The sequence below is a fragment of the Acartia tonsa genome, chromosome 5 (assembly GCF_053477335.1).
Source record: "Acartia tonsa isolate MP-2025a chromosome 5, ASM5347733v1, whole genome shotgun sequence".
Lineage (NCBI taxonomy): Eukaryota > Metazoa > Arthropoda > Copepoda > Calanoida > Acartiidae > Acartia > Acartia tonsa.
This window is the reverse complement of record NC_137264.1, coordinates 20,430,468-20,718,825: the sequence shown is the minus strand read 5'-3', so window position 1 is coordinate 20,718,825 and position 288,358 is coordinate 20,430,468. Positions and strand designations below refer to the sequence as shown.

At 31.6% G+C, this 288,358-nt stretch overlaps 18 protein-coding genes and 2 long non-coding RNA genes across 42 annotated transcripts in view; 15 read left to right on the top strand and 5 right to left on the bottom strand.

The window, feature by feature from the left end:
• Positions 1–59,620: 59,620 nt before the first annotated feature.
• Positions 59,621–73,210, bottom strand: LOC145318977 (G1/S-specific cyclin-D2-like). The gene is made up of 4 exons (XM_080160774.1): positions 72,867–73,210; positions 71,969–72,057; positions 68,496–68,622; positions 59,621–62,201 (listed from the first exon to the last, which is right to left on the bottom strand). The coding sequence occupies exons 1-4, from the start codon at positions 73,089–73,091 to the stop codon at positions 61,494–61,496; spliced, it is 1,149 nt and encodes a 382-aa protein (XP_080016900.1). The 5' UTR covers positions 73,092–73,210; the 3' UTR covers positions 59,621–61,493.
• A 3,071-nt stretch (positions 73,211–76,281) lies between these two features.
• Positions 76,282–94,056, bottom strand: LOC145318996 (uncharacterized). 2 transcript variants are annotated; one of them, XM_080160810.1, is made up of 27 exons: positions 93,875–94,056; positions 93,304–93,424; positions 92,793–92,866; positions 92,089–92,177; positions 91,861–91,915; positions 89,818–89,884; positions 89,206–89,351; positions 88,745–88,833; positions 88,210–88,368; positions 87,800–87,908; positions 87,121–87,200; positions 85,768–86,906; positions 85,299–85,412; positions 84,820–84,919; positions 84,235–84,315; positions 83,837–83,911; positions 83,418–83,490; positions 82,210–82,378; positions 81,669–81,733; positions 81,190–81,372; positions 80,565–80,810; positions 80,060–80,140; positions 79,674–79,829; positions 79,176–79,342; positions 78,208–78,315; positions 77,441–77,546; positions 76,282–76,868 (listed from the first exon to the last, which is right to left on the bottom strand). In XM_080160810.1, exons 1-26 carry the CDS (start codon positions 94,022–94,024, stop codon positions 77,489–77,491), a joined length of 3,954 nt encoding a protein of 1,317 aa, XP_080016936.1. In that variant the 5' UTR covers positions 94,025–94,056; the 3' UTR covers positions 76,282–76,868; positions 77,441–77,488. The 2 variants fall into 2 exon arrangements, with proteins under 2 accessions (XP_080016936.1, XP_080016935.1); XM_080160809.1 differs by lacking the exon at positions 76,282–76,868 and having other exon boundaries at positions 77,385–77,546.
• Positions 94,057–99,419: 5,363 nt separating this feature from the next.
• Positions 99,420–113,961, top strand: Hmt4-20 (Histone methyltransferase 4-20). 3 transcript variants are annotated; one of them, XR_013879633.1, is made up of 16 exons: positions 99,420–99,677; positions 99,972–100,051; positions 101,035–101,133; positions 101,521–101,603; positions 102,285–102,475; positions 102,784–102,965; positions 105,369–105,471; positions 106,211–106,375; positions 107,061–107,190; positions 107,470–108,120; positions 108,478–108,852; positions 109,068–109,349; positions 109,579–109,811; positions 110,578–110,766; positions 111,035–111,339; positions 111,464–111,938. XR_013879633.1 is itself a non-coding variant. In XM_080160806.1 (15 exons), exons 1-15 carry the CDS (start codon positions 99,501–99,503, stop codon positions 111,224–111,226), a joined length of 3,132 nt encoding a protein of 1,043 aa, XP_080016932.1. In that variant the 5' UTR covers positions 99,420–99,500; the 3' UTR covers positions 111,227–113,961. The 3 variants fall into 3 exon arrangements, 1 of the variants encoding a protein (XP_080016932.1); XR_013879632.1 differs by having other exon boundaries at positions 111,446–111,938; XM_080160806.1 differs by having other exon boundaries at positions 111,035–113,961.
• A 93-nt stretch (positions 113,962–114,054) lies between these two features.
• On the top strand, positions 114,055–129,009 carry LOC145318995 (NFU1 iron-sulfur cluster scaffold homolog, mitochondrial-like). 2 transcript variants are annotated; one of them, XM_080160807.1, is made up of 11 exons: positions 114,055–114,150; positions 114,871–114,959; positions 115,233–115,291; positions 115,730–115,817; positions 116,107–116,170; positions 116,392–116,512; positions 116,935–117,002; positions 117,445–117,508; positions 117,852–117,931; positions 118,505–118,543; positions 128,295–129,009. In XM_080160807.1, exons 1-11 carry the CDS (start codon positions 114,064–114,066, stop codon positions 128,358–128,360), a joined length of 825 nt encoding a protein of 274 aa, XP_080016933.1. In that variant the 5' UTR covers positions 114,055–114,063; the 3' UTR covers positions 128,361–129,009. The 2 variants fall into 2 exon arrangements, with proteins under 2 accessions (XP_080016933.1, XP_080016934.1); XM_080160808.1 differs by having other exon boundaries at positions 118,505–118,565.
• A 1,045-nt stretch (positions 129,010–130,054) lies between these two features.
• LOC145318990 (uncharacterized) lies at positions 130,055–144,162 on the top strand. The gene is made up of 7 exons (XM_080160800.1): positions 130,055–130,110; positions 130,952–131,023; positions 131,910–131,950; positions 132,724–132,789; positions 142,095–142,207; positions 143,364–143,405; positions 144,029–144,162. Exons 1-7 carry the CDS (start codon positions 130,084–130,086, stop codon positions 144,082–144,084), a joined length of 417 nt encoding a protein of 138 aa, XP_080016926.1. The 5' UTR covers positions 130,055–130,083; the 3' UTR covers positions 144,085–144,162.
• LOC145318993 (uncharacterized) lies at positions 134,792–135,719 on the bottom strand. The gene is made up of 3 exons (XR_013879631.1): positions 135,653–135,719; positions 135,262–135,311; positions 134,792–134,960 (listed from the first exon to the last, which is right to left on the bottom strand). It is a non-coding gene; the product is annotated as an uncharacterized LOC145318993 (long non-coding RNA).
• On the bottom strand, positions 138,129–139,037 carry LOC145320272 (uncharacterized). The gene is made up of 3 exons (XR_013880141.1): positions 138,990–139,037; positions 138,599–138,648; positions 138,129–138,297 (listed from the first exon to the last, which is right to left on the bottom strand). It is a non-coding gene; the product is annotated as an uncharacterized LOC145320272 (long non-coding RNA).
• A 283-nt stretch (positions 144,163–144,445) lies between the features above and the next one.
• On the top strand, positions 144,446–150,113 carry LOC145318991 (uncharacterized). Of its 2 annotated transcripts, XM_080160801.1 has the most exons (6): positions 144,456–144,577; positions 144,819–144,887; positions 146,341–146,381; positions 147,222–147,311; positions 147,979–148,058; positions 148,875–150,113. In XM_080160801.1, the coding sequence occupies exons 1-6, from the start codon at positions 144,542–144,544 to the stop codon at positions 148,925–148,927; spliced, it is 369 nt and encodes a 122-aa protein (XP_080016927.1). In that variant the 5' UTR covers positions 144,456–144,541; the 3' UTR covers positions 148,928–150,113. The 2 variants fall into 2 exon arrangements, with proteins under 2 accessions (XP_080016928.1, XP_080016927.1); XM_080160802.1 differs by lacking the exon at positions 147,222–147,311 and having other exon boundaries at positions 144,446–144,577.
• On the top strand, positions 149,322–154,579 carry LOC145318985 (uncharacterized). 6 transcript variants are annotated; one of them, XR_013879624.1, is made up of 9 exons: positions 149,322–150,438; positions 151,527–151,648; positions 152,026–152,218; positions 152,554–152,719; positions 152,910–152,958; positions 153,249–153,337; positions 153,596–153,668; positions 153,784–153,941; positions 154,166–154,578. XR_013879624.1 is itself a non-coding variant. In XM_080160792.1 (9 exons), exons 1-8 carry the CDS (start codon positions 150,228–150,230, stop codon positions 153,874–153,876), a joined length of 996 nt encoding a protein of 331 aa, XP_080016918.1. In that variant the 5' UTR covers positions 149,322–150,227; the 3' UTR covers positions 154,166–154,579. The 6 variants fall into 6 exon arrangements, 4 of the variants coding, with proteins under 4 accessions (XP_080016918.1, XP_080016917.1, XP_080016916.1 ...); XR_013879623.1 differs by having other exon boundaries at positions 154,131–154,578; XM_080160792.1 differs by having other exon boundaries at positions 153,784–153,876; positions 154,166–154,579.
• Positions 154,580–155,614: 1,035 nt separating this feature from the next.
• Atg9 (autophagy-related protein 9) lies at positions 155,615–167,286 on the top strand. 2 transcript variants are annotated; one of them, XR_013879619.1, is made up of 21 exons: positions 155,615–157,204; positions 157,436–157,538; positions 157,860–157,979; positions 158,417–158,544; positions 158,908–159,009; positions 159,199–159,316; positions 159,928–160,085; positions 160,254–160,342; positions 160,670–160,814; positions 161,058–161,193; positions 161,422–161,512; positions 161,831–162,028; positions 162,383–162,437; positions 162,875–163,051; positions 163,370–163,546; positions 163,810–163,903; positions 164,384–164,709; positions 164,845–165,271; positions 165,790–165,973; positions 166,102–166,681; positions 167,086–167,286. XR_013879619.1 is itself a non-coding variant. In XM_080160775.1 (21 exons), exons 2-21 carry the CDS (start codon positions 157,178–157,180, stop codon positions 166,115–166,117), a joined length of 2,871 nt encoding a protein of 956 aa, XP_080016901.1. In that variant the 5' UTR covers positions 155,615–156,240; positions 156,374–157,177; the 3' UTR covers positions 166,118–167,286. The 2 variants fall into 2 exon arrangements, 1 of the variants encoding a protein (XP_080016901.1); XM_080160775.1 differs by having other exon boundaries at positions 155,615–156,240; positions 156,374–157,204; positions 166,102–167,286.
• Positions 167,275–170,436, top strand: CREG (Cellular Repressor of E1A-stimulated Genes). The gene is made up of 9 exons (XM_080160795.1): positions 167,275–167,357; positions 167,537–167,621; positions 167,936–168,080; positions 168,357–168,433; positions 168,839–168,900; positions 169,421–169,489; positions 169,707–169,798; positions 169,991–170,110; positions 170,237–170,436. Exons 1-9 carry the CDS (start codon positions 167,294–167,296, stop codon positions 170,387–170,389), a joined length of 867 nt encoding a protein of 288 aa, XP_080016921.1. The 5' UTR covers positions 167,275–167,293; the 3' UTR covers positions 170,390–170,436.
• An 11-nt stretch (positions 170,437–170,447) lies between these two features.
• Positions 170,448–178,699, top strand: LOC145318982 (UDP-GalNAc:beta-1,3-N-acetylgalactosaminyltransferase 2-like). Of its 4 annotated transcripts, XM_080160779.1 has the most exons (15): positions 170,451–171,712; positions 172,271–172,353; positions 173,327–173,395; positions 173,560–173,645; positions 173,860–173,919; positions 174,076–174,137; positions 174,384–174,534; positions 175,000–175,167; positions 175,520–175,637; positions 175,988–176,063; positions 176,328–176,387; positions 177,613–177,688; positions 177,907–178,099; positions 178,345–178,423; positions 178,581–178,699. In XM_080160779.1, the coding sequence occupies exons 1-15, from the start codon at positions 171,698–171,700 to the stop codon at positions 178,674–178,676; spliced, it is 1,392 nt and encodes a 463-aa protein (XP_080016905.1). In that variant the 5' UTR covers positions 170,451–171,697; the 3' UTR covers positions 178,677–178,699. The 4 variants fall into 4 exon arrangements, with proteins under 4 accessions (XP_080016908.1, XP_080016906.1, XP_080016905.1 ...); XM_080160782.1 differs by lacking the exon at positions 178,345–178,423 and having other exon boundaries at positions 170,448–171,712; XM_080160780.1 differs by lacking the exon at positions 176,328–176,387 and having other exon boundaries at positions 170,449–171,712.
• A 147-nt stretch (positions 178,700–178,846) lies between these two features.
• LOC145318992 (E3 ubiquitin-protein ligase RBX1-like) lies at positions 178,847–181,528 on the top strand. The gene is made up of 5 exons (XM_080160803.1): positions 178,847–179,229; positions 179,498–179,572; positions 179,814–179,883; positions 180,239–180,307; positions 180,607–181,528. Exons 1-5 carry the CDS (start codon positions 179,165–179,167, stop codon positions 180,655–180,657), a joined length of 330 nt encoding a protein of 109 aa, XP_080016929.1. The 5' UTR covers positions 178,847–179,164; the 3' UTR covers positions 180,658–181,528.
• Positions 181,521–186,734, top strand: LOC145318983 (ferry endosomal RAB5 effector complex subunit 3). Of its 2 annotated transcripts, XR_013879622.1 has the most exons (12): positions 181,521–181,649; positions 181,895–182,073; positions 182,265–182,400; positions 182,961–183,130; positions 183,307–183,455; positions 183,692–183,777; positions 184,140–184,268; positions 184,581–184,678; positions 184,874–184,982; positions 185,826–185,904; positions 186,275–186,492; positions 186,608–186,734. XR_013879622.1 is itself a non-coding variant. In XM_080160784.1 (11 exons), exons 1-11 carry the CDS (start codon positions 181,551–181,553, stop codon positions 186,400–186,402), a joined length of 1,362 nt encoding a protein of 453 aa, XP_080016910.1. In that variant the 5' UTR covers positions 181,521–181,550; the 3' UTR covers positions 186,403–186,734. The 2 variants fall into 2 exon arrangements, 1 of the variants encoding a protein (XP_080016910.1); XM_080160784.1 differs by having other exon boundaries at positions 186,275–186,734.
• Atg14 (autophagy related protein 14) lies at positions 186,682–193,304 on the top strand. Its single transcript, XM_080160778.1, has 15 exons — positions 186,682–186,790; positions 187,051–187,177; positions 187,367–187,470; positions 187,697–187,765; positions 188,033–188,205; positions 188,725–188,844; positions 189,097–189,216; positions 189,510–189,641; positions 189,903–190,063; positions 190,380–190,504; positions 190,758–190,860; positions 191,182–191,286; positions 191,531–191,633; positions 191,923–191,990; positions 192,210–193,304. Exons 1-15 carry the CDS (start codon positions 186,749–186,751, stop codon positions 192,383–192,385), a joined length of 1,728 nt encoding a protein of 575 aa, XP_080016904.1. The 5' UTR covers positions 186,682–186,748; the 3' UTR covers positions 192,386–193,304.
• LOC145318979 (uncharacterized) lies at positions 193,227–206,906 on the top strand. Of its 4 annotated transcripts, none has more exons than XR_013879621.1 (18): positions 193,227–193,335; positions 193,571–193,703; positions 193,832–193,914; positions 194,327–194,366; positions 194,746–194,865; positions 195,223–195,375; positions 195,506–195,690; positions 195,826–195,965; positions 196,226–196,334; positions 196,971–197,036; positions 197,503–197,570; positions 201,171–201,310; positions 202,232–202,368; positions 202,645–202,848; positions 203,413–203,700; positions 204,407–204,456; positions 204,887–205,780; positions 206,659–206,906. XR_013879621.1 is itself a non-coding variant. In XM_080160777.1 (17 exons), the coding sequence occupies exons 2-17, from the start codon at positions 193,583–193,585 to the stop codon at positions 204,963–204,965; spliced, it is 1,974 nt and encodes a 657-aa protein (XP_080016903.1). In that variant the 5' UTR covers positions 193,227–193,335; positions 193,571–193,582; the 3' UTR covers positions 204,966–206,906. The 4 variants fall into 4 exon arrangements, 2 of the variants coding, with proteins under 2 accessions (XP_080016903.1, XP_080016902.1); XR_013879620.1 differs by having other exon boundaries at positions 204,887–206,418; XM_080160777.1 differs by having other exon boundaries at positions 196,235–196,334; positions 204,887–206,906.
• Positions 206,907–207,707: 801 nt separating this feature from the next.
• LOC145318986 (uncharacterized) lies at positions 207,708–216,541 on the top strand. Of its 2 annotated transcripts, none has more exons than XM_080160793.1 (12): positions 207,708–207,762; positions 209,167–209,276; positions 210,876–210,960; positions 211,477–211,557; positions 211,985–212,068; positions 212,508–212,629; positions 212,889–212,971; positions 213,660–213,697; positions 214,081–214,246; positions 214,951–215,128; positions 215,691–215,741; positions 215,925–216,541. In XM_080160793.1, the coding sequence occupies exons 2-12, from the start codon at positions 209,257–209,259 to the stop codon at positions 215,956–215,958; spliced, it is 942 nt and encodes a 313-aa protein (XP_080016919.1). In that variant the 5' UTR covers positions 207,708–207,762; positions 209,167–209,256; the 3' UTR covers positions 215,959–216,541. The 2 variants fall into 2 exon arrangements, with proteins under 2 accessions (XP_080016919.1, XP_080016920.1); XM_080160794.1 differs by having other exon boundaries at positions 207,741–207,766; positions 209,168–209,276.
• A 20-nt stretch (positions 216,542–216,561) lies between these two features.
• On the top strand, positions 216,562–233,289 carry LOC145318984 (tyrosine-protein phosphatase non-receptor type 2-like). Of its 3 annotated transcripts, none has more exons than XM_080160787.1 (15): positions 216,562–216,798; positions 217,297–217,382; positions 219,236–219,310; positions 219,782–219,826; positions 220,584–220,665; positions 220,992–221,088; positions 221,556–221,603; positions 222,044–222,145; positions 222,991–223,088; positions 224,047–224,079; positions 224,656–224,715; positions 226,215–226,254; positions 227,766–227,828; positions 228,450–228,917; positions 232,895–233,289. In XM_080160787.1, exons 1-14 carry the CDS (start codon positions 216,705–216,707, stop codon positions 228,754–228,756), a joined length of 1,230 nt encoding a protein of 409 aa, XP_080016913.1. In that variant the 5' UTR covers positions 216,562–216,704; the 3' UTR covers positions 228,757–228,917; positions 232,895–233,289. The 3 variants fall into 3 exon arrangements, with proteins under 3 accessions (XP_080016913.1, XP_080016912.1, XP_080016911.1); XM_080160786.1 differs by having other exon boundaries at positions 228,450–228,922; XM_080160785.1 differs by having other exon boundaries at positions 228,450–228,996.
• A 139-nt stretch (positions 233,290–233,428) lies between these two features.
• On the bottom strand, positions 233,429–262,221 carry LOC145318988 (uncharacterized). Of its 2 annotated transcripts, none has more exons than XM_080160796.1 (13): positions 262,018–262,221; positions 260,955–260,999; positions 258,641–258,723; positions 248,751–248,835; positions 247,675–247,740; positions 243,218–243,299; positions 242,036–242,120; positions 241,592–241,712; positions 237,845–237,925; positions 236,322–236,364; positions 235,968–236,029; positions 235,351–235,451; positions 233,429–234,487 (listed from the first exon to the last, which is right to left on the bottom strand). In XM_080160796.1, exons 2-13 carry the CDS (start codon positions 260,979–260,981, stop codon positions 234,475–234,477), a joined length of 849 nt encoding a protein of 282 aa, XP_080016922.1. In that variant the 5' UTR covers positions 260,982–260,999; positions 262,018–262,221; the 3' UTR covers positions 233,429–234,474. The 2 variants fall into 2 exon arrangements, with proteins under 2 accessions (XP_080016922.1, XP_080016923.1); XM_080160797.1 differs by having other exon boundaries at positions 235,968–236,011; positions 262,018–262,220.
• An 8,126-nt stretch (positions 262,222–270,347) lies between these two features.
• LOC145320052 (apoptotic protease-activating factor 1-like) overlaps positions 270,348–288,358 on the top strand; it is a 61,304-nt gene continuing 43,293 nt past the window's right edge. Inside the window, exons 1-13 of the mRNA XM_080162491.1 lie at positions 270,348–270,431; positions 270,844–270,900; positions 272,829–272,996; positions 273,664–273,755; positions 280,752–280,803; positions 281,413–281,486; positions 282,129–282,221; positions 282,674–282,724; positions 283,156–283,273; positions 283,682–283,791; positions 284,927–284,987; positions 285,432–285,593; positions 285,844–285,897. Coding sequence (XP_080018617.1) covers positions 272,943–272,996; positions 273,664–273,755; positions 280,752–280,803; positions 281,413–281,486; positions 282,129–282,221; positions 282,674–282,724; positions 283,156–283,273; positions 283,682–283,791; positions 284,927–284,987; positions 285,432–285,593; positions 285,844–285,897 — 921 coding nt within the window. The 5' untranslated portion in view covers positions 270,348–270,431; positions 270,844–270,900; positions 272,829–272,942. The remainder of the gene's footprint in view (positions 270,432–270,843; positions 270,901–272,828; positions 272,997–273,663; positions 273,756–280,751; positions 280,804–281,412; positions 281,487–282,128; positions 282,222–282,673; positions 282,725–283,155; positions 283,274–283,681; positions 283,792–284,926; positions 284,988–285,431; positions 285,594–285,843; positions 285,898–288,358) is intronic.

The following is a 288,358-nucleotide window of genomic DNA, read 5'->3' as shown; positions in this document are numbered from 1 at the left end:
CTACTTTTATCTAAGAAAAAGAAACTTTTTACATCTTCTAGACAATAATCATAAAGTTTTGCTTAAAATATGAGAATGTTTAGAAAAAGAACAATAATTGAATGAATTTAAATTTTTTTGTACCTACTGCTTCTATATCATATGCCCGAGTAGTACGAGTTGGGGGAATGCCTTGGCCTAAACAATCGCAACTCATTAGCAAGCACAATTAGGACTTCACGATAAGGGTCGTTTAATTCAAAAATTCTGGCCATTCGTGGATTGTCAAAAAACATTTTCCCTATTTTAAAAAGGTTTTCAAAAATTCATATGTGCATGGTCAAAATTTTAACATTTAAATATACAGTTTGAAGTTAAACTTACCAAATCCTTTTATTAATTTTTTCCTTGGATAAATCTTTCTCATCTATTAGCATAATTCTAAACAACGAGTTTGGAGACATGAATTCATTTTCGCTTAAATAAAAACTTTAGAATTTTTAAATATTTTTAAAAAGTTTTTTTCTTATAGTTGGACTTGCAATGAAATGATTAAACTTTGATTTGATCTGGAGAGGAGAGAATTTTCTTTTGGCAGGTCGTAGGTATCCTTACCTAAAATATATATAAAACTTCTTTAGACATATAAGAAGCTTCAATTTAAAGGAGAGCTATATCGATATGGCTGTAAGCAAGAGCTTTCTGCTATCTATTAGCTCTAGCGGCTGAGCCTCTAGAGAACTCTAAGAACACCTCATGGAAGGACGGTAGGGATGTTGGCTCTTTTTATAAGAAGAAACAAATATATGTTTCATGTTTTTCAGAACATTTTTTAATCATCTCTAGACTGGGCGGTGACTGTGAAATTTAAATATTTATTTTCGTTGTATGAATTAAGGGTGTTCATTTAAAGAAGTTGTATCAACTTTTTTTTTATAGCTGGCCGGTTCTTTTAGTAAGTAGTAGATGTAAAATTTTTCATAGAATTCAGATATGCAATCGGTTTTTTTTGTAGACCTCTTATTTTTTAAGTAATTTAAGTTTTTAAAAAAAATAATTAAGTCGGTTTTAAGGTACTAAAACGCAACAAAATAAAAGAAGAAAATGGCCAGTAAGAACAAAAATAGTAAGATCTTTAGTTTGACACCTTACTTTTGAAATTCTGTTGAGTAATTATTGAAAAAATCTATTTTTTTAACCTCGGTTTAATAAAAACTTTAGACCTAAATATTTTCTCAAACAGACATAAAAAACATGGGTTCATATATACCTTTAGAATCAGAAAAATATTACGAATCCATTGTAAGCAAAATTGAAAAAAAAAGTAAAAAAATTAAAAATTAAACAAATGGCCAATTGTATTTTTTGTTCAGGCAACACTATCGTCTTCCCTTTTTTACCCCCTCTTTACCCCCTCTTTACCCCCTTCCCATTTTTATACTCAATTGAAGAATTAAGACGTTGCCTGTACAATATAATATGATATTTTCATATAATTCCTTTTATTGTAGTTTATATACTACTAGCGGCTTCGCCCCTAGCCTCTAAGGGCTACACCCTATATAGTTATGGGAAGTCAACCCTCCTTAATAGAAATATTCAAAAAAAAATATTCTTTGTTTAATTACTCTGTGGTAAAATTAAACCCAGCTTGTGCGCTTTACGCACAAAAATTTTAATTTGTACAAATTAAACCCAAAAATTTCAATTCGTAAAAATTAAACCTAGGTTGTTCACATACACAAAAATTAAAATTAAAAAAAAAAAATATTTAAATTTTTTTTTGTTTTGGGGGGGAGGATTCATGGGGGCTTCGCCCCATGTTGCAGTGGGGTTCCCCCACCCCAATAACTGGTTTTGTTTACAAAAATTTTGAAAAATTAAAAATTTTGGAAGTGGGGATTTTTTTATTTTTGGGAGGGTTGGGGTGTCCCACCCCCCAGGAAAATAGCTTAAAACCACCAGAGGACCAGTAGGTATATTCCCAGAAGGGTAGAGCCCAATTTGATCAGCAGAGACCTAGGTTGTTCCCATACACAAAAATTAAAATTAAAAAAAAATATTTTGATTTTTTTTTTTGGGGGGGGGGTATTCATGGGGTATTCGCCCCATGTTGCAGTGGGGTTCCCCCACCCCAATTACTGGTTTTTGTTTTAAAAAAATTTTTTTAAAAAATTTGGAAGTGGGGATTTTTTTTATTTTTGGGGGGGTTGGGGTGTCCCACCCCCCAAGAAAATAGCTTAAAACCACCAGAGGACCAGTAGGTATATGTCTAGAAGGGTAGAGCCCAATTTGATCAGCAGTTACTGAGATTTTACAAAAAATATAAAAAAAAAATTTGGGGGGTTGGATTTTTTTATTTTTGGGGGGGTTGGGGGTGTCCCATCCCCCAAGAAAATAGCCTAAAACCACCACAGGACCAGTAGGTATATTCCCTGAAGAGTAGAATCCGATCAGTTCAGTGGTTACCGAGATCTTAAGGGACAGACAGACAGACAGACGGACAGACGGACAGACATCAAGCTACTTTGTATTATAGATATTGTCAACTTTTTTTTCAATTTTGCTTACAATGAATTCGTAATATTTTTCTGATTTTAAAGGTATATATGAACCCATATTTTTTTATCTGTGAAATAATAAAATTAAGTTCAAAGTTTTTATTCTCGTGGGTTTAAAAAAATCGATTTTTTCAATAATTACCTGACAGAATTGAAAAAGTAAGGTGTCAAATTAAAGATCTTACTATTTTTGTTCATAATGGCCATTTTCTTTCTTTTTTTTGTTGCATTTTAGTACCTTAAAATCGACTTAATTTTTTTTTTTAAAACTTAAATTACTTAAAAAATAAGAGGTCTACAAAAAAACCGATTGCATATCTGAATTCTATGAAAAATTTTACATCTACTACTTACTAAAAGAACCGGCTAGCTATAAAAATAAAAGTTGATACACCTTCTTTAAGAATATTCATCATTTTCAATAGCACAGAATTCTTCATCCAGAGGAGTGGATATATTCTTTGTGTAAATATAGACATGTTAAGTTTTCTCATAGTTTAAAGTCCAGCAAAGAAGTGGTATAAATTGTAAAGCCTAACAACTCTGTAATTATTACCCAAAAGTCTGTACGACCCTTTCAAATATGTAGATATCTTTTTAGACACTAAATATTATGCATTTAACTTGATTTTAAAACTTTTTTAATGCTGAAATATTAAAATTTACTGCATCATTGAAACACCATAAAAGGTATGAACTGGCAATAAATATGCTAAATAGATCACAACATAAGTACTAGGAGTAATGGGTGCTGTGTAGCAAAATAAATATGATAAATAGATCACAACATAAGTACTAGGAGTAATGGGAACAGAGCTCGATCTTTAAATCGTTTATAGGTGATTTAAACCGGGGCGATTCATTTGGCGCACCATTAAATTATTAATATCAATCTTTAAATCGAATTTGCATGGGTGATTTGAATCGGGCAGTGGCGCGGGCCCGGCGCGCCAATGCCACTCACCGAGTGGCATTGGCGGTTTAAATCGGGGTGATTTATTTAATAAATAAATATTTTTTTTTAATTACTTTAATATTTTATTGCAAAACTATCGTGAAAACATTTTTATAGTTATTTTTAAAAAAAATTATATATTAATGTTTTATATAAAATACTATACTGACACGGTATTTTATATAAAATACCTTACTGACACTGCTTAAGTAATAAAGTTGTACTGGCGCGGATCGATATTTTAGTGAGTGCGCAAGCGATTTAACAACACCGCACCGAAAATCTTTTAAAAATCAGGTGCGCTGTGGCTTACCACCAGCGCGCCTACAGTTCACCTCTGAATCGCCCCGATTCAGCGCGGCATAAAAACGATTTAAAGATCAAGCTCAGTGTAGCAAAATAAATATGATAAATATATCACAACATAAGTACTAGGAGTAATGGGAACAGTGTAGCAAAATAAATATGATAAATAGATCACAACATAAGTACTAGGAGTAATGGGAACAGTGTAGCTAAATAAATATGATAAATAGATCACAACATAAGTACTAGGAGTAATGGGAACAGAGTAGCAAAATAAATATGATAAATAGATCACAACATAAGTACTAGGAGTAATGGGAACAGTGTAGCAAAATAAGTATGATAAATAGATCACAACATAAGTACTAGGAGTAATGGGAACAGTGTAGCAAAATAAGTATGATAAATAGATAACAACATAAGTACTAGGAGTAATAGGTGCTGTGTAGCAAAATAAATATGATAAATAGATCGCAACATAAGTACCTAGGAGTAATGGGAACAGTGTAGCAAAATAAATATGATAAATAGATCGCAACATAAGTACCTAGGAGTAATGGGTGCTGTGTAGCAAAATAAATATGATAAACAGATCATAATATAAGTAATATGAGTGATTCAAAAATCAAGAATTACTAATTTCAAAAATATTTTAATGCTTTTAGTTACTTGCTGAAATAATGCCATACTTTTTGAATGGGCTGAGAACATTTTTTCGATGCTGTTAACATTTTTATGCCTTTGCATATTTTTAAGGCAATTCAAGTTTTTTTCTTTAATATGAATATGTAATAAGCAAAAAAGGGTACTACTCCGCTTCGTAACGGCCAATATTTTAATCAAACGGCTAACAAAATAACCTTTGTATAAATGAATTTTATTTTAAAATGGAAAAATGTTTAGTTCTAGAACTCTTTTGTGGTCTTTGAAACTGAACATTTTTTTTATGTTTTTTTGGCCAAAGATCGAATTGAAAAGTTTCATTAACATGCTCTCGCATTAGTTGACTCAAAATCTTTGGGTACTTTTGTCAATAAATCTTATCTAAATAAGGGTTAATTTGGAATTTTTATTTTGAGATTTGTATCAATGTATCGCTCAGAGTCTTATCCGGCCCTCCCTACATCGTTAAAAAAATTAAGTCCGAAGCTATTAGTGCCTTAAAATACATTAATCATTAGTGTAACGATTTAAGTAGTATTAATATTTATAATTAAGGGGTACTACTAAGTAAAAGAATCGTTCTTGTTTCTGCAATTATTTTTTGGCGGTTATTTATCGCAATTAAGAAAATTGAAAACAAGATACTGTTTTTGTTTTAGTATAGGCCTATATCAAGGGACAGGGGTAGATATTAAGTGATTTAATTTTTAGGTTTCTTCTAACAAATCCTTCCTATCAAACAGCTAGAAGAAAATTATTTCCAGAATTGCTTCGAAACCAAATAACATCTGCTGGATTTGAACCGGCTCTCAGCCATACTTAAAAATCATGTATAACATCATGTTAAAGGCAACTCCAGGAATTTAATAGATCATTAGATTATTACCAGTTTTGTTAGCCCAGAGGGACTGAATTCCCACAGTAGCAAAACTGGTTTTTAACTGGTAATTAATACAATGCAATAAATAACTATTATTTCTAATTGTCATATCGGTTGTCTAAGAAATTTGTTATCTGACAAACAAATATATAAAATTCTTAGATTTATTGAACTTTGCTGTTCTTTCTTACATCTAAACTCTTTTCATCTTTGTTATTTTGCAGCACTACTTTTGAACATAATTGTCCTTGTTGAATGTTTATCCCCATCCCGTCCAAAATGTAGACACTCCTTAGACGTTACAGACATCCTAGGCCTACAGACATAACCAGGCCTAGCTACAGACATAATCATAAACAATTATCATAATTCAATCATATTACAGAGATGTGGAAATGTATTTTTAAAACAAAGAAAATTAATAGTTTTGACAAAAGAATAAAATAAATATTAAAAAAAGAATTTATAAAAGTAACACGATGTCTGATTTCCTTTACGATGAAGCTTCTTAACTATTTTTTGGGAGGGTACCCTACCAGAAAACGCCCAAATTAAAAAAAATGAATAACCCCCCTATTCCTTCAAGATAATTTTACAACCTTCCTCCCTCCAATCCAAAAAAAAACTATTAATTTCTTGGGGTAGCCTCCAATTTTTATCTTAGAATATATGTCTCTGCGGCCGTTCTTTGTGCAATTCCGTCTGTCTGTCTATTCGTACACACAAGACGGTTACAAGGTTATAAACGTTGTATTAAATTATGACTTGTATTTTTGTCGTCAAAATGCCATAAGGTAAAAACCGTTTTTGCATTGTATATAATATTGCAAATCATTCAAGTATTTATTTATCAATATAATTAGAATATATTTACTATTTTATTCTTTTTAGTACAGCATAGTTATTTTATATTTGTGGTATGTCCTTTCGTTCGCCCGTCTTTAAATCACCTGGCAGTAATGTCATCTGAATGAAAATACATTAACTAAATATGTCATAAGGGAAATAAGTGTACAACAATTTGTGCTTGCTGTTGCTGCGCTACCTTTTAACAAAATTGTCCTTTCTTATTTTGAATATTTTTTCTTGGTTTTTTTGACCAACCAATAAAAATCCACTTTAGATATTGAATGTGCAATTTTAAAATAAATCTTAAAATAAAAGCCTTGGGGCTAACAGTTGAACAATCATTATGAAATGCAATCTTTTTTAGTAGCCCAGCAACTCTTTAAGTCGTTGTTGTTGGTATGTAAGTTATTTCCCTTCACAATTTAAAAAAAAGTGTCATTTTACATTTTAAAAAATGAAATGATTAAGATAGTAAAGAGGGTATAAATTACACAATTACATACAACCGTGTACTTCAATCTAAAAAGCTTTGGTTCTTATGGAAATTACTGTCCTTGGTACAAAGAGATTGATAGACCGTTGAGATAGGTTGGCTACAATAATTGATAATTTTATTCTATTCAATCATTTATAAAAGCGTAGCTTTTCTTCAACTAGGGTCAGTTCGCACGGCAGTACACTAGTAGATTTAGTCATTTTCAACTTGCAGTAATGATTTCAAAAAGATTACTACTACAAGGTATTTTAGTCTCTAGTCCTTGTCAGAAGATCCGCTTCAACTTATAATTTTCTTAAAGCAAAGATACTCTCTATAATTGTTTCTGTCTGTCTGTCCATCCTTCTGTATGTCTGTATTGTAAGGGTGGTTCGATCTTTAAAAAAAAATCAGATGATAATTCACTTACGTTATTTTTTCCTTTTTTCAACTTTCTGTTTTCTCTTTCTCTTCCGATGCTTAACCTTTTTAAAAAACTTTAACTTTTTTGGTGCCATGGTCCTCTTCCTCCCTAAAATAAACTGCTATATGATTGTACAGTTTTGAAAATAAAGGAAATTATAATTTAGATTTTAGGAGCGAAGCTTCTATTTACATAAGTCTGGTGTCTGTTGGTATGCCTTAATGGTCCCTTGATTCAGTGATTATGAAACAAACAAAAATTTGTCTGCCAATATACAAAAAAAAATTTTTGACATTTTTAATTTTTTTTAGCAGAAGTATATAACTTATTTGGCCACGTCACTTGTGGACATAATTGTCTGTATAAAACTAAAACCTCCAACTGCGTTTATATAAAAAGATTTTTTAAAGAAAGGAAATTTAGTTCAAACAATATCCTTTCTAAATTAACATAAATATATCTCGCTTTTTTATTGGACCTTATCCATTTTGTAACAAACCTTTAAAAAAAGTTTATAATAATAAAAACAAGTGCGTTAATATTCTAAAAGATTGACATTTATAGGCATTGTAAACCGCTTATAAATAAATTTTTGTTGGCTAAAAAAATATATTCTTAGATAATAGATTTATTAAAATCCAACGATAGACCTTCTTATTTCTTAAGCGAAGTATTAAAGTAAAAGAAAGTGCTTTCAGTAAGTTTTTAAAGTTCGTTCGTCACAAAATAGTCTTAAAATGCGTTTTTTATCTCAAGAACCAATGAGTTTTTTCTCACGGATTGGAAAGGAAGATTCTTTTAGGGGGTGGGGAAGACTCCCCTTGACTGCATGAAGTGCATCAATTTAAGGGGTCATTAGGAGGGCTACTAAGAATCTGCTCTAGTAAGTCTAAGCGAATATTTATAACGTATGTTCACTGGTTCAGTCTTGGTGTGGCTGCTATTATATCAACATAAGAATTTGGTTATAACATTATTCCGTCATAAATTTCGTTGCAATGGAGATATTGGTTTCTATTATTAGTGCGTAATTTTGGACGCCATTTCAATGATAAATTGCAACCTCACATTTATAGCTACAAATATGGAAACTAATTGTTATTGATCCATAAGAAGCTTAGAGTTGCAAGGCTTTTTTGCGGGGAGGTAGTCCCCCCCCCCCGTTTTTTCATTTGTATTACACCTCACAAGAGTAATATGGGTAAAGTTACTGTTAATAAAAAAAAGACCTGCTTTTTCTTAAAAGCACCCAATATTTTGGATGAAAAAAGGGTAAATAAAAACTGCACTATCACGTAATTTCAATAAGTAGACAAAGACTAGATATTACCTACAGAAAAATCTGACTAGGAAACAAAAAGTAGGATTTTAGAAATATCCATCTAGTCTATACTAAGATGAGTATGCAATTGTATACTTTCAATGAATAATTGTATTTAATTGTAATTAAGCTTAATATATATAAACATTATTTTTTTACAAAGGAGTTGGGCCGAGGGATGGGGGTGGAGGGATATGTTGATTCGAACTAATACCATTTTAAAAAGATAAATTTAAAAAAAATGTCTATGGAGAGTGGTAGATTTCTCCAGAATTGTGGAGGTTTCCTGCCTCCAAATAAACCATAAATATATACAGGAAATATAAGAAGCTTCACTGTAAAATTGAAAGCATATTTTCCCTTCCGTTAGCAAGATCTTTAGGTTCAAACATGTATTGGAAACAGGACATTCTATCTAAGAATTTCCAATCTATCTAATTTTGATTATAAGATTAATAAACTGAGCCACCCGTAAGATGAAAGTACCATTAAGAAACAGAAAAATTGATTTCCAGATTCGTACACTTTGTACACTTGTCAAAATTTTATTATCAAAATGAAAATATATATTATTTGAACATCCTAAGAAAATCAGATAGAGAACTCTCCACTTGTAATCTTGAGCAAAAGTTTATCAAATTTAACTCTTTTTTACTGTTCTTATATCTTGAAAAGTATAAAGTCTTACTTTCATTAGAATAACGTTATCTAATAATCTTAATTTAGCCTAATAAAATTATAGGAAATAATCTCAGCCATAATGACAATTAATTAATGCCTTATTGTCGACCTATCTTGTGAAATTTCATGTTAATATGATGCAGTTTTGATTGTGTTAAGTGCTGTTAAAATATTAACATATGACAGAACTAAATGGATTTTAAATGGAATGCTATATTGATTTTTAAATTATTTGTTGAATATGTTGTACAAATTGGCCAAATATTTTACAACAATATTTTCTTCCATATTAAGGGTAGTATAATTATTTTGGAATGTCTTGGAAAAGTTTAGCTTTTACACTCGGTGACTCGCTGATTATTTAAGCACCCTTTCAAGGTTATTTATTCAGGTTTATTACTAAAATAAAGCACTTCTCTGAAGTTCAGTAGAAGTTTATTATTGTTTTTTACTTTGTTTATTTTTCAAATAAATCAACCACATACAAAAACTTCAATAATCAATTACTAAAACTAAAAGCTTGTGTTATGTACTGAATGCTGTAACCCTAGCATCTGTATTCGAGGGAGAACTATGGTGACCTAAGTGAAGCTTTCCTAAAGTGAAGAACTAAATTAGTTCAGTGGTCTGCGAGATCTAAACATACAAACAAACAAACGAAAAACTTACTCCTTTAAATGATACTAATTATCTTATCTACCTTTAACATTACATTGCTAACCCACACTCAACCCTCCACCCTCCCCCCCCCCCCCTCCATTAATTCATCGACTATTAAAGATATACGATAAAATCATAAAGAAAACATTATTAAGCATTTTTTTCTTCAAAATTTATTCTTCTTCGCGAAGCATCTATTTAATTTACTTTTGCCGTGACAAAATAATAATGAAAACAGAAAATAACGGTTTGAATATTTTATCAAATTATATTCATGATAGTAAGAAGCACAGCAATAACAGGTAATCTAACTTTTTTATGTGTTAAATAAGATGCAGGGATCGTAAGGACACGAAAATGGACGATAAGCATAACAATGATAAACATAATAAGCCTGTATGTAGATTAAAATTAATTTTTGAAAAGCTTGTACTCTACTAGTTTTAACTAATTTTTCCAGATTTAATATGAGTAATGCCGTAATACTGTCTAATGCCCTAAAAAATTTAAACAATGATAAATGTATACATATGCTATTTCTATTAGAGCTGGCAATCGTAAGTGGCAATGGAGAGTGGACGACTTGCTAAGAGGACCAAGTAATAGAGTATCTTTGCTCCTTTATAATAATTGTAGACATAGTACAAACCAATAAATATAATTTACTAAAAATTAACGAACTATTAATCTAAGAACACAATTGTCCTTGTCATTATTTGAAAATTTATAAAAATGTTGATTTACCTAAATTGAAGCTGATTATAAAAAAAGTACAAAAGTAACGTTATTTTATATTTCTTTAAATCAAATTAAAGAAGAATTACATATTTATCCAAAATCTAAATAATTTCCTAGGCTAACCTAGAAGTAAGGTTTCCTTAATCTAATAGTCATATCCTTTTTTAAAAAGTAACAAGATGGCTGTGTGTGTCTGTATGTTTCTGTAACGAGAGTCTCGCTAAACCGCTAAACCGTTATGCTTCTCCTTTACACTATAGCTTCTCATATATCCTGGGTATGTTTATAACTATTTTGAGGGAGGGTACCCCAAAACTCCAATGAGAAATCGCCTCTAGAATAATATAACACCAAAAGATTGTTTACCTTTCTTTTTTAAAATTAGAATTAAAAATGGAGGGATCGACTTCCCTCAACCCCCCCCCCCCCCTTCTCAAGTGCCCATAGAAGCCACTACAGGTGTAGTTGATAGTAAAGATAGAAAGAAATATGTAAGATTTAGGAAACCATACTCTTAGGCTAACATAAGAAATTTTATAGGAATCTGTCATTGATTTTAGAAGCACAGTAAACTGAAAAATCCTCTATGGTCAGTAGTGAAGCCCCTATCCTATTATATAAAGTAGTAAGCGTTTTTTGTCTGTCCCGAAGGATCTCGCTAACCGCTGAACCGATATTGTTCTCCTTTACAGTGAAGCTTCTTATAGGTCCCCGGACTGTTTTAAACTATTTTTGGGTAGGGTGTCTTCACCCCCCCCCCCCATTTTTTTTTACTGTTCAGAAACTCAAATTTAAAATGGGATGATGTCGACTTTTTTCTCTCCAACCTTAAGTCCCCTAGAGGCTTCTAGGGGCGTAGCCGCTAGTATTACATAAAGTATCCAATAACCGTTGACAAAATAAAAACATGACATATTTTTCTAGTTAAAATGTGCTAAAAACTCATAAATGTACAAATTTACATATATTTAAATATTTGACTGTATTAAATGGCATACCTACCTATACAATTTACCACCATTCATATATACACAGATATACAGATAATGGTTCTGAAATTTAGGATAACAAAGTATGAAGCATAATGTAAGGAAAGAACAGAAATCTTCTTCAACCAAGGATAACAACACCCATAAAATCAATTCAGCAAAGATCTAAAATCAGTACGTAGGATAAATGAACATTAACACTTGTAGAGTGTCAGAGCTTAATAATCAGAAAATTAATTCACAGGTCTAAATTATAGAGATGATTTACTTATGATATTGTGCCTTGCTGTAGATATGCGACTTACAAATAATATCAGGCATCTTTCTTTAGTTGAAGCTGAGAAAATGTGACATAAATTGTCGATAAGTATTATACATGAATCAATCTCTCCCCCAATGCAATGTATGATTTTAGAGTAAAAATAATTTTTCTTTCATTGTCTCATCCTTGTTTCCATGGTATATACCTAATTTAATATTATAACAATTCAGTTCAGAATTTTTTGTTGCCATCCTTTTTTTCTACCCTGTCCTTTTTTCTCATATTCTAATATTTAGAAATATTACAGGGATTTGGGATATATAATAATTACTGATCCCAAATTCCCTTTATCTTTTTAGCAAAATTATGCCATATTTCTTTAAACAGCCTAGACAAACTGATGCAAAATCATAGATTAGAAGCTTATATATCAGCGAAAAACTAGCCTTTTTCTCCGATAACAGCCGAGAAATTCACACTTTCTTTATAGAAATTTCTTTCTTCGATAGCAACCGATTGCTTTACATTTTTTTCATTACGGACTGATAGAGTGACGAACGGACACTAAAGTGAGTTATAGAATAGCTTTGCTATCTAAATTTCCAATTGCGCAAAACAAAACTTACCTTTTTTATTCTTTTATACCTTATTATCCCTGTAAAATAGAACGACAATACTCTAACATTTTTATGACTAACCCAGAGGTGGATACTTAAAACATTGTCGACGTCTTGAAGTCTTGCAGTCTTCAAGTATTTTGACAAAAAGTAATTCTTAAAAACTTTTTCTTGAAGAGCTACTCTTTGAAGACAAGTCTTCAAGTAGGTAGTTGAAGACGTCTTCGAAGTGTTCTCAATTTACATCGAACAGTGTGTGTATGTTAGTCTGCAAAATAGGGACTTTCCTTTAGTGGGGGGGAATATATTCCTATAGGGTGACAAACAAGTATTTTCACAATTTTTTTTATTTAGATATTTATTTAATATTTCCACGGATAGTAAAATTAAATATCATAAGTTTATTATCAATTTCTATTTTCCGAGGGCCCAAAGCTTTATTTTATTATTCGGTGAGAATTGTTTATTATACAATACAAAATCCTATTATAAATGGTTTTATGCTATTTTCTACCCTTTGAATATATAGTTCCTAAATGCTAGGTGCGAAATTGCTTGTGATTTTCAGTTTGAAAAAATGTAAATAAAACTTGAGAAAAAAAGTTGTTAACTCTTATTAATGACATAATATTAGGAGGGAAAGCGAGAGGATTTTTTAACGCAAAATTACGCAAAGCTACACAAAACTTGACGTCTCTTCAAAAGTGTCTTGAAGTGTTTTTAAGAAGAGGTAAAAATTTAACCTCGAGTCTCGGAAGACTGAGTCGTCGAACGTGTCTTCAAGTGTTTTTAATGTTTTTAAGTATCCACCTCAGCTGTGCCTTGTACAATAGGCTTCTGAATATCACAAGAATTTTTTATCAAGGATTTATCCAGAATTTTTAAAAAAATTTTAAAACAAAGAATAATTATATTTGAAAGGTAATATTTGTGTAACACAATTTTAAAAATGTATTACACAATTCGTTAGAAAATTGGCATATTCTTTAGAGAATTGGCATATTCTTTAGAAAAATTGGCATATTTTTTAGAAAATTGCATATTCTTTAGAAAATTGGCATAATCTTTAGAAAATTTACATATTCTTTAGAAAATTGGCATATTCTTAAGTTCTTACAAAATTTTGAGTTGATAACTAAGTAAAAATTACTGCGTAACAGTATATTTTACAGTCCAATGTCCATTCTGATATAAAACACAATAAATTTTTTAATAGTGGATTTTTTGTAAAAATTTCTGTATTTGACCTTGAGTAGGGTAAAACCTTTTGGTGATGTTGCTAAGGACAATTGTTTAGGACTTTTTATCTTATTTCGGACAAACATTTAGATTTTAGACTTAAATGCATCACATTTATGTGTCTGTCTGATCTTTGATTGAAGTTGTGCTTTCAATCAAACTTCTTGCTTGACCACCGAAAGATTATTTTAGTGGGCGTCGTTCTACTACTACGAAATACTAGCTCAGCGGGTTCCCCTTTAAATTTACTTAACCTAATATAATTATTAAAAAAGAGTGTTGTTTGTGGTCTAATTTCAATATGACGGATTGGGATTTTTTCCACTATAAGTGATAAAAAAAAACAGTAAAAATATGGAGAATCCTAAGTCATATTTTTAAAATGTAACGTTTAAACGATATTTATGTGGTCATTTGTGATGAAAGTGCTTTGTCGTGTGGGTCTTTAGTTTGGTTTGTTGCTTAGAAGACCATACAATATATAGAATGGATAGTTATAGAATAGCTGTGTTACAAAAATACAGCATTCCGAAACATTCAGCCCCTGAGGTGTCGAGTTTTTGTTTCTCTAACATGTTCGAATTTAGTTTTTGGGAAATCTGATGCTTTGCCACTTCAAATTTTAAATGTTTTCTACAATTTCAAAATTAAGAATTTTATTTTATAATTTTAAAATTGAAAAAGACTAAAGTAAAAACTTAATAAATGAAAAATCAAACCAACTAAATCTAACAACTGAAACTTAAACATCAAACCAAATAAAACAATAATATCTTAATTGTGTAGTTAGTTTGTTATGTTAGTTATTAATATTTTAATATATGTAGAACTGCTAACCCCCAACCTACTAACATGTATCTAATTTATCATTTTTTTGTTTATATTTTTCATATTATACTTTGTATGATTTCTTTCTGTAAAATGAATAAATCATTTAAACAACAACAATTTATGTGTTATAATAATTTTAGGCTATTTGAAAAAGACTGGAAAACTTTTAGAATCTTGGAAAAACAATTCCAAAATGCTTACACGTTTCTTTTTTTGAATAAAAAATAAAGAGAGATTTTAGTCCCTATGCCCCTTGCCCTCCAATAGTTTGGAGTCATATAAATCTACCTATTGATTTTTTAAAAAATCTTAAACAAACAAAATAAAATACCAAATAGATTTCCAATTATTGTGTAGCCAGATCAAATTTCAGCCAAAAACGTCTATTTTATTCCTTAATTACGGCATTTAACAAAGTAAATAAACCGAATCCAAAGATAAGACTGGATGGAAAAAAGTTGAAATTTGACCAAGCTCAGATAGATATAATCATGAAATGATCAACTTTTAGAATCAATTTTTTTTACCAAAAAACAAGCATGAAAAAACGTAACCACAGAGATAAGAATTCTAAAGAAAAAAAAATGGATTATAGTCCCTTTCGTGAAAACGCCTCTGAAGGGGCGTTTCGTTCATTTGTAATAGTAGCTTTAGTTAGGTTTTTTTTAGATTAGTTTATGTTATGTTAGGTTAGGTGATTGCCCCGCAGGGTTAGGTGGCCCCGCATGATTAGAGCTCCCGCAGTGGCTAGAATTAGGAGAAAATCTTCTGTGAAAATATGAAAAAACGCCCCTTAAGAGGTGTTATCACAAAAGGGAATATACCCAAAAATTGTAAGGAATGTAACCATTTTCAGCAGCCCTTCTTAGAAAGCTAAAGCAGCGGACAACCTGGCGCAGCAATAAAACTGCAACCCCGCAGCTGTTTCTTTCTGTTTACAACTGGTAATAAATGGCATCCCTTTAATTAATAGTAAGCAGCCAATTGGCTTATAACATAGGAGCTGTCAAGCTTAGTCTATAGTAAAAAGGTAAAAGCATAAAAAAAGCATATTAAAAGAAAATTTGTAATTTGCACCTATTTAAGCACATAATACATAATCCATAGAATGTCAAAAAAGAGTATTGAGAAATTTTACAATTAAAAAAAATGAATAATATTTTTTATTTTTTGAATATTTATTCCCGTCCTCGAATTGAACATATATATGACGGTGGGGTAGGGTAGTTTTTGCCCCGAAATAGTTCAATTTTTTGCTTCACAGTCTTGTATGACCCTCAAGATTTAAGGGTTTTTAAAAGTATTTTCTATGTTTTTAAATTTTCTTTTCTGACATTCTTGTTATTCTATATTTTTTTTGTTTTTTTTTACCTATTTCTAACTCATTATAATAGCTCTTTTTCTTTTAATATCTCCTCTCTCTTTCTCTCTTTCTCTCTCTCTCTCTATCTCTACCACTCCCTCTCTCTCTCTAACTCTTTCATTCTATCTCTCTCTCTCTCTCTCTCTCTCTCTCTTTCTCTCCCTCTCTCTTTCTCTCTCTCTCTCTCTCTCTCTCTCTCTCTCTCTCTCTCTCTCTCTCTCTCTCTCTCTCTCTCACTCTCTCTCTCTCTCTCTCTCTCTCTCTCTCTTTCTCTTTCTCTCTCTTTCTCTCTCACAATATTGTCCTTCCTTCTTCAGTTCTTAATTTCCTCCTTAATCTATGTTTCTCTTCCCTACTTCAAATACTTCTATAAAAATTTCTTTATCTTATACTTTTAACTCTCTCTCTCTTTCTCCTTCTCTCTCTCTCTTGTCTGTTCTTTTTCCCTTCCTCAGATACTTCCTATTTTTTCTCTCTCTGTCTTTCTCCTATTTCTCTCTTTTTATCACTCCCTCTCCATGTCTCTCTTTTCCCCTATCAAACCACATCTAAACAAGGATGACAACATCCATAAAAGCGAAGCACTGAAACGGTAGGACAAACGGACATTAACACATGTATAGTGTCATAAATGAATAATCATAATATAAATGTATGAGAGTCAAAGCAAAATTGTAAGTAAATTTGTTGAAAAACTGCTTGATTCAGGATAATGTTTATGGACATACTTACATTTTTAGGACTTGATTATAGAGTTGCTTCGCTTATGAAATTATACTTTGTTGTCCCAGGAATTAATATACCAAAAATCAGATCAATCGGATGATTAGATCACATAAAAATTTGTTGTTAAAAAGTAAAAAAATCAACATGTTTAAAATGGACGTACGGACATTTTGGTGATGATTATAGAGTTGCTACGCTTTCTAAATCGTACCTAACTACTAAAGGAATCACCATGCAAAATTTGAAATCGATAGGACAATTCTAACATGCCAAAATAAACGAAAAAAGCTATCCGTTACGGACGGACCGACCCTAATTATAGAAAAGCTTCGCTTTTAAAAATACAAGTAGAATGTTTCTTGAAAACTGAGCTTTTTGGACAGAAAAGGTTAAAACAACAGAAGCTTTTTTGTTGAGTTACAAAAAGTGTTGTCTTCATTTATTTAGTGTCAAATTGATCGAGTACTTTGGATCAAGGCTGCAACTCAAGATTTGAAGGCTTTTTAATCAATCATTTAAGAAGACCATTTGAAACAGTTTCAATATAAAAAAAAAAAAACAGGCTGTCTGTCTGCCCATCTGCCTGCTTAGATCTCACAAACCGCTTCCCAGAAAAAAAGCACAGAAGCTAAAGTTAATTAAGTATATGTCTGTGTCCGTCCAAAGTTTAAACAGTCCGACTAAAAGACTGCTAAGAATATTTAATGCAGGATTTTCTTAATACAGACTTTAATATTTCTGCAAAAAAAACTGCCTTATTTAGATCAGCTGATCCGACGAAAATCTTCAATCTGTTTATAACAATAAATAAAGTAACTTACTGCATTTTTTTGGGGGGGGGAGGGGGGGCATTTTTTTCAGTAAAAGCCTAATCATTAGTTTGCAGATAAAGCCAAAACATTTCAGTGTTGTCAACTAAATTCTCTAGAAAAAGTTTTTTTATATACTTTTGATAATTCGGCATTTAATATTAAAAACGACTGAATGATGAGATTTCTAGTTTTTGGTAAGAATCCTACCAGGCCTGGTCAGGTTTAATGCTATTCTCGGAAGGGGAACAACAGTATATCAAATTAACATAAAGAATTCGTGTGCCCAGAAAGATTTCGAAAATGGCATACACATTAGATATACAGTTTGATGAAAGCCTCGTTTGAAACGTCTTGAATGGGTTCAACGCAAATAAAATTTTCAGGTGTATTAACATATTTTTCTTAAAAAATGGTAATACTTAAAATTTAAAGATTAAAAAATAATAATACCACAGTCAAAATTTCGTGTAAAACATAGGCATATAGTCATAAAATCATAGTATTTTTATCCGTATTGTAACAATTATAGCCATTTTTATTTGATGCAATATAGTTGACATAAAAAAAATTAAGACCGCATGTAGACTAAATGTAATTTGGAGAATGAAAATCATTTTTTTATTACTTCGATTTACATTAAAAATCTATCTAACTTGGTAACTCTGGTTAAGAGTGTACTGCCAAAAATGGTCAATTCCCCCAATCAAAACATTGTTAAGGCTCTCACAAAACTAAAAGACCGCCGCCGCTTCATTTTTCTCAGTCCAAAAATTTGTCTACTTTTTTTCAGGGATAAAGGAAATTTAATGCTAAAACCTTTTTTGACGAAGATGGTTTTATGATAAAAAATCCTCAGATGTCAAGCGTGTGACATGAATTGTAAGAAATGAGGAATGTCTTGACCTAGGATATTATTAATTTATGTCAGTTTGGTGCAGTTTTGACATTGTTAGCTATATGTTATTGCTTTTATTACATACTATACATGTCCTTGATCACTTAGATCCATGATATTTTAAGGGGAGTTTCTTTTTTGACTTGAGTTGCTTAGCAATTTTTACAATTTTTTCAACGATCAATTTCTTTAATAAATAGGTATATTTCTCCTCAGACCAATTCTCACAGAAGGGTAATGACTAATTTAATTTTAGGCTTCCCTGAAATTCTTACAGCTGTTCATGAGATCTTACTAGACTGAAGCCATTTAGTATATTTAGTTAACAAAAACTGTACATGGCTGTCTCTCTGTATATTCGTTAAGGTCTCTAAAAAAGGCTTTGATAATCTCTACTGAAATTTCTGGAAATACAAGTAATTAATCCGTGCTATATTATGATTACTAGCGGCTACTCCCCCTAGAGGCCTCTAGGGGCACTTGGGGTGTGGGGAGATGAATTATAAAACCCAATTTTTAATTTTAGACTTTAAAAGAAAAAGTAAAAAAAAATATTTGTTTGGAGGGGGGCATTACATTTTTTTTGCGGTGGAGATGCCACCCCCACCCCTTCCCCTATTTTAATTTTAGTTAAAAAAATAATTTAAAAGACTAGGGTAATTTTTTTCTATGGGCGATTTCTCTACGAAGGGTGACGGTGCCCTCCCCCAAAATAGTTATAAACCTTCCCAGGGCCCATGAGAAGCTACCCTGTAAAGGATAACCTGATTGGTTTAGTAGGTTACTGAGATCTTAAGCTTCAGACGGACAGACAGACATTGTTCTACTTTGTATTATAGATATATTATTATGAATAGTAATTAGTATTACTTGACATCTTTTTTTATGGACACAAATACAAACGAAACAAAAAGTATCCTGAAAAAAAACATCGCAAAATTCACTTGATATGTCATATTTTTTAATGAGAAAGTATTCAATTTTCTCTTCTATTTTCTTGTTTTCATGGATATAGATAAAGATTCATTTGATAATCCATGTTAAACATTGAAACGTTGGATTGACAAAGTTTTCTATGGATTATAAGGACAATATGCAAATAAAAAGTTCATGAAATTTTATCTGAATGATTTGATCATATATCTAACAAATTAAGGTTTATTGTTTTAGGAATTTTTTATATTGGTCTTAGTCAGGTTTTAGGCTGTTTTTATTGAAGCGTATGCTTATTTAGCATAACATTAAGTCATTTTATTATTCTAAAACCAAAATTGAAGGTAAAAACACTACTTCTCTGAAAAACATATAGGCTGCAGGCGTAGCCGTAAGTTAGTAGGTTGTTATCAGATACGAGAAAACAGCTTTTTAAACGGATGAAAAATTAACAAGCAAATAATTTTCCAAACACTATTCCTAATCCATGATTTTTAAGGAAGGTTTTTGCTTCAAAACTTGTTTACATGTTTACAAGTCGGCTTTTCAACTTTTTGAGGAATTATTTTATAAGCAAAAAGGCCTCAAAGGAACTTTTAAAAAGAAAAATAACAAGGATGAAAGCCCAAAGGTCCCCTAGATAAGTAATATGTTCAAACAAAGACGGTTGGTTCTGCTAAGAATTGTACCAAATAAACGGATTGTTCGAATTATAATTGTTCAAAAAGAACTGCTTGCCTGCCGATCGTCTACTTAAATGAGGCCAATTTTTTTCAACAAAGACAGTTGCAGTTGAGTTTTAGATATACGAAGCCACAATTAGCCACTATTTTTGCAACTGTGATGACCAAAATAGTAAGGCTATCTTGCAGGTATGCTGGTATCTTTATGTTCCGTCTGTATTGCAGATTGTTCCCTACGGCAAACAAAATAAAGAATTAAAGAGTAGCTGTAATCCTCAAAATAATTTTCTAAAACATAAAAGGTAGTGCTTTGAAATGTTAATTTAAGTAGCCTTTTCTAAATATAGAAATTTTACTTAAATATATTAGCAAGAAAATTGTACTGAGCAAGGATGTAAACACTAAACAGGCATAAAAATGAAGCTTACAAACTTATTGTTAAAAAGTCCTTACTAAAAGAGACCTAGGGACGGACAGCTTTATTTTACTTCCAGATGAGCTTTGATACATTTGTTGACAAGTAAGCTGTTCAGTCAGAGATCTTAAAGGACAAGCCAGGGGACTATAAGTAAATGTATGTACATCCCAAAAAATTTAAAATGAAAATGGCATCTCAATTGATTAAGGTCATTGATTTAAACGTTTAGACGACACTGCTAGTTAAATGAACCAATAAAGATTAAATTATGAAACCAAAGTTCAAAAATTTAACTTGATATTAAACATTTGGACACCAGTGTAATTAAAAATCCAATTTTCTATTCAAGACCCCAAAAACATAGTTGTAATATAGAGCTAAAATATAAAATATAAATAAAATAACTTTTAATACTTAATATAAACCCAATTTCATATGTAATCAAGGTCATGAGTGGGTTATGGCGCGCTTAACATTAGGAGGAAATTAAGTATTCTAGAAATTTGTTCTATAATTGGAAGTTAATCCGGAGTACAAGTTTGTCTTTCTCGTAAGATCTCTATAATTTCTAGGGCATTACTGAGCCTGTGGTGGGTTTAAGCTATTTTTTAATGGTTTTGGACAGGTTTAAAGCAGATTTAAGTGCCTACAGATTATACAATGTACAATATATTTACAAAATATACTGGCCTATCATTGGTCATGTGTATTGTTTGACGTCATTTTTTGTTAGGCACTATAAGCTGCTTCTCTTAAAAACAACATATTTTTCTACTTATTAAACATCTACTTAAATTTATAAGATTATAAGAATTTCTTATGAAGGAGGGGATGAAATAAATTTTAGAATCAACACCCCGTTTTACACCATCGAATGGCTTCTAGGGTGAAATTTCACTTCCCCTAAAAAATTATGTTTTTCTTCACATTATCAATGGATATTCATTTTCGATAATAATAGTCAAGTACAAACTCCCCCTTCCATTAGACTTTACTCTCTTCAATGGGTATTTTTACAATAATGAACCACTTTGAATTATGATAGACTTGTGGAAGTGATTACACACCGGCTTCTGGATGATTTTGTATGATGGTTGATAAATGTAAGTGAAGCCTCTGTAGCCCATAAAACAACAGGACACCAGGAGTAATTACATCATAAATCTAGACTTATATTTTATCATCAGGAAGTTTGTACATAAGGTAGTTAAACAAGCTTGTAAAACACGGCTGGTATAACCGACATGCCGACTTTCAATCCTTAACTTAACCTAACCTAATTTTAAATGAAGTTTAAAATTTCGTTTGTCGTCCAAGATTACATTTAAACAATTTATATTTTATTTTATTTCTAGCCGTCTGTTTGATCCGTTGTATATTTGAAACGGTATTTTTTTACTTTAGTATTATACAAAGTAGTAGGCTTTTTGTCAGTAGCGAAGGATCTTACTAACCGCTGAAGGTTCTCCTTCATATGGAGCTTCATATAGGACCTAAGATGGTTTTAAGCTATTTCATTTATAAATAAATAAGTCTGGTTATGGTTTTATGCTAATTTTCTGCCCTTCCATATCCCTTAAAATACAGAGCCCCTAGATACTAGGAGCGCAACCGCTAGGAAATATAAAAAGGGTCAAATATATCATTTACATTGAATAGCCAATCCATCAATTCGCTATCTTTACTACAGTATTCCTTGAAATTTTTTTTCCTTCCTTTCTTGGGGAGATATAATATAAACAAGGAATACTATGATCACTAGTAGCGCTCAATATAAAGTTTTACCGTCTAAATGCTGAAATTGTAGTTGCTTATATTTGTGTTAGGTTACCCACAACCAACCCTATGATTGCACGACCTTTGTGTAGAAATAAATAATGTGTAGTGAACTATGTGTTATCAAGATTACACATCTCATATGACAGTAGAGGCATAGACGTCCAGCGGGTAGGGTAGAAAAGCGGTGTTTGTTTACCCAACCTCAAACCTTTAAACTTCTCATTTTTGCATCCGCAATTCAAAAAAAACATAAGATTAACCTCCTCAAACATTTTAAAAACCTTATTTCACCTCCTCCCCTCCTCAAAAAAATCTTCAACGTCCTTGGTTGTAAGCATTAATTAATTTGAAGTGGCTTCATACGAGATTCGATGACATCACCTCACCGACAATATACAGACACGTTGCACTTACACATAAATGAAAGAGTAAATTTCAGAGTAGCCTCGCTACAAATAACAAAAAGTAGCTCTTATTAATGCTCTTTACAAATATTGAGTTTTTATAGAAAATAAGAGAAACAATATATTAAAACAAAAGAGTTTTATATTAGAGCAAAAAGCGTTTAACATTAACCTATAAATTAAAAAAAACACCCATAGCTAAAAGAAGAATTATATTAAATATTTGATTAATGTGGATATTAATATGAAAAAAAGAATAAAGCTTCTCTGAACAGTTCAAGTTTTAATCTACTTTACCCTGTCGATATTATGTCAGCCATGACCACTAGGACTTTTGAAAACAATATTGTCGGTACTATTTCTGACATGATCCCTTTTATGTATTGCATTTCAAAAAGTCGACATAAATAATTGTCTATTATATGATTTTTTTAAAGCCATGACGATATTAAGTCAGCCATGATTAACTTTTATTAGAGTATATAGTCGACATAAACTTTTGAAATAACATTTAGATAGAAACCAGTTTTGATAGGAATTTTTTCAAAGAAGGTTGTCTGTTCTACCTATCTTGAAATCTTGCATTAAGTTTAATTTTATAAGTAAGAATACCAAATCTACAATCAATATAAGAAGATTATTGATCTTAACATCTGTATTTTGTATATCTACGCCTCAAAAGGTAACTACGTTCATACAAACTATTTTTTTAGATCTATTTGACATCATTATTAATGCATTCTTATTACTAAAAATACACAATAACAAAGAAAGATTCTTGTTTGATTTAATTGTGCTTTGTTGAGCTTGTATAATGGATGTTGTCATCCTTGTTTTTTAATAGTATTTGCTATGAATTACTATAATCTAAAGTTTGTCTAATATATCCTTATAAGGTTTAAGGTCTCAGCATGAATACAGCTTCCATAAATACTCCTGTAGATGTAAAGCTTCTCAATAAATATTATTGTCCAACACTTTTTTGTTCTTTAATATTTTTGATAGGTTTTTATAATATATCATTTTCAAGGGTGCTTTCACTCAACCTATTTATTTACCACCGAACCCTCACCCTTAATCTTATATTTTATTCCAAACCCCTGCAGGGGTTCTAACCCTGTTCGATCCTTTCTCTTAGGGGAACTATAAAAGCTTTGCTCTTGTAGCCTTTACTTAACCTAGCCGAGAATTTGTATTAAAAATGCATTTTTTCCTTAAAAGTAATGTACGAATATGAGGCTTCCATTCCATTAGCTGATAAGGGCAGACGGACAAACAAACACATTTGTTACATCTGTAACTCACGCAACTTTTTGTACTTATTTTAAAGCAATATTATCAATAATAATATTTTGTAAAGGCGTATTATGTTCTTTTATTTGGGGAATAGTTTTAACTTTTGATTATTCAATTCTAACTGTGCATTAAGGTATTCATTAACAGTATTACAAAAAGTGGCTGTATATGTTAAATTATTGTCGGCATTTCATTTTAAGAGCTATTTTCTTAACATTTATGTCGTCATTATAACCAATATATGTATATCATCCCTGCATAAAAGTTGTGGGTCCCCCCCTCCCCCTTTTCCCTGTGAGCCCTAGTTTCCAATAAAGTAATAAATGTTCCAAATAGCAATATTCTAATAATAACCATATTGCTATGTTGATATAATAACAATAAAACAGTTTTACCTAGTTTGCTACTACTAGCAACCTCTGCCTACTCGACTATGACAATAATCGTTGGAATACTAGCAAGTCTAGACCATCCATAGACATTTATCAATTTATAATACCCATAAATAAACATAGCCATACAGTGCTATAGGGATAGGACAATGCACAATAAAGTGTTCTAGATCAATAATCTTTAAAACTATATATGACTGAAAATTTCAGTTGAAACTTGATAGATTTACAATTAATTATTAATTATTATTTATTCAATAAGCATTAAAATACTCAGTAAAACTGAGAAATAAATCTTAAATAGCCAATAAAAACATTTTCCGTATTGCCTCGAAACCGAATAATATCCGCTGGATTAAAACCGGTTCTAAGCTATAAAAAAATCATATATCGTATCGTATTGCATCCGTATTAGTTTATAAATCTTGAATGGATGGTATAAAAAAGATGTGTTTAATATTTTCTATCAATTGTTTTAATATACAGAAGGGATAATTTTGTTTATATTAATGATCAATTTATAATCGTCCATTGTCTTATCCCTTAAAATGCCTCGGAATAGTGGTAAGGGTCAACACATCCTCCTCAACTTTCATAGATTTAATTAACTAAAAATAATTATAATAATGAGAACAAATTTTCTAAATAAACAAATGATGTAAAAACGAAATTTACAGCCCTTTTTTTCGGTAACCACGGGATTGAACCCACACGGGATTGAACCCAACGGGATTGAACCCACGGAATTGAACCCACACGGGATTGAACCCAACGGGATTGAACCCACACAGAATTGAACCCACACGGGATGGAACCCACACGGAATTGAACCCGCACAGAATTGTGTAAGCCTCCCCTCCCAAATTTGTATTTTATTTTTAAAATTTGGTGGGGGAGGCTCTCAACCCCCAAAAAATCAAGAAAAAAATAATTTGGGAGGGGAGTTTAAACCCCTCAAAAAATTGAAAAAAATTAAAAAATTAAAAATATATAATTTTGGGGAAGACTTACACCGCCCAAAAATTTAAGAAAAAAAAATTGGAAGAGGAGACTTAAACCCCCAAAAAAATTGAAGAAAAAAAAATTGGAGGAAACCTACACCTTTGTGGGTTCAATCCTGTGCGGGTTCAATTCCGTGGGTTTAATCCCGTGTGGGTTCAATCTTGTGTGGGTTCAATCCTGTGTGGGTTCAATCCCGTTGGGTTCAATCCAATTGGGTTCAATCCCATAGGCGTCCAAGGGGGGGGGTAATGGGCCATTTGGCACCCCCAAACGATTTTGGGGGTGCCGTAGGCACCCCCAAAATTTTTTGAACAATACCCCCCCCAAGAAAAAAATACCCCTACCTTGGGGGTGCCGTAGGCACCCCCAACGATTTTAGGGGGGGTATTTACCCCCCCCAAACCATTTTGGGGGGGGTAATTACCCCCCCCCAAAATAAATGTTCTTTAAAAAAATTTTTTTTGGGGGGGGGTATTTACCCCCCCCCAATTGAATGTTCTTAAAAAAAAAATTTTACTGAAAATTTTTTTTTGGGGGGGGGATCTATGATGTAATTGTAAAGCACTGAAGATTCCATAAAATGGATACCTAACTAAATTAAATATTTCATTAAATAATGAAAAAGAATTTCTATAGGCGATTTCGTTTGGGAGGATGTCAGGGTGTCTCAAAACTAGTTATAAAACTTACCAGGACCTATAAGACGCTTCACTTTAAAGTATAATCATATTGGTTCATTGGCTAGTGAGTTAATTATTGTATTTTTATGTTCTAAAGAATGAGATACTACTATATATTTGAATAGTAGTGGCGCCCTTAGCATCTAAGAACTCGTGTTTTCTAAAGGGTAAAAAGGGAGGAGAAAAATAGCCTAAAACCACTCAAAGGATTGACCTATAATAGTGTGGAACAATCTATGTGAAGCTTTCCTAAAAAGGAGAACTCAGTATTAAAGTAATGAAATCTGAAGCTATAGTCAAATAAACCTTACTTACTACTTTATGTTATAGGATAGTACTCATTAACTTAATAGATTAGGTAGGTGCTTTTTTTACATAATTAAATTACCCCCCCCAAAAATTTTACCCCCGGGGTAAATTAGTTTGGGGGGGGTAATTACCCCCCCCCAACAGATTTGGGGGGAGTATTTACCCCCCCCAACAGACTTTAGGGGGGGTAATTACCCCCCCCAATCAAATTTTACCCCCGGGGTAAAAATTTTGGGGGGGGTAAAAAAAAATTTCGGCGCGCTTCGCGCGCCATTTTACCCCCCCCAAACACGAATTACCCCCCCCCCTAAAATTTTTTACCCCCCCCAAAAAAAAAAGCTTGGACGCCCCTGTTCAATCCCGTGCGGGTTCAATTCCGTGGGTTCAATCCCGTTGGGTTCAATCCCGTTTGGGTTCAATCCCGATGGAACCCTTTTTTTCTCTTCCTGTATTTTGTAAGAGTTGGTATCCGCCCAGGATAAGGAATGGTTTTTTTTTTTGGGGGGGGGGGTTGTAAATAATAAATAGGGATGGAAAGTTAGACAATGAGAACAGACACAAATAGGAAATAGTAAGAAAAAGAACAATTTTGCGATTGTTCAAAAAAGCGTAGCCAATACGACTTGAAAGCCAGACGTGGATTCTAACCTATTATATTAAGTAGAAAGGTGTTTTTTTCTGAAACTTAAGATTTCAATAAATATTAAACCGATTAGGTTCTCGATTTAAGGTAAGCTCCACATAGGTCCTATAATTGTTTTATTCTATTTTATTTTCAGATTCAATTAGTGATTCATTTGAGCTATCATTGTTTGCTTCTGTGTTTTTTATGTTTAAGAAGCTGTCAATATGGCAGTAGGATATACGAACTGCCCAGGCTTGAGTCTGCGATTAATTTTTTAAAAAGAGCAGCAAACCAACTAGTAGCTTCAATTTTAAAAACTAAAAATGTTGAAAACTAAAAAAGACATGTAACAAACAATAACACATATAAATACAATACAATAATAGATTTAGACAACATTCATTATTTGACAATTTTTATTTCTATTCTGTTAGACCTCCTTACCTCTCCGACCCCCCTTTTTATAAGGGGGTAAGTCGACCCCAACATTTATTTTTAATTTTGGGTTGGTAGTTTTTCCAGGTGGAGGTACCTTTCTCTAAAAATAGTTAGGAACCTTCCCTGGGACTATAAGAAGCTTTACTGTAAAGAAGAACCTAATCGGTTCAGTGATTGGGTCGTAAGGTACAGACAGACATATTATTACTTTAATACCAGGGAGGAGTGAAGGCATTTTTTGTACGATCAACTAGTCACTTCTTCATATAGCAAGAAGATGTGCTGAATTTTAATTTCCAAATGTGTACGCAGTTTCCGCGGTGTTTCCTCATAGTTTATACGTTCAAAATTTTGAAAGTTAGGAAGTTTAAAGCTTTTTTAGCTAGTAGTAAATATTGAGATAGGATGAGGAAGGAAACACCGCGGAAACTGCTTACATATTTGGAAATTAAAATTCAGCACATCAGCAAGAAACATGTCAGTACAAAACAAAGCTTCCCTAAAATTTGTAAATATGCTATTTAAGCTATTTCTAATATTTTAATAGACACGTACTCATTAAGCTACTCAAATATGTAAGATTCTCACATTGCCCGGGTTTTTAAATGGTCCTACTTAAACTTATACGAAATTGTTTTATTATTAGGACCACCAAAAAGGCCCTAATTCGTTTAGTGATGGGGCATTTTTAATGTTGAAAACACTTTGTCTGTCAAATTGTAATATTAGGGTTGACAATGAAATTAGTTTTACTCAATTGTTGCTCGTTATAGCACAGCAACTTCTTAAGAAATGTCTGTTTGACTGTCTATTCTAACCGACCAAAAAACATTTTCTTGTTCATCTGTCTTGTTGCAAACAAATTATTCACTTAAACATACATACATATTTTTTTTAAATATAAAGGGCGAAATCCTAAAAAAATTCTAGGCTGGTCTAACCTGACATAGATATAAAGGTTTTATGTAAGAACTAGGAAAAGCTAACTTATAGGCTATTCTTAAAAATTTATAGATGGCCCAAGAACATTTATAATATTGAAAAAGGAAAAAAAGGAAAGTTGAAAAATGCTGGGAAGAGACTTAGTGATCACATTTCAATTTGAAGCGTATTACGATTAAACTGACCGGCCAGCACAATAATATTAATTAAAGGGAGGGAGTTGACATTGTGCTGTTTAATAAATTAGTCCCCAAAGTTACCTAATAATGTTTTCTTATTCGTTGGCTTAACAACTTTGGGGACTATAATTGAATTTGGATACTTTGGTTGATTATTTTTTTAAAAACTTTTGCACTATTAGTAATCTACAGAAGGATACATTATGTGTATCCTCATTGGGGATGTGCATCAATTTATCAGCCATTGTCTTAGCCCTTGATATCCCAGACTTGACCCGTATATCCATGTCAACCCTTTCCACCAGAAAGTAGCATTGTGTGGGAACTGGCTCAAACTTTGTAGAAAATTAGGGGGTGTGCGCCAAAGACCAAAACCCAGGGATTTTAAGGGATAAGACGGTGGACGTTAAATCATTGTTCATCCACATTAATAATAAACAAAATTGACCCATCTATAGATCAAAATTCTTTGTTGAAAAGCTTGGACACTACAAGTTAGACCCAAGCAATTACAGTTCAATAAAAAATTACCCAAAATTTTAGAGCCAACCCTTACAGCATTACAGACCAACCAATCAGAGCTTCCTTAGAAGAGACTAGATAAACAAATAAAGGGAGATACCTTCATTTCATTTGTATGTGCTTTTTTTCAATGAAATTAAAATGAAAGAATTTCCAATTTTTTTTCCAAATATCATTCTTCTTGTCACTAATACTAAGTCTAAAGACAAGTCATTTCATCCTAAAAATATGAAAAACAATTCATTCATTTTTAAGCAGCGAAACATTTCTATAAACTATTTGTCATTTCTTGTTTGTCTGTCAAAAAGAAAATGCTACAACAACCTAATGCTTTAAAGCACAGCTTTTCTATGATTGAGTCAGTTAGTCCTTAAGTTTGCACTCAACTTAAAGTTAATTTGGACATGTTAGAATTGTTCTATTGATTTCAAACTTTGCATGATGATTCCTCTAACGACTTAAAATAGTATGAAAGTCCGTACATTCATTTTAAACACGCTGATCTTTTAACATTTGACAAAAATTTTAGTATTAAGTATTCCTGTAAAAGAAATACTTCTTTCTTTTCCTTGTTTTAAGACACTTTAAAAGGATTTAGACACATACCATAATTTTATGATTTAACAGTTTTTTTTGGGTCCATCCAATAAAAATACCTTAATAATTATTTGCTTTTGTCTTATTTCGATTTTTCCCAGCTATTTCCAAGCAAAGCTGTTCTACATAAAGGATGTGTTCGTATGTACGTCAATCTCTAAAGGGGGGGGGGATTTATAGTTTACTCTTCTCCCCTCCCCCAAGAAAGGAAAGAATATTGGTTCCAAATTTTTTTAAATACGTTCTCTCATTAGTGGTTGTATGAAAACCTTGAGGACTTCTATTAGATCTTAATTGGAATGTACAATCTAGCAGTGTCAAAACTTTTACATCACTAATTTTAATCTATGGAAGGGGTAATTTTGTTTCTCATATTAGGATGTGTACATTAATTTATCATCCCCTAACACTATAACATAAAAACATCTATTGAAAAAATGTGATATTTTTCAATAAAGACATAAAAAAAAACCATTGAATTGAAAAGAAAATATCTAAAAGTTAAAATGACAGGTTTCCTTTACAATTTGTATTTAAAATAAACAAACATTTCTTGTATAGCACACTTTGAAAAGGTTTATTTTGAGTAAATTGTTAAGAAAAGGGTTGATCATGATACTTACAACTTATTCTTATCTACAATCAAATCTTAAAATATAAAGTGCTTCCACAAAACCCAAAGAAAATCAGTAGTTTTGTTTTTGTGGAGCGATTTCATTACTATGGTATCTAAAAGGTACTTCATGAAGTCTACAGTCCCGGCGAAGTTTCTCTAAACATTCAAAGAAAAAATACCTTTGGAACAATTGCTAACTTACCAAATTTGTCTGAAGTTTGCTATATGATATCTGTATTAGAATTTACTACTTTTAAAATTTTGTATTTTTAATTCTAATTTAACCATAAGAAGTAGTAAATAGTGCCTAATAAAAATGACGTCATAAAATACAAATGACCACTCATAGGCCATTCTATTTTCCTATCATTGGCCAATTGTATAACGTCATTTTTTATTAGGTACTTTTTGCTGCATGTAACAATATACATAAAACTAACATTTTTTAACTAATTTTTAACATTACTAATATTGACTGTTTTGTATGAACCTACTCAAAATAGCCTTAGCTCCTTTGGATTGATTCAAAGTGACATACACACTTGGAAACTTGCAGGATGCATACAGCAATAGTCTTGTTATGGATATGTGACAGGTACAGGAAAATAAAGTTGTGTTAGTCTTTTAACTTAGGTTGGGTTAGGTTATTTTACGGTATAGGGTAGCGCTGCAGGATTAGGGCACTGCATGTGTATAGCCCACCGGGATATATCCCCCAGCAGGAAAAGTTATCAAGAAAAAAAGATAAAAGGTGGGCTTTTGAGGTCGCTGGTAACTTTAAGTGAAAGCACGAATTAATCTTCTCTCCCTATCATATTTATAAATTCTTCCTTTGTTAGCTTATGATTAGGTAAGTAGAGGGAGGGCAATTTCATAATTCATTTTCACCCCTTTTCTTACTTGAACTATAAGAATATGATTTTCCTCTTATGTAAAGTAACTGGATGTAAGTAAGTATGTGTGTATATTGTATGCATTATTTTTTAATAAGAAAAGTAACCCCCCCCCCCCCCCGCCCCCCCCCCCCTGCTCTCTTTGGTGAAAGGTATTAGTCCTTATTTCAATCAACTTGAATAAACTCGACCCAACCCTATTTAAATATTGAAACATATTATCAGCTATATCAACAACTATTGGGCTCTCAGTTTGTTGTTGATTTTTAGTATTGTACGAGTTGAAAGATTCAACTAGCTCTACACAATATTGGCATGTGCCCCCAGTCGACAGCCTGGCCCAAAATTTGTACATTTTTGTATTGGGTTGCCTTATCAACATTTGTATACATTCATGAGTAGCCTTACCCAAATTTATACCACCAAATATTCAACTAGCTCCACAGATTATTAGTATATGCTTAAATAATTAGCCTGGTCTAAATTTTGTAGAAATTTTTTTTTTCTCAATAATCTAGCCATAAAACCATTATTGGAATCATATGTAAATCATAATAATAGTAATCAGACATTTAATGTTTTACATTTTATAATAACAACATGACTCGAAATTTGAAAAATATAAATCTTTTATTCTGTTATTATAATATCATCAGCATAGCGTTCTTCATGTCAAACATATGTCAGCAGATACCATTTTTATGAATTATCAAAGTATATTTTACTTTTTGAAATTTTGACACCGGCTATTTGGAAGTCAAACTAAGATCTTTATTTGAAATCAAAATGTTTATATTTACCGAAAGGGTTTATTTTACTTCATTTGACAAATTTTAGAGGTAAAATAAAATATAATACCTTTCTTTTTAATTTAGAATATTGTCAGTCCGTTAAGATCTCGCTAATCGACATAAAAGAAATATTTGTTTTAAAAATAATTATATAGCTCCTGGTCAAGATTTTAGCTACCCCCCCCCCCTTCCTCCCCCTCTTCTTAGTGGCATAGCCGCATGTGAATTATTTTGTATTGATAAAAAAAATATTATTCAAATAGGCATTTTATAAGATTTTTTAGATGACTCATTATGACTATACTCTTATATTAATTTGATAACAGCACAATACTTTGACATATGTTATTTGTAAGCTATTGAAAAAAATAAACAATAAAAGTATTTACGAAATAGTGTTTATTCTAAAAACATTTTCTCATTATTCATTTGAAAACAAAATATTTCATTTTTGTTTTGAGCTACTTCAATGTTTTCAAAAGAAATGAAGATAAATAGTCCAAGAAAACTATTTCTTTTGTTTCCATATTCTAAAAGAGATTTTATCTAATTTATTAGAATTAGAAAGCATTTCGGAAGCTAATGTTACAACAGAAGTACATATAAATAGTTTTAACAAAAAAACACTTAACATAGCTAAAAAAGGGCCAACATTTTTGAGTCCTAAAAATGGGCATTTTTGTTGCAGATAAAATAACAACGCGTAGGCTGGTCACAAGAAAAGAATATCAATATTATACAGTTGGGGTAGGATACAAAGAGTCATGGTTTTATGGTTCCAGGACAAAATCAGGAGTGACAAACGTCAGAGTGGACAAACGCAGGAGTGTCTAAAATATTAAGTTAGTTAAGTATTTCTATACAGGTTAGGTTAGGTTAAGATATGAATATACAAATAAGGACCCGCAGGCATTTTAAAAACTTAAAAAGTTGTTTTTAAATAGGTTAGGTTAGGTTAAGTGTTCATTCCGACGTTTGTCACTCATGTTGGGCTCGACAATATGTTGAAGTGTTAGTATATGGTATCACTGTATACAATATGTAAACTAATGCAGTTGATGAAAATAGTCACACCAAAAACATAAAGTCATATATAATAAATGGAAAAAATGTAGTCCATAAAAATGTCTATCTGTCCACTGAACCGATAAGAATGTGCTTTCTTACTGCCTCTGTGATGGTTTTAAGCTATTAATCAGTATTATCATAACTAGTGGTATTATTCCTTAGGGCTTCATCCTAGAAGAGGGCGGGGGAGGAGGGCAGGTTCTCAACTAAATGAGAATATGTAAATAAGTAAAATGGAACTATTACATATAAAATTAGCTTAAACCCATATTTATGTCCCCAACTGAAACAGCTATGCCAACCTAAAATCAAAATATTGATTTTTTAGTCAAAGACACCGCACACCCTTCGATCCACCAGTTTATCCTATCATCATCGTAATATCCTCCACTTTTATCTTCCCCTTAATTTTATCAAGATTATTAGTACATGGGTACGAATTAGTGTTATTTGCCTATAAAAAATTCAACATACAGCTATTGTTGTCTTATTAGCTACTGCTACATAAAAATTCATAGCCTAGATTTTAAACTTGCATGAAGATAACTGTGATAAACAGGTCGAGTCCTTAAAGCAGAGCATCTCTAAATCACGTCCTTTTTTTTATAAATTTTATAGGCATAGCATCTCAATAATTACAACTAAAAAAGTTATGTACGGCCATATTAAGCTTCCTAAAATTAAAAAGTTTTCTGTATAATAATTAAATTAAAATTACTTCAAACTTTTAAAATGTTTGTGTGTCTGATTTTTTGGTTTTAATAGGCTTTGCTTTTATTGATGATGTCATTTTCTCATATCCTATTTAGTCTACCTATATATAAAACCAATAAATGATCAGATTTTCAGAATAATGAAGATCAATGAAAAAATGATTTTTTGAGCAGATAAAAGTTTTGAGTTGACTTCTGAATTCATCATTTGGATATATAAGATGTGTTAGATTAGTCTTCGCTCATTTTTTCTCCTTTCATATGATAAACTAGGACAGTTATGACCATAAGTAGTGCAGCGTAAAAAAGGTACAAACAAAATTAGAAGTTAGATATTAACCCTGAAAAAAAAACATTAAACTTAAAATATGCACAAAGTTTTGAAAAATATCAGTCTTTTGTATAAGTAAATCACTAATCACAATATATTAGGTCTCTGAAATTTTAGAAACAGAAAAAGTAAGATAATTGTTTTCCTTTATTTCTTGACGAAAAAATATTGGCCTTAATTAAAGAGTAGCTGTGCTAATAAAAATCTTTGTCAATGATCTTTTGATCAAAGTTATTCATTTTGTCCTAATATTTGACCAAAGCACAGCATTTCTATAATTCACTCTCATACTTTTGTCACTTTGTGCTACTACTGATATATCAACTCAACATAAGACTGCGAAAATCAAATCATGGTTTTACAGTACGCATGTAAAATATTAGTTAAGCATAAGCTAAGATCAATTGAATATAGTTTATGTGTTGCAAATTACATATAGGTTTCGAAAGATAAAAAATGGAAGATGTTTTCTCGAATTCATTCGAATCCGGTGGATAGGAACCGGTTCTCATCCATACGAAAAAACTATGTCTAGCATCGTATTATATCCCGCTTTCTACGAATATAAAAATGTACAATCATGAGATTAAAACCAGTTTTTTTTAAAAGAAAGAAATCACTATTCTTGTCCAAAACCTTCTTCCTCCAATTCCAAATTAAAGGGGTGTCTCACTTTATCAGAAAGGTGCTTATATTTGGTGCACCCCCTGGTAAAATCCTATGCACGCATCTAAACATAAACAAGGTGTAGGCGGAAAGAAGGGGATGGGAGAAGTGGAAAATCTGCTAAGACACTTGATGAGAAGGCTCTCTTCCCTGGCAAATATCTGTGCACGCGCCTTGACAAATACAAGTCGTTTAAATACTATTTTTTTTGTATTCAAAACCAAAAGCTTGCGCTTTTGTTTGCCGCGGTAAATTTTAAAGGAAAGGATGGCATCCAAGACAAGGGTTGGAAGAGATTCACAAATTTTTTCCCAATTGTTCAGCTTTACTTTGACTATTTTTAACTATTTTCAGAAAAGGGATGAAAAGTCTTTAAAAGAATCAAAGTCATTGTTGTAAACTTTTTTCTTCATAATCAAAATAAAAATGAAATGAATTATTTTGGAGTTTGTTTTAAGTCTAGGATTAATTAAACATTTGTGTAGTTTAAGTTAGGTTTTGTATTGTTTTAGGTTTAAAAGCATAACTTTAATAAATTTCAATGCTTCAAATTTCTCAATAGTATGAATGTATTTCTATAGTGAAATTAAATATATCAAAATAAAATGATTAAAATCCTTTTATTAACACACTATTTTTTAATCAAACTATTCATCCAATTTTAAACTCTTCTTTTTTCTAAATCCATATACCCATCCATAAAACTCTCAACCCTTTGCTCGATCAAGGACTATGAAATAGGTAAATTAAAAATTCGTTTTTTATTACAATGAGATTTTTTTCTTTGATTTGACAAATTTACTTTAAATCTAAAAAGATAAAAGCAGGCTATTAATTAATACTATTAATTAACATGACAGACAACCAACCCCTTGATTGTAAAACCTTTTCCAGAAGTCCTTAATGTGAATTGTATTGGAATGAATAGCATTATCCTAACAAACTGGATTGAAAAAGTTTTAGATACTTTTTCTATTTCCTATATTCCTGCTATCTTAGACACAATTAACAAATTCTTTAAATTCTACACTTTTTCTAGTCAACTAGTCAACCTTGTCTCTTTACCTCCTTTCCATACCAATTTGGTTCCCCCTGCCTATTTGCCTATTTTGTGTCTTACAACCAAAAAGGCTAACCAGATATACACTTTACTATTTTTTTCTTTTTTAAAGATACTGTTGCTTTCAATCCACTTTTTGTGGGGTTTGACTAATTAAAACCAATCATAAGTTCCTAGAATAAATGCGAAGCTTCCCTGAAATTATTATACCTATCAACCAACAGTTTTAGATCTTGTAGTGAAGATATGATCATAAGAAATTCTGCATATTTTACACAAACTTTTTTGCTTTTTAATAAGTTGTCCTTCTTTTCAATCATTTATAGCGATATTGTCATTTTTTAGATAAGTGTTATACTGTATATTCTAAAAGTATACTTGTTCGTAATGTTGACAAACATATCAGGAAAATCTAAGTGCAATCACCCCCCAAAAACCTATGAATAGCAACACTTTTTTTCTGAACAAAAGTTTCAGCCATGGACGTGGAATTCAGCTAATTAAAGATAGGTATACTACATAGTGTGCCATCATTGCCGCCTATATATACCTAACGTGAATCCATATCATTGCCAAGTATTATGATACCCTATGCTTATTTCATAATTGGATGTTTTTTTATATGCTTATGATTTTAATCGTTTTTTGGCATATTCAATCATAGCTACTCTGAGTACGGCGGTTCTATAGTCCTAATGTAGTGTGAAAGTGTTGGTACACTGACTACAACAATATACCATGAGCCTAGCTTTTTTTGTAAAAATTCTTCTGTTTTGCCCAACTAGCATTAAAAGAATTTGTATTATACCTGCAAAACAAAATTATTTCTGTGTTACAGATTATGCTGGAAGCTTACTTTTTATCATAAGCTATTTTAAAACATTTCGTTGATTAAATTAGAGTTTTTAAGTCTTTAAGCACAGTCAATTATAATTTTAATTCAATTTTATTTAAAATTCGAATATTCAGAATAGCAACAATTGATTTTTGTAAAGATTCGAAGATTTTTTAGTGTTCTGTGAATTCGGCAATTTTTTTGTTATGCACAAATATCAAAATAAAATCAGTAATAACTTTATAACTTAAAATGTAAAACAGCCATAGCTTAAGCCGCATTCAGCTGCGTGGCTTATAAAAGCTCATCCACCTGTCGAGCGGCTTCCAGAAGCGTCACAATCAGCCGCGAGGCTTACTTAAGCCTCTCTAACTCCCACAGGCTCAGTCGAATTCAGCCTAAGCCTCCCGAAACGTGACTCTTTCATACATAATCAGCCTTATACTAACTATGCATAATAACTGACAGACCGATAATTAGAATTATAGAGTAGCTTAAATCATAGATTGTATGGACTCAAACATCCTACTACTTTTGTAATTTTGCTGTGTTGTGGGAGAACTTATAAAGGATTTGTGATGTTGAAGCTTAGTTAAAATCTTAAGGTGTCACAATTAAACTTGAAACAGATAAATCTAAACAAGTCCATGGACATTTATACCAAGCAACATAATTCCTAGAGTGGAGTGCAGCTTATCTGTAGGCCTAATAATTATTGATCTTTCGTTAATTATTTTGATTATTTTTTCAAAGCAAAGCTGCTCTATAATATTTCATTAATTAACTTTATTTGTGGCAAAGTCATGTGCATGCTGTCTGGAGAGTGTCATGTTCACTTTACAACTAGACTGTGTCATACTAGAGAGAGGCGCAGGGAATCTATAGAAAGAGTGTAATCTATTTGTCTTTCTACAAAAGATTCGTTTTAGTCAATATTATTAACCTTGTAGTTATCCACCCAGTATCCCTCTCTCTCTTTCTTTACCAGTCGCTTTAAATTTTTTTTCTTGTTATTTTTTATCTCAGTATTTGCTTCTGGGTTTATCTTAAATTAGAATTCTTTTCTCATTAACAAGGAGAAACAAAAAATATTGTAACATAAGTTACAAAGATAACATTGGTACCAATCAATAGTTCAGTAGTTGGATGTACGTGTGTCAGTTTCAGTAAATATTTGTATGTCAAATAAGATAGAAAGATAGATAGATAGATAGATAGATAGATAGATAGATAGATAGATAGATAGATAGATAGATAGATAGATAGATAGATAGATAGATAGATAGATAGATAGATAGATAGATAGATAGATAGATAGATAGATAGATAGATAGATAGATAGATAGATAGATAGATAGATAGATAGATAGATAGATAGATAGATAGATAGATAGATAGATAGATAGATAGATAGATAGATAAATAGATAGATAGATAGATAGATAGATAGATAGATAGATAGATAGATAGATAGACAGACAGACAGACAGACAGACAGACAGACAGACAGACAGACAGACAAATAACAGTCTGAAATTAATCCCCAAAGAATAAGAATAAAATATGCAATAAAATCCAATCAGATATCTCAACGGAAAATAGGGATAGGACTATACACGATAAATTTATCTTCCGAGGTCCAACCAAATTTTATTTGTGAAGCTATGATGCTTTATCAGTGGGGGATATTTTTGTAAAAAAAAAAGTTTAAACAGCATTGCCACCTTTCTCCCTGGATAGGATCTATTTTATTTCATTATCCCTCAAAATCAATATACTAGACTTTTAAAAGTAAAGAAATATAGTATATTATAAATGTACAATTAGATATGTACCTGATATTGATAGCGAAGCTAAAACATACATACACGTTTAAATTCATAAATCAAATGTAAAAGAAGACAAAATTCTTAGCTTTTTTCCTAATGACAGTCAGACATTCAGACTTTCGGAATTAATTTTAGCATTAATATTTATTAATTCTTTTCCATTCTACCCAAAAGGGCCTTTTAAATACACAATTTTATATCACGAGGAAATTATCTAACTTATTCCCAAATTTGCCATTTGCTATGAAAAAATGTAGCTGCAAAAAATGTGTAAGCTTTATTGTTGTAAAGAAAAGAGGAGGGTTCAATATACCTTTTTTAGAGGTCATGAGGAAAAATGCCCCAATTTGAAAAAAGGTTTCAATCTCGAAATTGTAGCTGAATTAAGGAAAACATATTACATGCCCCTCGAGGCCTACAGAGGCGTTGCCGCTAGTATAATATAAAAGAAATAGAATGAATTATATGTCTTCTATGTCTGTGTTAAAGATTTTACTTCTTTGTAATCGGGGCAATTTTACTCCTCACATACACATAAATGCTTTAAAGTATTATCTGATTGATATCTTTTTATTCAAAAACTTTATAAAACAGAGACAAAGCTTCTACATTTTTGTTAAACTATAATTAGGCTTCGAAAGAAATAATATTTTTACAAAAACTTTTTCAAAAGTTGTGAATAGTGTATTGCTTCTCATAATAACAAAGCATAAATTTGGTTTTAATATGTTACATTTTAAGTTCTTTAGATTCTTTGTCACTATCATTGATTATATATTTTGAAGATCAGACAAAATTCAAGGATTTTTAAAAACTTTTTCTGGTATAAAATGCAGTCTAAATGCAGATTTTAATCCTAGATTAAATATAAAAATCCACCAATACAAGAGTCCTCAAATTAAATGAAGATAATGTTCATATATTAATAATTATTTCTAAGTTCTGAATAGCGTAAATGTTATTATGTTTAGTTATGTCCATACAACTGTAATTCCAAACGACCGTTTCCGACCATGAACGACCGTCATGTAAAGTGAGACACTAAGTGTATGACATTTTATATTACTGTTCATTTTTTATTAAATTATGTCGTAACATATTAATAATTATTCATGATTATATACAGTTTTATACTATTAAAAATCAAATTTTGTACAATTTTAGTCCACAGCTAGAAAATCGCCAGGGAATATAAATTCTAAAAATATTTGTATTAAAATAAATGATTCATACAGTCTAGACAAACAATAGACTATTTTAAGAAACATAGCAATTTTGTTTTTAAAGTATAAAATCATTATTTTAATTAATATTTGATGCAATTTCCTCAGTTGCAATTTGAGATAGCTTTATACAATTTTAAAATATATTCTTGAAAATAAACAAGGATGGTATAAACCAATATAGAGATAGCGAGATATCAAGACAGTGAAATTTAAATATATATGTAGATATAAAGAGATAGTAAGTTGATAAGAAAAATAATCTTGCTTAAAGGTCATACAGAAACTACAACTTATAGAGTAGCCTTGTAACAAATATTTTATTAGTCTTTTATATGATTTATTGTTTTTAAAGCTGTATGGGTTTTAGACCATTTTTTGCTAAGAACAAAATTTAAAAGTAAGAGGCTGAAACAAACCAGATAGAACACTTAAATAGCAGATACTGTAAAAAATTTTGAATTAAAGCAAAAGCACACAGACATTTTTTATAAATTAAAATGTGAAAGCTATTCAAGTTTTGTATATTCATACCAATAGACAGAATTGTTTAACACACCTCAAAAATATCGTTATTGGTTGTTTATACCCCCATCTGTTTAGGAAGGTATTAGTTAAGCCATAGGTTTAAAAAATATTTTTGAGAGTGCAATCAATTGAGGAAATCTAAAGTCGTAAACAAACAACAACTATAGTAAAAGAGAACTATTTAAAAAACAAAATTAAAATGTCGACAAAAAGTTTAATTGACTCCAAATTCTGTTCTTTTATTACCCCTTGGGCAAGAATACAGGGATAGTTTAATAAAAGATAAAACAGTATATCTCCAAATCCAAACCCATTATTTGAAAAGAAATACAACCAGGCATTTAATTTCTTAATTGAAAGGAAGATTGTATTTTTTTCGTTGATACATCCTTAAGTCCCTGTCTTATAGGAACTATTGAATTGTTTTTTTTTTCTGTGGATTTTTTATGTATGTAGTACATGAAATAACACGAAAACAAATATATTTTCAATTATCTTAATTTTGGTTGGATGTCTCTTTTTAACAGATGGTCTGATAGAGTTTTTCTTTACGTAAGTGCGTCTTTATATTGGTTGTAGGCAGGTTTGTATCTATTTTGATGGAGATTGGGTCATCTCCAAAAATTGGATAACAAATAACATTATCTGTATTAACCTAATTCTTTTTTTTTAAATGTCATTAAATGCAATGAAGATTGCAGATATTATTCATTGAAAGTTTACTTGATTTTTCAAAAAAAAAAGTTTTTTATGTATGACATGAGGAAAAAGGATTTTTTTCTTTTTTGACATTTGATTCAAGGTTTAAGTCAAGGATTCATTGTTCTAAAGTGTAGAAATAATTATGTTTAAAATAGTCACATATTTCAATTAAGAAACTGTAAAAATTATCTTTGGGAGAGGCCGTTTAATTGAAAAAAAAATTCTTAGGGTCGATTTATTTACTCTTTATCCTATTATATAAAGTAGTAAGCGTTTTTTGTCTGTCCGGAAGGATCTTGCTAAACACTGAACCGATATTGTTCTCCTTTACAGTGAAGCTTCTTATAGGTCCTGGGAAGGTTTTAAACTATTTTTGGAGAGGGTGTCTTCACCCCCCTCCCCCAAAAAAATATTTTTATTACTCTTTTGAAACTCAAATTTAAAATTGGATAAGGTCGACTTTTTCCCCTCCTACCTTAAGTGCCCCTAGAGGCTTCTAGGGGGCGTAGCCGCTAGTTGTTGTTAAAACAATAAGCATGTATACAAATACATGCCTTAATTAAATAAGTAAGATGTTTGTCTGTATATTTGTATGATCCCTTAAATATCCAGGCCTTTTTAGTTCATCTTTCATTCAAGTCAGGTTTTAGGCTATTATGTGCCAACCATAGTGTATTTATTCCTTGAATTAAAACAACCAAATTCCAAGAAAGGATTAAAATATTTTCTGAGTGCATAAAAGGACAGCAACATCCAATATATTTAAAATGTTCCTCAGTTTTTAAAAGAAAATCTAAGAGAATAAACACAAATGTTTATTTTTTTAACATGTTAAAATATATGAACTAAATATAAAAATAATATTTTTCATGTATCAATTAATCTTGACAAGTGTTTAGACTGCACTGGAATTTCTGTTATATTGTTTATCACAGTTTACTGTTCCATTTTAATAAAAAAAAATCTGGCTTTTAGATGCCTTGTTTCTTGTGGACAAAATGTCCTTTCGGATAAGTTAAGTTGCTTTTAACATAATATATTATTTTTTTTATTTCAAGGGGGATCTAAAAAGTATGCAGGGATGTTGAATTAAAGCCTGACCTCATGTGTCAACTAGAATTATATATGTCCTTTGCTCCAGGAATGCAGGTATAGGACAATATTCCTGGATGTTGAATTATGGACTAACCTTATGTGTCAACTAGAATTATATATATCCTTTGCTTCAGGGATACAGGTATAGGACAATATTCCTGGATGTTGAATTAAGGCCTGACCTTATGTGTCAACTAGAATTATATATGTCCTTTGCTCCAGGGATACAGGTATAGGACAATATTCCTGGATGTTAAATTAAGGCCTGACCTCATGTGTCAACTAGAATTATATATGTCCTATGCTCCAGGAATGCAGGTATAGGACAATGAGCAATAGATTAAATTAATATTAATTGACTTTTTAAAAGTCTTCAAGAGTTTTTTTTAAGTATTGTAAATGTATCATTTTTATTAGCTAGCTTGCAACTGTAAAGAGGTATTATCTTGATTATATCTGGATCAAAAGAGATGAAATATGCACAGTCTACTAGGTACATAAAGTATTTACTAAAAAATCTCACTGGATTCTGTTTATCCTGTTTTTTTTAGGGCTAGTGGGGGACTAGTTAAAATTACTCTGCGATACTAGAAGCTATAGGCGTAGCCGAAACCCTTTCTTTTAAAATAGTAAGTTTTTTTCTCATTTTTTCAAGATATTGGTAACCACTACGTTCTTGATTTTAGGCACGGTTTCACAAAGGTCTTGGAATGCTTTCAGGCTTTTTCATTTAAAAAATTTGTTTTAGGATGGTTTTAGAATAGTTTTGGCTCCTTCCCTCATCATTGAGCTCTTATTTGATAGTGGCGCTGCCGCTAGCTCAAAAATGACTATGATAATCATGATACCAGCAGCATATAGAATGATGAAACAAGCAGCCCCAGCATACTTTTACCTTTTTTGGAATATAGGGTTTATTTAATGTAGCAAAAAATCAATTTATACATAATATGGCGACTTATAAAGTATGAATAAGAAATAGAATTTTCACTAATTGCTTATTTTTAAAAAATAAACCTTGAATAGAATCCATCCTTATAAAAAAGTAACAAAATCTGTTTCTGTGTGTCTGTCTGTCCCGAAGGATCTCGCTCATTGGTGTACCGATATGGTTCTCCTTTACAGTGTACCTCTTCATAAGTCTTGGGAAGGTTAGATAAAAAAGTCCCCAAACCCAAATTTAAAAAAAAAATGTTTTCTTTTAAAATTTCAATTAGTGGAATGGGAAAACTTATATTCCCTCATCCCCTCTCCCCATAAGTGCCTCTAAGTTATATTTGTATGTGCAAATTTTGTATTTTTTGTATGGATACCCAAATTCCTGGCCTACTGGAATTCTTTATCATGATACAAGAATTAAAATTTCCAACAAAACAGTCAAAATATTGTAAATGGTTCATAGTCATTAGCTTAAAATATCGGAGGTAACATTTATGTATTTAGTGGGTTCGTCTCTAGTATTAGATTTTTTTTGAGGGGGGGGGGGGATTGTGTAAATCCAACTCCAAGAGATTCAAAACACAAACCATTCAAATTCCCTAAAATGAAAACTGTTTTTGTGAATATTTTACTGCTTTGAAAGAAAATTTATAATGTATGATTTGATATTATAGTAGAAGGCCCTTATTGTTTTAAAGAATATTTCAACGTAGACCAAAGACATGCCCACTTTTATGGGGATCAGTAATATTTGACATAAAATCACTTCACATAAATTCATTTCACATAAAACATTTGACATAAAGTATCATTTCACATAAACTCATTTGACATAAAGGTACATTTGACATAAAAACGTTTCACATAAACTCATTTGGCATAAAAGTACATTTGGCATAAAGGTACATTTCACATAAAGGTACACTTGACATAAAGGTACATTTGACATAAAGGTACATTTCACATAAAGGTACACTTGACATAAAGGTACATTTCACATAAAGGTACCCCGAGCATGGCAACCGGTGAACAGAATCTCAGTTCTGCACCACAAGCCTCGCACGACTGAAGTTCCCATGTCTATACAGTCATATTTATATGAAAATATTTTTAGAAGATTTTTGAATTTTTTTTGAAGATTTTCTTTTAATAACAAATAAAAATTTCTAAAATCTTTTTAAAAAAATGGAAAATCTTCAAAAAAAAATTCAAAAATCTTCTAAAAATATTTTCATATAAATATGACTGTATAGACATGGGAACTTCAGTCGTGCGAGGCTTGTGGTGCAGAACTGAGATTCTGTTCACCGGTTGCCATGCTCAGGGAAAAAAATGACAACCTCGGGTAGACTTTTAAATGTATCTTTATGTGAACCGTTTTAAGCCAAGTGTACCTTTATGTCAAATGTACCTTTATGCCAAGTGTACCTTTATGTCAAACGTACCTTTATGTCAAATGTACCTTTATATCATATGTACCTTTATGTCAAATGTACCTTTCTGTGAAACGTTTTTATGTGAAGTGTACCTTTATGGCAAATGTACCTTTATGGCAAATGTTTTTATGTCAAATGTACCTTTATGTGAAGTGATTTTATGTCAAATGTTTTATGTGAAATGAATTTATGTTAAATGATATTATGTCAAATATTACTGATCCCTTTTATGGAGATAAAGACACATTATTATAATAATCAAAACTACTCTACAAATTGTAATACATTTATAAAAAAAATAATATTTATTAGAAATATATTAAAGCAATTATTTCTTGATTATAATACAAAAAGTTATTTATTTCATTCTTTCATCCTAAAACTGTATTTTAAAACTTTCAAGACTTTCCTCCAAATCTATTTGACTTTCAAGCATAGCATTCCGCATTTGTATTTTTTTATTACAGGCAACAGACTTATAGGAGCTTTCTTTCAAAGTGCCTATCGAGCACAGAACCAAATTCACAAATTTTTAACATAAAGAGGAAGAGTGGAGAAGTTTTTTTTCCTTTTACCTAATCCTGCGGGTCCCTAACCCTGCGAGAAAACCCAGTACCTAATCCTGCGGGTCCCTAACCCTGCGAGGAAACCCAGTACCTAATCCTGCGGGTCCCTAACCCTGCGAGGAAACCCAGTACCTAATCCAGCGGGTCCCTAACTCTGCGAGGAAACCCAGTACCTAATTCTGCGGGTCCCTAACCCTGCGAGGAAACCCTGTATCTAATGTAACCTAACCTAAGTTAAAAAAAACAAACACCAAAAAATACCTTCCCCCCTTATTTTCAAATATTTCAAAATTAGGATGAGGGGTTCTGTACCCGCTTGGCACATTGAGAGAAACCGCCGACAAATATAAATCTAGAGATGCTGCGCTACAACTAATAATTATAATTATGTGTCTAGTTAATGATGGTGATGCCCCCGAAGTATTTTTGATGCCTATGTTTTATTCTAATTATTTACCGCTGATAAATAAGTACTACAAATAAATTTTTTTTGAGGAAAGTATTTTAGGACAAGTTTAATCTACAGCTGGAAAAATGAAAAAGAAAGTTCTAAAACCACGTTATCTTATTCGTAAGCTCCAACATTTTTGGCGCTGTATTTTTATTAAATTGGATTTAGTTGGTGCCAAATTAAAAAAGTCCAAGCTTTTTAAGAAATAATTTTAAGTTTGTTTATCATCATTGTATATCAATTTATCTTCCAATGTCTTATCCCTTATGATCCCTGGAAAAAGTGGTTTTTTTCTATATATTGATTGTAATGAACTACCTTTCCCAAAATAAATAAAAAAAGGTCCAGTTATGCCAGTTGCGAAATCTTAAAAGACACACAAAACTTATTCACATAAGAATATACTAGTTATTCGAATTCTCCTGAACAACCTTAGTCAACATTTTAAGTTTTTTTTACAACAAAAAAGTGTTTGAGTTCATTTTATTATTAGCTAAATTAGTTTACAAAGAAGAGAGGCGATTATAGTTAATGATATACATTTAATCTTAACACTTCTACTATGTGTAATTATAAACAAGAGATAAAAACTCGGCCAATCAATATTATTAAACATGGAGATTTAGATCAGCGTTTTTAAAAGCTTATCTTCATTTAGGGATAGTCATTCAGTCTGTCATCAACAAATAGCTATTGTCATTGATTTTGGTTTGTTAGAATTGTCATATTGATTCATGTAACAGTTAGGTACAATTCAGAAAGAAAAACAACTCTATACTCATTAACAAAAAGTCAGTATGCCCATTTTAAACATAATGATATTTTGATTTAATGGTAACATTTCAATAAATGAAAAATTTTTGATGATTGATTCCTTAAAAGATAAAAAATAATAACAAAAGTGAAGCATCTCAATAATAAGGTCTTAAAATGTAAGTATGTCCATAAAAAGCAACCAGTATTTAAATAATTTGAGTTAGATATACACGGAATTTTCGTTCAGACTTCTGTATAATATTTAATATTAAATCAGTTGTTGCTATTTATTGGTTAGTATTCGTTTGTCCGGCCATCTAATTTGCTGAGCTTCGCTTTTTCAGATGTAATCATTCTTGATTTCTATTTAAAACATGCTTAACTTTTTGTTTATTTAATGTTAATACCACGGTCGGCTGAACGTTTGGACAAAACTGAATTATAGAGTAGCAGCGCTACTTAAAAGGATTAAATAATTAATATCAAAAACTTCACTAAAATTATGTAAAATACATATAATTAAGAATATTTTAACCTATATTTCTAAAAACCATTATCTCAATAGAGTTACATAAAAGGCACAAAGCCCTAATATCAAATTATGTACTTTAAAAAAAAAAAGATAAGAATAAAATTATTTTCTCTCATAAGGGTTTAAATCATTTGAGGCTAGCTAAATAGTTTTTTTTTATTCTGATGTACTATCCCTTGACCCTGTGTAATGAACACAGTAATAGTGTCTGACTGATTATGACGTAACAAAAAAAAAATTAGCCAATGAGAGGCCACTATAAACTTTACCATTGGTCAATAACGGCCTCTCATTGGCTAATTTTTTTTGTTACGTCATAATCAGTCAGACACAATTACTGTGTTCCTGTGTAATACAAATAAGACATTGAAATGATACGGACAGACGAGAAAAGCAAGAATATAGTAGATGTGCTCTAATTTAGAATGAAATAATCACATTTTTCCTAAACTAAACTAAGCATTATTGACTTTCATTTCGATAAAGAAAGTTATAGATTAGATATTCGTTTATCAAATGAAACCACAAAAAGTTCCAGCTATATATCTTTAACAGCAGCCAAGGAAACCTGAAACAGTACAGACAGACAGACCGGCAAAAGGTTTCAGTGTGGTTATGCTCCTAAATTAGAAAAAGTCAAATACATGGATCTCTAAACCTTTTCTAGCCTATATGATACATTCTACATAGGAATAATCTGTTAATGGTATCTGTAACCCTTCAACCATTTATCAAAATTTACATTCTTTCAAAAATAATCGCTCAAAAATCTTTGGTAATTAATTTTTCAAAGATATCACTTACAGAGCTATTTTAGGCAGTCATTATAAAAAAAAGGTGAAAAACCGAATCCGCAAAAAGACTTATATCATAATATCAAAAAACATCAGATTATTAACATATATTTATTACTAAGGCATTTAGATAAATCTTTCTACTAACGATAAAGGTACGCTGAGTGACGGGGAGACAGACGGACGGGCATACGGAAGATCATAGTTATTGAGTAGCTGCCTTAATATAACAGCAGAGCTACTAAAATCTGACACCATGGAAACTGTCCCAATTTTGTATAACTTTTGCGGAACATGTTCCAGTTACGTCATATTTTTCTTTCCCGAAAAAGGAAGGGGGGAAGAAAATCTCTTCAAAAGAGATGGGGAAAACCCCCTTTTCTCCCATCTCTTTTTTCCCCCTTTACTTTTTTTTCTTTCCCCCTTCTCTTTTTCGGGAAAGAAAAAAATGACGTAACTGGAACATGTTCCGCAAAAGTTATACAAAATTGGGACAGTTTCCATGGTGTCCTAAAATCTAAACAGACCTAATTAGCTCATGTTTTGTATCAATTTATCAAAAGAATAACATAATCTATCTTTTTTAAATGCAGCTTTTTGTCCACGTTTTCTATGAAAAAGGTTTAAATTGTAACCAGAAAAAAAAAACCGCTAGTTGCTGGGTAATTAGAAGGGTCATTTTTTGGGCAAAAACCGTGTAATAACAGTTAACATTAACTAGTGTTCTTAATGTTGTTATTTGTGAATAATATTCTGTAGGTCAAATTCCTTGGCCAATCTGGACTACCCTATCTGACAAAGGTCGTGCAATTTAAATGTTAATTTTACAAGGGTTAATATTTAATAAAGGTTAGATTAGTTATTTCCAAAACAAATTTTTTGAATGCAGTCATATTAATCAGGCTATGCTACCTATGCATTATCGTTCTTGTGTAACCTTGAAATTATTGAAAATCAATCAATCAATAATATAAAATGGTTGTCAAAGAATATTTAACTGTGGATACTTAACTTCTGTCGTCATAGAATGTGTATGATAACCATAATTACCAGAAAAACAATGTCAAGTGTATCCATAAGTAACGCAGCAATCAGATACCTAAAACATTTAAATAAGATGTGCAAGTCATTTTTTCTTTTAGGCTTAGAAAGTTTGATCTACTGTGGTTCACGGACGGACGGAAGTACAAACCCTTCTTATAAAGTAGCTTCGCTTCTATAAATGGCTTGTTAATGGGTAGTTAGCGGTGCATGGGCGTGTATGTGTGTAACAGGACAGTCTATGATAATTAATTATGTACAAAAAAATGTATAAAATACTAAGATCTTTAGCGGATGTCTGGAGATTATCAATATTATTTCTGGATTACAGTTTATTGACCTTTTTTAAATATAAAATAATGTTAGTTGTTCTAGCTGTTCTATTTATAGCCATAAAACTTATTTATTTACCGGATTTTTAAAAAGTAAAATTTCAATCTTGAGAGTTTCCTTTCAAAGCGTATCTGCCACATGTTGCTTCCTTTAAACTTCAATGTCTGAGCCTTCAGTCCTTTTTTTTCAAATAATCACAAAATAATGGATAGACTTTTTTGTGTAAAACTCTATTGTGACGTTAGTGTTAGATGTAATATTAAAACCAGCTCTGGGTATCCTTGGCATTGACCGTTCAAATGCTTAAGCTGTCTTTTTCTGAAGAAAAAAAAATAAATCATTGATTATGTTTGGTTAGTTTCAAGAAAGCCCTGCCGTGTAAGGACTTTGAAAATAGGGCGGTCCTGGGTAATTTAAGAAATATTACCTGATATGCCCCTAGAGAACCCTAGGGGCACTTTAGAGTAGTATGGGGGGGGGGGGGGTGATTAAAGTAACACAGATTTTAAAGGGACATTTTTTCTAGATGTGTTTTTTCTTGAGAGGTTAGTGGTGCCCTCACTCAAATAGTTATATACCTATCCAGGATCCCTAAGAAGCTACATTGAAAAGGAGAACCATATCAGATTAGTGGTTTAGCATTCTGTTACTTTAGTTTATATATAAAAGTGGTTATTACTACCTTTTTCTAATTTTTTATGAGGAAATTATTTTTTCTACGATTGAGATATCTTTATAAATAGATATGCTCCGCTTAATTTACTTATCCTTGATGGATCATTAATTTGAAATCGATAGGACAATTTTAACGTAACATATTTACTGTCTGAGCCCACTGTCCTATCAAACAGACTGATGAAAGTACGGTCTTACTCTACATGAAGGAAAGCATCGGTTTATTATAAAATTTATATGATATCTGCTATTAAGTATAAGCATATTGGTGATGAAAAAATATGATTTTCAATTTTCCCCATATTTTTGTAATAAATTGCCTGCCTATTTTTAAATAACCCCTCAATTTTCTGAGAATTAGGATAAAAATTCAGAAAAAAGTAGCCAATGCTCAAAGGACTTCACCCAAAGAAAGGGTTGGGTTACAACAACATTCTGAGAAGGAGAACTGAATTGTTTCTGATCTTTTGGTTATATTAATAGATAGACCTAAATAATTCTACGGATCGTCTACTTTATGAAGATTTCCCGATGCTATAGCTTCTAGAAATTATCATAACTATTTGAACATATACAAAATAAGTTTCTGACAATATTTTGAATTCCATGTCCCAATCCCTGCCATCCAACGCTTGATCAGCTGTCCGTCTTTCCCCTCCCTTTTCCTGGATTTTATATTTTTCTTCTTCTTAGGGACAAAATGAAGGTCTTGGTAAGTGTTTACACAATAAAGGAAATATTGCTTATTAAAATAGCAACTCTCTACTTAGCATTTCCTATCTAGCGTTAGATTTTAGGTTTAAAACACCTTTTATTTGCAGAAAAGGTATAATCATTTTTATATTAATTTCAATTGTACGAATATTATGTTTGGAAATTTTTCAAATTTGTCGTGGAACGATAGGCACAAATAAAATGTAGCTTATAATTATGAAGAAAAAGAAGAAAAAAACAATCAAGTAAAGTTATCAAAAATTGACTATATTTTAGAAACACCGACTCTAAAAATTACTCTAACTATCCGATGGATGAATGGGTTCTAAAAATGCTCATTATCAAGCTCTAAAAATGTTCATTATTAAAGAGCAAAACATTATGCTTCAATTTTTGTCATGTATAAAAAATCTGAAGAAAAATATAAAATGTTTATGAGTTTTTAAATTGCTCAAAAATCAGACTTCATTATTAAGATGTAATTCTTTTTCCCCAATTGTCATAGAATTCACCAACACAAAAGTTAAATCGATAGGATGTTTCTCTTTTGTCAAAATGCAATGACCGTATATTTATATGTTGACAAAAAATAATAATGAATATGGCTATTTTTATCATAAATGTCTATTATATTGAAATAAAAAAATCTTAATTCTAGTGTCCCTTTAAGCCTAAAAAATACTTATTATTGAGTATTAAAGGAAGCTAAAAAATGAATTATATATTATTTTGTGTCGCTTGCGCACATGGCTTTTTAGATGAGGGGGCGGAGATTTGGTAATAATCTTTCAATAAGGACAATTATTTCCAAGGGGTGCAGCAAACAGACAACAACATTTTTAATTTTATTGAAAAACCTGTAAAAACCTGAAAAAAGTCCAGGAATAAATATCTAAATTGACCCCAAAACATATATTTCAAAATAAAATAGCATAAATCCACCCCATGACCTATGTAAGGCCTCCCTTAAGGAAAACTATATCAGTTAGGGAATTAATTTGGTCTTAACGGACAAAAAAAGAAATAAAAATTACTCTATATAGGAGAATTAATTTATCTATGGAAATTTGATTTCATTGACTAACAAACAAATAGCAAATGAATGAAAATATCTATTACATTTGCAGATTTGCAAACAAGGACAATTACAATCATTAGTGCAACAAAAAACAAGTAATCAAAATTAAAGACTATCATTATATAACTTGATAGACAGACTTACGGAACACCCTACTTATAGAGAATCCCGTTATAAAAAAAGTTATAAAGGAATAAGCCAGTCATAAATCACAAGATCCCTTTAAATTTTGGACCATTAGGGGATAATTTTCAATCAGCTAAATGATCTCCTTTTAAAGACTGCATATATGTTCTGTACATTAAATATATTGGAATCCATGGATTTTGCATGTTGTGAAATACGGAAACCTGTTCTTATATGTGGTTTAAAAGATACAATATTTCATAAATAAAGGGCCAAAAATTATAGATTATGCCTACTGTAGGACACTTTTTAACATGTAAATTGAAACATTAATGAATAAAGTGTGATTTTAAGTTTTGTTAAATATGTTAGGTCATTTTTATACAATCTTACATGGTCTAGTTTTGGCACTAAAACTTGTCAAAACTCGTGGAATCTTTACTAAATATTTAAGAGAGATCCAATGAACTCAAATGACCCTTACCAACCCCCCCGCCAAATAAAAACACCCCCATGAAAATCAATGGTCATTTTCTGAACGTCTCAGATGCCCCCCAGCAGTTTTACCCTTTTGTGTCCTGGCCTAAGGAGGTAAAATCCCCTTTTTTTGCTGATGACTGGCAGTGATAAGTATTCAATAAAAAAAAAACAATTATAGAAACAACACCAAAAAAAAGATTCTACTAAAATTGAAGTATATATTATATACTAAGAAGGGCGTTAGGAAGATACATTAATATTTTTCCCAATTAAAACAAGTACTAAATTTTGTCCTATGGTAATACAAATTGTCATATAAATATACCAATAAAAATGAAAATTATAGTTTAAAGAAATCGAATTAAATTATCTTTACAAGTGTTTTTCTTATCCTAAGAGGTACATTAGTTTTTATGTAGAAGTTTGTTTTTTAATTACTAAAAACTTAATTCAGTCTTTTTTTCAGTATACTTTTCCCTGTGTATGATGGCTGGCTGCAAGCATCTAAAATTGTATGTTCCAAAGCTTGGTGACCCTTTTCAAGGATTTTTAGGAGTGAAGCTTTTATATAATTTGATTCTCAAAGTGTAATGAATATTGTATACATAAACTTAAACAGTCAAAAATATATTGATATGGTTATTTCGTCCCAAATGGTAATTTCCTGAGAGGTAGGAATTCAAATTTATAGTTTATCAAAGGTTTGTGTTATTCTTAAATGGACAAGATATATATGAATGAAGATGATACTACTGTATTTAATTCAAGCTTAGCTTTAAAGGACGTTGTCATACTTGGTAAAGGAATATATTTTGAGTAATTATACACTAACAGTGCTGCACAGTGTATAGTTTGGTGTTCTGTTGCGTCCGCTTAGTAAATCACATTGTTTTTCCATTTGATTTTATTTAGTATGTTAGGTTGTTTGTCGACAGGACATGTATGACATGGTATATATCTGATGATGTTTTTATTTTCTCTTGTGTTTTAAAATCAAAGCAGGCGTTTCTGTTGTTTTCTATTCCTTTTTATTCTCTGTTTTTAATTTAAAGATAATTCTTTTTTGTGGAATTTATAGAATACTGCATAGTTTTACAATGGCTGATTCCTAGAGCTATCAAATACTATGATTGTACAGTAATAAAGAAAATGTTAGCCTGTAAATGTGAGGTTATACCTCTCTAAAATGCTGACACGAAGAATCGCTTTTTTGTTAAAATTGTAAAAAAAAATATTCCGTCATGAGTAATACAAGCATAGGGTACCACTAACCTCCTAAGAGAACTTTAAAAATATTTTAAGTGCTGCTAGAGACCGCCACTAACATAGAAAACATTTTAAAGTGTTTCTAGTATTTTATAATCTAGTATAAGCTTTTAATATACTGCTTTCGTTCATGACAAAATCATAAAAAAACAGAACTTTCGCTAGATGCGAACTATCGTTTCTAGTAAGGTTGTGTAGAAGTTGTCTGCGTAAACGTAAATACAAATCGTAGAAGTATTATATTTTTTAAATTTTCGTATCAGAGGCCAACTGCCTTTAGAATAAGTCGTACTCCTATTATATAATGTAGTAAGCTTTTTTATCTTTTTATTTTTGTAGCGAAGGTTCTCGCTTAACCGCTGAACAATAAGAATCCCTTTAAAGTAAAGCTTATTATTGGTCCTAAGATGGTTTTAGTCTATTTCATTTCTATAAGAAAGTCTGGGTATGATTTTAGGGTATTTTTCTGCCCTTCCATATCCCGTCGAATATAGAGCCCCTAGATACTAGTGGCGCAGCCACTAGTCTATAAAGAGTGGATAGGAAACGTGTTGACTTATCTAGAACCTAATTACTAAAAAGTCTTGCTTTAAAACATTTATTATTTTTAAAAATGCTTATTTATCAGCATTGTTGATCAATAGATAATTTAGGTAAACTATGCTTTTGTTTTTAAACTTCCTGTACCTACCCATTCTGGTGGTTACTATACATAAACTATACTAGTATGTACTGTAAAACGTTGAGAGTTAGGTGTAAAAATCTTGGGAGTAGTATAAGGACAATGACATATTCTAATTCTTATATAAAAGTAACAGGATATTTGTCTGTCAGTGTGCTGAGGGATTTCGTTAACCTCTAAACAGGTATGATCTTTTTTTTACAGGTTAGCTTCTCGTCAAATTCTCATAGTTACTGGGAAGGAACTTTTTATGGGGAGAGTACAAACTCTATCCAAGAAAAATTTTCTTTAGAAAAAACTATCCCCCCCCAAAAAAACAAAAAAATTATTTTTCACTTTTAAAACTAAAGTTATAAGTAAGGGAAGGTCGACTCCCCCCTCCAGAGGCCTCCAGGGGCGTAGCTGCTAGTATCTAATATATTAGACAATCATTTATTTTCCATTGCTGTATCTCATCTCTATACATTAAATAACTTTAGATAACATTAGATAAGGGATAAGACAATGAACGCTAACGATGTATCCTTATACTAAAGTAACAGGATGACTGTCTGTCTGTGTGTTTGTATGTTTGTATCGAATGATTTCGCTAACCCCTGAACATATCGGGTTCTCCTTAACAGGGTAGCTTCTCAAAGGTCCCGGGAAGGTTTATAACTTTTTTAGAGGAGGGTACCACAACCCTCCCAAGAGAAATCACAAAAAAATAAAATTTTCTTTTACGCTGAGAGATTCCAACGCAACATTGCTAGGTATCATAGATACTTGAAAGCAACATATATAGGTATTGTAGAGACTTGAACCAAAAAAACAAATATTCAAAGTGCCACTAGAGGCCTCTAGGGGCGTAGCGCTAGTATCTTCATATAGCAAAAGCATCTATTTTGATAATAAAATTATTGATAGAAAAGTTTAGACAGTGCTAGTGTGAACCAACCAATCAATATTTGTTAAAAATTCCAAAAGTTTATTAGCCAGATAATAATATACAAACAAACATTAAAAGATTTAAACAGACTAAAATCATTAAATGTCTTTTAAATTACCTGAATCTTTACCCCAAAAAAGTCCATGCCAAATTGCACATTACATTAGATTCTCTGTGTAGCAATATATATAAAACAAAAGAATGGTTATTTTTGGGAATTAAGCATTAAGTATCTGACTGAAGCAGTAGGTACTAAACTTTTGTATTGAACATATGGCTTTGCAGGGGGCTTTTTAAAACCCTTTTAATTTTTTTAATAAAAGTTTTTTTTTCTTTCTAAACAGTCTATTTTAGGTTGAAAAGAGTATTTTTTATATTAAGTTTTGAGATCAAGCCAATTTGAATACAATGTATTGTCTTATTTTTTCTAGCGGTTACGCACCCAGGAGGCCCCTAGAGGCCCTTGAGGTGGGGGGGGGGGGGGGGGAGTTTAACTTGGGGTGGACCTTTTTTCTAGATTACTTTCCCAAAATTTAGTTAGAAACCTATGATAACCTTACATTGTAAAAGAGAACAATATCGGTTCAACGGTTAGCTTAATTCTTCAGAACACTAGGCAGTTAGACATCCTGTTACTTTTATATAAATATCTAAAAAAAATTCTCAAACTAAATTAAATGTAGTGGTGATGGAGCAATGTCCCACCGATAATTAATATAATCATTTTTGCTTGATATTCTATTATACTTTTAATTGAATGACATATTTAAGTTTTAAAAACTATGAAATTATATAATGATGATTTTTGTATTTTTTTCACAACTGAATTAGAGTATTAATGAAGCTAAATGTGTCTGGAAACACTTTCCCATATATTTTTCAATGAAATAGAAATTAAGGGAACGGTATAAAAGGATTTTCAATATGTTTTAGTGTGCAAGTCTGTCTGTTAGTATTGTGTAACTTTAGAAGCGTTAGAATTGTCCCATTGTTTTCAAAACTTTATTCAAAGATTATTGTAAGGAGAAGGTAAACTATAAGAATATAGCAACTTAAATAATTTAATATAACAATGGATATATTATTATTTGGGTCTTACACCAGATTTGCATCTTCTCTAATAAAGTAAAACTCGCAGTGGGCCAAAATAACGAAACACACCTTCCTCCACGTTTACCCAATCCCCTTCTATTGGATGAACGAACTGAACAATAAATTATTTCCATGATTATTTTTCCCCATTCATAATATCCACGTTTATTCTACATCCATTGAAAAAAATCAAACGGTTAGTACTTTCACTTTAAATCTTTTCAAACTTTTTTTAACGCTGACTTTGATATAATATATTCCGCCTTAAGATTCAAAAATTTAAAAAGATGATTCTCAGAATGATAAGCCATGTTTAATTAATAATATTTTTAAAAAAAATATGCAACCTACATTTCCTTATCTCGCTGACAAATTGAAAGCAAGAACGGGTGGATAATTAAATAATTAAGTTTTGAAAGGTTTGACTAAATTCCCAGGACCCTGCCAGGGTGAAGGGATGTTCAAAGAATCAAAATCCTATCAATTTGGAGGAATTATATTGACATACATGATACTATAATCTACGTTGACTTTATGTTAGGGACGTGGCTGACATAACATAAAAGCGCTAAGTATTGTATTTACGCCAACATAATGAAAAAGATTAATTCTTTTTAAGAAGCTCTTTATGGTGTCCATAAAAAAGGGGATAAATTAAAAAACTTTTGCATGAAAATTTTCGAATGACGTCATAACCATTAGAATAATTGACTATTCTAATAATACGTCAGTTGGCCAAAAGTTTTTAAAGCTATCCCCTTTTTTATTATAATTATTAAGTGTTATAACAGGACGTCATTCAACTTACTTTGCCATAAAGTTTCTTTAATTTATCCTCTTTTTATAGGCACTATAAAGAGCTTCCTTCTGTATTAGTTTTACATTTTGGTGTAGTAAAAAAAAATTTCCGCGTTTCATTATTTTACTTGTTTTACATTGTAGAAGAATATCCTTTGAATTCCCTGGCTACTGTATTAAGCTAATTTCCGAAAATAGGTAAAAATTATGTTATAATTATTTCTTATAATTACAAAGTTTCATTCAAATAGTGCAATTATATTCATTAAAAAGTCAGAATTACTATGCAAGCTCTTTGCTCTTTATTCCTTTACATAGCGGTCTTGAAAAGCAATGGCACATATATTATTTTTACTATTTAACTAATTTAATGAAAATTTAGATTTTTCAATTATACTGTGATTCTTATGAACATTTTTGTCCTTGTTATTTGACATTGCAAAAATATATGCTGTTTGTGTAATCTTAATGCATTGAGGACCGGATAAATGTTCATCGAAATCTAATATTTTCTTTCTATATAAAGGAGTTAGCTTTTTTGTCTGAAGCGAGGAATCTAACTAACCGCTAAACTAATATGGTTCTCCATTAAATTGAAGCTTTGTATAGGTTCAGGGTAGGTTTGTAACTATTTTAAGGGAGGTTACCTCCACTCTCACAATAAAAAATGACCCTTGCAAAAATATTTTTTCTTTTTCTTTTTAAATCTTAAAATGAAAATGCAAGAGAGGGTCGACTTCTTAAGTGCCACTAGAGTATTATAGGGGCGTAGCCGCTAGTATTTCTATAAAAAATATAAAAAATTGGGTAAATGTTAACATTAATTAATCAATTAGTTTTTATGTTTGGCAGCAGATATGATCTCTAAATCACTTTATTGCTTACAAAGATTTGGTGCGCAGCTTCTTATTTACACAGTTTGTCTGTAGGTCCCTTACTTTCAAGTAAAACTAACTACACATTTCAACTGATATACACAGATGCTTGCAGCAAAAATAATCAAAACTTTAATCAAATAATGTTAAATTAGTTATTGAATATTTACTCTATATTTACTAGATATACAAGAGTATTGTATTTTGAAATTTTGTAGTCTTTTAATTTCTAATTTCATTGATGGTGTTATTTATGGACATTATTGCCCTTGTTCTTTCAAGTTCCCTGAGAAAATTTAAATAAAAAAGGAGCAATTTAAAACCATATATTTTTTCTTTATTTGACATTGATTAACTAAAAAAAGTGTCATTGCGTTTTAGCACAATCTATATATAGGTGTTAGTTTGACTTTTTTTAACATACTGAAATAGTATATTATAATACCCAATATGCTATAGAATAATTTTATGTGTGTATGTGTGTTTATTCAGTAAGAGCTCTTAAACAGCTGGACCAATCCCTCGACAATAGCAAGTTTTCAGCTATTTTAGTAAAACTTTTGAACGCTTGATAAAAAGAAGAAAATTATACCCTCCCTTATTTTTATATTGTTAAATTCTGATTGTATTGTATGAACACTGCACGCTCCCTTTGGCTAATTTGTTAAATAGAAACTCTAAATTAAGAGAGTCCATCAAAAAAAGACCTTAAATTTTGTCAAACTATGCCCTCGGGGGTATAATAAAGAAACATGGAAATTTTCACTAAAAAATCCCTTCTCCTATAAAAGCTACCATTAATTAATTCAACAATTTGTTCAACTTCACTCAGTGGCGTGCACAGGGTTTTGCAAGGGGTTGTTATTCTTGTTGGGATGAAAAAAGGGAAAGGCAGGCCACCAAATTTAAATTTTCCTTCTGCACGCTTAGGAATGCAATTTTTAATGTAATCAAATTAAAAGATCACAATCCAATCTTATTTCGGCTACAAAATCTAAATTTCGCTAAAAGACATGGGATGATGAATGAATTATCATCCATTGTGCTATCACTATATCCATGAGTTTTATTAAGAAAATGGCGGCATCTTTTGTAAATTAGAAAATTCTGGGTAATTGAGTTGTAGACAGAAGGACGATTATGTCCAATAATAGCGAAGCAATGTGAAACTTAAATGGCATGAAATAAGAGAGAAATTATAGAGAAATAGAGAATGAAAGAGAGAGAGCGCAGGATGCATCGAAGAACCTAGAGAGTGAATTAGTGAATAAATCGGGTCATTTTTAAAAGCGAAGCTTTTCTATAATTAGGGTCGGTCCGTCCGAGATAGATAGCTTTTATTCGTTAACTTAGGCATGTTAGAATTGTCCTATCGATTTCAAACTGTGCATGATGATTCCTGTAGTAGTCAGGTACGATTTAGATAGCGTAGCAACTCTATAATCATTACCAGAATGTCCGTATGTCCATTTTAAACATGTTGATTTTTCTACTTTTTTAACAAAAAAATTTTATGTGATCTAATTATCCGTTTGATTTGATTTTTGGTATATTGATTCCTGGGACAACAAAGAACAATAGTATAAGCAAAGCAACTCTATAATCAAGTCCTAAAAATGTAAGTATGCCCAAAACATTATCCTGTATCAAGCAGTTTTTCAACAAATTTACTTACAATTTTGATTCGACTCTTTCGATACTTTTATATTCTGATTATTCAGTTCAGACACTATAGACAAGTGTTAATGTCCGTTTGTCCTACCGTTTCAGTGCTTCGCTTTTATGGATGTTGTCATCCTTGTTTTTCAAATCTTACATTAAAAATGTTTTTATCCCCTTCAAAATATGGCGGGTAATTATACATCCTCCTCCCCCAAGACGAATTACCGTCCCCAACTTCCCCACCCTCCTAAAATGAAAGGATGGACGAAGACATTCTTTCAGACAAACATGATTACTATAGACTAGCTTCGCTGCTAAAAAGAAAGACGGTTCTTTTTTTAAATGGAAGATTTAATTGGTTAGATGTTATAGTTCTTAATTAGATTTATTGTACATACTAAAATATCTGACCCCTTAGGGATGGAGGGGGGAAGTAAACCAACCCCTGATATAAGCTTAAAAATAAAATAGCAGGAGAACCATCCTGGGACATTTGTTTCAGTGGTCCAATCCACGGTTAAATCAGATATAATTTATGACATACTGACAGAAAAGCCAACCAACAAACAAGATTATGGAGTAGCTACATTTAAAAAAAAACATCAAAAATATTTCAATATATTTATTTCACCAGTTTATATTTCAACTAGAACAATTAATTTATAATGCAGATTTTTTAAACAATGGAGTATGTCCAAAAATAGATTTATTTAAAAAGATTTTTATAAAAATCTTTTTTTAGGACATCCTGCATTATAATGAGAAAGAAACAGTTAAATGTCAATATCACATTAAACTTCAACAAAATATTCAGCTATAAATACAACTAGTCAATATTATTAAGAAATCCTGTATTTATAACTTTGAAAGAAAAAGTAACGACTACAAAAAGGTTTCATAAATTAATGCCACAAAATTTTTTTGCAAAATTTTATATTTTTTCTATACAATATACATAAAATGACTTAAATATAATAAGGTATTGTAAAACTTGTCAAAAATTGGCCATAGAAAGATACAATTTTTTAACACTTTATCGCCTGAAAGCGTATTCTAAAAACTAGGGATTTAGGAAAATGTAAATGGTTCATGTAAATAAAATAAGTAGTATTAAAAAAAGAAAATAATTTTCTTTTATTTCGATCAAATCAAAGAAATCATAAAATTAACATAGAGGTTTAATAATGACTTTGAAAAATATATCTTATTCCATTTACATATCACAAAATCCCAGTAAAAATTTCCTAACTCTAGCATGTAGCAAAAAAACTGATAAAATAAAACTATATAAGCGTATAATTTTTCCTGTAAGCGATAATTTAGAATAAAATTATTCCTCCCACCAGTGCCGAGAATTTTATTCGGCAACATCCCTCCATAATCGTCAGTGGACCCTTCCCTCCCCCCCACCTAATACAACTCCAGTTAAACCCCATTAAAAACGTATTAGAAAATATTCTTTCAGGGTTGGTTTCGTTGGTCCAGATTGACCCTGTGTGGTTAGCCCATGTAGAATTATGTATCTATAAATTGCCTAGAAGGGGGGGGGGGTCTTATGAGGTCCACTTGTCGTTTTCAGGGATGTTTTCATTTATTTAGTGCGCTGCATAATGGTGGGTATTATAAGTTGGCGTAAACCTGATTTTTACGTAGCGCAGCTACAATTAACTTTTTTTATCTGTACGTTTGTCCTTTTTATCCATTGTAGTATATACATAGTTAGTGAAAAATCTGCTGGAAAAGTAACTACAGCTGACATAAAGCCATATATTTGACCTTAAACATTGTAATTTTTCTCTCTCAAAAATACAAAGTCAATATTAAGTCAGCCACGACAACCTTTTATAAATGCCTTATAGGAGACTTAAATCTTTGAAATTGCATAATATTGATATACTTCTTACAGTTTTGACAAGGACTAAGCTGCACTACTTATGAATGTAGACATCCTTGTATAATGTTTAAGGGCAAAATAGTTTAATGGTAATGATTATGTCTACTTTCACAAATTTACAATAAGATAGTAAGATAGTAGATAAGTATTATGATAAATAATTGATAGAATAGGTTTAAAAATAATATTTATTTCCTTTTATAATTAAGGGAGGGAATGGACAAATGGATTTGTTTTTATTTACAATAGGGCAATTTCAGTTATCATTATTGGAGGTTCTTTATCTGTTCCTTTAAGATCCCTTATTATACATATCTATGAAAAGGTTTACCTATTTGCCCAATAGATTAATCAAATAGAAATACCCTATTATAATATTCTAAACAAAATGAAACATTCTACTATATTAATTATTTTTCATAATTCTTTTCCCCCTCTGTTTTAAAAATTTACATAACAGTTTAGGTTCATTCATAAACCTTATCTAAAAATCTTTTAAAATCATAAAATTATCGTTTACAGAAATTTTTTAACAAAATTTTGTAATTCTTTTGAATTAAACTAATAAACATAGAAAATAAAATTAGAAATTTTTAAAAATCAACTTTTTGTAGAATTTTCAACTTTGCTATCTGTTTCTAATTTATCCTTTGAAAGTTTTCTTATTGGGGTTGATAAAAAAGTTGTCGGAGTGGTGAAATTTGTTAGCGGGGTTGATAATATTGTCAACGGCGGTGAATGCGATAATGAGGGGGATGGTGGGGGTGTGCTGCACGGCCCCGATGTGTATTGTTCCTCAATTAAACCCTCGGGTGAGGGGCTGGGGGAGGGCGGTAACGAGGCCCGCATTAATTCCTCCAATTTTTCCATGCACTCCATTACCAAAGAACGTTCGGCCAGGGTTAACCGTTCTACTGCGTCAATTACTTGATCTATAGGATCTGTGATACGAGCTTCCCGCGATGTTGAACTTGTCGGGGACGAATGTGTTGATTCGCTGCTGGGTGAGGAACATGAGGAGGGTGATGGAGTATCTCTGTGGGCGTGCGGCACACGGTCTAACACTGGTCGCAGTGTTGTGATGACACTAGCAGCGGCTATCAAACTCGGCGGATACAGCGCTAGGCTTGGCTGCGAGTAGCACATGTAGATCAGCGTTTCGGCGTTGCGCCTTGTTCCCTCCAGGCTCCATACAATGTCCGGAGTGTCCAGGACTGGCAGACGCAGCAGGATGTGGTCCACGTAATCTGGCGCTATGACCGCTGACAGGTCCCAGTCAAGTTTGGATAACAACAGGAACTCCCATTCCTGAAATAAAAAACAATTGTTAGTAAAAAAAAATGACAAAAGCATTTGAAAAAATTAATGAAATATCTAAGAGTATCCTGAACGTGAATGCTCTTCTTTTCATATATATGTCCTTGTTTTTTTTATTGAAAACTATAATTATCCAAATACATAGATAAATTCCCAGATAATTATGTACTAAAATAAATTCATATTTTTCATCAAATAAAATTACATTTAAATAAATGACTAAATTGGCCTTCCTACATGAAAGACCAACAATTATATAAACGATCAATATCAACTGCAGCAAAAATGTTAATTTCAACAATAATAGCATAATAATATCAGATAAAATAGACAGAAAAAAGTATTAAAGTGAAAATCAAATTATTAATATTTGATGCAATTAATAACAAGGATGACATACACTGAGATCAAAACTCAAAAAATAACAGTAACCAGATTTTTATATGCGTTAAAACTCCATAAAGTGTGCTTTAACTTATTATGAAAAAGCTTTGCTTTTAATAAATTAAGTAATCAATATGAAATTACTATAAAATTACATTTTTTCAAATACTACTCACACAGTACCAAATCAAATTTACAAAAAAAAATATCAAAGGATTTTGGGAGTAAAAATTTGGTTGATACACTAAAACTTTACTAAAAATTTATTAGGTAAAAATAATTTATTTAATAATCTATTATAAAATAAAAATAAATTCTTCCATTGATTATAGTAAATCTAGTAGATTAATTCAATTGCCAATATCACCTACCTGCCGGATAAATTACCAAAGTTTTGGTGGGATGATAACAAATTGAGATATCAATGGATCAATAAAGTATCACAAAGCAACCCTGCTTTAGATTGTTGGTGTTTATACAAGAAAGTAAAAATATAAGTACATGGATTGTTGCAGTTTTTTTTATATAATACAGTACAAATTTACTTTGATTAAAAAACATTATACATAATACACTAGATAGTCCTCTTTTAACTTTTAAAAGTAAAATGATTGAAAAATATATTTCCCATCCAATCCAGATAAGCAGTACATTTTTCTAAAAAATAAATTTTATTTTTAAAAAGCAGCTTTTCTTTTCTGATTTATAGAAACACTAGAACATTTTTTAAAAGGGATAAAAAATCTAGAAAAATACTCGTGAATAGGCGTAGTGAAATAAATCTACTTGAAACCCTTTTTTCCAACAAAATGAAAATACACTAATCCGTGCTTAAAGGTATATATGTATAATTCTTTACAACTTTGAATTTTTCAAACATTTTAGGTATTTTTCATGGTTAAACAAGATTAAATCCAATGGTTGCGAAGCATTCAGAACCAATACGTTACACATAGAACTAATGACTTTAATTTTAACAAAAATAAAACAAAAGAATTACTGTAAAGAATTAAAATAAAAAAATAGGAGGGGGGAACTTTGGCATTTAAACAGGCACTTCTTATTTACTGACACAATTAGAACGTAAAAACAAAAATCGTACAATCAAATGGCTAGCATTATCTGAACCAGAATCAAGTGAATCGTATTAAGGACTAGTGGTGTATCAGTCCTCAAGTGGTTAACTAGGTTCAGGTTAAATCTTGTGGTGTACCTGTCCTCTTTAGGTCATCCGGGTTAATCCTCCATGATGATAGTTTGTCCTTTAGAAGAGCTGTCTGTCTCTTGTCAGTTCATAATAATAGATAGAGCTTGACAGAAAACAGACAGCTTCTATAAGACAAAGACAGATGGATTGCAGACAGACAAATAGGCTCCACGATTTTTCTTCTTCGCTTCTTGGTCACAAATAAGCTGAACAGGACAAACAAAGATAAAATTTAAGTTATTAAGCTGAAATTTCTGAAAAAATTTACTGTAATTAATTTTTTTCCTAGCTTTTCCATTTATTATTCTTGATCAGGTCTTTATAGCTTTGTTTTTTATCTAAATTTTTGTCTGACCTGTTAAGATTTCTAATTTTGAATAAAAATATAGTTTTTTTAAAATAAAAAGACAAAAAAAACTGCCTTTAAAAGTAACAAATAACATATCATTATAAAAAATTGGTAAAAATTCTCAAGGTTTTCAACAGAAGACAAATATTATTATATAAAATATTTGGGTAATTTTAGTTTTCCTTTTTTCAAACATCAACAACTAATAATAATAGTTCTGGGTTCGATACTTAAAAGTCAATTACTTTTAATTTTCTAATTATCATTCAAATATTGGAATTGAAAAATTCTATTTCATTGAAGAATATAATCTAAAAATTAATATATTTTATCCAATAGCCCAAAATAAAATTTTATGTTAACCGAAAGTGTTTTATATTTAAGTATCGAACCTTGACTAATAATGCAGCTATTGTCATCAAAGCTATTAGTAATGCTTCCATTTTTAGTGTTCAAACGAAACAAATAAAATTACACATAAGCAAAAGTAATTAATAAGTTTAACTCTACATAATTTATGTACTTAACTTTTTAGTCACCAAAACAACTTTAATTTTATGCTTTACAGCTGAAATAAGCTAAAGAAATTTATGTATAAAAATTGTTCCATATTTTTGGAAAGGACTAAGGGGACTTCTTTTTTGGTTGTAATGAACGGTACCTATTAATTTTTAGCCCCCTAATAACTTTTCAGTCCCCTTGAAAAAATAACAAATTACCACCTATGTATATTTTTATCTATCTATTTCATCCCCTCTTTTTGATCCTAGTCAAGGCCAAAAAGTTCCTCCCTCTTATGCCATTTCCTTTTTCAACTAACTATATCTTATATCTATTTTTTCATCTTTTATTTACATTTTCCCATGTGCTTATATTTATATTCCATATTTTTCTATTAAATCCAGTTATCTTAAGATATAAAACAAAGAACGATAAATTGATAAAAATGTAACTGTAAAAGTACCCAAAGTTTTTGGCAAACAAATAAGATGACAGGGTTAGAATTTTTTGGGTTACCAGTTAGTTAACAGTCCAATATCTCCTCCATTCCTAATCATATATTGCATATTTTTTTAATGATCATTATCTTAGGCTAAGATAGATTGCATTGCAGATTTGCTTTGCTTTTTCTAAAATTGTAGTTCTAATTTATTTAATGATGGGTGTTGGAAGTAATGTTTCTTTGAGACATTAAAACGGGAAAAACATAAATAATCAGAGACAAAGGCAGAAAATATTAAGAAAAAATTATTAAGGTGGAATAGTAATATTTGGCAGGGCTCGGCAACAGCAATAAGCTGCGTTCGTATTCGCAGCTTATTTTTGCAACCAAAGCAAATGCGACCTTTGTTACTACAATTCACAACCGTAGCCAAGTCTGTATAAAAAATCCGGCTGCCGAGCCCTGATTTCAATATGTGTAATATATTCTACAAAATTTTTGCACTCCCCTGTTCTAATTTTTTTTTCTCCAGAAAACTTGTTCCTGTGGCTGAGAAAACCAAATATGTTGAATGTACACTTGACTAAGGTTTAGGTTAATGCTGATACACTTTAACATTAATTCAAGGTCTGTGTGGATGCTAACAGGGATTTACGGGATAAGTTAATGGACGATAAATTGAGTACACTATGATTACAAAAACAATATAACCTTCTGTAGATTTTAAGTCCCAAACTTTTACACCAACGAAATTCCAAAACCTTTAGGGACCCAACCAGGGGTACTACTCAAAAGCTTTTTGCCTATTGTACTTATCGTCCTTGTTAAAATAGTTATCCTTTCCCTGTAAGAGGAAAAAGACTAATGTGATGGGAGTGGAAGCTAAATGATGGTAGATAAAACAATATTAAATGTTATGGCATCAAAAAAAGGGGATGTAGTAAGGTTAAAATTTTTTTGGCTTTGTTGCGATATTAATTTCTGTTCAACCGTAAAAAGACAACAAACGACTTTTTGCAAAAAAAGGAATTTAGGTTAGGTTAAGAAATGGTTAGCAGTGACATTTGGGTAATTCTATGTACTTAAGTAGCTGGTATGTGCAATGTCTATTTGTGCTCAAAATTCTTAAAATAGCTTAATATAGAACTTGTGAGAGGCAGGTTTAAGGTTAATTTGCAGGAGATGGTTTTTTTTCTAAACTAAACTGAATAGTTTAAAAAGACTATTCATCCCCTCTTGGAGTAAAACCATCAATAGTATTTTGAAAAGAAAGGAAGTTTTCATTATTGACTGTCCTTTTTATATAAAATTTAGGCATTTTAGAGAACAAAAAAGGGGAAGTATAAAAATATAGAGAAAGATGCGTAAAATTATTAAAAATGAGGAGGGGGAGGGGGCTGAGTGTTTTAGGGGACAATTCAAGGGCAAGTTGTCACACAATGACTTTACCATAGAAGGCTATATGTCCAAAAAGTTTACACTAATCTATAGACCTTATACCCTTTATTTAATTACTAGAGGCAGAACTTTACGCATAAGAAATTGTTTTATGTGTTATTAATAAAGTTTCAAATTGATAATAGTTTGGTAAGGTGTAGAATATACACAAACTCAACGTACAAAAAGTTGTACAGAAAAGTAAATTAAAGTGTTTGGTAGCCAAGGGCAACCTAAATCATGATATATTTTCAAAACTTAATTATTTTTTGCTTTTGCAGCAGAAAATTAGCACAGGCAGGGGGCCTCACCATCTCTCTCACAAACATGATATAACACCATTTTTTCATTAAACTTTGTCGTTAATCCTTGGTGGGTTATTGTATTATTTAAATATATTTTTTTAGAAAAAGCTGTTAATTAGAATAGTGTTAAATGCAAAATAAAAGATTTCCACAATAAAATTACTCACACACTTTAGTCGTAAGTAGCATTTTAATGATATGTAAACGGTGACCACTTTTAAGAGATGCCATATAAGTCCACAATTAACTATCTAAATAGACTTAAAATGATGAAAACATGATTAACCCACCAAGTATACAATTACAACGACATATTTGATTTTGATAATATTAGTCTAGGGTATGCAAGATTAAAACTAATATTTAAACCCACCATGTACCCAGCGACATATTTGATTTTGATTATATTAAGCTTGGGTATGCAAGATTAAAGCACGAAGCTAAACATGAATAGACATTATTATTAATTATAAAGAATACAAGATAACATTCTTAGCTTTAATTCAATTTTTAAAACAAAACATTTTCTAGTAAGCATTCAGTCATAATTTATAATTGTTTATGTTATCTATTTTGCATGTTAAAAAACTGATTATAAATGACATGATATCGACATGCTGTTCATAGAGCTATATTTACGTTGACTTCATGTACAACATTTTGAATTATTACTAGAAATTGAAACCTACCAAGCACAAACTGAAGCCTAAAAGTTCGTCAAGGCTATATCATAAAATAAAATCTTTTTCTATTTGGTTTTTAGTTGTAGCTTTAAAAATGACAAAATATGACATAAGACATTATGTGGCCGCCCCTAAATATCAAAACAAGAACAATTATGTTCATTAGTGGCACAGCTTCTAAGAAAACTAGTAGTAAAGTGTAAAACATTTTCAAGTAAAAAGAACAGTTAACTGTAATAATATTATGCAGAGTTTTATAAAAATGTTCATTATAAATGACTTATAAGATATTTGTTTACAGTGCAAATGATAAACATAACGGTCGTACAGACAAACCCCAAATAAAAAGTTGCTATGCTACTAATAATATGACAACCTAGCATGGGCCTTGTTTGACGTTTGTTTGGTTATAATTACAGCTTTTTAGACACATTTCATGAATGTTTAGCCAAGGGCATCCTGCTACATCATAATGGGGAGGTAAATAGGCAAGGTTCTTCTTTAAAACAACTGGGAAAATCTAAGAAAATATATTATTTTTTAAAAATCCGCAATTTTTCATTTTCTCTAATAATAACAAGTGAAGCAGCCAAACCCCTACTTAAATTGGGATACATTTTTATAATTAGTTTAGGTTAAGTAAGATTTAGAAGATACATTTCTGCAAAAAATATCATTTAAAAATTCTTTTTAAAAAATGTACTTTGTTGTGCTAATGTGTAATATTGTCTGTATTGTATAAACATACTTATATAAGATAAACAAAATATAAGGGCACAATTCTAAGCATGTAATTACTATCATAATTAAAATTTACTAAATTACAATTTAATACAAGTTATAACATATTAATAAACAAGTAGTGGTGAAAATTTACAATATACATAAGATTTGAGATGGACAACATTCTAAAACACAAATCTAATACCAAAATCCTCAATATCAAAGTTAAAAATTGTACATAAAAAATGACTCACCAAAAGATCTTCTAATGTGACGTTGAAATCTGTAAATTCAATAATTTTTGCCGCGGAAATTATTTTGTGCGCGCGAACTTTCAAACTGACAAGCAAGCAGACAGCTCCAAGTAACTGTAACTGGTTTCTGAAACATAAATAAATGAAAGGTTAGGTAGCTAATTCTGCACTAGCTAGACAACATCATAAAAAATGTTATAGGGATAATGAGAACAACTATAGTAGACGATGTATGAAATAACCCACCCTCCCCTCCAAATTTATATAAATAACTAATAATTATCTTTAGAGGGTGTATTATTTCTATGTTACTATTTTACTTTACTCTTATAACGACTGAACACAGGATTTATAAGATTCCCTGAGAGTTATGTATTTATGTAAAACAATAGCCGGGGGAAGTGGTTAAATAACTGTATGTCCCCACCCCGTGGACCCTGTGCCAACTTTCCAATGGGTCTTTGAATTATAGCCAAAAGCGTCGGGAATATTAACACATCCAAATCACTACAAAAGAGCAGAAAGTTTTTTGCTAGCAGACGAAAAAGGTCCCCGATACTGGACCCAGGTAGTTGTTTGGGTTATATATCATATTTATTTAATAATCTATTCAACATTCTTCTACATTAGAGGAGAGACAGATGAAAAGAAATAAGCCTAGTTCACAAAACACATAGGTCGACCTCTGGAAATTTTAGGTCGACCTAAAGAAGCTTTAGGTTGACCGATTTTATAAAGACATTTGTTAGTTGTACTAGTATAGGTTGACCTACAGAATAAATCGGTCGACCTCTAAAAGTTGTTTGTGAACTTGGGCATTAGGGAAAGAATTTTCTAAAAATTAATTTCTTTTCTTTATTAAAATAGATTTTTTTTTAATTTTCTGATAATTATTTCAACTAACTTGCAATTAGAAACAATAAAATTATGATAAAATATGTATATTGCATTTTTTATAAATATTTTATTATCAATTATTATTAATGAATGACATCAAAAAGATTAAAGTCAACACAAATTTCTCTTAAAACAGCAAATTTTGCTTTAGAAATTTAGCAAAATTAACACGATGTTTAAAAGTTATAAAATCTATCTAATCAAAAGAGGAAAAAGAACCATAGATCTTACTGGACATCCAATTACTTAGGTTATAAAAAAAAGATGTGAACATTATTAATATTTGATATCAATTTTTTTGTTTTTCTATTTTCACACCAGACTTTAAAACAATAAAAGAGGAAAGGGTGATTGACACTATATTAGAAAAGGTGTGGGTTTAAATTAGGAAAAGTCCTAGTGCAATACATTAATACTTTGACAACTAGATTACATGTAAATGAAGTTGTAGCCAAACATGCATACACACACAAACATATTAGTCCTGTACAGACTGGTACTCACAAACATTTATTGAATTAAACAGTTAGGAGGTTGAATCTAGTTTCATAGAAGCAGAAATATAATTACAGTTTTGACCCTCTCAAAAACATTCCATTTTCCCCTCTCATGGTAATGATATCATCGAGGCCGATATGATTTTTATAATCTACCATTCCACTTTCAATAGATACGAAACTGGAATGGTACATTCCAGATTTGTTTCTCTGTCAAAACTGTACTCATAAATTGTATTATTGTTAAACCACAGATATTTCTTAACTACTTTAACTTACATTTCCTTAATATACCATTAGATAATTTTTACCTTCGTGAGGTTAATGATTTTGCATAAGTTTAAAAAGATATATATTATTAATTATATTCATTTGATTCAAATGAATTGCTGTGCATATTTAGCAAAATAACCGCACACCAAAAGTTTATTCACACAAACAGCTGATTTAATTATTAAAAATATTCAAATTTAAAATTAGTGAGAAGATAATTTTTGATTATTTTATTTTACATTTACTTTTTTATGATAAGTGAAAATGTTCAAACAATAGAATGTCTAACAATTAAAATTACATCTACCCCTACGAGCAATTTTGTATTGAAGCATTTAATTATATGCGTTTGGTATAAGAGATCTAAAAAGCATTAGACTGTTAAGCTTTCAATTTTAATGTCAGGTGGCTTAAGATTTGTCTTTATCAGATTTAGGCCAAATCCTATAAAAAACGTAGGATTAGGGTTTCCTTGGCAATGCATTGATATGAAATATGTAAGACTTCTCACTCGTAGGTTAGCCTAAGAAATTTTATAGGATTTGGCCCATTATTCTTGTTTAGGGTTCAAAATTAATATGTATTTAAACGGGCTAGAGATCTATCAACCCTCCATAAGAAAACAAAATCAAATAAATGAAAGGATGAAATAAATGTATCTTCAGATTTGAAAAAAAACTTCTCAGTTCTTATAATGTAAGATAAGGTTGAAGTGGGATATTATTTGACAAGTTTAAGCCGACTCACTACGCTGTCACACATACACACAGTTTTTGCAACTTATAAAAGGATTAATAGGACACTCTTTTGTGTTGGCTTGTTCAATCTTTAAATAACACACACGGAAAATGCTAGCTAAGCTAATTTTAAGCAGGAATCAGGTAACTAAGAATGTTGCATTTTTTTCAATTCAAGTTTAATTTAATTCTACATAGATTTTTTGGCTATTATGTTTTGTTTTATTTTTTACTATCATCTAGTCTTTTATAACTTGCGGTATATTAATTTATCGTCTTTTGCCTTGATATCTGACTATTGCATAGTATAAAAACATATCATTTAAGTTTGGAGGATACTTTTAAAAGGATTAGGCTTAAACAATGCATGAAGCGGACTGGCCACCCCTAGACCCAATAAGAATTCCTGCAAATCAATAAGATAAGAAATTTGAATGAAATTAGAATAACAAAAAGCTAGTCTAGAATTAGGGTCAGTTTGTTATGGTTGGTTAGCTAAACTTCTTATATATTGCAAAAAAAAATGTTTAATTAATTCTAAGTCTGTTAATCTCAATTTTTTTTCTTGTGTTTAAAACACACAATGTACACAATCTCAATTGTCTTCTGTTGGAAAATCTCATACACTTGATGATATACATCCCCAATAATGATTAACACAATTACCCCTGCTGAAGAATAAAATTACTGTTCGAAATATTGTGATACTACTAGTTTAAAACAAACTAGTCAAAATGCAATGAGATTTTTTAGCCAAAAACTTATAAAACTTTGAGTAGCAGCGTAATTTACGGTTAAATGTCGACCCTCATTCCTGACAATTAACCCAACCTTTAAAAGCTTCAGGATTTTCTTTATAAAGGTATTTCGAGTATAACCAGGGCTCGGCAGCTGCACCTTAGCCGCAACTAAGCCTCAATTTGAATGATTTGAAAACTGTTTTGAAAATAGGAATTGCCATATTTGAGCCAGGTTTGGACTTCCAGCTGATAAAGATTGATTTCCCTTACAGGCGACTGACGCGCGGCTGCCGAGCCCTGTCTATAACTAATAAATATGACGTACTAACCTTCTAATATTTGTTGTAGCTAGAAATCTATCTAAATAATTGATGGCTAAGCAAAAAACTTGAGCCGGACAATTTTCTTCCTCGCAAACCTAAAATATAAATTTAGTTAATTACTCGTTTTTTATAAATTTAATGTAAAAATGGCGGTAAATTCGTTTATGTTTTTATCAGGCGTGTTTATTCCATATTCTGTTTAATCCATGGAAAAGACAATGGCAGATAAATTTATATTATTTAAAATTTAAAGTTGAACTTTGCTAATTTGAACCAACTTATTAAGAGTCTTCAAAGTTTTGAAGCCATATAACAAGAGGGTTTGTTTGAAAACTTAAGGACTGGTATAATTTACAGTCCAAAGTTCTATCTATACGTCCACAATAAAATGAGAACACATTATGTAAAATCATACTATTATTTTAGATGCTTAAAATCACTAAATAAGTTTTATTAATAATGAAACAAGAACAATTATGACATAAATAAAGTCGTAAAATGGTTCCTACTGCTGCTATATAAATATTATTACATACACTAGATTCTAGAGTATTCAAATGAAAGGTTTAGTGATTTTTTAAATACTTCTTTATATCAAGCTCAAAGTTAATTTATCAGAAATCTATTTTGTATTTTTGTAGAGATTTTTTTACAGAACACAAATAATTTTATAATATAAAATAGGTTCTAAATAGTTTTTATTTACATTTACAAATTTGATTTGTATTTCTTTAATAAAATATTTTTAAAAATCCTCTGCTATTATAACTTCCATTAATGCATTAGAATATAAATTTATAAAATGAAAAACAAATATTTGTTCACGAAAAAAAAAACATATTCCTTGACAAAAAATATTCAGAGATAACTGTATTTTACAAAAAAAATTATACACAAAAATTACCTCGAGCATCCAATTAGCTACAATCCTCCGCATTTGTGGGCCCACCTCTGGTTGACCTCCTCCTGCAGGTAGAGTTGGACCTCCAGCCGGCAGGTTGACCTCTCTGGAGACTAGGGTCGCCAGAACTTTGTCATTTTTATATAAATTAAAGTCACAATAAGCCCTTAATTCTGGCCGCTCTATGCTAGTGAGACTAGGGCTGGTCAAGTTTTTTGGTGAGATCATTTTTACGGGATTTTTTTTGTAAAAAAAAATATTTCAAAATCAGCTGAGCATTTTTAGGCTTTGAAGAGTTTTTTGTGTGTATATCTTGCACTAAACAGTTTTAGTTCCAAAGTTGCACTGAGTGGAGAAGTGAGTGTGTGTAATGAGGGAGGGATGGGGTAACTCGCACGTCCCAACCCGCCCCGCCGTATGTACCCGACCCGACCTAACCTATAGTTTCGGTGCTACACTTCAAATATAGTTGTACCGTACATGATTATTTTAACGGGAGTATAAATGCTGCAAAAGCCCAAAATTTAGGCAGAAAAGACCCGAATTCCAATAACTGCTTCGTAGAGTCATTTTTGAGCGTTCTAAGAATGTTTTCTCCCCAGACGGTGTTTAAAATGGGTTTTTTGATTCCCTTACCCTTGCAAGATATAAAGGGGCATTTTACCTTAAAAAAGGTTGAGGAATAGGGTAAAATTAAGAAAGGTTAATTCTTTCTACCATTCAAACTCCCCCTTAGCTCAAAAAAAATCAACCTCTTTCCCTTTTTTATCCAACAATAGGGGTAAAAAACGAGAAGACTTACATCCTAATGAGCGTAGCTTTTAACATTTAAAAAAGTAGAATCGTTTATTCTTTTGAAATAATATCAATCGGCAACGCCTCTAGGGGCACATGATGCACTTGTGGTAAAATGGAAGGTGAATTTATCGAATCTCAACCTACAATTTTAGTTCGAAAAAGAAAGAAAAAAATTGTGTGGGGGTTCTGTTTTATTCCTGGGGCGATTTCTCTTAGAAGGGTCGCGTTACCCCCCCCCCCCCTAAATAGTTATCAACTCTACCTAGACCTCTAAGAAACTTAAATTTAAATGTGAACCATGCATCGATTATGCGAGATCCTTAGTACACACAGAGACACATCCTGTTACTTTTACATTATATAAGGATAAAACTATATAGTCATAATGAGTAAATGTTATCAAGGGCCACTTTCGCTTAATGACATACAGTCGACAGGGTCAGAAAACGGATTTTCAATAATTTAGATCAAGATTTTTAATTTTGTCGTGTTGTATCAAAGATTGAATTCTATCTTTCTGAAAATTTTCGGGAAAAGGTTTCGTGATTATTTTTGGTTAAATCATAAAATTTTTGTTATTTGTCTTACGGATTTAAGTGGATAAAACAAGAGGCGTGCACCCCTTTACAGTCCCCCTGAAAGGTTTCGAATCTACACCACCCTACTGCAGCCAATAGGATATTAAGATTCTAGCTTCTCTAGTATAATTTGCCTGATTTAGACAGATTAAATCTTCGATAATTTGTACCTAATTATTCTTGTTTTCTCAAGCAATAATGTTCCTTGCCAACTTATAAAGGGAAACTCTCTCAATAACCTATGAATGTAAAATTTCAATAAAACACTTAAACCTATTTCACAAAAGCTCTTTTCGTTATTTTAATTATGATAGAATTGACCTATCGATTTAAAACTTTGCAGGGTGATTCCTATAACAGATAGGTAAGAATTGGAACGTGTTGCAACTCTATAATCATAACAAGAAAGTCCGTACGTACATCCAGTTAAAACAAGCAGATTTTAAACTTTTTAAACATAATTATTAAGATATATAAGTTTTCCGGAATTTTAATGTTAGGGGGAGATTTGAAATCTGCATCAAATTTTAAGGATTTTTTTATAAAATTCGTTTTTTCTATAATTCTTTATCTAAAAGCGGAAATGCATTTTAAGTTAATTAATTTTGACCAATAGGATAGGTGGATTTTAAACTACCTGTGCTCTAATTAGTTGAATGATGTACGCCATCCAATCAGAGCGCAGATTTTTTAAATCCACCAATCACAGATGCCAAAAATTAATTAACTTAAATTGCATTTCCGCTTTTAGATAAAGAATTATAGAAAAAACGAATTTTATAAAAAATCCTCAAAATTTGATGCAGATTTCAAATCTCCCCCTAACTTTAAAATTCCGGAAAACTTATATATCCTAATAATTATATCGTTCATCTGAATTTTTAAAACTGATTATTATTACAACAATATTATTATATAATATTAGCGAAGCATCTCTATAATCAAATCCTAAAAACATAAGTATGTCCTTAAACAGTATTCTGGATTTAATAAGTTTTTAAAGGAAATTACTTACCATTTTTGATTTTGTTTAGACTTGTACATTTATATTCTGATTATTCAGTTTTGACACTATACAAGTTTTAATGTTTGTTTATCCTACAGTTTATGTTCTCGAGTACTGCGCAATGACAATTAAAAAAAAATAACTCAAAGAAGAGTTGGACTTTTAGTTATAAACTAAAATCAGAGAGTTAACTTTTAAAGCTTGAAATAAAATTGTCAAGTTTTAAATTCTGTCTAATTACCGTTATAAATCAGAGACCAAAGTATCTGGATGTAAGTACGTTTTTCCAGCAATATCTCGTAAGTGGCTGAATTGATCATACAACCATGTTTGAAGGAGCTTCATTTTTTTTTATTGATATTGGATAGAATATTTCAAAGTTTTAAGTAAAGAACGTCTTTATAAACGTGAGGGGACCAGTATAATTAGTAATTACAGACTAATATCGCAACCTTCCCAGATTGAGGGGGGGGGGGGGGGGAACTAATCCCTTTATGAAAGAGAACAACATAACAACTCTTTTAGAAAATCCTTGAGGCTGGCGCGAAGCCGCTAGTACATCAGAAAAAAGACACGTTACATCTCAACCAAGAAAAATGAGAACAAGAAGTTAAAGGCTTATTATAAAATGTCACTAATGCTAATAGTTTGTAGAATGGCTTTGCTGAAGAATCAAGACTGACAACATTCATAAAATCGGAGCTTTGTTTAAGGACATACTGACATTTAAGACTTTATTATAGAGATGCTTCGCCTTTAACATTGTGCTTAGTTTCAATAGAAATCGATATTCCAAAAATCAGATGAATAGGACAATTTTAACAAATATTTTTTGTCAAAATAGTTAAATGGACGTACGGACTTTCTAATAACGAATCGAGTTACTGCGCTTTCTAAATCAGCACGCAAAGTTTAAAATCGATAGAACAATTCTAAACTGTTTAAATTAACGAAAAGGGCTAACAGTTACGGACGGACCGCCCCAAATTAATATAGAAAAGCCTCGTTTTTAAAAGAGTTAAAATCAGAAGTAATGTTATTTTTCACATAAGATTTATTTTCTTGTTAGTTTTATAGAAATAATCTACATCAAAATAATGGTCTCAAGTCAGAAGTATGAAAAAAGGCCTTCTTAACATTTTCAAGGCAGCTTGTAACAAAACAGTCAACCTTTAAAATTATCAAAGAAAAAACCTTTCTTTATATTTCAGACATATGCAATTTATAAAAAACTAATAAGCGTAAGTAGCAATATTTTTAAAAAAAGAAGATAAAAGAATTAATTCTAGTCAAGGAATAATATAAACTAAGTCTTAGGATTAATATTCTAACTTGAATAAAAATGGTTTAAAACTTTACAATTTAAAAGCATAACAGAGCGATACAAAAATGTTTGATTGATATGTTAGAATTAAGCAAAAATGTAAATATTAAAAATAAGTCCAAGTTGATTTTACAGTATGAATAAAAAAGGAGAGAAAAACAAACAAAAATTTAAGTTTTGCTTCATAAAGGAATAACAATTTTAGCCATAAAACACAAAAAATCATTGTATTACTTTAATAAAGAAGTTATAAGATATGTCAATTTGTATGTATGATTAATATAATATTTCAATACAAGGTACAGGCATAAGTTATCTAAAAAACAATTATTTAGATTTTTTAAAATAATGACATAATTGGTTCAAGATAGGGGTCTGAAAACAAGATATAAAGTTCTCATAACAACATTGAATGCTAAAAAATTCCTATTTAATAGCCTCTTAGAATGAAGTACTACTGAGGTGGATTCTTTAAAAAAAATTGCCCCACTAATAGCTTAGTGGGGCAAAATTGTTTTTGTGAAAAATCCTCCAAAATCACATAAAAATTAATAAAATCTTATGATCATAACAGTTCTATGATTTTGTATATTTTTTTTGTAGATCTTAAATGTAATTTTGGTGGATTTATCACTAAAACAACTTTCCCCACTAAGCGATTAGTGGGGCAAAATTTCTTTAAGAATCCACCTCTGGTTTTTGGTTACTTAATAACCTTTAGGTAAATAAATTGCGGATTCAAAATTGACACTTTTTCATGTTCCAAGTGTCTTTCTAAATTGAGTTACGATATATCTCTTACAATTTTCCCTCCCTTTCCAAGACCTAGAGTGCCTTTCATAGCTCTCGAAATGTTTTTCAAAAAACTTATCCCTGTTTATTATAGAATTTATATAAAATATTTTTTTTATGTTTTAGTTTAATAGTGAACTCTTGGAGGAGAAGACCAGTGCATACTGCTTGTTCTCTTGTAAAATCTAAACAAATATTATTCAAATTAGTTTTATTAAGGTATGAAATGCAGGGAGGGAGGAGGCATTGGACTGTTTGATACACTAGTCCGCAAGTTTTATAGTAACTTTTTCTAATTTCCTGTCTTATCCCTTTAGATCCCTGATGATATGTCGTCATAGTTTAATATGATATCAATTCTATTATATAAAGAAGTCAGGTATTCTAAGATGACCGTTAAGATTTTCCCAACCACTGAACCGCTTGAGTTTTCTATTTTATGGAAGCTTCACATGAGTCCCACAGTGGTTTTGAAGTATTACATCTTTAATATATAAGTGTTAGGATAGTAAGCGTGAAGAAGGGGGGTGTATAGGTGGGAGTGACAATATCCCCATTGAAAAAAAATTTTGGAAGGCCTCCCTTCCCCTTTTGTTAAGCACAGATTATGATAAACGAAATTATCCCTTACGTAAATCAAAACTACTGATGGAATACTTCAAACGCTGCCAGTTTCTACCTATCAACGAATCAATATCTTTAAAGTACCCAAAGTCTTTAAAGCCAACGAATGAGAGAACGCGATTAAAAACCTTCATATACTGTATAGTTTCTTTATAGCCCAATATCCCCTCCTTTCCTGTTAATCAAAACTAATGTTACTTGCCGATGGATAATGATTTTTACCTGGATTTAAGTTTCTTGAACATTTTAGACAAGTCTGGAGTCTCTACAGAGTTGCTGAAGACCAAGGTAATGTCTGGTGGCATGTAAGTTTGCTTCAACAGGGCTGACCTAAAGAATTTTAAACTTTTTAAAGTCTATTCAACTTCTTTATATAAGTGTTAAGGTTTACAATTGGACGATGATAAATAAATCTTATTTTATGATTCAAATGCAGCAGGGTGTCGGAGCCGTTTAATTTTGATGCGGCTCCGGCTCCGCGGAGCCGTATCTGGAAATACGGCTCCGGCTCCTACAGGGGTGTATATTCTGCACAAGATTTATTTTTTTCCCCTGCTACAAAATATTTTATTTTTCTTCCCCCCTAGCTTTTTCTCACCAAGTAGGGGGAAAATGGAAAAATATTTAAAGAACTCTATATTTTATTTATTTTATCCCTCCTACCACACATTTTTAAAGTTTTTTTTTCACCAAGGAGGGGGGGAAATGGAAAAAATGTTTTAAGTTTTCTTAATTTTTACATTTTTTCCCCTCCAACCACTTATTTTTTATTCCCCCCCCCCCCCTGAGCAGGGGATCCCATGTAAAATATACACCCCTGGGCTCCTACCTTAAAATTAATATATAAATTTTTGTTCATTATTGAATTTGATAAAATAAAATAAATAATATAAAATATTTTGCTTTTATTTGATTAAAGCTATAAGAAAGTAGAAGGATGTGTGTCTATTTGTTAAGTAACAATAGTTTTTCAGTTTATTATATGGAAATAGACCGTTGCCAAATTATAATATTACTTTAAAAAATCATTTTTAGATAATCTGGAGCCGGAGCCGTTTTTAACGAAAAATACGGCTCCGGCTCCGAAACACTGATATGCAGGAAAAACGGGGGGTTTAAGCGCGTGTTAATATCCCCCTTAATTTCAAAAAATAGTGTGCCTTCCCCATTAAATTTTCGTTTCTTATTACCTGAACTGAGCGCCGAGCGCCCAGCCGGGAATCTGTTTCCTTGGATGTTCCTCATCGTCTGTCTCCTCGTCACTGCGAAGGTCGTCCAGGCCATAGTCGTCATTAGACTTGCTGGGGGCAGGTGGCAACTCATGACGGGCAGGCGTCATGTTGTAAGAATCAACATTCTAATAAAACATAATTCAATTATAGGTGGTTGATCAAAAATATATAGAAAAAACTTTAATAAATAGGGGTTGTCTAAACATGATTGACAATTTTTTTTATTTTTTACTCTTAAAATAGCTTAAAACCAGGCCAGATTCAGTAAGAGGATACTTAAAAATTGTGTTTTTATAGTTAACAACAGACAAACAAAAGTTTCACGTAATGTACCCAGCAAGATCTTAAAGTCATTAATTTACTTAACATAACCTAAAAAATGATTAAGAACAAACAATTTCAATAAAATTTCTATAGTCCAATATTTGTTAGATTGAAACATATGAAAATTCATACCTGTGTGGAATTTAATGTTTTATTGATAGTCTGTGTAGAATTCAGGTTCTGTGTTGTATTGAGAGTTTGTGTGGTGTTCATATTCTGTGTGGCATTGATCCTGGTGGACTCCTGGACAGGTAATTCATATGTTGTGTTCATGTCATCAGCAGCCTTCTATAAAATTAGGAATTAATACATAAGACTTTTTGAAAATAATTTTAGCCAGGAATAATGTATAGCCAACAAGCGATATAAATCTTAAATAACATTTGGGGTGCAGATAAAAAGGTCGTAAATTCTAAAGTGTTACCCCCCCCCCCCCCCCAACGACAGCTGAAAACCACGTTTAGATTTCGTGATTTTTGTCCGAATTAATTTCGTTGTTAATATAAGCTGAATTTTACCTTCATCTTTTCTCTTTCTTTAAGTTTCTTAAGTTCCTCGCGTTCTCTTTCAATTCTCTCAAATTCTCTGCGCTTAGCCTCCTAAACAAACAAAATATCATGTTTTTACCTTATTTTTAATGTCTTACAAAAATGTATAATTATGTTAGTAACAATTTAAAGCCATATTAAAATACATAGAAGTAGAACTTATTTAGCCAATTTAAGGTTAACAAGAATTGCTTAAAGTCTGTCAGTCTAGACCGGAATATCTAAGGCGTTTTCTATACAAACGCGTTATCCTAATTTTTCTTGCACCACATTTTTAATTTATAGCACTTTTTGATGCCATATACCTAGCATAGCAGCCACATTTTAAGAGATAATAAACACTTTATACAAATTTGATGTATTTCCTTACAGATAACAAGGACATATCCTTCAGTCTGTGTCAGAAAATTGTAAACTCAGTTTTTTTAATCACTCTGTATTGGAACATATTTATAAAACCAAAACCAAATCTCACCTCCAGTTTTTTCTTTTCTTCGGCCTTCTTCGCCTTTCTAATCTCCTCTTCCCTTCGCTTTTGTTCCTCTTTCTGTCTCGCCTCTTCCTCCGCCCTCTGCCTCTCCTCCTCTTCCTCCTGCCGGCGTCGCCTGTCCTCTATTTCGCGCATTTTCTCCGCCTCCTTCTTCTTTCTGAGCTCCGCCTCCTCGCGAAGTTTTTCCTCGCGCTTGCGCTGAGCCGCCATTTTTTCCTCAGCCTCCTTTGCCTAAAAAATTTAATCTGTTAAAATTGTTAACAAGGATAACAATATCCTTAAGTTGCAAAGCAAGGAAAGAAAATAATAGAAATAGGTTAATGTACAATCCCATTTTATAAAGAAGTAAGGTGATTTTGTCTGAAGCTTAATATTTCTGTACGTACAGAACTTAGTTTTCCTTTTTGGGAAAGCTTCAAAGAGATCCTGCAGTGGTTTTAGGTTATTTTTTGCCACCTTTTTATCCCTTTGAAGACTAGCTAGATACTCTATTAGAATTTACTCTAATAGCGGTGTACGTACAGCCTTTCTGGTGGAAAGATGGAGGTAAGAAGTCAATGAGGGAAACATAAACTTATTTATACGGAGATGCTATGCATCAAAATCTAACCTTATTCGAGTTCTTAGCTTGATTCTTTAGCTCCTGAGCCTTTCTAGCCTCCTGTACTCGTCTCATTCTCTCATCTCTTTTCTCTCTCTGTTCCTCAGCTTTTTTCTTCAACATTTCATCTTTACGTTTCAAGGCCTCGGATTCTTTCTCGTGTTTTCTCTTCATTTCTTCTTCTTTTTGCTCCTGAAGTTTGATAATCTAATTATAGTTTTAGTTAATAGCCAAAATAATAATATTGGAAATGCAATGTGTTTTGTATTTTAATCTCATAGAAGTTAATTTTTGGGCCTAATGCCTAATTATCTCGATTTGAGTTGCATTTTCATAAAAAAAAAACTATTGTTTAACGACATTTAAAAGAATGAATCTACATATTTGTGATTGATCGTCAAGTTTCTCTTTTTTGCTTCCTATCCTCTCTTTACTGTATTACTTACACCAAAATTAAGTCTATAGGTACGATATGACTTTGCCTGTACCTGAATTTCTTCAAGTGTTGGTTGCTTGGGTTTAGGGTTTTGCCAGAAGGCTAACCCACTTAATCCTGAAAAAAAGTGAAAGTTAATATTTTAGCTTTAGACTTTAGAAGGGACAAAAACTAACCAAAAATTTTCTTTTTTACTGTGTATTTAAGAACTGGATTGAAAACAATATTTTTAAAAACAAATTAAGTTGTGTATTTGAAAGCTAAAAACAAAAAATATTACATAAATAAAAATATCAGCCTCAATGTACACTAAAGACATTAAAGGAAACTTTAGCTACAATTAGGCTCGTCATCTTTACTTTGTATAAATGTGAATAAACAATATTACATAAAGTAATAAGGTTTTTTTTTGTCTGAAGCTACTGAACCGTTTGGGGTCTCTATTTTAGGCAAGCTTCATCATATGATTATTTTAGGCTATTCCATTTTCGGCTACAAGTCTTGGGGGTGGTTTTAACTATTTTTCTAGTAAACAATATTTAACCAGACCGTTATTTTCTTATCCTTTTAAAAAACAAAATTAAATAGCCCACCTGGTTTAAGGGTCATATTTGAAGGTCCGTTGCCAGAATTACCACCAGCAATGGCCCTATTGGCAATCTCGATCCTGGACCTCATCTTGCCATGCATAGAGCTGCTGGAGGAGCCGCTGGAACCGCTGAATACAGCTGGGCTCACACCACGACCACCGCTGGCCAAAACCTGGTAAAAAAGTAATCAATACTTTAGTAGGACTGGTTAAACTAAATTTAGCCAAAGAAATTTACGTTTTACACTGAAAATGTATGCTTAATCGAAGCTTTTCTATAAAAAGGATCAACAACTTTTGGTATGATATAATATTAATCATGCTATTCATCTGATTTTTTTATTGATTTCTAGGATAACAAAGTTCAATCTTAAGCGGAGTATCTCTATAATCAAGTTCTAAAATTTAAGTATGACCTTGCGCAGTTTTGCAGCAAGTTTTCATACAATACTTAATACATAAGATTAATATTCTGTTTTTAAGGTTTTGACACTCTACTACACGTTAGGGTGGGTCGATTTTGGACATTTTTTTCTGATGCTAAAGCGGGGATCTGCAAATGATTTGTATGAGTATAATACACCTCTGGATGATTTAAAATTTATCCTAAGTCTTAAAACCGCTGACGACTAGACATTCAATTGTATAACTATTTGTAAATGGGAGTCAAATTTTTTTTGAATCAGAACTATGGCTTCATGGTGCTCCCAGGAAAGGCATTGAGGAGTAGAATCAAGAGCTTTTGACCGTTTAAAAAAATCTCGTTCCTAGCCTGAGAAAATCTAAAAAAAACCTCTACAAATTAGACAATTCTCAATAAACCTTAAAAAATTGTGGTTTTTTAGTGATTTCTAAGGCTAGGAACGAGATATTTTGAAACAGACAAAAGTTCCTGATTTAGCTCCTCAAGGCCTTTCCATGGAGCGCCATGAAGCCATAGTTCTGATTAAAAAAAATTTTTGAATGTCGTCTTTGCATAATAATAAGTAATGAAATATTTTTTTTAGTGGTCGCGTTCTAAAACTCAATTTTTTAAAATTCTTTTTCGGTCAGAAATGTTTATAAGGTTAATTTTATCTGTTGCATATCCCCTCTTTGTCTAATTCCGATATGAACCCGCCCTACTACACGTGTTACTGTTCGTTTTTTCTACCATTTATTTCAGAATCTCGTTTTTATGGATGTTGCCATCCTTGTTAAATTACAACTAACCTTAGCTTTGCCAATTCTACCAACAGTTCCGACCCTGGTGGCAGTCTTGTTCATATTTGACTCGGAACCAATCCTAAAATAAGTAAAACATGAAATTATTTGGTTTATTAGGTACTAGATTCAAAATACTCAGAGGTTAAAAAAAATCACTATTCTGTAAAGGCTAATTAAGGAATTAAAACAATCTTAGTTTAAACTTTATAAAACTTTAATTGTCGTCTTAACAAAGAAGTTTCTTTTTATATTATCAAATAAATCATAACGAGTAAAAAATTAGGCATGATTTGCCCAGTGATTCGTGTTTCATGTATCTAAAAACATTCAATAAATTCAAAGTGATTTTTCTTAAGCATGAGAAAAAATGCAATCTCTAAAATGATCACATTCTCTTTACTTTTTAGAAGCAAAGAAAAGCTTACCTTTGCATTTTAGGTCTCTTTTCTGGAGTTTTTTCCTTTACATCTTGCTCTTGGAGCATTTCAGCTGGATGCACACTAGAAATATTAATTTATTCACTCGTTTCAAACAAAAACAATTTGCTTATTATAATATTTTTTTTCTTGTAAAATTTAAGTGAGATTAATCAATTGCAATTGGAAACTTAAATGATATTTTAACATTTTATATTATTCAAACCCTCTAATACGATAAAGACAATTAGCGGATGAGTCCTTAGCATCTAGGAAAGAAGAAAGAAAATCAAGGTGCACACTTGAGAAGAAGTGTTTTCGCCACTGTTAGCGAGATAGTTACAGATAGACTAACAGAAGGACAGACATGCTATTTCTATTATATAAGGATACATAATAAAACTTACCCCATAGCTGCAGAAACTTTCATAAGGCTCTTAGCTAATGAAGACTTTCTCTTAGGCTTACTAACTCCACCTCGAGATGATCTGGAAAATTATGAAAATTATTTTTAATTTCAAGGGGGCATGCAAACTGTGTTATGAGGCGCAAGTATTTATTTAGTTTATATGCAAATTATAAGTAATGTAGGATAATTCTATTAGCCGATTTTCCGTTAAAACTGAAATCCTAGCAAAGCTTTCCATGTTAACGAATTTTTTTTAGTTTTAAGTTTTCCAATAATCTTAGAATTTCTTTTAAAATGTGTTTTTTTTTTTATCAAAATCATACTTATTTACTTTTTCTTTGCAATTTAAAACCTTAGTTCACCCTTTTCTTAACAATAAACATAATCTTTGGAGTAGCTTCCACAAGCATTGCGGGTCAGCTTGAAATGTATCATGCAATATGTTCAACTATGCGCGAAGTTTACTAATCTAAGATTGGCCAAAGGATTCTCACAATCATTATCCATGTGCATCTGAATCCTAACTTCATAGAATCAGGGCTATTGCAACAACAACAATCTGTAGACAAATGTTACAACTTACCTACGCAGAGGGTCCTTGCCCTTAGTATCCTTTGATTTCAGCCCACTTGATTCCTTCATAGCCTTCTCAAACAGATGCACACGATCAGCAATAGGAGAACCTAAAAAAAACTGGTTAGTATCCTTTATTATCTTAGTGGGCCATTTATCCATCCACTCCTTGTTCCTCTCATTAATGTAAAGATTTCAAGTAGGTACCAAAAAGATAGGTTTCCATAGATTCAATTTTGAATGTTCAGTTATCATATAATTTTTCTTAAAACTGGTAGGAACTTTTCACTAAGACACATAAAAATGAAAGAGTGATAAATAAGTAGAGTTGCTACAAAAAAAAGACATTTATATTGTTCAGATTTCTGTTAGGATAATAATCTGTTGTAAAAATACCCTTCCACAATTCAATTCTTTATTACGGCCGTATGAACCACAGGTCCCAAAAAAAACATTGAGAGTAGCTGCGCTTTAAAAATCATATTTTACCTTTATACCCTTCTGGTTTCTGTGCGGACAAAGGTTTCTTGGGAGAATATGCTTTCATGGCTAATTCTTTGACCCTTGGTGATGCTGTGGATTTTGTCAACTCTCTATCACTTCCTGAAGTAAACAAAAACTAGAGTAATTCATATCAGTATCTTAAAAGTACAAAAAAAAAAAAAATATAGAGGCCTTTATCTAGTATGATTAATAAGCATTTTTAGCTTAGCTATAATGATTTTTGTAAGTGATCAAACATTTGTTATTTATTCCATCAGAAATTACCCTGCTTGCTGAGTTTGAAATAAAATCTTAATCGCACTAGAAATCAGGCTTTTCTGGAAAACAAATAATGGGAAAAAATCAATTTACAAAAACAGCCAAACATTTAGTTTTCAGAGGCAAATGAATTTAAATGAGATAATTATACTTAAATCAATTTAAAGTTGATAAAATAAATTAGACAATGACATACCTCCTTCGCTGTCACTCATTAAAGCCTTTGTCTTGGTCCTTGTTGAGCGTTTAGGCAGCTCTGGCTCAGCAGCGGCCGCAGCTGTTTCAGGCAATCGTTGTTTTGTCCTAGTCGACCTTTTTGGAAGCTCCTCAGCAGCAGCCACAGGCGGCTGTTCTTTTTCAACGGAAACTGGTGCTTCTTGCTGTCTTTGTTTTGTTCTTGTTGACCTATTGACTGGTTCTTCAATTTCAGCAACCTTTTCAGATTCTACTTCATGGCCACGTTGCTTGGTTCTTGTGGATCTCTTAGGCTCTTCGCTTACTTCCTTTGCAGGTTCCGCTGTGCTAGCTCCAACTTGTTTTGTTCTAGTGGAACGTTTTGGAGGCAATGAATCGTCAGAAGCACTGTTAGGTTCATCGGGCTGTTTAACTTTAGTCCGAGTTGATCTTTTTGTTTCATTAGATTCTACATCAGATGCAGCACTGGCATAGTCCTTGTCAGAGTCTGTGGTACTTTTATGCTTCTTGCTTGAGTGTCTCTGCTTTGTTCTTGTCACTCTGGGAGCAGGATTCTTCTCTGTATCTGATTCTTTTTCTTCAGCACTGTTTGGAGCAGATTTATCTTCAGTGTTTTCGGCTTCAGTTTCGGTCTGTTGTGCTTCACTCTGATCATCAGTAGCAGAGTCTACAGACACAATAATTTCTTCATCTTCCTCAGTGTTTGCTTCGGAGGCTGTGTCAACTTGGGATTTTGTGGCTGATAGTCTGGATGTGTTACTTTTGGCTGAGATGTTCCTAGTCCGTTGTTGTCTTGTACTGCGGTTGGCGGATTTATTCACTTCACTCTCGCTGTCAGTGGCAGTAACTGTGGATTTAACGGACCTAGTATTGGATTTATCTAAATCTGAATTTTGACTATCTTCACTAGTGGTCGCTTTCATGCTGGTATCAGCTTTCTTTTTCTTGTTTGCGCGCGTGGATTTTGAAGTTTCCAGATTTTCAGTAGCCTGTTCTTCACTGCTTGCTTCCTGAGTGCCATTGTCTTCGTTGGCACTGCTGGCAGACGCAGTTTCAGAGACAGTGACAATTTCAACTGTTTCTTCAACAACTACCTCTTCAGTGACAACCACAGGGTTTGTACTTCCCCGGGACTTAGACCTAAACACAATTTAAAATATAATTCTAACTGGCTACCTATATATACATTTTCTAAAGGGACATGTAAAATGTAAAAATTAAGGGCGAAAAAGGGTTAAGAAGCAAGACATATTTGAAAAAGAAAATGAATTTCTATTGAATCCATTAAAACTCTTAATAAAACTAATGCAATGTGTATAGATAATAGAATTGCTAGGCTAGAAATTTTTTGTACCTTGAGGCTCTAGTGATGCCCTGAGATTTTGTTCGCCTGGTAGATTTTTGAATAGGCTCTTCTGTGGAAAATCTAGGAGCCTAAAAAAAAGGTTTTTTTTAAAATAAGACAGTGCAGTGGTCGAATCCGCTGTAATTAAACCGGTTATGGCAAAGATGAAAACCTCTCCACCTTAAAATTATTTAAGTAATCCACTGAATTAAAAAAAATTTAATACCTATTTCATGGTCAATTTGACCTATGTTTCATATATAACTTAAAATGGTCTCACATAGGTCCGGGGATGGTTTTGGTGTTTTTCTTTTTACATTTAAACCTTGGAAGGTTTTAGTCTATTTTTCTGCCTTTCTCTTACCATTTGAATACAGAGCCAGGGCACGACCACTAAATTCTACCTATTATTATTCTATTACATAGGTAATGTATTAAGTTTTTTTTGTCTGTAGCTAAGGATCTTGCTAACCACTGAACCAAATTTGGTCTCCATTACAGTTTAGCTTTTTATAGGTCTAAGGAGAAATCGCACCTATAAAAAATATCTGCTCCTCAAAAAAAAAATATTTTTTTCCCCTTTCTTTTTAAAAAACTGAAAGTAAAGGGTAGACTCCCCTCCCCTTCTCTCAAGTGTCCCTAGAGGCATCTAGGGGGCGTAGCCGCTAGTGTATGTTATTGTAGCTACCTGTGTATCCTCACTGTTGAATGTAGAATTAAGTGGAGCAGCTGATATCTCCTCTTCATCCATTGATTCTAGGCCCTTGCTCGTCTCTAGTTCAGGTTTTCCACTCATACTAGAATATTCTTATTTTACTCAAGGTCAATTACGTGCGTCAAGTTACTTTTTAATTGACAGAATTATATGCCAAAAATTAAGAAACATTGAATCGAAACAACGTTAAGACTAGTACGGTCGACTTATCATCAACATTATATGTCCCTATAATTTTAAGAAATTGCCTGATATTTAAAGAATTTTTTTGAAAAAATAAACTCGCTGTAAATGCCAAAATTTTCATCATACATTAATTGAAACCAAACATGTTAACTCAAAGAAGTTGAGAAAACTTTATCACCCCTACTTGGATGACTTACCGAGTAGCTTTGCCTCTGGGGGCAGGAACAGGTGACTGAACCACATCACGACTGGCACGAACAGCAGGGACGGGGGAGGCTATGCTGTGACTTAGTCTCGCCTTCTTGGGGGCTGTCTCATCTTCAGAGCTGGTGGAGGGAAGGTTTCTTATGGATTGTCTGAAGGGATAATTTCATAATAAAAAAGGTTCTAGTTTGAAATTTGAAAATAAGTAAATACAAAAAAAATATTCAGTCTATATTCTTATTTTAATTAATTTAAATTAAATTCGACTAGCTTATAATCAACTATGCCAAAAATGAGTTTTCTTCAAAAAAAAATTAAGAAACATCCAATTAATAGGCATAAAAATTCAGAAATATTTCTTGATTGGTTATTAAAATAACTAAAATTGATTTACGTACTACCTCAAATAATTTTAATCTCAGGGAGGGAGAAATAAGAATAATATTATCAGTCAGAATTTTACCCATAAAATGAGTAAGATGATCCGGTTTTTATTACATTGTCCTTTCATTTACTCCTGCTTATTACCTGGAGCTAGCTGTTTTGGTTCTTCTGACAGATTTTCTCTTGTTACTTTCTGTTTCTGTGTTATCCTCAACGTCTCCATCAATTTCAACCTTATCATCAATGTAAACATCAATTACATTAGTAGCTTTGTATAAAGGGGGGAGGCGGATGTGCCACTTTTTGAAACCAAAACTAAAAGTCAAAGGAACTCAACTAAAAAAAGAGTTACAGGTCTGAGATTTTGCATCTCCGCCTCCCCCCTTTATTTGTTACGAAAAGAACTAAAACCTCGCTGTACAAAAATGCTTAGGTGAGCAAGCATAACCTAAGGACTATGACAGTTAGAACCTCAAATATTTACTAAAAAGGAACAAGAACTTTAATATTGCTGTGTCACTGCACATGCTTTTCGAGATTTTATTAACTTTGTAAATAAATATATTGTTTTTAAAAATTTGCTTTAAATTGAAAAAAAAACTCACCTCCATTACAGCATTTGTGATTGATTCAGTGACAGTTGTCTTATCTGATTCATCCTTATTTGGTTCTGTCTGTTCTTCAGGAGCGATGTCAGCACCTTCAGCTTCAACTTGCTCAGATGTTTCATTCTTGGTGGAGTTTAGGGCACCTTAAGAATTAAGATTTAGATTTAAGTAATATGACGAGTCTCGTTATATTTGCAATTAAACTGATACATAAAATCAACCTTTTAATAGGAAATAGAGCCCTGTATAGAAATTTAAACTTTGCATAAAAATACATGGCATACAATATATAACGTATCTGACATAGAAGCAGCATAAAAAAAATAGTATTACCTACATTTTCAAAGATTTTTCTAAGTTAAAACTTAAAAGGCAATTTTACTACAATTAACACGAAAGTGTATCCCCAACACTTTTTATCTAAACAATAGGTAATTTTAAGACATTATTTAGGTAGGAAGATTTAGAAAGGTCCCATGAAAATTTAAAGCCCCGCCGTGTTCTCTACACCAGAGCAGGAGACGCATTTGAAGATAAAGTATCTTATTGTGGACTTCTTCTCGCCAAAAATTATACCATTAAAACTTTAGAAGGGAAATGTGTGTTAACCTGAGAAAGAAGTGATCCTTGAGGCCCTAGTCACCCTTTTTCCTCTTGAAGAATTCTCTGAGGATTCCTAAAAGTAAACAACATAGTTTTCATCTAAACATATTACAATGTCTATAAGTAAAGTTATTTTTAACAAGGATGAAAAAATCAATAAGTGTTGAAGCACAAAAAATCTAACAGACAGTGTGAGTTATATTAGCAGATGTTCAGTTATCGTAAAAAAAGAAATACAAAGGGATATAAATGCAATACATCATAGAAACAAAATCACAAGACCTTTATAAAAAAAAGTATGTATGTCTTTTATAGCATGACTGACAGACCGACGGACCAATTAAAATACATACTAGACGTTTAAATACAGGGAATCTACACAAAAGTTTAAGCAGTCCATCTTCAACAGCAGCGGAGAAAATTAGATTTTCCCCATATTATATAGTTAGGAACGGACAGACATCAATTTAAATAGTAGCTTTACCAATAATAAAAATCAGTTAATATATAGGAACTGAAACTTTAAAGTAATAAGCTTTTTTGTTTGTAGCGAAGAATCTCGCTAATCACTGAACCGATATGGTTCTCTTTTAGAGCGAAGCTTTGTATAGGCCCTGAGATGGTTTTAGGCTATTTTATTTTTATAAATAAGTCTGGGTATGGTTTTAAGCTATTTTTCTGCCCTTATTTAGCCCTTCAAATATAGAGCCCCTAGATGCTAGGGGCGCAGCCGCTAGTTTTACATAATAAAACTTATACCTAAAGGACAATCGTTTCTATAAATAATTTAGGGATGGGAATCCGTCGAATTTTTGGGCCGGATTCGGATTCCGGATTCTGAAGGAATCCGTCAAAAAAAGTGACGGATTCTTGCGGATTCCGGATTCTTATTTTTGGCGGATTCCGGATTCGGATTCCGGATTCTAGCAGTATTTTAAAAGGCCGTCCGTCACAGAGGGATAGCTTTTTTCGTAAATTTATCACTATGTTACTTGGTTGAAGCCTTGATTTGTTTAAAGTGTTGACTTCCAGCATAACTAAAACATTTACATCACATTAGTAAAGGGAGAGGTCATTTTCTAGTAAATCAAGTAAAGGTGTGTGTTATAAGGCCTAAAAATAGTAGTAGAACGATAAGGTGCTCTAGATATATGTATTCCCTATTGAATAGAACAATAGGGAAATTTTTTTTTTTTTTTGATAACCGTACCTGGATTATCTAAAAAAAATACGAAATTTCTATCAAACGCTTTGTTTGGCTCAAACTGACAAAAATTAAAAAAAAATATAATTATAATAATAATGTTTTCTATAGGTACAAGGTAAAAGTTAAGAACAATCTATACCATTAAACAAAGGAAGAAGTCATTCTTTACAGGTTGATTTATTATTATTATATTTTTTTTTATTTGTGTCAGTTTGAGCCAAACAAAGCGTTTGATAGAAATTTCAGATATTCCAGGTACGGTTATCAAAAAATAAAAAAAAAAATTTCTTCCCTATTGTTCTATTCAATAGGAAATACAAATATATAGAGCACCTTATCGTTCTAATACTATTTTTAGGCCTTATAACACACACCTTTACGGGATTTACTAGAAAATGACCTCTCCCTTTAAAAATTTAAGTGCTACGTATGTCCTAAAAATGTGCTTGGTATTTTCTAACCTATTTAAATTAATTTAGCCTACCAATTTAGAATCCGGAATCCGCTATAAAAAACGGATTCCGGATCCGGATTCGGATTCCAAAATTGGCCGAAAATTGGGCGGATTCCGGATTCGGATTCCGGATCCGGATTCCCATCACTAATAAATATATAGGTTACCTACGTATGTTAGGTAAACTGTTTAAAATTTTTTGAAAATTGTATAAAAAGTTAGTTTTTGTCTATTAGTCTAACCCTTAATAAATTCAAAACTTGTAACTATAAAAGTAAAAATAAGACAATTTTCACAAAATCAGATAAAGATTCTGTTTGGATTGTCTGAAAATTTGAAGAATAATCTGAATGGATTATTTAGCAGTGTTTCCTGCTTTTATACAAACCTCAGAATCTGTAATTTTCATAACGGGGGGTTCTTGACTGCTTTCGTCAGCAAACCTAAAAATATTTTCTGTTTATCTAATTTGGAAATCTAAGATATTCAATTTAACCAGATTATTTTAAGGTTAAAAATTTGCTATTTTACAAAATTTTATATTTGGAAAGAATAGGCTTACTGACTGAATCTAATTAAAAAGTAGCTGATCTACAAAAATATAGAAATAACTTACTCTACTCTGCTTGCATTATGTGTTGGTCTTCTCTTTTTCTTTGACAGGTTGAAATCTTCAATACTTGCGGATATCTTTGCATTAGCAGCCTAGTGAAAATAAATAAGAATTTTATAATCATTCATGCATAAATGTTGGTTCAGTTGTTAACAGGGAGGGAGGGGACATTTATCAACAAAATTTTGCGGATATATAATATTAATATCAGCAGTGTCAAAACTTTCAAACTATATCTTTTAACTAAAGAAGCATTTTTATAGATCAAAATTTGGGGAGTACATCAACCTACGATCCATAGTCTTATCATGTAAGATGATTAAAAACTTTGCTTTTTGATCTTGATGTTGATTGTTCTCAATTAAAATAAACCATAAACCCAAAATATAATGATTAGATTTCCCTAATTAGCATTATTATTCCAAGTTATTAGGACATCTGCATGCAGTGTGCAGGCAAGTTTTTTTTTATGATGAGTAAGGAATGTGGACTGGGTATGATAAAAATAATTATCAATTGCGAACACAATTTAATTATAGTATTCTTATGTTCGAGTCTCAATCTTACACAATAAACATATTACCAACATATAGCATACAAATTAATAAGATATTTTTCAATATTGTCTTTTGAATTTTTTTTTATTAAAAATGAAAAGAGGCCCTCTGACTCTGATAATCGAAACTGACTAACGATGCATTGTTTACCTTGGAAGCTGCGCGACCACTTCTGGTTGTGCTACTTGTTGTGTTCATTGTTGTTGTATTGTTCATTGATTCATCTAAAATATTAATTAAAAGTTTATACGTGAAAGAAATACTATAGTAACCCATTGAATTTTTACTAAGCCTTTTGAATAAGAAACGTATACTCAAGTCAAAAAGTAAAAAATATTATACATCTAAAAGCAGGGGTGTATATTCTTCACAAGAAAAAATGTTTTCAGGACTCGTTATTTTATTCATATTATCCCCCCTCCTACGTATTCTTTTAGTTTTTTTTTCACCAAGGAGAGGAGAAAAATGGAAAAGTGTTTTCATTTCTCCTAATCTTTACATTCCCCCCCTACACCAACCACATATTTTCTTACCCCCCCCCCCCCCTGAGACATACAATCATATATGTTTAATATATTAAAATTTTATGACCTAAAAGTTGTAACCATCAGAAGAATACTCATTGCCAATAACCTCCATATCAACTTGCGCATTCGTTTACCTGGATTCTTTTTTCTTCTTCCAGCTCTACGTTTAGGTGCAGGGCTTTTTGGCATCAAAAATACTTTATTGCTTTTCTCTTTAATCTCCACTTCAGCGTTAGCAAGCTCCTCTAAACAATCCTAAAACAAGTGTAATTTCATTGTTTATAATCCTCATAAACATGATGTATCACAAATATAAAAGATCGAGAATGTCATGTGGAAGAAAACAACAATAAAATTTTGTATTTGAGTTTAACTCTATTTTTAAATCGTACGTATTTTACAAATAAAATATATGTTTGTAATGAACTCGGACAACGTTCCGTAACGAATAAGCTAGGTTGTTATAGAGCAGCTGTGCTACTTTATTATTATCCCTCATTCTGAATACCAATGAAAACTGTAGTTTTCTATATTCTAATTTTAGTTTGGAAGAAATCATTATTTGTTTTTAATATTATTATCTAGAAATTGTTAGGTGGGTATATATCTTATTGTTTTCTTCTAAACCTTTAATTGACAATTAAATTTAACTGTAATTTAATTACTAGATATAAATAAATATAATTATCTTAATTCCTAACTAACCTGCATAAACTCTTCATAGGCAATCAAGTCATTCAGCATTTCAATTTGAAGATTTAAAAACATTGGATCTATCCTTTGAACACATTCCATTTCGTCCAAAGTTGGCGCATCCAGCACCTTTGGAGCCTTCCGCTTGCGCGCAGGAGGCATATTTTATACTTACCTTACAACTTCTGAAAATAATAATGAAACATTTTTAATTTGAAGACATTTTAGGCTGTCAATGAAACAAATCTTAGCCGGTAAAAGCTTACACATACAACATTGAAGATATTTTAACTCAGGGAACATGATTTTGGAATTTCAGATTATAGTCAATTTGGATAAATAGTAATGTAAACAAACACAGGTATGGGCATGAAAGTTTTTGAAAACCGAGCCGTATATGCTACGGGTGCAGTCATTCTAGATATATATATATAGATTGAAGTGTGTCAACTAAATTGTACGTGTACCCATATGAAAGTATTAATTTTCCATAATTGTTAAGTATTATTTTAAAAATTAAGATATAACTCGTCAATTGTGTTTTGCACATAACTTATTTCTTAAGTTAGGTCACTAAAAATTTAATATTTATAATTTTTATGTACACATATCTAGCATCCAGGGGTTCAGTATTTAACTACGACGTAAGTATGCAGAAGAGACAATAGCTTAAAGTTATCCTAAACATTTTATATACGTAATGGATATCAATGATTTAAGCGCCCTTAACGGACAAACAAATGATTAACTTACTAGATCCTGTACAATTAATATTTATTTATTTCATTCAAAAAATAAGCCGGTTTACTAAAACTTTTTTGGTTACAATACGTCTTCACTAGTGTCAACATATAGTATTTTAAAGGGGATTACATAATATATTTTATAATTTGAAATGAAAACATAATATTTTATATCATGTATTTCTTATAAATCTTGTATAAGTACTTTTATTTCACAAATTGGCAGTCGTCAACAGCCACAGGCCTCCTTTTCCCTTTAAACCTTGTCGGGGCCCGCCAAACAATACAAACAAGTTTCATAATAGTGCGCGGCATCTAACGAATATTTAAATGTCGTCGTCTAAATATAAAACTAACCGAATAAGGTTTTCCATTATAGTATAACTTTGTTTTAAGATCTCGCTAACTACTAATACGACTGAGTTTTTCATTTTCAGGATTCTTCACATTGGCCAAGGTATGTTTTAGGCTTTTTTTTAGTTGTTATGCCTTTGGGATCGTTTTAGACCTTTTTTTAACCGACCTTCCTATATATACCCTTGGAATGCTAGCTATGCTAGGGGTGGAACAGATAGTGTTTATAAAAGCGCAATTATTCGATATATATTTATAATATAATATAATATAATATAAATATATACTCCGACGAGCCCCGTTTAGGGCCATAAAGGAGGTGCTAACATAAAAGTCAAGCTTCTTTCAGGTGTTTGTCAATCTTTACTTTGAATTGAGCCAGGCTGGTAGAAGATTTTATTTCGCTTGGGAGATTGTTCCAGCCTCTTACTGCTCTAGAACTAAAAGAGTTTTTGCCAATCTCAGTTCTGCGGAAAGGTAGATTTAAGTTCAAATCTGGGTTAGGTACAGATGAGCGGGTTGAAACTCTGTTGGGGTTTGATCTTGTGAACCAGACTTCCGGATTAACATTGCTTAAGTTGTTTAAAATCTTGTAAGTTTCAATCATATCTGCTCTAAATCTTCTTTGTGATAGAGTTTGAAGATTTAAATGCTTCAACTTTTCTTCATAGGTGCCATTAAGTCCAGAAATCATATTAACAGCTCTCCTTTGAACCTTCTCCAGAAGTTCACAGTCACCTGCTTGCCAAGGGGACCAGGCAGGTGTGGCATACTCCAAGTGTACTCTGACATGTCTCTTATAGAGATCAAGAAAAACTTTCTTATCCCTATAGTGAAAAGTTCTTGAAATTTGGGACAGAATACCATTTGCAGTTCTTGATGCTTTGATGCACTGTTCACTAGGTTTGCCTGATTTATTAACAAGAACACCAATATCCTTTTCTGAGTCCACTTTCTCCAGTATCTTGTTGTACATTTGGTATTGATACTCTTTGTTGTTTCTGCCATAATGCAGGACTTTACATTTCTCCACGTTGAACTCCATTCCCCACTCTTTGGCCCATACACACAGAGCATTTAGTTGGGATTGAAGAAGATCCCTGTCAGCTTCTGATTTAACAGGGTGGCCAAGTTTGGTATCATCAGCGAATTTACTGAGGAACTTGACTTTGTCAGCTGATAAGTCAATATCATTTATGTATATCAGGAACAGGATAGGGCCTAAAACTGAGCCCTGTGGGACACCTGAAATCACAATACACCAATCGCTTTCCACACCATTAAGGACAACACGTTGTTTTCTGTCTGTAAGCCATGCTTTAATCCATTCATACACTTTCCCTGTGATGTTTAAAGATTTAACTTTGGCGAGAAGCTTTGAAATGGGCACTTTGTCAAATGCCTTTGAAAAATCTAGGTAGATAACATCAACAGGTGTATTTGAGTCTAAACAGTTTGATATTTTCTCACAAAATTCAAGCAAGTTTGTAGTGCATGAACGACCTTTAGTAAAACCATGTTGTGATGGCAAAATTAATTCAAAATTTTCCAGATGTTCCACAAGTTTGTCTTTTATCAGAGATTCTAAAATTTTGCCTGGAACACTTGTTTGGTTGACTGGTCTGTAGTTTGAAGGTTCTCGTTTACTGCCTTTTTTATAAATAGGTGTAACATTTCCTATTAACCAATCAGCAGGCACATCACTTGATTGTAGAGACTTGTTGTAGATTATTGTCAAAGGTTCGATTAGTTCATCTTGGAATGTCTGCAATATATAGCTTGTAACTTTATCTGGGCCACATGAATGTTTTTTCTTCCAGTTAATAACTTTATTTTTCACCATTTCCTTTGAAATTCTAAAATTTTCAAAAGGTTCTACATTTGGCTTTGAAGGAATTTCCTCACAGTTAGAATTGTCTCTAGTGAAAACACTGGAAAAATGTGAGTTAAGGATTTTGGCAATATTTAAATTGTCATTTATAATTTTGCCATTAACCAAGAGTGGTCCAACACCAGTTTTTTGTTTAGTTTTGCTACGAACATATGAATTGAAGGTATATTTATTCTGTTTATCCGTCTGTATAAGAATATTTGCAAAAATGCCCTATACCTATTATGTTATTGTCAAAGGCTGCGATCGAGGAATTCCCTTAGCTGAAATTATATATTAATAATAATTAACAGTTATATGGTAAGTTTTTGAATACGTTTTCTTTTACAAATTGAATATGTACCTAATCAAGATTTAAAACAAATAATTTTTCGTTTGAAATTATCTTTATTTCAAAAAGTGAAAACTGTCATCTAAGACGACATTGATGGCGCGAACGATTCAAAAAGTTTTCCCTTTAAATCCAAGGTGGCCAAAACTTTTAGTTATCCCCAAAAGAGTTTTGTATTATTTTCGGTAACATGAAAGATTATTTGGCCCAATATTATTACATGTAAATGATAAAACCACAATTCGATTTTAAAACGTCGCACAATTTTCCATAGATTTGATAGAAAACGACGCGAAAAATATTAGATTTGACGTTATTTTAGAAATTAGGGATTTTTAATTGACTACAGTTGGACACTCTAACTGCTACTCTCACAATGCCGCGCACTGCGCATCACCGCCATTTTGTACTTCCGCATTCGTCGTAATTTTATCAAAAATCAATGTAATTTATCAATAATTCAACTTTAAATAAAACTTTTCTGTTAAACTAATTTTTTACATATAATTCCCTGTGAAATGCGCCAAAATTTTATATACTTTTCACAATTCTTGTCGAATTTTTACAATAATGTCCAAACGTACTTTGTTTTGACACACAAAACCAGAAATTTGAGAGAGAGTGTGAAAAGCCTTTTAGTTATTTTGTTTTGATGATTGAATTATTCAAGTTGATAGTTCAATAACATCTTAAGAATTAGCTGAAAATTATCTGAAAAAATTATAATTTGCACCGAAAACAAAAGTAAAGATAAGCTATTTCATAAATATTTTACTTGGAATAAAAATACCTAGCTGTTTATAATAAACTGTATTATTATCAATTTCTCTTATATGGGTAGCGAATCTACTCTAACTGTATATTGCCTGATCGTTCGTATCGCTATATTGTAATGGGGGACATGGAAGTTTCTCGAGGGCGCCAAAATAATATATTTACTAGCATAAAAATGTACGGATAAATGTACGGATTTCTTTTAATATGGACGGAAATGTACGAATTTTGTTTTTAAACCTTGTGGCCACCCTGCAAGCATGCTAATTTGCTTTGTAGATCTATACACATCCCTTCTAATAGCACACTTCTTTCTTGATCTGTCGCGTCCATGCTTCTAAAGACATATAAATGGAAAATTTAAACGAAGCCTTTGTAATTTGTCTCTGTATTATCTATCTAATATTCTCCCTTTTCAGTTATTTTTAAAATATTGATTATCTGCCTTTTTGCCTAGGTACTTAATTCCGTATGTATACATCATGATTTTTCTGATTTAATTGATGTTCTCTTTCTTACATGCCTTAAGAATTGATAAACTGTCAACTAAGTTAGAATTAAAGTTATTTTTTGGTCGTTGATGAAAGTCTATTACAAGATGACTAAGCGATAAATATATTATATTTGTCTTATTTCTTATGTATAAACAAAATCTTACCTCCACAACATAATTCTTCTCAATTAACTTACAAAACTTCACAGCACTCCCAACACAACTAAGTGATTATAAATAAATTATTTTTTTTTTAAAAATAACCTGCTCCCAAAGACTAGAAGGACAGACTGAGAAAGATTACTACTAACCTATCCCCCACATTAAGATTTTGACCATTACAAGAAATCTGTAATTCGTGCTGCGCGCTAATTGACATTTTTTTACGTTACATTCAACGTTTGAAACTATCTTGTTATTGCTCTGAATTTAATAGATACATTTTTCACTTCGACATGTACGTATGGCTATGAGTTAATTTTGATAATTTCCTAGATATATTGCTTTTATCAAATAAAAAAAAAATATTAGTTTTTATTATTTCTCCTTTAAAACGATGCTATGTAAGTGATTTTGATAAATGTTTCTGATAAAGTAGGATGTTTCAAGGAAGTTCCTTTTGGTAATTTTTAAGCTGCTAACTGACAAATGAATTTCTGCACAGCTTATGTTTGCATATCTTTAGAACCTAGATAAATCTTGACTAAATAATGTATATATAGCACAAAGATAGCGAAAATGCTAATATAGTATGTTAAGCTATTTATGTGTGTTGCGCTCCTTTTTTATAGTAGAGTCTCAGATTTTTTTGTCTGTTCTATTATGCTGATTTAAGCTATGCAGTGCAACCAGCTGTTTTCCCTTTATAAGTCGCAAAAAGTTACAATTCCTCTTTTATCCTCCATTTACTTTGATCCAATATATATTCTAGTTTTGATAAATCACTTTTTGTTAATTTTTAATAGTTTTTTTTATTTATTTTTAATATTATTCAGTTTATGTATCATTTTAGATATCTATTGAAATCAGTTTAGAGCAAACCCCTCCACAAAATGGCCGTGAGCGGCTGTGGACCCGTCAGTATGACGCCAAAAGAGCTGTCAGACTACGACGATATTGCCACAGCCGTTGTTGTTGATCCTTTCCTTGGGTTCACATCACACAAAATGTCGTTGCGGTTTCGTCCGCCCAGCGCGGTTGGGCAACAGCATTTGAAAACTACGCTAATGGTAAGTTAGTTTTGGTTTACTTAGATTTCAATTTATACAGGTTCACAATATTTTGGCCTAAATAGTTCCTTTCCTTACAGTAGTACTAGTTAGGTTCATGTTATGTAATGTATAGGCTCTCCGTAAGGGCCTTAATGTCATTCAATACAAGGGTTGGAATCTCAATTTGATTTCAAGTTTTATATAGTCTTTGTTAAAAAAAGCTAAATCCACATTAACATTTGATGATTTTAGAACTTCTCGTAAATTATGATATTAAAGTTTGAATTTTTTTTGAGTTTAGCATAATTTCAGGATTTTCAACGACAACAAAATCATCAAAATACATGGAAAAAGCTGTTAGAATGTGACTGGTTGAAGAATTTATATAACAGGTAAAAAGGGATATTATTTAAATTATTGTTAGTGAATTAAAATGTAAGAACAACATTATTTTTTTTGTAGTATTGTCATCTATTATATATGCTTGCGCTATACATAATCCTTTTTATTGGAGTCAAATTAAATTATTTGCTTCTCTGAAGTCGGGAGAAAGTGGGGTCTCCCAACCTTTATGTTCATTTTAAAGTAAAATCATACCCTACCTTAAAACAATATCAATCATACACACATTCATTCACTTACTGATATACAAGACTTATATCGCTAATCGTTTACATCTAAAAAGATTTAAAATAATATTATCACCCCCCTCCCCCCTTTCTGAAGTAATTAAGTGAGTCATTGCAGGGTTAACCCTGTTCCTGTCATTTTAAAGTATGCGAGGCATTTGCAAAACTTTTCTGTGCATTAAGAATTATTTAAACTAAATGCACTGTAACAATAATATAATGCAGTGTGCAAGCCCATCCCCCTTACTCCGCTTTATACATTTTGCTTGTTTTTGCTTCAATCATGCAGAAACAAAAATTTAAACAAATTCATTTTTTTATTATCTTTATTCTCAATTTTGATGCCTTAATGTCAGTTAAGTTTTTGTATCTTATATGCGGTGCCAATAGACCAGATTTGTTTCGAACCCACTCCTCCACGACCAAGAGGGGATGCGCTACCTTTAGAACTTATCAGTCGGAGATTCTGTTACATAAATGATTACATTATTACTTTGATATTACATCAGATTTTCATGTTCTCGAATAAAGTAAAACTTGCAGCGGGCTAAGATAACGACTTCGCCCTTCCTCCCCCTGTACCTCAAACCCTCCCATCCTTTTAGTTGAACGAACTGACCAATAAACAAGTTCCATATTAGCAACCTAAATTAATGACAATTTTTCCCTTGTCATAATATCCACGTCATGATAGCTATATTACGTGATCCTAAGTAATCTTTGACAATAATGTAAACTTATTTTAGGAAAAGCAAAGCCCACCAGGTGTCGTTGCGAGAACACATTTTTCGTTACCTACAATGGTTCCAATCAGATTCTGGTTTTAATATTGAACCTTGTCATAGGTAAATGTTTAACTTAAGGTTCATAAATATTATTTGATTTTGAAATCATAATAGTTTTTAATTTAAATTAGGCGAAAAAGTATTAAAAAATGTTAATTTTGAAATGAAATAGTTTTCTTATTTAGCAATTGGCCATCTTGATATTTTTCATGTAATTGCATTATACACTAATCTATTATGTTTCATGACAATTAAACAAAAAAAATATAAGCAGTAATGTAATTTACTATAGGATATATTCAGAAACAGTCAGATTTTTTAGCAGATTGGTAGTTACAGTCAAATTTTGCGTTCTGAATTTAGAGAAGTCTATATCCCATTCTCCTTTATAGTCGTTGGACCAGTCCAAATAGAAACCTGTAATTTAACAATTTATGTTTTATCTAGGTATAGCATGGAAGGACAGATGGGTGCCCGTGTTATAGCTACCAAACATTGGTCCAAAGGGGACCAAATTTCATCATTGATAGGTAGGCAAACTTTTTATCTACTTGTCTAAAAAAACGCAGAAGTAATATAGGAGGAAATGTAACAAAAATATAGTACAAGTATTTTGATATAAAAGAGATTGAATATGGTAATGGTTGGTGGTGAAACGTGAATTAAAGAGTGGCTATTGCAATAAGAAATTTTTAAGAATATTAGTTACAAGAAGTAAAAAACACTAAATGTTAACCTATTGATTCAATCCTTATAATAAAGTAACAGGATGTTTGTCTGCACCGAAGGATCTCGCTTAACAGGGTAGCTTCTCATATGTCCCACCAAGGTTTTAAAAAATAAACAATTAAATTGCCACCAGAAGTCTCTAGGGGCGTAGCCGCTAGAATTTAAAATATGACAATTAATATTGACATGTTCATGTCTAATGAGCACAACTTTTAAATATAAATGAAAGTTGTACACTAAAATTACCAACAATAGCACTACGAAATAAAAATTTATAAAAGTAATATAGGGATAAGACATTAGTATTGTAAATTAAGTTTGTTCTTGCAAGTAAAAAGTTTTATCTTTAATTTTAGGAATGTTTTACCCTTTATTGTATTATATCCCAATTGTTAGGACATGAATTAAATTCTTTAAACACAACAATTCTAGATTAAACTAATTTTATCTAATATCATAAACTAATATTATCTTCATCACAGGATGTATTGCTGAATTATCTGATCAAGAGGAGCGAATGTTACTAGTGACTGGCAAGAATGATTTCTCTGTCATGTTCTCGTGTCGTAAGAACTGTGCACAACTGTGGCTTGGCACCGCGGCCTATATAAACCATGATTGCCGGCCTAACTGCAAGTTTGTGGCTACTGGTAGAGATAGAGCCTGTGTTAAGGTAATATTATTTGTAAAGAAGACCCGCATAATTTTTTATTTTTTAAAGTATTTGAAAGCTAATAAATCTGGGATTATTAATGTGGATACCTTTCTGAGCTAGCTAATTTTAAGATAAGCATTATACGCGACTTATAAGCCTATATACTAAAATAATCATCATAAAACTAAGATCTTTGAATTATGATAAGTAATGATGTCAAAGATTTTTTTGAGTTCTGCATTATCAAAATCGGTGGCTTGTTATATTTTTTTAATTCAAAAATAAAAAAATCCACAAAGCTTATGAATAAAATCTACTTTTTTAAGGTTCTACGTGATATAACACCTGGGGAAGAGATAACCTGCAATTACGGCGATGATTTTTTCGGCGATAACAACTGTTACTGCGAGTGTGAAACGTGTGAAAGGCGTAAAACCGGAGCATTTAGCAACGGCCAGGCTTCGCCGGAAAAGGAGAATGGCTACCGACTCCGGGAAACCGATCTCAGGTTGGCTAAATTTTTATTTCTTTTGTAACTAAGATCATGGCAGATAACGCTTTGGTTGAGATTAAAAATTGATTAAGTGTAATTTTTTCAGTTGCTATTTCAGATAGGGGGGGGGGGGGGGAGTTTGTACAGTTATAGGAAATGAAAATTCAGTATCAAATTTTGGCCTGTAAAACTTTAAAAATTTAATTTTTAGACTTCCCTTCTAGTGGCTAGTGGGGCAAAAGACCCCTCCAAACATTAAAATATTAAGTTAAGAGCTTATTTTTTAAGATATAGAGCTGATTTTTTAAATAGAAGCTTTTATTGCATAAATGAGTTGATTAGCCATCCCATATTTCATTTTTGCACTTTACTTCTAGGGGCTTGTAAGCTCAAAACTTATAAATTTTGTATTTGGAGGGGGGGGGGGGGGCGGGGGGTTGTTTACCCAAAAAGCCCCTAGAAGTAAAGTGCAAAAATGAAATATGGGGTGGCTAATCAACTTATCTATGTAATAGAAGATTCCATTTAAAAAATCAGCTCGATGTCTTAAAAAAAAGCTCATAACTTAAAATTTTAGTGTTTAGGGAGGTATTTTGCCCCAATAGCCCCTAGAGGGAAAGTTCCAAAATTTAATTTTCAAAATTTTACAGGTAGATCCAATCATATAAGAGAGCTTACAAAAAGAAATAGGTTGATAACTATAAAAACAGGCCCAAACGACCAGGCCAAAATTTGATACTGAATTTTCATTTCCTATAACTGTACAAACTCCCCCCCCCCCCCCCCCTTATCTGATTACCAAATATGATCTACGTTATATAACTTATTTATCTGTCTTAAGTTTTAGGCGCTTCGCTTTTTACAGAATATTTCATCCTTCTCTTTTATTTGTACTATAAAACATTTATTTTAGGTTTTATATGAAAAACTAGATTCATTATGTAATTTTCAAACATCAAAAAAATAAAATTGCCGTTATATCTATTCTTGCGCAATAACTATCATGTAATGGAATATTTTTAACTAGATTTTGGAGGCTATACATTATATTATACTTACTAGCGAATACGCCCCCTAGAAGCCTCTAGGGGCACTTAAGGTAGAAGGGGAAAAGTCGACCTCATCCCATTTTAAATTTTAGTTTCAAAAGAGAAAAAAAAATTGGGGGGGTAGGGGAGAAGACACACTCCACAAAAATAGTTTATAACCTCCCCAAAAAAGTTTAAAACCTTCCCAGAACCTATAAGAAGCTTCACTGTAAAGGAGAACAATATTGGTTCAGCGGTTAGCGAGATCCTTCGGGACGGACAAAAAACATTTACAATATATTATAGGATTATGTAAGATGTTAAAATCTTTTAAAGTTTTTGTCAAACATTTGAAACACAGCTGTAGCTGTAGCGGACAGATGATGATTTTCTATTTTATTATTACAAAATTTTCACTATGACAAAATGGGGTAGCTCCAGGCCTCCAGGTCCTCTCTGTAAGGTAAAAATTGAAAGAAAAATTTTTTTTTTTTTAAAGTTACAGGTCAACTTATAAAACAAAATATGCATCTTTTTTAATATTATTCACATATTTGAAGAAAAAATATGCATATTTTGTTTTATAAGTTGATTTTTAACTTTAAAAAAAAAAATTTTTTTTTCATTTTTACCTGTACAGAGACCACCTGGAGGCCTGGAGCTCCGGAACCTGGAGGCCTATCCAAAAAATCTTAAATCTGGGGGAAATTCATCATATAAGAATGATTTTATCCCTAATAACCTATCCTCTCAGTCCAAAGATAAAGCCTATACTCACCGTTTACGCAAATGTGTCAGAACTTCCCCCCTCCCCCCCCTTGAAATAAAGATTTTTAATTCATGGCAGTTTGTGTTGTCCAAAAATTACTATTATTAAACTGTCCTCGATACCACAATTTCTATATTATTATATATACTAGCGGCTTCGCCCCTAGCTTCCAGGGGCTTTGCCCCAAGAGGTAATTAAAAAAAAATTAAGTACTACTGGTGCTGCCGCCAGTAGTTTTATGTGAACTAACCTCTCCATAAGAAAAAAAATCTAACTTCTCCATAAGAAAAAAATCTAATTTCTTCTCAAGAAAAGAAAAAAAAATCGGAGGGGGGATTTTTTATTTTTTGGGGGGTTGGGGGTGTCCCACTCCCAAGAAAATAGCTTAAAACCAACACAGGACCAATATGTATATACACTGAAGAGTAGAATCCGATTTGTTCAGTGGTTACCGAGATCTTAAGCTACAGACGGACAGAAATCATTCTACTTTGTATTATAGATATATATATATAATATTCACCACTTCAGACATATTTAAAAATCCTTAATCTTTTCAACTAGAATAGGTTTATCTATCAGCTGTAACTATTAACCTAAACATTTGTATATGTTGTTTAGGTTACGAAGACCAAAGTTAAAAGTATTGAATGCTCACTCATCTACAAATGATAAGAGTAACACAAGTTCGACTACCAATAGCCGGTCTGCCAGTCCTGTTCAGGTAACATTGTCATTTCTGCAGTCTGCATGGATGTATATCCTACATGGGATTCACTGGTATGGGAGAGGGGGGGGGGGGAATTGTGTGGGGGATGCCTAAACTAAAGAATACTTAAAATATTTTTGCAGCCGTGAAAAAAATGAATCTTGGGTAATCATTAGTGGGTGTGAAACGATGAGGAATTGAAATTCGAGGATTTTCTTTTACAAAATCCAATTCAGATTCCGACCGGTTAATAAAAAAATTTAAGGTTTATCGGATTTTATTACTTGTTAGTCATATTCAGACTTTAGCCTAGTTCTTCAGACCTCTTACTATGACCCTACTTGGGTTCCTAAGAGTATACATACAAACAATTAACAATAAATAAGAGCTCAAAAATATTTTTTTTTTGGGTGGGAGGGATATTTTAAATTCTAATTTGGCTTTAGATTTGTGGGATTAATCTGGAATGGTGATTCGAATTTTGATTGCCATCCCTGTAGATAAAAGAACGTTATGGGAATAGATTTGTGGTGTTGATTTGTGTCTGATATATTAAGGGATATCACATCAAGACAAATAGAGACAAATTAATTTTCATTCAAATCTTACGGATAATAGTTTGACTAAGATCATAGTTAGTGCATGGAGGGTAGAAATGGACTAAGATTAGTTCCAATTGTCCTATTCTGAGCTGTTTTGGTTATTAAATTTTCAATCTTTATATGGGTTTTTTATTTATATATATATATTTAAGATGACCACTTTGCCCACTTTTGAAACTGCCAGCCCTGCGGGCGCAGCTGTCCCGTCAACCAAATGCCTAACCCCTCAAACTGTGACGCCCCTGGGTACAAACTCTAGTGGGGGAAATAATAGTTCCTGTACTACCAAGAGTACGATTACCTACAAACAACTTAAGGTTATTTTTTTTCTAATTTTGTTACTGCCTAAACATTTCACACTTTGGTTATAAAATCTTTTATCATTAGGTCAGTGAATTATTTATTAAAATGTATATTGTTAGGTAATTTTTATACAATTGTCTGAAGTTATATAGAGCATCTTTGTAAATTCTATTACATATATCTCTAAACCAGGGTTCCGGAGCCGGGAGCAGCAACATTTTTGGTGGAGCCGGATCCGGAGCCGTATTTTAAAAAAACGGCTCCGGCTCCAGACTAGCTAAAAATGGTTTTTTAAAGTAATATTATAATTTGGCAACGGTCTATTTCCATATAATAAACTGAAAAACTATTGTTACTTAACAAATAGACACACATCCTTCTACTTTTATATAGCTTTAATCAAATAAAAGCAAAATATTTTATATTATTTATTTTATTTTATCAAATTCAATAATGAAAAAAAATTTATATATTAATTTTAAGGTAGGAGCCGGAGCTGGAGCCGGAGCCGTATTTCCAAATACGGCTCGCCGGAGCCGCATCAAAATCATACGGCTCCGACACCCTGCTCTAAACCTTTTTGCTTGCTATTTGTAGTTTGTGTTAATCTTCAGGTCTAGTAGTTATTAAGATCTAGTTATACAGACGGACACACAAACATTCTACCTCCTAATATTAATAATTTAATTTACTTTGTAGGAGCGTGGTTTTAAGGGTACCAAGTACGATGCTGAGCTGATGATAGCCCAAGGAATCACCCTACAAGACAACAAATCCAATGATATCAGTATTCACGATAGTAATGCTCAACATTCCAGATCTTTTTTAGGTAAACTTTTTTTTTAGTAGATAAGCTACTTAATGATTACAAACAACTGTACTTATGTTTTTTGGAACAACGTTTTTTTGTAGTAATACTTTAAAGCTTTGTATCATATTATTGTGTTGTCAGTCCAACTAAAAAAATTGACAATCCTGAATCCTCATGCTTTATCTGATTTTAAATATGCCATGCTACCTCATCGATCTTGTTGAAATTAAATCTATTCAAAAGAAATATAGGCTTTTATTAACGTTTACTTTGACTTGATAACAAAATTATTTGCAGGCGAATGTCCGGTGTTGAAGAACACAGAAAACCGAAACAATACCCGGCCGGTTTTTTCCAACACCGGGCCTCCCCCAGGACGTCTCAAAGAAAGCGACGCCAGCGAACCGCCGACGGCGGGGTCTACCGATTCCGCTACAGATCCAGCGTTTAGCGGCCTTGGCCGTAGCGGCAGCCGCAGCAGTCGGAATGGTAATGCTTTTAGCCGACGGTATGTTGGTGAAATAGTTGAGGAGGGATTGGTGAATTCTTCCCCAAAGAACACGTACAATGTGAGGAACAGCAGTGAAAGTGAAAATATGCCGGTGGCTGTAAATGACAGTGAAGATCGGAGACAAGAACAAAAGTCCCAGCAGCAGAGCAGCGGTAATCCCGCCGATTTAAACTCTTGTTCTGTAGCCTCTTGTGTTACACGTGACTATACGTTGACTGTTCGATCGTTGCGTGCGACGGCGGGGCGGCGAGCGGCCCAATGTGAAGAACGGCGGCAGATAGAGGCTGGTAAAAAGATGTTGAAGGATATTGAGTCGTATGCTGCAACCGCCGGCGGCAATGGAAACGCTGGATCGGCGGCGGGTATTCGGCGGTGTGAACGTGGAAGGGTTCCAAGTGATTCGTCTAGCGGTGTTAGCGACGATACTTTGTCTTCAGGTAGGCATATTATATTTAGAATAATACTTTTATATTCTTCATAGGCAGTAGATGTCAGTGATTTAGAATAATACTTTTATATTCTTGACAGGCAGTAGATGCCAGTAATTAAGTTAATCTATAAATCTTTTGTTTACTTACTTTATTAGGGGCCATTTAAATATTTCCGTTTCAAACCTTAATAATAAAACTTTTCCAATACAAAAGTTTTTGAGACTGTATGAACTAAGGAAGTTAACCAGAAATATAGTTTTATAAATAAAAATTTCTGCACAGTAACATATATGAGAAACTACTATTAAGTGTGTCGTGTTAGATTACAAACGTTTGCTCTTGTTACTATAGTTGTTTATATAGGTTCTGATAGCGGAATCGAAACGGGAGAACATTGGACGCCCGGTGGTCCAGCTACTTTCTACCACGGCCTGCCTGTGTCCTACAGTACTGACCAGGATCCTGAATCCAGTATTGAGTCCTGCGATGTCAAGCACAAAATCCGGGAAGCCCTGGAGGCGGGCGTTAGAAAGATGAACATCAACAACTGTTCACCGGACAACAATACGTGTAATCCCACGTCACCCGATGGGACAACGCCGCACCATGGTCAATCATCTGATGAGTGTATGATGCAAATGACGTGTTCATCCTTGTCATCACTCTCGCCCATACCATCCCTAGAAGAAGGAGGAAGGTTGACGTCGTCTAAACCAACCGAAACTACCAGTCGACCAGGTAATGATTTGTTATTTTTGTTTTGACGTAAGTGTTCTCATAAACACCTCGTCATAGGTAATGACGGTAATAAGGATTCCTACTGCTGCTCTGGTGCGTGATATTTAAAGTTTTAATGCAACTTTTAATTTCACGAATGGGTCATGTCAGCGAAAACTATTATACCTTTTTATATTTTCGTATATGTTACTTTATTAAAAAAAATGTTGTTATAGGCGAACGTGTGCGTCTACGACAGACAGACGGTCGTCGGCAGCGAGCCCTAGAAATCCAACAACAGCACGAAATCCGGCTGCAAAAACAACAATATCAGTCAGCAGCCAATGCCAGCAGGGATGAGGCAACACAAAGTAGCGGAGCAGGTTGCAACATCCGCGGAACAAGGCCGAAGTTGAGAACTTTGGAACGGGCGCGGCTGAGGAATGTGAACAGCTTGCAGCTGAATACTGAACTGGAACATCAAGAGGACAACCAACATAGTTCTCATCTTGATATAGGTAATATTCTTTTTATTAGTGAATATTTTACAAGTTGGAAGTGATTATTGTAGAAATGTCTGAAGATCAGGGTCTAAAGGGTTTCTTTATTGGGATGTTAATTTGACGTAAAGAAGTAACGAAATAAATCTCTGTCTTTCCTCTTTAATTACCCCAAGTAGAATCATTTCATAGTTAATCGTTTCTGTAACATTTAACATAGAAGGTACTAATTTGATTTTTGGTTTAGGCGCTGAATCTCCAAACTCTAAAAGTCCATCTCTGCATTCCTCTCGTTCTCCCTCCCCTTTCACCCCGTCCTCAGGAGAGGGCAACTCGTCCGCAGATAACTCTCCCCACCATTCAACCACAGAGTCAGTTTCCCCACCCCGGCCTCCACCCTCACCGTTAAGAGTAAAGCTACTGCTGCGGAAAGTTTCGCCGGTCCTGGATGAAGTTATCCTTGGTTGGAATCAACGGAAGGTTAGTAACATTTTTAATAGCGAAGCTATTATATAATTTGAAATGTCCATAAGAAACTTTTTTGAGGAAACGTGATTTTCTCGGCTCCTATTCAAGATAGATAGCGGATAGTTAAGATTCCTATGGCATAAGCCCGTCTAATCTACATTGGTTTGTCCAACTGTCTGTTATTTGGGGTGCTAGATCGATTTCTATATTTTGAAGCTTTCGTGATTTTCTCAACTCCTTTTCAAGATAGTTCTGAAATTTTCAGGGATTAATCAATTTTAAATTCTACATATTTTTACTAAGTTTCATTAAGATTTGTCTATTAATTGGGGTGCTAGATCGATTCCTAGATTTTTAGGTTTACGTGGTTTTCTCAATTCCTATTCAGGATTGACAACTGAAATCATCAGGGATTTAATTATGCTCATATTCTACATATTTCCATAAAGTTTCATTAATATTTGTCTATTTATTGCGGTGCTAGATCGAATCTAGATTTAAAATTTTTCGTGATTTTAAAGGTTGCGTGATTTTAAAGTTTTCGTGATTTCCCTATTTCATCAATTTTTATGTTTATTGTATGACACTGCTCTATAGTACATTTTTTCCTGATATCTATTCATAATTTTTGAGTTTCGCTACTTATGGGTGTTGTCATCCTTGTTCTTTTCTTAATATTTTACAAAAAGAAAACTACGCGAGAATTGAACCAAAACTTTATTTTCAAGTCTGACCCCTAAACTGTTACTCTTGTTACTTAATGAAACTTTTGCTTTAGAAAGTTGAAAGCATGTCCGAGTATAAAGTACTACGGCTGGAGGGCGTGGATGAAAATCCAGACTTTGAGGACCAACGTGACAACCTGGAGGCGGGCAGCAGGATAGGAAAAAGCTCCAGGTCCGTGGATGAAATCAGAGTTGACAAGGAGATTTCATTCAACAAAGCTAACCTTCGTCAGTTAAGAAAGGTAATAATTTTATTTTACAAAAATGAGAAGAAAAACAAAACAGGATACCTAATAATAGTAATATTCAATAGGTATCAATATTAATATTTTTACAAAAATTAGTGTATTAGTTTGTTAGTTTGTAATAAAAAAACTGCGTAGATATGAAATTTTAAGCAGATAATAATTTTCACATATTGATAGATGGTTATACCTAAGTGAAGCTGCGATAAATATCATAGACGAGAGTTCATTCATAATAAATGTATTCAAACAATTTTAACATTAGAAGGAGAAAAGAAAAAGACGAAGTGATGACAGAGATCGATCACGTGGCCTCCTTGAAGCATGTCTTGGCTCCCCTGCCATCAGCCAACAGTCAACTTCACCCCTACATAATGAGGATAGCTGCTCCCCCACCAAAGTCAAGAAATTGCGGTTGATATTGGGCAATGAACGGATGGCAACTGTCAACTATTAAGAATTAAAATAAGATAGATGTTATATTATTACAAATAGAATATTTATTGATAATGGATCATACTATATTTTTCTTTAGCGACTCAGAGTTTAAGAATTAATTTTATCTAAATGGTATTTCATATTCCCATAAAACATTTTTTTCTTTGTACACGTTCATAGTCCCTTCTTTGTCCCCTTTTATTATAAATGTTCTTTTCTTATTCTTTCTCTGTTAAAGAAAACTGTAATATGATAGAAAATTAATGGAAATGCTTGGCTACATTATTCGGAATGTTTGTTGTAGAAAATATTATCTAAATGTTCAACTTTATAGTTTGTTAAACTGTTAGTTTACAATAGCGTTTGATTCTGTTTTTCCTTGATATCCTTTGTCCTGTAAGATCCCATGTACGTCAATTGAAGATGTAAACCAAAGAATTTTCAAGTTTAAGTTTTAAATTACTTTTTTTATATTCTTATCCCTTTTCCGCAATCCTCTTTGAAAAATACGTCCTTAAACTTTAGATTTTGTCTTTCATTATTTGAATATGAATTTTTTTTATAAAATTCCTGTAATACATCGTTTGTTACACTGTTGTAATAATTAAAACAAAAACTGAAAAGAAATATTAATGGTTATTTGCATTTTATGACAGGGGTGAAAAAATAAGAGAAATGTAAACATTTTTTTTACATTTTTCTCCCCTCCTTGGTGAAAAAACTAAAATAATGTGTGGGAGGGGGGCATAATATAAATAGAATTAAGAGTTATGGAATTTTTTTTCTATTTTTCCCCCTTAAAAAATTTGCAGCTGGGAAAAAAATGAATCTTGTGCAGAACATACACCCCTTGTATAAATGATATTTGTTCTTGTCTTAACTATGATTTTTAGGATTAACTCAATCCTCTACATTTAATTTATAACAACCTACCCTTTTAATACCCAAAGCATTCCGTTTTTCAAAAAACATTATCACACATAATTGCACTCACTTTTAAGTCACAACGCCAAATAATACTGTTAATAGTAAGAATAGCTTGTTCTTTGTCTAATTATTAATTGTAAAAATAAATTAAAGTGATTCCACTTTTTAAATAAGTGATTACTTTTTTTTACATTTTGTTTTATCAATCTCTCCATTTTAACAAAGTCTTTTTACATTATTATTCAATCTGAAATTTTATCTTTGAAAATTAAGATAATTTCCAATCATAAATTCAAACAGTATATTATTGTTTTAAAACTTCTTTATTAGTCTTGAAAAAGAAAGACACACGCCCTTAATATTTAAAAAAAATCCACTAAATATGTATGAAATGTAAAGTAAATTATCTGTGAAATGTTAATTTTCTTGGTCGCGGGTTTAAGCCCCTGTTGGCTGCTGTGTAATTGGTATTCTCTAAGATCTTTCATAAATAGAATAGTAATTTCCAAATAAATTATCTTTAGTTTTATTTCCATCATTCATTTTGACAATTTTGTTAGAAAAAATACTATTTATTTACTGTAATTAGAAATTTTTTAAATCTTTACTTCAAAGAAGTATGTTAAAATTAGTTTCTTTCTTGTTAATTGAATTTCATTAGTTTTACTGAAGCTCATTTTTATTTAAAGTTTTACTGACTCGAGTATACCATTGATTTATTAATACTGGGATCAGGGACAAATATTCTGAAATTCAAACTGACTTGTAAGCTTTCATAGTAAGTTTATTTCCAATAAGTAACACTTAATAATTTTTAATAAATCTGGTCTGACGCGAAGTCTTACATGAAATTGTCCGCCTGATGTCTGGACTTATGATTTATACCTTTATCATACCTTCATATAAATGGTTGTATCTCACCCTTATACATGAAAACACTAATGTCAACCCATCAGCAACATTGTTTTTCAGAATATATATCCCTGTCCCTCACCACTTCTGTTGATAAAGACTGAAAAGCAAGCATTTGGAGTTTTTATCCTAGAAAATTTTTTCATTTTAACTTTTGTTTATTTATTAAAAAATATGTAGAAATAGAATATTATGTATGTATGTAAATATACGTAAAGTGTATTTATAAGTTATAAAAGCTCAGTTTATTATGTTGTTATCCATTTTCAGAACAAAATTTTGATTTTGTTTAACTTAACTACAAGCCCGATCGAATGATATTTAATGTTTGAATGAATTAGGCAGTTATGATAAGAAATAGTTGTGTAAAATAAAGAAAAATCATAGAAAATTCTCATAAATTATTATCTTGTAGTAAATCTATTGTGAAAAAATTGTAAATTTACCAAGAAAAGGAAAAAGATGAAAACCGTTGCACTTTGTGTTCATTATATTAAATATTGTGGTGATTATTCGGTAGATTGTGGTACCAAAATTTTATTTGTTAACTTATCCCACGCCGTATTAAAACTTCAAATGATCATGAAAAATTTTCCCAATTATTCAAGTAATGAAACATTAAATTCAAATACCACAATTTTTACTGAAACAATGTCAAAGCATTTTACTGTAGAAAATCCCTTTTCAGATTTGGCGGTTGTTTTGATATGACCCATTTTGGTTTTATAAAAAAAATGTATAAATTATAGTTATGCTACATTTAGAGTTTTATCAATTTGTGGCCAATTATTTTTCGTTTCAGTTTTGGTCATTTCAAATTTCTTGCCTTATCTCGATTATTTAGCTCAAATGTTAACCCAAAGATTGTTCTAAAATTTAAATTTATTAAAAAAAATAAACTTGTTTGAAAATTTATCCTTTTTGTGCTTATTAATTATGACATTTTAGCCAGTTATTTGTTCCGCCCCCTTTTTATGAAACTATTAGATACAATGTTGTTGCAGAAAATATATAAAAATGACGGGCGTAGGAGTTTGTAGAACTTTGGTTCAGAAAAGTCTTCGTTGCTCTTCTTTTTGTGTTAGAAACGTCCACACTGCAGGACTGTTATCATACATAACACATCTAGCGGTTGCGCCATATTATATAGGATCTCTGTTTATGACATGGGTGTAAAAAAATTAAGCCTAAAAACGTGCCAAGACATGTAATTAAATTACATAGCCTAAAACCTACCCGCGACAAACGCGAAGCATCTCTAAAAGGTTAACTTGGTTGATTCAGAGTTAAGCGAATTCTTGTCACTTGGCTTAAGGTTATTATTGGAGTTATGCTGACCCATTTGCTGCCAAATTAATATGAAATTTGGTAGGTACTAGTAGCTTGTTTTATCCCACGGCATATACAATACAATGAAATTAAAACGAATCATATTTTTGTTAGATTCCTTAAAATAAAACTTTTAAATTAATGGCAATTCAAACACTAACTTTTTTAGTTGTTTTCTTATTCTAATAAATTTAATTTCTACATTGCTTATTAATTTTGTTTATATTATTGGCTACTCTCATGAAGCCATTGAAGGTAGAGTGGGATTCTGGTACCCCATATTTTTAAACAAGCCACCTCATTCTTTAGCTTAAAAACTCTTGGCACTTCTATTAAAAATTGGTTGGTATAAACAAGCAGAGCGCAATTTTTAACTACTTCTGATTTACAGATACTTTTGTTTATTTAATTTTGGATGTCTTCATCATTTGATATCCGTTGTCTTATCCCTCCTTGCAACCTGCTTTAGTTTATGTATGACCGTTTAAAACAGGATTAGGATCTCATTACAGAAATGGACCAAGAACAGGTCTTATTCAAAGAATGATTGAACCTTCCAGAATTCCAACTAAAATTCCATACAGGTGAGAAAAAATATGGCAATTATCTCTTCTTTTTTTTACGGCCTAAAAATAAACTACTGGTATCTGATTTAATATTAAAAAAAGAATACCTATGTAGTATGCATATACTAATTAAATAAAAAAAAACCGAGACGGTTAATTTACTAATTCTGAATTAAAAATCTGATGTCTGAGAGACTTTTTTATATGTTTCTGTGGACAAATACTATAGAAAGTATTCCTTTTTGGTAAGAACCAGTTTTATGTCTTGGTTTAAACTTATTCAACTTTCAGATCTATGTTTATACAAACACAAGACACACCCAACCCAGCAAGCTTAAAATTTTTACCAGGTACATAGAAATTATTTACCTTTCATCTAGAAAATAGAGTTTATCAAATTATTAGTTTAGAGTTGCCGGTCTTAATAGCTAGCTTGGACACTAGAGTTTAGAGTTTTATTTTAATATAATTTTTATAATAAATCAATGGGGTAATTTTAAGACATCACATTTAAAAAAACTAGGACCTTTTTAAAGAAAAATTACGGCTTTACTCATTTAATCAAAAATAGTTCAAAATCCTAAGATCAATAGTAAATATTTAGTATTACGCATTACAGACAAACAAGATGATAATTTTATTGTTAGAATTTTCGACTATTATAGGCTGAAAGTTTTTATTTAAAGATATGTCCAAACGCAAACTCTGGCTTTACCGTAGCCTGTGGATATTTTTTTCTATAGGTATTATGGTATTACAATTCCTGAAAGAATATTTTGTTTTGTTAGGCCGAGCAGTTTTGGAGGGCGGAGGAACCATTGATTTTCCAAATTTAAGCGCAGCCCAGGGTAGTCCGCTGGCTAAACTTTTATTCAGGTATAAACTTGTTAAAGTGGGTAAAGACTGTCTCAGTATTTCATAATTAGTGGTTAAACAACGTTTGGACAGGACACTACGACGTCTTGACATTTGTATGTCCGTTCGTACTTCTAAGTAAGTAAGCAAAAAATCTATTTTGGGCTATAATATCATATGGCTAGATAAATGGTTCTTTTTTGGTTAGTTTTTATAAAAATTCAGGTGATTTTCGAGGGCTATATTAAGTTTATATATAATTTTAAGGGGGGAAAAAACCATTTAAACTTGATTTTTTATCATTTTCTAGGGTGGATGGGGTGAGAGGTGTATTTTTTGGACCTGACTTCATTACAGTAACAAAATATGAAGAGGTACATATTTATCAAATTACTCTAATTTATTTTAGGGAACTAGGAATAAAGTAAAATATTGGAACAGTTTTCACGTTAGTTTCATAAAAAAACTAACGGCAAACGTACTAGCGCCGCCAAGAACCGTCGTTTCTTATTTAGCGGGCAGATTATTGTGTTATTTGCCAGAAGATCTTAAATGTAAATTGATTGTAAAAATTCTGCATTGTTTAATGTTTAAGGATGGTTATGAATGGAAAATAATGAAACCCGAAATTTTCGCCATCATAATGGATTTCTTTTCCTCTGGCCTACCAGTTGTTAATGCTAATATGGAGGCGTCAGGAAATACTGAAGTTTATGGTGAGTACATCAGGGATATAAAGGGATAAGACAATGGACGATAAATTTATGTACATCTCATTCCCCAATGATGATACAAAAAATACCCCTTCCGTAGATTTTGGAGGGTGGAAATAGTAAATACCATCCCCCACAGTAGTTAAAAACCTTCCCTGGACCTATAAGAAGCTTTGATGTAAAGAAGAACCATATCGGTTCTGCAGTTAGTGAGATTCTTCGCTACAGACAATAAAAGCTTACTTAAAAGTTTGATAAGGAATATCAATATAAATAAACCAAAAGCACGTTTTTCCCTAAAATATTTCTAGGGCTAATTTTTAATCTACATTTTAATATCCACACTTATTAAAACTATGAGGTAAATCTGCCATGGAACCGGAATTGCTGAATCATTTAAACTTCTTAATCTTACTTTATTTTAGATGATGATGATGATACAGTTGCTATGATAAAAGAATTATTAGACACAAGAATAAGACCTACAGTCCAGGTTCAGTATTTTAATGTTAACATCTTCTGCTTCCCTAGAAGGGTCTATAGGAGTACTACAGGGAAGGAGGGATGGGAAATGGACCCTCAAATATAGTTAAGAACCTTACCTGGATCTATTGCAAGATTCAAAGTAAAGGTTAACCATATCTGCTGAGAGAATATGTCAGTGAGATGCTACATGCTTAGATTGCTTTATTTAACCTCAATCACTTGTTTTAAATTATTATGTCTAACCTCATACATAGAAGGAAACAATATGTTTTAGATAAAAGTACCTCAATCCATGATAATAAGTCACTTAGCTAAAGCATATTCCTAATGTAGGGTCAGTTCACTCGTGACTCGAGCCGAGCACCTCATTCTGTAATTGAGCTACCTAAATACTCACCCACTAGTGAAATTAAATTCATTACAGATTGTTGTTATTGTTCGTTTTATAGGAGGATGGAGGAGATATTATATATCAGGGATTTGATGACGGCGTTGTCAAACTAAAAATGCAAGGTAAACCATTTTGCAAAATTTTCTCTCTGTATCACTACGCATGGAGACTTTTGAAATTTACCAATTCATAAATATTGCCCTAAGGAGATTATTTGGCCTGCTAATTTTCCCGTCATCCAAATTAACAGTTACTTGAAATGTATTATTTAATCTGGTGACAACAACTACAGCAAACCAATTCAAAACAATAACCTCAACTAATTCAAGTCGATTTATTAAGATTTTGTTTAACACAAAGAATTTTACACAATTTTAAATCATATATTTTACGAGTATGGGGGTAAATTGCAATTTATCTTCCAGTGAATGTAAGATATATTTTCTTTCATACAAATTATTTTAGGTTCATGTACTTCATGTCCTTCTAGTGTTGTTACATTGAAGAATGGTGTTCAGAATATGTTACAGTTTTATATACCAGAGGTAATGACTAATGATATTCTTTTAAAAGGTCATTTCTTTCTTTACTTAACTTATTGTTGTATGCAAGTTAAAATTAAATCAGGGGTGGGTATTCTGCACAAGAATTATTTTTTTTCCCAGCTGCAAAATTTTCATAACCCCCCCTAGTTTTTTCCTCCAAGGATGGGAGGAAAATAGTAAAAGTTATCAGTGCTCTTTATTTTATTCATTTTTTCCCCTCCCACATATTTTTCTAGTTTTTTCCCCAAAAAGGGGGAAAATATGGAAAAACGTTTTTAGATCTCTTTTTTTTTCTTTTTTTCCCCTCCCACACTTTTTTCCCTCCCCCCTTAGCATGGTCAACCGTGCAGAAAATACACCCCTGAATTAAACCTCAAGAATAGTTATTCTAGCCTTGCGATAAAATAGTATGATGTTCATAATTGAAATTAGTAGGTATGATGTGTAATTTGATGTTTTTAAAATGCATAAGTATTTATGAAAACTAATCTTTTTTAATTAAAGTAAGGAACATAAAGGGAAACTAAATTAACTATTAACTAAATAATTTATTTAGAAATATAATATTTTCAGGTTGTTTCCGTGGAACAAGTATTCGACGAAGCTGACGAGGTCAAGTCTAATTAATAATTAAGTAATATTTATCATAATATATAAAGTTGAGTGAGGTCTGTCTTCCTGTCAGTTGAAAGCTTTTTGGTCTAGTCTAATTAATAATTAAGTAATATTTTTTTATCTATAAAACAAAGAACGATTAAGTCTGTCCGTCTGAAGCTTAAGATCTTAGTAATCACTAAACCGGAAAAAGCCTATAGAGGCTAAGGGCGAAACCGCTAGCAGTATACAAAGTATTGCATGGGTGTATATTCTGCACAAGATTTATTTTTTTTCCCCTGCTACAAAATTTCTTATTTTTCTTCTCCCCCTAGTTTTTTCTCACCAAGTAGGGGGAAAATGGAAAAATATTTAAAGAACTCTATATTTTATTTATTTTATCCCTCCTACCACACATTTTTAAAAGTTTTTTCACCACGGAGGGGGGGCACGCTTTTCCTCAACAGTTTAGCGGATTTAAAACCGACACGCAACTAGCGGCCAATGGATCCTATGAATAGACACATTTGCTGAATCAAAACTGGTTTTACCTAAATTGTATCTGTTCCTTCTTCGCGATTATAGAATTTCAAAGATTTTAACAAAAAATGTGTGATGATTTGACTTTAAAATGGCCTTTGATGTAAAATATATATGCTGTATATTACCCTTAACACATGAAAGCAGTAGTTGTTTTAAAAACCTTTTTTTGTAGATTAATTACAACTTATAAAATTGTCGACGGGGTAACTTCTGACTTTAATTAATGCTTGTTTTTCTTCAAATTACCTTGAAATTTTAAACTTAGAAAGTAAAAAACAGTAATAAAAAATAAACATATCATTTAACTAAAAATACTGGCACAATTGATTTACAACATATACTTTTTTAAAAATTGAAGCTTTTCTACAATTGGGGTCGGTTAGTCTGTCCGTCCGTCAGTAACAGTTAGCTTTTTAGGTGGAACAATTACCTTTTTCATTAACTTGGACATGTTAGAATTTTCCTATCGATTTCAAACTTTGCAAGGTTATTCCTGTACTAATTAGATACGGTTTAGAAAGCGTATCAATTCTATAATCATTACCAGAATGTCCATACGCCCATTTTTAATGTGTTGATTTTAACTTTTTTTAACAACAAATTTTTATGTGTAAAAATTATCTAATTGATCTGATTTTTGGAATACTGATTCCTAGGACAACAAAGTTCAATGTTTAAAAAAAAAGCATCTTTATAATCAAGTCCTAACACGTAATTATGTCCTTTAACATTATCCTTTATTTAAACAGTTTTTTTAATTACAAACAATTAAACAAATTTACTTACACATTTGTTCCGACTTTTATAACTTTATATTCTGATTATTCACTTCTAAAACTGTACAATGATAATGTCAGTTTGTCCTACGGTTTCATAGCTTCGCTTTTATAGATGTTGTCATCCTTGTTTATATAGAAACAATTAGCATTGACACTCGAATTTTGTATGTAAAAAAGACACGATAGTATTAAGTTATCAACCACATAAACAATAGATTGTTGAAGACATTAGGCCTTTAATTGATTATATCAAAGGACTGTTATTAATAAGTATACCTAGTCAAATTAGTTAACAACTTAATAGTTGATTATACATTAAATAACAAGGATGACAATTTCCATAAAAGTGAATCTATGAAAGGGTAGGACAAAAAAAAAGCATCTTTATAATCAAGTCCTAAAACGTAATTATGTCCTTTAACATTATCCTTTATTTAAACAGTTTTTTTAATTACAAACAATTAAACAAATTTACTTACAGTCGTTCATAGTCGTTCATAGGGATAACATCTCCTCCCTAATGTGCAATTAGATAATAATAATACTATCCTATAAAAAAGGGGCGTGGCCATTATCAATATCTCCTTAACTAGTAGCTACTATTTGTGTAATCTATATATTTTTTAAAGTGGAGTGAATCAGTGCATTATCATTCTCTATTCTTCTGAGTATTTCTGTGATTATAAACATTCTCCTTGTGACATCTTTTAGCTCAAAATGGATTTAAGTGAAATTACTTTACTAAAAAAGGAGATTGTGACCCTTAAGGAGGCTTTAAACCAGCGAGAGCAGTATGTTCGTAACTGGTCAGTAAGGATCAATAACCTTACTGTGCCCAGGGAAAATGTTAAAAGGTACAAAACAGTTGGGGCTTGTATGCTGGAAGCATACAAGCGCATTATTCTACCTGTGCTGAAAAGGGCCATTCCTGATGTTCAAGATCCTGAATGGGGACCTGTCACAGTACCCCCCCTCCACCAGCTACTTGAAAATGCTCATTTCCTTGGAAAGGCCAAAAGGTGCAAGGAGAGTAATGTTTTACTGCCCAGAACTATTATTGTCCGATTCCGTTCCCGCTACTGGAGAAACCTGTTTCTGGAGCACAAAAGAGACCACATCCCCTCTCCCACAGACCAAGAAAAAGAAGTCTTAAAAATTGAAAATTATTATGTTACCCCTGACCTGACCAAGATGAATCATGAATATCTCCTCAAGTTGAAGTCAGATCCAGAGGTAAAATCAGCCTGGACACTGGACTCTAAGTTTGTGTTCATACTGAAGTCTCATCCCAACACAAAACACTTCATTAAGAACACCAGCACACCTGTGCAAGAAGTGATTAGAAGTGCCCTCTCCAGACAGCAGGATCCTGTCCCACCAACACCTACAACTTCCGTCGGCATATCAACACCTACACCCACACCTACACCATCCTTTTCACAGATGGGTGCCAGACCAAAAACTCGTGCCTCAACCCAGCCTCAGAAGTGTGTCTTCAAGGCTGGCACCAGAAAATCAGCTAAGAAAAATAAGAAGAAGCAGAAGTTGAACACAGCACAAGAGTCCTTAAGCGAGAGCCATAATGACGTCATCAACCTGACAACAGATCTCCTGAACAATATCCAACTACATCAATTACCAACGGACAATGACCTCAAAAGGACTCTTTTCCAAGAGAAAAATTTTAATTAAATATTATAAGCCTAAAAATTTTATTTAGTCAATTTTCAGCTTTAATTATCATTTCTCAGCAAAAGTTCTAAAAATATTTTCATACTTCTCTTTTTATCATTTGTTAGTTATCACTAGAATGAAACTAAGCTAACCATATATTTCTTTATATTCTGAAGAAAACATACCTTCTCTTGGAAAATATAAGTAGATACAGGTTGAATTTATTTAAAACAGTTCAGGTTTACTTTTTTTTTTTTTTGCTACAAGTATGATTTATTAATAATTAGTTTGCTTCATCTAATACTGCTTGGAAAAATTTAATATAGAATAACATAATACTTTGTCATCTATTCTAAAATCTATGACTGTTCTATTTTTTCACACAATGAAAACATAATTATACATATAATTCAAAGTAACTTAAAATTGCATTAGCTACTTTAATATATGATTATGAAATTCCATTGTTTAAAGTCCACACATAAGCCGTTAAGCCTTTAATCCCCAAAATTTCGGAACCTAGACTTAATCTTTACTTATTTTCATAATACCTTCTTAAACTAGCTCCGCCCATTGTTATTCTACTTTACACTTTCTATGAGAAGCTAGGAATTAAAAATTATAATCCCCTCTTCTCACACATAATATCTTTCCCTCCCCCTTTTTTATTTGTAAAAGTAACTATTCTCCCACATTCTTCGAATCCAAAATTATATGAATGAAGTGTTCTGAATAAGATACAAAATTCTATAACAATGCATAAAAAATAAGTTTGTTTTTTAATAACTTGTATATATCTCTTGTTCTTTTAAAGTCTTTGAAAAATTATATTGCAAAGTATTTCCTGTATTCTTACAAAATGATAGCATCGTAAAATGTTTTACTTTATTTTATGACTTCATCAACTTAAAATTACTTAAAATATTTTCTACTTTATTTTTCTCTGCTGAAATTGACTTCTTAAATTTGTCCGCAACCCGCCTCTTTTATACGGATAGTATTTTAATCGCACATAACTTTGGTGCTGTTATGCATCTATTATTTTATTCGTTTTGTTTGCTAACCTTTCTTACACATTTTTATATTAACCCATTCCCCCTTCCCAATCCTTTTTCTCTGTGCTTTATAAAAATGTATTTCTACATGGAAATTAATGAATTTACTTAACATTTATAATCTACAGGTTGACAAAAAATTTGACTTTGTCCATGTTTTAAATAATAATGAACAAGATGAAAATTTTTCACCTTATGAAAGCATTATAATAGACAGCAAATATTATAGTCCTGAAAGTTTTATCCAATCTTTTCAAAACTCAAAAGATCTTTCTTTACTTAATATTAATATAAATTCGATTAAGGCAAATTTTCAGGGCCTCTTAGATTTAATATTATTTTTTAGTGAAAAAAACTTTTTCTTTGATATTATTTGTGTCCAAGAAATAGGTCAAATTGTTGAAAAGTCCTTATTTATCATACCTGGATATCATCCAATCATATTTAAGCAAAGAACTAAACATTTAAGAGGGGGAATAGGTATATTTGTTAAGGCCAACTATAAATTCTCAATTATTAACAATCTTTCAATCTTTGAAGAAATGATATTTGAAAGCCTTACTTTGGAAGTTGAATTCACAAAAGATAAGAAATTTCTTATATCCAATATATATAGACCTCCCTGTAGAAACAACCAAAACTTTTCTGTAAACCAGCAGCACCAATATTTTTCTAATACACTGTTGGGATTACTGGATAATATAAATAGCCATAACAAAAAATGTATCTTAGCTGGTGATTTTAATTATGATATTTTGTCTTGTTATCAGGACCCACATGTTGCAAATTTCATAGAGAATATGTTTGCATCAGGTTTCCTCGAAATTATTAAACACCCAACTAGGGTGGCCCAAAATATAAATTATTCTACTTCTTCATTAATAGATCATATTTGGGTAAATGAAATTAAAGAATCTTTCACAAGTGGGATTATAACTACTTACTTCAGTGATCATTTCTCCACTTTTTACATAATAAATGACAAAAAACCACCAGTAAGTTCTAAGTATATTAAAATTAGAAATTTCTCAGAAAATAATATAAACTCTTTTAGAAATGATTTAGAAAATGTTGATTTTAGTAGAATGTATGAAATGGAAAATGTACAGGAAAGCTTTGATTATTTTAATTCAATATTTTATAGCTATTTTAACCGTTACTTTAGTGAAGTAGAGGTTAGATTTGACAGGAGTAAGCATAGTATCCAAAAATGGATGACTCCTGAAATTTTAGTGGCAAGAAATAAAAAAATGGAACTCTATGAAGTGTTGTCTAGGAATCCAACAGCATATAACAGGCAGCGTTTTAATGCTTTTAAAAATCATTACAATAGACTTATTAGAAATAGAAAAAAAGAATATTATTCTGAACTTTTAACATCAAATCATGGTGATACTAAAAAATGTTGGGAAATTACTAAAGAGGCTGCTGGGCTTTCTAATACTAAGGATAAGTCTGTCACAGATAAATTACTTATTAATGATAATGAGGTCACAGGTGGAATAGATATCTGTAATACCTTTAATCAACATTTTACCTCAATAGCAAGCAAAATAAATGAAAGGATCGAACCATCTGATAGACCACCTGATTCTTACCTTGAAGAATCAGAACACATCTTTTCAATACCTGAAATTACCCCTGCTCAAATAGTTGAGGTGGTCTTAGAATGGCAAAATAAAAGAAGCTCTGATTTTAATGGTCTGTCCCCCTTTTTACTTAAAAAGATTATTGATTCTGTAAAAAATCCTCTCTGTCATATATTTAATCTTTCCATAAAAACAGGGAAAGTGCCAATACAACTGAAAATAGCCAAAATAACGTCAGTCTTCAAGACAGGGGGTGACATGCATTGTGTGAATGACTACAGACCCATTTCATTGCTATGTATCTTCTCCAAAATTCTTGAAAAGATTATAGCCACAGCTCTGAAACAATATTTAGCTTCAAACAATATCATTGATAGTCTTCAATTTGGCTTTCAAAACCTTAACTCAACTTTTCACCCTATGATTCATTTACTTGATCATGTGGCCAAGGCAATAAACAGAAATGAATACACTATTGGTATATTTTTGGACATTAAAAAGGCATTTGATTGTGTTCCTAAACATATTCTCCTAATGAAACTGAAAAAGATAGGTATTCATGGAAATTTGTTGCAATGGTTCGAATCTTATCTATCAGAGCGCAAACAGTTTGTTAAGGTAGGAAATGCTGAATCCTCTAAATTGGATATAACCTGGGGCGTCCCCCAGGGATCAGTACTTGGCCCGATTTTATTTTTGATATTTTTTAATGATCTTCCAAACTGTACTTTACTTAAAAGTCTGCTGTTTTGTGATGACACCACATTACTAGCTTCAGGGTCTAATTTGAATCAACTTGCTAATTTTGTAAATGATGAATTGCAAAAAATTTCTACATGGTTTAGATCAAATCAGCTCTCTCTACATCCTGATAAAACTAAATTTACAGTGTTCTATTCTAACTTAGGATCAATACAATGGGATGATATTCATTTATATATCAATGAGAATAATTCTAGTGCAAGGAATCCTAATCCTGACCTTATCAAACCCATTGCTTATGTCAACAATGCATCTGAAATTCCAGCCATAAAATTTCTAGGTGTTTACTTTGACCCTAACCTTAATTTTAAGTATCATATACAGAAATTAAATGAAAAGCTCTCAAGAGCTCTCTTTATATTGAGACAATGTAAAAAAATTCTAACTAGGAGCGCACTTAAAACCTTATACTATTCTATATTTCATTGTCATTTAATCTATGGAATTTTGATTTATTCAAGCTCGTATGAAAGTAACTTAAAATCTATTGAAATCAAGCAAAAGATGGCAATCAGAGCAATTACAGACTCTCATTATATAGCCCATACTGGTCCACTATTTAAAACAATGAAAATTCTACCATTTGAATTGTTAGTGCAATACTTTAGAATTAAATTCATGTATGAATTTAAACTTAACATAGCCCCTTGCTCATTTTTTAACATGTGGAAAACACGAGGACATATGTCCCAGGGTAATATTAGACTTAGAAACCAAGAAGATTATAGCATCCCATTTGCCAGATTAAACTTGGTTAACAATCTTCCACTTTGTACTCTTCCAGCCACCTGGAATGCGTTTTTCATTAACAATAGCTTTATAGTGGAACAGGCAACTTCTAGATTTAAATTTTATAAAAAATTGAAAAGAAAGCTTTTAGACAGTATTGTAGTTGCCTGTGACAGGCTATTGTGTCCCTCCTGTGACCTTAACATTAATCTATGATTGTACAAGTCAACCTGTAGTTTACCTTTTGATTGCCTAAAATATATACATTTTTTATAATCGCACAGAGACCCTATTTTTTCTCCACTTTCCTATCCCCCCCCCCCCCCCTACTTTTCCGAAACATCCTTCCTTGCATATTGCTGTATATAGTGTACATATATTACTTATATAAAAATACCGCTTAAAAAAAAACATTTAAATCGAAGTCTAAAATTAAAAGGCTGTCAACACCGCCCTCAGGCGTTTTTCAGTCCTTGGATACTTGTATTATATTGTGTTAAACCTATAGTATTCATTGTTTATAAAAATAGTTTATTAATAAATTCTTAATGCAATGTAATTACTATTTATGAATGTTGAATATTAAATGTATATGTTGTTTTGTCCCAATAAATATTTGAATTTGAATTTGATTTGAAAAAAAAACATTAACAATTGTAGAGTGTCATAACTGAATAAGCAAATATACATATATGTATATGTATAAGTCTAAAAAAATGTAAATAAATTTGTTGCAAAATATAGGGTACTGTTTAAGGACATTCCTACATTTTTGATATGCTTTGTTTATAACATTCTACCTTTTTGTAGTAGGAATATAAAAAATGTTTCAAATCAACTTTTTGTAAATAGACAACGATTGTAGAATTGCTATGCTTTCTAAATCGTACCTTACTATTACTACAGAAATAACCAACCATGCCAAGTATAAAATCAATAGGACAATTATAAAATGCCTAAATTAACGATAAGATCTATCCTTTATGGACAGACAGACGAACAATAAAATATAGAAAACCTTTACATCTCATTTCTGCTGCTTGATTTTAAAAGAAATTTAAATCAAGCAGCAGAAATGAGATGTAAAGGTTTTCTAATCTAACCTAAAGACAAACCTTTATTAGTTTGTTAACGTAAAATCCTGCATGTATTAAAGATACTTGTTGTATGTATATGCTTCTATCCTTTATTCTTTATCTTGAAAGAGTCTTGTTTAAAAAAAATATAATTATAGATCAACAAGGACCTTTGATCTTTGACCTATTTAGATTATGATCACATTTTGAAAAAGGTTTTGCCATGTCTTAAATAAGATACAAAATTAAATAATAATTGTTTTCAATTGCTAAATAATCTTAAATACACAAGACAATAATTTGGTGTTTAATTAAGATATACTAGTTCAATATAAAAAATAGCGATTGTGCCTATCGATTTCAAACTTTGCATGGTCATTCCTGTAGTAGTTTGGTACGATTATAAAGCGTAGCAACTCTATAATCATTACCAGAATGTCCGTACGTTCATTTAAAACATGTTGATAACTTAACAACTTTTTTAACAACAAATTTTTAAGTGATCTAATTCTCCGTTTGATCTGATTTTTGGTACATAGATTCCTGGGACAACAAAGTACAATATTATAAGCGATGCAACTCTATAATCAAGTCCTAAAAATGTATGTATGTCCATAAACATTATCCTGTATCAAGCAGATTTTTTTAACAAATTTACTTACAATTTTGCTTCGACTCTTGTACTTTTATATTCTGATTATTGAGTTCTGACACTATACAAGTGTTTATGTCCGTTTGTCCTACCGTTTCATTGCTTCGCTTTTATGGATGTTGTCATCCTTGTTCATTATATCAATTATTTTATCCATATAAAATTCAAAATGGTTTAGAACAAAAATATTTACTTTTGTGTAATAAACGGCAAAGGATCTAAACAATTAGAATTAATAATTAAAAAGTACTTTTGATATGACTTTTTATATCACTCATAATGCATAAAATAACCATTGTTATAAATCATAAATATGCAGTGTTGAATTGTCTATAGAAATATTGTTTTAAAACCTCAACAAATATGACAAACTTATATTAATAAGCAATGAACATTAAGATTAAATGCTATTTTAAAGTCAAATCATCGCACATTTTTGGTTAAAATCTTTGAAATTCTATAATCCTGAAGAAGGAACAGATACAATTTAGGTAAAACCAGTTTTGATTCAGCAAATATGTCTATTTATAGGATCCATTGACCGCTTGTTGCGTGTTGGTTTTAAATCCGCTAAACTGTTGAGGAAAAGTGTGGGGGAGAAATGGAAAAAATGTTTTCAGTTTTCTTAATTTTTACATTTTTTTTCCCTTTAACCAACTATTTTTTATTTCCCCCCTTAGCAGGGGATCCCATGTAGAATATACACCACTGAACTATTGATATAACATTTTTAGTGGCGAAGCCGTTAAAACGTGAAGAAATGTTCATTAAATTTTCATTTAGATATCTCTAAAACGACTAAATAGACTAGGTTTTGGATTTACAAATATTTTAAGTAATTTTTTAAAAGATTCCATTTTTATTCAATTTTATTCTGTAGCCTAAAAAATGATTGTTTATTTAATTTTAGGTACAGTCAAGTGAGCTTAAGAAGTTAGAAGAAAAGCTTAAAAAGAAAACTAATGATACTGAATAGGAACTACAACAGTCAAGGCTTACTACATTTCAAAATACAGATGGAAATAAACAGAAAAATCAACCAATTCAAATGTCAAAAATCTCCTATTATATTTACTTTTATTTATTTCTGTAGTTAATGATTAATATAATTAAAATAGGTTTTTATAAGACTGTGATTTTTAGTATTTGATAATAGTGATAATATTAGTTACATTATAATGAAAATAATATTGAATGTATCTTAAACTCTAGTTTCAAAATATATTATTTTAATTTGAAAAGGGAAGTAGAGTTCAAATAATAATATTTAATTTTGTTACTAGTCATAAATATATCATATATATGATAAACTCGTATATATTTAATGGTTTCAAAATATGTAAGTATAATTTCCATATAAAAAAACAATGGTTCTTTTAATTAAATTCCCAACTTATTTAGGTTTAACTAAAATAGGATATCAAAATTGAAGAAAATCCGAAGAGGAAAATACCGAAATTTCTTTTCCAGTTTAAATGAGTATAATTTATCGATCATCTAGGGCAAAACATTAATCGTTGGACCATCTCTTTTTCCTTGTTTGAATCTGTATTGTTTCTTACTTGTTACATTAAAAATGTTTTGTTTCAATATACATAATGAAATATATATATTATTAAAAGATAGTATTTTATATTACTTAATTTTCTTATTGTGTTGTAATCGAACTTTTTTTTTTTATGTTTATGTATTATGTATGCTATTATTTAAAGATATTTTTTCTCGTATTTATCTGGTTCTCATCCATTTGAAAAAAAAACTTTTTTAGCAACGTATTAAAACCAGTTTTTTAGCCTGTGCCTTCAGCATCTCGGGGCCAAAAAACTGGTACATTTTTTAATCGCGAAAAGTTTTTAATAATACAATGCGAGAAATAACTATTATCAACAACTTCCTCAGGCCTAAAATTAAACTTTTAGCCAACTCCAAAAATAAGAATTTGTTCTAGAATCATTTTAAAGGATAACTAATAAAATAGAGATGAATTGGAAATTTATTCTAATAAGAAAGTGTCGGTCTAAAACATGCGGCGATAGAGCTAGACTACATCTAAAAGAACAGGCTCTCCAGTAGAATATATAATACTAGCGGCTACGCCCCTAGAGGCCTCTAGGGGCACTTGAGGAGGAGAGAGTCGAATTTAATAATTCAATTTCTTATTTTAGATTTTAAAAGAAAAAGTAAAAAAATTTACGTTTGATGTTTGTTTTTCGTTGAACTCTCTTTCTAAAATTGAGAAATTTAAAAAAAATTTAATTTCTCTAGGGAGGGTGGTGGTACCCTCCCCCAAAATAGTTATAAACCTTGCCGGGACCTATGAGAAGCTACCCTGTTAAGGAGAACCCGATCGGTTCAGCGGTTAGCGAGATCCTTCGGTACAGACAAACACACAAACACGCAAACACACAAACATCCTGTTACTTTATTATAAGGATATTTTACTTTATTCAAGCATTCTCAATTCAAATCGCTTGAGAGTTTCTTAAAAGTAAGACTACCTTCTATTTCATTTTTTAAGTTGCAATTTTTGGCATGGTAGATCTTCTAGGGTTAATATCTCTTTGGTGAGCTACTTTCCCCCTCCCCTCTTCCTAATACCTTCATATATTATGCTTAACTAAAAAGTATTTGAGAATTTTTGGATAGACATATGAGACTATAATCTCAAATCTTTAATTTAAGGTTTTAATTAGATAATAATGGCAGCAGTTGATTGTTCTTGTTTGGTAAGAAGATTCTTCGTAAAAACCCGCGAACCGCGGCTAAACGCGTAGCGCGATGACAGAAGTTTGGGTTATTGTATATCTTGGAATTCTTAAAACCTGTTCTCCCCCCTCTCTTTTTCCTTCACCCTTTCTTAGCGTCATTCTTGTAATCTATAAGTTTTTATACAAAAGCGCCATTTTTTACCATTGGTCAATAACGGCCTCTCATTGGCTAATTTTTTTTGTTACGTCATAATCAGTCAGACACTGTTACTGTGTTCTTTTTTTAGGTACAGGGAAGGTTTTTAACTATTTTGGGAGAGCGTATCTCAACCCTCCTAATTTAAAATCCCCCCCCCCCCCCAATTTTTTTAAATATTCCTTATTAAAACTCAAATTAAAAAGTAGAAGGGCAGTTGACTTATCCCCCTCCCACCTTAAGAACACCTAGAGGCTCTAGTGGGCGTTGCCCCTAGTCTTTCTTAAAATAAAAGCTATGTCGCATTTTTTTTTCAATTAGGTGTTTGATCACGAATTGCATATGGTAAACATATTTTTCTTATTTAATTGTTATCGTAATAAGATAAAAGTTATGCTTGAAACTTGTTTTAATAGCTATTATTATATATTGCATTTTTTGAAAAACGTGAAAATTGAGATCAATATTTGCGTAACTTTTATACTCATTTGCGTCATTTCTATTTTCGGAACTTTCTTACCCGTCATAGCGTAGCGCATCCGCTCGTTGTAAGGGGGGTGATAGATTAGAATCTCGGCCCGACACGGCGTCATTACTATTAACAATAAATTGATACATTGTTAATCAATCTTTCCTTGCAAAATGTTTACACAGATTTAATAGGATAACGAGGATGCTTGTGTTGATCCGGTGTTGGAGGAAATCACTGCAAAAATTAAAGAAGACGGATTTCAGGTGATTAAACAATAAAAACATTTGAAGTTTGTAGGAGTATTTAGTGTCACCATTACTCTGACTAATAACTTTTATATTGTCCGTTTCATGATGATTTGTTCAAAATCCTACTTTTGATCATTCCTCCTAAAAATTGTTTATGAAATTTTGTTTTAATGTCTTGAACTTTATCTCCATTATGTACAAAACTCTTTTCCAAAGTCGTCTTTTAATATATTTTTTTCCCATTTTATTTATTAGTGAAATATCTCTTTTATTATAGTTCTATATACGGTTCTTTACAGTGAAGCTTTTTAATAAGGTCCAGGGAAGGCTTAAAACTAAGTTAGGGAAGAGTTCATTCACCCTCCCAAGAGAAATCACCCCTGGAAAAATAACCCCTTTATTTTTTTTTGCTTTTAAAAAATCTATTATAATACTTTTAGTAAGTGTTGGGTTGACTTACCTCCCACCTGTCTTCCCTAAGGGGAGAGGGGGGAAGTTCTGACACATTTGCGTAAACCTGGTATATTATAGGCTTTATCTTTGGACTGAGAGGATATGTTATTAGGGATAAAATTATTCTTATATGATGAATTTCGCATGCATATTTTGTTTCATAAGCTGACTTCTAACTCTTCAAAAAAAAATTTTTTTCATTTTTACCTGTAGAGACCACCTGGAGGCCTATCCAAAAAATCTTAAAATTTGGGAAAATTTATTATATAAGAATGATTTTATCCCTAATAACCTATCCTCTCAGTCCAAAGATAAAGCCTATATACCAGGTTTACGCAAATGTGTCAGAACTTCCCCCCCCCCCCCCTTAGTCCAAGACGTCTCAGTGTCGTAGCCCCTAGTACTTTATAAATCTTTAAAAAAGCGTGTAAACATTTTCTTTATGTAGTACAACATTTTTCGAGAACTTGGAGGTGCTCTAACTCTGAGGTATAGTAAAAAATTTTGATGTAAAGTGCTGATTTTATTAATAGAGAAGTTACTCTTTAACGCACTTTGTCATTCCGTAATGCATTCCAGTGTATAACTTACTTTGCTAATGCTCTGTTAGAAATTTGATTTCCTTGGCAATTATTTGATATAGAGTGTGATAATTTGCATCGGTTTAAGGTTGTTTAGACATTAGTAAGGCATTTGACAATGTTTATTCTATAATAAGATATATAAGATAATTCGTTTTTTCTATAATTCTTTATCTAAAAGCGGAAATGCATTTTAAGTTAATTAATTTTGACCAATAGGATAGGTGGATTTTAAACTACCTGCGCTCTAATTGGTTGAATGATGTACGCCATCCAATCAGAGCGCAGATTTTTTAAATCCACCAATCACAGATGCTAAAATTAATTAACTTAAATTGCATTTCCGCTTTTAAATAAAGAATTATAGAAAAAACGAATTTTATAAAAAATCCTCAAAATTTGATGCAGATTTCAAATCTCCCCCTAACTTTAAAATTCCGGAAAACTTATATATCTTATTCTATAATTTGACTCGGCGCGTCCATTCGTACGGTTTTAAAAACGCTAAACATTATTTGCAATACAAACTAAGGAAATATTCCATTCATTTATTACACATAGAATATTTTGATATTTTTCTGTAATTATAGGTACTGTATTAAAGTTGATTGTTGTATGTATCATATTTATATGTATATTGTTGAGGTGCGCTGTTTATAATGATTTTCCTTGTTTTCTTAGCTCCATTGTTCTTGGCTTAGTATTGCTGCTGCTCACCTTTCTACTCATCAACGAAGTTATGAAAAGGTTCAATATACCATTTTTAGTAGCGAAGCTACTCTATAATTCACTTTGTCTGTCCGTCAGTCAGTCAGTAACGCTATGGGGGAAACGTGATTTTCTCGGCTCCTTTAGAGATAGACAGCTAATATTTTTAGTGAAGATTACTATGACATATGCGCATCCAAACTGTACATTGTTTTGTCCGTCTGTCTATTAATTGGGGTGCTAGATCGAATCCTAGATTTTTACGTTTTTGCAACTTTCTCAATTCCTGTTCAAGATGAATGGCTGGAATTTTCAGGGATTAGATAAATTTAAATTCTTCTTATATCCATCAACTTTTATTAAGATGCCTTTATTGGTTGGGGTGCTAGATCGATTCCTAGATTTTTAGGATTTCTTGATTTTTTTATCCCTATACAAGAAAGACAGCTGAAATTTTTAGGGATTGAATGAGTTTAAACTCTACATATTTCCATCAAGTTTTATTACGATACCCTTATTGGTTGGGGTGCTAGATCAATTCCTAGTTTTTAAAGTCTTTGTAATTTTCTTATCTCCTGTTCAAGATAAACAGGTGGAATTTAATTTAGTGATTCAAATAGTCATTATTCTACATATTTTGATCAAGTTTTATAAAGACTTTTATTGTATTTAATGAGATAATGTTGCTATTATCATATTCAAAATAAATACAATAATAACCTTTAAAATATTTAAACACTAGTCTCTTATTGGACATAAAATGACATCCAATAAGAAACAGGAATAAAAATATGGGAAAGAAAATTATTTTTTTTTCAAAATTAATTCTAGGCATATTGGAATAATAAATATAGGGGAAAGAAAATTATTTTTTTTCAAATTTATTTCTCTTCATACTGGAATAAATATTATTTTTTTTAAATTTTACTATCAACCAATAAGATATAGGCATGTTATCATAAAAATTTAGAAAACAATAATTTTTATTCCAACATTATCAAAATTAAAGGAATTGACAAAGAAATAATAATTTTTTCCAAACTTTTACTACCTCATGCCTATTTCTTATTGGTCAACATCAGAATTTAAAAAGAATAAAAAAATTTCCAACATTTTCATAATTATAAAGTCTCACGTATTGAAAAAGGAATTTAAAAAAAAAATAATTTTTATTCCAAAATTTACTACATCATGCCTATTTCTTATTGGTTGACACCAGGATTTAAAAAAAATAATATTTTTTCCAACATTTTCATAATTATACAATTTCATATTTTAAAGAAAGGAATTGATAAAAAAAATTTTACTCCAAACTTTTACTACATCATGCCTATTTCTTATTGGTTGACACCAGGATTTAAAAAAAAAATAATATTTTTTCCAACATTTTCATGATTATACAATTTCATATTTTAAAGAAAGGAATTGATAAAAAAAATTTTATTCCAAACTTTTACTACATCATGCCTATTTCTTATTGGTTGACACCAGAATTTAAAAAAAAATAATATTTTTTCCAACATTTTCATAATTATACAATTTCATATTTTAAAGAAAGGAATTGATAAAAAAAATTTTATTCCAAACTTTTACTACATCATGCTTATTTCTTGGTTGACATCAGGATTGTTAAAAAAATAATATTTTTTCCAACATTACACAATTAGGAAATTTCTTATTTTGAACAAGGAATTTATACAAAAGAAATAATTTCTATTCCTAACTTTTTCTATATTATGCCTATTTCTTATTGGTTGATTCTAGGATTAAAAGAACATAGTATTCCAACATTAAAAAAAAGATGCAGCTAAATTATTTTGGGTATATTTTTTGTTACAGACAAAGCCCAAGCTTTTTCTGAGGGGGGAGACCCCCCTCAACCCCCCCCTTCCCCTGAGGGGGGAAACCCCCCTCGACCCCCCCCCTGACGCTCACAGAATCTTTTAAAACATTACACTTAAAACTAACAAAAGTTTAAACATTCAGGAAAACTCGAGTTATAGAGTAGGTTTGCCAAACAAAAATTTTATAAATACACAAATAAATTAAATTTACATTTATTTTAGGGTAAACATTTAACAAAATAGATATAAAATAACAAGTTGATTTCTTCATGTGTAATTTTGCAAGCAGACACCAAAATCGTTGCCACATCTCCAAGTGACTTTTACATAACCAATAACAAGCAGAATGGAAGGAAGCTAATTCTCCTAAAATATAACAATTATTTTGATAGGTTGGTAATAAAATCTATTTGTCTTTCTATTAAAGCATTAATCTTTGCAATTTTAAAATCACAAGTTTAATATTTATAGGACAATTATAACATGTCTAAGTTTGTTAATATTGATGTACTTACCAACAGAAAGTCCGTCAGGCAGACACACGGACAGACAGACTTACGGACACAGATTTACAAACAGACAGATGTGGATAAACAGTTGAAGTGACATACAGACGAATGAACAAACGGGCATTAATTATAGAGAAGCTAGATTTAACAAAACTTACCATGCAAACTCTCGCAGCAAAAAATGGTAGATTCAAGTTTTCTGACAAGCCTAAAATATTTTATATAATTATATTTCTTATAAAAATATTGATAATAATAGCTGCGCCCCCAAGCTTCCATGTACAAAGAATGGACAGAAAAAAATGGCCTAAAACCATCCCAGGACCTATGTAAAGCTAAACTGAAAAAAAAACCATTCGGACCAGTAATTTCTGAGATCATAAGTATCAGACAAAAAACATTAATACTTTATGTAATAGTTCAAGACATTAATAAAGCTTCCCTGAAAATTACAATTTAATCGAACAAGCATTTTTTTTAGATAATTAGCTTCAGGCAAAAAAAACAATGTACTTTATATAATAAAATAACACTGAACAAAATACCTACGTTTTATCTGACATAACCTCCGCCTTAATTAATGTTCAAATGATTACTAAGTTAGAAAATATTGTCGTACATTATATTAAAGAACTTTATAGGTCAGCTGAATCTTAGTTTCCGATTTTGTATGTGTCACCGTCATCCTATCTAAATATTTACTACTAGTTTAAAAAGCTTCAAACTTCTAAAAAAAATCAAAATTTAGTTTTCACAACTATTTTTACGTTTTATTAAATGGAGTTCCAATTAAAAAAAGGGAGGACTTATACTATGGGTAGGGGGGGGGGGCGTTGGGGATTAATAGAAAAACTATTATACCCCCCCCCCCCCCCTTTTCCTTTCAGCTTTTCCCTTTGACTGGATTAGCTGATAATAGCTTTTGCAATAGGGTTATCTGTCGTACAACTTTGGAAATCAGGGAACAAACAGGTAATCAATTTTTAGTTGATCATTTTATTTTCAGAAAAAAGGGGTAAATATAAAGATTTCAAATAATTAGCTAAAATGAAAAATTAAGTTATTTTTATAAAACAGAAAAATTTCATTGTTACAAAAAGGAAGGTATAAAAAATATATTTTTGAAGAAAATATTTATCTTTTGAAGAGAGAGAGGGGAAGAGATAGAAATAGCATGTGAGTGAGAGAGAAAAAAAGAATTAGATGAAGTGGGGGGGGGGGGGTAAATATATAAGTGAAAGAAGAGAGAATGAGATGGGGTATGGGGAGGGAGGGGAAAAGGAAACAGACAGAAAGAGAGAGAGGAGAGGGAAAGAAAGGCACAGAGAACCAATGAACGTACAGTATAATTACCCTTGTAATATGTATTATTTCAGTTTTGAGTTTTTAAGACAGAGTTTTAAATCCAACAAACCCAAGTATCGTATTTTAATAATATTGTTAATACAATAAAGGTCATTTAAAATCATTTCATCAATATTAAGGTCAAGTGACAAAAATTTTAATTTCCACCTACTTCGCCCCCACAGGGGGGGCAACAGTAGACGGACAATTCAAATTTTTGATCACATGACCAAATTGTTGAAATAATTTTAAAATCCTTTATCGCATTCACAATATTACGAAAATATGATAAATAACTATTATTGTATTTAATGAGATAATGTTGCTATTATCATATTCAAAATAAATACAATAATAACCTTTAAAATATTTAAACACTAGTCTCTTATTGGACATAAAATGACATCCAATAAGAAACAGGAATAAAAATATGGGAAAGAAAATTATTTTTTTTTCAAAATTAATTCTAGGCATATTGGAATAATAAATATAGGGGAAAGAAAATTATTTTTTTTCAAATTTATTTCTCTTCATACTGGAATAAATATTATTTTTTTTAAATTTTACTATCAACCAATAAGATATAGGCATGTTATCATAAAAATTTAGAAAACAATAATTTTTATTCCAACATTATCAAAATTAAAGGAATTGACAAAGAAATAATAATTTTTTCCAAACTTTTACTACCTCATGCCTATTTCTTATTGGTCAACATCAGAATTTAAAAAGAATAAAAAAATTTCCAACATTTTCATAATTATAAAGTCTCACGTATTGAAAAAGGAATTTAAAAAAAAAATAATTTTTATTCCAAAATTTACTACATCATGCCTATTTCTTATTGGTTGACACCAGGATTTAAAAAAAATAATATTTTTTCCAACATTTTCATAATTATACAATTTCATATTTTAAAGAAAGGAATTGATAAAAAAAATTTTACTCCAAACTTTTACTACATCATGCCTATTTCTTATTGGTTGACACCAGGATTTAAAAAAAAAATAATATTTTTTCCAACATTTTCATGATTATACAATTTCATATTTTAAAGAAAGGAACTGATAAAAAAATTTTTATTCCAAACTTTTACTACATCATGCCTATTTCTTATTGGTTGACACCAGAATTTAAAAAAAAATAATATTTTTTCCAACATTTTCATAATTATACAATTTCATATTTTAAAGAAAGGAATTGATAAAAAAAATTTTATTCCAAACTTTTACTACATCATGCTTATTTCTTGGTTGACATCAGGATTGTTAAAAAAATAATATTTTTTCCAACATTACACAATTAGGAAATTTCTTATTTTGAACAAGGAATTTATACAAAAGAAATAATTTCTATTCCTAACTTTTTCTATATTATGCCTATTTCTTATTGGTTGATTCTAGGATTAAAAGAACATAGTATTCCAACATTAAAAAAAAGATGCAGCTAAATTATTTTGGGTATATTTTTTGTTACAGACAAAGCCCAAGCTTTTTCTGAGGGGGGAGACCCCCCTCAACCCCCCCCTTCCCCTGAGGGGGGAAACCCCCCTCGACCCCCCCCCCTGACGCTCACAGAATCTTTTAAAACATTACACTTAAAACTAACAAAAGTTTAAACATTCAGGAAAACTCGAGTTATAGAGTAGGTTTGCCAAACAAAAATTTTATAAATACACAAATAAATTAAATTTACATTTATTTTAGGGTAAACATTTAACAAAATAGATATAAAATAACAAGTTGATTTCTTCATGTGTAATTTTGCAAGCAGACACCAAAATCGTTGCCACATCTCCAAGTGACTTTTACATAACCAATAACAAGCAGAATGGAAGGAAGCTAATTCTCCTAAAATATAACAATTATTTTGATAGGTTGGTAATAAAATCTATTTGTCTTTCTATTAAAGCATTAATCTTTGCAATTTTAAAATCACAAGTTTAATATTTATAGGACAATTATAACATGTCTAAGTTTGTTAATATTGATGTACTTACCAACAGAAAGTCCGTCAGGCAGACACACGGACAGACAGACTTACGGACACAGATTTACAAACAGACAGATGTGGATAAACAGTTGAAGTGACATACAGACGAATGAACAAACGGGCATTAATTATAGAGAAGCTAGATTTAACAAAACTTACCATGCAAACTCTCGCAGCAAAAAATGGTAGATTCAAGTTTTCTGACAAGCCTAAAATATTTTATATAATTATATTTCTTATAAAAATATTGATAATAATAGCTGCGCCCCCAAGCTTCCATGTACAAAGAATGGACAGAAAAAAATGGCCTAAAACCATCCCAGGACCTATGTAAAGCTAAACTGAAAAAAAAACCATTCGGACCAGTAATTTCTGAGATCATAAGTATCAGACAAAAAACATTAATACTTTATGTAATAGTTCAAGACATTAATAAAGCTTCCCTGAAAATTACAATTTAATCAAACAAGCATTTTTTTTAGATAATTAGCTTCAGGCAAAAAAAACAATGTACTTTATATAATAAAATAACACTGAACAAAATACCTACGTTTTATCTGACATAACCTCCGCCTTAATTAATGTTCAAATGATTACTAAGTTAGAAAATATTGTCGTACATTATATTAAAGAACTTTATAGGTCAGCTGAATCTTAGTTTCCGATTTTGTATGTGTCACCGTCATCCTATCTAAATATTTACTACTAGTTTAAAAAGCTTCAAACTTCTAAAAAAAATCAAAATTTAGTTTTCACAACTATTTTTACGTTTTATTAAATGGAGTTCCAATTAAAAAAAGGGAGGACTTATACTATGGGTAGGGGGGGGGGGCGTTGGGGATTAATAGAAAAACTATTATACCCCCCCCCCCCCTTTTCCTTTCAGCTTTTCCCTTTGACTGGATTAGCTGATAATAGCTTTTGCAATAGGATTATCTGTCGTACAACTTTGGAAATCAGGGAACAAACGGGTAATCAATTTTTAGTTGATCATTTTATTTTCAGAAAAAAGGGGTAAATATAAAGATTTCAAATAATTAGCTAAAATGAAAAATTAAGTTATTTTTATAAAACAGAAAAATTTCATTGTTACAAAAAGGAAGGTATAAAAAATATATTTTTGAAGAAAATATTTATCTTTTGAAGAGAGAGAGGGGAAGAGATAGAAATAGCATGTGAGTGAGAGAGAAAAAAAGAATTAGATGAAGTGGGGGGGGGGGTAAATATATAAGTGAAAGAAGAGAGAATGAGATGGGGTATGGGGAGGGAGGGGAAAAGGAAACAGACAGAAAGAGAGAGAGGAGAGGGAAAGAAAGGCACAGAGAACCAATGAACGTACAGTATAATTACCCTTGTAATATGTATTATTTCAGTTTTGAGTTTTTAAGACAGAGTTTTAAATCCAACAAACCCAAGTATCGTATTTTAATAATATTGTTAATACAATAAAGGTCATTTAAAATCATTTCATCAATATTAAGGTCAAGTGACAAAAATTTTAATTTCCACCTACTTCGCCCCCACAGGGGGGGCAACAGTAGACGGACAATTCAAATTTTTGATCACATGACCAAATTGTTGAAATAATTTTAAAATCCTTTATCGCATTCACAATATTACGAAAATATGATAAATAACTATTATTGTATTTAATGAGATAATGTTGCTATTATCATATTCAAAATAAATACAATAATAACCTTTAAAATATTTAAACACTAGTCTCTTATTGGACATAAAATGACATCCAATAAGAAACAGGAATAAAAATATGGGAAAGAAAATTATTTTTTTTTCAAAATTAATTCTAGGCATATTGGAATAATAAATATAGGGGAAAGAAAATTATTTTTTTTTCAAATTTATTTCTCTTCATACTGGAATAAATATTATTTTTTTTAAATTTTACTATCAACCAATAAGATATAGGCATGTTATCATAAAAATTTAGAAAACAATAATTTTTATTCCAACATTATCAAAATTAAAGGAATTGACAAAGAAATAATAATTTTTTCCAAACTTTTACTACCTCATGCCTATTTCTTATTGGTCAACATCAGAATTTAAAAAGAATAAAAAAATTTCCAACATTTTCATAATTATAAAGTCTCACGTATTGAAAAAGGAATTTAAAAAAAAAATAATTTTTATTCCAAAATTTACTACATCATGCCTATTTCTTATTGGTTGACACCAGGATTTAAAAAAAATAATATTTTTTCCAACATTTTCATAATTATACAATTTCATATTTTAAAGAAAGGAATTGATAAAAAAAAATTTACTCCAAACTTTTACTACATCATGCCTATTTCTTATTGGTTGACACCAGGATTTAAAAAAAAAATAATATTTTTTCCAACATTTTCATGATTATACAATTTCATATTTTAAAGAAAGGAACTGATAAAAAAAATTTTATTCCAAACTTTTACTACATCATGCCTATTTCTTATTGGTTGACACCAGAATTTAAAAAATTTTAATTTCCACCTACTTCGCCCCCACAGGGGGGGCAACAGTAGACGGACAATTCAAATTTTTGATCACATGACCAAATTGTTGAAATAATTTTAAAATCCTTTATCGCATTCACAATATTACGAAAATATGATAAATAACTATTAACATCTTAATTCGAACTCAAGATCTCTTTATAATTAAATTGAAAAAAAATTTGGATTGCATAATTAAAATGAATGTGTGTATATTCTTCATGGTAGTGTTTATTGTAGGTATATTTAGTAAGTTATTTTTACATTTCTTCAGTTGTATTACTGATATATCTATAATACAAAGATGTCTGTCCGTCTGTCTGTCCGTCCGTCCGTCTGAAGCTTAAGATATCGGTAACCACTGAACCGAACGGATTCTACTCTTCAGGGAATATACCTACTGGTCCTGTGGTTGTTTTAGACTATTTTTTGGGGGGTGGAACACCCCCAACCCCCCAAAAAACAAAAAAAAATCCCCCCCCCCATTTTTTTTTGTAGGAGATATCCTACATGTCTGTTTGTAGGTTAAGATCTTGCTAACCGCTTGACACCCCCAACCTCCCCAAAAACAAAAAAATCCCCTCCCCCTCATTTTTTTTGTAGGAGATATCCTTGGTCCTTTTTATTTTTTTTTACGAATTTCACCTTAACTTTTTATGATCACCTTTTGGGGCAAAGCCCCTAGAGGCTATTAGCGAAACCGCTAGTAGGTATACAATATAAAAACAGAATGCATGTCTGTTTGTAGGTTAAGATCTGGCTAACCGCTTGACCCACATAGTTTCCCTTTATACCTAGTGAAGCTTAAAAATATTCAAAAGATATTCTGGAAAAAATCACTACCCAAAAAAATTCAGGAAAGGGTCGACTTACATCCTGGTCCCCTTCCTTTAAGTGCCACTAGAATTCTGTAGGGGCGTAGCCACTAGTATATAATAAATTTTCAAGTTGTGTGCAGTGTATGTGTAATGTAACGGTCCAGGAAGATCCAATAAATGGCTGCAACAGTAAGTTCTCAATCACAATAATGGGAGGAATCCTTACCTCGCTATTTGGTCAAAGAAAATATTTTTAACAGTCTAGAGTGATATGAAATAAATCATAGATTAAAAGATGGATACAATAGTCCTGTTAATTAACATCTTTGTTTGACTCAGGTGCGGTTACCACCCGCTGCTCTGGTATATACCTTGCTGTACATGTTACTCAGAGGATGAAGTCGTCTATATCACTGATCCAGAATACTCCAGTGATGAAGACCATGCGGATGGTAAGTTGGCGTGTGCTTAGTTTTCTATAGTGCCCTAGAAAAATGGGGATATATCAGAACGTCAGAAAATACCCTATACCCCATCTCTTTCTTTGGGGTTTCCCTCCTCCTTCCCTTTTTCTTTCAATTTACTGTGACCTCAATAGAATGTGTAGGCCAAAAGCGGTGACATCTATTCCCATTTTCCTAGAGCACTAAACACAGCTATGGCATGTGCCAAGAGACTTTTCAGGGGGTTCGAACCTAATATAGATAAAAAAAAGGGGGTGGGGGGCTAGGTGGAGGGGTGGAGAGATCTTTAATGTTAACTTTATGTCAATTCATTGAGATGGGTACATGGCAGTCTTACTAACTAAGAAAATTACAGACACTTTGTTTTTGTACAAAATTGTTCTATAACTCATGTGAATATGACAAAGTCATACCAACCTACTGTTTTGATCACAGTTTTTTTTTGTCAAAACACACTTGAATTTTTAAGGGATAAGACGTTAAATAGGTTATTGCACTGGCGTATAAAGTTTTGCTATCAATTATACTCCTACATTTTGACAATATTTCATCTGTTTAATATAAAAAAAATATATCGTATAAAGTCTGTAAGTTTTTTATATGTTCGATCATGTATATAGCTATAACTCTGTGAAAAATGCATACAAAACAAATCTTTTTCGACCTAAGATACTAAAATAGCTTATATACAAGCCTTAGTAATCAGTTTAAAAATATCTTTCTATTTCATAGAAAATTATTGAAAATACTAAAAATATGCAAAAATATAGGACGCTTAACTAAATAGCTTGACTAATTGTCATATTACTATATTAAATACTAAAAAAATAAAAAATTCTGGTGCTGCAACCTTAATTTATGGGCAGCAACAGAAAGTTTTTTTTTGGGAGGGGGGAATTTTCATTTTTGGGGGGGTTGGGGGTGTCTCGACCCACAAGAATATAGCTTAAAACCTCAACAGGACCAATAGGTTTATACCCTAAAGAGTAGAATCCGATCGGTTCAGTGGTTACCGAGATGTTAAGGGACGGACAGACAGACAGACGGACGGAGAGACAGACTACAGACAGACAGACATCATTCTACTTTGTATCATTGATACAAATTACTTTACTTATTATTGTCAAACTTGTCAATGTTTCAGAATCTCCCAATCCGCTAAGAAAGTCCAAGAAATCACATTCAGGTTAATTTTCATAAAAAAATATTTTTTACAAATGATGAACATCAATATGAGCAACAAAGATCTATTTATATTTTATTTAAAACTATAGAGTCATTGGAAAATAAAACATTTCTCGATAACTTGTTAGGCTGATTATGGTCAAACGGATTCATGCAACGCCTTAATTAAAATCATGTGAGCCGGAACAAAAAAAACCTTTAAGTAATCTATATATTACTTGTTGATTTGCCCTTATCCTTTAGGATGGGTGGTGGGATATCAGGAAAATAGCCTTAAACCATCCATTAATCTTAAGATACAAAAAAATTACTATTTTATAGGGAGCCAACAGCTAGAGAAAAGGCTCACCTATATTATTTTTATCATATTAGCCTATGCTGAACGATACTGTTCTCGAAGGTTTTATCACTGACGTTAGGCAGGGGCAAAACAGGAGTGTCAACACTCCTTTCCATTTTTTCACCCCTTAATAAGTTACCACCCTCCTGTGTAAGCCACTAATGGAATATAATGATGTAAGTTGGAAGTATGTCTGTTTAGCCAGCTAGCTGTGATCACCAGATAGAAATACATTTTTGTTGTATTATGAAGTTAATCCTGATGAAATTGTTTATTCTTTTCAGGGTCGATCTCTAATGTTATCAGCAAAGAAAATGGATCACCAACTTCTGCCAAATAGACGTTTAAACAGATCATATTTATATTTTATACGAAGACCTACCTATTTTTTGTGATTGTCCAATTTTCAATCCATTAAAATTAACGAGTGTGTAAATACTAAATTGTATTTTTGGTAGACAATAGCCTTACCCGTTATTAATTTGATTTAAATTTGTATTTTCAATTCAGTCTGAAACCGCAAATAACGCAGCAATAACATAGAATCAACTTACTTAGAAATAAAGGGGTTTGTGCTTCACTAGGCACTTTCAGGGAAACACAAGAAATTAATAATAGATAATCGATTAATAAAATGGATGGAGATTTCTAAATTCATTTAAAACAACCATCTTTGCGCTTATACTATTCTATTGCTTATGTACCTATAATGTTTAGAAAATTTTTTGATGTGATTATTTGATAACTATTTTGTTTGTATTTTCTATGTAAATTTTATTAATGGTTTAGATATAAAAATGGCTGCTCCAAATGCAGAAGTATGTGCTTGTTTGGTAAATATAAAATTCAATTTGACCATGGATGGATAGCTTAAAATTACATTTTTTTTATACATTAAAAATTATTTATTTTAAAATATAACAAGGATGGCAACGTCCATAAAAGCGAAGCCATGAAATGGTAGGACAAGCGAACATTAAAACTTTTAGGGTTTAAGTACTTGATTATACAGAAAGAATTCATTATAGTTCTAAAATGATTTTTGTTTCAATCTTTCATGAGAAATGTATTTAGGAGAGAGAAGTTTGCGCCAGACAGCTGATTGATAAAATTAACCAAAGGATTGAGCAACAAAATATATCGGTGAGTATCAGTGGCGCACTTTTTGATTATCTATAATACAAAGTAGAATGATGTCTGTCTGTCCGTCCGTCCGTCTGTCCCTTCAGATCTCGGTAACCACTGAACCGATTTGATTCTACTCTTTAGGGTATATACCTATTGGTCCTGTGGTGGCTTTAAGCTATTTTCTTAGGTGGTGAGACACACCCAACCCCCAAAAAATCCTTCAACCCCCTTTTTTTTAGGTAGGCGCTGTAGTGCTTGTGCTTGTGCTGCCCATAAATTATGGGCAGCACCAGAATTTTTTTTCTTCTAAATTACCTCATGGGGCAAAGCCCCTAGAGGTTAGGGGCGAAGCCACTAGTAGTTATAAAAAGAAAGAAGAAAAACAAAAGGCAATATTTTCAAAGTGCAATTCATCATGGGAGGGTGGTGATATCCACCACCATCAGGGTAGGCATACAAAAAACCCACCCAAAAAAAACCACCCAGGGTTTTTTTAAAAACCAATTGAAAAAAAACCAAGGTTTTGGGGTTTTTTGAAAAAACATTGAAATTTCACGTTAAAATTTACAAATTAAACCTCTATTTACTCAAAGACTAGGATCTAATAACATTTTAAAGCAAATCTTACCTAAAAAACGTAAAAAAATATGAAGTAATTATATAAATGATGCTCTACTTATTGTTCAAATGTTTATGAAATTAATTTCTCTCAAAACTTAATTTCAGAAAACGCTTTGCTACTTAATTGATGATATATAAATTGCAGGGGTGTATATTCTACATGGGATCCCCTGCTCAGGGGGGGGGGGGGGGTGAAATAAAAAATAAGTGGTGTGAGGGAAAAAACTGTAAAAATTAAGAAAACTGAAAACATTTCTTCCATTTCCCCACCCTCCTTGGTTAAAAAACAAAAAAAATGTGTGGTAGGAGGGATAAAATAAATAAAATATAGAGTTCTTTAAATATTTTTCCATTTTCCCCCCTTCTTGGTGAGGAAAAACTAGGGGGGAAAAAAATATAAAAATTTGTAGCAGGGGAAAAAAAATTAATCTTGTGCAGAATATACACCCCTGTAAATTGTGTAAATTACATAATCATAATTGATTTTTTAAACTAAAACATTACAATTTATGAAAGGAAATAGTTACAGTGGCGTGCAGAGGGTTTTATTAAGGGGATGTAAAAAGTGGAAGACCTTAATAATTTCTGGGAGGGGGGGGGGGGGGGGGGTGTTGACAGCTTAAGAATATAGGAGGAGGTTCCATGTTTTGAAGCTTTTAACCTCCTCTCCCCCTTAATAGAATATTTTGTGCACTATTGCTAATAAGGGTCCACCATAAACCATTAAAACTCATTCCTGGACCAATGGGTAGCTTTACTAAAAAGGAGAACTATGTCGGTTCAGCAGTTTACAAGATTATTAATCTGATATTAATTAAAAGACATTTACGAATTATTTGTTCTTTAGAGTGAGATATGGAAAGAGCTTTTACTCCCTTTAGCAATAAGGTAATTCTTATTAAAATCTAGGCTTTAGTTTTCTATAATTAGGGTTGGTCAGTATCAGTTAGCTGTTTTCGTAAATTGGAATTGTCCTATCGATTTCAAACTGTGTATGTATGTAATGTATGTATAGCAATTCCTGTAGCAATTTTAGATACGATTTAGGAAGCGTAGTAACTCTAAAATCATTACCAGAAAGTCCGTATGTCCATTAAACATGTTGATTTAACTTTTTGACAACAAATGATTGCTTGATATAATTTTAGTCATGATGTTTCCAAGGACAACAAGGTACAAAATTACAAGCAAGACATTTCTCAAATTAAGTCCTTAAAATAAAAATATGTCCTTTTACTGTATCTTGTAATTACGCAATTTTGTAACAAATTTATATACAGTTTTTGTTTGGACTTGCCAATTAGCGTTCTGCTTATTAAGTTCTGAGCTCTAGAAGAGTTATCGTTCATTTTTCCTTACTTCTGATTTTAGAGCTTCGCTTTTATGGATGCTGTCATCCTTGTATTATGTTATGTGAATTTGTAATTGTTTTTAACTTTTAAATTTATGGACTTAGCCAGGGAAGGGAGGGTCAGGGACATTGGTCTGTTTATTTTGCTGAGTTTTATATTTATGCTCTTATTTTTGTTGGCTTAAACATATTTAAGACTTATATATTGAATGGGTTTTTCAAGCTTTCCAATTGAAAATTTAGGTCTACTAAAGATGAATATTTTGTTATTGTAATATTATTTTATCATCCATTGTCTTGTCCCTTAATATTTATTCCTGGTATTAGCATAGTTAAAAAAATAGTATAATTGAAATATACATATTTTTGTGTTTAAGCGGAGTTGCTTTGTTGATCCTGCTTATAATAGTTCTGTACCTGGCTATTAATGAAATAATGAAGAGATGTGGATATAATCCTTTATGTTGGTATGTAACTATTGGTCAGGCTTTAATTTATTATATCATATTTACTCCATCAATAATTTAAACTATCTATTAGTATAATAAGCCTCCCTACTTTAGAAGCCTAGCTATCCTACAATTAACTTTGTCTACCCATCAGACAGTCAGTCAATCAGTTCGCAATGCAATGGTTAATTACTTTACTAAATTTCTATTTGTAATAGAGAGCTGGAAATCCTTGTGAAGATTTGCATTTACAATGATCATTTACTGTATGACTTTTCTGTCTGTTGCTTGTTCTTGTTATCTTTTAGCTTACCTCATACGGGCGGGGATGCTGTCCTTGACACTCAAACGCCAGGTCCAATAACCCAGGATAACCAAGGGGAGCCAAATGTCTCCAATTTTGTCCAAACAACCGGGTTATTAGGTTAAGTAACACCCATCAGACAACCAACTCTTTGATTGCACGACCTTTGTCTGAGAAGTCCTAACTGTACATGAGTTGCGCCTACTCTAACTATTAATGTCGCGCAGAAACAATCTTTTACGTCTTTAGTTTAGTAAAGCAAACATTCAAACCTATCACCTCTCTGACGACGACGAGCGGATGCGCTTTGTGTTGAGCAACTGTTGCGGGTGTATCTTTTAGCTTTGTTACTTATGGATGTTGCGATCCTTGTTGTTTCAGGTATTTGCCTGGCTGCAAGAAGTGCTATACTGATGATGAACTTATCTATCTTACTGATCAAGAGGAATCAGACAATGAAGGTAATGTATGTAGGTTCAAAACTTCCCCTACAATCATTTTTTTGAGGGGAGTACACACATACATCCTGAGTGAGCTAATTACCTTCCCATATTAATATTTAACTTCCTAGCGAATTTTAGCTAATCATTTAATTGATGGGCATGCTAAACACTCCTCTATAAATTCTCAGAGTTAAGTAGCACAAATGATTATTGATTAGTTTTCAGTCCTGTTCTATAACTTATTGGTCTCGAAAAAGTTTTAAGTGTTCATTCAAATCTGTCAAAAAAATTACATAAATTTTGAAGATTTTTGACAAAATATTTCGCCAGTAGTCATAGAAATTAATGATTGATAACTGCAGGATTATGTACTTAGGGGTTTGATGCTTTCACCTTAGGAATTAGAAACAAATTTTCAAAAATGCTTCAGAGTAGATCGAGAAGCATTTAATAAATGAAAATTTTTTATGTTCAATTGAGGATTTTCCTTTTTTTGTTTCATGGTACTATTATGCAAGATTTGCGTGATTAAAATGGCATTCTTGATTTGTTTTTTTGCCAATTTTGAAATTATTTGTAACAATGAGAAAACACTCGGAGAAGAATAAACCAATACAATTTAGACTGATCGTTAAATATAGATTTTTCCAAATAATTATTTATAAATTTCTAATTTTTAGTCTTTAAAGTAAGAATAAGCCCTGATACCACATTAATAAAAGAAAATAATTTTTTTGTATCATTTTAAATATTCTTGTTCTACCTATTTATTTATTTAAAATTTTATAAAAAAAATATATATATTAAAATATGTTATAAATTGATATTTTTTAGATGAAAAAGGATCGAGGAGTTTGACCTACAGAAAGAGAAGTTTATCTTCATGAATAAGTCAATATAAAAAATAATAATTTGTCTAAATATGTAAAAAATTCTTTGTTGCAGCTTGTCATATATTTGGTCTTCAAAATTGTAAAATTAGTGCAGTATTTTATATGCCATTTAATGTATGATTTTAGCAGTAGGGAAACATGAGTCAAAATTTTAGATTTTTGTAAAAAATATTATTTTATTTTTTTTGTACAACCCCTCCCTAATTACGCCATTGTTTACATTTTTAACTCGAGTCAAATATAAGATTAGGCTCAGAACGCTGTTTTCTTTTTTAATTAAAGAAAATGTATCTTTTTCGACAATTTTTTTTCTAAAAAAAAAGATTAATTTATAAGTAAATTTAATTGCAAAAGCATTTTGCGCATAAATAATATTTAGAAGGCTTTTAGTTATGTAAAATATTGATTAATCATTTTTGTTATTGATTGATTGCGGATGTGTAGTGCTCGGGCTGGACAACTTTGGGTCTTCTTTCTTCCACCAAACATTCAGCGGGGAAATTTGGGGAATCCAGGGTTTTTGTTGCTAGCGAGTTTTTGCGGCAAAAGAATTTCTTTTCTGTGTCGAAAGTCAATATATTTCTTAAGATTAAAAATTATAAGAATAAAATTGTATTCTTAATAAAGTTGCGAAAAGTTTTGTGTAATAATATTTTAAGTTTTATTTAAAAAAAATAGTTTAGATGCTTTACTTCTTCAAAAAAACGACGACTTCAATAAATTTTAATTTAAGGAAAAATTATTGATAATTTGCTTTGCAAAGAAATGTAAATATTAACCCTTGCTTTTAATATATCACATCAGTGGGGGGTGAAGGGGGTATTTACCCCATTCAAACAATGAAAAGAGAGAGGGGGAAAGAGACGTCTGGACAAAGAGAAGGGGGAACAATGGGGGAAGGTATAAATGGGAGGGGTGAATAATTCTACCTGTGGGGAAAGCTATCTCCGCCAAAATTCGGCCTCCCTGTCAACCCACTCAACTACGCGGCACAATTTTAGCTTCGGAGGGGGATAATAAAAGCTTTGTAGCATTATTTCTATATTATTTTGCCAAAAAATGACCTAATTAAATGTGAACTCGATGATATGTGATGCATTTTATGTTACTTATGTGTTTTTTGATTATTTGATGTGAATTTTCAGTGATTTTTGTGGTTAATTTTCGTTTTTTACGTAGATTTCAAATATGACCGATACACCAAATTTTTAATCTCTGAAAAATGGAAATAATGTGAAAAAATACCATAAAAACATTAAAAGTGAAGAAAAACTATTAAAATATTGTGATAAAAATGGATAGTGGTAAAAGCTTCAGCCGCCAAACAAGTTTTGGATCAGACCAAGTTATTCTGTATCATGAGGCTCTAAATCCCCGGTCAGATTTCGGACAACTAGAAAAACTTCTAACAAATTTAGATGACAAAGAAAAAGAAAGTTTAAAAGATCTGAAAAAGTATTTGTTACAGAAAGAAGGTGCTTGGCTATTGGATCTGCAAATGTTAGGTAAGTAAAGGCTCGCGTACCTGGCTTAATCTATGACCGGCCATTGTAAACAAAACCGGTTTTTAAGAATTTGTTTGTGTTTTTTCTAACTATATTCAAAATTTAATGTTTCTAGTACCTAAAACTATACCTATAGAGATATTAAGTTTATATTAAAAATAAATTGTAGAATTTCATTTATTACGCATTATGTTTATTGCATGATCTTTTGTTTAAATTATTTGTCTTTATATTTACTTATTTTTTAAATATTCGCAATATATATAAAGAAACTAATAGCTTCTAAACAACATATAGATATTTCTTATTTAATATCGTGGATGTTCAAGTTATGCATTACTTTCATATACTTTTAGAAAGTTTTATTTTCAAATTCATGTACGCAGGTATAATGTTAAGGGGTTTTAAGATTCAATTTTTAATTACTTAAAATACTGTCCTATTTTAATAAAATAATTTTCTAAATGAAAAGTGTATCTTAATTATATTGTGTGACAATTATACTGCATGTCTACAATGTTGACGTGCGATAAAATCATCAAATTAAAATTGTTCCTAGTAACGATTATCTCCCAAAAATATTTGAACTTTAAAGGTTGCTAGCGGCCAAACGGCTGAACGTACATTTCATGCCCGCACACCGTTTAAGGCGGCATAAGATGGCCCATACTCTGGAATAGCCAAAATTCAAGTATGCACAGGGGAAGCTTTAGTGAAGAAAAGCGCTTAAAAACAGTCTTTGTCTCTTATCTGCACTGCGAGATAACTTTGCATTCTTGAGTACCTTTTACTGACAATTCCAGATATTTTGTAGGCTTTCTTTTGTCGGATAAAATTTTGTGCGATCATATTATATACGTTTAATCGTTTGGTCGTTAGCAGCCTTAAAAGTTGATAGATTTTTGGTCCGGATATAAATGTTACCATTTCACCGTGAACTGCACTTGTTTGTTGTTTTATTGTTTATTGAAAAAATGGAATGTATTCAATAATGGTCTTCAAATGCGTATTGATTAGTGGCAAGATTTTGTTCTAAATACTTTTTATAATATTTATGTATAGTTTGTAACATAGCATTTATTATTTAGATTTTGTGTCTGGCCTTTTAGAGCACCGTAGTTTAAACCCGGATATTCGGGTTAAGATGTTACGGCTATTAGCTGCCGGGGCCGCTAGACAAGATTTCTCTTCCTTCTTACAAATGGACAGGGAAGGGGTGAATAAATACAAATTTTAAGAGAAATATGTTATAAGATAATTTTGGCTTCAATATATTTGGGGTTTGAGTAATAAATGAATAAACACAATTTCCTCCTCTCCCTAATGTTCTAAAGTCACCTTACATTGAATATATTTAAGAAAAGGGGCGGGAACATGTAAAGGTGAAAACTAAGATTATGCTTTATTTTTATAATACTCATATCTATGCTCCTGGTTACTACTGTCCTTTTTTCCCTCTGCATTATTAAATAATATGCTGACTCCATTCTTAAAGAAAATTTATTCATGTTTTTGTTAAGTATTGTTATTGCCTCATCTTGAAGATATTAAGTAATGATTTATTATTCACCCTGAAACTAAAATAGGAAAAACCGATCCCTTATGAAATTTGCCAATCTTTTTGATGAGTTGTCTGTGGAAGAACAGAAAGGGGTCGCCTTATTTTTATGCAATGCCTTTTCCAGTGGGAAGGGTAGCGAATGGGTTATGTATGGTTCTACTTGGAAGCTTAATGATGATACTGAAACGAGCAATGTAAGGATTGCTTCTAAAGTTGCAGGTAATAGTTGGTATTAGGTATTAAGACTTAAAAATCATTTATTGGAAAATGTCTTGTGTTATAGGTATACATATGCCTCGTCCGTAAGTGCTTTTGGGTGCACACATCTCTACATAATAATTCTAGTTGATTGCCCTTTTGTCATTTAAACTTTCATTGAACACGAACTATAATTATCTAAATATTATTAAACTGTTTAAGAATTAACTGATTTTTTTCTCTCGCTCGAATTTTTGTTATCTTACCTGATGCCGTACTACTTTTAAACATAATACATAGTCCCTGGTCAAGTAAGATTGTTAGGTTGTTAATATTATAATAATTAAATGGTTTAGGTTATTCTATGGTGAGCTACACCCCAAGCCTACAGGAGTATGGCAGTGCGTTAATCTACAACATAGCTCTGAAAGAAACCAAAGCTTTGCTTGTGCCAAAAAATAAATACACAGAAGAAGATTTACCATCAGTTCAGCTGGATTATAGCACTGTTACTAATGAGGAAGGGATGATAAAATAGAATTTTCTTAGTTTTATACAACTAACCGTATAAACTTTTAGATTACAAATACAGAAATATTGATAAAAAATGCCAATTTAGGCAGTTTTTTTTTGTTGAAAACCTCTTGTATTTATTGATTACAACTATAGTTAATTTTTAGTTCTGTTTTATTGATCATTATTGGCTGTAGGATATTATGAACTCTACTGATACAAGTGCTACTCAGTTTGTTACTTTAAAGGTAAGAGTTTTTTTATTTAATGAAAAGTTACAAAAAAATGTAGTATAAGCTTGTTCTTAAACTATTATGTTTCACTGACGTCTTACTGTGGGCTTAATCTATTAGGAATTTCATATTTTATAATCTATTAATAAGACTATTCTTAAAAGCCATATTGTCCCTGTGGTATGGTATATTTTAGCTCTAAGTATGTCTTTTAAAGGCTTGCGGGACCCTGCTTTTTCAAGAAGCCTTGTGATATACTCTCTATCGAATAATAAATACAAATGTTTATAAGCACAATTATAAAGGTTTACAACGACGTTGCAGCTGAATTGAGTATGGCTATCCTTAAGTACATTAAGAAAACTAAAAATCCACCTGAAGAGATTCTTTATAGGTAAAAAAATACATTAATAGTGTCGCAGCTACTACATAATTAGGGTATACATGTATGTCATATGGTTAGAGGTTCGATATTTTATTTTTCCACCCTTCTTGTAATTAGTTTATTTTAATTCAAAATAGCTCATCAACAATAACATATCGTTATTAAAGCGAAATTTTTACAAATCTTGAAATCTTTTTTAAAAAAGTACCTATCCTACTTCTAAAAGAACATTTTTAGATATTGTGTAAATTTTTTAACATTTGCCAGGTGTGTCCGTAGTTTGGTGAAATTTTCGCATGTAATACCCACAGATCTGTTGTCATGTATTGCTATGGTTCAGGTTAGTCGGAAGATTTTTATTCTAAAAAAGAGAAAAAATTAACCAAAATATGCCCCAGAACAATATTAAACTTCCCTAAAAAAATTATAAAATTATTATACTGTATTAAACTTAGGTTGACCTGGACGAACTGGTAAAAGGACAGTCTGGCAGGATAGACACGGAAATGTCCACTCTTAGGTCCAAGTTAGTCAGTGCCAAGGAGTAGGTAGGGAACTTTTATTTGGATGAAAGGTACATTTGTCATAAATCATGTGTTTTCACTTCCGCATAGTATTATTAAATCCACAATCTGCAGTGACAAATTCTTTCAGTTTTTTAAGACATTCTTTCAGTTTTATGAGACATTATAAAACTGAAAGAAATTTAGAGATGTTTCAATATGATAGTAATTTAGTAAAGCAAAGGGAAAGGGATTGTTTGTATTGTTGCTATTGTGCTACTAATTTTTGTGTGCGGAAGTGAAAATACACCGTCATATATTTTGACTTATCTAGTGATCTGGGGAAAAACATAGTGCCAAATTTTATTTAACAAAAATGAATGTTTTTGAACCTAACTTTCGACTTTTTAAGAATACATGCTTTGTCCATAGTTTATTTTAACTTATGGTTTTATAGACAATTATCCACGGATAGGATTATAAAAAAATGTATAGGAATAATTCTATGATTTTTTATTAATGTTTCTGTGAGTAATATAGGGTAGTGCGGGGTTAATGCGGTCATCGGGTCAATTCCGGTCAAACGACCAACTTTTTTAAAACCGTTTTTTACCGGTGTTCTAAACGTTTGCGAGAGATCTTCAGAAAAGCAAAATTGTAGTTTATTGCCTATACTTTCATTTCTTACTTCAGCAAATTTTTATCAGATCACTCCTTCTATGATTTTTTTGCCCTCAAAAAGTTGCAAAAAATTTGCAAAAAAAAAATTTCAAAATAGGCCATGTTCAATCTAAAATTGGGAAAAAATGGTAAGTCCTATCGACCCCCGGGTTTTTGTAAAATGAAAGATATGGCATTCATTTATCGTTTGCAATTGGAGGCGTTGTTCTAACTTGATTTTTTCATAATTTTTTTTTCGTCTAAAAAAAATGGTCTATTCCGGTCACTTTTTTTACTTTTTTTTTATTACTGTATTTATAACTGTATAATACCCTAATGTTTAATTTAGGTGATCTGGAAGCATAAACAACCTAAATGCATGACCAAAGCTTTAATCATTGCCTTGCCTGTTGTGTGATGTACATTAAATATTTGCCTGAAGATGTATCAGCTGCATTGGCTCATGTAAGAAGGGGTAATTCTATTAGAAAGACCGCTAGAAGATTTAAAATTCCATATAAAACCCTTGCATCTTTTTCGTATAAGAGGGTGTTCGCGATTTTAGCGCGGTTTTGATTTTTTATGTCAAATCGGCTAGGATTAAGCTAGAAAGGTGTTTAAGGTGTCTATAGAAAGCTCTTTGCATGTCCTAACAAAAACTCCCCAGGATATGGGTTCTATCTCCAAGATTTAGAGTACATATTCAAGATTTTGCATTTTCAAAATTCCTGTTGCATAAAATGTGTTGAAATATTATAGTTAGACCCCATATCATTTCGAGTTAATTGTCAGGCATGTAATTTTGCATCTTTAGACACCTTAACCACCCTTGTAGGTCAATCCTAGCCAATTTGAGACAAGAAAAAATGTATCAAAAACTGCTGTCAAAACTGGCAGGATTTTTAAAATAAAAATTTTTTTGGGAAAAAATCACTTTTTTCAAGAAATTCCAAGACCTGCGAATCAGAAATTGCCTCTAATTTATGTATAAAGCTTAAAAAAACCTTATCATATAATAAAAAGTATGATTTTTTAAAAAAATTTGCATGAAAAAAATTGATGTTTTTTTTTCGATTTTACCGACTTTTTTAAAATGGGGAAAATGTTGTCAAAAAATTGTCTGATCTGCATGCGACTAGTACCGTTAGAAAGCTAATGACCTCAGCTTTCTACTCATAGTTTAAAATGTTAAAAAAATATTTTAAGGGGGTGTTCCACCCCCCCAAAGTCAACTGACCGAAATAGCCCCACCGGTGGGGTTATTCCGGTATAGGCCAACCGCCGCCCTTTAAACCGATTTTTGACCGACTTCTAGTTGCGAGATCTTAATGGGACCAAGACAGGCTTCTTCGTTATTGCCATATCGTTCATTTGCACTCTTAAAAACCGGAAAAAGTTTTTGGGAAGTATGTTTTTTTTTTAAGTTGAAGCAAAAAATTGACCGGAATTACCCCGCACTACCCTATTTGATTTTTTATTTTAATTATCATAAAAAGAACATTCCTCTAAATGTACCAAAAAAACTCAAATGCTAATACTGCTTTTAATGTTCTTTGTTTCTACAAATGTGAATTTTTCTTTTCAGTATTTTAATAAGTTCTGAATCTTAAACAATTTTCTTTGTTGTTGTTTTTATTTATATCTTTCAACTAGTATACTCTTGTAATACATTCTTTCTAGCCCAAGATTTTAGTCATACTAAAAATGTGATATATTTACATATTGGAATATAATCATGTCCGCAAAAGTGTCATGTTTGCTACTAATGATTCCGCAAATATCACACTAGCAAATTTCATCACAATAGCAAGATTGGTATTTGTGTTGTTATATGTTAAATCTGATGTTTTTACATTTGCGGTTATGAAACTTTTGCGGACAGTGTTTATGGCGATAATGATATTGTACATCAAAGTTAAATACTAACACTGCCAAATTTTAATACTTAATGGAAGAATATTCTTTTAAGCAAATCAGTCATTATGATTTGAATGAATTTATTTGGAAGGGAGAGGGGAGGCGAGGTTGTATGAAACTAGTAATCATTGATCAAGGTTTAAGGTAAAAAGGAATCAATCATTTCAGTTAAAGTTAAATGGTTCACTATTAAATTAACAAATAAATTATGTTACTTACGAGAATTTTACAATAGCAATACCCTCCCCATCCTATCCCCTCATCCTTCTAAATAAAAAGTCTTACTTATACATTTTTCCACAATTTGTTTTTTGAAATGCACCTTTTTCTAAACCATTTCTTATCTTAAATAATGCAACCCAACTATGCTAAATCCTTACTTTCATTTATGCTCAATATTTAGCTTCTTCTTAACCTTATAGAAATTATTATTTATTTTATATATTTATTTTCTTGTTATGTTTAAAGCTACTCTTATCATTTATGTTTGTAGTCTGTAAACTTCAGTAATTAAAGCCCCCCACCCAAAAAATATCTGTTCAACTTTCGTCTTGCATGATGTTGTGTTTAATCTTAAGTTACTCTACAACTTGCGGAAAGTGTCTTTTAAGATGACTTTACTATTTTAATATGTCCTTTAGATGTTTACTGCGCTATTTTGCACTGTTAATTTCATCTTTGTTACTTGTTGAATGCTTTAAGAGCTTAAGCTAACATTTAGTTGTTATTGCAGATTAAAAATGCTAATATAGGTGCTAGGAAACAAAGAATGGCCACTCATTCTATTAAAACTAAGGTTAAAGATGGTCATAATTTAAAAATTACATTTATTACCGAAACATAAGCTCCGCAATAACCAGTGTATTTTCCTAGGAATATAAATCAAATTAGATGTTGAAAAGCTTAAAACAAGAAACCAGTTGAACGACTGCCGACAGATGTATTTGTATTTAAAGTATTGAGACTTATTTATCTTTTTAAATGATTATATTCTAAAAAGCAAAATTTTGATCATCTAAAAATTTAGTTCGACACATTACAAACGTCGTATCGACCGTTTGTCGACGACGGTGGACAAGATAGCGACGAAGATGATGATGATTCTGCGCCACCTAACTTTACCACAGGAATATATTGCTTTATTGCTGCGCCACTAGTCTTGGTTTATATAGAAGGTGCAACTTTCTACCTAAAGTTATAGGAATTATTAATCCAAAAAGAATATATTGTCTTTTTTTTTAATAGTTACGGCTATTTTTTTTTTATGATAAATAATAGCTATTTAAAATGCAATAAATGTTTTTGCAGGGAAATGTTTTGCTTCTAAATCTTTTAGTGGAGTTGGTAAATTTTTAAAGAGAATTTGTCCTTAAAATAAATAACTCATTTTTCACATTTGACATAAAAGATTACACCTTGCAAAATTAGCAATAAATATAAAAAAATAGGAACTCTAGCGTTCAACAATGCAGGTCCTGGCTCCACCCTATCCCGCCAGCAGCCTGGAGGTCCAGGTGGAGGCCCCCCTGGGGGCACGGGGGATGGAGAAACCCCGTATGCACATGATCCAGGCATCACATTTGATTAAGGAATTTTTATACTTTTTGTAGTGTAGCTAGAATATACATGGTAACATAGAGTTTGTTCGTCACTGTATTTGTAGTCCCCAAAAGTCATGTACTAAAACGGTAAATTACATTATGTATTGCTAAAAATATCTGCCATTACTTGATTAATTGTAATTTTATCATTCCACTAAATGCCAAATTTTTAGTTTATTGTTTTATTTTCATGATACTTTTTTATTTTGAACTTCAGGAAGGGAGGGGTCATTTGACCATAAATTACACTGTGCAAAAGTTTTCTAACCAAGTTATCTTATTCGCTTCTCAAAAACTTAGAGTACAGTAAAAACTCTGCAACCAAAAAATCATTAGGGGATGTAAACAAAAATAAGGTCCATTTTCTTATCTCAAGTTCCATAATTCTAATGTGAGGATGTTAACAGGGGTGATGATTCACATGGTAGCGGAAGCTGGAAAGTCTAAATGGAGCCATATTGATGATTTAGACAGCTTTTTCACAAAAGTGTATGAATATCATCAAAAACATGGATTTACTGTTATGATGCTTCAGGTATAGATAGATAATAAGATAGTTTATACAGATAGCTATGAGGTCAGATATATAAAACAATCAGATAGAATTTAAGTAGGAAAGGATAGTCATATGAAAAATATCAAGAAAAATATGGATTTACTTTTTAAATGCTTCATTAATACAAATAGCTAACAAAACAGTCAAAAAAATATTAAATTGAACATAGGTTCTTTCCTTTTATTGATATTTTATTACTTTTATAAACATAATTTGATATAATGATTGACACTTCTTTAATAGCCTGAGTACATAACTAATATATATGTTTTATACTGTCCAATTAATAGTTTTTAAAAAGATAAGTAGAAAACAGATAATATAAAAATATTTTTTTTCCAGGAAATTCTTGAGTTGGTTCAGTTTATCTTTATGATTGTGTTCACAGTTTTTATGGCAGAATGTATAAATTATCAACTATTATTCAATAATCTTCCCAGAAAGGTTAGTTCAATTACTTATGTTTAGATGCAAACCTGACATATTACTAATCTGTCTTTAAGTCACTTAAAAATGAGCCCAGATAGCTTCTATAAATAGCTACGTTTTAATGAGACAAAGTCATTTCCTCTTATATGTTGCTGACTGACATACGACAGAACATTTGGATTCTAGCTATTTATGTCTTTTAAGGATGAAGGGAAACTGTATATATCAGATGTGATAGAATCCAAGAGCTTTAATGATTTTAGTCCGTTGACAAAGTGTTTTGTTCTTATTTCTGCTCTGTTTTGGGTCACTAGAGCTATAGGTAAGCTTTCCTTTATGTTTTTTCTTGTCCTTGTTGGAATTTCTTTGAATTTCTTTATTAGGCTGTATGCTAATTTTTTGCCTCATAATATGTGTTAATATTTCTGTCTTGGGTTATTAAATCAAGTAAGATCAGTCAATGTATCATAGGACATTGGGCTGCTATTTATTAAACTATTCCCCAATGTTTTATAATATCGTTTACTTGTTCGTTGTCTTAACATCTGTTGGGGCTTTTATTGAAATTTGAATGTTTGTTTCATTAAGTTAAGTATCAAAACGTTTCAGCCACTAATTGTAATCTACAGAAGGGGTAATTGTTTGTATCATTATTGGGGATGTACATTAATTTATCGGCCATTGTCTTATCCCTTTAGATCCCTAATCAATTAACCTCTTGATGGAAGTCCTGTCTATGTAAGAGATAATGAAATATGCCTGTTAAGTGACATGACTTATTGCTTATTCATCCAATTTATGCACAGTAACGTTACCATATAATTCGTGAATTTTCTTTCGTCCGTCCGTCACCTCGCAGTTACTAGTAATATACACAGTAGGCTTGAACGCCATGTGATAAAGGGCGTTCAAAAAATATCTTTCCTATTGCAGTTGTGATGTACCATGTGTTCCAATTTTGGGACATCAAGTGTTTCTACAATACTGCACTGCGGATATCTGACAGCGACCTGGAGTCTGTTTCCTGGTGGGACGTACAACAACGCCTGCTGGCTGCCCAAACTGAACACATGATGTGTATTCATAAGGAAAGAATCAGCTTGTAAATAACTTTTCCTTCCTACTTTTTTCGTATTGGTGGTAATGGATTTTGTCTTACCTATTTTTATAGCAATACTTACTTGAACACCTACCTAATATATGATTTGTTAATGTTATTATGAATAAATAAGCTAATTCTTTCGTTGAAATCATAGGAAGTGTTAACCGAACTAGATATACACCACAGAATATTAAGATTTGAAAACTACATGGTATCTATGATAAACAAATCATTGTTGCCTTTAAGGTAAGAGAATCATGATTTTCATTTGTATGAAAACATTTAAACTTTTTGTGTGTGTAGAAAACGTTAAAAATTATACAAGTAACAGTATATTCATAGCTTGATTTGATGACAAGAGAGAGTTTATCTACTAGGAGGTTCCTAAATTTACTAAAAACTTGACTTTACGCTATCTCAAAGTAGATCGCAACTCCTCTTTAAATTGTATTATCTTATTCATAATACTATTATTCTTATTTTTCATGCAATTTCAAGTAACTGAAACTAAGAAAAGTTCTCTATATTATTTTAGTTGTTGTATTAAATAGCTTAACGATATACAAAATTTAGGTTCAGTATTCCATTGTTGGGTGACTATGTGTTTCTAAGTACAGGGCTGAAATTCAACCTGGAGAGTATCATGTTCAAATCCCCCTGGGCACCTTTTAACCAGTGGCACCTTAGAGATGAATACAAACGGGTGGCCAAACGTAAGGTAGGATAATGTTAATCCTCCTAAATTTTTCTCGAATGGGTTTACTGACAACATTTGTCCGCGATTACAAATGTAAAAATCATAGATTTAATTCCTTTTCTTTAAACTTTTGATTATTATTTATGTTTCTGTGAAATTTTTTTTATTTCTAACACTTTTTTTTGAATAAATTAAGGTAAATTTTTGGGTGTGGCTATGAAAAAGTTCAAATTTCATTTTTCTGGAACTAAGCTTTTGTTTTAGGAATTAGCTGACACCCTGCAAAACCGAATCCTAATACTGGGTTGTATAAACCTGGCACTTATGCCTGTTATCCTTATCTGGCAGATTCTCTACAGCTTTTTCAACTATGCAGAGGTCATCAAACGGGAACCAGGAACGATACTTAAAAAATATATATTTTTAATCAAAGTTGTCATTTGTTCTCATGTACTGGAAAAATTTACTCCTTTAAGAAAGGTGCGAGATTTCATGTCCTGTAATCTGATATATATTATTCGATTTAGATTTCTATTATTTTACATATTGGGTATGTTATTTTAGTTAACTATTGAAAACTTTATATTTTTTTAAAGCTGATGAGGTTTTAAGTATCGATTAATAGGAAGTCTGGGTGTTCGTAAATGGGGTCTGTATGGCAGATATTATCTCAGACACTTGAACGAGCTTGATCATGAATTGTCTGCCAGACTTTCAAGGTACAATTTTTGTGTTAACATGTTGAATTATCCTGTTATAACTGAATTCTTAACTTATTTCTTTTTAGTTTGGTCGTCTAATCATTAAGCTTTTCTAACGTGATTTTAGTAGTTGAATTTTTTTTCTTGTAAGAATATTAGACTTTAGCTTAACATTATTGTTTTTTATCTGATTTTCATGATTATTTTTACTATACTCTTACACTCCTGGAGCGTTTTTGTTCGAAAGACAAAAAAGACGTTTTGCTAAAACAATTACAATTTATTATGATTAAATATATGCAAGTTTTCATAAAGTTTTCTTTGTTTATCCTTCAGAGCGTACAAACCAGCTAGTTATTACATGGACATCTTTGTGTCTCCACTGGCCACTGTGCTGGCCAAATTCATCGCCTTCCTGGCCGGCAGTGTTCTGGCCGTCCTCATCCTGTTGTCTGTCTGGGACGAGGATGTCCTGAATGTGGATCATGTTCTGACGCTGATAACGGTTCTGGGTGCGGCGGTCGCCGGTGCAAGGTGAGATTGATTGACTTTAAACTCCAGAGAAATTTTTTTTGGATCGCGGAAAAAAATAATGAGAAGAAAGAATTATAGACAAAAAATGTATTCATGTTTAGTTCTATTCTTAAATAATAGACATAGATTAATCGATTTATGGATGAGAGAGAGAGATCGATCGACAAATAAAAGCAAAAGCCGACAGATTAACAATTACATATGCAAGGCCCAGATAAAACGACAATTTGAAAGATAAATAGAATTGTAGAGGCAACAAATAAATGCAATTTGACTAATGGGTTGACAAAGGATTGATCATATGAAAAACAGACATAAACATTAAACAATTATTAAAAGTTTTTTGTTTTTCAGGGTGTTTATACCCGACGAAAATTTAGTTTTCAGTCCAGAAAAGTCATTAACACAGGTTAGTGTAACCATTTATTAATAAAAATAAGCACATTACCTTTTTCTAAAATCATTATAATTCACGCTAAATAATATCCGTGGTTGGCCTGGTAACATACCCCCCCCCCCCCCCACTTAAAAAAATCCACAGCTTTTGCGCAACACTTATCATTACACAATTAATTGATGGGTTTAAATCTCAGCCCAAATAATGTAATAACTAAAGTTACTGTTTGATTCACGATGACATTAATACTAATATTAGGGAGAGAGAATAAATCGTATCGCAACAGGCGCAACACAACATTTATACAGATAGGACTTTCAAACAAATGTCGTTTTTTTAAAGGGTTGTTTGTCTGCAATAGTTGAGATGTAACCATCCCTTTAAAGTATTGTCAGATAACATCCCATATATTTTCGAAATAGTAAATAAACAAAGCACTTTTGTTTCAGGTGATATCCCACATCCACTACTTCCCAGTAGAATGGCAGGGACAGGCACACACGTATCCTGTGATGACAGAGTTAGGACTTCTCTTTCCATACACAGCAATATACTTGCTAGAGGAGCTGCTCAGTCCCATCATCACTCCTGTTATACTCATATTTCATCTCAGATTTAAAGCTCAGGTGAAGAATCTTTTCTAGCATAGCTGCCCTATAACTATAGGATTTCAATAAGTATAACTTTTAAATTTCCCGTATTTTACTCATATTTACTTTTAATACGTATTCCTAGGGTTTAGCATTCTAAAGTTCATGCTAAGTTCATGCTTTCAGTCGTACTTTGTAGAACTTTTTGATCCTGTAATCATGTCAAATATAAAACGCTGATATACATAGAATCTAAATTAATTCAAAATAGTCAACTAACTCATTTTCTTACTTTTTTACTTTTGATTGCATTTTGAAGTAATTTTCACCTTCTAAAAAGATTTTTTTCTTTAGGAAATAGTGGATTTTTTCCGTAACTTTACCGTGGACGTTGTTGGGGTAGGGGACGTGTGCAGCTTCGCTCAAATGGACGTACGTCGTCACGGCCATCCTGGCTGGCATACTGAGGACCAGGCAAGGTCTGGACCAGAAACTGCAGTACCGCTGGCTAAAACTAACCACTATACACAAGTAAGCACAACCTTTTCTTGACACTTATCCATTTAAAAAAAAATGAAATAATACAATTTTATTTTTTAGGCTTATTGTTAAGTATTAAAAAAAACTTACAAGAGAAATATTAATAGAAATTATAAATAAAAAAAAAACTTTTATTGGGTGGACCTATCTCAAATGGTCGATATTTAGATTTTGTAAATTACACGATAAACAATTAGATCGAATAAAGATATAACCAGTGGCGAAAAGTGAGGTAAAAATATTTTTTTTTTAAGGCTGAGGATGGTAAAACAGAAATGTCATTAGTTCACTTTACTATCACCAATCCAGGCTGGAAGCCTAGCTTAGACAGCGAAAAATATCTTACAGGTAAACAATGTTTCTTTAAAAAGTGACTGTTTTATAAGTTACTAGCGGCTTCGCCCCTAGCCTCTAGGGGCTTTGCCCCAAGAGGTTATAAAAAAAATTAAGGTGAAATTCGTAAAAGGACCAAGGAAATCTCTTTAAAAAAAAAAAAAAAAAAAAAAAAAAAAATGGGGGGGAGGATTTTTTTGTTTTTGGGGGGGTTGGGGTTGTCCCACCCCCCAAGAAAATATCTTAAAACCACCACAGGACCAGTAGGTATATTTCCTGAAGAGTAGAGCCCATTCGGTTCAGTGGTTACCGAGATCTTAAGCTTCAGACGGACAGACAGACGGACAGACAGACAGACAGACAGACGGACAGACATCGTTCTACTTTGTATTATAGATAGCAGTAACTATTAAAGTTGACTTTATGGTCTTTCTGCGGGGGTTTATTCTTTTATTATGAATTGAGAGGCATAAGTTTTCAATGATAATAATTTAGGCCTGAAGCAAATCGCTGAACGGGACGTAGCAGAATTATCTACCGTTGCAGAGCATGACAGTTTGACAAACCCACTGTATGCAAGCATAACTGCTCTGTCAAACATGGGGGGAAGTTATAGGGATGTTGCACTTCGTGTTTTGGAGTCAGCCGCCATTGCTAGTCAACACCATCCTTCGCCGCCGCCTCTCAACAATGCACCCTCCCCACCACCACACAGCGTTCCCTCGCCCCCACCGGCTGTGCTTGATGGAGGCATGTCCCCGCCTCCTACTTTAGAGTGTACACAATCACCGCATCATGAAGCAGGCTCTTCAAAAAATAAGGTGATTTTTAATTTTGATCCTTTTCAAGTTTGCCTTTCTTTGTAAGTAAAATTAATGCTGTTATTTTATTTTTTTCTGACATTTAATATAAATTATTTTTTTTTCTTCTCGTTCATTAGATTTATTTTCTTTTAGACTGACCGACGACAATCAGAAGGGGGCAGTGGCGTAGCTAGTCAAATATTACGCGGAGGTGGTGTTATCCCCAACCAGCCCATGAATAGAATGCCTGGCGGCATGGTAGCCAGCCGGATGGCAGCTGGACCTTTCCGCCAACAACAGCCAAATTACATGGCAAGTACTACAAATAGTCTTTTCTCTGATTCAAGAATGTTTTCACCAACGCCTTCCCTCATGCAAAGTCGCATGGCCAACCAACCGGCCGCCTCACTGCTCAATTCTGGCCTGCCCCCGCCCACTTCGTACCACACGGAGCTGGCGACCATCGGCGGGCTGGGAAATGCTGGCTTGATGGGCGAATTCGCGGCTGCGGATATGAGTATGTCTGCGCTGTACTTGCATAATGTTCAACATAGAAATAATCTGCGGAGACCATCTGTAGGTAAGATACATTTTTTGTATTGAATAAAAAGAAAAGTAGTGTCTGTCTTTATATATTGAAGTATGTCATTAACTATTAATACATAAACTAATCCAGAGTTGAATTCTTAAAAAAAATTTTGGGCTCTTTGCCTCACTAACATAGTGAGGCAGTGAGCCAAAAAGTTTTTAAGAATTCACCTAAGATTGCTTTTTATAAAAAAAAAGATAGGGCAAAAATAAAATAATGGTGATATTTCAATCTTCAAAATTACTTCCTACTGTAAAAAAAAACCAGTTTTTATTTCCTTGTTGGTTTTATTTGGAGGAAAACTCTTCCTCCCACGTATGGAGGGGAATGGGGATATGGGACTTTAAATACATTAGTACGCAAAGATTTTTAACCATGTTATCTTAATCGTTGGCTCAAAAGCTTGGGATACCTTTATTGAATTTTTATATTTTTACTAACGTTTTTTGTCATATTCCCCTGCATTTTTCTGATTTAAAAGTGGCATTTGTTAACTTAATGTTGTTTAGGTACTGCTTCACGGTACAATTTCCAGTGGGACAATGGAGGCAGGTCATCAGGTGTGCCAGGTGATACTGGCAGGACAGGGATGCCAGATGCTGGTAGGACTGCAGGATCAGGGCTGCCAGATGTTAGGTTTTCAGCGCAAAGAAATGCAACTGGAGTGGTAGATGAAAATGAACCTTTGATAAGGTAAGATCTTTTTTACGTTCCTAGGATACTCCGTTAGAAATTTTAAACATTACAGTTGGGCCGTTCAAATATTTTAAGTCACAAAATCACATAAATTACCAACTACTAATAAATGTAAACACTTTTAGGGGTTTGAATTCCTGATCAAGTTCGATGGAAAATTTAATAAATTTTGAGGTAAAATCCAGTAGTGTACATGCGAAGCTATATGCAAGTGATATTTTCAGTAATATTTTTCTTGTAAATAAAACAAAAGAAGACTGGCTCTAAAAATACTTATATTTTACCTACTAAAATTAATTTCTAAGAATGCCATGTCTTTTATTAATATTTTATAAAATATGTGCCGAGCTAAACTCAAATTATTGAAGAATATTTTTTTTTATCAATCTCCAAAATTATTGTCAAATCAAAAATCCGTAAATATTTATATATATTTTTTTCTGATTTTTTAAAACAAATATATATTATGTATTTTGATCAAATGAAAATTGAAGCTTGATATATTAGCCATGAAATTCAAGAAATTATTAGTTCTTTCAATATTTACACAAAAGGCTTTTATAATAAAAGATAATTAAAGATATAAATTTTACTGTTAGTTAAAGATAGATATTTTACTCTTAGTCCTATGATAAATATTTGTGGCCTCCTTAATATTATGTATATTCTGTAGATTATTAAAATTATTCATACTGTACACATTTGGTAAAAATTTTAAGTGTTAAAGATGTTAGGTGGTATGAGGTAGTTAGAGGGGGGGGGGGGAAGTCATATATAATTTTGTGTCAAAATTAATTTTCACACTTGGTTAGAATACCCTATACCAGGGAGGGAAAGGACATTGCATCGAAAATCATGTTTGTCCTCAATTTTTTAAATACACTTTCTTCATTTATTGTTTAACTGGTACCTAATATACGTAACATGTGTCCAAACTTCTTAAAAATTTTCAATCTATAGAAAAGGTAACTTTGTTAACATACAATATACTAAGTTCATACATCAAATTATCCTCCATTGTCCTCTACCTTAAGATCTCTATATATATAGAATAAAAAAGGGATATTAACACTTAACATTTTTCCCAAATTATAATATCATACATTCAGCTGACAATTATCAAAACTTACAAAACTTTATAAAACTGATCATTATTATTTTGACTATTTTATTGGTTTATTTGTAAAATGTAAAAGATGATAAATACTGCAACTTTTATTTAGAATATTTAACATCTTTTTGAGCACAAATAGAAAATAAACCCATGAAATAATGAATGTAAAATTCTAATCAGTCCTGAATTTACAGAATTTCAAAATGCGCGAAGAGCTACTCTTGTGTATATTATTACTGTGTGGCTGTTGCGCTTTCACTCTCACAGGGAGGTCAACATTTTTACGACAAGCAAAAGTTATGAGATGTTATTTTAACAAAATTCTCTTAAAATTTAATTTTACTAAAGAAGAAATTATATGCCCTTTAAAAAATGTCAACTAAAAAAGTTGATAAAAATACGACAATTGTAATTTTGCTGTTTGTATAAATGACCTCAACATACAGTGTACGAACCGTACGAGAGACAAACAAATGTTTACACAGATGGAAAACAAACAGTTGAACTTACTATCGAAAATTTGAGCTATAGGTTAGTTATTATTATTTTTTTCTTAAGTGTCCGTTTTTTAGAGTGTGATTTATGACCTATCATTTCTTAAATTAGCCTATAAACCGCCCAAGGACAAATACTAAGCATCCCTGAAAATAGTGGATCAAAATGTTTAGCCATTAACGATATCTCATAGGGCAGATTTGCATATATTTACATACACATTTGTTACTCGGTAGTTGAGGAAATTCATGATTTATGACGCGTATTTTTATCCTTAAGTCCCCCCCCCTCATGAACTTACAACTCTAAGCAGATGAAAGACTTAGGAAAATTACGGCTAAAATATTTAGGGATGACGAGAGCGAAGAATATTTTGAACAAGAAATTGCAGAAACCAACAAGGATAATGGTATTCAAAAACTAGAAGAAAACCAGAATAGCTTCGCCTATAGCATTGAGGAAGAAACAGAGCTTAATACAGATGATGAGATCGAGGTACAATCTTTTGATCAACAATTATAGGAACGCATTATTTTCACACTAGCGTCTACGCTGCTAGAGGCCTCTAGGGGCACTTGAGGTGGGGGGGGGGGGTAAGTTTGGACCCTTCACTTTTCATTTTAGTTTAAGAAATAATAATTATAAAAAATTGGAGCTGGTTTTTTTTCCAGATGCGATTCCCATAATAAACACACACATACATCCTTTTAAATAATGATAAAAGGAAATTATCACACAAAACAAAATTAAACTATTTAATGTACATTATAGGTAGATCCCTTGAATCAAATATTCAGAAAAGCGGCTCTAGATATTCCTGATCCCCCCAGCCACAAGGAGACAGCAAAGTAAGCTTTTGTCTATTCTATTGTTATTGCACAAACAAGAACTTATGCCTACTATCGGCGCTTAAGCCATTAGACTCCCTAGGGTGATGCAACTCTAGCTGGGACTCACCCAAGTAACCTTATAAATATTGTAGCAACTATACTACAAATTATCTCTTGTTCCATATGCAATTTTTTTCTGTTGACATTTATACTTACTAGATCATCATATTATCGAAATCATCATAGCTGCCAGTGCATATTATTAGAATTTTAAAAAATAACTGTTATATTCACCTCTCTTTACAATTACCATAAAAAACTCTTAATTTTTTCTTACTTTTGACTTCATTGGAACTTTGAAACACTGTACGGAAGTGAATCATACAACGAAAAAAAATTAAATAACACGAGTGTTTTCTTTAGGATGTCAAGATATCTCTGCCATTACTCTGATTACTTGGCTATGGCCACTATTTCTACAAGAGGTCAGTGTTTTTACACTTAAATATTTTTTTTAGTATCCTATAATATAAAGCAGTAAGTTTTTTTGTTCGAATGGGTTGTACTTTTTAGGGAAGCCTTCTAATTATCTTCTGATGGTTTTGTGCTATTTTCCTGAGGCTAGGAGCGATGCAACTAGTAAAGATATAATTCATTGTATCATATAAACTTTCTAATATACAATTACACAGTTTCACAAGGGTTGGCAATCCGCCCAAAATTTGGCCCGGATTTGAAATGCAGATTCAAAAATTTGGCGGATTTTAGATTCGGATTGTCAACCCTAATTTTCACTCATATTTCCTTTGAATGATAAATTCCTGTCTATTTTGTACATTTCTTAGCATACACTCGACAAAGAGCTATATTATATTAACTGAATTGGAATATAACATATATTTAGAAAGATTTGCTATTGCGTTTCTGAGATATTTAGAATTACATTTTCATCTGAAATGATTTATTATTGATGCGCTACATTTGGACCAAAATTTTGTTGTTTAGGATCTCTAACCGGAACACCATTCGCCAGTATCTTCAGCTATGCGGATGGTACTATGGATAAATCTACAGGTGAGCTTTTTATTGGTTAAAGTATTATTTGATCTTTGTACAAATTTCATGATTACAGGGATAGGTTGATAACACTAAATCTCTATTGATTTCTCCCTCCAAATATTAATTTATTTATTGGTTGATTTTGTGTCTAGTAAAGATATGTGGCACATTAAGCAAACGTACAATAAACCTCTTACTTTTCATCCAGTCAAAATATTGTACGTGTTTTTAGGTGTTCCCTATTTCTACTTGACTAACATGGATATGTCCACCCACGACCTCCAGAAAAATCCAAAAGCCTCCGTAACAATTTCTCTTGCTCAGGTAATAGATTATTTTGGAGCGGGGTTACTCTATAATTATATCCGTAATGTATCCTTATATCCGTATTGCCGTTCATAAAAGTATTTGAAATTAAATGTAGTAGGTGTTCATCTATTTGTGTATTTAAAAGAAATTATTTTTATCAACGGGAATTGATAATTGATTACGAGGCCCTAACTGTTAAATTTTCAGAGCGGGTATTGCTTGGCCCACGATTTGGATCCCGAGGACCCTCGTTGCGCTCATGTTATTTTAGCTGGTGATGTGCTTAAGGTTGACAACAATTCTACTGAAGAAGAGTTTGCAAAAGAGGTGAGAATATATTAGTTTAATTATCAAAATTTCCAGGGTTTGCATTTAACTCTATTTTCCCTTTATTTTTTGAATTATGAATAAAGGCCTTCTTTGATTCTGTTTTCTGAAAAATATAATTTTTAGGCTTTGTTCACCCGTCACCCTGCAATGACCGACTGGCCTGTGGACCATGGCTGGTATTTTGCCAAGTTGAACATAACTAACGTCATACTGTTGGATTTCTTCGGTGGTGCCATTGATGTCCCCCTCCAGGAGTACTTTGATGTTGCCCTGTAGCCGCCGGGATAAGATTTGAGTGACGAAACAAGGCTTTTCACACTACGGTAGGAAGATTATAATTGTAACTTTTAAGGACATTCATGATTCTAGTCTAAGGTTTATTTTTCTGTTTCGGAAAAAATATTTTATTCACTAATAAAACAAAACCTTTTTATAATTACAAACTTGCTTTGTTGGAATCATTCAAAAAACAGAAAAGAAATACTAGACTTGTTCTATGAAATTCTTAGTAAATGGTTATGGTTAATGTATTATTAGATGTAATGTAGAAATATTTATTATAACTATTTATATTATTTATTGTTTATCATAGCCAAAAATGATGTTGTAATCTGTTTTAGAAACCAAAATTTTCCATTTTTCTATCAATTTTGATAAAAACTATAAGATTGATTTTAAGGTACCATGTCTTAAATATACCTTATTAAACTTTTCTATTTTAGCAAAGTTTAACTTTTTTTAACTGAAATTATGATTGATATTTTACGGCTGTGATTTAGTGGTGCTGGTTAATTAAATTTTGTATCGACTGTTGTATGTCCCTTATTCAGCTCAAGTCATGCAGTTTTGACTACATCCAAAAATTTTGTGGCTTTGTGTAAAAAAAATATCTTGCTAAACTTATCCTTTCTATATTGTGAACTCTAAGAAAACAGAAACAATCTGTCCATAAAATTCTCTTACTTTTTTAACACACTTCTTGCTATATTTGGGATGAAGCCAAATTTTTTTTTGCCTTGAAATGGATGTGGGACGATTTTGAAAGGTATTTTGAAAAAACGAACAAATAATGTATCAAAGCAGAAATTATATATTTTAACTGTTTTTCTTCGTAAGGTATTCTTAATTCATATTTCAAAATATTTTTTCCAAATTTTCCAAATATTTAACTAAATTCCTTTCAAATTGTATTTTCAAAATACCCGTCATTTTTTATCACTATACCGTATTATTGTTAGGTTTCTATTAATGCACAAGTTGAATTGGAATACTTAACATAAACATTCCATTTTTATTAGTAAAGTTGTATGAATAACTTTCCTATGAAATGCTTGTTTTTAGCCCCTGCTGTATTATTAAAAACATTAACAATCTTACGGTATTTTATATTCACAAAGAAAGCTTAAAAGAACTTTTGTATATTTTTTATGGTATAACAAAATTAAAGGAACATAGGTAAAAAGGGAAATATAATCTTTATTATCAGTGAAAACAAAATGCTATACCTAAATATTTTGTAATATTTACAATAAACCAAAAATTACAGACAAAAATGGACAGATAGGTCAAAAAGGTACTCGCAACATGTCTGAGAAAAAGGTACTTAGAAAATTTGATTAACTTTTGATTAACAACGTTTTGTATATTATGATTAACAAGAAAAGACAAATGTAACTAAGTATTAAACCTTATATGATAAAATATGGTCTTTCAAAGTAGAAAAAAAATATTTAAATTTAACTTTACTGCCTTCCAAACAATTCCAGTTAAATTTGCCAATTAAAATAACTACTAAAAAGGAAAAATGAGAAGCTGTATATTTTCATACTAACCAAGTAACAATGTCAGTAGCGCAGCAAGTCTACTACTATGGCGTGTCCGGTCTTCGCACATTTATTTAGACTACCACTTAAATATAATTAAAGGTTTTTTGATATAAAGCCTTGAATTGTCTTAATTCTGTGCAATTCTTATTTAAACTGCATTAAATCTAGAAAGAGATAAATTGCACAAGGGTTCAAAATAAGTTGATTTTGGAGGTTTTATTTAGATTTATCTGACCCTCAGAAAGTTTTAACTTGTTATTGCTATTGTTGCGCTACTTAATAACAATATATTGTTCGTATTTGCTTACTAACCAAACTAACACTATTGTAGTCTCTCATACTCTCACTGCTCGGCTTTATTCTTCCACTTTTCTTCTTTCTTTTTCCTGCACAAGAAAACCTGCCTACTTACAGGTATCTGACACCAGGGCTCGGCAGCCATCATACAGCCGTTAAATTTTTGTAGTTTAGCTGTCTAAAAGGTGATTTATTACCTACCGAGGGAATGGGTTGCCATATATATTTAATTTTGTTAAGTAGTAAGTATGGTTGGGTCGACCAAAGATGGATATCCGGTATCCGGATATTTAGGATATCTGGTCCAGCCCTAGTAGTAAAGTTTGTTTTGTCCAAAAACCCTATCAATTTCTTCTTTTAGGGGAAGTTTTTCACAAATACATATTTTCAATTGGATGGCTATAAATAATTTTCCCCTACCTAATCCTTTAAAAACTAAGCCTATAGATGCAAGAGGTGCAACCTCTAGTATGCCCTAGTAGTAAAGTTTGTTTTGTCCAAAAACCCTATCAATTTCTTCTTTTAGGGGAAGTTTTTCACAAATACATATTTTCAATTGGATGGCTATAAATAATTTTCCCCTACCTAATCCTTTAAAAACTAAGCCTTTAGATGCAAGAGGTGCAACCTCTAGTATAATAGAAAAGAGTTATTTATTAATATTGACTTTATGGCGGCTTTGTGGCGACTGCCGAGCCCTGTTAAAAAACAGATCTGTGGAATAACACAATATTTTCACTGTTTGTAATATTTCTTACATCTATAACTTTCTTCATTGTACTTTACTGTCTAGAAATATCAGTCGTATTCTATTAATTCGTAAATTCAATGAATAAATGCTTTCTTTTAGTATTTAACCAACAAATTGCATGAATTAACCTTTTTTATGGCGATGGTTTTATGTAATTTACTAATTTACGAACAAAAAAAATTGAAGTCCAAACGGTTTTGATTTTTTAGTTTCTTATATATTTTTAGGTGTCTTTCCATATAAATTTTTGTGATCTTTGCAAGATCTCTCTGTAGTAGAAGAAAAGAAATATTAAGAGATTTCATTACAAATTACAGATTACATAATTATAATATTTAGACTAGTAGTGGCTGTGACTTCAAGATTAGAAAATCTATCAAGACGAAGGGCAGTTCGTCATACATGGAGGTTAGAATTTTTCTTTAAAAAACTGAACTTGCTGTTTAAAATCACTTTATGAATTATTTTTCATCTTTGAAAGGTTGTAGTTTGAATTTTCATTGTCGATTCTCCAAATTATGGTGAATAATGAATATTGAAGCATTATATAACAATAAATATTTTATTTTTAGGAATTCCCTCTCTAGCAATGTATTGTTCAAATTTGTATTATCTGACACAACCTGTGATATTCACCCAATGTGGAAGCTCAATTCAGGTAGTTTCAAAATAGATTTTTGGTAGTTAGCTATATTATTTGGGAAATGAATTTTGTCAAATTTTGCGAGAATTTGTAAAACCTATTCGAATTTTCTAATTATTTTTTCTTTTACCAAGAACTGGCCTACATATGAAAGTAAAGAAATCACCCTCTTAAATACACTTTATTTCCTCACCCTTTTTTACTTTAAATAAACTTTTTATTATTTTAGAATCTTGTGAAGTTTGGGATGTAAACGTCCCTGGTTGGACACAAGAAAATATTCCAATAGGTAGGCTTTCCTATTATCTATCTTTATATAATAAACATAGGATTAATGTCTTTGTTTGTTTATCTGTATGTAAGTCTGCCCGTCCGTCCGTCTGAATTTAAAAGGTATTACATATTTAATGCAATCTAAAAATATTTAAATTCATTTTTATTTCAGTGCCATTTGCATTAGAAAGCCTTACCGAGGGCTATAAACCTTCAACCGGAATTCAATTTAAGGAAAATATTATATCTTTAGTCTTTATTTTCATAGACGTTCCAGGTACACTAGTCATACCATTAAAAAATCAACCCTTTTATTGTAAAACCTTACTATAAATGCCTTAATTAAAATGAAAATAAGATGAGTCTGCCAAGTAATTCATCTTACTCAATTTAATTTGTGATATGCCTTACAAAGTTTTAAATATTATTTGGCCTTTCATTTATAATAAAATCAAAGGTATGATATTAACTTTGTAACAGATAAAAACATTTGGAGTAGTAATATACAACGTGGGGATACTGTCCCACCTTCTAGAGATTAATCCTCAAACAGACATTCTGCTTATTCTAAAGAATATGAAAACTGGCGAGGTTTTGGATCATATTAAGTTTAATTCTTCTGAAAAATCAGGTAAATAAGCATTTTTGCGCTATAACTTTGTAACTAGGGTCGTCCGATAAATTATTCTAAAACACTTGAATTAGATGTAATAATTTAAATAGAAAGTGTTATTGTTTGTTTATACAGCTTTTAATGATAGTAAGTAATTGTATCCTAGGTAAGCATTACATTTACTGCATATATTTAAAGATTTCCAGTTTTTACAATATCAACTGGGCGCTTTCACATATAGAACATTGTTAAGCACTGAAAGTTATATTCAGTAGACCCGCATTGCCAGGTTATATATTCCCTGCCGAGTTAAGGCCCGCCACGGCAGTGGTTAGGCATAGAAAGAAAAAATCCCCCTCCCACAAATTTCTTTATTATCCTAAAAATAAGGGTGAAGGGTTATTAGTGCTCAACTGGCACTAAATGAACGCACCACAAACTGTATTTGATTTTCAAATTACAAATACTTATATTTGTGTATAGAAGCAGAATATACATTCAAGTCTGTGAGTATGAAACGTGGCCTGGAGTTATCTCCAGGATTTGATGGCTGGTTGTACCTGGGTAAAGCTGGCAGCCTGAACCTGCCCAGCCATTGTCTGGTCCAGGACCAACAACACTTGGGCAAACATGGCATCATATATTTCACAGGTAAGGTTTTTATGTTCAAGTTTCAACATTTTTTATTTGAATTAATGTCAGTTTTAACTAAAAAGACATTTGATTGAAATAATGAAGGAAAAACAATATTACCATAGTTCATTTTTTGTCCATCTTCTGTTCTCCTGAAATAAGGTGGCTTGGCTATTTAGTGAATTTTAATTAAATTACCATGTTATGGGGTCGCTGGATACTTTCATTAAAATTACGAAGTCCATGAGTAAATCTTTAACCTCCATTTTAAATTGGTTTGGTGCTGAAATATTTAATATTTCTATTTTAAATCTTAATCTACAAATCACGACTTTAAAAAAATCATTTTTAAAACTAGAATCATGTTTAGGACTGACGACAGTGGGTAGCACTGTAAAAAAGAAATATACTACGCGGCATTGTGCTCCGGTTAATATTGAATATGCTTTGGCTGAGCCTACGGATACTATGCATCATTTGGGCGCAAGGTAGGTGGTCTTTTTAGAAAAGCATGTATTAACAGTTATGAATGCATCCATAAAAGCGAAGCTCAGCAAATTGACTGGGAAAGGTGTAATAGAAAATTAGAATTTGTAATCTTAAAATTTTATAATTTGGTATCAAAGAAGCATAAAATCAACATGATTGAAATGACACAAGTAGTCCTTCTATTACTTAGTACAGATATCCTAGAATATACCTTTTTTGATTCTACATACAAGGCTTGAAAATGAAAGAACTATATTGATGGGACTATTCTTTAATATCCTAACGCTTGAATGAAGGCTTGAAAATGAAAATAAAAGGTCTCTTTTTAACAAGTATTTCCAAATTTAAGGGACACACAAAATCAAGTAGAAACCCGACGACAGCGGGGCATAGAGTCGGATGTTGCTGAAGAATCTGAAGATCAGGCATACATACTTACATTAGCCTAATGTTATTTTCAGTAGCTTAGCTACTCAATAAATAGGTTATAGTCGACCTATGGAAAATCACTCAAAAGAGCACTAAGAAAACTTCAAAACTCTAATAGAAAAATTCAAGTTTTCCATATTTTTCCTCGTGAATGTAGTTTTTTATTTCATGAACATTTTGTCATTTTTAGCTAAATAAAAATTAGACCATTTTTCCAATGATTTTTATCCATGCCTTAAAATGTTATGTATGTTAAAAAGGATGATCTTGCCTTCATACCAACTCTTGACGCAGACTTCACTGCCTCAACTAATATCAAGGAATTCAAATATAATTTCAAATAGTTTATTTATTATGTTTGCAGGGAGGGAGAGGTTATTTGGATGTAATTTACACTCACTGGTGCCCAAAGGGAGGGGGCGGAAGTGACACTTTTTGAAACCAAAACTAAAAGTCAAAGGAACTGAACTAAATAAAGAGTTACAGCTCTGAGATTTGACATGGCAGTTGCTTTATAGAGTTGCAATGTGGAACTGTGAAAAAATGGCGGTGGAACCGCCGTTTCCCGCCGAAATTTGTTTTTGCCTTTTCTCGTCAAATTAGATAATTTTCAATCATCTGAGATAATATTTTTTTTCATAAAAACCTCCCTAATATTTTTACTTGACACTTGAAATATTTCAAAAATGTCAATATTAAAATCGCAAGTGTCAAGTGCAAATATATTGACTGGCCTCATACTTCTAGTAAAACCACACTTTTCTTCTCCTGGATTAACACCCTTCCACTTTCATGTCGTTCCTTATATTTGCATTTGGCGAGAAAAGGCGAAAAAAATCGGCGGGAGCAACGGTTCCGCCGCCGTTTCTTCACAGTTCCATATTATCCTTATACTAAAATAACAGGATGTTTGTATGTGTGTCTGTGTGTGTATCTGTGTGTCTGTACCGAAGGATCTCGCTAACCGCTGAACCGATCGGGTTCTCCGTAACAGGGTAGCTTCTCATAGGTCCCGTGAAGGTTTATAACTATTTTGGGGGAGGGTACCACCACCCTCCCAAGAGAAATCACAATAAAATCAAAAATATTAAATATTTCCGCCGCATAGTGTCGCTAGCATAGTAGCGCTACGTAGAGAAATGAATTTAAAATGTTTAGTCGCGCTGCTTAGACTAATGAATTTAACATAGACAAGTTATTTCTCAAATTAGATATTTAAAATAAAATAAAAAAACATTTAAAGGCCACTAGAGGCCTCTAGGGGCGTAGCCGCTAGTACCTACTTAAAGCAACTGCCATATCAAATCTCAGAGCTGTAACTCTTTATTTAGTTGAGTTCCTTTGACTTTTAGTTTTGGTTTCAAAAAGTGTCACTTCCGCCTCCCCCCTTTGTATAACCACGATGTCTTATTCGTTGGCTAAAAAACTTTGGGTATTGAATTTTGATAATATAATAAGGGGTTATTTGTTTATCACCATTGGGGGTGAAAATCAATATCGTCCATTGTCTAATGTAATATTCTAAATATTTGAATTAATTTTTAGTATTTTATTGAGAGTTTACAAAGCATAGACTATGATTATTTGCTAGTCACGACTGATTCTAGTCTAATTAATATAGGTAAGCTTACTTTCATACATTAGAAGTGCAGTGCAGTCACTTTTTAACTTTGATATATAAATCTGAATGTCCATGAAAGGTCAGTAAGATTGGGTTTAGTTAAAGTTCGATGATTTATTTAACAGAAATTAAACATAATTTGTTTACAAAAAAAAATCAAAACCTACTATTTTATTTCATTCAAAATATAATTTTTCTAAGACATAGTTCATTTACAGATTTGGTGCTGAACAATCTTGGCGGCCACAAGCTGTTCTGGAGCTCTTTCCGTAATAGTGTCAAACCTGGAGACCAGGATCTCGTATTCGAGGCCAACACATTCCCTCCCCTGCCCTCACAATCATTTGTTATCTCCAAACGGTTGGCAGATTTTATTGCTCTGAATTCTGCATATTTGACGGATTTTTCGAGGTTAGCAAATTTGTTCATCTGTCGTAGTAACATTTTTATGTCTCATTTTTATGCATGTTTATCGTTTAGCCAGTCATGCTAACAGAAATAAAGTACATATATTTTATCTTCCTATCTTGTGAAACTTAATGCATGACACACATTCTTATTCATTAACATTTAGTAAAAAATGAAAAGAAATAAGTCATAGTAGGTATATAAAAGTTGTCATAAATCCTGCAGCTTAAGATTATTAATTTCTCTAGCTTGCCTGTATCCATTGGTGTCTGGATGTCTGTTTTATCTCCAGAATATAGAGAGGATTCCAGATGGACAGGAGGACAGGTAGATACACCTTTATTCTTTAAGTTATGCCCGCCAGACTCTTTATTGTTTTAGTTATTTTTGGTTTTGTTGCACTACTAATGATATAATTGCCTTAATTTAAATAGCACAGTGATTAGTCAATGATAGATAAATTGAGTTGCTCTTGTCTCTTCAGGATGTGGTTAACAGAACTGAATTGTGGAGAAAAGGAAAGCTGATTGCCCTGGAAGGATTATCTTCCAGTGAAATGGACTCTGTTTGGAAAGATTAATATTTACAGAAATAGAATTTTGGGAACAAACTTCTTTGTATGCCAAGACAATATACTTGAAATGTCTCTAAATTGCAACGTTTATAATAGTTTCTGCCAAAAAGAATCCTCTTTTAGGATTCTAAATCCATTTATGAAAATTGTTTAAATATCTTTTTTTTATAATCTCTATTATGCCCGAATTTTATGAATTGAAATGTGCCAACGAAAAATTTACATTTCATATTAATGCACAGACTTTAAAACTTACAATGCAATGTTTAAACTGACTGCCAAATATCCTAATGGATCATTTTTACAATGTAATTCATATTTCAATGCTTTTATTTACAAGTTTTCAGATTTTTTTACTGTCATGACTCTCAAATCATTATAATAGATATTTGTTTCTGAATACAATTTCCCTTTTTTTGTATTTACCACCTATTACGACTCAGTGCACTTAAAAATATAAAAATTTCAGAATAAAATCCAATAAAAATCATAAAATGGATGTTGACAGTGATAGCGAGATCCCTGCAGGTCCGTCTGCAATGAACAAGGAAAAGAAAAGGTAAGGAGTAGCTTATTATTTAGTCTTCTTTTATTTTACTTAAGGTACTTATTAGTGATCTTAAGGAATAGGACAATATAGAATAAATTGATAGGCATAGCCGACGATTATTAACCCCTTCTGTTGATTGTTTTGGTTGTTAAGTTTGGACACTTCTAGTTTGGCACCAACCAATTGAAAATTAATAAAAAACACCCTAAGTTCTTGACTCCTTGAGTCAACGAATAAGAAATATACACAAACTGTTATATATTTTAATCTTTTATAGGTTTGAGGTAAAGAAGTGGAATGCTGTAGCTTTATGGGCCTGGGATATCGTGGTGGACAACTGTGCTATTTGCAGGTCAGATTTGTTAGTTGTATTGTAGAAAAGACAAAAAATCTTTATAACATTTTGCTAAAACTGATATAAGTCTTATTTTCTAATAATTTATGTAATTTTTTGGTAAATTTAAAATATATTAATCATATAAACGGAATTAATTATTTAAAGCTTAAATTGCGCGCCTTTGATTATATGTTAAATATGTTATTACCTAAAATTTATTAGCTTTATCATAAGATGTTTATTGTTTATTTGTCAGGAACCACATTATGGATTTGTGTATTGAGTGTCAAGCTAATCAAACTAGTCAGACCAGTGAGGAATGTACGGTAAGGTTTTTTTTGTTGAACTAATGTTGAGTTGTCAGTCTTAAAATTGATATGGTTGTCCTTTACAATGTAGCTTCTCATTGCATTGGAAGGTTTATAGCAATTTTGAATGTGGATATCACCACTATCGCAGTAGGAACAAAATAAAACTAACCCCATCCAGCGGCCGAATACGTAATTTTTGGCAAACTCTTGATCTTAACAAAGATGAAAAGAAAACATTTTACGTGCCTCTATAGGCCTCTAGGGGCGTAGCCGCCGCTAGTAACATATAACATGATAGTACAATTACTATACTAGTATCTAAACAACAAACCCTACGCCGCGCCTATTTGAATTTATGTCCTATCCTTAGGTTGCTTGGGGCATGTGTAATCATGCTTTTCACTTCCATTGCATCAGTCGTTGGCTCAAGACTCGACAGGTACATTATTTTAAAATAAACAAATATAATGTTTTTATTACCTAGTATGTTAATCAAATTTGAAACTAACAATTTTGCTTTCATCAAAACTTTTCTCTAAATTGATTGACACTTATCTTGAATTTTTCCCAATTTTAGTTGTATTTTAAAATCATACATTAAAGCACTGCATCTACTCAATGGTTCTGTAATCCTTATCTCTTTTTTTCATTTATTTTACACTTGACATTACCATCTTTGTTCTTTTTATCTTTTAAATCTTAATGAAATTTCTTTTTATTTTATCTTTCCCCTTTTAGGTGTGCCCACTTGATAACAGAGATTGGGAGTACCAGAAATACGGCCACTAAATGTGTCTGCACGTGACGTATCTCTGTGGCCCCCCCATAATTTGTCTGTGATGTTACTCTTCATCCTTCATCCATCCCTCTGGAGGCATCTCTCATCATTCATATTGTATATGTATGTCCACTAGATAACAGAGAATGGGATTTCCAAAGATACGGCCACTCTATAATAATATAGCCACCCAAAACTATAAATATTTTTTTTCTGTGATGATAAATCTGCTTATACACAAAACACATCTTGGTGGTGGCCACTTTTATTCACAATCTAATTTTCCATGTTGCAATTTTTTTGGCTTTAAAAGGGACTCTTCATGAAATTGAATTGTAAAGTTTTGCTTTATTTTATCCTAAATATCTCAAGGCATTTGTCCAATCAAAGATATTAGTTTTAAGACTTCTTAATGTCTTTATGTTTAAACATTAGATGATTACTCGTTAGCTACATAATTTTTATTGATTGTTTGTCAACCGTTTGAACAATCTTTCATGAAAAGCACTCTTTGAGAGTTGAAGGCCTGCGCAGTAAATATGTCCTCATGGCTCATTGTCAGATCTCCAAAAATAATACTAATGATTTTTTGATAATACCTGCTGTATGCTATTCCTACTGAGTAAAAAGTCTTTTAATGTGTTTTCATAACTTAATCGTTTTAATTTAACTAAGTAGAGTAATATTTATTATTTACTTTAATAACAAAATTTTTGGTGTTAAGGGGACGGTCAACCAAAAGGATTTTAGTTTCTTCTCTGTTTACCAAATAATGACATAATGCTTTTCTTTGACAGTCCCCTTAAATATTAGCATCTGGTCGTTTTGGATTAAATTCTAGTTGACAAAATTTTTAATTATGTGATAACACTTTCAGACAAAGGTTTCCCAAATCAAATATACAATGTCTGATGATGTAGAGGCGCTGTTGAAAGCTTGGACGACAGCATTTACTGAGGAAGTGTTGGATTATGCACAGCCGCCGGAAGTTAGAGATGAAGAGGTTAGTCACGTGACTTATCACACATAATTATTTTATTCTTGTCCATTTAATCCATCTAATTTGTTAAAGGCTCTGTCTCATTCCTTTTTAAATCGTTTTATATTTGCGCTTTCTTTTAATTCCCTCAATTTAGAAAATATTTTTCGCGGCCGACTAAAAAAGGATGATACTGAAATATTTTTTCTTATGTATCAAAACTTTTATCTTCTGATATTGAATCATATGAGGTAAAATTAATTTTCTAGGTGTTTGCAGACGTGTATCATTCCCTGATCCACTCACCCCTCTCGGAGACGATACTCCAGCTGGAGGCCAACTATGCCTGCACAGTGGAGACCCTCTGCAGGGAGAGAGACTACAAGGCGGGGGAAATGGAGGCGAAACACGCCAGGGAAATGGCAGACGCGGTTCAGAATGTTCAAAGGTGAGCTGATTATTAAATCTTTGTTTGAATACATTGTTTTAGAAAGTCTAAAGGGTTCTTAGATTTACTTGATAGAATTAAAAAAGAGAAAAAATATTTTCATCTGTTCTCTTCCTTCCTGAAAGATAAAATACTTTAGTGCAAAATGTTCCCCTTTAAAAAAAAACATGGTATAGATATTAATAATTCAGTGGAAAGAAGGGACTAACTGAGCATGATATAAACAACCTTGCTACCCAACATATTGATGAGCGAGAGTTACTCTTGTCCAAGTATGAGTCAGAGCTAGCCACCCTGCACCAGAAACAGTATTCAGAATTTAGACAGGTATTGTCATTTTTATTTATTGTAAGTTTTTATATCACAGTTGAAGAGTTGTTATACAAATCAAAATTAATAGGCATAAACTATTTATAATAAGATATGACATCATATTTTGTGATTTATTGACAAATTTATTTCCTTGTTGCTGCATTTGCATTATGCTTCTTTACTAAGGTGGATTAAATTAGGATATCTAACTTCCAATTTCATACTTAATCAGTGCTAGGTAATTTTAAGTGAGCTTCTAAAGTCGATCTAAGGTCCTAATCATTTGGTTTGTTCACTAGCCCAAGTAATCAGCTTAGAAATATATTTCTATTTCATGGAAAATTGAAGAAAATCCTCTAATATAGGTATGCAAATTAAAGAATAAACATTAAAATTTACTCAGCGGATATGATACCATAAAATCAAAAATAAAAAGTAACGTACTTTATTCGAAATGCGGTTAGGATATGTGATGTTAAATTTGGTCATGAAGCTCATACCAAAAACATAAATTTACATCTAATCTCTATATCCATTAGGTATAGAATTTTGTTCTACAATTACTTGTTATTTAGTGGGTGATGTGTGTACACGAAGAATATAAAACGAGTAATCAAAATTCCATGAGTATGTTTCCTAGAAGCCAGTCCTCATTTTCAATTTCTTCCCAGACTGAGGTTTCAGCTTTACAGGAGAGCTTTACCATTACTCTGGGGGCTCAGATGAAACAAATGCATAATCTAAGGTATGTGAAGTGAATCCTTTATTGTTTTTATTGCTATACTGTCATATACTTTTTCGTCTATTTTAGGAATTGCAAAACTTTCCGTCATTATCTTATTTTTGTATTTCATTGCACAATTCTTTTTCTGTCATAAAATAAAGGGTTGCATCATTTTATTATCAACCTTATTTTACTAGGTTGATAGCTGCTAACATCCTAGACCTATGCAAATACCCTTCAGGAGAAGAAGCTTTGCCCCAGCGACTACAAACTTCTATGTCCTTGTATTCCAACAATCTGTGCGGTCTGGTTATCCTGTCGGACAGCAAGCTCAGGACTGGATCAGGTACATCATTGCCATGGATAAGATAAATTACATAAATAAAATAGGATGTTTTTGTTGTCTGACTGCTAGGTCGTTAAAAATCTTCTTTTTCTGTGAAGCTTCAGCCTTTTAGCAGAAACCTCTAACCAGAAAAAAATACCTTGTAACATATCATATGAAACTAAAATTTAAAAATACAATAAACTATTGCAGCAATTTTTAAGATCTCAATTAGACTAATATTGTCTTTTTTTTAGGTATAACAAGAGAATTATCGGACCTTTGTAGCAGATCAACTGAGTTTCATTTTCCATCTCTGCAAACACAGATTGATAATGTTAAGGTATGATTTTATTTTTTCTATTAGAAACAACCGCTCATCCCCCATTAAAGATATTGTAAGGCTGGCTGACTTAACTGTAGATATAAAAACATTTACAAATTTTATAAAGAAAGGTGAGGACGACATTGGACTGTAATTATATCATACAGCACCCAAAGTTTTTTATAAGTACTATCTTTCCTTACTTGACTTAGATAATTTGGTTACAACTTACTATACATACTGATTAGTTGGTTTAAACTAGCAGTGTAACTGTACAAAAGACCTTTACAACAATAATTTTAGTTAAAGAAGCGGTAATTTTATTTTAGTGTATATTGCCTTACCCCTTTAAATTCCTGCTATTTAGTCCCTTAATTTAGTCGGACATACGGCGAGCCTGGCTTTGGAGGACAGATTTCCACCAGAAACGGCTTGACATGGAGATGAAGCTATCCGGAGAGGAAAGTGTAGATCCGGCCCAGTTCAACAAAGATTATTCTAAATTACAGGTATTAAAATTAATCTCATATGAGTGTTACTAGCGGATGTGCCCCAAGAGGCCCCATGGGCACTTAAGAAAGGGGGGAGGGGGGATATGTCGAAGCTCTACTTTCCAATTGTAGACTAAAAACAAAGTGAAAAAAAAGAATTTTCTGGACATATAAGCTTTACTGTAAAATAGAACCAAGTCAGTCCAGCAGTTTGCGAGATCAAACAGGCAGACGTCCTGAACTTTTATATAGAGGATAACGATTCCACATTCAACATAATATTTCAATAGATATTGAAAAATCTTTGAAATAAAAGCATTATACATTAAGGATGGTGACTTCTATCTTACTCGGCACAGTAATCTCTGTGAGACCCATGTAGTATTTCATCTAGTCTCGGATCAGCCACTGGATAATGGCAATGTCAGGTAGTTTTTTTTTGCTACAGTCAGTAGTAAGAAATTTAATATTTGGAGGGGGTGTTGTACGTTTTGGCAACTATCCATGATTAGATAAAATGATTTTTAGAACCGAATGACTATCTGATTTTTCACTATCTGGCTATCTTCCCATCGCCCTAGTCAATTACTTTAAGACTGTAATTAACGAAAATATTTGTTTAGTTCTCGTCACCCAGTAATAATTGGACTGAGAAATCTGGTGAAAACAGCGTGTATGAACGATATTACTACGCTTACAATACCATTACTACTTTCACATAGGATGACAGAGGTAGGGGTTTTCATTTTATTTACTTTTGTTGTGTGAACCTAAATTAATGTTCTATAATTTAAGAATAATCTCTCTTAGCCTAGGGAACGTTTCAATCTTCAAGCAAAGCTTCTAAATAAGTCATTTATTTTTTAAACGCGAAGCTTTTCTATAATTAGGGTCGGTCCGTACGTCCGTCCGTCCGAGATAGATAGCTTTTATTCGTTAATTTAGGCATGTTTAAATTGTCCTATCGATTTCAAACTTTGCATGATGATTCCTGTAGTAGTTGGGTACGATTTAAAAAGCGTAGCAACTCTATAATCATTACCAGAATGTCCGTATGTCCATTTTAAACATGTTGATTTTTCTACTTTTTTAACAACAAATTTTCAAGTGTTTTAATTATCCGTTTGATCTGATTTTTGGTATATTGATTCCTGGGACAACAAAGAACAATATTATAAGCGAAGCAACTCTATGATCAAGTCCAAAAATGTAAGTATGTCCATAAACATTATCCTGTTTTTTAGCAGTTTTTCAACAAATTTACCTACAATTTTGATTCGACATTTATACATTTATGTTCCGATTTTTCAGTTCAGATACTATACAAGTGTTAATGTCCGTTTGTCCTACCGTTTCAGTGCTTCGCTTTTATGGATGTTGTCATCCTTGTTTCGTTGTAAATATTAAATATATGTTATTCCCTATTACCTTCCCCCCACTCCCTTGCTATAACCCACCCTATTCCTGTTGTAATATTCGTTAATTTTTTAGTTCAACGCATATATTTAAATAAATTTCAAAACCAGCAATTGCCATAGCTTAATCTTATGTAGATGATTATTCTTGTATATTCAGCGAATGACGGTGGCTTGGTGTATGAAACGGGCTGAGCTTATGTTCAAATGTATCAAAGGATTCATGATGGAAATGGCAGGTAGGCATTTTATACTTATTGTGGTGTAGCTTCTCTATAATCAAGACATTCTGTTTTATTTTAACACTCTTAACAACATAGAAGAAGAGGTCTATCAATATATACAAGATACTAAAGATAAAATGTGTATTTATTTAATGGAAGGAATTTACAAATTTCAAGAGCTTTCAAAACTTCTGTAATACCAACAAAACATATTTATAAAGACACATTCTAAAAGAGGAATATTTTTGTATTGATTCATTGTAAAATACATTAGTATCTTAAAGTTCATAACCTAACCATATTATTATCATATATGTTGGATGAAAATTTGTGTAGTCTTTTATTTAAGGATATGAAAGCACACCTTAACCTATAAAATATTCAGGTTGGGGAGGAACAGAAATCAAGACGCTCCAGTTCCTACTGCCAGCTGATATACATCAGGATGTTTTCCACAAGTTAACTGTACTACTTTCCTCCATTTTTAGGGTTTCCAATCCTATAAGAGTTTAAATTAAATTATTTTGTTTTTTAGCGATTATATTTACCAAATTTAGATTTTTATACAATCCAATTCTATAACACTAGATCTAGATATAAAAGGTGTGCATTTATTTCCATTGCTATGAAAAAATAGAAACGAAGTAGGAAAAAGGAAGTGGCAATTAGTGCTGTTACATTTGTGGAACTGGATGCACGCCAAAATTTAAACCCAAAGAATTTTTATGATTTTATTATTAAGTTTGTGATTTCTACCTATCTGTGATACTCTAAAGCATTTTAGTCATTGATTAAGTTTTTAAACTAATTTATATTTAATTAGAATTTTGATTTCAGATTAAAAATGACTTGATATCAAATGTTATCTGACGATACTCTACTTCTTGCTCAATCAAATACGGTAAGTTTTTTAATTATGAAATAACGAAACTACTTTCTTGCATACTTAAAAGTTTTTTTTCTGTTAGTCCTGTATCATCTACGCTTTGTATATGATGTTAAATATGATGTTATATATGACATATGGTGTTAAATTAATAAATTTTTAGGCCATGGAGCTAATTCCTTAAACATTATTTCACAATATTATATTATACAACAGTTGCATTTAATAACTGTACATCATGAGAATAGTTCATAAATCATATAAATTTATCCTAGGAATCCTCCACAGAAGAATGTCCCACCAAGTTTAAATGCGAAGGAGCTGATGATGAGGGGGAAGGTTGTGAGGTGGACCATGTCGGGGTGCCAGGCCGACCTACAGACCATCTATTGGTCGCTGGCGGTAAGTTTTGTAATTTTTGCGAAATAATTCTTAAAATCAACTTTTCAGAAAGTCAGAACCAGGGAGGTACAGAGAAAACAATAAAATAATAAAGAAAACTCATATATTGCTTCTGTGCTTTATTAGTTGGAATTGTACATGAACATAACTATCTAATAAGAATATTTATTTATTTTCAACTTTGTTTAGGGCGAGCAGAGCATGGGGCTAGTACACAAGGAATTGTGAGTCTGGCAGGGGGGACTACAGTACATTTCAAACTCGATACTTCCACTGGACAATTAAAATTAAAGGTAAAAAATCAGTTTTGATTAAGAACCATATCCGCTGGATATAATGTGAGTGTGTGAAAAAATATTGTTAGCAGAGTTTTATAAAAAAAATCGCCTACGAAAACCTAAAGAAAATTGATAGATAATACCAACAAAAAGGAATCAAACACTTGTTTTTATTTTCCTATCCGTGGACTACTTTCATGAACAGATGCATTGTTCAAAAATTAAATAAATTTTTCTTTAGAGCTATGCCAAGAACACTCAGCCTACATGTACAGTATGTTGGAGACATAGAAATAAATTTTATTGCCAGGTACTAAATTAATTTCCACCTTTTCAGTGAAGCTTCTCTATAATTACAATATTTCCGTACATCGGTCTTTAATTAGTTTCTTCGCTTTACAGGTAACAGTATACATAGCCCTTACAAGCGCATGCGCATCTAATGGTCCAATTCTGCTACTGTAATCCTTACACTATAATTTGCGGCATTTTGTTTGTTTGTGCGCATGGCATTTATTTTGAAATTGTGATTTTAAGCTGCTTTTACTTTTTATTGTATGTAATTGATAATTTTAAGGAATGTATTTGCACCGGGGATTTTGTGCATTCGCGGGCTAAATTTTACGTGCGCTTCGCGGATCAGAAGCTAAGTTTGGCGGGGTTGCAGCGGGATATACAGCAGACAAAGTCAAGCATTGCCGACCAGGTTACAGAGAGTGTCCACAAAAAGAAACTACGTGAAGATATCAGGTTCGAATCTATGATATTATTGTATGTTAATTAAATTTTATTCTCGATGTACTTTAACTAATCAAGCATCGAAATAGCTGTGTTTTTCTTCTTTTTTTTATTTTAAATAAAATTGAGTGACTTTCTTCCATTCATAGATATGGATTTCTTTTACGAATCATATGTTTTTAAACAATTCAAAAAATAAAATACTTTGTCCAATTATCCATTCTAGTACTATCTATTTATGTATTACTCTTTATAGTTCTATTTATCCAATATTTGTTGCTTGTTATTTATGTACACTATAATCAGGGGCTGATATTCAGTCAATTAATTTCATTTGAAATTGCCAAAAATCAAATATTTTGTTAGCGTAAAGCCTTTTTTTTTAATGTAACAGAAGGGAAGTTAGGTGTTAAGAAGGTTAAAAGAAAGGGAAATTTTCACTTAAAATTGTTAGTCAGAATCACATTCCCTTTTCCTGACTATACTATTTTCATGTCCATTGTATATTTAACAAAAACCTTTTTTTTCTAGACAGTTGAAGAACAAGATAAAACAGATGCGACATGTGATAAAATGGAAGAGAGAAAAGAAGGCAATAGCTGATCAAAATTTAGCAAAACTCGTCACTTCAAATACCAGAAGACATAAAAGGTGTGATTAGTTATTTCTCGCATCGTATTATAAACAGCTTTCCGCGGATATAAATGTAGAATTATAAGAACAAACCAGTTTTTTTCAGCCCCGAGATGCTAATTGAGAGTCAGCACAAGGTCATTGCTAAAGGGTAATACAGTGTTTTACTCTAATGAGTCAACCCACCTCAAATCTTTTATCTCATCTTTTATGTTCACATATTTTCCTTTAAGACAACATGTTGATTTATTGACATTTGCTTTTGTTAAGGTTACCTGAATACGTAGACAAAGTAGACAAGATACGAATGTTTTTGGAGAGATTTAAACAAGACTTGAATTTAAAACGGCAACAGTGTTATGGCATGGTTAATATACTAAATCATTATAGGTAAGAAAATACATTTTATGGCAGAGTAGCTACACTACAGCTTACATATGATTGTCTTTAAAAAAAACTTCGCCGTCTGTCTACATTTCAAAAAGTATCGAGAATGAAAAAGGACTATAATGATTATTAGCAAGCAATAAAAAATCAAAATGTAGTAAGCGATTATTCAGCGTTTTTACCAGTAGAATCTTTTGTACCTCTAGGACAGCTTGAGATGAAAATGTAAATCCAATTTCTTGATACAGACCACATCTTAATTTTAATGATCCTAATGAAAATTTGGTTTATTTTAGAACTGATCTAGTCCAGTCTCTGAGTGATATTTTCCCCATTGACGAGGTGTACCCTGCTGTGAGCCCGGACAGGTCGGACATCATGCTGGACTACCTGGCGGAAGCCATGGCCACCTCATACATCCATGGCAGGTAAGCTCTTGCTTATTTTTGTTCGGGGGGAGGGGGGAGAGCAAGTACAATATTGAAGATAAATTTCGCAGCAACTAGTTAAGGATGTACACATTCGTTAATAAACTACCTAATATTAGTAAACACAAATACAAACAAATGATTTGGAATAGCTTTGCTTAAAATTGCACAAAAAATATTTATTTTATTTGGTTTTTGGTAGGTATTACATTTTAAGTAGATCATTATGGCTGTGCTTATTAAATATTAAAAATGATTAAGATGGGTATCTGTAGAGCAAAGTGGAGAAATGCAGTACCGCGTTGTGATGCCAATGCTGGCGTGTAGCGGCGACTATTCGCCAATCTATGCACTCATAGCCACCAACAAGGATAGAACCATAGGAGAGGATGAACCCTCGCATGCCCTCAATATTGCTGCTGGTAGTTCTTATTTTTTTTTTGGAGGATTGAGCAGGGGTGTATATTCTGCACAAGATTTATTTTTTCCCCTTCTGCAAAATACTTTATTTATTCCCCCCACCCCCTCTGTTTTTTACCCTAAGGAGGGAGAAAAAATGGAACAATACTTTAGTGCTCTGTATTTTATTAATTGTTTTACCCCTAAAAATCCCAAACACACACAAATACATTTTTCTTGTCCCCCCCCCCCCCCCCCTATATTTGAATATGAATTTTACTTCCTTAATATGGAATAGATGTACAAAAGTTGTTATCCTTCAATGTTAATTGTGATTAGGTTTGTCCTTGTTGGCGCAATATATACGCTTGATCTCAACCTTTGTGGGAGTGCCCATGCCTATGAAGCTCAACTATGCAGATTTTGGAGTCATTGAGACCAGTGAGTTCAAGTTTAGTGTCAAGGTAACTTTTGCTCAGTTTTTACTTTTAAGTAATTTGCTTTGTATGTTTTATATGCAGGGAGGGAGGGGACATTGCACTGAAAACAATACTCCAAACAATCAGTGTTATGGATTTTAAACTGAAATTTTTTATCTACTGAAGGGTTCGTTTTGTTTATCATTATTAGGGATGTAAATAAAAATGCTTCTTTCCAAACTATAACCAAATTACATATAAATTACTCCTTAAAGATTTTTATTCTTTTTATATTTAGGTTGCTAAGTTAAACCTATGGGTTGTGGCCTTATGTCTTGCCTTGGGGGTTGATTCTAGAGAAATCAGACCTGTTCAAACTGTTCACAATGTCATTTTGTTAGGTAAGATTCAGTATTATTGTGCAATGTATTCTTATTATACGTAGGGGTTGATTCCAGCAGAAATGACCGTTTTGCATGAAAACGATATTAAATAAGATTAAAAATGGTAAATATGACCTAGAAACTTGTATTTAATTGGATCGTAAAATTGGAACATAAGATTTTTCTGGTATGGGCTAAAATTTATATATTAGCTATAAAATAGGTTAGGTTGGGTTAAGCTACATTATTTAAGGTTTAGGGGATTAAGTAAGAAGCGGTAATGACCTATGGGTGAAATTCTTAAGAAAACATCTAATGAAAAGTTTTTGTTTTGTTTAGTTGAACATATCAAGTCTACAAAGTTATCATCAAGCAGTCTTCCAACTAGTCTTACACAGTCAGATTTAGAACAGTCTTTCACAGAGTTTGGATATTTTGAACCAGGTTAATATTTATTTTATTAACATAGCTATAATATGTCTATTGATGTTCATGTTAAGACAAACAATAGCTGTATTAAAATTAAGATTTACTTAAAAATTAAAATTTAATTGATTTTGTGTCTGTCTATACCACTTCTTTAACTATTTTTTAAAGTTGCTAGTCTTCTAACAATTTTTTTTGTTAAAAAAAGCTTGAAAGAAAAGATTGTGAAGTCGAAAAATAATAAAATGTTTGTTTATTTTAGTTGCGCCAGAAATGAGTGTATCCGTATGGGAACAAGTTATTCACAGAGAAAACGAGGAGCTTCGACATCTGGAAGGAGATGGGGCAGAGTCATCTGCTACCAGGTCAGTTCTTCACTCATTGTTTTTGAGTTGAATGAAAAGTAACAGTATGTCAGTTCGTGTAATAAAGAATCTCTTTAATCTCTGAACTAAAGTTACTTTTAGGTTTTTCCTGGCAAGGGGTTTATCCACCAATTCCCCCCGATTCTTTATTTCTCTGTTTAAACTGATCAATCCCCCCCCCCCCCCCTCCTCTCCTCTCAACACTTGTTGTTTGTGTAGTTGTCTTTTTCCATTAATGGTACAAATCATACTAGAGATTTTAATCACATATCTAATTTTCATTATTCAGGGACAGAGAGATTTGGAATCAAGATTATGAGAAGAAAGATTGGGACAATGATGAAGATTCCCTGCAAGGTAGACTTTAAAACATTTTAAAAACCAATTTCATGTAATGGATTGTCCACATGGCTTTTACAGCGGTTTGTCGACAATGACTTAAAAAGTGTATGTCTTAAAACATGTTACATGATATCTGTATTACGACTATTAATAACTTTTATTATATATCATCAAGTATATACCTAACAATTTAACTAACTACTTTTCTTTCTATTTATAATTTATATAATTTAGAATGGGAATCTGTAATGGCGGAAGAAATCTACTCCTCCTCGCCCTCTGACCGGACCCTGGAGCGTGCCTCCGCCAACTATGGACAAAACCATCCCAGTTCTAGTCTCAGCTTCGTTACATCAACAGTTTCGTCCTTGTTGTGGGGTATCACCAGCCCAAAGTCTCCGAGAAAATGATTTTTTAGCATTTGTTGAATATTTTCATTGAGTTGGATGGTTATTTTGTCTCCTAGAGTACTTGTCATTAATCCATAATATTAAGCACAAAGAAATATTAAAGGGATAAGAAATAGACAGTCATAAGGGATGGTTCATCTAAAGAAAACTACTTTATCCATACTTACGCCAATTTTTCATTATATAACAGTCAAAGACAGCATTATTTTATTTTGATAACTAAATACATCATTTGGCTGTCTGGTAAATAGATGAAACAGAGGTGGATTCTTAAAAATACTTGCCTCACTAAAATTAGTGAGGTTCGCTAAAAATTTAGAGGGGATAATTTTGCCTCACTATTTTAGTAAGGCAGTGAGCCAATAAAGTTTTTTAAGAATTAACCTCAGATTTGCTTAGATGAAACATTCCTTGTCCCTGAAAATCAACACGTTTAGAAAATGATAAAAGTCGAAGTACTGATTTTCTTATCCTTTTTGAATCTTGCTTGAAATGTAAATTTATACCTTAGCATAAAATGGGAATTTTCTATGAAAAAGATTAGTTACCTAAGTTGAACAAATACATACTTTTGCATCAACGAAAAATTAAATCTGACTCTTATTCATAGAACTCTTCTTTTTTATTTTGATATTATAATAATATATCATTACATGAGATTTTCATTCAGACAGACTATATTAATAGCTGGGTTACGGGCAATTATTTTAATAGTCAATCAATTTGGTATATTTGTCCTGTACCCATTTTACCTTTATATTAACACAATGTTATGAATACTTAGAAAATTTCTTAAATTTGGTGCTCAAAGAAAATCACATATTACTTATATATATATATATTACATGAAAATTTCATTTTGTAAATCTTTTAAAATATTTACTGTAACTATTCCTATTAAACATAAATTTTTTTCAGACCTTATTTAGTGATAAACCGAATAATTGAAGGTAAGCTTTACAATTTTTTTTGTCTTGTATTAATTGTCCTCTTGTTCTTGTCTGTTAAATTAATCTACATACCTTTCTTTTCTCCATTTTCAGGAAATAATTGTTGGGGGAATCATTGTCTTATTCATAGTTCTTTCGTTATTTAATAATACTTATATTAATACTTATCCTCAATGTCTCAAAATCATAAGCGCTAATTTATGACAAAATTATTAAAACAGCATCAATTTTACAGGTATGCAACAAGATGTCCTCCGAGACAGGAGTGGAATTCGCACCTGATGCCGCCGAGGCGATCAAACTTGCAAACGCCGCCGCCGAAAACGACCAACATGAAGACGAACAACAGCAGGAGGGACAAGTGAACGGTGAGTTGTTATTTTTTTGCCTCTGTATTTTCATTGCGTCTCAATTATAAAGTATTTCAAATTGTTTGTTTAAAGTTAGCTTTAATAGTTTTAGCCGTTACTAAGATCTTAAGACACATTTTGTTTAGGAAATGGAGGAGAAAACTACGACGAATCAGCTGGAAACGGACAGGAGGAGGAGGAGGATGAAAACGACCAGGACAATGGACAGGTAGATAATTGTGCACCTGGTTGCAATACCAAAATTATCTTTGTTTATCATAATTAACAGCTGTGTATAACCCTCGTCTAATTTCTTTTGTTGTAGAAATATTCTGGAATTTTATTAAGTTATGAAAAATAAGAAATATTAATAATTTTTATCAGCTTAGCTAATTTGTAATTAGGGTTTGTCTGAAGTTCATTTCTTAAAAATAAAAGGGTGTGTAACTTAAAGAGAAATGACGTAAAAAAGGTTTTAAGATTGTGGTGACAATGACTACGTTTACTGAATTTTTTTGGTTGATTTTCCTTATTTTTACTCTTTTACAGTTTACTGTGTTTTTTTACATATTGTGACTGCTGCGCTACTCATGGATCTAGTAGTAAATTTAGTCAATTAATTGTAACAACTTTTTGTTCAGACTGAAGGTGGTGAGGATGAAAACAGTGATAAATCAAAGGAATGGTCACACAAAAAATATTAAGTTTTAGATTTGAGACATGATGGTATATCTTTTTTAAAAAATCACAATATAATTTTTATTGTTATTGCTAATTTTAAACATGACATTCAAATTTGGAAATTTGTTTGGATTACTTTAAATACTGAAATAGTTTTTTATTGACAAGTAAATTAAAATGCAGCTTTTATGTTCAAAAATCTTGCGCTTGACAATACATATTTTTAAAAGTATTGTTATATTTATGGGGGTTGGGGTTAAAAGCGTTTTAGAGTCACTTGGTACATGCAGTTTTATTTATCATCTAGAATTGTAACCGATGCACAAAACTCCCAAATTCTTACGAAAACTTTGTATGACCTAACCACTACTGGTGCAGGGCCCACAAATTCTCATGATGTTCCGCAATGAAACAGAGGAAGAGAAAGAGGAGGAGGAGGGAGGAGAGGCCGAGGGAGAAGGTGAGGGAGAGGGAGAAGATAAGGAGGGCGAAGAAGCTGGTAAGATTTTTTTTTGTTTATTGACCTTTTTCAAATAAGTTTTAATTGTTGCTTGCTACGCTTCCTGTAACATGATAATATATATTTTATAGTAGTTAGACAATAATAATTAGGGTACATCCGTTATTTCGCCAAAATGAAAGTTAAAAATAATATTCTTAATCATACACCTTAAACCAACTTTAATGTAGCTTTAGTTCTTCTTACATTCAGTTTAAACTTAAATATAATCTCCTTTACCCAATTTGATAGAAAAAAAAGTTTTTTTTTTAAATTTTTACTATGACTTTTCTTTGTTATCTACCTAATCAATTTGTTGTTGCCCTATTTACAGAAATAATTGTTCTTTTTTTCTAGAAGAAGAAACAGAAGAGAAGGGAGAGCCTGAGAAGGCTAAAGCTAAGGAAGACGGTGAGGGTGAAGTCGAGGCCGAGGCTGAAGGAGAGGGCGAAGCTGAGGCTGAGGGAGAGGGCGAAGCTGAAGGAGATGAGCAGGAGGGCGAGGGAGAAGGTAGGCATACATATTTTATCTTTTTTATTTTTTATTCTTAATTATGTTTTGATAATCTGTCAATAATACTTTATATAAACAAGCATATGAAACTCCTGACAGACAAAAATTAAGCGTGTATGTGATCTAGGAGAGGGAGAGGCAGAAACAGAGAAGAAGGCAGAGTTGGACCTTGACGGGGACGAGAATGCCGAGGGCGAGGGTGACAACGAGGGTGATGATCCTCCCTTTGAGCCCACAGAAGAGGATAATATTGAGATGGATGGAGAGCCAGAGAGTGCACAGCTCGATGATGAAGGAACTAATGGGTTTAAGGTGAGTTGGAAAAGAAATTACACAGCCGATTAAAAGATATTTTTTTTTAAATGTATGATGTGCTAGCTTTGTTTCAAATGTGCCTAGATATCCAATTTGTTATCTTATTATCTAATTTGGTTTCTTGGTATCTAGGATGACGACGCATCTGATCCTGAAGTGAGTGCAAGTGAGCTAGAGCCAGCTATGGTCGATTATCCAGAGAAAAAATCAAAGAAAAAGAGAAAACGCGACAATTCAGACTCCGATTTTGATGAAGAGTTTGATGAATACAGGTTGGTAACACGTGCTAAGCGTTAGTGACTGACAAACGGACCATAGACGCACATTTTTTTTATGCATTATATTTAAGTAATAAAACGGGACAAAACAATTATAGTTTGTTTTCTGCACATAATTCTATCTGTCTCTTTATCTTAGAAAAAATATTTAGCTATACAATCAACTATCTATCTATTCATCTGTATCTAAGAGCGTAAAAGGGCACATAGTCTTAATGTGCAACGCTCTAATCATATACCAATATAATCCATAGCGAATACAGGCCCAAGAAAGCCAAGAAAAAGAAGAAGTCTAAATCAGTGAAGAACGCGAAGGGACCCCCACGTAGAAAGCAGCCAAAGGATACTTTGTTCCAGTGCAAGGTGAGGTTATCTTACAATACAAGTTATTTAAACCTAAAGATGTAGCTCTATATTGAACAAATATTTTTTAAGTTGTAACATTGGTTATATTTTAGAGGGTAATATATCAAACAAATGTGTCAATATTAGTTTTATTTAGGGATGGCAATCCGTCTAATTTTTGGACCGGATTCGGATTCTTACAAGAATCCGTCCAAAAATTAAACAGATTCTCTTCAGATTCCGGATTCTTATTTTTTGGACGGATTCCGGATTATAGCAATAAATTAAAAGTTTTTTTTTAAATTAAGGGACTAAATTATACCGGGTACTGGGAAGAATCTAAAGCTGCGTTTTTTCGTATTTTCTGATCTCTCCACTTGGTGGTGTAAGTGGGGAGAGATAGGGGGGGGGGTGATCTTTGCATTCAGAGGGGGGGGGGGGTGCCAACCCTAGTTCTATTACAGAATTAATAAGCAGAATGCATAATCTTTTTATTATAGTTCACGATGTTTTCAAGAGGGTTTAAAAATTGTGACATGAGTGTTTGTTTTGGCTTCTAAGGCTTCTCATTAATTTAAATATATATGTGAGAATCTCCTTTAAAACTGTAAACTATAAAGTTTCAATGCATCTAACAAGTATAATTTTCTTTAGGAGGAGGGGTGTGAGGAAGAGTTTATGAGTGAAACTCTGGGAGATTTACGGATACACTTGCACGAGGTATAGTATTTATCTTTTAATAATAAATATAAAAAGCTTAGATGATCAATCCCTAGATTAGACTAATTGTAATACAGTATCATTTGTGACTAAATATAAACAGAAATCTTTGTATCCTAGGAATTTTTCTTAAATCGAGCGGATTGTTGTATCCGATTAACCATATATTATAGAGTAATTCATTCTCGCTGAACCGATATGGTTCTCCTTTCAAATGTAGCTTTTTAAGTTCCGAAAAGTTTAATAACTATTTTGTGGGGGTGGGGATTTTACTTTTTCTTTGGAACTAAAATTAAATAGGGGGGGGGGGTCGAATTCAACCCCTCACCACCTCAAGTGCCTCTAGAGGCCTCCAGGGGCATATCTATTTGTGTCAAATAAAGCGCCCAATTAAGTACGTTTGCGTAAAACAATGTTATTTTACATCACATTTACATTTATTTAAAACAGAGATTATATTTTTCAGGCCCATAATGGAGAAAAGCCAACCTACATGGATATGGCTGAGGCTATTGTTTACAAGCTAAATGAAAAGTAAGTTTTAATTTTTTTGCTGGAATAACATGGAGAGGAACAGTTTTACAGCTTTTTAATTTTTGTAACTTTTAATTGATATTTTATAATTTCTTTAATCTGTTTTCCTCAGCTTAAGGGGGGGGGGGCGTAATGACATAAGCTCTTAAACCGTGAGCAAAATGGTCTAAATATTGAGCTAGACCCTTCAAACTTGGTATATAAGCCTAGTCCTATAGGTATTACATCTAAATGGCAAAAAAATACAAAAATTTTTATTTTTAGGTTAGGTTAGGTAAGAAAAACCCTGCGGAAATGGGGTTTTTAGGCTTTTTTTGGTCTCTTTTGATGTGGAAACTTGCCTTAAATTGTTTTTTTTCTTAGGATTTTAACTTAAATACACTGTATCTATTCATATGGACATTATTTAAGATGATTCAGCAAGTCGGGGACCGACCCCAGGGGGCTAGGTGGGTGGCCCGCAGGGGTTAAGTTCATTTTTCCCAATATATTTGTTGTGATACATCAAATTATAGGTTTTTTAGGTCAAGGAACTCAAATTCAGAGCTAAAATAAGCATTAGACTAATCTGAAGCTAGCCCTAGCGGGCTAGGTTGGTGGCCCGCAGGGGTTAAGTGCATTTTTTCTAATATATATCTTGTTATATATCAAACTATAGGTTTTTTAGGTCAAGAAACTCAAATTCTGAGCGAAAATTAGCATTAGACTGACCTAAAGCTAACCCCCCCCGGGCTAGGTTGGTTTTCTGCAGGGCTTAAGAGCATTTACCTAACCTAACTTAAAAACTTACTTATATTTTTACAGGTTTTTTTCTTGAATAAACTGTGTCTATTAATGAAGACTTTATTTAAGATGATCCAGCAAGTCGGGGACTGACCCCAGCAGGCTAGGTGGGTGGCCCGCAGGGGTTAAGTGCATTTTCTCCAATATATATGATGTGATACATCAAATGATATGTTTTTTAGGTCAAAGAACTCAAATTCAGAGCTAAAATAAGCATTAGAATAATCTGAGGCTAACCCCAGCGGGCTAGCTGGGTTGCCCACAGGGCTTAAGTGCATTTTACCTAAGCTAACCTAGAAACTTACATTTATTATTTTTTTAGGTTTTTTTCTAGAATAAACTGTCAATTCATGAGAACCTTATTTCAGATGATTCAGCAAGTCGAAGACCGACCCCAGCGGGCTAGGTGGGTGGCCTGCAGGGGTTAAGTGCATTTTCCCCAATATATATGTTGTGATAAATCCAATTATATGTTTTTTAGGTCAAAGAACTCAAATTCAGAGCTGAAATAAGCATTAGACTAATCTGAAGCTAACTCCAGCGGGCTAGATAGGTAGCCCACAGGGCTTAAGTGCATTTTACCTAACCAAACTTAGAAACTTACATTTAATATTTTTTTCAATTTTTTTTTCAAATAAACTGTCCATTCATGAGGACCTTATTTCGGATGATCAAGCAAGTCGAAGACCGACCCCAGCGGGCTAGGTGGGTGTCCCTCAGGGGTTAAATGCATTTTTTTTAAAAGTATGTGTTGTCATACATCCAACTATAGGTTTTTAAGGTCAAGAAACTCAAATTTACAGCCAATAAAAGCATCAGACTAATCTGAAGCTAGCCCCAGCGGGCTAGGTGGGTTGCCTGCAAGTCTTAAGTGCATTTTACCTAACCTAACCTAGAACCTTACTTGTTTATTTATGATTTTTTTCTGGAATAAACTGTGTCTATTTATTAGAACATTATTTAAAATTTAAGACCCCAGCAGGCTAGGTGCGTGGCCCGCAGGGGTTAAGTGCATTTTTAGTTGTCATACATAAAATTATAGGTTTTTTAGGTCCAGAAATTCAAAGGGGTAGTTTCACGAAATGCATTTGAACTTAATTTAGTGAACTGCATATTTTTTCCTGGTTAATTGGTTAAACTACATTTATATGGCATATATTTGAAAGAATTTCAATTTTGATAGTACAATGTTAGCGGTGGAAAAATTTAATATGCTAATAGGATACAATTTTTTAATTTAATGCATACCACATACCACGAAAAAACTAGCATCAGGTTGCTATTGTTTTTTTTTAGCTCCAAATTGACTTTAAAAACCTATAGTTTGATGTATAACAACACATAATTTGGGAAATTTACCCCTGCAGGCCACCCACCTAATCCGCGGGGGTTAGCCTTAGGTCAGTCTAATGCTTAAAATAGCTCTGAATTTGAGTTTCTTGACATAAAAAAACCTATAATTTGATGAATGACAACACATACTTTAGAAAAAATGCACTACACCCCTGTGGGCCACCCACCTAGCCCGCTGGGGTCGGTCCCCAACTTGCTGGATTATCTAAAATAATGTCCTCATTAATAGACAGTGACACAGTTTATTCAAGGAAAAAACCAAAAAGAATAAGTAAGTTTCTGGGTTAGGTTAGGTAAAATGCACATAAGCCCTGTGGAAAATCTACCTAGCCCGCAGGGGTTAGCTACAGGTAAGTCTTATGCCAATTTTAGCTCTGAATTTGAGTTTCTTGACCTTAAATACCTTTATTTTGATATATAACAAGATCTATATTGGAAATAATGCATTTAACCCCTGCGAGCCACCAACCTAGCCCGCTGGGGCTAGTTTCAGATTAGTCTTATGCTAATTCTAGCTCTGAATTTGAGTTAACTGACCTAAAAAACTTATAATTTGATGTATATTGGGAAAAATGCACTTAACCCCTGCGGGCCACCCACCTAGCCCGCTGGGGTCGGTCCCCGACTTGCTGGATCATCTTAAATAAAGTCCTCACCTCATTAATAGACACAGTTTATTCAAGAAAAAAACCTGTGAAAATATAAGTAAGTTTCTAGGTTAGGTTAGGTAAATGCTCTTAAGCCCTGCAGAAAACCAACCTAGCCCGGGGGGGGTTAGCTTCAGGTCAGTCTAATGCTAATTTTCGCTCAGCATTTGAATTTCTTGACCTAAAAAACCTATAGTTTGATATATAACAAGATATATATTAGAAAAAATGCACTTAACCCCTGCGGGCCACCAACCTAGCCCTCTGGGGTTAGCTTCAGATTAGTCTAATGCTTATTTTAGCTCTGAATTTGAGTTCCTTGACCTAAAAAACCTATAATTTGATGTATCACAACAAATATATTGGGAAAAATGAACTTAACCCCTGCGGGCCACCCACCTAGCCCCCTGGGGTCGGTCCCCGACTTGCTGAATCATCTTAAATAATGTCCATATGAATAGATACAGTGTATTTAAGTTAAAGCCCTAAGAAAAAACAATTTAGAGCAAGTTTCCACATCAAAAGAGACCAAAAAAAGCCTAAAAACCCCATTTCCGCAGGGTTTTTCTTACCTAACCTAACCTAAAAATAAAAAATTTTGTATTTTTTTGCCATTTAGATGTAATACCTATAGGACTAGGCTTATATACCAAGTTTGAAGGGTCTAGCTCAATATTTAGATCATTTTGCTCACGGTTTAAGAGCTTATGTCATTACGCCCCCCCCCCTTTTATCAGCTCGAACAAATGATAGGTTTTAAAATGATAATGAATTGTTGGTTCTTTAACTGGTCTTTTTTAAACCTTTCATTCTTTAGGTTTGGATCTTCCCGCACGACAATATTGAAGAACATGATGACAGAATATGGGCATTGGATAGAACTTAACCAGAACCAGGCAAAGGCACAGCTCAAGAGATCTCTAGACAGAGGATTAGAAATTGGAAGAGTTAGGAATGGTAAGATATATTGATTGATTGAAAAGGGACTGATTGATGGGTGATTGATTGGCGATTTTTTTAAAGATTGATAGATGATTGATGGATTACTGTATAAGGGGGTGGGGGGTTAATGCAACCATCTCGTAATCAATGTATAAATGGCACTTAAAATTCGATTTTCGACCTGAAATTTTGCATGAGTAATCCATGGTAGGTCTATTTTCCCTAAATCGAATAAAAAGTTTGAAAAAGCCGTTAAGCCAGTTTTTGCTATTTTCAGGGCAAATCCATCATTGATTACGGAGGAATTAACTTTTTGAATGATAGTTTTACATTATCCTGTCTATGAATGATACTCTTGGCATTTTATAGCTTTTACCAGTCTTTTTTATTCGATTTTAGCTGTTAAACAACTGGTACTAGAAATTTTTAAAAAGTTTATTGGTGTTATTATCGATAATTTCGCCCTTAATTAAACCCAAAAGCGGCTAAACGGCTCAGTCGGCGTTCGTTAGCCGTTACTTTTTCAATTTTTTGTTTGATTTAGGGAGAATAGACCTACCAAGGGTTACTCATGCAAAATTTCAGTTCGAAATTCGAATTCTAAGTGCCATTTAAACATTGATTACGAGATGGTTGAATTAACCCCCCCCCCCCCTTTTTTTTGTATAATTGAATGGTTAATGATGGTATGATTGATGATTGATTGTTAATTTCTGATTATTAATTGATTAATTTATCGATGATTAATTAATGATTGATTGATAATTGATAGATGATTAATTGACGATTGATTGATGATTGATTGACTATTTATTGATGATTGATTGATTAATAATTGGTTGTTTTGTTGAGGATGGTATGATTGTTTAATTGATTGAAGGATCAATCGATGATTGAAGAACAATTGATGATTTATTTATGTGATGTTTTGCTCAGGCACCCTTGGTAAGACTGGGTACTTGAACATCTGGTTGCCCAATAAAGACAAAAGAAAGACCCTGGTGAAGAAGTACAATAGAAAGCCATCAAGCGTTCACTTTGAAGATGTACCTGAAGAAAAATATGTTGAGGAGGTCAGTCACATCAATATAATAGACAATAAACTTGATGGATAGTTATCAAGAATAAAGATATGATAAATAGCTGGTTATCAAGATAGAGACACGCTAATTGAAATCAATATGTCGATGAATGTCGGGGAAAAGGTGATAGATTGATGGTTTTTGAGATTATTAGATTTTTATTAGACAGATTTAAAGTAAGATTTTAAGTTGGTATGATAAATGGTAAGATAAAATAATATCAAGATTAGAAAAATTAGAATAAAATTAGAAAAATTATTTTTTCAGGAGGAGTCCCATATTATTATGCCGAGACTTTTACCGCGCGGTGGTTTGGACGGACCCAGGTCTACACGCAGTGGCGGAGGAGGCGGCGGAAGATCTGGTGGCCGCGGACGCGGCAGGCCTGCCGTAAAACCTGCCGCAAAGGATGATGATGACATCTGTGTCGTGGAGGAGAAACTTACTCCTTTGGCTAAGATGAAAGCTAAGGTGAGTTGGATCCTGTATAGAAGGAACAAGACAGGGAGGGAGGGGACATTGGGCTGTTTATTACACTGGTCTCCAAATTTTTATAACAATTTCTTATTTGCTGACTTTGGGGACTTTTAGTTGGATTTTGATTGGTTGGTCGTTTCAATCACTAATTGGGATCAAGATCATTAATCAATACAAAAAAAAAATAGCAGCAAACACAATGATTTTTTCTCTTTTATTGCACAAGTCAGTAATAAAACAAAAAGAAGATAAATAAAATCGATGCACTTTTATAAAAAGTTTTTAGAATGCCAAAGTAAGTTTGCATCTATGCAAATTGCAAAATTTTCCTATTTAATATTCAATGAACGATAGGAATGCCATTTTAAATGAAATGATATTATATACCTAAAAAAAGTAAATATATTTTATATTACCTACAAGTCATCTTTTTTTTATATGTACTATTGCTTTAAACCTAACCATTAGATTTTTTGCGTTAGTTTTTTAATAAGATACCAAGCGGTCAAAGCAGACCTCTTGTTGCTTTGAATTATGTAAATTATTTTTTTTGTCTAGGCTTATGCTAACGCCAAAGCCGCGCTGGCCAAGAAGTTGCCGGCTTCCTTCCTCAAGTCCGGAACCACCCGCATGGTCCGCATCGGTCCCGGCGGCGTCGTCCGTAGCGAGGAAGGCAAGATCGTGACCACTCTGGGCCGCCTTACCGGTAACACTCTGGTTCCGCCGCACAACAAGAAGAAAATGGCGGCCGCGGCTGAGCATGAGGCCAAGATGAAGGCTGCCGCGGCAGCAGCTGCAGCAGCGGCTGCTCGTAAACCCGTAACGAGCAACCCGCTGTTTAAGGAGGCACATTAAACTAAATTTCAAATTTGCTCCAGAAAAAATTATAGTTTTTAATAAGAATTGTTTATTTTGAGGTCTTAAAAAAGAACTTAAACTGAAGTTGATTATTTTTGTCCAATCTAAGAATTAGTAAACTTAGAGTAGACAATTCTTTATAATATTTATGCAATTTTTAAAAGGACACGTTTAATTTTTGAGGGTACATAAGTGACTGGATTCAAAGCAGGGGAGTTTATTCTGCTTAAGATTCATTTTTTCCCTGCTGGAATTTTTTTATTTTTTTCCCGTCTTAGTTTTTTTCTAGCCAGGAAGGGGAATATAGAAAAGTGTTTATTTTCAGAACTCATTCATATTATCCCCCCCTCCCACATATTCTTTTATTTTTTTCACCAAGGCTGGGAGAAGAAAGGGAAAAAAATGTTCAGTACTCTTAATTTTTGCATTTTTTTCCCCCAACCACATGTTTTTTATTCCCCCTCCCCCTTTAGCAGGGTCATGTCAACCATGCTGAATATACACCCCTGAATTTCAAAGTATTCTTGAGAGAAAGTTAGTTTTATCAATACATATTTAGGAAAGTTGTTAAGTGGTTTTAGCCCATTTCCTTCCTCCACTTCAAAAGATGAAGTAGCTAGAGTGTCCTTTTAAAGCAACAAAATTTAATAAATTTTTGGGTGAAGAATTTAGTTTAATGTTGATTTGTTACCAGGACGATGATGATGATGATTTAACGTGCACTATGTGTCTTTCCAGCTTCTGGTAAGTTTATCCTTGTTTTTGTTAATATTTTTATTTTGTGTTAATGGTCTGGAAAGGAGATGACATTGGATTCTAAAATATCCTGTCCTGGGACACAAAGTTTTAAACACGTCATTTTCATATGTTGGCTTAAAAATAAAATCGTTGGGTACTTTAATTTAATCTTGATTGATTGGTTAGTACAAACAAATAGTAATCAACCAATACTTTCAATTTTGGATGGGGGTAGTTCTATTTATCATTATTTAATAAAAACATCAATTCTACCATCTTCTATTTTCTTATACCTTATGATCCCTAGTTATGCATTGTGAATACAATGTCTACAATGCACAGGATGATATAAACAAAGCATTTATTATCTAGCTTCAAATATTGCCCATTATTGTTGTTTTCTATATATTCAGACATACAATTTGTATCTGTCTAGGTACCGTAACGAGCTGATTGACCACATGAAGAACACACACAACGTGGAGAAGCCGGAGAAACATCTGAAAGCAAAGTAAACACTTCTCATCCTCCCAACTCAAAACTAAATCTCGTGCAACATTATTGTAAATAGAATAAACCATGCGAGATCATATGGATTAAATAATAACATAAACAAGAATGACAAAAAAAGAAAGCAAACTTAAGGATTTGATAGTTAGCGGGGCAAAAGTTTGGGGAAGTAAATTAATCTAGGTTTTGGTCGGGTTTGTAAAGTGAATTATTTTCTAGTTAGAATTTGTCATTATTCGCGAGTGAATGAAGTTATGCTAGGGTGATTAGTTTTTATTTGGTTACTTGCATGTCTTACTTTTACCAACAACAACTACAGCTGATTGATGCCTGACCGAGCAGCAGTGTGCTAGTGCGTGTGCAGAAAATCTACCAAAACAGATTCAACTAGAGATGATCATTTTGAACCAATTGCGCCAACCAATCTTCCTTGAAACTTGTGTGTTGTGTATCTATTGAAAATAAGAGTGTATATTATTTTTAATAACAACTCTATCAAGACAATATTATTATTATTATTATGCAGGGCAGTGATTTCATTTTTTATTCTACGTAGCGTGAATGATAAAAGTGCAGTATTTTTGTTTTATTTTTTATTATAATATTAAACGTTAAGTCATTCAATATATTTTTAAATTTTTTAATTAGTTTCAAAAATAGAAATGTCAAAAATAAGTTAATCTGTTTCTTTATATTTAAGCTATTTTTTTTACAAAAATTATAATTTTAGTTTTTTTCGCTTCACAAGTTTTGTGCCATTGATAAAAATGTATTGAATGACTCACTTTACTTAACATTGATACAAAATCATATAAATAAGGTAAAATATAGGAATAGACTGCAAATAAAGTATAATTTTTATATAAACAATAGTTTTACTACAACCAAATGTTTTAAGTTTTTACACACAATATTAAAAAAATAGCATGTAATAAAAATGAACTCAGGCTTATGAATACCTATTTAGGGACTTTTTTTGTAAATATCTGATTTCCTTTAAATTAATAAGATCCTAAAATCTCATATAAACTTAAGAATAGGATGTTTGTCTTTAATGAAGGACAAAATAATTTTACCATTTTTGTACATTTTATCTATTTTTGCATTTGTAATTGTTAACAGTTTTTTTGTTTCTTTTCTACTATTAATTAAATTTTGTTCATAAGTAATGTGCATGGTTTTCATTTATATTAACCCTCCCAAAAACAAACATTTTCTTAAAATCACTCCTTACCACAAAATACATTAAATTGAAATTTTTTGTTTTATAAAAAATGTAATATTATAACATGACTGTCACGTCTTATTTTTCTCTACAATTGATTGAAAATTATTGCAATTTAAACTAATATGTTCCTTTTGGCCTTAACAACATCATTTGAAAAATAAATAAAAAATTAGGATTATTATTTTTTATCTTCTTAATTTGCTTTATTATTATAAATAAAGTTTAAATTGGTAGATTTCTTTTGTAAAATGTTTAAAGAGCTAGGATAGGACAGATTTGTTGTATAGAGTAGTGTTGTCATAAAAGAAATTCAATGATTTGGGGATTGCTCACAGTGTGAGAATACCCCCCCCCCCCCCCCATCCATTCTAAGAATAGATTATCCCATATTATTATTGGTTAATTCTTTTTATATGCTGTCCTATCGTGCAATAATAGTCTACCATTAGTTTTACATAGAAATCTATCAGTTTAAACTAACATTATATGTAATAATAGTTTGAATAAAAATAATGTAAAAAGAAAACTGAGCCGTGCCCAAATCCACAGATTTGTCCTTGTTTGTTGTATTATATTAATAATAATAGTTAATATTATCTACCTACCATTATTAATAAATGTGTAATGCTTAAACAAAGGGGTTTATATTTTCCTTTATTTGCTTTATCATGTCCATCTTTTTAATGTACAATAATAAATATGTTGATAAAAATACCAATTTTTGTGTACCTTTAATCAAGAAAATATGTTCGAAAATAATTTTCAAATTGTTGAAAAACTGAATCTTTCGGCTGGAAAATATAAACCCTCTAGCCTTGAAAGAAATACTAGAAATACATTTGAAAATCGTTGGGTGTTGAATTAATGGCAATTTTGAAAATATAAAACGACGAAAGGCGTTAAGAAACCTTAAAAGTTATAAATTCGTATATTGCTGAACGGCTGGCCGCACAGCTTAAGATATTGTGCAATCCTTAAATGAGGCCCTTAAAATATGTTGAGAAAACCAAGACCCAATTATTCATCGAAAATTCGCGCGTCGTTTTACAGCACTTTATTGAGTTTTACCATTACAAGGGAGGAAGGGGACAATGTACTGTTGATTATTCTTATACCCAAAGTTTAAAAAAACGTTCTCTCATTCATAATTTTTTTAAATTTATGTAATCGTTATCTTGATTAGTTGGTTCATACAAGCAGTGTCAAATCTCTCAACTTCATAGGGGATAAAATATATTAACAGCCATTGTCTTATCCCTCATGCTTTCTGAACGAAAAGGATTATGGTAGGTAATTATGCCAAATTTAACACCCATAGATTTTTAGAACATGTTTAATTACTCTAAAACGACGGATTAAAAACAACATTCAAAACTATAAAAGCCTAAACACAAGAATATTAATGTAAAAAACGAGTTATAATAGATTTGATAAAACAGGCAGGAAAAACAGGACCTTTAATAGTATTAGATCTAATCATCTAATAATCTCTGTGGATGCGAGCAGCCTGCCTCCTATTCGAATATTCTTATTTTCATCAAATTCATATTTCAGATAGAAAGAATGTAACTAAACACAGTTATGGAACTCGACGACAAAGATTTTTTTATCCAATCTTGACAAGTGAGGTATTTTTGGAAAGAGGAATATATATAGAAAACGCCTATGAAAATTAGAAAATCCGCAGAAATCATATTTGCAAGTTATTTGCAAAAATCTGGAATGCTAATTTGCAAAATTAATTTCATGCCTTAAATGACTTATTTAAAAAGAAATCTTTTTATGAAATATGTTTATCTATAAGTTTAGAACATACTTAAGGCAAAAAAAATTTCTTTAGTGTTACTTTTTTCACCTTATATATGAAAAAAGCAGTTTCTCACATTTTATGATAAAAAAAGATATAGGAACAAAAAATATGTTTTTTCTTGATGTAAACACAATAATTGGCATAAAATCTATCATCCTAAATGTAAAAATCAGATATAGAATCCTTTTTAGAGCAAAAATAGTGCAAAAAGTAACCAAGACATTTTTGCAAAGTATGAAAATCTGAAGAAAATAGTTCTTTTTGATTTTGATATACATATCAGATAAATGTACATAAAATTAGTGATCAAAAACTATAAAACAAGTTATAACTTTTTCAACCCTATCATTAATTAAAATGCACTTTTAGGTTTACTTATTACCAAAGTAGCACATAAAAACTCTTTTTATTAAGTTATTAAACAAAATAAATTCAAATCAACAATTAGGCGTTTTTTATAATGCAGTAGACCATTTTGTAGTTGGTTTTTTTGGCATTTATTTTGTTTAATTACATCATAAAAAGAGTTTTTATGCACTACTTCGGTAATTCTTTAACCTAAAAGTGCAATTTAATCAATGACAATGTTGAATAAACTTATAACATGTTTTATAGTTTTTAATCACTAATTTTATATACATTTATCTGATATGTATATCAAAAGCAAAAAGAACTATTTTCTTCAGATTTTCATACTTTGCAAAAATGTCTTGGTTACCTTTTGCACTATATTAGCTCTAAAAAGGATTCTATATCTGATTTTTACATTTAGGATGTTAGATTTTATGCCAATTATTGTGTTTACATCAAGAAAAATCATATTTTTTGTTCCTATACCTTTTTTTATCATAAAATGTGAGAAACTGCTTTTTTCATATATAAGGTGAAAAAAGTAACACTAAAGAAATTTTTTTTGCCCTAAGTATGTTCTAAACTTATAAATGAACACATTTCATAAAAAGATTTTTTCTAAATAAGTTATTTAAGGTATGAAATTAATTTTGCAAATTAGCATTGCAGATTTTTGCAAATAACTTGCAAATATGATTTCTGCGGATTTTCTAATTTTCATATGCGTTTTCTGTATATATTCCTCTTTCCAAAAATACCTCACTTGTCAAGATTGGATAAAAAAATCTTTGTCGTTGAGATTCCATAACTGTGTAAAGGAAGCGCATCTTGTATGTGTTAAAACAAATATTATCCCATGGTGGAATTTTAAGAATGATGGCGTTGATTATTTTCAAATGTCGTGATAATGGCAACCTTTGAGGAAAGGTGAGACACGTTATTTTTTTTGTATAACCCGAGTTTTCTTAGTGTTTAAGCTAATTTTTCACCGAGTAGGCCGAGGCAATTTTATATAGCCACGGCCCACCAGGAACAGCTCCAGTTCCACGTTCAAGTATTTTGTGAGTTGACCCGCTGTCGCATGAGAGCTACTCTTTTTTACGTTAATTTGTTAACTACAGCTAGTCTTTCCATGGATATCTCGCTCAATTAGGGATGAGATACTTGCATTGTTATGTTATTAATGTTATTTGGTCAACGTTAATTTAACCTAGGTTTAATACCTACCCACCCAGGGCCCTAATTATTCCTTCTCGACTAAAACGATTAAATAGTCTCCTGCTAACAGTTTAAGTTTTCTAGCATGCGGATAATATTTGAACCAATAATACGCAATTCCGTTTTCTATCCTAAAAAATTCACGCGATTGGCTTAGATTAAAATAATAACCTACCACCTTTTTTTTTAATTTCAAATACTTGCTTCAAAAAAGAAATTTATAAGTAAAGATGTATAACCCAGACAACTACCTGGTTCCAGTGTTGGGGACCCTTTTCGTCTGCTAGCAAATTGCTTTCTGCTCTTTTGTAGCGACTTGGCTGTTTTAATATTTTCGACGCCAATGGCTGATATTCAAAAACTCAATTGAAAGCCGGCACATGGTTCCAACCTGTGAATATACAGTTATTCAAACCCTGCCCCATCTATTCTTTTACGTTAATCTACATTCTACAAAGTGTTTTTTATCATAAATAGATTTTATAGAATAACTAATCATTCGTAAATGTGATTTTGAATTTTGTTCCTTAGTTAGGTACCCAGGGGTGTATATTCTGCACAAGATTTATTTTTTTTCCCCTGCTACAAATTTTTTTTATTTTTCTTCCCCCCCCCCCCTGTAGCGGGAAAATAATGGTTCCACTAAAACCATTTCTTCTTGAGAGTGAAAGTTTAAACACATTCTAAATTAATCAATTATTGATACGGTCTGAGGATTTATTCACTGTTAAATAAAATAAACACCAGATTAGTTTTATAATTTTTTTCACAAAAGTACTTAATAACTTCTGGCACTTATCACTGCTGTTTACAGTACATTAATAAAAACTCAAGTTGTTCTAATAGAATTGATCATTTTCCTCTGAAATAATCAAAAAATAAAGTAAAGTATAATATCAAAAGAACAAACTTTACAAAATAAAATATGTTCTAAATAATAAATTAAAACACAAATTCTTAAAAGTATATAATAGCAACTCTGTTATATAAGGATTAATTTAATATTGTATGAAGCGAATAATTTTAAGTTTTACAACACCCCCCCCCCCCCCCCCTAGTTTTTTCTCACCTGGAAAAATATTTAAAGAACTCTATATTTTATTTATTTTATTCCTCCTACCACACATTTTTAAAAAAAAATTTCCCCAAGGAGAGGGGGGAAATGGAAAAAATGTTTTCAGTTTTCTTAATTTTGACATTTTTTTTCCCTCCAACCACTTATTTTTTATTCCCCCCCCCCCCCTGAGCAGGGGATCCCATGTAAAATATACACCCCTGTAGGTACCTAATACAATAATCTCTTTTAAGGAGTGGAATAATCGCCTGTGAGACTGATAGGGGGAGATGGTATCAAACGGTAGAAGACGTTAACATTGAAATTAATCTTATTTCGGTGAGTTCAAGTTATTCTCAAAAAAAATTTCATGCAACATTATATGTTTATATAAACTTCAATAGTCTATTTGACAACAATTTAGCTTGTGACAGTTTCATTTCATTATATTTTCAACTTACTAAATGAAAGTATATTTGGAATTTAAGTCTTTATGTGGTTTGTTTATTCTGATTTTCAAACGAAATATTTAAAAGAACGGAAAGTAGTAGGTAACTTTTATGAAAAGCATTTTAGAAAAAAAACTGATTTTTAAAAATATTAATTTTAATTTTAAGATAAAAAAAGGCATTAATTTCCTCAGCTTATCTGATTTGTTACTTTAGAAAACTTTTTTTAAAAGCTATCGTATGTTCAACAATTAAAAATGATTTTAATGTACATGTACTCATTCAAATGAATATTGAATCTAAGAAAACGTAGAAACATTTACATATATTATGGTAATCTACGATTTACATTGTTTAATTAAACAAAGAGTTGTTCATTTTCGTGACTGGTCTGTTTTGCTTTCAGGGAACTAAAGGAAGGGAAGTAAAAGTTGATATTTTTTCCAGACGAATCCAATGTCAAATTAGAGGAACTGTCATTCTAAAGGTGAGCAGCGGCAGTGATCTAGCATCTAAGGGGTCAAAAATAGATAATAACTATCTAAAGACTTGAATTTAGATATATTTTGGCCTAAAAGCATCTCATGACCCTAAACATTCTTTAAAGTTTTAAATTTAACCCGTTTAATTGTTAATAAGGTCTTAACTCAAAAACAATACCTAGTATAATACTTCTTTTAAACAAAATTCATGATTCCAGATTGATTATTCTTTAATCAATCTGGAGAACCTAACCTAAACACATCTTGACAGAACCAAGGTTTTCTAAAATATAGTTTTGTGTAAGTATTTATTCTTGAAAGGCTAAAAGCGTTTATGGCTTCTTTTTTTCTTTTCCCTTAAATTTTTTACCTGATAAGAAAAAGATTATTGTTTTACTTTACATGAAAACTGTTTTTTTTTATTTGTTTTAGGGCAAATTATTCGCCAATGTGGTTGAAGACGAAAGTACCTGGACTATCGAAGATCAAAAACTATTAAGAATACTTCTTGTCAAGGTAAATATTTATTAAACTTGACTTAATAACGTTCAGAAAGGATGAGGGGGGGGGGGTGATTCTAATTATCACACCCTCGTGATGCTCTGGGTGACCATCTATCCCTAGCGTTTGCGCCCCTAGCACCTAAGTGCTTTGTATTCGAACGTGTATGGAAGGGGAAGCATAAAAATGGCTTTAAACTATCCCATGCCTTAACCATCCAGTAACTTATTAAAAGCTTCTCTATAATGGAGAACTCAATCATTTTTTTTAGTTAGCGAGTCTATAACAGATAATATTTGGTAATATTAATGTAATAGGATATGATATCGAAAATCTCTTTCAATGCTTCCATCCATTTAGGTTCGAAAATCATATGACTGAGAAAGTCTTCCTTTAGTTAGGTATAACTATCCAACACACGTTTCCATTTACAGAGATCTTATTGTTTTATTAGGTGAGAAAATCTGATTATTGGGAGAGCCTGCTTGAAGGTGGTGGGTACCAACCCAACCCTGTAGATTTGTTGGGTATGAGACAAAAGCTTGATCTGGAACGTATGCAACTTGAACACCCAGGAACAGAGTTTATTTCATTTGTTCTAATATTTAGGGTTATAATATGAATAAATATACAAAACGTACAAAGATACAAGTTTGTTTTCTAGTCCAATAATAATTTGTCCTTAAATAAAATATCCCAAGATAACACTATCACGGAATTTGTGACTACGTAAAAGGTAATTTGGGCAGACTATTGTGTGATTAAACATCTTTGTTCTAAAATATATTAGGTACTAGGTAGGTACATTCATTTTAATAAACTCGAATTAAACAGGTCTTGATTTTTCTCAAGCAAAATTGGACAAGCAATACTCAGACATGCCATCTTCCTTTCATAACTCAGACCTTGACCAATTAGGTAAATAGATTTATCTGAAGCGCATCTACCCTGTAATTGTGTGTGTTGTATGTCTATCCTAGAATACTAGGTTTTTAATGCAACCATCTGGTAATCAGTGAGCAAATGGCACTTAAAATTCGAATTTTGATCTGAAATTTTGCATAAGAAATCCTTGGTAGGTCTATTTTCCCTAAATCGAACAAAAAGTTGGAAAAGTAACGGCTAACGGCTGGCGGCTTAGCCGATTTGCCATTTTTGGGCTATCTCCATAGCAAATTAGTCACGAAACCTTTCTCCACATTAAACTCTTAGCCACTCCAAAACGTTATCAAACGGTTCTAGCCGGTAACTGTTGGTACTAGAAATTTTAAAAATGTTTATTGCTATCATATAACATGAATTAAACCAATAATATGTTTTAAAAAGTTGATTCCTACGTAATTAATGATGAATTTGCCCTGAAAATAGGCAAAAAACGGCCAAACGGCTGAGCCGCCAGCCGTTACTTTTCCAACTTTTTGTTCGATTTGGGGAAAATAGACCTACCAAGGATTACTCATGAAAAATTTCAGATCAAAATTCGAATTCTAAGTGCCATTTGCTCACTGATTACGAGACGGTTGCATTACCCCCCTTAATTACTTAATTCTATTTCTGAAATATTTACCTACATAACTTTTCTTCTGACTTATTTTATTTTTTTTAGGTGCCGCTGCCTTGCCTGTTTTAAGTGGTGATAATAAAGTAAGTTGAGTTTTGTATATTTGTTATTTATATATTTGTGGACAACCATATAGATAATATTTATTACTTACGATTCTTGGAGTACTGATACTAATATACATGAGATTGACATGTACCTGGCTGCTAGAGACATTGTTTAGAAAATTGTTGAAAATGCATTAGCATAAAACCAACAGCTTTATACAAAAAAAAACGTATTACTTGATACATGATAATATCTAGCAGCCTATATAATAATAGGCTAAGAAGAGCTTTATTAAGTTCTCAGATAGTCATAAAACACTCAAACGTTTGGTTGTCTGCTAGCCACAGTTTGAAATCTATGACGTACTTTATTCCTTGTTAATCCTTGTGAAATCATATAATTGAAATAATTTTTCTAGACAGATGACGAGAAATTATTAGAAAGTCAAAGTCGGGGCTACCCGCCTCCCCCGCCTCCTCTTGATGTCGGAGAGACATCAAATGGTTACCTGGACCAACAGTATGTCAACCTTCCACCCCCTGATCTGGATTCTTCAAATAGTCAGGATGATGATAGATTACTGGGTAAGTTTTTATATTTGTTGTGCTTGTTATAAAATATTGTTCCATATAAAGGGAATGTGAATGTGTCTCAAAGATATGAGCTCTTTGTAAGAATACCTACTAAATTTACAACACCAGATTAAAGATTCATTAAAGATCAATTTTGAGCAGAGCTTGCTTTTAAAACTATTACACTTGAAGGTTGGCCTACTTAAATTCATCCTTATAAATAGAATCTAAATGTTAGACTTACAATATATTTTATGCCGTTGTGTAGCTCGATCCGTAAGCAAGTGTCCTTACCATTCACTTACTGTAACTTGTTTGTTTGTATGCCTATAAACAAACCATTCGAATACAGGAAGGCGTTTTCCTGAAAGAGCCTAGTCGATCAAAGAACTTTTTTCCCACTCCCCGCCTTTTTTTGAATTAAATTAAGAATAAGGAGGTGTATTTATTTGGGCTTGTTTGTCACTAAGTTCAGATTAGGTTTGGTTAGGTTATATTAGGCACTGGGTAGACCCACGTGACACGTCCCGCAGGTATAGATCCCCCTTCCCTTATTTTCAATTTATTTCATAAATAAGAAGTGTGGGAATTTCCGGTGCTCAATACGCATCTTAAATGAAAAGCACTAAGATTCCAAATAAGTTGTACGAACAGGCATCTGAGTTTAGTAAAGCTTCTTATAAAATATAATTAAGATAGAATCTTGTCATTTGTAGCATCTATGGACCATCTATCAGTGGAGACAGACGATATGAAACGGCGGGAACATATTAGTAACGGCGGTTCAGACGCCGATTTATCATCCAACCTACCTGAAACGACGGCGATGGGAGCATCGGCGGGAGCAACCCTAGACACGAGAGAAACGGATGATATGAAAACGGAACCTGCTAGGAAAATAAATACTTTATTTTCTTGAAAAATATACCTACATTTTCCGTTTTCTTCAATTTTATTAGAGTTATCTTTTAGAAATAGGATTTTTTATATAAATTGAAAATATGGAGGGGGTGGGGGTAATTTTTTGCATGTTTGGAAATTTTAGGAAAAACATCTATTTCTTGGGTACAGTGTATGTAAGTTGGCTAAAAGAAACAATTGTCTTCCATTAATAAAATGTTAAAAAAATAACTTGTGTTTATATATAAACATTATTATTAATTAGTAAGTTTTTTTGTTTGTAGCGAAGGATCTCGGTAACCGCTGAACCGATATGGTTCTTCTTTTCAATGAAGCTTCTTATAGGTTCAGGGAAGGTTTTCAATGTTTTTTTGGGAGGGTATATTCAACCTAACGATATAAGATGACTCTTTCCCCAATAATTTTATTTTCAAAACTTAAAATTGAAATTAGTGGGTGGGTTGACTTTATCTCCTCCCACCTTAAGTGCCTCATAGAAGTTCTAAGGGCGTAGCCGCTAGTACTTACAAATGTAAAGGAAGTATTTTTTTACCAGAGTTGTGGAGCCAGTTGTAACAGATGACATGAAAACAGAGGAAAATGAAAGGTATTAGCTCTTTTTAAAATTTGTAAATGTCATTGTCCAGAGACCACCTGGAGGCCTGCAGCTCCTGAGCCCAGAGGCCTCACTTTGTCCTTTTGTCCAATCCATCCATAATCCATCTACAATCTACATTCTACATACATAGAATAAATTTAGATTTTTAAAACTTACGTTGTTTTATTTCAGTTTGGAGACAGATGAAGAAAAATCCGGCAATTGACAATGTTACTCAATACTCTGCCATGCTGTATTACTTGGGCAGCACCTATAACTCATAATATTATTTCTTGTTCTGCTTACTTGCCCCTTTTTCCAAGTAAAATGAATGTTCTACAAGGACAATTTGAGACTTGTAGAGTAGCTTCACTGATGAAATATATATTCCATTAATTGTGATACAAGACATTAAAGATACATTTATATTATAAATCATTTATAAGTATTAATAGACATACTTTATACCATTATGTACTTAATTTAAATATTATTTTATTTTATGTTATAAAATGTTATTGTAAATTAATCTGCATTTTCAGATTATTATTTATGTTGTGATAACTGTTCCTAATTTTTACTATTTCCAAAGTTTAAAAAATTACTCAAAGGGGACTGTCTATGAATGATATGTTAAGAGATTTAATACTTTGGACAGTGAATCTATTTTTGCTTTAGTTCTTACTATGTTCTTATTTTATACTGGAAGAAAATCATTTCAAATGTTTGTGTTTTAGTTTGAAGAAAATATTCAGTCTTTTGTTTCTATTTGATAGGACAACTATGCATTTAAAAATATACTCACACTCCCCCCCTCCCCCTTACACACACACAAACACATTTTATATGGCATTAGGTGGTTTAATAAAAGTTCAGTTTTATGACTAAGAAAATTACATTTTAGATTTATTGTACATTGTAGTTAATCTCTAAATATCTCATCCATGTTTAGTCCTCTGTTAGTTAAAAGTGATGGCATTCGCGTCAAGATTTTGCCGCGGCTCATTGTTCCAGCCGTGCAGATTAATTATGACTGCAACAGCGGCTTGTGCTAACAAATCTATCGGTAAAGATTACTTTTTTATGAAGGGTGTAAAAGCAATTATGTGTAAAAAAAATCCAGATCCTTTTTTCCCCTTAAGTTTTATCAGTTACTTTTATCAGACTATCATATAAGAAAGAAAGGAAATTCATCTAGACTAGGAGAGAAAAAAATATTCATGATTCAGCTGTTTTGGCTGTTTTATTATTGACGAATGACGAACTTTAGATTATTTTTAAAGTTATTTTTCAAAAACATGACAATATATTATTTTTTTGTCTAATTATAGTGGTAATTTTGCTCTCCTTCTAGAAGTTTTTTTGGGGAAGGGTATTTGAAAAAAAGAGAAGATTTTCTGCAATATAAAAAAGAAAAGATATTTTTTGAAGAGTTAAATCCCAATTTAGCCTTTTCTAACAACAAGTACATTAAGATATTAAAATCGATGTGCATGAAGAAATGATAAAAGAAAGATATATGAAGTTTATTCTATGATAATGATATATATTGTTTTTTATTCAGAAAATACAATGCTCATAGAACTTTCATTGGAGAAAGATACAAAGAAAATAAATTTTAAACAACTTTTTCTGGACATAGAAAAACAGGTAAATTTCTTTAAACCTTTGTTATCATTAAAAACAATTAATCTTAAATAGTGATGGCAATCCGTCGAATTTTTGGGCCGGATTCTTAAAGAATCCGTCAAAAAAAGTGGCGGATTCCGGATTCTGATTCCGGATTCTAGCAATATTTAAAATTAAGTGCTACATATGTCCTAAAAATCAATGTTCTTGGTGTTCTCTATAATTCACTACCGAGAATCAAACCAGATTTTAAAAGATATTATATATAATATATTAACCCGCGACCGTGGCTCAACACGTAGCCAAAATTGGGCGGATTCCGGATACGGATTGCCATCCCTCATCTTAAAGTAACAGAATGTCTCAATGTTCGTCTGTATCTATGTGTAGCCAAGTATCTCGCAACACAAACTTACTTGTAGGTTTTTCCAAAGTGAAGCTTCTTATAGGCCCAGGGAAGGGTTATAATTAGTTTGGGAGACCTCCCTGGAGCAAAAAATCACCCCCCAAAAAACTAGAAGTAGAAGTTTGAAATAACCCCTTTAATCCAGTGCCTTTAGAGAACTCTAGGGGCGTATCCGCTGGATTGTTAGTCCCAATACAATTAGATCAGAGGCTGTAATGAAGCAAGTTGAATTCATTTGAAATTGCTGAAAATTTTAATGTTTTATGGTACAACCTTTGGCTTAAAACTCGTTTTGTTCTGTAACTTAAGGGAAATGATAAATTTTCACTTAAATTGTTTGTCAGAATCACTGTCCCTTGTCCCTGAGATCAGATAATTCTTTGGTTGTATCTCGCCCCTATACATGAGAACATGATATGTTATACAGCATGACCCTCGAAAAAGTATTTTTAAGCATCTGCAGCCTATATTTCTCAATAAAATATTAAAAGATTCATATGTACTTGTTCTCTATAATTTTCTACATCAAAGAATATCAAAATATATTTTTTACATCAATTAACAGCCGAGATTTTAAAAGCCAAAGTTTGGAAAAAGTGCTTGAGAAACTGGATATTGCTAAATATTTCTTAGTTTTTTATTAGTATATTACTTTTTATCAACCAGTTAAAAAACAAATAAGAAAGAAGAGCAAGTTTACAATTGATACATTTTTTATTGCATTAAAAAACGTTACTTTTACATATAAAAAAACTTCTTTTCAAATTTTACTGAATACATTTTTCTTATAACCATTTTCCCTCAAATCTTATAATATCTCCCACTTATTAATATGACCTTAAATAAACCCCTCCCCAATTTATGCTCATTACCGGAAGGATTAGCGCCACCTTTATCAATAAATTCACGCCCACTCATCAAATTAATCTTAGACACAAAAAAATCATTTAAACTGTTAAATGTTTAATAAAAGTTTGTAGCTGTAACTTTTTGGTTATTTAACTTTCAATTTGCTACTATTTTTTATAGGATTTCTTTCTGTAAGGGTGTTTTTGCAATTTACACTAATCTAAAAATGCCTTTTAGAGCAAGTGAAAAAAGTGCTTTCAGCATGAAATAAATTTCTTGGAAACATCTTTATATAAGTTTTATAAAAAGTATTAAAATTATGAGGAAAACACGTCATTTCACTTAAAAAAAAACATTTTTCTTGAAAAGTTACTTTTTCCTCCGCCACTTTTTCAAAACTTTGGCTCTAAAAATTTCAGCTGTTAATTGATGTAAAAAAAATATTTTTATATCTACTTATGTGGAAATCTACAGAGAACAAGGACATATACTTTTTTTGACAATTCATTGAGAAATATGGGCTGCAGATGCTTAAAAATACTTTTTCGAGGGTCATGCTGTACATGCAATACAAGAACAAAATTTTAATTTGAAACTTAAATTTGTATTCTATGTTTAGGAATGGAACTCAGATAGATTTACTAATCTATCCACACGGGTTGCGGATTCTCCTGTTAACCAATCTTATAATAGGAAAGTTGTAAATTAGATTATTCGTAATTGCGGGGATTCTCTATAACTAGTACTAGTATATATGTCGTCTGTAAATTATATACAAAACTATGTAACTTTCGTATTTTCAGGGATCTGAAGGGATAAGACAATTGGTGATAAAATTATAAATAATGATAAACAAAATTATTCTGTAAATGTATTACAAATATTGATAGGAAAGTTTGGAAACAACTAATTTAAACCAACAAATCAAAATTTTATGAAAGTTAACAAATTCTTTAAGCCTACGAATGTGAGAACGGATTTATAAATCTTTGGGTACCAATTCTTATGTTACCTCCCACCCTAGAAATAAACGCTTGCATCAGAATTATTCTAATAATAAAATGTGGTAAAATTATTTATAATAAGTTGAAGTTCTGAACGAAAAGCAAGATTTTACATGATTACTCTTTATTTGCTTGTAATTTTACAATTTAATATTATCAGGTATTTTAATGTTTTGCCTTATGATCACACTAGAGTTATCCTAAAGGTAATTACTTTTTTTAAAGCGAAGCTTTTCTATACTTAGGGTCTGTACGTCGGTCTAAACGTACGTCGCGGTTAGCTGATTTCGTTTATTAAGGCATGTTAGAATTTTCTTGTCGATTTTAGACTTTAGATAATGATTCAAGAATTGACACTCTACAAGTGTTAATGTTCGTTTGTTGAATTCAGAGCTTTGCAATTATGGATGTAGTCATACTTGATTTTTTACGCTTAGTAAATAAGCTCCTAGTATTGCTAGTTTCTAGTTTTAATCTATCTAGTATGCCAATACACAAACAAAATATGTAAAATTCATATTTGTTTGTTTGTTAACCTTTTATATTATTTTCAACATAATGTATTGAGAACTCTATGTTTTTTGCTACCATCACTTGCAAGATGTATCTATATATATATTTTCAGATATGTATATACGTTTTTGCTTCTCTATCATACATTTAGGGGGGGGGGGGGGCGGGTAGTTCTGACACTTGCGTAAACAGGAGATAATAAGCTTTGTCTTAATAGAACTTTTTGTATTTTAAGGAGGCCTGCAGCACCTAAACCTGAAATGAAATCCAAACCAGATTTTTAAAAAAAGGAAACTTTTTTGCCAAATAACCTATCCTCTCACCCCTAAGACAAAACTTATACTCCCTGATTACGCAAGTGTCAGATACCCCCCCCCCCCCCCCTTAATCTATCTTATTATTTATTCATTTCTATCTATCTTACATCTATTCATTTTGATTTATTTTTAGCATAAATCCGAAGAGGATTTGTACATAAATGCGAGTTACGTTCGAGTACCAGACGCTAATAGGGAATACATTTTAGCTCAAGGTAATTGAAGAATTCAATCAAAAGTAACAGGATGTATGTGCTTATCTTATAACTCAATTTCAATGTTATAAGGCTACCTCTGACACCATATGTGCTAGTAGAGGCCATAGGGGATATATTAATTTTAACGAAGGCATGATGGTCTTTTACGAATCTGTTAGTTACAAAAGGATTTAAAAGCAAATTTAGGGTTTGCATATAAAGCAACCTGAATTGCATCACTTTATAAAAGAAAATCTTTCTCGTTGTTTGTTCTTTTAGAAATTTAAATAATAAATAATTTAGATACTGTTTTTAGTTGATTATACAATGTTTTAATTTGATAGGACCATTAGATTATGCAATTAGCCGGTTCTGGTTGATGTGTGAACAGGCAGAGACTACAACAATTGTTATGCTTTGTAGATGCTATGAAAGTTCTAGGTAAATTAAATGTTATAGTCGCGACTACTCTACTATTCACTATGTAAGTCCGTCAGTTAGTCAGTCTGTAATGCTTTGTCATTTATCGGCTACTTTAAAGAACGATAGACAGCTGAAATTTTCAGTGAGTATTCCTATGTCATATAATATCATATGCACATCTAATCAATTTAATGTTACATCCGTTTGTATGTCATTTTTTAAAAGGTTTCGTTATTGTCTTATAGTTTTTTTTTATATTCCCTCTTTCATTTCTTTGTTTTTTTTTTAATTTACTTTGCCAATACGCCATTCGATGATTTTTTGTGCTTCGCTACTTGTGGATGTTGTCGTCCTTGTTATTTTTTTTGTTAAATTTGAATTTTATATTCAAACTGACTTTAAATTCTGTCTGACTAACTAAATTTAATTTCCTATAAGTGTACAATCTTCCCCTTTCTTAAACTTTAATATCTGACTTATTTTAGGGAGAAATCAGCTAGATATTGGCCAAAAGATGTAGAGGGTGTGTTAAGGTAAATTGCTACATACATAATCAAATTTTTAGAAACTTTAGTCGTTTTTTTTCCATAATTTTCATATTATTTAGAGTAAATTTTAACATACTCCTAAAATTCATCTGAAAAAACGAATTTTTATTAAATCTGGAAGGGCAAAAGTGTCTTTCGATGGAAAATTAGAAAAGGAATGTTTGGTGCTAATTCTGTAAAGAATAAGAGACATTTCTGGCGCGTATTTTTTTTAAATTAAAGGACAACTTTATTAAATGATTCAAATTTTTGTGCTTCAGCGAGAGCAACTGCCATGCCAAATTGAAACTTCTACTCCAGTTTCAAAGTCTTAAAACACACACCTATGTAGAAAATATGCACAAAAAAATGTCTTCTTTCTCATAAGTTACAGAACGTCGTAACGCCGCAAACAATCATTTCCTTGATTCTTGGTTTTGTTTTAGGATGGATTATGATCTCGAAGTAGTGTTAGTAGATGAAACAAAAACAAAAGACTTTATTGTTAGAAATTTGATCTTAACAAATACTGCAACCAAGCATTCTAGGTGAGTAATTTGAGAAGAAAAGCTACTCTACAAGTTCGTTTTGTCTTTAATGCTATAATGCACAAATTAGCAGCTGTAACTAACAGCTAAATAAATTCGAAAAATATTAAGTAATTTAAGTTGTTACTACGTGATTTTTGGAGGTTACGCTTTGTAGTGAAGACGACTTTTTTATCTGCCTCACAAAAATTATTTTAGATTTATTTCGCTTGTTGGCTATGCCTTATTCCTGATAATTTGGCCTTAAAAGTGTTAACAAAGGCGAAAAAGGAAAGGGGCTAAATTATAATAGAAAACAAACTGATACTGAGTATTCATTTTGGATTTCATATATCAATGAGAAAATGTGTTGAATATACCTTTATTTATTGTTGGAGTAAGGGTTAGATGAGCCTTGCAAAAGGGAAAGTTTTTGGTAGCAAATTAAGGGGAAGTGATCAAATAATCTTGGTGATGTTTTATAATATCTAAAGGAGGAATGAACATTAGACTGTAAATTTTAGTGGTTCCCAGGGACGTCCAAAGATGGGGGGGGGGGTAAAGGGGTGATTACCCCCTCCCCAAATTTGGAATTTGTATTTTGCTCCCCCCCCCAAAAAAAAAAAAATTAAAGCTTGGATGCCCTTGGTGGTTCCCAAGGTTTTATTAACACAAATCCCTCATTGATTTGGGACTTAAATGGGTTATGCATGTACAAGCCTTTAGTGTTAAAACTTACCAATAAATTTAATCTACAGAAGGGGTCCGGGTAATTTTGTTATTTAGATTTTCTCTCTTCTACCTACCTTTTAGTTAAGATCATAATTCATATTAACGTACTTATATGTATGTTTGTTTATTATTAGGAGAATACGTCAGCTTCATTATGTGAACTGGCCTGACTTCAATGTTCCTGATTGTCCACAATCCTTCCTGGATTTTCTAGACACTGTTAGGGCTTCAGGTAATGGTAGTTTTCAATTCATAGAGGGCGAATATTAGGGTGGGTCGATTTTGGACATTTTTTTTATGAGGCCAAAGCGGGGATCTGCAAATGATATTGTAAGAGTATAATACACCTCTGGATGATTTAAAATTTATCTTAAGTCTTAAAACCGCTGACGACCAGACGTTCAATTGTATAGCTATTTGTAAATGGGAGTAAAAAATTTATTGAATCAGAACTATGGCTTCATGGTGCTCCCAGGAAAGGCATTGAGGAGTAGAATCAGGAACTTTTGACCGTTTCAAAAAATCTCGTTCCTAGCCTGAGAAAATCTAAAAAACCTCTACAAATTGGACAATTCTCAATAAACCTTTAAAAAATGTGTTTTTTTAGTGATTTCTAAGGCTAGGAACGAGATATTTTGAAACGGACAAAAGTTCCTGATTCAGCTCCTCAAGGCCTTTCCAGGGAGCAAAATTTTTTGTGAATGTCGTCTTTGCATATTAATAAGTAATCAAATATATTTTTTAGTGGTCGCGTTCTAAAACTCAATTTTTTAAAATTCTTTTTTCGGTCAGAAATGTTTTAAATTATCTGTTGCATATCCCCTCTTTGTCTAATTCCGATATGAACCCGCCCTAGCGAATATTTTTAATTTATATTCACCCAACATTAAAAAAAACTTGTAAAAGTCCTAGAATAACGTCCTATTAGGACCTGAAAGACTTCTTAGTACCTAAGCTTCCTTATTGTCTTGGATTAAAAATATTAATATTTACCTCATTTTTGTTTAAAAAAACAAACAAAAAATTATCGAATGAGCCTTCCCCCCCCCCCCCCCTTCACTTTACCCTACCTAAAATTGCTTTTGAATCTTAGATTATGATCTTTAAATGTGACTGTACATTTATAAAAAAAAAGTTGTCCAAAAATACTTTTTTTTAATAAATAGAAGATAAAATAGATCTTTTTACAGGTTGCTTTGACGAAGATGCCGGTCCGCCGATTGGTAAGTACCTGCTCCTTCATCTATAGTATTATAGTAACTTTAGAAACATGGAAAAATATTCTCATACAAAAAGTCGGATTAAGTTGAAAAAAAAATTTGGACTTTTTAATCATGATTAGATGGTTTTTTAATTGCAGTTATTTGTAATTACCTCTAACGATGACCAAAAATAGCTTCATCTGTATTTTTAACTAATCCAAAAATCAATATTAGAACAGGACTGTCATGTCATTGACTGATTTATTTTCGTATTTACCAGTGACCAGTGTCCTACTAATAAGAATATTTTTCTATGTTTCTTTATCTTTCTACTTCTTATTTCACCTATACTTTTAGATGACAACATTTTTAAAAGCAAAAAAATATAAAATCAAACAATAAGACAATAGAACAAACTAACAATTAATTTATAGTGATTGCCCTGAAATAAGATAAGGAATTTTATTAGGAAGTTTGTACAATATTTTTAATCTTTTATTTTGTAGAATTGCTTCGCCTAAAATATTGTGCCTTCTCGTTTTAGTAATCAAAGAGGTCAACCTTAAAGAAATGAATAAAATGTTTAATTTTGTTCAGTGCATTGTTCTGCTGGTATTGGAAGATCAGGAACTTTTGCCCTGGTGGACTCTGCATTAGGTTTTTAACTTTTTAGTTCCAAAAAACACTAAACAGTTGCTTGCATAAAGGGGAATGTGACAGGGAGGAAGGGAGGGTACAATGGATCGAATATTCAATATTTTAGGGTTTCAAACCTTGGGGACCAGCTTAAAGTGTTCGTGAAGGATTTTGGGCACTTTGGGGACTAGCGCACAGTTGCCGCGGAATTTGTTATGAATGAAACAATTACCACAAATTTTAGCAGACAAAGAGTTTATATTGTATTTATAAAATTATTTCGGCTGGTTCTAACAATTATTTTTTTCCCAAAGAAAATGTTATTTAATGTCTATAATCTCTAATGTGATATTTGTGTAATAAACAATAAAAAACCCTCTTGAATTTTGGTGGTGGTTGATCATTAAGAGATATAAGTTTTCCGGAATTGTAATGTAGGGAGTAGATTTGAAATCTGCATCAAATTTTAAGGATTTTTTATAAAATTCGTTTTTTGTATAATTCTTTATCTAAAAGCGGAAATACAAATTAAGTTAATTAATTTTGGCATCTGTGATTGGTGGATTTAAAAAATCTGCGATCTGATTGCATGTCGTACATCATTCAACCAATTAGAGTGCAGGTAGTTTAAAATCCACCTATCCTATTTTACAAAAAACGAATTTTATAAAAAATCCTTAAAATTTGAAGCAGATTTCAAATCTACTCCCTACATTAAAATTCCGGAAAACTTATATCTCTTATTGATCATATCTAAAAGAGGGGATAAATCTGGTTTTCGTGGCTTTTCAGCGAAAACTCTCAAATTGAATTAATTGCCCATTGTCCCCTCCCTTCCTCCCTGGAAATGTGAGGGTTGTCTGCTAAGATACAAAATTGATAAGGAATGCTTTTTTTCACCCCTTGAGGGATCATCATTTCTCTCCCTCACCCCCTGCGTGTGCACGCCACTCATTACATCCCACCAATACTCAGAAGAAAAACTATTTTGTGTACTTACCGAAAGAAACTTGTTTAATTTTATTCTAATATTCTGCTAATATTTGCATAGATTAGTTCAATAAGTTTTGTCTGCTTTGGGAATAGTTGTTATAGCGGCATTCACTGCGCTGGTCACCAAAGTTCTTAAAATTAGCCTAAATAAGAAAAGTTGCATGGGTTTTAGTACCCAAAATCCAAGACAGCCAGATATAAGAATTTTCCAGTTAAACTACAAGATTGAAGAGGGTGCAATGTCCACCGAAATATATTTCAATAAATAACTAAGAAGTATCAAAGACTTTTTCGCTCGGTGAATTTATCATAAGAATTTTTGTTCCTTTGTCCCATCCCTATATGCCTGCTTAGACCATAATGTTGAAAGTAACAAATTTTGCGATTCTCACTTTTTCTACAATTTTGAAGCATTTAACTGATTTATCTGAACTGTTATAATATCAAAATTTATTACCATAAACAAAAAAACATTTTTATCTATAATATTCTTCTATATTATTATTCATATATTCTTACTATTTTAGTGATAAGTGAAAAAAAGGATATCTCTTTAAACTATCTCAGGAGTGTTTCTTTGTTACATTTTCATTACGTGTTTTGAATATTTATTAGATATAGATGATAGCATGAGAAAGATGTTATTAATAAAATTCTTTGTAGCTTGATTCTTTAATTTCTCTTATTTCTTGGCTGTCTCTTCTTTAATGTATGGATAGAACACTACAGACAAATATATTTATAAACCATAGTAAATGTTGAGACTTAAGTTTTTCTATCTAATCAAAGTTTCGGATCTACTGCAGTTCACGGTAAAATATTGCTGGTAACGAATATTGCCAAAAATCTATGAATTTTAAAGGCTGCTAGCTGCCAAACGACTGAACGTACAGATCATACCCGCACACCATTTTAAGCGGTATAAGAAGGCCTACAAATGATATGGAATAGCCAAGATCTAATGATGCACAGGGAAAGCTTCACTGAAGAAAAAATGCGTAAAATAGGCCTTTTTCGCGCGTTTCTCTGCACTGCGAGATAATCATGCATTTTTGATTTATGGCTATTCCAGATTATTTGTAGGCCTTCTTATGCCGCTTAAAACAGTGTGCGGGCATGATATGTACGTTCAGCCGTTTGGCAGCTAGCAGCCTTTAAAATTCATAGATTTTTGGCAATATTCGTTACCAGCAATATTTTACCTTGAACTCCAGAGTAGATCCAAAGTTTCTTCTTTAAAATCATCAAGAATATCTCTTATGGCCTATTTGGGCTGAATTCTAATTAAATTTCTAATATTAGGGAGCAACACTACTCCCTACGCTATTTTCGCTATTTTGGTTTATTTCCCCCTTTTATTATGTATTTAAATATTAGTCTGTACTGTTCAGAAGTATATCTTTCTTATTGTTACTTTTGAAAAAGGGAGAGGTCATTTTCTAGTAAATCCCGTAAAGGTGTGTGTTATAAGGCCTAAAAATAGTAGTAGAACGATAAGGTGCTCTAGATATATGTATTCCCTATTGAATAGAACAATAGGGAAATTTTTTTTTTTTTTTTGATAACCGTACCTGGATTATCTAAAAAAAATACGAAATTTCTATCAAACGCTTTGTTTGGCTCAAACTGACAAAAATTAAAAAAAAATATAATTATAATAATAATGTTTTCTATAGGTACAAAGTAAAGGTTAAGAACAATCTATACCATTAAACAAAGGAAGAAGTCATTCTTTACAGGTTGATTTATTATAATTATATTTTTTTTATTTGTGTCAGTTTGAGCCAAACAAAGCGTTTGATAGAAATTTCAGATATTCCAGGTACGGTTATCAAAAAAAAAAAAAAAAAAATTTCTTCCCTATTGTTCTATTCAATAGGAAATACAAATATATAGAGCACCTTATCGTTCTACTACTATTTTTAGGCCTTATAACACACACCTTTACAGGATTTACTAGAAAATGACCTCTCCCTTTATTGCCTTCCCTCTTTAACTTTCTATCTTGAAAATACGCGATCATTATTATTTAAACAAGTATAGGAAAATACAAAGAAACAATATTCCAATATTGCTAGATCTCTGTTATTGAACATGAGAACTCAAAGAATGGGTCTCATACAGACTGAAGAACAATTAAGGTATAATTAACTAAAAAATAAAGAAATATTAAATATTTTTTAGTTAGTCATTTCAATAAGTGGCGTTATTATTATTTAAGTCATTCATAAAATAAGAGAAAGCTGATTTTTAATATACATTTAAGCCCTTAAAAATAAGTATTACATTGCTTAACGTCAACAATAACATGTTAACCAATACCGATAGATAAGGGGAAGATAAAATTCCGTAAAGGTGTAAGTTTTAATGCTTAATAGTAGAACGATAAAATTTATGATAACTTCAATAAAAAATTCGTCTTTAGTTCTTTTCAATGAGGAATACACATATTTAGTGAATATTATCGTTTTACTACTGTTTTTGAGCCTTAAAACTCACACCTTTACGGAATTTTAATACAACCTACCTCTCCTTATTAGCAGGCCTAGGAACAGATTTTGACTAAAAGAAATCCATATGAATTTTAAAGTTATAATATGACGATTTCACTGAGGCTTACACGTGCCTGATGCGTGGCTGCCGAGCCCTAGTAATTAGACAAATATATATTTCATTTGGGCATCTTAATTCCTGATTCTAGACTAAACTGAAAAATCAATCAATCTTTTGTTTTCAATCAGTCAAAATATTTAAAATCTCAGGTTCTCAGTATCTGCCATAATTCTGGGTCATTCTCAGCAGCTCAAGACGCACCATCACAACAGCCATCAAAACGGCGGTAACGGTACTTGTTCAACAAACAACAGCGGGGGACAATCATCTACTAGCGGCGGCATTAGTGCTCCAAACTCACCGCAGAGCGGCGCAACAGCGGCGTCATCAAACGAACTGGACCATGAGGTGGAGGATAAAGTTATCGGAAAACGGCTGGCCATGATGAATAGCGGAAACGGCGGCAGCCAGGATCCACAGCCGCAGCCGAAAAAGCGGAAAAACTCAGATTCTTGACAAATTTGTTGTTGTATCTTTTATTGTTCCTACGATTCGTCAGCCTAGCAAATCTTTATTATTTAATCTTTAAATTAATTTTTTATATGATTTTTTACAAATGATTTCTGATTTCAAGGACAGAAAATACTTTCTATGTACGTCCAAAATTTATTGAATATGTCAGGTTTAAGTTTGGACTATTTACTTTCTGAATTTTTACCTTTCCCTAATTTGTTATTTTTATACTTTCTTTATAAAGTTGGTATTTTTTATTTATAAATTAATTTTTATATTATCGTTAAAAATTAAACATTACAAGCCACTCTTTCGCCTTTAAAGGACATAGGGAAAGAAATATAAATGCCCTCTAAAAAATCACATTTTTTAGGTAATTCTTATTTTTCCATAGGTAATCTTTCATTGTCTTGCTTAACCCTTAACGGTCGGGGGGGGGGGCGTTGAACGCCCCCCCCCTCCGGTTTTTTCTATCTCATTTTCTGTGTGTGAAAGATAAAGAGCCCAAACTGCTTGACTTTTTAAGTATGGGTATGACACATAACTGAGAGTTGGAATTTTTTGAATATCTCCATCCTGGCGGGCACAGGATGCCAGCAAACCTGGCAGGGTCATCCAGGTAAAGAGCAAAAATATTATTTGACTAAAACAAAGCATTTTATCATACCAAAATACTAAAAAATCCTCTAGTAGTACATCCTTATATGAAATACAGGTGTTCAAGTCACTTTCAGGTTCCAGGTATGATCCTGCAGGTCCTGATCCTCCAGGTCTCCAGAAATCTTTAAAAGGCTCCTGTGGCCGCAATTTTTGACTTAGAGACTTCAAATTTAAAACTTAAGCTTTTCTTACATGTCTACATAACGTATTAAAATTTCATGAAGATCCGCCGCCGTTTTCCCGCCGACCGCCGACTGCGGCGGCTGGCAGCTGCCAAGTACAGCTGCGGCCGCTGAAATTTATATTTTGATATTTCTAATGTAAAATTTACATAAAAATAAACATTTTCTGGGAAAAAATTTTTCTTCTAGCTTCAAAAATAAGAAAATTACAGCCGTTTGAAATTTTTAAATAAAAAAGACCTAAAAACAAAGGTTGTTAAATAAAAGGGTGAAGGAAGCGAAAATTGACTTAGACTTATAAAAGGTCGGAAATTCATTATCAAACAGGGGACTTGCGCAAAAAAATTTAGCCCTCTAGCTCTAATAGGAACTGAGATAATTAGGGGGGGCGTTGAACGCCCCCCCCCCGACCGATTAAGGTGCGGCAAGGGGCCCGACTGTAAAGGGTTAATTAAAGGCTTTATATAAGAAGATGACTTTTATTGTTTTCTATGGCCTCATTTAAAGGGTGTGCAAAAAAATGCAGACAGTTTTAAAATAGAAATTGCGCGGCTTGTGTTAATAGTAGAAAAATGTTACGCATACCGTTAGAACCGCTAAGAAGTCTAGTTTTTGAAAATATAAGAACGATTCCTCTGCTACGTATAGTTACGGAGCTACGTTTTAAAATGTCCCAACTGATGTAAAACTTGACTTGCGAGTAACTAAAAAATAGAGAAGATATTTTGCAAAAAGAGATGCCTACATTTTTAGATTTCAAATTGCGCGGCTTGTGTTAATAGTAGAAAAATGTTACGCATACCGTTAGAACAGCTATGAGCTGTATTTCTTGGAAATATAAGAACGGTTCCTGTGCTACAAATAATCTAGGAGCCAGATGGTAAAATGTCCTAAAATTTACTCGCAAGTCAAGTTTTAAGTCAGTTGGAACATTTTAACACGTAGCTCCTAAACTATGCGTAGCACAGGAATCGTTTTATATTTCCTAAAAATAGACTTCTTATCGGTTCTAACGGTATGCGTAGTATTTTTCTACTATTAACACAAGCCGCGCAATTTAAATTTAAAAAATGTCCGCATTTTTTGCACACCCTTTAGGATGAATTCTTATTATCTTTTTTCGTTGTCACCTTTTCTAAAGAATAAAAGAAATCCGCCAATATAAGTCAGTTTTATTATATGCAATCAATAATTGCTAAGTCTTCCCATCATCTAATACCTATGCCTACCGGTAATTTAGAGGAAGGGAGGGGTATTCTGAGAAAATTAACAAGTATACGTGGATATTTACATCTTTTTATCCTGTCGCAAATATTTTTTTCTAGTATACCCTTACCTTACCCTGTTCAAGTCTTTATTTTCTATAAATTGTGGAATTTTAAAAAGTAGTATGTATGTCTTTTTGTTTATTTGTTTCTCCCTAAGGAAGTGGTTAACTAAAGAGGCTGTTTTTCATTCAGACAAAAAGCTTTAAAGTCCACAGTTATGGAATCTCGACCACAAAGATTTTTTTATCCAATCTTGACAAGTGAGGTATTTTTGGAAAGAGGAATATACATAGAAAACGCCTATGTAAATTAGAAAATCCGCAGAAAACATATTTGCAAGTTATTTGCAAAAATCTGCAATGTTAATTTGTAAAATTAATTTCTTGCCTTAAATGACTTACTTATAAATAAATCTTATATGAAATATGTTTATCTATATGTTTATAACATAATTAAGGCAAAAAAAATTTCTTTAGTGTTACTTTTTTCACCTTATATATGAAAAAAGCAGTTTCTCACAATTTATGATAAAAAAAAGGTATAAGAACAAAAAATGTGCTTTTTCTTAATGTAAACACAATAATTGGCATAAAATCTATTATCCTAAATGTAAAAATCAGATATAGAATCCTTTTTAGAGGAAATATAGTGCAAAAAGTAACCAAGACATTTTTGCAAAGTATGAACCTCTAAAGAAAATAGTTCTTTTTGATTTTGATATACATATCAGATAAATGGATATAAAATTAGTGATCAAAAACTATAAAACAAGTTATAACTTTTTTCAACCCTATCATTGATTAAAATGCACTTTTAGGTTTACTCATTACCAAAGTTACACATAAAAACTCTTTTTATTAAGTTATTAAACAAAATAAATTCAAATCAACAATTAGGCCTTTTTTATAATGCAATAGACCATTATGTAGTTGTTTTTTTGGCATTTATTTTGTTTAATTACTTCATAAAAAGAGTTATTATGCACTACTTTGGTAATTCTTAAACCTAAAAGTGCAATTTAATCAATTACAGTGTTGAAAAAACTTATAACATGTTTTATAGTTTTTGATCACTAATTTTATATACATTTATCTGATATGTATATCAAAAGCAAAAAGAACTATTTTCTTTAGATTTTCATACTTTGCAAAAATGTCTTAGTTACTTTTTGCACTATATTTCCTCTAAAAAGGATTCTATATCTGATTTTTACATTTAGGATGATAGATTTTATGCCAATTATTGTGTTTACATCAAGAAAAAACACATTTTTTGTTCCTATACCCTTTTTTATCATAAAATGTGAGAAACTGTTTTTTTCATATATAGGGTGAAAAAAGTAACACTAAAGAAAATTATTTTGCCTTAATTATGTTCTAAACTTATAAATAATCATGTTTCATAAAAAGATTTTTTTATAAATCTGTCATTTAAGGCATGAAATTAATTTTGCAAATTAACATTGCAGATTTTTGCAATTAACTTGCAAATATGATTTCTGCGGATTTTCTAATTTTCATCGGCGTTTTCTATATATATTCCTCTTTCCAAAAATACCTCACTTGTCAAGATTGGATAAAAAAATCTTTGTGCATCAAGATTCCATAACTGTGAGTCCTTACCAATACCATGACCGTGATTCAAACTTTTCGGAGTTTTATCTCCAACCCCCTCCCACTTTTTAACTCTTAAGATAAATGGCTTTAAAATTATATATCTCCCCATAACAAAAAATAGTTCCAAGTTAAGGCCTTTTAATTTAGATTGTTTGGGGTTACCCATAATAGCACAATAGCATACTCCCAAACCCTTATCCAAAAGGGGCGTTGCCTTAAGAAAAAATTAAAGCACTTTTTTTTATAAATGTTCACATATATAAATGTGTTAGATTTTAAAATTTATCATAATGTTCATAAAAGTTTAAAGTTTAAAATGTCAAATATAAGACTCTTCAACCCTTCCAAAATAATTCAGTGATAAACCTTAGATAGTAAAAAGAAATCTATAAATATATTTATTTTTGGAAAATAGACATAATTATTATTATTGTCTGTAATATAATTAAATATTTATTATTATATGTATAGAGTACCTAATCTAGCCCATTAAAATATGATTATATGTAAAATAATAACAAACGGGTGTCGCTTTTTAATCTTTACATAAAAATGCTATTTAACCCTTTACTTCCGAAAAAAAAACAGTGTTAAAAAAGCCAGATATTTAATTGGTTCATATTAGAATAAAATGCCTTAGGACAACCTAATAACTAAATTTAGATCAAATCTTTTTAATTTCAGAAATTTTTTTGAAAAAAATTAAAAAATATAAATGTTTTGATCTGTTAATGCCAGTTTCCCTTTAAAGATAAAAAGTTACAGCTGAAATTGTTGAAAATTGCCATAAATAAAATTATTTGTTCCGTATCTATGTTTTTTTGTTATGATAGGTTAGATTACCATTAAAAAGTTTAGGGTAAAAGAAAGGTGTAATTTATTGAAAAATTCGTTTTGCTAGAAATATTAGCCCAGCACTTAAAAAGATATTAAAGAAATTAACTCCAAATGATGTGTAAATTTTATTACATACATATATAAGCTCAATTACATAATATTGTTAATTCAGTACATTTCTACAATAATTTTAATCTTTTACTGACTTTTCTTTTCATTAGAGCAGCTTCTCTTTAATAAGAAAATAATCATCTGCCCATCTATGACCTAATCTTTTAAAACTGACCCTACGAAATTACTTGATCAAGATTTGGTGAACTTTTTAGCACACATGTAGGTTAGATTTTATCAAAATAATGCTAGCTTGTTGTTGCTGCTCTACTTCTTGACTTTATTGTCCAATTTCTCATTGGTACCCTAGGTAATTATTTAATTGGCAAATTATCTTTTTCTTTTCTTGTATTAGTTTTAGATATTAAAAGTCTTAACTATTTGTTAATACTAGGCAGAAAAATTGAACCCACTTTTTAACTTAAAATTGTTCCAAACTCATTGGTGACTCAATGATCATTAATGATGCTATGTCACAAGCAAAAAAGGTTGGATCAAGTGCTATTCAAGGTAAAATGTTCATGGGATCGGTTATCTCCAAAAATCTATGATCTTTAAAGGCTGCTAGCGGTCTAACGGCTGATTTTAAATATTATCCTTGCACAAAATTTTAACAGTCAAAAGAAGGGCTACAACTAATATGAAATATCTATTACTATTAAATGCATAGCTATCTCGGATCATGCATAAATGCTCGAAAATGGCTATGTTACACGTATTTTCTCAAGCCAGGCTCTACCTGTGCATCATTGGATATTGGTTGAACTATATTATTTATATTCAGTACGTTCAGCCATTTGACAGCTAGCAGCCTTTAAAATTCACAGACTTTTGGAGATATTCATACACACACACAGGATAATTTTTTCGTGAACTGCACAATAAGGTTAATTAGTAACAATAATAAAGATTGTAAGGTTAATATAAATATAACTTATTATCTATTGTTAGAATAAAATACAGAGATAACTATGCATGGCAGGAGTTTTGTAGATAATATTAGGATTAAAATCAGATAATCTTCAAATTTTCTTTCTTCTTGTAACATCAGTTTGATCCACTAAAAAAATTTCAACTTCAACTCATAGGGGTTATGTAAAGCAAATAAAATAGTAGCTATCGTATTCTTTTGTATTATCATGTCCTTGCATTTTCCTTCGCTCCTAGGACAAACGCAGGAGTGGACACTTAACCTTACCTAAACCATATTTTAGGTTATTAAATGCCTAAACCCTGTGGGGGGCTTATTTGTATATTCATATTTTAACCTAACCTATATAGAAATACTTACTTAAATAATATTTTAATACTCCTGCGTTTGTCCACTCCGACGTTTGGGACTCCTGCGTTTGTCCTGGAACCTTTACTTCTATATCCATACCAATTCAAAAAGAAAGACGCAATTGCATTATTAGATATGAATACCAGCGAATGCGCCTCTAGTATCTAAACTATCTTTATCTAAATGGGTAGGCAAGAAGATGGAATAAGGCTTAGATATAAAAATAATATAGCCTAAAACATTCCCGGGACCTATGTAAAGCTTCACTAACAAGGAGAACTCAATCAGTTCAGTGTTAATTCATGTCTACAAACCATACTACTTTATTTAAACGGGTGGAAAGTTTGTTAACTTTAACTAAAATAAATTATTACTAATACATTTCAAATTTCCAAGAAGTAGATAATATTATTTGTTAACTTTCTTGGGATGGTTACCCTTAACTTTTAAATGAAGCCTACAAGAAATAGACTGATCTAATTGCTGAAAGACTGCCACAAGTAGACCCAATACCCCAAATTCGATTTTTTTTGTTATTGAAGCTAAAGGTCTCAAAGTTGGGGTATTGTGCCTACTTGTGGCAGTCGTTCAGCAGTTAGAGCGGTGTATTTCTTGCAGGCTTCCTTTATCTAAAAACGTACTTGACTTTTTCCATCAAAGAGTTCTGATTATCTGCCAGGAGATCCATACTTGTCTTCATATCATGGACCTGCTCACTTAGCTTCTCTATCATGTTTACAACCTTATAATTGATAATATAATTAAATACTAAAAAATTACTTAAAATTCTGATTAAAGCCAGAGAGAGATGGGACAATGGACTACTTAATACATCGGTCCCAAAAGTTTATTATAACGTTTTCTTATTCGTTGGCTTAACGGCTTTAGGAACTTAAATGAATTTAATTGGTTGGTGCATAAAGTGAAATGTACATTGGCGATGTACATTAATTTATCGGCCAGTGTCTTATTCTTTTAGATCCCTGAATTAAAGTGAGATCAATAAACCATTAGATAAAGTAAACTAGGCCTCTGGGGTCATTTAAGTGACGGGGAGAAAGGTAGGTTAAGTCAACCCTCTACCCTCAATTTTAGTTATAAAATGAAATAAAGAGTATATTATTTGGCGATGTATTTGACAATTGTTAAACAATTCCAATAGACAAAATCAAAATTATATCCTTAAAACATAATCTGTCATAAAATAGATATACAAACAAACTTCCTATTACTTCAGTTATCAAATAGATTGTCAAACCTTAGCACAGTCTCTAAAACAGCATCCTCCTCCTTGTGAAATTGCTGAAATAGACAACATGTCTGAAAATTTTCTTCATTAAACATTAAATAAATTGATATCAGTGCACATTATCAAAACCAAATAATCTTAATTTAAAAAGTTACATAACTAAATGTAAGGGATTAAAGATTTTCTAAAATTTGGTGTTTGATCTTTTCAATTGTAAATTTCTCAAATGTTTTCTAAGAAAGGATTTAAATGATTTCCAGTTTAAAGTTTTGAAATCATAAATCAAAGAAAGTTAATCTGCAATTTATCTATCATTGCATTACTGATAAAAAATATCATATTGGATATTTTGTAAATTATTACCTGATGCAGATTCGTCTGCTTCTGGCTCTGGCTCCATCATTGACTAAACAAACATTTAAGATATTTATTTTGTTTACCATAATATCTTTTATTTATTTCTAACTATTGGTTGCGCTCCTAGCATCTGGGGACTCTGTATAGTAAGGGGTTGAAGAGGGCTGAATGAAAATGACTTAAATTTATAAGTAAAATTGCTAGGGTTGGCAATCCGAATCTAGAATCCGGAATCCGTTTTTTAATAGCGGATTCGGATTCTTACTTTTTAGGCTAAAATTAGGCAAAGATCACCACCACCCCCATCTCTCCCCACCTACACCACCAAGAAATAGGAGAAAAGCTACTGTGAAAATATGAAAAAACGCAGTTTTAGATTCTTACCAGTACCCGGTAAAATTTAAACCCTTAATTTATTTTTAAAGAAAGCCTTTAAAAATATTTCTAGAATCCAGATTTCGTAAAAAAAATAAGATTCCGGAATCAGCGGATAATCCGTTTTATTTTGGACGGATTCTTGTAGAAAGCCGAATCCAGTCTAAAAATTAGACAGATTGCCAACCCTAAAAATTGCATAAAACCATCTTAGGAACTCTGAAGCTTCCTTAAATTGGAGATCTTAATCAGTTCATTAGTTATCGAAATCTTAAGTTACAAAAAAAACTTATAACCTTTACATATTACTGTCCTATAAAACTTACTCTCGATAAAGCAACTAAATTAACAAGGATGACAACATCCAAAAGTAGCGAAGCTCAAAAATTATAAATAGACATCTGGAAAAATTCATAATAATAAAAAACTTCAATAATAAAAAACACGAAACCTTAAAAAAATATATAGGTATTGTATAATGATCTCTTCAAGCATTAAGCTAATAAGAAAAATGTTAAAATCTAAAATTCGATTTAGCACCCCAACCAATAGTAAGTCTTTATAAAACTTGGTCAAAATATGTAGAATGTTGACTTAACTAATACTAAACAATTTAACAGTTTATCTTGAACAGGAGTTGAGAAAATTACAAAAACTTGAAAAAAATTGTCATAGGAGTTTTCACTAAAAATTTCAGCTGTCTATTTTTAATAGGAGCCGAGAAAATCACGTTTCCCCCCTAGCGTTACGGACGGACAGACAAAGTGAATTATAGAGTAGCTTCGCTACTAAAAACTTATAAAAACAGTAAAGGAGCTTCACTTAAAAATTGTAATTGAAAAGGATTTTGTATTATAAATTAATTTAGTTCACATTTAAAAGTTTAACTATTGGCAAGTCAGCAGATCAAATACTCCAGGAGTTAGGTTTAGCCAATAAAAGAATTAGCTAAATCTAATATAATTTTTTTTTGGGAAGGGGGGGCAGTTAAAAAGTTTTTCAATTCTACTATGAGTTGTCCCCCATCGACAGCTGAAAAACGCTTAAATGTTTCCTTTTTTTTATCAAATTAATTTCACTGTTGGTAAAAGCCGCTAATTATCAACCAATGAACTATTCCAATAGTCCTATAAAAATACAATTAATTCTCTTACCACGGCATCTCTTTCATCTTCTGTTTCAGCTTTACTCTGATTCTTTTCATCGTGAATTCCTTCAACTTTCTTCTTTAATTTCTTAATAAAATATATTTGATATATACTAAGTTCTTTGTAGTAAAGTCATTATTTTATGCTTCCTTATAAAGGAAGGGAGAGGAGGGGAGGGAGGAATTTGGACACTTAATTATAATAGTACCAAAAGTTTTAAAAACACGTACTCTCATTCGTTAGTTTAAAACTTTGGGTCCCTTTGTTAAATCATGATAGGTTAGTACACAAATAAGCAGTGTCCAAACTTTTCAACAGGAAATTGTAATCTGCATAAAAGTTAAAACAATTGGGGATGTACATAAATTTATGATTTATGTTTACAATATTATAAGAACTATTTACGAGTTTTTAATTTCTTCAATACTTGTTGAAAGTAGATAAATCTATTTATTCGTTAAATTGCGCTTTCTAAAAAATACATTATTTCTTTGTATTTTGTACTTAAGGTTGAACAAACTTTTATACCTATTTATTTTAAATGCAAGTTGATCTATTTTATTTTGATATATCTGTTTGTTTCATGTATAAAAATGTTTAGTTTTCAACAAGTCAAAGAACTTGCATTTTATTGTCATTGCCGTCATTGCAATGTTTTCCTAAAAATCTAAGTTATGATTTTATTTTTAAACTAATGGCTTCGTCTCTAGTTCATAGACACATGAAAATTTACTATAAATATTGTCAAACATCAAAAGATGAAAATAATAAGAATAAGAAATTAAGCAAATTTGTATCTTTCAATTTATAAATAATGTAATTTGCTTGAAAAATTCTTTCTATCTAACTCGCTATTTTGAACCTTCAGAAAATCTATGTCTTACTGTCTATAAAGATGTATTTTTCTTATAACCAACTATCTATAAATCCGCGTAGAAAGGGCTGTAGATTATGTACCTAATAAACACTATCTTATATAAAGAAGGGGTGATTTTGTTTCTTGTAGTCTATCATCTAATTGCTTATATCTGTAGAACCCTGTATGTTGTATCTGTCTATTACCCCGTCCCGGATTTGAAAAAAATTGTTAAAATTTTTGCCTCAGCCAAAATATGGTTGATTTATGCAAAAAAGTGACCCATGCAAAATATTTTTTCTGTAATGCAAAAATTGCGATGGTACAAGAACTGCAAAAACTTTAAAATCTGCAAAAACCCCTGTTTTTAGGGCTTTTTTGGGGCTTTTGTACCATCCCAATTTCAAAGATTTTTACAAAATTTCAATTCAAGTGTGTTAATATATACCTGAAATTTACCAAAAAAAATGGGGGCAGTCTCAATTATAACATATGAAGGTGTAGCAAGTAATCTTTCAAATACAAAATTGTCAAATTGCATACATATATAATAGGGTTGGGCCGGATACTTTTTTGGACGGATACTGGATATATGGCTGATTTATGATGCCGGATAAACGGCAAATATATGTTATTTGGCCGGATATCCGGTTATTCGATCGGATATCCGGTTATTTGCCGGATATCCGGTTATTCGGCCAGATATCCGGTTATTCGACTGATGTTCTTTTATTCAGCCAGATATCTGGTAATTTGACATATAACGATTATATGTCATTAGAAATCAACCGGATATCTGGTATCCAGCCAAAAAAGTATCGGCCCAACCCTATTATATAAGTATGCCATTGTTTCTTCTTAACAGTGAAGTTTCTGATAGATACAGGGAATGTTTCAGTTATTAACACTTAAATTAAATTAGAGGATCGACCCTTCTCTCAGGAGCCCCAAGAGTCCTTTAGGAGCGTTACCGCTAGAAAGTAATATGGAGAAGCTCTTCTTGTGAAAATTGGATAATTTTTAACATTTTCTTTTTATGTGTCATTATCCATTGTTTATCTCTGTTTTGTATTGACTTAATGGAGAAAGATGTCTTAGCTTATAAAAGATGTTCGGTGCTTTCCCTCAAAACGTCTTTTGAGCACTGACAACCACAACCCTTATTGTTACAGGAATATTTGCTAGATATCTGGCCAGATACCGGATATCCGGCATTATAAATCAGCCATATATCCAGTATCCGTCCAAAAAAGTATCCGGCCCAACCCTATTATATATGTATGCAATTTGACAATTTTGTATTTGGAAGATTACTTGCTATACCTTCATATGTTATAATTGAGACTGCCCCCATTTTTTTTGGTAAAGAAGTTGTATCAACTTTTTTGCTTTTTATTTAAGATAGCTAGCCGGTTCTTTCAGTAAGTAGTAGATGTAAAATTTTTCATAGAATTCAGATATGCAATCGGTTTTTTTGTAGACCTCTTATTTTTTAAGTAATTTAAGTTTTTTTTAAAAATAATTAAGTCGGTTTTAAGGTACTAAAACGCAACAAAATAAAAGAAGAAAATGGCCAGTATGAACAAAAATAGTAAGATCTTTAATTTGACACCTTACTTTTAAAATTCTGTTGAGTAATTATTGAAAAAATCTATTTTTTTAACCTCGGTTTAATAAAAACTTTAGACCTAAATATTTTCTCAAACAGACATAAAAAACATAGGTTCATATATACCTTTAGAATCAGAAAAATATTACGAATCTATTCTAAGCAAAATTGAAAAAGTTTTATAAAACTATAATAAAAAAAATAAGTTTATTTTAAGAATCATAATTTTCGGTTTAAAGGGTTAGCTTGCACCAAACCTGAACCAAACCTAAACATAATACAATGCAATGTAGCAGATATTTTTTGAACACAAGAAACAATAATGTATTTTTAACTGCATTGTTTTGAAGTTTATAAACAGACTGATGCATATTTGTTCATAATTTTTCATTCTTTACATGTTCTTTAATATCACTATATTTATTGTAGTATCTATTGTATATATTGTATGAACGTTCTACTTTTTTTCTGGCAATTCTATAGGTTAATTTTATAGGTTGAGCTTCCCGATTCGTCAATTTTTGCTATTTGTGATTGGCTAGTTTAGTAGTTACAATTCTTAAAATAAACTTTTTATTTTTTCTATTTTTTATTACAATTTTTTTAAACTTTTTCAATTTTGCTTAGAATGAATTCATATTATTTTTCTCATTCTAATGGTATATATGAACCCATATTTTTTATGTCTGTATGAGAAAATATTTAGGTTTAATGTTTTGATTAAACCGAGGTTAAAAAAATAGACTTTTTCAACAATTACTCAACAGAATTTTAAAAGTAAGGTGTCAAATTAAAGATCTTACTATTTTTGTTCATACTGGCTATTTTCTTCTTTTATTTTGTTGCGTTTTAGTACCTTAAAACCGACTTAATTATTTTTTTTTAAACTTAAATTACTTAAAAAATAAGAGGTCTACAAAAAAACCGATTGCATATCTGAATTCTATGAAAAATTTTACATCTACTACTTACTGAAAGAACCGGCTAGCTATCTTAAATAAAAAGCAAAAAAGTTGATACAACTTCTTTCAGGAATATATTAACACACTTGAATTGAAATTTTGTAAAAATCTTTAAAATTGGGATGGTACAAAAGCCCCAAAAAAGCCCTAAAAACAGGAGTTTTTGCAAATTTTAAAAACTTTGCAGTGCTTGTACCATCGCAATTTTTGCATTACAGAAAAAATATTTTGCATGGGTCATTTTTTTGCATAAATCAACCATATTTTGGCTGGGGGCAAAAATTTTAACAAAATTTTTCAAATCCGGGACGGGGTACTGTCTATACCTGGTAGCTATCAAGGACCCATAGAAAGTAGCTGGTGCCAGTGATGATAAGGAAGCCATTATTGTAAACAACAACGGATACTTTGTACTCATAGTCAGATCCCTTCTTCCCTGTCTTTACTCTTAATAAAGAAGATTATGTATAATGTTTATTTCAAATGGCAAATAAGATTTCTTGAGATGAAATATTTATAGAATGGTTACTTTTCTTAGATTACTACAAATTTTTAATACCTTTCACCTATTTTTCATCATTATTTTTCCTGCATTTTAACTTGAGCAAAGTTGTACATTGAAAGGACAATGAAGAAGAGTTAGTCTTCACCTTAATCTTATTGAATAAAACTGTAAATTTTTGGTGGGAAGTAAGGGTTGTAGATTAACTTCTATTGCCATTTCTATTCCTAATGATAAATGTCTTTCAAAATAAGGTAAATTTTCTTACTTAAATTTGAATGTAAATCTAGTTCCATCTGTTCCTTTAGCATGCGTTTTCTTTAAATCTGTGTTACTATTCCGTCTTTGCTTTCCTGAAAAAATGATTATAAGTAGTTCTACTCAGAGAGGAATGAGACATACAATTGACTGTAAATTGCACTAGTACCCAAAGTTATATAAACAAGTGCTCTCATTTGTTGACTTAAAAACTTGGGGTACTATAATTTAATTTCTCATTGGTTAGTTCAACCTAGCACTAGCAGTTACCAAACTTTTCCTTTTTTGCAATAATGGGTAATTTAATTCATCATTATTTGAGATGTACATCAATTTATCGTCCATTGTCTTATTCCGGAAGCTCTCCAAGTCCAACTTATTAGGGTAAGCCTAGCTTTTTCTCTATTGGAAAATTTAAGAAAAACTTAAAATTATTTGTTTCTAGACTAATTTTAATCGAGTAAAGAGTGATTTATTTACAACTCATGTTAATAATTTTAAAAATTTTTAAAGATTAGGTGGAATATAGCTCTTATTTAATAGATAAACATACCAATAACAGCTGTGGGATATGTAGATTTAAAAGATTAGGTGGAATATAGCTCTTATTTAATAAAAACATACCAATAACAGCTGTGGGGTATGTAGATTTTAAAGATTAGGTGGAATATAGCTCTTATTTAATAAAAACATACCAATAACAGCTGTGGGATATGTAGATTTTAAAGATTAGGTGGAATATAGCTCTTATTTAATAAAAACATACCAATAACAGCTGTGGGGTATGTAGATTTTAAAGATTAGGTGGAATATAGCTCTTATTTAATAAAAACATACCAATAACAGCTGTGGGATATGTAGATTTTAAAGATTAGGTGGAATATAGCTCTTATTTAATAAAAACATACCAATAACAGCTGTGAGATATGTAGATTTTAAAGATTAGGTGGAATATAGCTCTTATTTAATAAAAACATACCAATAACAGCTGTGAGATATGTAGATTTTAAAGATTAGGTGGAATATAGCTCTTATTTAATAAAAACATACCAATAACAGCTGTGAGATATGTAGATTTTAAAGATTAGGTGGAATATAGCTCTTATTTAATAAAAACATACCAATAACAGCTGTGAGATATGTAGATTTTAAAGATTAGGTGGAATATAGCTCTTATTTAATATAAACATACCAATAACAGCTGTGGGGTATGTAGATTTTAAAACTTGTTTCCATATGCTCTTGTGATCTATCTTGATGGCTATTCCAAAATTCTGAAAAAGAAATATTGTTTTACTTTAGATTTTTTGTGGAAGGGGGGATTATTTCACAGAGGGGGTTGTCCCACCCACAAAAAATATAGATTTAATCTATTGAATGATAATTAGAATTATTCCTAAAAATGCAGAATCCAATAAGTTGAGAGAATTTTCCACTTTGTATAACAGATAAGGATTTAATCATTGTCTTTTACATGATGAAATTTTCTTAGTTTACTGTATTGTAGTTTATTGTTATTAGACTTACAACAGATGCTGTGATACTTGATATGTGACAGATAATTGAAAAGATTTTTGTTTTATATCTCTACAATATATGTTACATTTGGGCTTTTTAGACCTTATAAAAGTGTTCAATAAAAAGATGAACACATTGTTTTAAACTCTAGCGACTGGAAGGGGGGATGGGAAGTATAATAGCCATTTTTAATCATATCTATTTTAATAAGACTTACATAAAAACTTCATTCTTTGAATTTTTATTTTGGGTTGTATATGCAATTTTTAACAGAACATAGTCAATACTCATTAATAGAAAATGTCGCAATTTTTCACATAAAACTGCAATTTTTTAGTAATATGCAAATTTAATAAAAAAGATTGCATAAATACAGGGACAGGGTCAAATATTATACTTATTTAAGGGGACTATGCACGAACAAAGGCAATTTATGTTTTAGCATTTTACTGCAGTGATGTTAAGCTTTTTTGGTCTATATAGTTTTATTCTGTTCAACATAGATAAACAAAGATAGAACAGAAAAATATTCTGTTTCATGAGAAAAAATAACAAGTAAACCAAGTTTTGTCTTAAAATGGTACAGTTTTATTTTTCCCTTTCTTAGTTTGCAAAACATATATGCAATTTAGTCTGTAAATGCGTAATATTAGGCAATTAATTGAATAGTTGCTAAAATTATAACATTTCTTTGAAAAATTTTGCGTTTCTTGTCAGGGATAAATAAATAGATATTAATTAAGAAATAATTTTTGTAACTTTGATTGAAAAGTTGTAAAGGGGGAAGGCCGAAGTGACACTTTTTAAAACCAAAACTAGAATTCAAAGGAACTCAACTGAGAAGAAATGGCACCGGAAACGCCGCTCCCGCCGCAAACCGCAGTTTCCCGCCGTATTTTTTTGGCGTTTTCTCGAGAAATTTAAATACAAGGAACGACAGGAAAGTGGAAGGCTGCTAATGCAGGTGACGAGAAGTGTGGTTTTACTAGAAGTATGATGCCGTTCAATATATTTGCATTTGATATTGCGATTTTTTTATATATTGACAAGCTTAAAATATTACTTTTGTCAAGTGTTTCACCGCCGTTTCTTCACAGTTCCATATTGTACCTCTTTAAAGCAACTGCCATGCCAAATCTAAGAGCTGTAACTCTTTATTTAGTTTAGTTCCTTTGACTTCTAGTTATGGTTTCAAATAAAATTTGTCGTATGCAATTCCAATGCAATGTCCGTATGTCTGTCTGTCTATGTGTAGAAAAGTGAGTATAATATTTCCAGCTGCAATACACGTCTGACATTTTTTGAGAAAATTCCTATCAATAGGCTTCCTGACCAAGTGGGGGGGGGGGGAGTTTGTACACTTGTAGGAAATGAAATTCAGTATAAAAGTTTGGGAGGGTCGTGTGGGCTTGTTTTTAAAGTTATTAACCTAATTCTATTTGTAGGCTCTCTTATATGACTGGATATACACGGAAAACTTATATTCTCTTGGTCTGTCGGTAATGCTATAGAAAATGTATGATTCCTGAAGAGGAAATGTGTATTTTTTGTTAAGTTTCATCTTTCCAATATATATTTTGCCCAAAGTTCTGTCTATAAACGAAAATTTTACATTTAATTAAAAGAACCTGTAAATTGGGTTAGGAATTAATTGTAACCACATATATATATTAAAATTTAAAAAATGCAAAAAATTAACTAAAAGTGGGTAATACAAAAGTCAAATGGGAAAAATGTGTACTATAAAAAGAACTTAATAAGTCACAAACAGACCAACGTTGGCGAATTCGAGAACAACTCTGTTGCTGAAAATGCACTAAAAAACAAACACTTATAAATCTTCTTATCCATGGCGTTTTTGAGTAAAATGCAATCTATCAGAAAATTCGCAAGTTTGGTTTGAAAAATTGCAAGACTTATTTCGTGTTTTCAAAAAACAGATAATTATTCCAAACACCCAGTCTATTTATAGTGCTAAAGATGTTTTTATGTGATTTTTAATCGCTTGCTTCTCCAAAAGACTTGAAAATTAGACACTAAAATTATGGATTAAAAACAGAAACTTTTAAAACAATTAATTGCGGTTTTGGATAAACTTTAATCATTGTTACTAAGCAATTAAACAGTACATAATACAATATAAATAACCCAACTATTAAAGTTTTTTTTACATTTCTATTTAAAATTCTTTTAAATAACTTATAGTAATAACCTATGCTTCTCTTAAAGTAAAAGATAATGTCAAAATTATTAAACTTAAGTAAAATAAAAACATGAACATTTGATCAAGTAAAAAGGCATTTTCAAAATAATCAAAGAAGGACGTGACTGACTTTAACTTATACAAAAGATGCACTAGCAACAATTTGGAAAAAAATATTCTACTTTTCAATGGGAAACATATAATTGAATTTTAATGCAATTTGATGTTATTTTTATATATGCATGTTTTTCAAAAACATTTGATTATTTTATGCGCATTTTATATAGATCCTTTAGAGTACTAAGAGGAAAATTTAAATATATAGCAGGCCAATATTTTATATTGTATAAAATGCATGGTTACTGGTTAGGAATTCCTACTAATAGCAGCTGCCGAGCCCTGAAAGTGTTATTTAGAAGAAAAAACTATTAGCTTTTTTCCTCTAAAAACATAAAATATAAGAATATAGAATGTAATTTTGATTGTATAATAAAGTACAGGAAAAATGATTATAAAATTACAATTAGTTCTTATCAAATTATACATTTCAATAATTTGCTAATGCTAAGAATAAGAATTCCAAAGAAAATATACAGAAGGAAAGAAAAATATATTTTTGGCAACAGTTATTTATAGAAAAGGAATATTCTATTATTTAAAAAGATTTAAATATGTAAGCAGTAAAGCTATGTATACATATATATGTGGTGTATGGATAGGTATAACTTCATTAGATTATCACATTCCTTATATAAAAGTAACAGGATGTCTGTTTGTAGCAAAGGATCTCGCTAACCGCTGAGCGAACTATTTTTGAGGAGAGTACACTGAAGCAATTCCCCCCACCATAGAAAAATTGTTTTTCCTTTAAAACTAATATTCCCTAATTTTCCCCTGTGTAGCCGTGTCAGTTAAATAATAGTTATTTCTCGCATCGTATTATAAACGGCTTTCCGCGGATATAGAATGTACAATTATGAGGATAAAACTAGCTTTTTTAGCCCCGAGGTGCCGAAGGCACCTGCTAAAAAACTGGTTTTAATCTTAAGATTGTACATTTTTATATTCGTAGAAAACTGGATATAATACGATGCTAGTCATAGTTTTTTCGTATGGATGAGAACCGGTTCCTATCCACCGGATTCGAATGAATACGAGAAATAATCCTAAAAAATTTAGTTATCAAGGGGTAGTAGGAACAATGGGTTTGATAATAAAAAGAGATCCTGTGATTTTTTCACAAGATTTTCTCTGTCCCAAAAAAAACTATGTCATATCTTTTTTATTATTACAAGTTCTTATCTGATAAGAGAAGATTGTTGATTATGAAACATGATTTCTACGTAATAGAATGTGAATCTTGTTAATGCTCCAATTCTACTTTATTATGTAACTAACACACTGAACTGGTAATACAGTAACGACTGTCTCATAAAACGCCTGACTAAAAAACGTATTTTGTTTAAATATGTCTTGCTTTTTTGCTTTACTAGCGGTTTCGCTAGGTGGGGGATTCGACCCACTCCCCCCATTTAAATTTTGGGGGGATATTTGTTAAGGGGTGATTTATCTCGGGAGGGTGAAGATTGCCTCTCCTGAAATAGTTATATACCTTTCCTAGCCCTTTAAGAAGCTTCACTGTACAAAGAAGAACCATATCGGTACAGCGGTTAGCAAGATCTTCGGTTCATAGACACCCTGCTACTCTAATATAAGAATTGCCTATAAATTATCTAGATTATTTGAGACTACATTCTTCGAACATAGTGCACGGCCAAAGAAAACGCGTACCGTATCAGACAAATTACATCTAGTCTTTTCTATTTTGTGATTTTTATAATGCATCATTGTTGTGTTCGCAACAGTAGGGTGCACAGGATTTTGTCAGGGGGTGTTTTTATTGGGTGAAAATTATCCATTTATTTTACCTTATTGTCGATTTCTCCGGGGGCATACTCGTGATATTTCTTTTCTACTTCGTCACTTTCTTCCTCCTAAAAAATTGAAACCAATTACGTTTTCCTGTTGTTATCTATAATACAAAGTAAGACAATGTCTGTCCGTCTGTCTGTCTGTCCGTCCGTCTGTCTGTCCGTCCGTCTGTCTGTCTGTCCGTCCGTCCCTTAAGATCTCGGTAACCACTGAACCGATCGGATTCTACTCTTCAGGGAATATACCTACTGGTCCTGTGGTGGTTTTAGGCTATTTTCTTGGGGGGTGGGACACCCCCAACCCCCCCAAAAACAAAAAATCCCCCCCATTTTTTTTGTTGTAGAAGATTTCCTTGCTCCTTTTACGTATTTTGCCAAATTTTTTTTATCACCTCTTGGGGCAAAGCCCCTAGAGGCTAGGGGCGAAGCCGCTAGTCTATAATATAAAGTAGCTTAATGTTTGTCTGTCCGTCCGTCTGTCCATCCGCCTGTCCCTTAAGATCTCGGTAACCACTGAACTGATCGGATTACAATAAAGATGTAATTATACCTCATAGAGGCTAGGGGCGAAGCCGCTAGTTGTATATAAGTAACATGGGTCTGTCTGTCTGTCTACGTGTCAATGCCGAAAATTTCTTTCCTCCAATTTTATTATAAATTGAAAATACGGAATGATTTTTTTTCCTGATGCCGTACCCCTTGCACAGACCATAACTCAAAGGAGCTCCCCTGAATTCAATATAACTTAAACCTGATCAAAAGCAATAAACAAACAAATATGAAATGCTAAACTTGCTTACTCCCCCTCCCCCTTTATTTTCAATTTATTTCAAATCAAGGGATCTCGAGAAACGCTAAACGTAATGGTTCTTTAACGTATTAAAGATTTCAATCCTTTTAAGTGAAACCCTGAATTTTAAAAAAACTTTTTAGTATTTCAAATACAAGCATAAAAAAAATGATTCTATGGAATATTCAGATCTAATCTAAAAATGTAAATACCATCTTCATGCTGTTTATGGTAAAGGAGCCAAATATCAAAATGTTGGGAGGTTTGGAAATTTGTATTTTACCTGTTCCTTTGTTCCCTGAATTATTTCCATGTAGGCTTCTGTTATCTTCTTGAAGTTGGCAAAGGCGCTGGCATCTCCAGGTTTTCTAAATATTATATTTTATTATTTCATGGGTACTCATTTTAAAAAAGTTCTTGTAAAAATTTGGTGGTATTTGACATAATTGTCCTCAATGATAAAATGTTAAATCAAAGGAATGCTTCGAAGTTAGAGAAAGAGCTAGGATGAGTTGAACTATTGAATTGATAATAATAAAGATATTTTTGACGTCATTTATGACATTTGCGTACTTTAATTGGCAAGCAAAGGTTTAGGACAATGGATAATTATTTTAATTTTCTGTTTAGAATATTGCCATTGGGTATATAAAAATTTTATGAATTTTTTAAAGAGTTAGTTTTGATCTGACAAAAAAATTCATAAAGTTTTATGAACATTTTTAATTTGTTCATATTATTCTTAGTACTCAAAGCTTTTGAGCCAACAAATAAGAAAATAGGGTATAAAACTTTGGGTACCAGTCAGAGGTATGCAGAAGGGGAGTGTATTCATACTATGGTAATTTTTTGTCGCAAAACATTTTACCTCAAATTTCTATTGTATTGTTTTCAAAATACTTGTCTTCTATATTTTTCTATCTCATTGTTCGAATATCTTAACTTAGTCTAGCCAAATACGTTAATAAAATTTTCAAACTTTTTCTAGCATCGAAGCTACTCTATTAAGTAGCTTTGTCTTTTGTATAGCTAACTATAGTTATTTTAAAGTATGTAAGGTTACCTTAATGTTTTTTTAGTGGTTTCTCCCTTTGCATAGCCTTAAACCGACCCTAACAAAACAAAATATCTAAAATCTATCCTAGGGCTAATGCAAAGTTTCTCTAAAATCAAGAACTCATTCGGTTCAGTAGGTATTAAAATATTAATCTACACACAAAACCTTAGCATTTTATAAAATAAGACTTTCTTGTCGCTTTCTCTCACTTTCTCTATTTCATTAAAATAAAGGTTTGCTTTTATGGAACACAATCATCTTAGTTTATGTTTAGATTATCATTGGAAATAAAAAAAAACAATTGAAATAGAAAGTTATTTTGGTCAGATACAAGTAGTGAAGACATCTATTATCCACCCGTGTCTGTACTTCTCTTAGCGCAGTAAATTATATTCTTCATTTTTTTCCGTTGCTTAGGTCTATTTGAATGATATTTAAGAACTTTTTTTTATAATATGTAAGAGTATATTTTCCCATATCGCTTCGAAACCGATTAATATCCGGTGGATTAAAACCGGTTTTAGCCATACTGAAAAATGATGTGTAGCATCGTATTATATCCAGTTTTCTACGAATATAAAAACGTACAATCATATTATCGTGATTGATTCTTTAAAATTGCTTTTAAATTCTAAACAGACGAATCTTTAGCAAATTAAACTGCAATTTTTATTTGTTTTAAAAGTACTTTCGAATAAACAAAGTATTTGACAAACATGTACATATATTACTGTTCTAATTCTTATTTTTTGAGATGTTCAACTAATTGTTTTCCAAATTGCTTTTTTTTCTTTCTTTAAAAGCTACACTTTCTTTTCTTTTTTTGAATAAATCACTTTAAATATACTGGGCTACAGACATTTTTGATTCAAAGATAAAAGCGGCTAAAAAAGTAGTAAAGATTAAATCCGACTGCCAATTTTATTATTATAGAGAGAATCATATCAACGGAGGAAAGACATACGGACATGCCCTAGTTATATAGTAGCTGCGCTACTAAACAAGCCAATCAATCAGTGATTTATTTTATAGAATTAATCTACAATGCGGGTTACTGCAATTTGGCATAGTCTTAAACTTTTCACCTATCAGAAAAGGAAATATTTTCTAAAAACAAAGTTTTTTATTTGAAGATTTTTTTTTAGAAATTATTTTTTATATGTTATTGCTAATATTCTTCTGTCTAATTTTCCGTTTTATCTGTTTATTTGATTATATTCTTTTATGATAACTTTTTCTACCATTCATGGTTCATATTTTTGTCCCCATTCCTAACTTTTATTACAAACTATGACATATTGCATTGAAAAATACTTCACAATGCCTGTCAATAAATTTTAAAAAAATTAATTGCAACTAATCTTAGCTAAATAAGTTATCTATCTATCATAATTCAGCATTTATTAGATCATTAATTTTTGAAAGAGGACTGTCCATAGAATTATTTCCTAAAAAGTTTGATTTATTTATTATCCAAAAGACATTAAGATACATCGTTTTTTTAATCGGTAACTTTAAATTACCCAACAAAGTTTTAAAAGAATTAATAGACTATTGTTTGTTTGAATCATATTAATGCTTTAAGATTTAAAGAAGTTTTAATCCTGATTTCATGGAATAATTTTACAATTACATGTGGTAATTACCATAATCTTTTTCATGACCACTCCCCTCTCAATTACAGTGAGGTCATCAATTAGTCGAATTAAGATTGCAAGTAGTGATGTCATTTAAGAAACTCTTCGTGTTTACATTTTAACAACACAGTTTCATCTAAAGGATAGCTGTAGAATTATTTTTCTTGTTTATTGGCGATTTATAAAATGTAAAGCTTAATTTGCATTATATCTAAATATCTTTCTAACTTTAATAACATTAGCACTCTATATTTTGACAACAACTTCATGTTAAAAAGAAACTTTAATCAAACTGTCTCTTAACAAAATAAAACAAAAATTGGTAATATTCTCGAATTTTCATATTTTTTTATTTTTTTTTTATAAGCAAATAACCAAAGCTGCCTGACCCATTGTAAGTAATTTTGACACTTGAGGACAAAATGATTTACTTTTGCAACTGCTATTTCATTTTTGACAATGTTTTTTTTTAAAAGGAAGCTTTTCTAGTATACAATTTTTACATGATAGTCGTAAATATAACAAGGAACATACAGCTTTTATTGTTCAATAAGAATTTGCACTGATTCAGTTGTGCTCATATTAGAGTAAAACACTAGAGGGAGAAAGGGTTAAATAACTGTATCTCCCCATCGCAACCACCTTGTGAATGTGCAACCTTTGTATTGGATCATTGAAAATCAACCAATGGTCCGCTTATAATAACACAGCCAAGTAGTAGAAAATAATTTAGAAGCAGACGAAAGAGGTTTTTGAAAAAGGAAGGCAGGTAGTTGTCTGTATATACATCTATTCTATACATCTGTTGGGCTCAGAAAGGCATCATGCAATTATCCACTACGGTGGCATAACCGTTTCAGAAGCTTAACAATAACGTTGGTAGTTCCCAATCTTAAGTTTAAAGGAATATGTTTTCTTGTTAATTGTTTATTTCACTTGTAATTGTTATTGTAACCTTTTACAAACATTTTACTTACATTTTATTACATATTTACTATTTTCCCTTAACTTTTTTATTTTCTGAAAAAATGTAAAAATGAATCTAAACCATTAAAGGCCAAGTAGTTAAGTAAGTTTAACGATTTTAGTATAAGCAAAAGAAATAGTTCAAAAATACCAAAACATTTTTATGTCCTTATCTAAATTCATAAAATCCCATTTTCATATTAATTTTTTTGTGTTAAGTTTGGTTTATAACCTTTCATATACCATTTTATAATGGCTAGGTATAAAGTTCCTTTTAAATTTGAACTTGAATTCAAATATTGGTTAAATTATTGTGACAAAAATAGATAAAAATTTTGTACCATCATCATTCTAGACATCAATAATTATCCTGTCTACAGAAAGGTAATAGAGCTAGAGATAGGTTGATAAATTGTCAGCTATTTAAATTTTTCTACTTATATTATTGAGACCCTCATTCCTAACCTTAGCTTATAAAAGTATGGCAGGTTTAAATTGTTCTTTTCATCAACAATCAATATTTCTTGTTAACTAGCGTCTCCGTCCCTAATTTCTAAGGACTTTTTATTTAAAGGACAAGGGAAGAGTAGAAAAATAGCCTGAAACCTGAAAAAAAAGACTTAAATCGGTTCAGTAGTAATCAAAGATTCAAAATATTATGCTACATACAACAAAATCTTATTGCTTTATATAATTGTTAATTACTTGCTGGCTCTACCTTTTAAGGAAAAAAGATCCATTTTTAAAGTTTCTATTAACAGTTAAATCCATTTGATAAGTACATCTAATTTCATTTAACCCATCTCCAACGAAAAAAGTACCCTCTCACCCCCATTTTTTCTATGTTATTGTGCATTTTTATGCTTTTTCATAACCGCAGAAAGAAATCCTGAATTTGAAATAGGAACACTTTAATTACATTTCTTGTATTCATTTGAATCCGGTGGATAGGAACCGGTTCTCATCCATACGAAAAAACTATGTCTTTCATCGTATTATATCCAGCTTTCTACGAATATAAAAATGTACAATTACATACTATATCCGCGGAAAGCAGTTTATAATACGATGAAAGAAATAACTATTAGATATTTTTTTGTATAATACTTAAGTTTAGAACTTATTTTTTTCTGTCAAATAATAATTATACAAGATTCTAGATAGAAACATTATTTTAGAAATAGTGTGAGAACTGTGTATATATGTGTACTTTTAGCTTATATAAACCTATGAGGTTCCATTTGAAAATCTTAAATGCCCGATGCTTTTTAAAGTTTTAGTTTTAGGATACTATTTAGGCTAACTGATGAAAAATTATTTGTAGTTGTATTGTAGAAACACCCTGGCCAACTTTCTTATTCCGTCTCTATACGCTGGAAATAATTTTTTGGACATTCGGTCAAAACAAGCTTTATTTTATGTTCTTACAAAATTACCAAATTTTCATTTTTCTTGACATCGAATAGAAAAAATAAAAAAAAAACTTAACAAGGGTAAAAACACTAGAAAAAAAACATTTTTGGATATAAAATTGCACAGAGTCCTATAATAAATATAGTATTGTATATATCGTTCCCAAGTTGATTTGGAAAAGTATTACACCTAATAATATCTCCAAGGAATTAGCTAAATATTATTATGATATTGTTTACAATGAGAGTCCACCCTGGACCTGTCCAAGTCCACATGCCATCAAAGCTGTAGAAAGAAAGTCTGCAATAATTGCATTAAAATAGAGTGCATTACAGTCAAAAGGACATCACAAACCTTCCTTTATGTATTGTTCATAGTAACTCTTATAATAAGAAAATCTACAGCTAAAAATATATTTTAATTGATAGAAAATAAATTAATTTAAAGTATTAAATTATAAAGGATGTAAATTAAAAATTAAAATTTGTTAATTTGTCCAAGTTAGCCTTTTCTGTGTCTTTTTAAAATTTTACTATCAAGAATATTTCTCAAATTATATTCTTCTTAGTACTTTTTTCCAGAATATTTCTTACTTTCTACAAGAACTAATTTCTAAAACGTTATTTATAAATAATGTTTAAATAATTACTTTCATACAATTATAAAAGATTAGATAATGAATTTGAATGCTGATTTAAAACTTATGATTAAGATCAAGTTGAGTTTAGGTTATTCATAAAGTAAATCATCATGTAAATTAAGTACAAAAAAGATACTTTTAAGAGTTGCATATATCACAAGATTTTGTTTTTAAGTGGTAGAGTGTACTTTGAAGAAAGTAGGAGGGGTTAGGTGTGCATAATATGTGCAAGAAATCAATGCCAAGGACGTAGTATACTACCATACTTTCAACTTTGCAAAAATAGGACACAAGGAGAAAATAAGGTTGGGAGGGGGGGGGGGGATATGTGCAGTTCATGGTATTTTTGATAATAGTGTGCTTGCAAAACACCAAACAATATTTTTTTGAGTTTGTGTCTAAACAACTACATTAGGAAGAGTCAACAACTTCGGAAGATGATTTACTCAAATTTCTCTGTATAATTATATTGTTCAAATGATTCTAAAGGCTTTCCTATAACTCTTATGAAGTTAGGTCAAGACTTGATACTATCCCCCCCCCCCCCTCCTTAACATCTTATCTTGTCAAAATATTCTATTTAGGCCAATTAACTGTTAGATTTAGAGGAGCAATTATTTTAATCGTAAAAGTTGACGGTTTTGTATGGGAATTCTTTTAAATTTAATTTTTCCTGACATCCATATATTTTTTTTGCAAAGTTGGCCAAAGAATCCACATGCGGCGTACCTTAATCTTTTCCCTAGGCAACAAATTCCTTTACAAATCAGGGAAGAGTATTCTCAAAACAAAAATTAGACAAAAGCTCAAGTTCAGCTAAGGAAAAATGTATAAAGCACCAAATTAATATTAAAAACCTCATTTCAGTTTAGATAAATATAATTTGGAATTTACTCAATCAATATGCAATGCATACCATTTAAAGTTTAATAAAATCACTTTAAAGCTGGGTATCCTTTCTAAGATATCTGTTAGAAAGGTACGTCTACTTGGAAAGGGTTAACTAGTATTGTTTTACCTATGGAAGTGGAGTAAAAATGACTTTCCTTTAAAAAAAAAAACATTTTACGAAACAAATTGAGAAAACAAAGTAAGATTATTTAAATTATCGGGTATAGTCCCTTTCGTGGCAACTCCCCTTAAGGGGTATTTTTTCGTATTTTTACAGTAGTTTTTTTCCTATTTCTAGACCCTGCGGGGGGCTCTAACCCTGCGGATCAATCACCTACACCAATATAACCCTTCAAAATACGATGAATCACCCCTTAGAGGGCGTTGCCACAAAAGGGACTATACCCAAATTATCTTCTTTACCTTTTCTTGTTATTTAAGTTTTTTTAAATGATAAAATAAATCCTGTATTTTAAAGGTTTTCAGAAAACTTTTCCTTATAAATTTTAAAAATATAATCCATCAAACAACTAGGTTGCTTTAAAGTACAATAAATCTACCAACAAATTGATAATTTGATGCAGATTTACAAAATTAAAAAGTTTTTTATTTATAAGGAGTACTTTTATGATGACGTATTAACAAACAAGTTAAAGAACTTTTTTCTTTATTGATACCAAGAATTCTTATTGTCTTTTACCTGTTTTTTTCGGTGTGTGTAATTTGAGGTTTTTTTAACATATCTAAATGTTTTAGGGAAAAAAACCCATAAAACTTTTTTTTAGATTCATAATGTTATTTATGTTTTCTCGGCTGTAAAAAAGATGGATGTCTAAAATTTTGAATATAAAGAATTTTGTTTTACCCTTTATAAATTTAAATAAAATAAAAACATAACAAAAGACTTTAAAAGTGTACAAACTTACTACGATAAATTCAACTGTGGTAATTTTTTTTATATAAATAAATTAATTTAATTTTGTTTAGACTTTCCTAAATTTTAACGCTTGATATCTTCCAACCCTCTTGACAACAAAAAAAATACTATGTTTGGGAATGGTCTTATAGTTAATTCTAATTTGGGAACATTCCCTAAAAGAACTAGATCAAGACGACAGGAATAATTAAGGTCATTTTTTAATTAGCATTATAATTAGCATACTAATCAAATAATTTAATGCGCCTAAAAACCAAGTGAATGATTGACAAAAGAATTAAAAATTCTACGTCAAATGATCACAAACTTGTAAAGAAATATGCAAATTTGCCAAAGAAAATTTGTTTTGCATTGCATTACATGAGCAAATTTTTATGCAATTATAGGAAATTGTATTTGTTAGGCATTAACCGCAGTTATTCTTAGTATGCGCCTTTTAATATCAAATGTACACTGTAAAAATATTATTAAGTTCAACTGATTGTCAATTTTCATTTTTCAAGAATGACATTCAATAATATTTTATGTGTCTTAATACAATTAATTTCTGTTGATACAAGGGTGACAACATCAATAAAAGCGAAGCTCTATGATGGAAAGGCAAACGAACATTAAAGCTTGTAGAGTTTCAGAACTGAATATTAATGCACAAGTCCCTACAAAATTGTAAGTAAATTTGGTGCAAATCTAATTAAATACAAGATAAGGTTAAAGGACATATTGACGTTTTTAGGACTTTATTATAGAGATGCGTATCTTATAACATTGTACATTGTTGTAATATGAATCAGTAATCCAAAAATCAGATGAATAGGATAATTCTAACATACTCAATTTTGTTGTCAAAAACAGTAAAAATTCAGCTTGCTTTAAATGGACGTACGGACTTTCTGGTAACAATTATAGAGTTGCTGCACTTTTTAATTCGTACCTAATTGTTATAGGAATCAGCATAAAAAGTTTAAAATCGATAGGACAATTCTAACCTGTTTAATTTAACGAAAAGAGCTAACGGTTACGGATGGACGTACGGACCGACCCTAATTATAGAAAAGCTTCGCTTATAAAAAGATTACCCATTAAATGTAAACAAAAAATGATAATATTTCATTCTTTTTTGCCATGCCCTATCTTTACATGACTGTCAATCATGTTTTATAAAGTAGTAAAGTTTATTGTCTGCATTATGAGATTTCGATAAGTAATGATCTGATTGAGTACTCCATTTTAGGGAAGCATCACATAGGTAGTGGGGAGGTTTTGATTTAATTTTGCGTTAGGATTTTTATGAAGTTCCCAATCACTCGAATACAGAGCTCCTAGTTGCTAGGGGCACAGCCGCTAATAATACTATATAAGAATGCACCAAATATTACAAATAATTAAAATCAGTTCTGACAATGGTCAAGTCTTATAATTATTAGATTTTGTAATCTGTATAACAAATATTCCTACGGCAAAGGCCTTAACAAAAATTAATTAACTCTTGACAAAAATATTTCTCGTATTCATTCGAATCCGGTGAATAGGAACCGGTTCTCATCCATACGAAAAAAACTATGTCTAGCTTCGTATTATATCCAGCTTAATACGAATATAAAAATGTACAATCATAAGATTATATCCAGTTTTTTAGCCCCGAGGTGCCGAAGGTTTATAATACGATGCGAGAAATAACTATTAATTCATATGATAAATTACAAGCAAATTTTAGATTATTACATATTTCAACTTTTCAAGTATTTTTGTTGTTGGTAATTGTAATATTTCTCTTGATACAATCCTTAGCTTGGCTTCTATTAATATTATTATATTGTTATGCTCTTCATAGGTAGAATTAAAACGAAGAAATTTTTTTTTTTTTACATTAATGTTCCTGCTTTTATTTTATTATTTTTTATTTACAGGTCTGTAACATTTTATGATTAAAGGGAATATGTTAACATGTTTCCTTTACATAGTAAATTGTTTTAAAGCCCTTTTAATGTTATGTTTGCAAATAAAGCAAAGTTTATGGCCCCAGAAAGTCATGGTCATGTTTTTATTGTTTTACCTCCAAGCTTCATTTGTATTTACCTTTACCTTGGATTTTTTTTATTCATAAGAGATTTCTTATCAATAAGGGGTCATGAATTAAACATTTTGTGGAAATAATTCCAAACTTTCTTCATCATATTGATGGCATTCAAGTTTCTTTAAAAGTATTTTTTTGAATACTGTTTATGTTTACTTTCCCTAAAATATGTTTTCAAAATTTTCATTATTTTGAGCTGCTGTTTAGTTTGTTGCAATTAGAATTTTGAATTTGTTATTATGAAGGATCAAAGTTGGTAAGCGAAAAATTATTTCTTGAACTAGAAAAATAAACCAACTAAATTAGGTTTCTTATTAAGATAAAAGATGTAGAATATATGTGGATAGTATGACAGGGGAAATTTTTTAAATTTAGGTTGGTAATTCTGCTGTCATTTATTGGTCAGTTTCTTTATCCAGTAAGAGGGACGGGGACGGAAAAAAGGGGGTAGAGGGTCGTTATTTTGGCCCACTACATGTTTCCCTTTACTAGAGAACACAAGAATCTGGTGTAAGATCTAAATTATAATAAATCCATTATTAACGCAAGTGAACTCACCTGTCAGGGTGTTCACCAACTAATTTCTTGAAGAATGCAGATTTAACTTCCTCCAGAGAACTTGAGGGCTCAAGGTCAAGGGCCTAGATAATAAAGCATGTCACATTGTCACGATATAATATAATATAAGTAGTATTTTTTTTGTCCAAAGCTGAGGATCTCTGAAAAAAACTTGTCTGATTGGTTGTGCTTTTTAAAGAAGCTTTGTTAATGTCTTTGAGTGGGTTCAAGCAATTTTATGACCTCCTCAGCTCTATCACATATGCTAGAGTCGAAGCAACGAATAGATTTGAAAGGAGCATGGCAGGCTCACCCATTGTTAAAGAATTGAAAATGCCATAGCTTTTTTACATTACAATCACGTATCATACAAGAATAATGTTTAAGCCAAATATGAACTGTTAAGTAACGTAAAACAAGTTAGTTGTAATTTAAGATATATATAACATTGGGGAAAATGTTTGTTTCTTTTTTTATAAAAACTTTAACTTTATCTCGAATTTGTTAAAGAATCATCTAAAGTCCTCTTGGATGGAGAAACATATAAAGGGTGAGCAAAAAAAAATGCGTACCTTTTTAAAATTGAAATTGCGTGGCTTGTGTTAATAGTAGAAAAATGTTACGCATATCGTTAGAACCGTTAGGAAGTCTATTTTTTTGAAATATAAAAACTATTCCTGTGCTACGTATAGTTTAGGAGCTATGTGGTAAAATGTCCCAACTGGCTTAAAACTTGACTTGCGAGTAAATCATTAAAGATTAAAGCATACAAAAAAATATGTACCTTTTTAAAGTTGAGATTGCGCGGCTTGTGTTAATAGTAGAAAAACGTTATGCATATCGTTAGAACCGCTATGAAGTCTATTTTTAAATATAAGAACCATTACTGTGCAACTTATAGTTTAGGAGCTACGTAGAAGAATGTCCCAACTGACTTAAAACTTGACTTGAGAGTAAATCATTAAAGATAAAAAAAAGTGTGTGCAAAAATGCGGACATTTTTAAAACTCAAACTGCTCGGCTTGTGTGAATAGTAGAAAAATGCTATGTATATTGTTAGAACCGTCATAAGCTCTATTTTTTGGAAATATAAGTACGATTTTTGTGCTATTTTTAGTTTAGGAGCTGTATTGATAAATGTGAGAAAAGTGGAAAAATTTCATCTTTAATGATTTACTCGCAAGTCAAGTTTTAATTCAGTGGGGACATTCTACCACATAGCTCATAAATTATACGTAGCACAGGAATCGTTTTTATATTTCCAAAAAATAGACTTCATAGCGGTTCTAATGGTATGCATAACGTTTTTCTACTATTAACACAAGCTGAGCAACTAGAATTTTAAAAATGTACGTATTTTAATTTGCATACCCTTTACTTTAATCTTTAATGATTTACTCGCAAGTCAAGTTTTAAGCCAGTTGGGACATTTTAACACGTAGCTCCCCAACTATACAAAGCAGATGAATCGTTCTTATATTTCCAAAAAATAGACTTCATAGCGGTTCTAATGGTATGCATAACGTTTTTCTACTATTAACACAAGCCGCGCAATTTTAATTTCAAAAAGGTACGCATTTTTTTTTGCTCACCCTTTATGTCATTGCCCAATGGTTAGAGGATCTTTTGGTACAGGCAGGCTATCATCCTATCTCTTATATTTACAAAAACAAAGTATACACTTATGACTTTTGTACTCACAATCTAAACATTGCCTGATATTAGAATTGGATGGTTTTTATAATTTAAAAGTTTTGTCGCAATTCCAAGAAATTGCTAAATAATGATAACAACTTAGAAACTTATGTTTGCATACAAAAACAAAAATCTTATTATTTTGATTTTAAAATGGTCAAGATTTTAAATATTTTTTGTTTGTTGACGGTTTTAAAGATAAACTTTGCTTGATTTTAAAAATAAAGTGTAATGCATTTTCATGATTTATTTTCATCGCATGGACATATAGATCCAGAATGATTTGATAGAAATACTTTATACTTGATAATTAACTTTATTATGCTATACTTAAAATGCGTATTTAATGCGTTTTTGGTGTGTAATAAAAAAATTTATATTAAAATTTTAAAAAATACTAATTAAAATACTTAAGAACAATTTTTTTGTTGAAAAGTATTCAATATTAGTTTTATTCAAAGCCTAATAAAGAGCGTCGTTTTTTTCGCAATATTCCGTAAAATTGGGAGCAAGCTTCCAGTCAAACTGTTCTTAGTTATGCATTTGGTCAAAATTAAGTACAGTTTGACCTAATAAGCGAATTTGACTGAAAGCTTGCATCCAAACTTGCTCTTTATACCTGATATTGTTCGTCGAGTGGGCTCATTTTAATTCTATCACATAACTAAAATATTTTATATTGATTAATACATCTAATGAAATTGTCACATTTAAGTAATCCAACCAATTTGTGAAAATGTTCCAATATAGTGAGTTGCGCCTGTTTATGGGCTAAGACATTTCCCCTTCTCTTACTATTTATGTCGCGCACCAGACATAGCAGCAGTAGGAACCTTTTTTAACGTCTTTAGTTATGACGCAGCCCGTGATTCGAACCTATCACCTCCCCGGCGACGAGCGAATGCGCCACATGTTGGGCCACGATCACGGGTCAATGGAATCAATAACTTATGTCAAAATAATTGAAGTAATTAATCCTTTCTTAAATATTTTTAACTGGATGTTACAGATAAAAAAAACCTAATTAGAAACTAAATATCTACTTTACTGAAGTTAAATTTAAATTATTTGTGTAGATATGTTTGAAGACTGCTAGACAAATAAAGTTTGATTGAAGTCCCCAAAGCTCTTGAACCAAGAATGATAAAGCGTGTTTATAAAACTTTGATGACCAGTATAATTTACACCCCAAAGTCCCCTCCACACCTGTATCTATAACTATTTTCAATTCAACTGGTAGAACTTAATTTAAATTTAATTAAATGTATATCAAAAGATTATTTATGTGTTGCATGGATTCATTTATATATTTATTAATCATACTTTAAAAATGTTCTATGATTTATTCTTTGATTTAACATGTAAACTAATTTTTGTTAGTTAACAACAGTTTAGATATCAACTTCACCTATAACTTTCAATTCTTTCCATTCTATCGATTCAAACATTGCTCAATAATATAATTTTTTAGGATAAAAAATTATAAATTGCTTAAAATGCTTTTAAGGTAAAAATAAACCAAAAAATTGCAAGTAAATCATCTGCATGAAAGCATAGTAGCTCGTTATAAAGATTTTGAAAGGTAACTTAAAAATCATGTAACTTTTACTATAGTTTTTGCTTTTATTCAAGATTTACATACAAGCAGATTTGAAAATAAAATATTTTAAGAAAAGTTATACCTTTTCAGCGCACAGTTGTTCAAACTTAGCCCAATCTAAGGTATAGATCTTTAATTTTTATACCAAGTCAAAAATATCAAAATTCAAATATTGTGTTGTGTACAATTTTGTTCTTGTTAGGCTAGAGACTTGTTGTTGTTACGACAACGAAAGTGAAACTGCAAAGTTTTAGAAGTGCAACCAGCCAAATATATTCTACACTATGTTTTGTTTAACTTAAATTTTTTTTCAAACTCACCCCCCCCCCCTACATTTTCTTTTCCCGGTTTAGTTTGAAGATTCCCCAATAGTAACTTACAAAACAGTTAAAATACTAATCTTTTTACACTTATTTTATTGTATATTTTTTAGTAGCAAGGCTTAGTGGTTTAACGTCCGCTTATCTGTTGGGGAGGTGACGGGTTCGAGTCCCCAAACCGCATCAATACTAAAGATGTAAAAATTAGTACCTACTGCTGCTCTTTCAGGCGTTAGAGATTTGGAGTAAGAGTAGGGGGGAAGCCTTAGCCCTAAATCAGGTATGCATGGGTGGTCCTTTGCATGGTGCACTAGTGATCGAAAAACGCTGTAAGGTCATAGGTTGATTGAAAAGTCCTTGTGGACTAGCATTGTGTAGTAGCTCACTAGTGTATTAGTGGCGTTTGTTAGTTCAACGACTAGGAGTCATTCTTGAATCCTAGGTTGTATTGAAAAGTACCTGCTCTGTTCGGCACAGGACATCAAATAGTTAGAGTAGGGAGAATGCCTTGGCCCCAAACAGGCGCAACTCATTACCATGCACAGTTAGGATCTCCAGACAAAGATCGTGCAATCAAAGGGTTGGTTGTCTGTAATGTACTGTACCACGGGTATGAGGTGAAGGACCAAGAGTCTGGCCTTGAGTTGACAAGTTGACTGTTTAGTCCAGGTGCAACTCACCCACACGACATTAACATTAGTAGCAAGGCTACTCTATAATTCTAAATTTCCTTCAAGTGGACTTTTAACAGTTCCCTCACCAATAATTATTCTCTTTCTATTAGAGAAAGCGGTTTCCCATAACCAACCAACATCTAATTCATTTTGTCCTTATGCAAGGATATGCACCTCATGAAGTTAAACTTCATTTATAATTTTCCAAATATTTTGTGTAACCTAACCTCTGACTAAGGCGCGTCTTCTCTGCCATGTTATTTGTCTGTTAGACTGTCAAATATATTTTATATCTTTGCTTCACTACTTGTGGATGTTGTCACTATTGTTAACTATATAAAGAGGGCATTGGTTCTATAAGCTTAATCCCTATGGGTTGCCCTAACCCTTTAAGGAAACCGCCCCTGAATTAATTTCTTACTTCTTTTAGAGTTAAATACTAAGGTTTTACAAATTTTCTTTGCTAAAATGTATGAAATTTCCCCATAATTCTACCGCATTCTCTCCATTCCCTCTTCTTTCCACTTTCTTTTTAACCCATCCTTTTTTTAATGTAAACCAAAGTCCCCGCCCCCTTTTTCCTATTTCCTTTGCGTAAATATAAATGCAATGGTTAAATACCCCCCCCCCCCCACCAGTTCTCATTTTCTAATCATATATTTTTGACTTGAATACGAGGCTTTTCTCAAATCAAAGTTTTCTGGCTGTTCTGTTTCCATCTCTTAATATTTTTCTATGAAAACGCCCTTAGTATCAAATTTTGCATTAAGATCCCTTCGACGATATGGCAGAAATACATGAAATATACCTAGATAAAACTTGTAGCAGCCAAATAATCACAAACAATACGTAAACAAACGTACCCATGGGTCAAAGTCACAGCTGTTAAATATACTGTAAATGTATTCAAATTTGAGCTTCTTTTCGTGAACGTTATCTTTCTTGTTTTCTTAGCGTCACTCATATTTAGGAGTAATTTAGCTTGTAAAATATTTTTTTTTTATTGAAATATGTAGATTGTGAAATTGCTAAATAAATAAAGTATTGCAGAATTATCTTTAAAAATTAAATGCTAATTGATATTATTGCTATATATTGATTAAACTAAATTATTTGGATAAAAAATATAATACATGTCAATGGCGGCGTGTACCAGGGGGGTGTGATACTATTAGGGGGTGAAAAGGCATTCCCAATTCAATTTGGCCGGAGGAGAGTGTTGACACTCCTCTACACTGCTTGTAACTATTCATTCTAAAAACAAGGATGACAACATCCATAAGACTGAAGCACTGAAAGGGTAGGACAAACGAACATTAACACTTGTATAGTGTTAGAACTGAATAATCAGAATATAAATGTATAAGAGTCGACGCAAAATTGTAAGAAAATTTGTTGAAAAACTGCTTGATACAGGATCAACATGTTTAAAATGAACGTACGGACATTCTGGTAACGGTTATAGAGTTGCTACGCTTTCTAAATCGTACCTAACTACTACAGGAATCACCATGCATAGTTTGGAATCGATAGGCCAATTCTAACCTGTTTAACTTAACGAAAAGAACTATCCCTCTGTGACGGACGGACGGACCGACCTTAATTATAGAAAAGCTTCGCTTTAAAAAGGGATGTTTCACTTAAGGATAAAGACTATTTTCCAACTTACTTTTCTGCTAGTCTAACATATTGTAATTGAGGCAAATGTACTCTCTTTTTCTTCAGCATTTTAGTATACACTTTTTTTGATATGATGATATTTGAAAGTAAAATTAAAAGAATCATGTTTTAGGTGATAAAAAAGGATGTAAATTATATCCAAGCCACTCTTCATTATTTATAAAATTTTCACAAGGTTTTGTGACTTTCAAAATATACTAACATAATTTTAATAGTTATGTTTTGTATTATCGTAATGTTATTCATGATGGAATGGGTATTTCAAATATTCTGTTAATTTTTGATTACACATCAATTTTTCTGGTTTAGTCCCTTTCGTGCGTTTCCTCGTATTTTCAAAATGGCTTTTCTCCTATTTGCGGGGGGCTCTAACCCTGCGGGGCCAATTGCCTAATCCTGTAGGACAATCACCTAACCTAAAATAACCTATCAAAAGCCATTTTGAAAATGCGACGAATCGCCCCTTAAGGGGCGTTGCCACGAAAGGGACTATACACAATTTTAAACGAATAAGGTAGAAATTACAAATTTTGATCACTATATTGACATAATTATTTGGATTTCTAATCCAGCCTGAGCATAAGTTTAAAAATGCAATACTTATTTTGATTTGTATTTCATTCGAAAAATACGAATATTACCATAAAAATCAAATATTATCGTTTTAGATAAAATAAACATTATCGCATCGTATTTTAGACAGATTTCCGCGGATATTAATTATAAATTAAATATTAATATAAAAATTGTCTGTAATACGATGCTATGCATGATAAGTATGGCTGAGAACCAGTTCTAATTTAGCGGACATTTATCGGTTTCGAAGCCATACTGAAAATTAAAGGAAGATTTTTTCATTTAATTTGTACTCTTCTCGCTTCTGTTTCGTCAGCCAATTTTAAGAAAATGACTGTGCCAACTGTCTCAATATTGTGTTTGCATAAATTTTGGCTAAAATGGAAATGGTTACAGTGAAAATGAATCCTAGAAAGTATTACAAATATGTTGGTCATTGTCATGGATAAAGAAAGTATGTAGAACGGACAAGGTATAACTGATATCAATACACTAAAGTGACACTCTTTTGTAATAGGTCTGAAGGCGTTAAGATCCTAAATATTGGAGACTACTATTACTTTTATTGCACAACCTTTGCCAGGAAGTCTGAACTGCCCAAAGTTTTGAGTTGCGCCTGTTTTGTGCCAAGGCATTCCCCTTTCCCCTGAAATGAATGTCGCGCATTTTACAAGGCAGGAGTAGGTAACAATTTGAACGTCTTTAGTTATTTCCCAGTTATGGGTTAGATTTGATCATATCACCTCCCTAACGACAAGCGTATTCGTTACGTGTTACGCTACAGCCTCGAGTTATTCAACCTATAGTTTTAAAAAGGTTATGTTATGTTTCCACTCCGACGTTTGGGACTCCTGTGTTTGTCCTAGGACCTTATGTAGGTATAGGGGGGGGGGGGGGGAGGTGAGTATGAATAAGGTAAAACCAACAAGCGAAATATATGGAAAACAAAATTTGGGAGAAAATTTTAAAAAGTATGTCATTACTGTCTAGACAATTCCCAAAAACAACTGAAAACAAGTAAAGGGTAAAGTGAACACTCTTTATATAGGATAACTTTTTTTATCGATTATATCACGTTTTCTCTGCGGGGCTGCCCATAACCAAATTTAACCCAACCTTACCGATGTTTGTTCTAAATGCCATTTTTCTATGTGAAAACTCAATAAGAATTTTGACAGCTTTGCTTGATAAAATTTAGTTTGCATCTTCGATATTTAAATTTTTTTTGTTCATTTTCCAATCATTTCCTCGTTTCGTCATATCATTTGCATAGTGAAGCTACTCTGTACTTCACATTTGGCATGTCAGAGAGTCCACAACTGAACGTGTCCTCATATGATTGGCAATTCGAAGCTATTGACATTTCTAAATATAAAGATTTTATTTACTTAAATTGTGTATTGCTATTGTATATTAATTTGCAGTTCTTCTATATCTATCTTATATGGTAGTAAGAAAATATCTGGGAAATGACTAATCAATTTAAGCCTCTCAATATACATAGAAGTGATTTTGTGCTAATGTTTGAATGCTCTTGACTGCTTGTATTTTATATTACTTAGCATAAAGTGGTTGCGCAATGAAAGGTTGATGTGTACTTTTTAGTAAATAGATATTAAAGGCTGTGCTTTTTGCATGTACCCATTCTTGTTATTACTATTATACTGTTCCTATTTATAGATTTAGTGCAGTAATAGTTATTTATCGCAACGTGTTATAGACAGTTTGCCGCGGATATTAAAATAAAAATTACAAGATTAAAATTGGTATTAGTTTTAGGATTTTTATTTTAATATTCATGGAAAATCGTCTGTAACATGATTTTTCAGTATGGCTGAGAACCGGTTCTTACCCGGCGGATATTATTGAAGCCATACTGGAATAATATTTTACAAAATAAATGTACTATACGCAAAATATAATATTTCTATAAGAATTTATGCATGAATGTCAATACGTAGGAGAATAAAATCTAGGTTTTAATTTCAGGTGCTTTCACTTAACCCTAATTCTTGACACCGAAACCACACTCTCTTTCTCTGAGGGGCGGCTCTAACCCTGTGGGGACCTTTTCTTAACTTTACCAAACCTACAATAAATATCATAATAACGATTTTTCTCTCAAGACGCCCGTATACCTTTGAATTGTAAAACCAAAACCCCTAAAGCAAATACTTTTTGTTTCAGTAATGGTGGCGTTAACTAAAAAAATAGAGGCGAAATAAGTTTTCATTAAATGAAATCTCACCTGCAGATTAAATGTGCGTAACTTGATTAAAATTGTCTGAATTGACTCACAACAACATAATTAGAATAAAGTTATCCTATTATGTTTAGCAAGGATGAAAGTATAACATACAAACGTGGAAATAGTAGGAAACGTTTTAATCTTACTTTAAAGTTTCTAATAAATCATATTATGGACATACAGACCATTTTTAGTTATATTATACAGTAACTCCACAAATATCAAAATGATTTTTCTTCAAGAAATTCAGCCGAGTTTAATTAGTTATAGAAGCGAAGCTGATCTACAGTTGATTGTAGCTTTCCTTGCTCTGCTATGTTTGTCTGTAATGCTAGTGTCTAAACTTTTCTCTCCTCTAAAATCATCTTAACTTAAACAATTCATTAGATTTCTTTCTTTTTTCTTTGCCTTCTCTTTCTGTTCCTTTTTCACCAATCCAGTCTCTCTTTCTAAAAGCATACCCTTATGTTTATAATTAAATTTAAATAATACTAATGGATGTAATCAACCTTGTTTTTAATAGAAAGTTACAATATTAGTGCTTTATAGAATTTTAGATTTTTGACAGACTTAAAGAATAAACTTTATAATTAAAAGCTACGCATAAAAAAAATCTACAAAACATAATTACCAATGCAAATAAACCACTTTTGCAAATAAATGGTGAAAATTACAAAAAATGGTGAAAATTACAAAACCCAGAAAATAGTTGAAAATTGTAACAAGGCGGAAAACTTGAACCGTGTTGCATATTTGTTTTTTGTTGGTTTTGTAATTATATTTAAATTTATGAATGGAAAAAATGAGCAATTCATTTAAATTTGGGACTTTAAGCTGCACACAAAAAAGGAAATCCTTATGAATAAGTAAATCTGTTATAATATAAAAACTTTTGACATAATAAATAATATTTAAAATTACTACCATTAAAACTAAAGGAAGGTTAAGGAAGCTTTTTGGTCTAAAGCTAAAGTCAAGCAGCTAAATACATTCAGTTAGAATCAACTATCCAGCAACCAACATAAAAATGAAAACTATTTATCCTACTCTTTTCTTGCACGACTTTTTGAAAAAGTTCTATATTTGTATTATAATGAGTTGTACCTGTTTGTTGACCAAGGCATTTATACTAAGAATTTTACATAGATACTAAATTATGTATTTTTGTAATGTCTTTATTATTACGTGGTTAGGGCAAAGATTTGAACCTGTCACTTTCCATCAATACTACTTACTATTCTAATTAAAAGAAAATAATAAAAACTAATTTTGTAATAAAAACTTTTTTTTTAATTTTAAAATTATATATTGGCAAAGACACTGATCAATTTCGAAGAATCAATTCATTTTTTTTCAATATTTTTTTCATCTTTTAATACAATACATTTAATCTAATTAAGACGTAACTAAAATCATATTAGTCATGATTTTGTAAAAGCAATTATATTTTTTTCCATTTTAATTTGTGAATATATCTAAAATCTATCTTTAAAACTGCTTTTTAAAATTTTTTTTGTAGGCATTAGTTTTTTATTAAAAAACAGAAGAATTAAAAGAAAAAAGTGTTTTTTTGAGAAATTTTATTCTGAACAAGGACGACAACATCCATAAAAGGGAATCATATGGTAAAAAAACATCAATGTCTTTAGAATGGCTAAATAAAAATTTATGGTCCCCCTTTCCCTGTGTTTTACCTCTTTTAGTTTTGATATGATTTTATTTTGTTATCTTTGTCAGATCAGGGACTGATATTCCAAAAATTTATACTTTTTAATTTTTTTGACATTAAAAACTGGTGCTTTCCCTCAAATTACTTGCCGAGCAATAAAACTACCTCCCCTTATTTTGAAAATAAATTGAAAATGAGGGGGTTATTTTTTTTTCCTATGCTAGGCTTTGACCCAGCGAGGGTCGTTTACCTGCGGTGCCCAAATCCTGGTCAGCTAGCTAGTACGCAACATAACCTAATCTACCTGACTAAGAATTTTAAACAAACAATCGAAAGACAACACCTCTTATTTTCAAAAGAGTGAGGTGGAGGAGGGGGTTCTGTACACAACTTATCACTTTAAGGGAAACTGCATTAAAAACCTAATTGAAATCGCTGCATAAATGACCCTGTTCTGTGGCAGCTAATTTGTAAAAAAAAATTTCTAGAAAAATCTATTTGTTTTGTAAAGTATTTACGCCATATTTGCAAATTATAAGCTTTATAATAAAATGTTATAAAACAAGAACAAATATGTCCATAAGAAGCGAAACAATATCTGCTGTATATTCTATTATATAAAGTAGTAATGTTTTTTGTCTGTAGTCTAAGATTTCAATAACTACTGAACCGATTGAGTTCTCCATTTTATGGAAACTTCTTATATGTCCATGAATTGTTTTAGGCTTATAACTTTTTATATCTAAGTTTAGTTTTGGGCTATTTTCTTACTCTTCCTACTCCTAAGAATACAGAGCTCATAGAGGCTAGGGGCGCAAATGCTAGTTATTATATATAGCTATGAAGATATATTGTCAGAAGAAAATAATTATTGACATCAGCAGTTAATTTTTCAGTTAAGCTTCATAAATGGGTTAAGACTTATTTACTTATTTTTCTGCACAATTAAAAAAAAATAATGCTTATGAATTTAAGAGTTTGAAACTTCTTTCTTTAGTCGCATCTACGTACGTACGGACATACTTCGTAATAGAGTAGCTGTGCTACTAGCAATAATATGCAATAATAGACATATAGACGGACAACGCTTAATAGAGTGTAGCTATGATACTAATAAAGTGTGTCATTTTGTTTGTTTTTAAATTTACTTCTTTGTGATAAGAAATAGATAAACTATTTAACAAATTAAATTTCAAAACAATACAATTTATGAGGATTTCTTTATTTCATTATTTTTTTATTTTCAGAATTTAAAATGTTGAATTACAGAAAAATGTAAATAGAATGTGTTTTTTTGAGGAATCATCAATAAGAAACTAATGTTTTAAGGCAAAATTTGAAGAAAAAAGTGTCTCTTAAAATGAATCAAATTATTTTTAAAGTATAGCGTGCATTTGTGTAAAATATTATTGAAACACATAAAATACCTTGATAATTTGTAGTCAAGGTTCTTTAGAGATAGGATGATGATAATAATATTGGTTGAAAAGTTTGAAACTGATAGTTCGTATAGCTCAATCAGCCATAGACTGTACCCAAATATTACAAGCCAACGAATGACTAAACGTAAACTTTGTGTACAAGTTTAAATTAAATAACCGTAAATTTTCAAAACTAATATTATGTTTTATTTCCTCTTTACATATTTTAACCCAACTTTGACCTCTTTGAGACTATTTATAACATACTATGCTTCATTTTAAAAAGACCTAAACTAAATATTTCACATATGAAATGTTAGAATTGAGCGCGAAGAAACGAATTGAGTGACATGTAGATATGAAAACAAATTTTCAAGGTACACTTTTTCTTACTTTTTTGTCGTTTAGGTGCGTAGTATCTCTATAACTGCATCGTAGATTTTTGTTTAAGAACTTTAAGTTCAATATCTTCCCTTTTTTCTTATTGTCTAATATTTTTATAGGGTAGGAGTATTTTTTACCACAGCCTCTAGTTCCCCTTCTGAAATTATAGTATTTTTATATGTTTATTGATTTTTTATTTTTTTCCTTCAAATATTTTAAGCTAAAATGCATTTTTTGAAAGGTAGCTTTTATAAATTCTTTATCTAACTATTTTTATCACGGTAGATTTTTCTTTTTAACCAACTATAATTTGACGGATTTTTTGTCCTTGTTTCTTGTGAATAAAATTTCTTTGTGTTGAATTCTCAAAGTTGATTTGAATTTGATTTAGTTTAAAATAGTTCTTAACAAATTGAGTGTAGGATTTTAATGTGTCAACTAGAAATTAATAAACTGTGACTTAAAACTTTTAGTGACACATTATTAGTGATTATTAAAAAGGGAGGAATGGGACATTGGATAGTAAATTACTCTGGTACCCAAAGTACCAAGTAACCAAGTTTTTTTTTATTTGATAGCACAAAAACTTTGGATACTTTTATTGAATTGGGATTTTTCCAATCAAGTTGTGTTCAAACATTTCAACCGATAATTTCAATCTACAGAGGAGGTAATCCTGTTTATCATCATTTAGGATGTATAACAATTTATCGTCCATTGTCTTATCACTTAAGATCCCTGGATTAATAGTGATTTTTAAGGTGGTGTGGTTGTTTGCTTGTATGATAAGATATCCAGAACAGATTTTTAGTTACATAATCTATTTAAAACTGTTATGCATTGATTCTTATTAGAAAATATGAAAATAATTATTTAACAAAGACTTTTGATTGTGATAATTTTTGTTTAATGTACGAATCATATGTATTAAAGGATACAGGCATAGGAAAATTAAAAAAAAAATGGGTGTAGTCCATTTCGTGGCAACGCACCTTAAAGGGCGATTGTTCGTATTTTTCACGGCAGCTTTTCTCCTATTTCTAGCCCCTGTGGGGGGGGGGGGGCTCTAACACTGCAGGGCCAATTGCATAACCCTGTGAAGCAATCACCTATCCCAATATAATATAACCTAACTTAAAATAACCTATAAAAAGCCATTTTAAAAATACGACGAATCGCCCCTTAAGGAGCGTTGCCACGAAAGGGACTAGTCTGAATTTCATCTTATTGGGGGATAGAAGGATTGTTTAGGAATTTAACCGCCTTTGTCCAGTCCCTCCCATTGACAAATTGAATATGATTTAACACTCACTTCATAAAAGAAAATACTAGGGGAAAAGTTTTTAAAAATATTTTTCGTTACCTCATCCCTGAATCACTTTAATTTACATCATGTATGAAATTGAAAAGATAATATATGAAATAACCCTCCTTATCTCTTTATTTCTCTTTCAGTTGAATATTCAAGGTATTAAGTGAGTGAACTCAAGTAAAATGTTTAGTTACACATTATTAAGTGATGTCATTGTAAGCATATAAAACAAAGGGAAGGTTTTTATGAAGGTTATCATGCTTATTAAGTCAGTTAATGACTAGTGGATACGCCCCTAGAGGCATTTAGGGTAAGGGCGACCCTTTTTTATTTTTAAAAAGAAAAGAAAAAAAATCGAGGTATTTTTTTTCCAGAAATTTTTTATTTTAGTAGGGAGGATTTACTCTCTCCCAAAATATTTATGACCCCTCTCTAAGCCTTTAAATAAATTCACTGTATAGAACTGTATCGGCCTTATAAAGACCTTAAGCTACAGACACACATCCTGTTACTTTTATATAAGGATTGAAATTTAACATTTTAAGTGTTTAAGTTCACATAAAGGCAAAACACAAAAGACCTCTCATAAAACAATATCTTCTAATTTAGAGTGATCAATAACCCAAAGCAAGACATTGATGTAAAAAATTAATCTCTATCCGGATTATCCCGGATATTTGGCAGTGATTAATCCGGGTAGCTCCGGGTTACAAAGATCCTCGTATGGAGAAAGCACATAGGAGCATCCTTAGACAGAAACGAGCTGAAATAGTTCAGGTTATTTTTCTCATTTTTTATTTGTAGCGAAACCACTCTATGATTTGTCTGTCCGAATTTTCAAGAAATGGAAAATTTGCTATTTAAAAAAAGAATGTTTTTTTTTGTGAAGATGATATGTATTAGCAAGCATCCAGAATATAATTAATTCACTTGATCCGGTAGTTTGAACCAATCAATCAAAATTTCATGAAAGTAATCAAATATTGAAAACCAAGAAATTAAAGAATGTGTTCATAAAATTTTGGGGACTCTATATTTTACAGTCCAATGTCCGTTCCCTCAAGCCAGTATTCCAAAACCATTTATAATGGGTGTAGAATATACGTGGATGATATAACAGGAGAAAATTGTTGTCAATTAAGGTTGAAATTTCCCCCCGCATTTATTGGTCGGGCCGTTTATACAGCAGGAGGAAAGAGGGTGTGATAAAGGAGGGGGATGGGGGAGATCGTTATTTTAGACCGCTAGAGATTTCACTTTATTATAGAACATGAAAATCTGGTGTAAGATCAAAGTAATTATGCATCCATTCCATTTCTTTACATCATATTCTTGTATCTCATACATATACCTGAGAAAATTAAACAAAGAGGCTACTTTAATTGCTATGTAAGTTATGAACAGAATTGTCCTTGTTAATTTTTAACATGTCTAAATTTTTCAGGATTTGGAAGTGAAATACATACTCGACTCCTTGATAGAGAAGGATGTTATTAATAATGAGGAACAGCAGAGAATATTGGCTCATTCAACCACGTAAGTTCATTCTTCATTCAAGTGCATAAAAAAACTATAATATTCGCTAGTATGTTCGCTAGTCTGGCTGCTGGTTAAAAAAACACAACGAGCAATATTTTCAACAGCCACTCTTGATTAGAACTAGCGGGCTGTGCCATATAATCTACGGGTTACATATTCGGATGTGTAGTGAGGGGCAGAAAAATAAAGTAGCCTAAACCCATTCCGACTCGTGGAAAACCCAATCGGTTCAGTGACTAACGAGATCTTACTTCTTTATGTGATAGGATTTTAGTGAGATTTATAAAAAAAATGTTAGCTATATGTTTTTAACTATTGTCAAGATTGAAAAGTTACGGACAAAAAAGTTTTTTTTCTTTGGGTGCTACATCCCTGAATTCTATTCATTATAATAGTGACACTTTAATAATAAAACTTTATCAAGACATAAAAGTATAATTTAAAGTTAATTGGTGTTTTTGCATTTATCATAAAATAAGTGTCATTCTTACTCTTATATACTTGTACAGTACATAGGATAGTTGGGGGGTGGTATTATAATAATGATCATCGCCAAAGCTTCTCCAAAATTTGCTTTGTCTGTCCGTCCGTCAGTCAGTAACATATTTACTTGTGTATAAAGGGGGAGGTAGGTTGTGCTAAAATTCCGTAAAGGTGTGAGTTTTAAGGCTTATAAACAGTAGTAGAACGATAATATTCACTAAAAATAAATATATAAAATATTTTGTCTATGGTTCTATTCAATAATTCACATATTTTATTCTACTACTGTTTTTAAGCCTTAAAACTCACACTTTTACGGAATTTTAGCACAACCTAACCCCCCCCCCCCCCCTTTGTTTTAACCAGACTTATGTATGAAACTATATCAAAGGTAAAAATTCGGACATTTAAAGTTTTTCTTTGATAATTGTACATTTATTTTCTATCTATCTTGGTATAGTTTTCTTTCCTTGTATGACTATTTATAGAAAGTGTGACAAATGAAATCATGTCACTAGAATGGTAGGTACTCATTATTCAGCGCAATAAAATAAAGAAATAGAAAATACCCAAATGCAAATTCAACAAGTTTTAGGAGCAAAGCTCTTCTACATCAAGATTTGCACTTGCAGATTTTTAAATTTATTTAAATTCATTTTTGTTGCTCAAAAAAAGTGGCTAATTTATTTTTTTTGTAAGTTATTATTCAGATGGAAGTCTTTGAATTTTGTCTTTGTCTTTTGTTACATTGAAGTTGAACTCTAGGGGACTTGGTGACGCTTCGTGTTCCAGGACTCTCCACGTACATTGAAGTTACTTTCTTAAAATAATGTTAAAAATCTTGTATGTGAAGGAAAAATACCAAAAAAGAGTTTAGCTCCTTTGCAATGAAGTTTGTTCTAGGTTTCCTATTTTACATAAATTGTAAACAAATCCATTGACAGGTGAAAATTGTCAGCCCAGGTCCTGGTGCTTGCAACCATGTCTGATGCTGATATCACCATGCAAAATAATCAGGGAAGGGGGTTGGGGCAGAGTGTTGCTGAGGGTAACCCTACCCTACCCCTCTCCCCACCCTTTCTCACAAGTTTTTATTCATCATTATGAATAATCAGTTTGCACTATTTTATGAATAGGTGACAGAAGGAATAAGGTTGATAGACTAACATTGATAGATAGATGAATGGATAGGTTCTCACGGTTAGTTTTTTATTAAATGAATAAGTTAGGGTACAATGTTTGGCACTTTCGATATAAGTAAATGGTAATAACAAACCAACAGAATACAATAATACCTTCAGAAAAATCGATAAAAATAGTTTTCATACTAAATTTTGTTTTTTTATATTTCTTTTTAAAATGTCATAGCAGAAGATGCAAAATGTTGTCTTAGTTTTTTGAAGGGATTCATCTTCTCTGAAATCTAAATTATCAAAATATTTCTTTTGGTAAATGATTATACGATATATGTCAAACATTTTATCAGAAAAAAATATTTAAAATTATAAAGTAGAAACCTGAATAATTTTTTTTGTGGAAATAGTTTTCAGCAAATGTTAATAAACATATGTCTGCTAGCATTAAGATGTTTGTACTGTCAATACACGTTGGGTTTTATTTAAAGAATTTCTTTAAAATGTTTTTTTTTTACATTGTATACCAATAACGCAATATTTGCTATCTGAAAACCCCCGACTAAGCCTCGCCTACGACCCGATCTTTTAGGATTGCTTTGTAATTCACATTTTTGAAAGTCTTTCAACAGTATACACAGCAAATTCTCTATTTTTTAACTAACTTTCCGAATCATATACCTAAAGCATTTGAATTGACAAAGGTTATGCTAATATTTTTACCATTCAAGTTTATTTAATATTCTAATAAATAGCGCAACCCTCCAAGTTATGGCTACTTTTCATGAACATATGATCTAAAGAATAAGTTCTGATATTATAATATTCATTAAAAAAATTGTTATTTTTGCATATATGTTACATTTTACTTTACAGTGTTTTGTGGCTCAAAAGAAAGACAATTAAAATTTATTTCATATTATATAGTTTAAATTGCATAAGATAACCTAGAAATAGTAAAAAAGTCCCTTTCTTTTTTGTCGTAAAACAGAAATTAACAAAGATTTTTATTAAAAAACACCTTAGTGTAAAAATTAAAAATTTTAAATATGGTCACAAAAAGATTCAATTAGTTTATTAAATGTTTCATTTTCAGCAAATGACGATTAATCTCTATTACAAAGAATAAAGTGTAAAAAGATATTCTCGTTTTAATTTTAAGCAACTTAAAATGCATTTTAATACCTTTTAATGATTTATTTTTAAAATTATTATTTTATACAATGTTATTGATTTTTAAAGTTATATATTAGAATGTTTTTTAAATTTTGTTAACATTTTGTTTTAAATGTAGAAAATTGGTAATTCTAAACATTCAAAAAATTATTTTATTAAATTTTCATCACTTAAATTGCATGTTTGATGAAATTTTCAACTGATAATTCAAGAAAAATCGTTTAAGTTTTATTATATTTTACTTTGAAATGTTAAAAAAATATATTATTGTCAAAAATGTAGAAGTTATACTTTCCTCAAAAAAAGACGTAAAACATGAAAATTAACACGTGTAATGAGATTTTTTTTCTTTCAGGTTTAATTTTAAGTAATTATTGATATTTTTTGTAAAAAGGATTTTATATAAAAAGTTTTAAAACTCGAGTTAAGTAGTGGTGCTAAAAAAGGTTGCGAATTTATGCAATGTTCTTGCAAAAAAAATTTTCTAGGATTTTAAAAATAGCAAAGGGTGTTATTAGACGTACTTACAGATACAATTGCTAAGTCATTTTGGCCAAACACTAAAATAAAGTTTTTACATCTGAGGGTCCACCCGTGTTCTGTCATGAATGTGAAAAATGGCTTTTGAAAGAAAGAGAATGAAAACCTTACTATTTATTTAGCTTTTGTCAAATAGTCAATAAATTTTAGCAATTTATTGATCACAAGTCTTGTAATTAATACTACATTGTATCTTATAGTCATGTTCAAAGAATGCCTGTCCTTCTTTTATACAACAAGATAAGTAGAGACAAAATTAAAAATTCATAAGGCTTCTATTATGTTCTATGTTTCCTGGAATGGATTAATAATAGGCCTAGTAAACCAAATACAGGCATGCACAAGGCCTAGTAATATATGCAATATGCATGATTGCAGAATATTGTATCAATGTATATGCATTGTCATACAATAGTTGTAAGTCATTCATTGTCAATACCAGTAGTACTTAGTCATCTATAATGTCTGTGCAAGGTTCTAGAAACTTTTTGCTAAAACTGTTTCTTTAACACTCATTTAAAGGACTTAATATATAAACAATTTTAGATAAGGGGGGGGGGGGGTTAATGCAACCATCTCGTAATCAGTGATTAAATGGCACTTAGAATTCGAATTTCTATCTAAAATTTTTCATGGGTAATCCTTGGTAGGTCTATTTTCCCTAAATCGAACAAAAAGTTGGAAAAGTAACGGCTGGCGGCTCAGCCGTTTAGCCGTTTTTTGCCTATTTTCAGGGCAAAATCATCATTAATTACGTAGGAATCAACTTTTTAAAACATATTTTTGGTTTAATTCATGTTAAATGATAGCAATAACCAATTTTAAAATTTCTAGTACCAACTGCTACCGTCTGGAACCGTTTGATAAGGTTTTTAAGTGAGAAAAAGTATTATGTGAAGATAGGTTTCGTGACTTTTTTGCTCTTAAGATAGTAATAAAATGGCAAAACAGCTGAGCCGCCAGCCTTTAGCCGTTACTTTTTGTTCGATTTAGGGAAAATAGACCTACCAAGGATTATTCATGCAAAATTTCTGATTGAAAGTCGAATTCTAAGTGCCATTTAATCACTGATTACGAGATGGTTGCATTAAAAAAACCCCCCTTAAAGTTTCTCTTGAACATCATGAAAAAAACCTTTTTTTTATAAAGTTTGAGATGAGTTTCTAAAAGCAGTCATAAACTTTTTTTCAGAAAGACCTCAATTAGGAATATGTATTTTTTCCCTCTAGTTTAAATTAAATTAGCATATGTTAAAATTGACAATTAAATTCCTAGTTGTCTCAATAAAGTGTTATTATGTGTAAGTCTTTAATGTAATTTTTATAATTAAGTTTTATTCTTTTAGATCAATTCAATCTTTTTATAAAATTGTATTTCTGAATACTGAGTTTTATTTTATGAATTTAAGATTATTTAATTGTAGCAAAGGAAATCTCAGAATGATAAAGTGCTTTTTAAAGAATATGCTTTCATTAAATTTCATAACATATTATGTATTCTAAAAAGTATACCTATACTTTTCTTTTTTGTACCCTTATAGTTTAAAGTTCTTTTGAATACCAATAAAAAATCCAATATAACTTGAGAAGGTACTGTTCTCCAGGGAGGAAGGGGACATTGGGCTGTTTTTACACTAGTCCCCATAGTTTTATAATTACGTTTTCTTATTCGTTGGTCTGACAACTTTGGGGACTTTTATTGTATTTTCATTGGTTGTGTCATTAAGTTAAGTGTTTCAACCACTAATAAATGGGTAATTTAAAGAAGGGGAAATTTTGTTTGTAATCATTAGGTATGTACATAAATTTATCGGCCATAGTCTTATCCCTTTAAATCCTTGTAGTTGTTGTAGTGTTGATGATTACATAAGTATTGCTACGCAGATTAGATTGTTGACAGTAACAAATTGAAAAGAAAAAGAAACAACAAAAATAGTGAACAATTTGAATAGTTCATCAACAAATGACACTACAGACGGCTCCCGGTGGGCTTAATGAATAGAATGCTTTACCTAATTTTTTTTTAAAAATCATAATGTCGAGATCTAGTTATTATAAAACACTATATGCTTTAAAACTTTGTTATTCATTCCTTATTTATATTATTATACTTTATTATTTGAGTACCCTTTGGACCCCCAAAAAATAATTTACAATCTTTATGCAGGAATGGGATATCTGAATGTTATAGTAGTAAGAAATGAGTGTGTCAATTATGTCAATATGAATTTTATCGGATTTTAAATTTTGTTCGATTCTTAGATTTAGAAACTAATTTCTTTAGGTGTTAAGGGAGTTTTTATGTATGTAATCTTATTTCATTTAAAGAGGGCATCTTGAAATAATTTTTTTATTTGACTGAAATCAATTTATGAAAATTATAAAATTTAGGATAAAATCTGTGCAGTAAAAAGACCAATGAGAGTTTGCGGATATATTGTTTTGAATATTTATTGGTTTTGCATATTATTATTTGTACCCCTCCCTCCACTTGAATGCTTTGTAATTCCTCTTTAGTTTGGACAATAGATAAACTATAATAAAAGTAAAATAGTATAAAAGTATATTAGACAATAATAAAAATGGATATAGAATACGTGGATATTGTGACAGGAGAATTCAAGCTGCTGATATGGTTTTTCAAATATTGAACAATACGTTCCTCCATTGTCAGGGGATGCGATGTTGTGTGGTAAGGTCTTAAGGGGGGGCAGATGGGGGTTATCATTATATTAGCCAGCTTGGAAAAATATTTTATTTGGGTATGCGAGAATCTCACACAATATCCATATATTCTAAATCCATTATAATTATAATAGAATAAAAAATGATGCAAGGATTAATGAAGATTTAATGATTTAATAAATTATGAGAACATAGTTTTTTTTCAGTCCTAGTTTACGCTTGTCTGAAAATAGAAGGTTTCCTGATTGAATGTTTAATGTTTATTAGGTTCTGCTAAATACCCTAAAGCATAGGAGATAATACTGTTAATATCTTAAGGCACATAGGCCTATCAATCATAACCTTTTTAATGATCATAATGTAAGTCATATGTGTCTGTCAGTGTCGTAAGAGTTCGCTAACCGCTGGACTAATTTAACTTTAATTTACAGTGAAGCTTTTTGTAGGTCCTGGGAAGGATTTTTAAGACTATTTTGATAAAGGGAACCTCCACCTTCCAGAAAGAAATTGCAACTAGAACATATACTTTTTGCTAAATTCTAAAGTTGGGGCAACCATCACTCCCCTCCTCTATTTTAGGGCGTCCTATAGTACTCAAGGGTTGAAAATATTTTAAGTGCAATCTATCGTATGAAATCTATTAGTTTTATGAAGTGTTATTATACTTTGTTTCTCGTGTTTCTGTTCACAATTCTTTTACAATACTTCCCTCAAGGGTATAATATGTTTTCTTAAAGATATATTTTTAGATGTATTTTTATTTATTGTATTGTTTTATGTAATACTAGCGGTTACGCTCCTAGAGGCCTCTAGGGGCACTTCATTATACTAGTATGCCACTCTACTCTATGATAATCCTTTTCAGGCGAACAGTTCTTCTGATTAACTACTTTTATTTTTCTTTAATCAACTTACTTTTTGTAGAAAGAATTGTATGGAGTTTTTCTTACATGAAATTCATTTTTACATATTTTTAGGCAAGATCAGGCCAGACAACTACTGGATATTTTACCAAAGAAAGGACCAAGGGTAGGAAAAATTTAGATTAGTTTTTAACTTTTGAATCGATAGTTTTTTTTTATGCTTTCTGATTTGTTCTGTAAACGTGGCTGTCTTTCAGGGTTTAGCAGAATATATGCCCCCTTAAATGAAGTTACCAGAAAGCCATTACATTTTAAAAAGCATAAATTTTCATTCATCATGTTTTCTTTAGATTTATTATTAGGATTGTTGTCAAGGTATTTAAAACAAAATTACACAATTTTTAAGTTCAGAAATATAGTAATTGGTAAATAGAAGATAAACTTTTCAAAAGCCTTATAAAAATCGGTTTTTACTTTACCATGTCTGTATTATTAGAAGATAAATCATCTTACTTCTAAATAGTGAAGGAGTGGACATTGGACTGTTAATCTTAATGGTGCCCAACATTTTGTAAATACGGTCTCTCATTCGCAGACTTTAAAACATTGAGTACTTTTATTAAATCGTGATTGGTCTGTTCAAACTATTTGTGACAAAACATTTTCATTACTAGATGGGGTAAATTTCTTTATTATTGGGAATTTACATTATTGTCTCATTCCTTTATATCCCTGCTTCTAGTTAAGATCATTTTCTTATTAAAATTATTTTCAGGCATTTGATGCATTTTTGGAATCCCTAGAGCAAGACTTTCCTCACATTAAAGATGAACTTGTTAACAATATTAGGTAAGATATTTTCCAGTATGGCTTCGAAACCGATTAATTTCTGGTGAATTAGAACCGGTTCTCATCATAGCACCTCCAAATTACTTACAATTTTCCACGAATATTGAAATAAAAATCTTAAAATTAAATAAATTGTTTTGTTAGCCCAGCCTTGATTTATAATTTTGCATTTTATTTTCATGAAAAACTTTCTATAATACGATTCGTTAATTAATTATTTACGTTATGTCTAGCATCGTATTATATCCAGTTTTCGACGATTATAAAAATGTACTATCACAAGATTAAAACAAGTTTTTTTAGCTCGTGCTTTCGGCACCTCGGGGCTAAAAAAACTGGTTTTAATCTTCTAATTGTACATTTTATATCTGCGGAAAGCTGTTTATAATACGATGCGAGAAATAATTATTATCGTATTTTAAAGGATATATATACATATATCAATCACAATATGAAAAAATAAAAACTGAAATAGTTATTTCTCGCATCGTATTATAAACTACTTTCCGCGGATACAAATATCTACAATTATAAGATTAAAAGCAGTTTTGTTAGTCCCGAGATGCCGAAGGCATGGGCTATCTAAACTGGTTTCAATATTATGATTGTACATTTTGATATTCATAGAAAACTATATTTTAGAAACACTGGCTCTGATTGTGCGAGCATTACAGACTCATACAAGGACATTCTTATGCGGGGAGGAGTACCCACACATCCCAATTCTGTTGAAAGGTAATGATGCTATTTTTATTTTTATTAAAACCTAATCATACTAAAGATGATACAAAGTTACATTAAAAGAGAACAATGCAAATTTATCAATACACAAACATGTAAAAATATTGTGTCTTCCAGACAAAGGTCATGAAATCAAATTGTACATGAAGTTCATATAAATATGTATATCAAAAGATGTTGTAAGGGGTTTAAGAAACTTTCCACTTTAACTTTTTAAGGAAGGGGACAATTAAGTGTAAATTATGTTAGCCTCCAAATAAATAAGTTCTCTCATATGTTTACTTTAAAAAAAACTTTGCGGGCCTCATTAAATCTTGATAGAATTTCACTAACCTTTTCACTATTGATTTTAATCTGCAGGAGGGGTAATTTAATTTATCGTAATTGATATTCCTGCTGAAAATATATTATAATTCAATGCAAAGCAGCAAAAATTAAATATTTAGGAATCTAATGAGAAATATAACTGGTGCTTTGCAAGAAGTTAGAAAAGGAAAGTAAGTATCATTTTTTTTAAAAAAATTACTTACAATTTCTTTTTGGTAGAATCTTTTCACACTTTTCGTAATTAGTTGAACTTTTGTTTCATTAAGTGTAAAAATCTTTTTAATGACTCAACATGTAAAATTTTAGGTATTATAATAGCTTATAAATTATGAAATGTTATTGTTTTTAATTACATTTTAAAGAGTTATATATAGGAGTGCATCTACTCTACAAGTATTAAATATGTATTGCCCTATCTTTGCGACTTTCCATAACACATACAGAATGAAGTATGTACGTCCTTACCTTGCACCATAGAAAATTAACAATAGGAAATATATTTATGTAAGATAAGCTTTGCTATGTATAATGTATATTACCTAATTTTCGCAAGTTAAGCATTACATTTACTTTTATGTAAATAATTCATTTTATTTGTAAGATATGTTGTCCTGCATGGTATGCCTGGCAGTGGCAAGTCTGTCACAGCAGCTGAGTGCCTTTGGAGAAATTCTGATCTTGTTAGTAATTATTTTCAAGATGGCGTCTTTTGGGTCAAGGTGAGATGAATATATATTTTTTATGTTTGTCTTTTAAGATCTCCTTAACCACTGCAACAATTGAATGAATACAAGGAAGTTTATTGTTTGGTCCCAGTCATGTCTTTAAATATTGTATTTCTAAATTAAAGATATTGAGGCTTAGGATGAAGCAAAAGACATTCAGCTTATTTACAAATATCTTGTGAGATAAGACAATAGATGATAGACTTCCTCAAAAATGATAACAAAATTACCCTTTCAATAGCTTAAAAAAATAGTTTAATAATTTTGGACACTGCTAGTTTGAATCAACCAATCAAGAAAAGTACCCAAAATTGTTTAATAAACTTTAATTTAAGGTTATTATACGATTTAAAATTTTATTGCTGCGCTACTTATCTACATACTTGTCCATGTTGTATATAGGTTGGAGACGTACAGCCGGATCAGCTGTTGAGCCGTTTCAGAGCGCTGTGTACAAAACTGGATTATCAACCACTACCAAATGATATCGATGAAGGGCAAGAAATTCTTAGGTAGGAATAACTATTGACTAATTGAGTTTTTATGGTTTAGTATCAATAATACAAAGTAGAATGATGTCTGTCCGTCTGTCTGTCTGTCTGTCTGTCCGTCCCTTAAGATCTCGGTAACCACTGAACCGATCGGATTCTACTCTTCTACTCCCCCCCCCATTTTTTTTTGTAGAATATTTCCTTGGTCCTTTTACGTATTTCGCCAAAAACTTTTTATCACCTCTTGGGGCAAAGCCCCTAGAGGCTAGGGGCGAAGCCGCTTGTATACTATATAGTACCTAGTATGGTTCTAGCCTATTTTTTGCCCCCTTAAATCAATTCCTCATGGTGGAATACTATATGCTATAGACGCAACCGCAAGTATAAGATATTCTAACTTGTTTATTTCTAAAAACGCAGAGATGGGTTTTTAATAAATGCCGCGTTTTTTCGACAATTTTTTAGACGTTGATTGATTGAACGAAGACGATGGGATTTCAACACAGAGTATACAACATAAGAATTCAAAATTTTAAAATTATTATTTTAGCCATTTGTATAATGTCTAATACAACTTAAATCCATTTTCGCTGCATATTTATTAATGCATCGTTTTAGATCTGTATTAGACATTATACAAATGGCCAAAATAATGATTTTAAAATTTTGAATCCTTAAGTTGTATACTCTGTTTTAAACCTTATTTCATCTTGAAGATCAATGCCCCGTACGATTTTAACAGAGTATACATATTAAGAAATCAAAATTTTAAAGTTATCATTTTAGCCATTTGTATAATATCTAATACAGCCATAAAAAGATGCATTAATAAATATGCAGCGAAAATGGATTTAAGTTGTATTAGACATTATACAAATGGCTAAAATAATAATCTTAAAATTTTGAATTCTTAAGTTGTATACTCTTCCATCGTCTTCGTTCAATCAATCAATGTCTAAAAAATTGTCGAAAAAACGCGGCATTTATTAAAAACCCATCTCTGTACTTTTATTTTGTTGTAAATTATTGTAATTTGAATCTATAGACATTTTTTATGAAAAGACGACATAGGTATGAAACATACCTTCAATGTTACAAATATTTATTTATTTTAATGAAAAAATTTATATGAATTTAATGTAAATGGTATTTTAAGGAAACTGTTATCTGATGACAAATATGAAAACTGCCTCTTGGTCCTTGATGACGTTTGGAAGGTATTTTATTTTGTCATTTTTACCTAGAAATATGTATTTTAAATCTATAGTTTTAACGAGTTTTGCCACTTTTTTTTATTGGATACCATAATGATAGGACAAACATAAAGTTATGCAAAAGAAAAATAAATTTTTTCTATGAAGCTTGACTCTGAGCTTATATGTATAAAATATTTCTAATTTATTGCCATTTCAGAGAAATGATTGTAAACATAAGTTACAAGAATATCTGTAAATAAAACAATGATTAGTACTCAATTAGGTTAAATTATGAGGGTAGTCATTGATTTTGTGAAAATAAGGCAAACTTCATATAATAAGAGTTCGATTTTCAAGCCTTTTTGGAATTTTAGAGACTTCTACATCTAAAGTTGAAGGTCTTGAAGTAAATATCAGATTTTATAATTTTAATTGAACATTTCTTATAAGATAATTTATTTTCAGCCTGAAGTTATCCGAGCTTTCCAACTGCCAGTAAAAATAATGCTGACAACCCAAGATAGTTCAATTATGGATGTTATAAACAAGGATTGCTATAATCTTGTTGACTGTCAAGAAGGCTTCTCTGAAAAGGAGTCACTTGGATTCTTCTCAAGCACTTTAAAGGTGATTTTTCATAGTATTTCCTTCTCTCTGTCTTTTACTCTCAAATTCACCCCCTTTGTAGGTTAGAATCATTGGTTGAAAAGTTTGGACACGACTAGTTTTGATCCAACCAATCAAAATCAAAGTATTTGAGCCAACTAGTAATATAATATGGTTATAAATCTTTGTGTACAAGTGTAATTAATATCCATCAATTTATCGTCCATTGTCTAATCACTTAAGATCCTTGGTTGTAATCTATCTATTTTAGATTAATGAGAAAGAGTTGCCTGACGAAGCAGCAGAAATTCATGACGCAGCTAAGGTCAGAATATTTTTTAAAAATTCTGTATTTAAACGATTAATTTAGACTGAAGAGGGTACCATGTTCACCGAAATATATTTCAATAAATAACTAAGAAGTATCAAAGACTTTTTTACTCAGTGAATTTATCATATCTAACTAACATAGATTAGTAATGTTGATGTACTTTCTAATATCTTTTCTAATATTTCATTTAGCATAGTTTTCTTTTTATTTTATCTATGCTTGTTATGATTCCATGAGTTCTTGTTCATCAATACAATAGCAGCTCCGTCTCTATCTAATATCTCCTGATAAATAGGGTAGGAAAAGCATAAATATAGCCTTAAACCCTTCAAAGACTCAAATCTAAAAATTATGTAGCCTGAAACCACCCTAAACCAAAAATGGAGAAGTCAATCAGTTCAGTAGTTGTAGAAGTCTCAAGCTACTGACAAAAACCTGTAACTAAGGGGGAGGTAGAATGTACTAAAATTTCTTAAAAGTATGAGTTTTAAGGCTTAAAAACAGTAGTAGAACGATAATATTAACTAAATATAAATATTCATTTTTTTTGTCTATGGATCTATTCAATAAGGAATGCACATAATTTATTGAATATTATCGTTCTACTGTGGTATCCGCCTAGGATAAATGGCAGACACCAGAGTTCAAAATGACTACGGCAGTGTGAACAGACGTGGACACCTATACTATAGAGAAGCTACGCTTCTCTAGCAATCACTAAATAATAAACAGCATCTATTCAGTTGTTCCTTTATTGAAGGTCTAAGGATTACTAAAGTTATATACAACAAACAATAACTACACAGATAGGAATAAATAATCATAAAATAAAAGCAACATAATACATATACAATAGTCAGTTTGGGCAATAATGATCCCCCATCCCTGGAAAGGGTGGGGGGAATTAACAATACAGCTTAACCATAATAAGGCTGTCAGAATCAGTCATTAATTTTAGGCATAGGGAGGGGGTCGGCAGACCCCTTCCCCAGGACTCGGGGGAGGGCCTTTGGCCCTTCCCCGAACCCCGGTCAGGGGTGCCATAGGCATGGCTCACGGTTGCCGAATACCACAACTCTCCCCTCGGAAGGCTGGGAGGGGGTCTCCCTGCCAGACTTCCGACAGTGGTTGAGGCCTTCGGCCCGCTCCTTATGGCTAAGATATATACAAATAATAACGATTCAATGGAATCCTAGTGGTGATTTTCAGGGCTGATGGGCTCCCAACGTGGGATAGAAGGTAGAGGCTGGCTTCGGTTGGACACGTAGCTCGGCGCCAGCAGGTGTCAGGTTGGCGTGGGGCGCAGCCGCTGCGGGGCCGGTCAGTAACGGGGCATTCTGGTTGTTGTTGGCAGCGGCTGGGGCACTGGCTACCAAGTTGACCGTCTGAGCGACAGCCTGGCCTCCCGAGGGGCCGCGGGGCTTTCCAGAGGGTGGTCCAGGCCTGCCTGGGCGGTCATGCCCGCTATCGGCTGATTGCATGGACACCATTTCCTCGGCTGCTTCCCGGCCGATAGGATGGCATCCAAGTCTACTGAAAAGTCCCGGGACTTGGCATGGGTGAGTCGGGCTCTGGCCAAGGCCTTCCTGTACAAGGTTGGATGGTACAGGAACACTTGTGACATCGCATTCATGGCGGCCCGTACACCTCCTTGCGCGGCTGCCAGGGAAATGATGGTTAAATCCCCCAGCAGTTTGAGGATCAACAACAGCAAACACAATATGGCTGCGCCATCTCCCCACTCGTGAATAGCTTGTCTGAACCCAGCCCAGACATCCAGGGCGGCCTCTCCTTCCTCCGCCAGTCGGTCGATATTGTAGGACACGATTCCATGGTCTCCGGTGGCCGAACAGCTACCTTGCTGAACGCATGAGCCATAAGACAGGCCGGTCAGCATGGCGGATTTATACGCTGGGAACGCTAGCAGCTGCTGCCAGTCGTTCAGCTCAGCCTGCGAATACAAGCCTCCCGAACTAAAGTCATCCAAGGGTTCTGTCAGCAGCTGCTTGGGCGTATCCAGCGGGGGTGGCCTCTTCTTAGGTGCGGGGGTTAGCTCTTTCCAGCCCTCCTCCGCGTGCACAGTGAGGGGGTAGGTGGAGGAGCAGGGAATCTTGGTGGCGTGGCCGCTATACACCCGTGTCACGGCGTCTACGAATCCTGTGGGTTCCACTGGTACTTTGTCCCAACATTCATTGCTCTCACGGACAACATATTTGTTGCGTTGGCAGGTAAGCTGGAGCAGGACATCTCCCCTCAGCACAGAGAACGTGCTCCCCTGGACACGCACCGGGTGGGCCGGGTCTAGTTGCTGGAGCTTCCAGCAGTTGGCCGCTACTTCTTCTGCCGCTGTGCTTTTCATGCATGTCTCCAGGGTAAATCCAATGTAGCCTGCATGTATCTGGGCCTGCAGGGGGACATCCACATCCCTGGCCGATACTCTGGGCAGCGCTGCCGC

Bases quoted from the DNA above. Each gene is read 5' to 3' on its own strand.
- LOC145318977 (XM_080160774.1), bottom strand. From the start codon at position 73,091: ATGATCTCACCAAAAAACTTGACCAGCCCTAGTCTCACTAGCATAGAG. The intron at 72,058-72,866 runs GTAATTTTTGTG...TTTATATTTTAG, and splicing joins TAGCTAATTGGATGCTCGAG to GTTTGCGAGGAAGAAAATTG. The intron at 68,623-71,968 runs GTTAGTACGTCA...TTTATGTTTCAG, and splicing joins GCTACAACAAATATTAGAAG to AAACCAGTTACAGTTACTTG.
- LOC145318996 (XM_080160810.1), bottom strand. From the start codon at position 94,024: ATGCCTCCTGCGCGCAAGCGGAAGGCTCCAAAGGTGCTGGATGCGCCA. The intron at 81,373-81,668 runs GTACAGGCAAAG...ATCAAACTTCAG, and splicing joins CAACACTTGAAGAAATTCAG to GAGCAAAAAGAAGAAGAAAT. The intron at 79,343-79,673 runs GTATGAATTTTC...ATGTTTTATTAG, and splicing joins AAACATTAAATTCCACACAG to AATGTTGATTCTTACAACAT.
- Hmt4-20 (XM_080160806.1), top strand. From the start codon at position 99,501: ATGGCCGTGAGCGGCTGTGGACCCGTCAGTATGACGCCAAAAGAGCTG. The intron at 100,052-101,034 runs GTAAAAAGGGAT...AACTTATTTTAG, and splicing joins TTGAAGAATTTATATAACAG to GAAAAGCAAAGCCCACCAGG. The intron at 107,191-107,469 runs GTAAACTTTTTT...AATTATTTGCAG, and splicing joins ACATTCCAGATCTTTTTTAG to GCGAATGTCCGGTGTTGAAG.
- LOC145318995 (XM_080160807.1), top strand. From the start codon at position 114,064: ATGACGGGCGTAGGAGTTTGTAGAACTTTGGTTCAGAAAAGTCTTCGT. The intron at 116,513-116,934 runs GTGAGTACATCA...ACTTTATTTTAG, and splicing joins AGGAAATACTGAAGTTTATG to ATGATGATGATGATACAGTT. The intron at 118,544-128,294 runs GTCAAGTCTAAT...ATTTAATTTTAG, and splicing joins TATTCGACGAAGCTGACGAG to GTACAGTCAAGTGAGCTTAA.
- LOC145318990 (XM_080160800.1), top strand. From the start codon at position 130,084: ATGGCAGCAGTTGATTGTTCTTGTTTG. The intron at 132,790-142,094 runs GTTCAATATACC...TGTTTGACTCAG, and splicing joins ATCAACGAAGTTATGAAAAG to GTGCGGTTACCACCCGCTGC. The intron at 143,406-144,028 runs GTTAATTTTCAT...TATTCTTTTCAG, and splicing joins GTCCAAGAAATCACATTCAG to GGTCGATCTCTAATGTTATC.
- LOC145318991 (XM_080160801.1), top strand. From the start codon at position 144,542: ATGGCTGCTCCAAATGCAGAAGTATGTGCTTGTTTG. The intron at 144,578-144,818 runs GTAAATATAAAA...AAATGTATTTAG, and splicing joins CAGAAGTATGTGCTTGTTTG to GAGAGAGAAGTTTGCGCCAG. The intron at 148,059-148,874 runs GTAATGTATGTA...GATATTTTTTAG, and splicing joins AGAGGAATCAGACAATGAAG to ATGAAAAAGGATCGAGGAGT.
- LOC145318985 (XM_080160792.1), top strand. From the start codon at position 150,228: ATGGATAGTGGTAAAAGCTTCAGCCGCCAAACAAGTTTTGGATCAGAC. The intron at 152,959-153,248 runs GTAAGAGTTTTT...ACAATTATAAAG, and splicing joins CTCAGTTTGTTACTTTAAAG to GTTTACAACGACGTTGCAGC. The intron at 153,338-153,595 runs GTAAAAAAATAC...AACATTTGCCAG, and splicing joins CCTGAAGAGATTCTTTATAG to GTGTGTCCGTAGTTTGGTGA.
- Atg9 (XM_080160775.1), top strand. From the start codon at position 157,178: ATGGCCACTCATTCTATTAAAACTAAG. The intron at 157,980-158,416 runs GCATCACATTTG...GGATGTTAACAG, and splicing joins CCCGTATGCACATGATCCAG to GGGTGATGATTCACATGGTA. The intron at 162,438-162,874 runs GTTAGTGTAACC...CTTTTGTTTCAG, and splicing joins CAGAAAAGTCATTAACACAG to GTGATATCCCACATCCACTA.
- CREG (XM_080160795.1), top strand. From the start codon at position 167,294: ATGCGCGAAGAGCTACTCTTGTGTATATTATTACTGTGTGGCTGTTGC. The intron at 168,081-168,356 runs GTACAATCTTTT...TGTACATTATAG, and splicing joins ATACAGATGATGAGATCGAG to GTAGATCCCTTGAATCAAAT. The intron at 169,799-169,990 runs GTAATAGATTAT...TTAAATTTTCAG, and splicing joins TAACAATTTCTCTTGCTCAG to AGCGGGTATTGCTTGGCCCA.
- LOC145318982 (XM_080160779.1), top strand. The intron at 176,064-176,327 runs GCATACATACTT...TATGTTAAAAAG, and splicing joins CTGAAGAATCTGAAGATCAG to GATGATCTTGCCTTCATACC. The intron at 177,689-177,906 runs GTAAGCTTACTT...GTTCATTTACAG, and splicing joins TTCTAGTCTAATTAATATAG to ATTTGGTGCTGAACAATCTT.
- LOC145318992 (XM_080160803.1), top strand. From the start codon at position 179,165: ATGGATGTTGACAGTGATAGCGAGATCCCTGCAGGTCCGTCTGCAATG. The intron at 179,230-179,497 runs GTAAGGAGTAGC...AATCTTTTATAG, and splicing joins ATGAACAAGGAAAAGAAAAG to GTTTGAGGTAAAGAAGTGGA. The intron at 179,573-179,813 runs GTCAGATTTGTT...TTTATTTGTCAG, and splicing joins GACAACTGTGCTATTTGCAG to GAACCACATTATGGATTTGT.
- LOC145318983 (XM_080160784.1), top strand. From the start codon at position 181,551: ATGTCTGATGATGTAGAGGCGCTGTTGAAAGCTTGGACGACAGCATTT. The intron at 182,074-182,264 runs GTGAGCTGATTA...TTAATAATTCAG, and splicing joins GCGGTTCAGAATGTTCAAAG to TGGAAAGAAGGGACTAACTG. The intron at 184,679-184,873 runs GTAGTTTTTTTT...ATATTTGTTTAG, and splicing joins CTGGATAATGGCAATGTCAG to TTCTCGTCACCCAGTAATAA.
- Atg14 (XM_080160778.1), top strand. From the start codon at position 186,749: ATGTTATCTGACGATACTCTACTTCTTGCTCAATCAAATACG. The intron at 188,845-189,096 runs GTGTGATTAGTT...GCTTTTGTTAAG, and splicing joins AATACCAGAAGACATAAAAG to GTTACCTGAATACGTAGACA. The intron at 190,064-190,379 runs GTAGTTCTTATT...AATTGTGATTAG, and splicing joins TGCCCTCAATATTGCTGCTG to GTTTGTCCTTGTTGGCGCAA.
- LOC145318979 (XM_080160776.1), top strand. From the start codon at position 193,583: ATGTCCTCCGAGACAGGAGTGGAATTCGCACCTGATGCCGCCGAGGCG. The intron at 193,704-193,831 runs GTGAGTTGTTAT...CATTTTGTTTAG, and splicing joins GCAGGAGGGACAAGTGAACG to GAAATGGAGGAGAAAACTAC. The intron at 202,849-203,412 runs GTGAGTTGGATC...TTTTTTGTCTAG, and splicing joins TGGCTAAGATGAAAGCTAAG to GCTTATGCTAACGCCAAAGC.
- LOC145318986 (XM_080160793.1), top strand. From the start codon at position 209,257: ATGGCAACCTTTGAGGAAAG. The intron at 213,698-214,080 runs GTAAGTTGAGTT...TAATTTTTCTAG, and splicing joins TTTTAAGTGGTGATAATAAA to ACAGATGACGAGAAATTATT. The intron at 215,129-215,690 runs GAAAATAAATAC...TTTTTTTACCAG, and splicing joins ATGAAAACGGAACCTGCTAG to AGTTGTGGAGCCAGTTGTAA.
- LOC145318984 (XM_080160787.1), top strand. From the start codon at position 216,705: ATGGCATTCGCGTCAAGATTTTGCCGCGGCTCATTGTTCCAGCCGTGC. The intron at 219,311-219,781 runs AAAGTTGTAAAT...AATATTATCAGG, and splicing joins TTAACCAATCTTATAATAGG to TATTTTAATGTTTTGCCTTA. The intron at 221,089-221,555 runs GTAAATTAAATG...GACTTATTTTAG, and splicing joins AGATGCTATGAAAGTTCTAG to GGAGAAATCAGCTAGATATT.
- LOC145318988 (XM_080160796.1), bottom strand. From the start codon at position 260,981: ATGAGCCCACTCGACGAACAATATCAG. The intron at 258,724-260,954 runs GTATAAAGAGCA...TTTATTATCTAG, and splicing joins CACTCGACGAACAATATCAG to GCCCTTGACCTTGAGCCCTC. The intron at 235,452-235,967 runs GTTTGACAATCT...ATCAATTATAAG, and splicing joins GTTTTAGAGACTGTGCTAAG to GTTGTAAACATGATAGAGAA.